The 288,358-nt window shown below is 45.4% G+C and overlaps 1 protein-coding gene across 1 annotated transcript; it reads left to right on the top strand.

Moving 5' to 3' along the window:
- Positions 1 to 79,668: 79,668 nt before the first annotated feature.
- LOC147734894 (lectin-like) lies at positions 79,669 to 283,480 on the top strand. The gene is made up of 5 exons (XM_086953671.1): positions 79,669 to 79,787; positions 166,466 to 166,606; positions 195,458 to 195,572; positions 227,557 to 227,632; positions 283,194 to 283,480. Exons 1-5 carry the CDS (start codon positions 79,764 to 79,766, stop codon positions 283,219 to 283,221), a joined length of 384 nt encoding a protein of 127 aa, XP_086809797.1. The 5' UTR covers positions 79,669 to 79,763; the 3' UTR covers positions 283,222 to 283,480.
- The last annotated feature ends 4,878 nt before the right edge of the window (positions 283,481 to 288,358 follow it).

Below are 288,358 nucleotides of genomic sequence, written 5' to 3'. Positions count from 1 at the left end.
AAGATTCTTTTGGTTGCCAAAAGTAAGTAACTCTGTTTTATCCCTATTCAACTTTAATTTTTTAGAATGGAGCCAGTTAGCCATTCTAAGTAGTCCAGATGGGGAGAGATGTCAGATTTTTCTGTAGATGTGAGGGAGAACACAAGTTGTGTGTCCGCATAAGAATAAATGGTAAGGCCCATATCTTCAGCAATTTTGGCTAAGGGAGTGGCATACACATTAAAAAGGAGGGGGCTCAATATAGAGCCCGGGGCACTCCATAAGGGGAATCATAAGGGGAATCATATACTTCTGAGAAATTACTTTTGGGGAAGACCTGATATGTTCGATGCAGGGGAAATTGCTCCAACCATTTTAATGCTTTACCTCTGATTCCAATATCCTTCAGGGACTTGATGAGGGTTGTATGACAGATGGTGTCAGATCTAAAAGAATGAGTGCCGCCATGCCTCCAGTATCCAGTTCTTGGCATATAACCTCAGTGACCCCAAGTAGGATGGACTCAGTGGAGTGGCCTTTCCTAAAGCCGGATTGGGAATAGTGCAAAAGATTGTTGTCATTGACAAAGTCTGCAAGCTGCCTGTTGACGTGTTTTTCTAAAATCATAGACAGGATCGGCAGCAGAGATACAGGGTAAAAGTTGGAAAACACCTCTGGGTCGCTGTTAGCCTTTTTTAGCAGGGGAACTACCATGGCGTGCTTCCAGTCGTTGGGTAGTACAGCTTCCTTCAGGGAGGCATTTAACAGTGCACTGAGGACTTCCAAAATAGGAAGGTCTAATTGTTTGAGAACATGCGCAGGTAAAGGGTCTTGGGGTGAACCTGATTTTATGCTACTTAATGCAGTACCGAAGGCAAGAGTATCTATTGGTTGCCATGTCCTAATTTCCTGCTTCATGGGAGACTCCTGTTGATCACTAATGATGAGCACAGTGGGGATGATATCGATAACATCATCGTTAGATGTAAAGTTAGCGTATATAGTAGCTATTTTCTCGTGAACGAAATTCGCAATACAGTTGCATTGGGTGGGTGACAAGATAGGAGGTTCAGTTTGGGCTGCTGCCCCAGCTAGATTCTTGAGGACCTTAAAGAGAGTCCCTGAATGATTTTGAGCTCCTGAGATAGTATTTTTAGTAAAATTTCCCCTGGCGATTTTACAGGATAAATAATATGCATTAAGTGCTAGCTTGTACTTTTCTTTATTAGCAGAGTTGTAGTCTCTTCTCCATTGTCTTTCTAGCTTTTTGCACAGGCTTTTTTCTTCTTTTAGTTTATCCGTAAACCAGGGAACAGGGGGATTGCATGATTTTTGTTTGCTTAAGGTCGGGGGGATGACAGTCAGAGCAGCGTCCGATAGCCAGCTATTAATTCTATTATGGTCCTCAGTTGTGATTTTATCTATATCAAAACCTGGGCTGGATCTGATTAATTGTTCATCGAGATCCTTTATGTGGAGTTTTTGCCATTTTCTGAGCCACACCTCTGATTTTTTAAGGTTTCTATGAGAGGGAGCCCAGATGATAAATTTGCTGAGCAAATGGTCAGACCATACATTTGGTAGTGTAGACTCCCATTTAATACAATCAAAGTTAGCAAATATAGGATCAAGTAAGTGGCCGCCTTGATGTGAGGAGCCAGAGTTCCACAGATGGACAATTAGTGCCTCTAGATCTGAGAGAAGGTTAGCAATCATAGGGCAGTTAGGGTCTTCTAAATGTAGGTTTAGATCTCCTAAGATGGTGAACATGGAGGCCTCCAACAGGAGAGGTGCTATAAATTCAGGTAGGGCAGCAGCCCATTCCCCTGCTGCCCCCGGGGGGCGATATATCAGGAGTCCTGAGAGTGTGATTTGGCGAGTTAATGTAAGTTTAAAAAGTCCTGCTACGCAGTTGCTTCGCAGTTGCCCAACTTAGTATCTGTCCATTTACATTGAAACAAGTTTTTAAAAATGATACAGATGCCACCACCTCCTTGGTTAGCACGATCTTTTCTAACGATGGAGTAGTTGCGAGGGAGGGCTAGGGCTACGTCTGGCCCGGAACTATCGGTTAACCAAGTCTCCGTGAGAAATAGCGCATCTGGCTTCTGGTCAGTTAAAAGATTGAAAATATCGTCTTTGTGTTTGGGGAGTGATCTACAATTGGTACTAAGGAAGGTGAATTGAGTGTCTTGATTACTGGGCTTATTTAGATAAGAAAGTGTGACGGCTCCAGATTCACCAGTGATTCCCAATTGGGAGTGCAAAAAGGAAAATTTGCATTTCTCACAGCAGCTAGTGGGAATTTCCGGGAGCAGTGTCATACAATTATCATCACGTCTTACCCTAAGTGCTAGCAGGACATCCCTCGAATAGCTAGGAGCTGTAGGATTTTGAGTAGGGGAGGTGGCCCCTGGTCCCGTCTGGTCGCGGACGGGCGCAGACGGGCCACCTTTGGCTCGCCTTCGGCGAATCTTTAAAATATAATTCATGGACTTACAAGAATGGTATTGATAAATCCAACAACATGCTATAGGCCTTCCAGTAGTCTGTCCTGATTGGCCAGAGTTAAGTGGATTAGCCAGGGTGCTTTGAAGAGGAAATAAGTAGCCCCTTGGGTTAAGGAACCATTCTGGGAGGAGAGAGTTCTACTACAGAGACTACTACAGAGAAAGAGCAGAGCCAGGGGGAGTCTGGGGTGTCATTCTGCACCTCATTGGACAGGACAGCCCTCCTGTTTGACTCCAGCGAACAATGAATACGAATCTGAAAAGAGCTTGAAACTAAAGGCATAAGAAGGGTCCACAATGGATGTTTGATTTGGACCACCCAGGCCCTGCACTCTGATTGACTGCGCCTGCTGTACAATCTGGAACTACAACCCTGTGGATCAAACCTGCTCCAAAAGGACTAAAGAGTGGACTTATTGTAAGCTAGAGGTTAACATAGTTCACCTGGAAATCTCTGGTTCATCTCACTGGAAAGCGGAGAGCTTCAAGGGACCCCAGAAAGAAAATCTCCAGAATTTTTTTAAGTTAGAAGGTAAAACATTTGAAAGAGTTCTACTGTGAGGGGTAGCTATGCAGAACTCCATCACTGTCAGCCTGAAACTTTGACTTTATCCTGGCCCAGCACAACCAGATGTCTCAATAGGCGCTATAGGTTTATATGTGCTGTAAACATTCATATCTCCGGTTCCCTACATTGGATTTTTTTAGGTTTGGTGTCATGTTAAAGATACAAATATTTCCTATTTTTACAAATCGGTGTTGAATTTATATTGTGTGTTCTGTCTTAACTATTTACTAAATTGGTGTTTTTAAATGCTTTCCATACATGTCTCTGAAGTTAAGCCTGCCTGCTCGCAGCCAAGCTACCAAGGGCTGAACATGGCAATAATTTTCTGAGACCATGCACGGCCCTCGACTGTATTAGTTAGCTTATTGTCAGTGGCAGATGCATACTTGCCACTACTCATAACCCAGTTTCCAACATTTACTATTTTCTACTTTGCAAACTACCCTATTATTACATAGGTCTGTTTACAAAGTTAGATACTAGTTGCAAAAAGTCTGGTTGGCGTTTATGACCACATTTTGTGACGGGTATCTTAGTTCATTTGGCCTCATGTCCTTTAATCATCTTCTTTAAACTAGGTTAACATGAGGCATTATTACGAAGAGTGAAGGAGGCTTTGCAGGTGCATATTTCCATCTCAAGCTGACTATCCAGAAACCTGTTTTGAGGAACTATGGGCCAGATGTAGGTACGTTAATTTTACCGATTCATAAATACCGAATTTTACCGATTCGGTATTTATGAATCGGTAAAATAGAAGGGGGGAGATCTAGAAAGAATCGGTAATTGAATTACCGATTCTGTAAGAATCAGTATTTACAGAATCGGTAAATACTGATTCGGTAAATACCGATTTTTGCAAGGGTGCAGGGGGTGTCACTTTGACCCCTCTAGCACCCCGATTTAAGGCATGTGTGACATATGGCACACAGACATGCCCTAAGGGCATGTCCATCTGTCACATGCCATAGGTGTGCATGCACACATGTGCATGCACACCAGGAATCGGTATTTTACCACCCAATTGGATTGGGTGGTAAAATACCGATTCGGTAAGGCCTGTGGGATTCAGAAGAGTGCCACCTACATTGCAAAAGTACCGAATCTGTAAAAATACCGATTCGGTAATTTACCGATTCGGTTAATTTACCGATTCGGTAAATTTACCGAATCAGTAAAATAGGCCTCCTACATCTAGAATAGTCATTTACCAGTCGGTAACGGCCGAATCGGCCGTTACCGGTCAGTAAATGTCTACCTACATCTGGCCCCAAGTGAAGTAATGATTTTGATGCAGTCAAGTCATTCTTACTACTTTCAGAACAAGGGAAAAGCCTGAAAGTGAGAGTCGTGTCTCAACCATTGTTCATTACTTGCATTGGTATTTAGCCATTTCACTGTGCTTTCTGCCTCAGCTATACAGAACTGAGTTCCCACGCTATAACCAACCCAAATTATATGAGCAGCACAATAACACTTTGTTATGTTTATCATATGCCTCATCTTTGTCTTGGCTCGTGAGTCGCGCTAGGATCGTGCTTGCATGTTCTCGTGCCTCTGAGCCCAGGGTTCTCTCACAGAGCCATTGGAAGGAGTTTGAAGCCCGGCACTGCTGGTTTCGGTTTTCCGTGTTGTCACTTGGCAATAAACGAAGTTATAACTAACCTAACCAGTTCCAGCTCGTGTTATTTACAACATTTTATGGCGACGATCAGCGCAACCCACGCAACATAGCGAAGCCTGCCATCCACGGAGGAAAAGCTCGAAGCGGTTGAAGTCTGCCATAAACGGCCACCAAGCGTTTATGAACTACGAAGTTCGCAGAAACACAACAAGAAAACCCGACAGCATATCAATCGAAAAGATTCACCGACAAGAAATCTGCTTGTATATAGAAACAGTACCTTTACGCCGGCATTAGCAACATTAAGGTACAGAGTGAGAACGGTACCCTTACTGCACATAAGCGAGGACAAGGTACGTCAAATTTAAAGTATTTACAAAGCAGCATGCGTAAAGACTTCTGTAAAATAGAGAGTATTACCTCGGCACACCGCGTAGAAGCTCCGATCTCCGCATAGGCGTCAGCTTGAGATTTATGATCTCTCCGCCTGAGGAGTTTTGGCTCTGCAACGCGATACACAGCGCCCCACCATCTGTGATTAAATTAAAAGGGCGATGACACAACAGTGGTGATTAAAAGGGTAATGCATTGTCAGTGGGCCCACAATTAAAACGAACGCCCTGCTGCTGATTAAAAGGGCAATGCATTGCCAGTAGGCCCACAATTAAAACGAACACTCTGCTTCAAGAAAGTTCACTAGAATTCTGCAATTTTCAGCAAGAACACGCTCGGAGTGTGAAATAACTATTCATATTGCCTCATATTAGAAAATTATACAACTAAACAGTAGTCTGCGCATCGTTACTTATTTGTCTGTCTGAATTCACAACTTTGACACACACACTTACATCAAGTGTGCCACATTTTCTACAGCTGTGATACACACACAATACAACGTGTATCACATTATATATTGTTATACAAAATGAATGTCAACAACGCTATTTAAGCGCCAGTCCCGTTTTTGAGTGTTCTAGGGGGAGCCTTCTATGGACTGGGATGACTGGTGTGAGGCATTCGAAAATTACATTGCAGCCTTAGATGGCACTACATTTTCTGCTGTTAGAAAGAAAGCCTTATTGTTAGAAGCATTAGGAAAAGAAGGTCAGAGAATTTTTAAATACCTCCCAACTCCACTGGTTGAGATAGATGATGTTTACAAAGATGCTTTATTCAGAATATACACCAGGTTTGCTAAACAAGAAAACATAGTTATGCGAAGACACAAGTTCTATACTCAACTACAAAAGCAAAATGAATCCATTGATGATTTTGTTTCTAGAACAAGAGAACTATCTGTGAAATGTCAATTCGGTAACATGCAAGACGATATGATTAGGGACCAGTTGATTGTGCAGTGTTACAGCAAGATGGCTCAGGAAATGTTATGAGCTGTCAGAAATCCTTCTCTTACAGAGTATCACTATTGCAAAGGTGGCAGAAGAGAGTGATAGGTGCATGAAAGAGTTGAAAACAATTCAACAAGCTAACACTTCAGATGTTGCAACATTACAAACTGATTCATGTGAGTCAGTAAATCCCATACGTGCAAAGCATACACAAAGTTTACCAACTAGGGGAGGCAAAGGTACCACTTCATATACCAAACCCACAATGCTAAACAGGTAAAAAAAACACACGTTCATGCCATAGGTGTGGTAGTCCTTTTCATTTGGCGGATTCTAAAAGTTGTGTCGCTTTAACAAAAAAATGCTTAACATGTGGAAGAAAGGGTCACTTTGCAGTACAACTAGGAAAGTTGCGATGATAGAGTGCGATGTAACTGATGATGAAGCAGAAATCAGGATGATTACATCTGACGGTGACCTTAGCAATACTGACAATATCGTTTTATCCCGCCCAAAATCTGATTTTGATATAAATGGGAAGACTCTATCACTTATGGTGGATACGAGCGCATTATATACGATCATTCCTAAGAAGTTGTATGATACTTCTTGCAGTACAGCTGACTTAATTACATCAGACGTCATTTTGAAAGGTTATCAGGGAGTAAGCATTGGAGTACTAGGTTTTTTTGAGGCATGCATTACGTTCAAAGGAAGAGTTACCCATGGTAAAATGTATGTTTCACCCCCCGGTCCCGCCATTTTAGGTTGGTTGCACCAATACAATTTAAATATCAGAGTAGATCCCAGGGCTGATCCACCAGTAATGCGTGTTGATAGTGAAAATAGCGATTTAGAAACTTTTTTGACCAAGCAAGTGAAAGTATTTAACACAATGTTGGGAGAGGCAATTGGGTATCAACATGTTATTAAAATTAGAAAGAATGTTGTACCAGTCAAGCATGTTGCACGCAAGATACCTTTGTTTGCTAGGGTTGACGTGAGGAAAATCATTAAACAAATGCTTGATGATGACATTATTGAGCCTGTGGAAGTCACACAATGGTTATCTCAGGTTGTGATTACCCAAAAACAGGATGGTTCTTGGTGCTTCTGTGTGGACATGAGGAGTCTAAACAAGGCAGTAATAATGGAAAATTTCCCTCTTCCCAACATTAATGATATTGTTTTAGGTTTGGGTGGTGGAAATGTGTTTTCAAAGCTCGACTTGCGAAGCCCTTACCACCAAATCAAACTTCACCCAAACTCAAAGGAATACACTTCATTCATCATCCCTGAGGGCACATACCAATTTAAGAGACTTCCCTTTGGGTTATGTTCTGCTGCCAGCACCTTTCAGAGAATCATTACGGACATCCTCAAGAATATTGAACGTGTTGTCTTCTTCCAAGAGGACATTGTAATCTATGGCCTGGATTCCACGGATCACAACTCCATTTTAGATAAAGTTTTAACAAGTCTATCTAAAGCTGGCCTAACGTTGCGCAAAGACAAATGTGTTTTTGCAGCCAAAGAAGTAGACTACCTAGGATATCATGTTAGTGGAAATGGAATCCAACCTAAGCATGATCTAGTTAATGCCATACTTAATGTAACAGATCGTTTATGGGCATGGTGGAATACTATGCAACATTTTTTGAAAACTTTTGCAGAGAAAGTTGAACCATTGAGGAACATCTTGAGAAAGGGGAAAATGTTTGTTTGGGGAACTGAACAGAAAAATGCTTTTAAATATTCTTTCCAGTTTTGTACAATCGTTACCTACTATCCTGTCTGTGGATGCAAGTTCTGTGGGCATTGGGGCTGTCTTAACGCAAAAACATGCTGGACAACAAAACACAGTTGTTTTTGCATCTCGTTCTTTGACTGAGAGTGAAAGAAATTACTCTGTCATCGAGCGAGAGGCTTTGGCAGCTGCATGGGCAACAAGGTATTTCAGAGTTTAATTGTGGGGGATCTCATTAACACTCAGGACCGATCACAAACCTCTATTGAAAGTGTTGGCTCCTGGGGGTATCAACAATTGTTCAGGCAGACTACCCAGATTAGCAGTCAGTGTTCAAGACTTTATGTGTAATGTTGAATATGTACCTGGCTGGTGTAATAGTGTTGCAGACTGTTTATCAAGGTTGCCGGACACAAAAGTCACACCAAAAGAGTTAGTGACTGAGAATGTGGTTGCTTATTTAGAAGATCTTACAGAAGATCTAACTAGATCAATATCCAAAGATGAGTGGATGGAAGCCATGAAGAAAGACTAACTCATGGGAAATGTAATTAGGATGTGTAAGGAGGATGTATCCAGACAAAGCACAGTGTCACTCAATCTTAGACCTTATGTCAACTACAAAATGAAATATCGATGCACAGATATTTTATTTTAGTGAGAGGCGAGAAGTACATACCACCGGAATCCCTTAGGCCTCGTATCATTGGCTTGGCTCATGAGGGCCATTTGGGCCAAACCCTCACTGCCAGACGTCTCAAAAAGAATTTTTAGTGGCCGGGTATGGATTCCCAGGTTAAGTCATGGGTGGAACAATGTGAGCCCCGTAGGGAGTCTGAGAAAAGGCTTCAAGTAGGTGCAAGTACCCACTCTTATGGACAGGTGGTGTCCGAGGAAGGTGTGTGGGAAAAAGTCTGTATTGATTTTATAGGCCCTTTTCATGAACTACAAGACCATGAAAAATTTGCTATGGTATTAGTAGATTCAACTTCAAGGTGGGTAAAAGTTGCATTCATGAAAAGTATTAATACACAATCCACTATTAAGGTGCTTACCGACATTTTCAGAAGAGAAGGGATTCCTGCTTTTATTTTTTCAGATAATGGTGCACAGCTTACGTCTAGAGAGATGGAGAATTATTTTGATCATGTAGGTTTAAAGCATTTGCCTACTTCACTATACAATCCCCAAAGCAATGGCTTATGCGAGAGAGTGAATAGATTGGTCAAATTGTACTATGCAACTTGCTTTGGCTTCCAATTGGTCTGTTCAAAAAGAAATAAAAGAAATGCTTGGGCGTATCGCACCACAATACACCACAACATGACTAAGACACCCTTTGAGCTTATGAGAGGAAGATCAGCTGCTACAAAATTGGTTCTCACATGGTTGCAAAAAGCAGATCTGGTGGTGGATCATTATACAGGTACCTTCAGTAAAACAAACATATCTGTAGGTGATCTAGTTAAGGTCAAACCTGGCGGCAACCATAAAATGTTCAATCAATTCAGGGGGCCTTTTCAGTTCAAGTCAGTATCCGGTAATTATGTTAGATTACAAAATGATCAGACTTTGAATCTTCAGAGGGTAGCATTATATCAAAAGAAAGATAAGCAACCACATTTTTGTGTGTCACAGTCACAAGTTTCACATTCTCAAAAAATTGTTGATAAGAAGAGTAATAGACCCATTCGCAAAAAGAAGTTACCTGCGTAGTTAAAGGATTGATTCGTTTAAATGTTTAGGAAAGGAGTGGATAGTAATTATTGTAGTTACATTACTTTCACCACTCGTGTATAAATGTTTGTCTCATTTTTTTAAATTATTCATCATACAATATTTCACATTAGGGTTAAAGAATTATTCAATTGTTTATGCATCCAATTTATGTTAATCTTTGTCATCATTTTAATGGTAAAGGAAAGGAGATGTGTTATGTTTATCATATGCCTTATCTTTGTCTTGGTTCGTGAGTCGCGCTGGGCTCATGTTGGCATGTTCTCGTGCTTCTGAGCCCAGGGTTCTCTCACAGAGCTGTTGGAAGGAGTTTGAAGCCCGGCACTGCTGGCGGGGTTTTCCGTGTTGCTACTTGGCAATAAACAAAGTTATAACTAACCTAACCAGTTCCAGCTCGTGTTATTTACAACTCACTTTCTTTCAGATTTCATAATGAACATGCAGTCTTGCAGTGCTTCTTGGGTTGCCTCATTTTGTGACAAACATCATGTCCTGTGGTCCACTGGAGGTGGGTGCATTTGTCCCAATTGAAAGAACTGATGTCATGCTGCAGCTGGATCTCTACTCTACTGTAAAATACTGTAAAGAGTTAAAACTAAATAACATAGGTAATCTTACTTATGGAAGCCTCAATGCTTATTTTTCAAAAGTTATGAGTGTTTTCCTAAAGTTCCAATTACAATCAGCTCCACCCTCCAGAATGAAACTCTGTGCACACAGAGGAAGACGTGCCAAACAAAACCAAAGATGGGAAAGCAAGGGGAATTATATTGAGAGAGAGAGTGGAATACAGAATGCTCTGGTCTCTCTGATGTTACATTTCTGGGTACAGCACGGTTGTGAACTAAGGCTCTATGGTGGCTATAAGGCGAAACCACAGCAGAGGGAAAATTAGTATTGTGTGGACATGAAACAGTGAATGAACTATACAGCAAGTGGAATACCAATGCAATACTGATAGTTGCCTGGCAACTTCCTTAAGCTTACAGGCTGTGTAATTAGTGCCTCTGCCTGTCATGAGCCAGACGTCCTACAGTTGACCATTATTGCCTAATACTCACCGCACCCCAGCCACCAAAAGTCAAAAAGAAACTCCTCACAGGTCTTCTAGTAACAGTCCTCAATTCCTGAATTCCTTGCTGATTCCTGACAATAGGCATGGAGCATGAGTTTATGCAATACATGTCATGAATCTAGTCCTTAACAAATTATGGGATTTCAGGTAGTAATAGATGCATAGAAGAAAGCACTATTCTCAGTAACTAACAATGTTTGCTGGGTGATGCAATTATTTTTTTACATGTGATGTTAGAGTTGGATGGGCTCTAAATTCAAACAAAATGATGTTTCTGATACAATGTGATTGGGGAGCTTGTGCTTTACAAAATATGATGAAGTTGAGCTCTGTAAGCAGTAGTGAGGAAGTTTTCGCAAGTGTGCAAATGGACATTTATCTGCAGTTGATGTTGAAACTGTGCTCTGGACCAAATGAAGACAGGAGACCCTTTGAGGGATATGAAATTCTCACCCTTCAAATTGTCCCCTTAAGGAGAGGATTTGTCTCTTCCCAAACTGGAACTATGGCCCAATTTCTAAATGGCCTGATACATTCCGATATGTACATTAAATTCTGTAACCGCACATAATAATCTCATGAATTTTGAGGTATTTATTGCACCCAATAAATACTATGAGTATGAAAAAACACATTGCAGGATACATTTTGGAAGTTCAAACTCGCCAACTTTTATTGGGGTGTCAAATACCGGGACATTCAGATTTTGGCACGGTAAACTTTGCAATAGGCATATTATGCCCCATTTCAGGAAAACGCCTTGGAATAAGGAATAAATATCACACACAATAAATTATGTGTACCCTAGTGTTGGTCTTTATTGTGTGTGAGAATTATAGTACATGAAACTGGTCCATTCGTAATGAGGACCAAAGACTACCAACATGCATGCTAAGCCATGCTGTTCAATTTCCTTTTCCCGGTAGGAACATGTTGGGAAGTAAAAACTGTGTGCCACTACTGGTTCTTTGGTAAATTCCATCATCCATGAAAGGCACATGTTGTAGACTATGAGTTAGCTGCAGAGGTACATGTTCATGCGTATGGACGTCGTGATGGCTACTCATGACGGTTAGACAGGACAACTATGTATTGACCAGGAAGCATAGAACAGCCATAAAACCTAATCATTTAAAATCTTCAATTTCGTCAATTATGAGGCTGTGATACTGTTGGTCTATTGAAGTGGTGGAACCATGGTTCACTGGTGGTAGGGCCCAAAAGCGGAGTTGAGCGTGCCTTTTGGGACTGCATTGTGTCCTTGTTCCTCTTGATGTTAGAGGGAGCCAATAGTGGCAGAAAATAATGATGCTCCATATACATTTTAGTCACTTTTTCCACATTGTTTCTGTAAAAAGAAAAGAAGTACTGTTTTTAAAGTCAGATTGGCTTTGGGACGTAGTAGGAAATATTCTGGGAAATTCTCTTGGATTTTCATGGACATGTTTATTAACTATTTAGTTTCAAGGGCTTTCAATACTTTTCTGATGCAGGTATCAGGCTTGTTTTGATATTAAGGGCCTGCTGTTTTGCAACAAAGTAAAATATAGATGTTTCTCTCCTCAGTGATACTCATTTTACTAAACTTGTAAAAATGTAACGATTATAGTAACTTGTTGCGATTCAAACTCATGACCTTTAATAACGCACAGAGGTAGATCTTTGTTAGTGCACTCACAACATGTCTTTAGTCTCTTTGGTGACGTCCTAAATCCGACTCTCTTCTGTTGCTTCTTCAAGCAGTTCTTCTTGGACCCCCATACATGTTCAATGCTTAGCTGTGATGCTTAGTACTGTGGGTTCATCACTAGTTTAGAAACTTGTTCTTTCCAGTCAATCCTTTTCATCGCTCTGTTAGCTGGTCACAGCTCTAGTAGATTCATGTGTAGTTTTCTGGCATCTTTGTGACACAAGACTGAAAAGCTGAGAGTCAGTGTGATGGATGGGCACATGTTTACAAAGGTGTTGTGGGAGGATTAAGGGAATAACAGAGATGGTGGTCCCATAAAATTGTGATTAATATCAGTGCTAAACCTCTTGGTGACTGTCTGAAGGCAGTGGTCTCATATTCAGCTGTATACCTATTAGTACTATGATCTGTATACTGTGACACTTATCTAAACATGCAAATTGTGGCTTGAAAGGACAATGAGTAGCAACCATTATTTTGGTAGTCATTGTTTTACCCACTATAGGAAAAACAAAGCACTGAGGTTAAACACAACTGTGAGCTTTGTTCACCTTAGCCACAGAAGGTCAAGTGTTTGGCATAAGGAAATTAAACCAGTGATCTTGAAGGTGCCTATCTGTGCCAACAGTGTGACCTTTTTAAAGTGTGGGTAGTGGTACAGGATACTAGAAGTCACATTTCAGGAAATTGCACAGACAAAATAAATTAAATTGAATGGTGATTGTCTATTAAAGTCTTTCTCTGTCTTAGTGTGGCTCTCACATCCATTCTCACACCCCAAAGCAATGCTTATTTTTGAACATACGCCAATGCCTACATAACAGTTTAATTGTGAGACACACCAAGGAAATGTCAATTTGAGGAAAATCTTAATTGAAAATTTTCTTCAACGTGGTGAAAGCTTACATTATTTAGAAGAGGAAGTAAGAATGACAAGGAGTATTTGTATGGTTACAGTTTAAGTTCTAAAGAATAGAAGGAATTTTGTAATCCAGGAAGTGAAAAACCACAGTCACGTAAACCTTCATCCGCAGGTCATAAGCTCTGGAACCCGCCTTACCTCAGCTGACTGCATTTATATGCCACTCACCTGCACTCTGCTTTGGCAACGATAACTCCCATAGTTCTCTGGGAACTAAAGAAAAGGCAATAGGTAGGAAAACACATTGCCAATCCGGGAGACCCCCGGGGGAAAGGGGATTCGGATAGGAAAAAGAAAAAAGAAAGAATGAAGATACCGTGATGGGTGAAGATGCCAGGAGACGTACGGGGGAGGGGAGGGTGTTGGGTGGGACGAGGAATGGCTACGACTTGACTATGTGGGTCCAATGTTATACTAAGACCGATGGAAACTGTGATATTACCAGAAGGAACCCGCGCATGAGACTGTGTTATTTTACAATTGTTCAGGATACGAAACCATTAACGCCCTGTGTGAACACAGTTCTGTGAGACAATAAGTCAAATGCCTGCAGTTTAAGGGGAGAAAACGAGAAAAGACTGTATGATGCAAAGGATGGATATATTTACAATTTGCTGTCTGAATACAGTCATGAATAAAGAGTTTTAAAAAAAAAAAAGAATGAAGATACCGGGATGTCTCGCTGGGCTGGAAAGTTCTCCCTCAGAATTTCTGGTGTAATCTTAAATCTCGGGGGTCAGAAAATCAGGATGCGTCCAACCATTGTTCTGAGAAACTGTTCTCCATATTGCAACTAAACAGTAAAGAAAAAGAACATTCATATGAGCAATCCTATGAATTACTCAGAGTGCTGTATATATTATCTGTAATGCACATTATATATCATACCTATTACTGCTAGATATGTTGTGCTTCTAAATATAGTCTCTTTTATTATTGTTTAATGACATTTTTCATACCGGAGACTGGAGACCGACCATCCTATAAAAAGAATCAAGGCTTATAATTCTGATAGCATATTTCCTATAATAATCACATATATAACTCCAACTTACTACCTGCTGATCTTGCATCCGGTTTCCGATTCACCTGCTCTTTTGAAAAGAAGATACTTAAATAAACATACATTACATAAACGCTTGCATAGAGCACCAAAGGTCAATAAATATTTCTTTTACGTGATGATTAATATGCCAATATCACTATTCCTTAGATGAAAGTTTCTCTGTAATTACGATTAATCCTCACCATAATGTTAGTATTGTTTTCTTCTGCATGTCAATAATGTCCCTTAATTAACTTGAGTTGAATTCACTCTTTCAAAAGGTTCCAAACTCAGAGCACTCTATGAATAAGAAAGTTTTCACTCACAAGGATGTGAGCACGCCATCTGTTTTACCTTGCTTTAATTATGTAGCTGTTCTAATAGTTAGGCAGCAGTTTAGCTTTAGAATTCATTATAAGCGGTGGAAGATTATCATGTACTTGAGGCTGTGCGTCTGCTATCTGAGGCAGGGCTTCTTGATATGCTGATCCCAGAGCAAGGGATTCCAGCCTGCCGCTCCATGGCGGGCATCCGCAGGAGTGGCATCCTCTGTCACGGCCTGCTCATCCCCATAGAGGGCCAAGTTGAAATGGGTCAGTTTCAAGGGCTGCTCTTATGCCCGTAGAGCAGCCCAAGATATGACCCCAGAGCCTGAGCCTAGCAGCAAGTCTGAGACTCCGACGGTAATGCGTAGGGGCAGGGCGAGGGCACAAATACACACTTAGTGCATTGGCGGCTGGGCCACTCAGGAAGGCTGCGTCTGCTCCGGGGCCTGCAACGAGTGTGCCTGAGGCCTCAGGAGCACGGGGGCATATTTTTCATAAAAAAATAGTCCAACGCGGTGGGTCCCGGGAAGAGGGGAAGGGCCAGGGTGGGAGGGAGAATGATTTGTGAACGCCCAGCACAAAGGCCTTGGGAGTCTTTGGGACTGGAGGATGAGGCAGAGGGTGGGTGGAGGTTGAAGGGGGCCCTCTTGTGGGGGCCGCTCAAGGGGACGTGTTTGAGGATGGGCCAAGCTAAGATTTTCCTCCAGAAAGGGGGCCAACGTTAGAGGAGGGGGGCAGGCATGGGACTCCAGCAACTTAGATTTGGGGGCCCTGGCGCTGTCTTTCTCAGAGGGGAGGAAGAGGAAGGATTGGAATAAGGAGGTGAAATGTCTGGACAGCGTGGGGCCGATAGATGTGTATTTAGCCTGGGGTGGGTCTTTGGGTTTAGGGGAGAGGGGCAGGAACCTGGTTAGGAAGGGCAAAGGGGGACTCTCTGGGAGCGGGGTCAGAAACGGGGTGAGCTGGGGACTGCGCCTGGGCAGGCTTTGGCAGTGGCGGGAATTGCAGCCGGGTTGGATTAGAGTGAGGGGGAGGATGGGGGGTCAGTGATGGGGAGGTGGGGGTCTTGTTTAATGTAGGGCAGAGGTGGGAAGAGAGTATCCTAGGTATAGACAAGAAGGGAAGATGGGAGTTAGGTGAGGGGTTGCTTAGGCCCAGCACACCAGACCAGTCTTTTATTTTGCAGGTGGGGGGCACCAGAGACATTCAGACTCGACAGAGCTGGGAACGGCTTGCTGGCACTGAGGAGAAGGGTGGGCGGATCCTTGAGTGGAATGCGAATTGGCCAAGGGGCCACAGGTGCCACTGACCATAGAGAATTGGACAGCTGCATTTTTTATATATGCAAGCGTGTACTGTGGAAAATACCCAGGGCGCTGGGTAGCATTGTTCAAGAACATGAATGTGATCAGGAAAGCACAGATTACGGGGGAGGGGGATGCTTGGGCTCGGTATGATGAGGAGTTCAGGGCACGCTATGGGGGCTTCTAGAACTGGCAAAACCATTTTTACAGCTATTGTTCTCCCAATAGTCTACCAGCCCTTTCAGGGGAAGCCCACTTGGGGAGGGGTGGGAAATGCAGGCGGAGGGCAGGCAGGGTCAGGAGGGTCATGTTGGGAATTCAATAAGGGACTCTGCACTAGTGAATTCTGTAAGTTCTGTCACAAGTGCTCAAAGTGCCGAGGGAGGCATGCGCTGGTCAATTGCTTCGGGTTTGGGGGTTGTACTCAGCAAGGGGGCCAACAGTGGCAGCACAGAGGGAGCAGTTCAGGGGGTCAGCAACAGCAGCATTTTGCTTGGAGGCAGGGAACTCAGAGGGGTCAGGAGTATGGGCCAAAGGGCTCATACTCCGGTTAGGCTGGTCAGTTGAACACAGCCTTACAGCCTTACAGGGGTATCACAACCAGAAGGTTGAAGATGTATTGAGGGATGGTTTTAGATGGGGTGTTACGTTGGGGTTTGGGGGTCCATGACTCAGAAGGTGGGCAGAGAATCTACAATCCTCTAAAGAGCATAGAGAAGTAGTCTAAGAAAAGCTAGACAAAGAGGGGCTCTGTAATGATTGGCCCATTGAGAATTTAATTGTGTCAATTAAGGCTCATTCAGCATTCATCATGGCCAGAAGGAAATTCGGAGAAACAGGTTTATCGATGAAAAAGAGGCGACGGTTTCGTACTCATCAGTTAACGTGGCCATGTCACTTGTGGTGACAGCGGGTGCATCTACACAAATGGCAACATGCGACAAAAAATCAACTTTCCATTTGCTTTCAGTCCATCCAGATAATTGGGATCTTCTGTGCATTAATTTCAATGGGAAATGTTACGTGGACAAAGCATTACCGATGGGCTGTTCTATGCCATGCGCATTATTTGAGTGTTTTAGCACATTGGTTGTTTACAAAGCACATGGGCCACAAGCTGGTAACCCATTATTTGGATAATGTTTTCTTTCTGTGCTAAGCAGGCTCCACGGAGTGCCAGGTTGCCTTGGAAATCCTAACAGAGCTGTTGGGAGAGTTGGAGATGCCATTAGCACCTGAAAAGACGATGGGCTCTAGCGCAATCAATCAATCAGTCATTTGTTAAGCACACTACATACCCGCAAGGGTCTCAAGGCACTGGGGGAAGGTGGGGGCCGCTACTGATCGAACAACCAGGTCTTTAGTGTCTTCCTGAAGGTCAGCAGGACTTGGGTCTGTCGTAGGCTCAGTGGGAGGGTGTTCCATGTCTTGGCGGAGAGGTGGGAGAAGGATCTCCCGCCGGTGGTTGTTCTTCGGATGCGCAGGACGGTGGCGAGTGAGAGGTCGGCAGAGCGTAGCTAGCGGTTGGGGGTGTAGAAGGAGAGCCATATGTTGAGGTAAGCTGGGCCGGTCTTGTGGAGTGCCTTGTGTGCATGGATGAGCTTGAAGGATATCCTCTTGTTGACAGGGAGGCAGTGCAGATTTCTCAGGTGGGGGTGATGTGGCCGTGTCATGGTACATCGAGGATCAGTCTTGCTGAGGCGTTTTGGATGCATTGTAGTCGATTGATGAGCTTGGTTGGGGCTCCCGCGTAGAGGGCGTTTCCGTAGTCGAGTCTGCTGCTGACGGGACCCTGAGTGACTGTCTTTCTTGTATCTGTCAGGATCCATCTTTAGATCTTGCGGAGCATGCAGAGGGTGTTGAAGCAGGAGGAGTAGGAGACGGCGTTGACTTGCTTGGTCATTGAGAGCGTTGAGTCGAGGATGATTCCCAGGTTGCGTGTGTGGTCAGTGGGGGCCGGAGCTGCCCCCGGTGCTGTTGCCCACCTGGAGTCGTCCCAGTCTGACGGGTTGGAGCCGAGGATGAGGACCTCCGTCTTGTCCGAGTTCAGCTTCAGATGGCTTATTTTCATCCAGTCGGCGACGGCCTTCATTCCTTCATGGAGGTTGGCTTTGGCGGTGATGGGGTCCTTGGTGAGGGAGAGGATCAGTTGAGTGTCATTGGCGTAGGAGATTATGTTGTGGTTGTGCTGTTGGGTGACGTGTGCAAGCGGGGCCATGTAAATGTAAAACAGTGTCGGGCTGAGGGAGGATCCGTGGGGTACGCCGCCGATGAGCTCGGAGGCTTCGGAACGGAATGGGGGAGGCGGACGTTCTGGGTTCTGCCGCAGAGGAAGGAGGTGGTCCATTCCAGAGCCTTGTCTTGGATCCCTGCGGCGTTGAGGCGTGTGCGTAGTGGACAGTGGTAGATGGTGTCGGAGGCGGCGGAGAGCTCTAGTACGATGTGTGCTGCAGTCTCCCCGTTGTCTAGCAGGGTCCTGATGTCGTCGGTGGCGGCGATGAGGGCGGTCTTGGTGCAGTGGTTGCTGCGGAACCCTGACTGGGAAGGGTCCAGGACTCTGTTCTCTTCGAAGTATCGGGTTAGCTGTCTGTTAACAATTTTCTCGATGACCTTGGGGAAGGGGAGCAGAGAGATGGGTTGGAAGTTCTTGAGGTGTCTTGGGTCTGCCTTGGGTTTTTCGAGTAGGGCGTTGATCTTGGCGTGTTTCTAGCTCTCTGGGAAGGTCACAGTCTCAAGGGAGAGATTAATGACTTTGCGTAGGAGGGGTGCGATGCAGCTGCTTGCTTTGTTGAAGACGTGGTGCGGGAATGGCTCTGACGGAGAGCCGGAGTAGATTGTGCTCATGGTCTTGATGGTGTCATCGATGGCTCACGCTGGTCCAGGCTAGCAAGGGGACGTGGTCGATGGTGTGCAGAGGGTCTGTTGTGTTGCTGTCTGTTGGGGCTGTCTGAGTGTTGAAGCGGTCGTGGATGTCTGCTATCTTGTGGTGGAAGAAGGTGGTGAGGGTTTGCCACGGCGGGATTTCATTGGTATTGGAGCTGGAGTTGGAGTGTTCCTGCAAGATGTAGAAGAGCTCCTTGCTGTCGTGTGCATTGTTGTTGAGGCGGTCTTTGAAGGAGGTCTTCTTGGCAGCTCTGATGAGGTGGTGGTGGTTGCAGACGGCGTCCTTGTGTGCTGCATGGCTGTCTGGAGTTTGTTCACTGTGCCATTTCTTCTCTAGTTTCCTGCAGGCTTGCTTGGAATCTAGGAGTTCTGCGGTGAACCAGCTGGCCCTGTTGCTGGTGTCTCTGTGGGGGGGTTTCTTCAGCGGGGCGAGGGTGTTGGCGCAGTCCTCGATCCAGCGTCTGAGGTTGTGGGCAGCGACGTCAGTGTTAGAGGGTTCGGTGGGTGGGCTGAGAGCAAGGTTTGCATGTAGTTGGTCTTCAGTGATTTTGCTCCAGCGGCGGCGGGGGATCTGTTGGGTGTGGTGGTGTGTGGTGGGTTTCTGGAAGATGAAGTGGATGCAGCGGTGGTCGGTCCAGAGAAGTTCGGTGGTGTGGCTGACGAAGACGTGCGGGCTTGAGGAGAAGACGGGGTCGAGCGTGTGGCCGGCGGAGTGGGTAGGCGTTGTGACGAGTTGTCTCAGTCTGAAGTTGGCGAGGTTATCGATCAGGGTCATGGAGTTGTTGTCGTTGTTGTTCTCAAGGTGAAAGTTCAGGTCTCCGAGGAGGATGTAGTCGGTGGAGGTCAGTGCATGCGTGCTGATGAAGTCGGCGATGGAGTCGCTGAACTGGGGGCGGGGTCCGGGGGGCTGGTAGATGAGGCTGGAGTTGGGGTCTGTGTGGATCTGGAAATGCATGTGGTATGAGGTGCTCAGCGCGTCATTGGTGCTAGTTCAGACCCTGATGCTGTTCTTGTGGACGATGGCGATTTCTCCTCCGACTCCGTTGGTGCCGTCTCTGCGGATGATTTTGTAGCTGTCTGGGATAGCTATGGCAATGTCGGGTCCGGAGGAGTTGTTCAACCAGGTCTCTGTCAGGAAGGCGACTTCCGGGGAGGTTGTGATGAGCAGGTCCCAGAGCTCAACAACGTGTTTGCATGCGGAGCGGGTGTTCAGGAATATGCATCGGATGTGGTTGAGGTCTTTCTTGGCAGGTGGTTCATCGGCTCTGTGGCTGGTGTAGCTGCAGTTCCGGCAGGTGAAGGGACGGTGTGTGTGTTTCGGGCGATTTTGAAGCAGTTGTGGGTCCGTCCGGGGTTGAGAGCGTGCAGCATGCTGGGGTCGTAGTGGCGGCAGTCATCATGGCGGGTGTGGGGGCCAGTTGTTCTGGCCCTGGGTGCGGTCCAGGCGCGGACAGGCGCAAATGAGCTTGCCGCGTGCCAGCGGTGGGACCGTGATGCGGCCAGCATGTATGGGGAGGTGGGAGTGTGGAGCAGCTGGGAAGCGGGAGGAGCGAATGGGCAGTCAGGGGGGCGGAGCCGCAGGGGGCGCAGTGGCAGGGGCAGTGAGGGGCGACGAAGGAAACAGAAAGGCAAAAGGGCACAACAATTGAGGGGGAAACGAATGGCACAGAGGGCAGAAAGGTCACATAAGGGCAAAGGTCACAGAAAAAACAGGGGAACGAGTGGCACAGAAGGCAAAAGGTCACAAGAAAAGGGCAGAAAGGTCACAAAAAATGGTGGGAAATGAGTGGCACAGAAGGCAGAAATGTCACAGAAATGCAGGGGCAGTTAAGCAACAGAAGGCAAAAACGGGCAGAGAGACACGGGGGCCGCGGTGGAGCAGAAGGAAAAATCAGGCAGAGAGACACGGGGGCAGCGAGGGGAGCAGAAGGGAAACCGGGCAGAGAGACACAGGGACAGCGAGGGTAACAGAGAGAGAGAGAATGGGCACAGACCACATACAGGCAGCGGGGGAGACAGACAACAGCAGTCACAGACACAACAATGAAAAAGCAGTCACTATAACAGGAACAATGAAAGAAAATACAGGGAATACAATGGAGGATGAGCAAACCTACGGCCTACCACTGGCCACCAGGGATGAGGCGCAGGTGGTAGCCTGCGGGTGGAGGAGGGCCTCTAACTTCCTCAGGAGCGGCAGCTGAGGCAGGGACACACAGGCGGTGCTGTGCAGAGGGGGAGCGACCTACCTGGAAGGGTCAAGGGTCGCAGCACTGTCTTTTCTAAGAATAGAGATCGAGTTAGAGGCAATGCAGGCACGCTTACCAGAGGACAATAAAGGCAAAATACTGGAGCTACTTGATAATATGTTGGCTCGGGAGAAAGTAACAGTCAAGGAAGTACAAGTGTTGGTAGGTCATTTGAATTTTGCATGCAGAGTAGTGGGAGTAGGGAAGACTTTCTGCATCAGACTGGGTCTGGCTTTGGTGGGACAAAGACCACTGCATCATCATGTGATATTGACAGAGGGAATAGGAGAAGACTTGTGGAGGGTGTTTTTACAGTTATTCAATGGGATTCCACTGACAAGGACTGAAGATTTGAATTGGGACACACAGATGTTCTCAGATGCAGCAGGCAGCTTAGCTTCTGGCCTGTTTTGGCAAAGGAGGTGGTGTGCGGAGCCATGGCCTGCACACTGGAGAAATGGTGGTAGGAGTATCACATTTATTGAGTTGTACTCGTTAATAGTGGTGGTGACATTATGGGGGTCACAGCTAGCACACAGGAAGTAACTTTTAGAGTAGACAATATGGCGGTAGTGGAATGGTGAACCGCCAGTCAGCAAGGGATGAACAGGTGCTGAAGTTGTTAAGAGTGTTTGTCCTAGGTTGTTTGCATCATGACATAGCATTTAGGGCACTGCACATCCCAGGTGTGGACAATGACACAGCGGATGCTTTTTCTTATTTGCAGTGGGGGATATTCTGTGCGTTAGCCAAGGATGCAGACAGAACTCAGACGCCCATGACGCAGCAGTTATGGCACGTAGGCAACACAGGATGCTACAACTGGTGGTTGGGTCACTGGCTATGTCGACCAGGGTTCCATACAGTTTGGCGTGGAAGGAATTTTTGCTTTCGGGCGACTAGAGGCATCAGGATCAAGGACAAAGGCTTGAGGATATCATCCAGTTTATACTAGATATGATTGACAAGGGTTTATCCAAGGTTACATTTGAAAAAAAGTTAGCAGGGATTGCCTTTGTGGATAAGCTGTTGTGGAGGTATGTGCCGTCAGCAGGTGAACTCAGTACTCTTTTTTTTAGAGGGATGGTAAGGGAACGGGAGCAGAGGAAACATGGGAGGAAACCATTATCTTGGTAGATGTTGTGCAGGGTGATTCAGATATTGCCAAAAGTTTGCAGAGATGGATTCAAGACTTGCCTGTTCTCCACATTGATGATCTGGATGTTTTTTGGGGCATTTCGGTTTCAGAATTATTGGAGGACAGAAGAGAAAGGGGGGATTAGATGGGAGGATGTAGCACTCTGGGCTTCGGGGTTACATATTCGGTTGGGGAAGCCAAAGATGGATCAGAAGGGCCAAGGGAAAAGGGTTGCGCTGTGGACATTTTCTCCTCAGCACACTTGCCATGTATGTGGGAGGTGCGCTGGCAGGCGGCATCCAAAGGGCAGGGGGAGTTTGTTTTCAAACATGCCAATGGGACTAGAGCCACTGTCTTTCAGCTGTTGGCAGTATTGAGGATGGCATTAGCAGTGCTTGGCGTCAAAGGCGTGGATTTTGGGACCCAATCTCTTAGGATTGGGGCAGCATCAGAGGCCAATAATATGGGGTGGGATAGGAGTGAAATTATGCAGCAGAGGCGTTGGTTATCAGAATGCTACAAGCGTTATGTGTGAGGCGAGGATGGGGGGCTTGGCGCGGTAGTTAATAATGTATAAGCTCACTCTGTTTTTTCTTGTTTCAGGTTCCGAAGCTGGCCCCCTGTCAAAGGAGATGAGAATCTGGGTAGTGGGGTATTCTTTCGTGTAGTGGGCTCACCTCCAGTCCTGCAAGAGTTACTTTGTCTTGGTGTTAATGAAAAGATTTTTAAAGTGTTGTAGGAAGGAAAAGGGGGTATGTGCTGGAGAGAATTGATACCATGCTTGAACAGCTTGATGGTAGGTAATAGGTGTCCAGATATCCTGGTTTTATATTTGGGAGAAATTGATTTGTGTAAGGAGAAATGCATTGTTTTAATCAGAAAAATGAAGAGGGAATTGGAGTTGATTTAGCAACAATGGGAACGATGTTTCGTCTTATGGACTGAATTTGTTCCAAGAAGAGTTTGGGGTGGTGCGCTCAACCCAGGAGCAGTAGACAGGGCGAGCTGTAAATTGAATACAGAGATGTTGCAGTTTTGTAGGGAAGTAGGTTTTGGCAGGATTGTGCACAAAGATATTCGTTTTGAATGGTAGAATTTTTTAGGGGTGACAGGGTGCACCTCTCAAGATTTTGTATGTACTTATATCTTTTAGAGATCAGGGAAGTTTTGGCTAGGACCCTAAAGATCCAAAGCCACTCAGGTGAATAGAGGCCTAATAGGCTGGGAGAAAAATATTTACAACAAGGGGTGGTGAGGGACAGAGTCTCTGAATTAAACAGAAAGCTCTCACCCCGTCAAGAGATCAGGGCTAGATCCAACACCGTTTTTTAGCTCACTGCACCATCCCAGTTTCAGAACCTGGCTGTATGCAAATTAGTCTGTTCCTGTCCCAGTGCATGATGGGAACAGGGCAAACCAAACTACAAAAGCCAATTCTTTCACTGGGAAGGAAACAAGCTCCCGGGGACCGGTTTCTGGCATTACAGCCGTCTTCGGCCCGGTTTGCTTGAATCCTGATGGTGCAATACTCAGACATGAGTCCCTTTCTCACTGCTCCATCAGGATTCAAGCAAGCCGGGCCGAAGAGGCTGAAATGCCAGAAACCGGTCCCCGGTAGCTTGTCTCCTTTCTGGTAAAGAATTGGCTTGGTAGTTTAGTCTGCCCTGTTCCCATGATGCACTGGGCCAGGGACAGACTGATTTGCATATAGCCAGGTTCTGAGCTGGGATGGGGCAGTGAGATAAATAACGGTGATGGATCAAGCCCTGATCTTTGGACTGGGTAAGAGTGGTCTGCTCAATTCAGACACTCTGTTCATCACCACCCCCTTTTGTAAATCGATTTTGGCCACTATAGGTGTGGCAGGGTATACTCAGACATGAGTCCCTTTCTCACTGCTCCATCAGGATTCAAGCAAGCCGGGCCGAAGAGGCTGAAATGCCAGAAACCGGTCCCCGGTAGCTTGTCTCCTTTCTGGTAAAGAATTGGCTTGGTAGTTTAGTCTGCCCTGTTCCCATGATGCACTGGGCCAGGGACAGACTGATTTGCATATAGCCAGGTTCTGAGCTGGGATGGGGCAGTGAGATAAATAACGGTGATGGATCAAGCCCTGATCTTTGGACTGGGTAAGAGTGGTCTGCTCAATTCAGACACTCTGTTCATCACCACCCCCTTTTGTAAATCGATTTTGGCCACTATAGGTGTGGCAGGGTATACTCAGACATGAGTCCCTTTCTCACTGCTCCATCAGGATTCAAGCAAGCCGGGCCGAAGAGGCTGAAATGCCAGAAACCGGTCCCCGGTAGCTTGTCTCCTTTCTGGTAAAGAATTGGCTTGGTAGTTTAGTCTGCCCTGTTCCCATGATGCACTGGGCCAGGGACAGACTGATTTGCATATAGCCAGGTTCTGAGCTGGGATGGGGCAGTGAGATAAATAACGGTGATGGATCAAGCCCTGATCTTTGGACTGGGTAAGAGTGGTCTGCTCAATTCAGACACTCTGTTCATCACCACCCCCTTTTGTAAATCGATTTTGGCCACTATAGGTGTGGCAGGGTATACTCAGACATGAGTCCCTTTCTCACTGCTCCATCAGGATTCAAGCAAGCCGGGCCGAAGAGGCTGAAATGCCAGAAACCGGTCCCCGGTAGCTTGTCTCCTTTCTGGTAAAGAATTGGCTTGGTAGTTTAGTCTGCCCTGTTCCCATGATGCACTGGGCCAGGGACAGACTGATTTGCATATAGCCAGGTTCTGAGCTGGGATGGGGCAGTGTGATAAATAACGGTGATGGATCAAGCCCTGATCTTTGGACTGGGTAAGAGTGGTCTGCTCAATTCAGACACTCTGTTCATCACCACCCCCTTTTGTAAATCGATTTTGGCCACTATAGGTGTGGCAGGGTATACTCAGACATGAGTCCCTTTCTCACTGCTCCATCAGGATTCAAGCAAGCCGGGCCGAAGAGGCTGAAATGCCAGAAACCGGTCCCCGGTAGCTTGTCTCCTTTCTGGTAAAGAATTGGCTTGGTAGTTTAGTCTGCCCTGTTCCCATGATGCACTGGGCCAGGGACAGACTGATTTGCATATAGCCAGGTTCTGAGCTGGGATGGGGCAGTGAGATAAATAACGGTGATGGATCAAGCCCTGATCTTTGGACTGGGTAAGAGTGGTCTGCTCAATTCAGACACTCTGTTCATCACCACCCCCTTTTGTAAATCGATTTTGGCCACTATAGGTGTGGCAGGGTATACTCAGACATGAGTCCCTTTCTCACTGCTCCATCAGGATTCAAGCAAGCCGGGCCGAAGAGGCTGAAATGCCAGAAACCGGTCCCCGGTAGCTTGTCTCCTTTCTGGTAAAGAATTGGCTTGGTAGTTTAGTCTGCCCTGTTCCCATGATGCACTGGGCCAGGGACAGACTGATTTGCATATAGCCAGGTTCTGAGCTGGGATGGGGCAGTGAGATAAATAACGGTGATGGATCAAGCCCTGATCTTTGGACTGGGTAAGAGTGGTCTGCTCAATTCAGACACTCTGTTCATCACCACCCCCTTTTGTAAATCGATTTTGGCCACTATAGGTGTGGCAGGGTATACTCAGACATGAGTCCCTTTCTCACTGCTCCATCAGGATTCAAGCAAGCCGGGCCGAAGAGGCTGAAATGCCAGAAACCGGTCCCCGGTAGCTTGTCTCCTTTCTGGTAAAGAATTGGCTTGGTAGTTTAGTCTGCCCTGTTCCCATGATGCACTGGGCCAGGGACAGACTGATTTGCATATAGCCAGGTTCTGAGCTGGGATGGGGCAGTGAGATAAATAACGGTGATGGATCAAGCCCTGATCTTTGGACTGGGTAAGAGTGGTCTGCTCAATTCAGACACTCTGTTCATCACCACCCCCTTTTGTAAATCGATTTTGGCCACTATAGGTGTGGCAGGGTATACTCAGACATGAGTCTCTTTCTCACTGCTCCATCAGGATTCAAGCAAGCCGGGCCGAAGAGGCTGAAATGCCAGAAACCGGTCCCCGGTAGCTTGTCTCCTTTCTGGTAAAGAATTGGCTTGGTAGTTTAGTCTGCCCTGTTCCCATGATGCACTGGGCCAGGGACAGACTGATTTGCATATAGCCAGGTTCTGAGCTGGGATGGGGCAGTGAGATAAATAACGGTGATGGATCAAGCCCTGATCTTTGGACTGGGTAAGAGTGGTCTGCTCAATTCAGACACTCTGTTCATCACCACCCCCTTTTGTAAATCGATTTTGGCCACTATAGGTGTGGCAGGGTATACTCAGACATGAGTCCCTTTCTCACTGCTCCATCAGGATTCAAGCAAGCCGGGCCGAAGAGGCTGAAATGCCAGAAACCGGTCCCCGGTAGCTTGTCTCCTTTCTGGTAAAGAATTGGCTTGGTAGTTTAGTCTGCCCTGTTCCCATGATGCACTGGGCCAGGGACAGACTGATTTGCATATAGCCAGGTTCTGAGCTGGGATGGGGCAGTGAGATAAATAACGGTGATGGATCAAGCCCTGATCTTTGGACTGGGTAAGAGTGGTCTGCTCAATTCAGACACTCTGTTCATCACCACCCCCTTTTGTAAATCGATTTTGGCCACTATAGGTGTGGCAGGGTATACTCAGACATGAGTCCCTTTCTCACTGCTCCATCAGGATTCAAGCAAGCCGGGCCGAAGAGGCTGAAATGCCAGAAACCGGTCCCCGGTAGCTTGTCTCCTTTCTGGTAAAGAATTGGCTTGGTAGTTTAGTCTGCCCTGTTCCCATGATGCACTGGGCCAGGGACAGACTGATTTGCATATAGCCAGGTTCTGAGCTGGGATGGGGCAGTGAGATAAATAACGGTGATGGATCAAGCCCTGATCTTTGGACTGGGTAAGAGTGGTCTGCTCAATTCAGACACTCTGTTCATCACCACCCCCTTTTGTAAATCGATTTTGGCCACTATAGGTGTGGCAGGGTATACTCAGACATGAGTCCCTTTCTCACTGCTCCATCAGGATTCAAGCAAGCCGGGCCGAAGAGGCTGAAATGCCAGAAACCGGTCCCCGGTAGCTTGTCTCCTTTCTGGTAAAGAATTGGCTTGGTAGTTTAGTCTGCCCTGTTCCCATGATGCACTGGGCCAGGGACAGACTGATTTGCATATAGCCAGGTTCTGAGCTGGGATGGGGCAGTGAGATAAATAACGGTGATGGATCAAGCCCTGATCTTTGGACTGGGTAAGAGTGGTCTGCTCAATTCAGACACTCTGTTCATCACCACCCCCTTTTGTAAATCGATTTTGGCCACTATAGGTGTGGCAGGGTATACTCAGACATGAGTCCCTTTCTCACTGCTCCATCAGGATTCAAGCAAGCCGGGCCGAAGAGGCTGAAATGCCAGAAACCGGTCCCCGGTAGCTTGTCTCCTTTCTGGTAAAGAATTGGCTTGGTAGTTTAGTCTGCCCTGTTCCCATGATGCACTGGGCCAGGGACAGACTGATTTGCATATAGCCAGGTTCTGAGCTGGGATGGGGCAGTGAGATAAATAACGGTGATGGATCAAGCCCTGATCTTTGGACTGGGTAAGAGTGGTCTGCTCAATTCAGACACTCTGTTCATCACCACCCCCTTTTGTAAATTAATAGGCTGGGAGATCAGGGGTCAGTTATTCAATGTAAAGCGAGGTTTAGTTTTGTAAGGCAGTAGCCAGGTTTGGAATTTGTTATATGCACCTGTTACAATAAAGCAGCCTTTTTTCACACACAAAATGTGTCTCGGTCTGGCTTGCCTCTCTCCCTCCCAAAGGGGAGTTTGGGGGGCAGACGAGGGCAGGGAGGTCTGTCCCCTGGGAAGATTGGGAGGGGCTAGGCTGGCCAGACATTTTGTAGTTTTGGGTTGTTATTTTCATAAGGGCTGTTTTCTGCTGTAGCCCAAGGGAAGCCCAAAGGTATAAGGGGCTCTTTCGCACTTTCCCAGCCAACGTTTTAGATTCTGGTGACTGGTGGCTGGGAGCAGGGAAGTGTAGAAAAAAATGTTCCGGCCCTCCCACCTTTTCTTGGGTGGTTTCCCCTTTTTCCCTGTTTAAGAGGCCGCATTTGTTGAGGACAGGGGCATAGTGGCATTTATGTACTCTGCCGCATGGAACAGGTGCTGTCGGGGTTTTGAAAAGGTGGCCAGTTTTGGCAGAGGTTTTTGGTTAAGTGTTGGAATTTTGTGAGCAGGGGCAGGGTAAGGGTAGGCAGATAGTCTAACTTTCAGGGTAGATGTTTGTAAGATACAGTTGCAGAAAGGAAGGTAGGAGATTTGGGTTCCTATTGTTGTGCATAATTTTTAACTGCAATACCGTGTAATGTTGATGTTGATGTTGATGTAAATGGCAGGGCGGGGGAAACTTTGAGGTGATCGTATGGGCGGAGAGGGTCCGGGGGCAGTTATTCTATGTATAGCGAGGTTTTCGTTTTGTAAGGCAGTTGCCAGGTTTGGTATTTGTTATATGCACCTGTTTCACTAAAGTGGACAGAAAGAGACACAATATTGGTCTCGGTCTGGCTTGCTCACCTCCCTCCCAAGAACGGAGCCTGGAAGAAGAACTACGGCAGGGGCCGTCACTGACAAAGATGTAGAGCTAGGTAAGTGGTGCTGATAAACAAGGCTAAATCAACAAACAAGGTGCCAGTACTGCGCATTAGATGAACAATGACAAGAATTGAGTGAGAAATCCTCAATTCCAAAGACCACTCTTTCAGTCTACTTTATCCGAAATGTTTCTTTTATTTTTATTTTGTTCTTTTTACATATTTTTTATTTTCAGTTTGAACAATTTTAACTGAGATTGTTTTTTTGGGGGGAGGAACTGGAGGAAATTTATAATGGTGATATACAAAATGACTCTGACTGGGTCACATGATTCAACAAAATAAAATTAAATTTTTTACTCAAAACATTTAGTGAAGACATATAACATTGAATAGACGACACTAAGTGCACTTGGGAACATATACACGACAAGACTAGACAGTTTTGATAGAAGGTGCAAAATTGAGAAAAATGAATAAACTTAAGCCAGGTGTAACTGCCCTATATTGATACAGGTTTTTTTTAAAAAACAGGTGCAGATACCTCTACTAAATAGGAAAAATATTATTATGTATTTTCAAACACAATAGACCATCTCCAAGTTGAATTTTGGGTATAATGATCTAATGATTGGTCTATATTCCTCAAAAAGAGGACATAGAGGTCGACGCGTTTCGAATCCCTTAAAGTGGTGGGATTCTCATCAGGACCGTGTGGGTTCAATCTGAAAAATAAATGAATGACAGTCTATCAGTCATACTATCCAGCAACTCTCAACTTAACACTCAGTCTCACACACACAGTTCATACCTGTGCTTCTCTGTTTGGTGGTCGGTCTCTCGAGGGTGTGAAAGGGTAAGCTGTAATTTGTGGAAAAGGGGTCATAGTAAGTGGTTGTGTTTTCCAAAGGATTTTTGAAATGTGTATTTATTTAGATCATGGTACTCACATTGCCGAAAAATGTTGTGTAGTTTTCAGTATCTCCAATATTTTCAATTTATCGTCCAATTATTTCTGTCGTTTTTGGATCAGATCTGTATTGAAAAAATGAAGGAGCAAGGGTTTTTTTTTGATGTTCAAGCATTGGGATTTGCACAGTTGACTAGGTAATACAGTAGAGTCCGGGAGTTGCATATCCCGTTGATTTTATGAAAGAAGTTTGATGATTTTGCAAGCGGGCGTTTGCGGTAATGTCTCTTTAAAAGACACGTTGATTGTGCATGCTACGTGCCCGATTCAAAGGCCGCTGGTGCAGAAGTTGGGAAGTTTACTCCGTTTGGCTTGGGTTAGTTATCCCAATTATAAAACAATAAATGTGCACGTCTTACCGTCGCTTGATAGCTCAAGTGTCCTCCACGGGCGTCTGAATCCTCCGTTCGAACACTGTACTAGTTCCGGTTGACCCGGTTCTTGTATAGAGTGGTTCCTAATTGACGGAATTATGGGTAATGTAGTTCCGTGGAATTTAGTCCATTGTATTGCGATCGTGGTTAGGGCAATTGAAATCTGAAACTACACAACATTTTTCGGCAATGTGAGTACCATGATCAAAATAAATACACGTTTCAAAAATCCTTTGGAAAACACAACCACTTACTATGACCCCTTTTCCACAAATGACAGCTTACCCTTTCACACCCTCGAGAGACCGACCACCAAACAGAGAAGCACAGGTATGAACTTTGTGTGTGAGACTGAGTGTTAAGTTGAGAGTTGCTGAATAGTATGACTGATAGACTGTCATTCATTTATTTTTCAGATTGAACCCACATGGTCCTGATGAGAATCCCACCACTTTAAGGGATTTGAAACGCGTCGACCTCTAAGTCCTCTTTTTGAGGATTATAGACCAATCATAAGATCATTATACCCAAAATTCAACTTGGAGATGGTCTATTGTGTTTGAAAATACATAATAATATTTTTCCTATTTAGTAGAGGTATCTGCACCTGTTTTAAAAAAAAAACTGTATCAATATAGGGCAGTTACACCTGGCTTAAGTTTATTCATTTTTCTCAATTTTGCACCTTCTATCAAAACTGTCTAGTCTTGTCGTGTATATGTTCCCAAGTGCACTTAGTGTCGTCTATTCAATGTTATATGTCTTCACTAAATGTTTTGAGTAAAAAATGTAATTTTATTTTGTTGAATCATGTGACCCAGTCAGAGTCATTTTGTATATCACCATTATAAATTTCCTCCAGTTCCTCCCCCCCAAAAAAACAATCTCAGTTAAAATTGTTCAAACTGAAAATAAAAAATATATAAAAAGAACAAAATAAAAATAAAAGAAACATTTCGGATAAAGTAGACTGAAAGAGTGGTCTTTGGAATTGAGGATTTCTCACTCAATTCTTGTCATTGTTCATCTAATGCGCAGTACTGGCACCTTGTTTGTTGATTTAGTTATTGGCGCAGCCTTACTGCGCTCTAGCCAGAACCCCCATTGTTTCCCCGATAAACAAGGCTAAGCAAGACTTGAAGAGGGGGGGGCGGTTTGAATACCCTCACTAAACCACAGTTGGTTCTTTACACATGAGGCACGTTGTTGACAGTTTAAACGTGTGCACGTGTAAGAGATGGGTGCCGAGAAATACTTAATTTGCATACTCATGTTTCCAACTAGTTCAGTTAATTATTTGCACAGCAATTGTTGTTTGGATTTTTTAAGCAGTTCTAAACTTTTTTTAAAGCCAAGCAAGTATCATGTCACTGTGAAACCAGTTGCTTATAGTTACTCTTACATATAGTTAACCTTACATTGTGCATCCCATAATTGTACTGCATTTTACCATGAGGTAAGTTTGGCAGTGAGCAGACCCATAACAGGTGTCATTGTTTATACAAAATGAACAGTAATTGCATTATTTTCTGTTTAAGGAGCCGGGGATTGAGCTATTCATGAAGGAGGAAGTAGTTACTGGTAGTGCCCAGGACTGTAAATATAAGAGGGCAGTGAGAGCTGCAAATCAATCGAGCTCTGAGACCAAGGATTGCTGAGCTCTTCTGAATCCAGCCTGCACAGTCAGCTCAGTAAGTCCGTCGTCTTTGTGGGAGTGTGCCCATCAGGGTGTGTGTCTGCATGTATGACTTTTAAACAGACTCAGTGCTAAAAACCAATCCATGAAACCCATTAGTTGTTTTACTCAAAGTACCATGCAACTACTCGAAAAGTCTTGTTGAGCCGCATAGGGGGATGGGTTTTTGTCCAGGCTGGTCTGCTCCAGTTCGAAAGCTCCATCAGCGAAAAGAACTGGACGCTGTAATGTTCACATACTTAAGAGAAAAAAGGCTAATGTTTTAGTGCAAGAAGGATTATTTGGAAATGAATAGATGTGAACTGAAGTGTTAAGGAGTGATGCATGAGGAGAGATGAGTGAGGGCTCAGTGCTGAGGGATGAGGCATGAGGAAGGAGGCATAAGGACTCAGGGATGAGGAATGAGAAGTGATGAGTGAGGGCTTAGTGCTGAGGGATGAGGCATAAGGACTTAGCAATGATGGATAAGGAGTGGTGGTTGAGGGCTCAGTGCTGAGGGATGAGGCATAAGGACTTAGCAATTATGGATAAGGAGTGATGAGCGAGGGCTCAGTGCTGAGGGATGAGGCATAAGGACTTAGCAATGATGGATAAGGAGTGATGAGCGAGGGATCAGTGCTGAGGGATGAGGCGTGAGGAATGAGGCATAAGGAGTCAGGGATGGGAAATGAGGAGTGATGAGTGAGGGATCAGTGCTGGGGGAGGAGGCATGAGGAATGAGGCATAAGGACTCAGGAATGAGGAATGAGGAGTGATGAGTGAGGGATCAGTGCTGGGGGATGAGGCATGAGGAATGAGGCATAAGGACTCAGGGATGAGGAATGAGGAGTGATGAGTGAGAGATCCGTGCTGGGGGATGAGGCATGAGGAATGAGGCATAAGGACTCAGGAATGAGGAATGATGAGTGATGAGTGAAGGATCAGTGCTGGGGGATGAGGCATGAGGAAGGAGGCATAAGGACTCAGGGATGAGGAATGAGGAGTGATGAGTGAGGGATCAGTGCTGGGGGATGAAGCATGAGGAATGAGGCATAAGGACTCGGGGATGAGGAATGAGGAGTGATGAGTGAGAGATCCATGCTGGGGGATGAGGCATGAGGAATGAGGCATAAGGATCAGGGATGAGGATTGAGGAGTGATGCGTGAGGGATCAGTGCTGGGGGATGAGGCATGAGGAATGAGGCATAAGGACTCAGGGATGAGGAATGAGGAGTGATGAGTGAGAGATCCATGCTGGGGGATGAGGCATGAGGAATGAGGCATAAGGACTCGGGAATGAGGAATGAGGAGTGATGAGTGAGGGATCAGTGCTGGGGGGTGAGGCATGAGGAATAAGGCACAAGGACTAAGGGATGAGGAATGAGGAGTGATGAGTGAGGGATCAGTGCTGGGGGATGAGGCATGAGGAATGAGGTATAAGGACTCAGTGATGAGGAATGAGGAGTGATGAGTGAGAGATCCATGCTGGGGGATGAGGAATGAGGCATAAGGACTCAGGGATGAGGAATGAGGAGTGATGAGTGAGTGATCAGTGCTGGGGGATGAGGAATGAGGCATAAGGACTCAGGGATGAGGAATGAGGAATGAGGAATGAGGAGTGAGGGATCAGTGCTGGGGGATGAGGCATGAGGAAGGAGGCATAAGGACTCAGGGATGAGGAATGAGGAGTGATGAGTGAGGGATCAGTGCTGGGGGATGAAGCATGAGGAATGAGGCATAAGGACTCGGGGATGAGGAATGAGGAGTGATGAGTGAGAGATCCATGCTGGGGGATGAGGCATGAGGAATGAGGCATAAGGATCAGGGATGAGGATTGAGGAGTGATGCGTGAGGGATCAGTGCTGGGGGATGAGGCATGAGGAATGAGGCATAAGGACTCAGCGATGAGGAATGAGGAGTGATGAGTGAGAGATCCGTGCTGGGGGAGGACGCATGAGGGATGAGGCATTAGGACTCAGGGATGAGGAATGAGGAGTGATGAGTGAGGGATCAGTGCTGGGGGATGAGGCATGAGGAATGAGGCATAAGGACTCAGGGACGAGGAATGAGCAGTGATGAGTGAGAGATCCGTGCTGGGGGGTGAGTCATGAGGAATGAGGTATAAGGACTCAGGGACGAGGAATGAGGAGTGATGAGTGAGTGATCAGTGCTGGGGGATGAGGCATGAGGAATGAGGCATAAGGACTCAGGGATGAGGAAATTAGCTGTTTGTATTGCATCCCTCTCGAGGCGGAAGCCGGGAGGTTCTGTTCGTGACATTTTCGTGAAACTTGTTATTTTAAAAATACTATTGCACAATTGCTGGCTTGATTTAATAAGCTTTTTAGTCTTTCCCTCCCCTCCCTGCTGCCTGGGCCACTCGCAGCCGAGCATAGACGCTGACGAGTTGGTCATGGGTTCTATTTGCACGGCAGACATATTGGGTGGCTTCTGGTGCTCTGACGCGCTCTAGTCGCGCTTAAAAGGGGTTTCTCAGAGCCCTGCGCCTGATTAGCTGTTTGTTTTGCATCCCTCTTGAGGTGGAAGCCGAGAGGTTCTGTTCGTGACATTTTCGTGAAACTTGTTATTTTAAAAATGCTATTGCACAATTGCTGGCTTGATTTAATAAGCTTTTTAGTCTTTCCCTCCCCTCCCTGCTGCCTGGGCCACTCGCAGCCGAGCATAGACGCTGACGAGTTGGTCCCGGGTTCTATTTGCACGGCAGACATATTGGGTGGTTTCTGGTGCTCTGACGCGCTCTAGTCACGCTTAAAAGGGGTTTCTCAGAGCCCTGCGCCTGATTAGCTGTTTGTTTTGCATCCCTCTTGAGGCGGAAGCCGGGAGGTTCTGTTTGTGACATTTTCGTGAAACTTGTTATTTTAAAAATACTATTGCACAATTGCTGGCTTGATTTAATAAGCTTTTTAGTCTTTCCCTCCCTCCCTGCCGCCTGGGCCACTCGCAGCCGAGCATAGACGCTGACAAGTTGGTCCCGGGTTCTATTTGCACGGCAGACATATTGGGTGGCTTCTGGTGCTCTGACGCGCTCTAGTCGCGCTTAAAAGGGGTTTCTCAGAGCCCTGCGCCTGTTTAGCTGTTTGTTTTGCATCCCTCTTGAGGCGGAAGCCGGGAGGTTCTGTTCGTGACATTTTCGTGAAACTTGTTATTTTAAAATTACTATTGCACAATTGCTGGCTTTATTTAATAAGCTTTTTAGTCTTTCCCTCCCCTCCTTGCTGCCTGGGCCACTCGCAGCCGAGCATAGACGCTGACGAGTTGGTCCCGGGTTCTATTTGCATGGCAGACATATTGGGTGGCTTCTGGTGCTCTGACGTGCTCCAGTCGCGCTTAAAAAGAGACGGGCATGCCTCCACGCAGCGGACGCGATCAGCAGACGCACCGGACCTGCGCTGGAGTCGTGCCAGAGTCCTGCCCATCTGCGCCCGTCCGCGCCAAGGAGGTGCCAGGGGTCAGGCCGTCTGGTGCGTCGGACCCCTCCTATCTCTCAAATGCTGCTTACTCCTACAACACCATGATAGCTTTTAGACCCCCTCTGCGCTGCTGTCATTACAAGTACGTACCGGAGGAACTTCTATATGGACTGGACTGTCGGTGCTCTAACACTACATGTAACACCTCCTCCCCGTGCCTCTAGTTTTTCCGTCAATTAGGGAGACCCAATCCCTCTGCCCTCATTCTGGAGAATCAGGTTTCCTTATAAACGCTCGCTCTCTAGTGAAAAATAATATTGCATTTAGAGACTTTATCTCAGAAAAAAAGCCTTCTTGGGTCTTTGTTACTGAAACATGGGGTTCTGAATCAGCTGGTCCTAACTTGGTTAACGCCATCACTGAAGGATATGCCTTTGCAAGACTCGACAGAATAGGTCGAAAAGGCGGGGGAATTGGCATCTTACATAAAACTTCTTTTACTTGCCGTATCGAATCCCTCCCCTTCCCTCAGAACTCCTTCCAGGCCGTTCATTTCTCCCTTAGTCCCTCACCCACAATCCCACAATATCCTTCGAGGGTATTTTAATCTACAGACCCCCGGGTCCCAGACCGGCCTTCCCCGCCAGACTCCTAGAAATTCTTGAACCTTTTATCGACAAACCTAATTTTACCATTCTTGGCGATTTTAATTTTCATCTTGAAAATTCTAATTCACCAGACACATTATCCCTTGTGGAGTCCATGGCTTCCTGTGGTCTCTCACAAAATGTGGGATGCTCTACTCATTCTGCGGGTCATACTTTAGATGGCGTTTTTACCAATGACCCTAGGCTGGTAGTAGGCCTTCCTATTCCCCTTTCATGGTTCGACCATAAGGCAGTCCCCTTGGAGTTTACTTTTGGGCCTTTGGATATACCCATAAAAGATAATAACAGCTGGACTCTGAAAAGGAATTATAAAGGACTTAACAATGAGACCTTTAGCCCCTTTCTCGGAAACTTTATGTCCTCTTCCAAATCCAATACGGATACTGCCACTCAGGAGATTGTTGATATCATCTCGGAGGCAGTTGATACTCTTGCCCCTGCTAAACCCCACTACTGTGCTAGGAAACGTCCGTCAGCCCCATGGTTCTCTGACCCTCTTAGATTACGTAGGCAGGAGTGCAGGAGGCAGGAAAGACTCTGGAGAGCTCATCTTGACCCTGATGAAAGGACCAAACACAAGAACCTTATTATAGGATATAAGGCCGCAATTCTAGCTGCCAAACAGTCATATTTTACCAATCTGACTACTTCCCTCCGCTCTCCTTAAGATCTTTTTAATATTGTGGGCTCCATGGGGCATGTTATCAAGGGGGTTTATCTCCGCTTTTTTGGCCAAGCCAAGAAAGCGGGGATAAAATTATCTCCCTATTACCTAGCTGTTGCTAACACCAGTTAGCGACAGCTAGTAGGAGATAGCGACCATCTTGGGCCCCACTTTGCATGTCAGTGATATTTATCACTAATGACATGCAAAGTGTGCGTGCCAAGATGTTAGCGACTGGAAACAGTTGCTAACATCGCTATCTCCTATTACCAACTTTTGGAGATATTCGCGCTAAGTGCGAATATCTCCAAAAGCTAACACCTGGCCTGAGCAGTTCTTAGCCATGTTATCCAATGGGAGGTGGATAACATGGCTAAGAGCATTAGCTCGGAAATGCATGAATATCGCTGACTTTTCAGCGATATTCATGCATTGCGGCCGATTTTTAACGCATTTGCGATAAACCTTGGTAATACCAAGGTTTATTTGCGATAAAAATCGCCGCAGCTCAGCGGTAATATTTTGTCTCTAACCAAGCAATAGCGATAATTATCGCTTTTGCTTGGTAATATGCCCCCTTGTCTGTTATTCCATCTCCTGACCCCGTCGTTGCATCACAAAAACTCTGTGATGAGATCTCATTGTTCTTTCACACTAAAAGTGGAGACATTTATTCCGATTTAAAATCCCTTAATTCCACTCAGGACTCCCCTTCGTCATCCGATCTTTCTTCAGGACCCAGCCTGTCCTTGACCCCGCGAGGACATTTATCCGATTTCCCCCTACTGTCCCATGAAGTGCTAAATGGCCTGCTTGACAACCTCAAATCGGGATCACCCCTAGACCCCTGTCCTCTCAAAGTTTTGAAAAATTGTAGAGAGGTCTTACTCTCCCCTTATCTTCATGTGATGAACTTGGCAATCACGAACGACGTCTTCCCCGCAGCCTGGAAGTTGGCCATTGTTAAACCTCTATTAAAGAAAACCACCTTGGATCCTGGGATTCTAAAAAATTACCGTCTCATATCCCTCCTCCCAGCCCCTGCAAAGATGCTTGAGGCCCACCTGATTTGTGGTATTGGGTTCTCCAGGCCTACATACTCCGCAGAATACCCTCTACACCATAAGAACTGTTGGCACGGAAACTAGAAAATGCAAAAGACAGGTTTATTAAGACCCCATGGGGTGGTGGTTGAATTTGCTATACCACGCGGCTTCAGGATCACCAGGATGGATCGACCGACGGGTAGGGGTGGCGGTTTGGCAGTAATTTACCGAGACCACTGGACAGTGGTGAGCGAACCGCCCGAACTACTTGGCGAGACTGAACTGCTACACTTTGCTGTGGTCCTCTCCCCTCATTTCACCCTGGGAGGTACTCTGCTTTACCGCCCCCCTAGCTATGCGGGTTGTTTTGCTGGTAATATTGAGGAGGTTATTGTTCCCCGCGCCCTTAAATTCTCTCGATATCTTCTTCTGGGGGATTTTAATATTTATATGGACGCGGTGGATTTACCGGAAACGATCGGCTTGGCAGAAGTCCTTTCGTTGGCGCATCTTACACAATGGGTTAACTTCCACTCATGCGACTGGCCATTGGTTAGACCTGGTCTGTTCTAACTTTGAGATTACTATGTTACCCCCTAGGCGGGTCATCTGGTCGGACCATGCCTTAATTCTGTTCACCTGGCCCATAAATTCAAAAGGGCCGAAGGATTTTTCTGCCTCTCAAGTTCATGCCCAGCGAATAAATTTGTCTACCTTTTCGGACTCTCTTATGTCTAACCGGCCGACCCTGCCATTAAATCTTGATTCTGCAGTGGAATCATTCAACGCCTGGGTTGAACAAAGTGCCGTTCTACACACTAATAAGAGTGGTAGCAGGCGGACGAGGTCGTCTCCCTCCAAACCCTGGTTCACCCATGCTCTTAGAGAACTCAAATTAGGGTGCAAAAAGCTAGAACGAGCCTGGCGCCTTGAGTTCTGCCCTGAACTTAAGAGCAAGCTGCGGAGGGCGCAGAAGGTATATTATGCTGAAATCAAGGCTGCCAAAAGTAGCTATTTTTCTGGAAGGATTGAGAAGGCAGATAACAATGGCAGAGAAGTCTTTGCCATTGTTCAGAGCTTCCTTTCTCCATGTGCTGCCTCCCCTGCTCTCCCGGCTTCTGATCTGTGGTGTGAGGAACTGTCATGTTTCTTTGATAATAAGATCAAAAAAATTCAGGAGGAGCTCTTAAACTCCGGTGTTCCCCTTCTGCTTTCACCACCTATCATTGATACGGATGCGAAGCAACATGTTAGCCAATTTTCCACCTTTGAGCCAGATCAGCAAGCTGATGTGCTGGCCATTTTGGAGTCGCTAAAGTCTGGTTCACCCTCTTACCCGTGCCCTGCTAGGGTTTTGGGGGGAGTGGCTAGCCTGGTGTATCAGGAGGTTACCCAGGTTGTTAATATGTCTTTGGCTTCTGCCTCCGTTCCTCTCTGTTGGAAACAGGCGAAGCTTCTTCCGTTGTTGAAGAAGCCTAGCCTGGACCCCCAGGCTACCTCCAGCTATCGTCCGATATCATTGCTCCCGGCACTAGCGAAAGTGACTGAAAAAGTCGTTTTTAGGCAACTGAATAGTTTCATTGAGTCTTCTCAGGCCCTGCACCCGGCTCAATCGGGGTTCAGGGCTGCTTTTAGCACTGAAACGGCTCTGGTGGAAGTTTCAGAGGCCATTAGGGAGTGTCTCGACGGAGGCGGCAGAGCGGTCCTGGTTTTGCTGGACTTATCTGCCGCCTTCGACACGGTACCCTATGCCCAGCTGTTGTCTAGGCTGGCAGAGGTGGGGTTGTCGGGTGCGGTTCTGGCCTGGCTGTCTTCGTTTCTGTCTGAACGGACGCAGCAAGTTTGGCTACCCCCATTTGCCTCATCACCTAAGAAGCTCACCACCGGGGTACCACAGGGCTCGACGCTAAGCCCACTGCTGTTCAACGTTTATATGACCCCGTTGATCTATCTGGCTGAGCAGTGGGGAGCCAAAATAATGTCATACGCTGATGACACGCAGCTGTTGTTCACCTGGCCTAAGGACTGCTTAGACGCTCAGGCTGTCTGTTCTTGTTTGACCCATGTTTTTCGATGGCTTGTCTCAGCCCAGCTCAAATGCAACGAGGACAAGTCAGAGCTACTATTTTATGGCAATTTTCCGGCCAATTTTAGGGAGCTTATTTGGCCGACCGATTCTGCATGTCCTAGCTATCACGGAGGCCCGGCCAAAAATCTGGGGGTCTGGTTTGGACAGGATCTTAAGTTTGAAGCTCATCTAAAAAAACTTACTGCGACCTGTTTTGCGACCCTTAAGTCACTCAAGAGATTCCTTCCCCTTCTCCACAGGGAGGCGAAGGAGACTGTTCTGCGTGCTTTGATCCTGTCAAGGCTCGATTATGCCAATGCTCTCTACAGTGGTCTCCCTAAATACCTTATAAAGCGGCTGCAGATCATTCAGAACGCGGCCGTGCGACTTCTGTTCCATCTTCCACGAAGAACTAGTGCACGTGCCCATCTTCGAGAGCTCCACTGGCTCCCAGTGGCACATCGCATTATGTTCAAATCATTGGTTCTGGCCTTTCAGGCCGTGCATCAGCAAGGCCCACAATACTTGCACAAAAGGTTTACCTTGTACACTCCTCATCGTGCTCTTCGATCGGCCAATCTCCGTCTGATGTCTATGCCTAAAGTCAGATATGCGAGACTGGGTGGTCAGTCAATTTCTGTCCAAACAGCACGGGCCTGGAATGCCTTGCCGTTTTTTCTGAGATCTTCAACTACATTAGCAGGATTTAAGAAAGGTCTAAAAACCCATCTTTTTAATCTCAGTATTTAGTTCCCTGTTTCTTTCTTTCCTTGGATTGGGCCAGCTTAGTGCTCTCATATCGCGCCAGGATACTTTGTAGTGGCAGAGCGCGCAATAAAATGTTTTATAACATAACATAACATAACATAACATTCCTACAGCACCCTTCGGCAATGCAAGAAGTATCACACCGAACATCGGTGTAAGTCCTTCTTTTATACAGTTTTACAGACATTAATAGATGGGCGGTACAGGGTTACAGAGTTTTAAGTACATATATGGTCTTTTTGGAACACAGCCAACTCATGGGAGGGGTGACAACACCACTGGTCAGTTTGGCAGAACATTCCTAAGTGATGACTGGTCAGTCTGAACTGCGCATGTGCGGGCTTGACCATTACTAAAAATAGCCTGTTGCTGGGCAAACTCAAGTGGTCAGTGGTACAGAGGAAGGACAAAAGGGCATGCTGACCACGAGGCGACGCATTCTCTAAAATGGCCGCCGTAACATACAAAATGGCGTTTAACAACTATAGTCAAGATAAGGGAATAGTGTGTAGCAAAGCTTAACGCTAACCCAGTCATTGTCAAATTACGACAGACGACCCTTTTAGCGTTTAGCTGAAGCTACCTCATAATGGACATAAACAGGATACTCATCTTCTATATCGATGGACATAATCTGGGCCACTTCCTTATGAATCATTTGTTCATGTTTAGCAAAAGCTCGTCTAGATGGAATACAAGCTGATAGACACATAGAACATAATGCAGGGCCACCCTGAATACATAGGCATAAGAAGAATAATATCCCAATTATTATACATAGAATCGTCAGTAACTTCCAGCCCCATATACTAAGCATTGACCAAAACCACCCCGAAAAGGTCCACGTGCCATTGTCAGGATGTATCTCAGCAGCAATTTTTTGTAATTTGGATATGGCATCATACACAGATGGTGAATTATCTGGCACGTAAACACAGCAACCACTTCCGATAATGCGGCATGCCCCCCCCCCCCCGATCAGCTAAGACTACATCTAGAACCATCCGGTTCTGGAGCGTTACGATTCTAGAGATCTGAAGCTCCTCAGTTAAATTTCCTAATGCAAAAGCAGTATCATTGGCAACAGCTTCAACAACACGGGTTAACCGTCGTATTTTCCGGCTATTTAGAGCAGCTCCCACAAAAGAAAACAAACCCAAATTGAAATCGACATATTGTTGCAACGCAGTGTCTGTTTGATCTATCTCATCTAGAACTACTGCTCTCTTAACCCTATTCAATGTAAAGTCATGATATAATATATAATTATTATGATACATGGGCGGAGCGATAAACACAGGGGGCAATACAAAAGATATGTAACATGTTCCTAACCATCCTAAAGGGAGACGATGATAACCTTTATTACCACATATGAAATACGTATTTCGGGAGGCCACAAATGAAATGCCATTCGGGGTATCAAAGGAGAGAGTGGTGTTACATTCACTTCTGCCAACTGGGATTGTACCTTTATTACGTACACAGAGATCAGCTTTTGTATCAATAACATTAATAACATGAGAATTGGACATGTTGACACTTCGATGATTACTGTAGACTCGTGGTGCAGACACATTATCCGGGCGGTACTCCTCCCATTCAAACTTAGTTCCTTCTGCTTGCGGATAGCCGTCTCGATCATTAAAACAAATCTTATTGAGACGAAAAAGCAGCCCCCCTTTTTTTTGGCCATCGCAAGGTGAATAGGAGGGTGTACCAGGCATTGCAAGACCCATTATGAGAAAACGGAAGTGGGATAAGCGGTGTGCCCCCTTTCTTCTGATGTCCAGGCAACATCCCACATACCCAGCAGTTAGAAGTGTTCGTCATATTGTGAGTGTGATGCAGAATCCGAATAAAACTATTGTTCAAGTAAGTCTGTCGGTGCCGCTCTTCATGATACGGTAGAGTAAAATGAAAATGTTCAGATGGAGCCGGGGTAGTCGGCAGCAAATGTTCTCGCACAGGCACCACAAGTTCTACTACCCAGGCTATCACAGCTATTACCACAATTGTCAACACAAATAATACAGCACCAAGAATTCTTTTGTCTGGTGCTGCAGAAGACGCCATAGTTCAAAGTTCACAATGTCTCAAACACAGCTAAAAAAAATAAAAATATGAGTGCTGAGCTCCGAGGTAGCCGTTGGTTTCTTCTCCGGGGTCAAGACGGGTGTCGCTACACTTGGCAGAACAGATCCCCCCCCCCTTGATATTCCCGGCTTCCGTTTCACAAACCCCAGAGCGGTAACTCAACCAGTCTCGCACCAAAAAAAAAATCTTCTTATCGTGGTCGTAGATTGTATCTTGCTCGTCCAGAAACAGTGTGGTCCGGGAAGGCTCCCTCTGATTCGGCAGATGTTACAGCTGGGCTCTTTTCCTCGTCCAAGATATCTCGGTAGTCAGACAGTGCAGTTGGGCTCACCAGATCCGGAGAGACACGGCGGCGGTGAGTAGAGTGCACCCACCGCTTCCTGTTGGTAACTCGCACAGCCGTTCGAGTTGCGAGCAATACCTGCTCGGGGCCACGCCACCTCGGTTCCAAGCTGTTCGTCCTCTCGAACGAGCGGATCATAACATGATCCCCAGGGCGAAGATTGTGAGCCTCTCCAATGGAATTGTCAGGGAGCGCTTCTCGAACCTGTTGATTAATGGAAAGTAAATCATTTGTTAATCGTGCCAAATAATCGTTCATCATTATACAAGGCACATCATGTAACAATCGAGGCTTAGGAACTCCCCATATGTTCCAAACACCACTTCATAAGGTGTGAGGCGAGTTCGGGAATGGGGCACTGATCTGATAGAGAGTAATGCCAAAGGCAGGGCATCCGGCCACTTCAAAGACGTGGATGCCACAATCTTTGCTAACTTAAGTTTCAGAGTAGCATTATACCGTTCAACAAGACCTGCTGACTGAGGATGGAACACAGCATGAAACTTCTGCTGGATTCCCAATCCCTTCAACGCGTACTCCACAATTTTCCCAACAAAATGGGGACCATTGTCACTCCACAAAAATTTGCAAACGCCGTATCGAGGGAAGTACTCCTTGACCAAAACATTAGCTGTTGTCAATGCTGTATTATCCTTCGTGGGGAAGCCTCAACCCATTTGCTGAAAGCACACACCACCACTAAGACATACTTAAGGTTATTGCAACGCTCAAGCTGGATGTATTCCATTTGCAGTACTTCAAACGGTGCAGTAGGTGGAACGAACCCTCCTTTCGGAGTATGCGTCCCTTTTTCAGGATTGTGTTGTAAACATATCAGACAGGTCTGCACTACTCTCTTGGCCGTATTGGCAATATCAGGATGCTCCCAAACTCGCGTTAGCAATCGAGTAATTGCAAGAGCTCCAACATGTGCCAACCCATGTGTCATCTGGACCATCGCTTGCAAGTAGGCTGCAGGCAATTTCCATCGTTCCATATCTTTGCTCCTCCAACAACCCTCATCATCCAGCACTCCCTCTGCTGCCCAGGTCGCAAGTTCTGCTTCAGTCGCTGATTTCTGAATGTCTAATATCTCCGCTCTAGCATCATGCCATCGCTCAGCCTGCGACTTCACTACATACATTGGAGAGTCGTTTCGTGACATAGCCGTTTGTCTTGCTATACTGTCCGCAAAAGCATTGCCTTGTCCCACTTTGTCAGTGACCTTTTTATGTGCACTGCATTTGATTATCGCCACTTTCTTTGGACAAAGCAGCGCGTTCAAAAGATCACGCACTAGCTCTCAGTGCATAATGTGCACTCCATGCAAAGTCAAAAACCCACGCTCTCTCCAGAGTAGGCCAAAGTCATGCGCTACCCCGAAGGCATACCGGCTATCTGTGTAGATATTCACACATAAGCCAGCACTCAATTCGCAGGCTCTTGTCAAAGCTATTAACTCCGCTGCTTAGGCCGATTTCTGTGGTATTCGTGCTGTTTCTACCACTGTCTTAAGTGTCGTGATCGCATATGCTGCAGAAGTTGTGCCATCTGGCAGCCTTAAACACGATCCATCAACCCACAGTTCCCCATCCACATCTGGAAGTGGCGTATCCTGTAAGTCGACACAACCCTTTGTTTGTTCTTCAGTCAGGAAAACACAATCATGGTGTTCTTCCTCTTGGCCCTCCGCAACCGGATACGGCAATAAAGTGGCAGGGTTCAGGGTAGCACATCTCTTTAGTGTGATATGTGGCGCCAAAAGTGTAAGCTCATATCCTGTTAAACGTGCACTCGTGAGATACTGGGTTTTCATTTGGTTTAGCAGAGCGTCTACCGCATGGGGAACTAACACCAACAGTTTGTGTGACAAAACTATTCCCTCACTCTGTCGTATAGCTACTGCTGTTGCTGCAACTGCTCGGAAACACCCAGGTAATCCTCGTGCTACAGGATCAAGAATGGCCGAAAAGTATGCGCAGGGCCTCTGCTTATCCCCATGTGTCTGCACTAACACCGACAATCCGCACCCATCTTTCTCGTGCACATACAACGTGAAAATCTTTGTGTAATCTGGTGTACCTAACACTGGTGCAGAACAAAGGGCCTGTCTCAATTGTTCAAAAGCATTCTGACATTCATCTGTCGATTCAAGGGGCATTGGTGTAGTTTTGGACAATAACGCTAACAAAGGCTTTATAATGTGCGAAAACCCCATTATCCACTGTCTACAGAAGGACGTTAATCCTATGAAGGCACGCTCATCTCTTTGAGTGCGGGGGACTGGTGTATCTAAAATTGCTTGAATTCGATCAGATGTTAATGCACGTCCCCTCCTTAGACAAAAGATGACCGATGTAGGTCACCTTTGGTCTACAATATTGTAACTTTTTCCTAGAGACTTTGTGATTATTCTGAGCCAGAAAGGAGAGCAAAGCAAGAGTTCTCCTCACATTGTGCATAAGTGTCTGCAGCCAATAAGAGGTCATCAACGTATTGGATAAGAGCTACTCCAGACCGCAATTCAAAAGAGTCGAGCTGTCTTTTTAAAACCTGGCTATAAATGCTAGGGCTTTCTGTATAACCTTGAGGAACGCGACAAAATCTATACGATTTATTATTTAACGTGAAGCCAAATAGGTATCTGCTGTCGAGATGGATGGGAATGGAAAAGAAAGCATTCTTAAGGTCAATGACAGAGAAGGTACTGGCAGTGGGGGGGACCAAAGTAAGTAAGGTGGTGATGTCAGACACCACCGGGTACTGGGGCACTACAATTTTGTTTATTTCTTTCAAATCAATAATAAATCGATAGACTTTGTCGTCAGTGTCTTTCTTGAGAATCGGAAGAATAGGGCTGTTACAGACATTGTAAGGAACTTCCTCCACTACTCCTGCAATAATCAAATCCTGAACGATGTGCGTCAGGGCAATCTCACCTTCTCTAGATATCTTATACTGCGGTACACGTGGCAAAGATACTCCCTCCTTGACAGTAATTCGAATAGGCGGGATGAGCATCTGTCCCACATCCGTATTTGATGTCGCCCATAACGTGTGTGGGAGAGAGGCTAACGCTTCAATTTCCTGCATGGTACATAGTCTGCCTGCATCTGGATAATTGTCATTCAGAATAACCCGCACTCCTTCAGGAGCGCAGCGTATTGTTGCTCGAAAATATTTGAGCAAATCTATGCCCATAATATTGTCTGGAGTATGAGGCGACAAAAAGAATGGGCACAGGCCAAAAAATTTATCAATGCAAAATGCAAGAGGTTGTGACAATGGGCTTGGAGAGGGTGTGCCATCGAACCCTATACATGTAATCGTTTCGCCAGACAGGGGAGCCCTTGGAACCAAGTTTTTAGACAACGCACTACGAGTAGCTCCTGTGTCATCTAAAAACTGATCAGTAGAACCCAAAACGCCCGCTGATACATATGGACCTCTTTGATCTACTGGCACTTCAACCGATTCCACACCCCATCCTATGCAATCCTATGCGTGCACATAATCCTGACTCTCCACGTTCTCACCCTCCGATATCTGGTACTGATTTCGTCGATCAAAAGTATTACGTTCATCCTGACCACGACCCCTCGCCTCGAACCTCCCACGATCACTTCCCCCACCTCTCGCTCCCAAATAACTATTCCGTGTCCTTCCACCTCCTCGACCACGCTGGCTACGTTGCTCACGAAGCACCGGACAATCCAGCCCAATGCCCAAACTCTTTACAATATGCACATTGGTCCTCAGCAATGTCGGTACGACCATACGACGTATTACCCCCTCCTCGCCTGCCTCTATCATTCCCTCTAGATTGTGCACCACGACCCTGTGCCAACATCACCTTCGTCTTTAACTCCTTCGCTTTCTTATCAACACTTTTTTTAGCTTCTAATTCCTGCCGCTCGTAATACTGAGCCATAGTTAACAAAGACGCAGGGGTCGCCGTGGTCCAGGAACTTTCACTAGTTTTCAATCGCTTTGCAATCTCCGGTAGGAGATTAGCCACATACTTGTCGACAAACAGATGCCTACCCGTATCATCCGTTAATAATTGCCCACTGTAATCATGAAACGCTTCTTCAAAACGTGAGAAGAAGTCAGATATCGACTCGTCTTGTTTCTGTTTGCATGAAGCTAACATAGTCCAATCAATCTTTTTAGGGGGAACAAGCATTTTCAATTTATTCAAAATAGCTTTTGGGAGATCTAGAATTAGCTGACAGGGCTTACATGCGGGTTCCCTATCTAAATCAGCCCGGCCTATAGTTTTCCAATCTGCTCCTAAAATCGCCTGATCATCAAACTTACGAATCGCTCTCCACATATCAGGGGGGAGTATTAATCCAAAGAAAAGATCTATATCAACTAGTGTCATAACACAGGAAGAAATAGCCCCCTCCACTCCTTCATAGAAAGCCGGCGGATTTTTACGGGGATGGGGCAAAGCGTTTTCCAATGCCATAACATCCGCTCTATTCCAAGGCGTATACACCCAATTATATATGAAATACCCTTTTGCATCCCCAGACAATTTATCATCACTGGTACCTTGTCCTTTAGGGGGAACATACAAAGGTGCAGCTTCACGCTTAGGCATAACATGCACTTTAGAACTCTTATCTGCTTCAAAGATAGAACACTCTTTGGATTGCTCCGTCGACCCCGGCACAGACTTCTCTGATGCTTTTCGTGCTTCCCGCAATCTGGACGCCTCATCCCGTAGCTGGACCAATCGTAGGAAAAAAGTATCCGCATCTGAAATAACAAATAGACCTTTACGCATATTCTCATGATGGACTGATATATCCTTAGGTTCTAAATCATCTGAATTCTTACGAAATCGTTCAACAACTTCGTCTGCAAAAGTACTTAAGAAATACAACTGTTCTCGTTCTGACCACTTATTCCTTTCAACATTAATCTCTGACATAGTTATTTTATTCAAATTCAGTTTCCTAGCGAAGCTGCCCAAATCCGCGGCTTTACTAGCAGTTAACCTCGTACTCGCACTATCTCGATCTTCATCGCCGAAATCCTCGTCCGGAGCCGTAGGCAGAACATACGGAGGCGGAGACCGATCTAATAATGAAAAATCATCAACTTCATTAGTAAGGACCGGATAAAGCGAACGCCGAATAGGAAATTGACCACTCGTTTGCAAATTACGTTCCCGTGCCTCCCTCTCTTTCTTCTCCTGCAACTCCTTCTCCTCCAGCTGTAAAGCTTTATCTCGAGCAGCCTTGCGCTGCTCTTTTTCCGCCAAGGCAATTTCACGCTTCATTCGTTCACGCACTGCTTTCTCCCACATTCGTACACAGTCAAACATATCCTGTCTAGACCTGCGCTGAAACAAACATTGCTCCACAAACTGAACCTTTCGTAAATCAAACGACCCATGTAGTGGCCATTGCAACTCGGGATCAGACTTGGTGTATTTGTTCCATAATTTACTATACAATATAGGGGGAAGGCCAAATTTAATATACATTTCACGATTGGGAGTCCCCTCTGGGGGAGCCGGCTGAGACTCGTTTAGTCGATATGTGGTACCATTTCCAAGACAGCACATTCCTCGGAGTGTGCTTAAAACAGGCATGTTCAAAAAGTATCACGGAAACGTGATACCGTAAAAATGGCACTTACTATACTTCACACAAAATGTGCCGCTCAAAACACAAACAAAGTTAGAGAAACATCTCTACATGCCTGCCTATGTGAAGTGCACTGCACATATAAGTCAATTCATAGACCCAAATGTTAGCTAACTCAAAACATATTCATATTCATAGAACCACAGTAAGCGTCCGCAGACTACCTTACCAATCACAATTCTTACCCAAATCTCAAATATCCAGGTTCCAACTGCCAAGGTCTTTGATCAAATCAGCCAAACCGGCACTGTACGACAACGCAGACGAGCAGGATCTCAGTCGGGGACCGGCGCCACCTGGAAGGTCAGATCAGAAGCAAGGGAAGAAAACACCGTGGGTGCCAAGACTCGGGTCACTCAGTGGCAGCGTACGCGTCCATGGCAAGTTTCCAATCCTTCGTCACGACCTCTCCTTCGGGCATCCGAGTCGCCGATGAGTCCCTTCGTGGTCGCCAATTTGGTGTATTGGGTTCTCCAGGCCTACATACTCCGCAGAATACCCTCTACACCATAAGAACTGTTGGCACGGAAACTAGAAAATGCAAAAGACAAGTTTATTAAGACCCCATGGGTTGGTGGTATATTCCTACAGCACCCTTCGGCAATGCAAGAAGTATCACACCGAACATCGGTGTAAGTCCTTCTTTTATACAGTTTTACAGACATTAAAAGATGGGCGGTACATGGTTACAGAGTTTTAAGTACATATATGGTCATTTTTGGAACACAGCCAACTCATGGGAGGGGTTACAACACCACTGGTCAGTTTGGCAGAACATTCCTAAGTGATGACTGGTCAGTCTGAACTGCGCATGTGCGGGCTTGACCATTACTAAAAATAGCCTGTTGCTGGGCAAACTCAAGTGGTCAGTGGTACAGAGGAAGGACAAAAGGGCATGCTGACCACGAGGCGACGCATTCTCTAAAATGGCCGCCGTAACATACAAAATGGCGTTTAACAACTATAGTCAAGATAAGGGAATAGTGTGTAGCAAAGCTTAACGCTAACCCAGTCATTGTCAAATTACGACAGATTCACCACCTCAATGCCTTCCTGGATACAGCTAGCCTGCTAGATCCCACTCAGCATGGCTTCAGGAAAGCTCACAGCACCGAGTCGGCCCTGACAGTGGTAGTCAACAACATCTGTGCTAAGGTCGACAGAGATCAGTCTACTATTCAGATCCTGCTCGACCTTACAGCCGCGTTTGACACCCTGTCCCCCTCCATATTGGCCATGCGACTTGGTGAGATGGGAGTGGAAGGATCAGCTTTGGGTCTCCTGACATCTTTCCTTAACCACCGTGCCTAAAAGGTCAAACTGGGTGACTTCCTTTCTCTGGCCAAGTCTTTGCATTGTGGGGTCCCGCAGGGCTCTTCCTTGAGCCCCACACTTTTCAACATATATGTGGCCCCACTTGCAAGACTGGTTAGATCTTATGGCTTGGAAGACCTGTCGTACGACGACAACACTCAGATAATGGTCTCCTTATCCCATTCTGTGGAGTCCATGTCCTTAAATTCTAAGAACTGCATGGAAGCCGTGGCAGGCTGGATGACCTCGAATTTCCTCAAACTCAACGGTGAAAAAACTGAGGTCCTTGTCTTTGGGGGAAAACCGGATCTCTGGTCAGAGCAGTGGTGGCCTCCTGCTCTTGGTACCTGCCCCAAGCCTTCCCTCTATGCTCGAAATTTGGGGGTAACCATTGACACCACTCTTGCTTTTGACAAGCAAGTAGGCAGGACCGTCTCCACATGTTGTGGGGTATTAAGGATCCTCAGGAAACTCGCTCACTACCTCTCCCCAGATGCTCGGAAACAGATCTCAGTGGCCCTCATTGCCCCTCGCCTGGACTACTGTAATGCCCTCTACCTTGGCATAAGCAAAAAATTGATTCATCGCCTCCAAATTGTCCAAAATGCTGCAGCCAGGTTTGTCGTGGATGCCCCCAGACGGGTTTCCGTCTCGGGGATTAGAAAAGATCTCCACTGGCTGCCAGTGCAGGCAAGGATCAATTTCAAGGTTCTTGTCCTCACTTACCGTGCCCTTCACGGTCTGGGTGCTGAGGACATTGGATCTCTTGTATCCTTCTACACTCCCGGCAGGGACCTGCGGTCAGCTCATAGAAATCTTTTGATTACACCTCGAATTGCCAAGGCAAGGTGGGGAGGGAGAGCTTTTTTCTCCCTTGCCCCCAAATTGTGGAATACGCTTCCCGCCAACCTTAAGGCCCAGCTGTCTCTTGTTCTTTTTTTAAAAAAAATCTTAAGACCTGGCTTTTCTCAGAATCTTACCTGTAAGCTGTTCTCTTTTGGGTTGCTCTTGACCATTCAGCTTGTTTCCACCATCTGCGCCTTGATGCCCCCGGGTTAAGTAGCGCCATACAAATTCACTTTCATTCATTCATTCATTCAGGAATGAGGAGTGATGAGTGAGGGATCAGTGCTGGGGGATGAGGCATGAGGAATGAGGCATAAGGACCCAGGTATGAGGAATGAGGAGTGATGAGTGAGAGATCCGTGCTGGGGGAGGACGCATGAGGGATGAGGCATTAGGACTCAGGGATGAGGAATGAGGAGTGATGAGTGAGAGATCCGTGCTGGGGGATGAGGCATGAGGAATGAGACATAAGGACTCAGGAATGAGGAATGAGGAGTGATGAGTGAGTGATCAGTGCTGGGGGATGAGGCATGAGGAATGAGGCATAATGACTCAGGGATGAGGAATGAAGAGTGATGAGTGAGGGATCAGTGCTGGGGGATGAGGCATGAGGAATGAGGCATAAGGACTCAGGGATGAGGAATGATAAATGATGCATGAGGGATCAGTGCTGGGGGGTGAGGCATGAGGAATGAGGCATAAGGACTCAGGGATGAGGAATGAGGAGTGATGAGTGAGAGATCCGTGCTGGGGGATGAGGCATGAGGAATGAGGCATAAGGACTCAGGAATGAGGAATGAGGAATGAGGAGTGATGAGTAAGAGATCCGTGCTGGGGGATGAGGAATGAGGCATAAGGACTCAGGGATGAGGAATGAGGAGTGATGAGTGAGTGATCAGTGCTGGGGGGTGAGGCATGAGGAATGAGGTATAAGGACTCAGGAATGAGGAATGAGGAGTGATGAGTGAGGGATCAGTGCTGGGGGATGAGGCATGAGGAATGAGGCATTAGGACTTAGGGATGAGGAATGAGGGGTGATGAGTGAGTGATCAGTGCTGGGGATGAGGCATGAGAAATGAGGCATTAGGACTCAGGGATGAGGAATGAGGAGTGATGAGTGAGGGATCAGTGCTGGGGGATGAGGCATAAGGACTCAGGGATGAGGAATGAGGAATGAGGAGTGATGAGTGAGGGATCAGTGCTGGGGGATGAGGCATGAGGAATGAGGCATAAGGACTCAGGGATGAGGAATGAGGAGTGATGAGTGAGGGATCAGTGCTGGGGGATGAGGCATGAGGAATGAGGCATAAGGACTCAGGGATGAGGAATGAGGAGTGATGCGTGAGGGATCAGCGCTGGGGGATGAGGCATGAGGAATGAGGCATAAGGACTCAGGGATGAGGAATGAGAAGTGATGAGTGAGAGATCCGTGCGGGGGGATGAGGCATTAGGAATGAGGCATAAGGACTCAGGATTGAAGAATGAGGAATGAGGAATGAGAAGTGATGAGTGAGGGATCAGTGCTGGGGGATGAGGCATGAGGAATGAGGCATAAGGACTCAGGGATGAGGAATGAGGAGTGATGAGTGAGGGATCAGTGCTGGGGATGAGTCATGAGGAATGAGGCATAAGGACTCAGGGATGAGGAATGAGGAGTGATGAGTGAGAGATCCGTGCTGGGGGATGAGGCATGAGGAATGAGGCATAAGGACTCAGGGATGAGGAATGAGGAATGAGGAGTGATGAGTGAGGGATCAGTGCTGGCGGATGAGGCATGAGGAATGAGGCATAAGGACTCAGGGATGAGGAATGAGGAGTGATGAGTGAGGGATCAGTGCTGGGGGATGAGGCATGAGGAATGAGGCATAAGGACTCAGGGATGAGGAATGAGGAGTGATAAGTGAGGGATTCGTGCTGGGGGATGAGGCATGAGGAATGAGGCATACGGACTCAGGGATGAGGAATGAGGAGTGAAGCGTGAGGGATCAGTGCTGGGGGATGAGGCATGAGGAATGAGGCATAAGGACTCAGGGATGAGGAATGAGGAGTGATGAGTGAGGGATCAGTACTGAGGGATGAGGCGTAAGGACTCATTGATGAGTAATGATTTATAAGGAGAGCTGAGTGAGGGACCAGGACTAGGGATTGTGGCATGAAGAATGATGCTTAAGAAATCAGGGATGAGAAATGATGGATCAGCTGGGGATGGGGTGAGGAGTGAAAACTGAGAAATGAGAGATAAGGAATGATGACTGAGGGCGGGGGAAAGAGGAGTGACTGATGATGAATGTGGATGATTTAAATGGCTGCTGTGCCAGACTCTACAACAGTGGATTGCACATCGATCTCCACAAGCGTGTCACTATTGAATCATCACTAACCCAGATGCCAGCCCTGAATAGCTCTTATAATAGAAAGGCATTTAGAAAAAGACTCCGTGGCAAATGCGACAGAGAGCCCAAGTCCTTTGAGGGTCAGCTACAGGTTTTATTCGAGCATGGTCCACCTTCACTCGTTTCCAGTTTACAAGGTGGGTTACAAACCAATGAATTGCAGTTCTTCTGAATCCCAGGAGATCTTTCAGGGTGGGGATGTTCAGTTGACGGTATCAAAAGCCACTGAGAGATTAAGCAGAATAAGAAGACATGAGTCCATTATTCGAAAGACATCATCAGTTATTTGGAGAATGGACAAGGATACAAGAAAATAAGAAAGATAAAGGTTTTAAAGTTTAAATATACTTCAGTAAAGTAGTCCTGCTCGTTGTACCACTTCTAACATTTATAAAGTGGAATTTCAAGGTACCCAATATACTCAAACATAAATACATTTTGCACTGGAAAGTAAATGCCTTTGCAAGACTTTGCATTGCTAAATGCCCAGTGCTTAATTTGTAAATGACAGAATGCCGATGCCCATAGCTGAGCTTAGAAGACCGCAGCAGATGTAATTAGAGGTCAGCACGTAGAAAATCAAAGCTGTGTAGTCTTTAATTCAGCTCCGGACTTTTTAATCCAGTACTAGACACTCAACGCCTGTGTATCCCACAGGCTTTAAGCCTGTGTAGCCTTGTCTATTTTCCTCTTCCTATTTTTTTCTGTTTTGTGTGTTTTCTTTCTGCTTTCAGAGAATTTCTGATGCAGAAAAATAAGTGGATGTCCCCATAAAATAAGTGCCCTTGGCACTCACCGTCACCCACCAGCTCAAATTAACCACTGTTTGTGTCACTTTGCAAGACTTTGCACTTGAGTTCTAGGGTTTAAAACTCCCTACTCCCTGCTGAAGCGTTCTCCTAGTTGCCCAGATCCAGAATTAGCAATCCTCACGCTTCATGGACATCAATTGGGAAAAATGTAAAGTCCAAACGCAGGCAATGCAAGCTCTGGCAGCCCAGCTCATGCCAAAGTCCAGGGGATGCATTTAGCTAATGTAAGTGCTTTCTAATAACTTCTAAAACCAGCCAGAAGTGTTTAAGGTATTGGCAAAATGGCCTGCACTAGGCTAGGGATGGCACCGACCCCTATTTAGAGCCTGGTGGTGGGTATGAGATCTGACTCCTTGTAGAGATCTACATGCCCAATGATGACACCATTTGCATCAAAACTGTCTGCAGCTCTATGGTCCAAAGACAGACATCACTCTTCTGGGCCCAGTTGCTCCAACGCATCTTTTGTTCGAATGTTCGTCGTGCCTTGACCTACTCTTAAGTATGTAAAGCATATGTGCAATGGTTGCATTTCTTTTATACCGTACATAAAGTAAAATTAATATATTCTATGTCCTTAATCCACGATAAGGGGTCATTTGTCTTCCATAAAAATCTCAGAACAGTGCTGGAGTCCTTGCAATAGTAACATGACTAATTTATTACTGCAAAACTGTTGGAACTGGCCCTTCTTGCAGGGTCATCCCCAAGCTTTTTGCTTCTCCCTCCCTTATTTGTCCTGACCCGTGGCTGTTGGCAATAGGACTCTATGCACTTTACCACTGCTGATCAGTGCTAAAGTGCATATGCTCTCTGTGTAAATCGTTATTGTGATTGGATATACATGATTGACATATTTGTATCACCAAGAAGTCCCTAGTAAAGTGCACTAGGTGTGCCAGGGCTGGTGATGACAAATGCGACTAGTGGGCCTGCAGCACTGATTGTGCCACCCACACGAGTAGCCCCAAAATGGTGTCTCAGGCCTGCCACTGCAGTGCCTGTGTGCAGTCTGTGAACTGCCATGTCCTCCTGGTCAGTGTCCCCACTGACCAGGACTAACCCTTCCCTTTTTGTGCACATTGGTCACCCCTATGGAAGGCCCAAGGTACCCCCCTGGGCAGGGTGCAGTGTATGTGAAAGGTAGAGCATGTACTGGTGCAGGTGACATGCTCTGGTAGTGAATTACAGCCATTTTCAATTTTCACTATTGTAAGGCTATCTTGCTCCATAGGCTAACATGGGGGATGCTGGCTACAATGGCTACCAGCATTTCTTCCCATAAGAACAAGATAGGACATAAGAGTCTAGTATCCCTGAACTCAGAATTTAATAACACATCTTTTAGGAAAGGTTGTTTTTAAATCCTGTGTTTGTGAACAGCACTTTTAGAAAGTTGCTGTTCTCTTGTCTGACCCTTCTGTGTGCCTTGGCCTGTTTGTGTATTGACTGTCTGGTTTGAGAGTGACAGGGGCAGGGCATTCCCCAGGAGGCTGGCTGAGTCAGCCCTAGGCTGATTACTGCATTTGCAACTTGAGTGGTGGGAGGAGATCGCACCTGGGCCTGAATAGGGCTGTGCCTGCCTTCCACTAAGCTGGCTCCACCTCCTGCTGGGCGGCTGACGACCCTGCTCTCACTCTGAAAGGAAAGGAGAAGCCAGGAAAACAAAGTGCTCAAGAAACACCCAGAACTGGTTCAGACCGGGCTCAGGGCCCACATGCACAAAGAGAACAAAGACTTTTAGGGGTATAAGTACAGGACCCCTGACAACAGAAAATGAGATCATCCTGGAATCAAGAAGGAACCTCTGCCAAGGATCAAGCTGGAAGAATGAAGAAGCAAGACTGCCCTGATGTGTTGCCAGGGCTGACCTGCAGTTGCTTTGTTGCCAAGGAGAGGGGAAGGACTTTGCTTTTTGCTATGTCCCCTTTCTTGAAGGAATCTCCAAGGGCCAGAAGAATAGCTGGCTCCCTGTTCTGAAGTCCCAGGAACAAAATGACTTCACCTCCAGCTTCCTCTGAGCTCTACTGAGAGAGTTCTGTCCTTCCTGGAGTGCGTGGCCCATGCGTGGTGCCTCTGGAAGTTGTACCTGTGCTGGGAAGCTGGAAACCAAGATTTGAGAGACTTTGCTACAGAAAGTTATCGCATCGCTCGCTGCAGAGCCCATCCCCGACATTGCGAGGAAATTCCGGCCCCTACGAAGGCCAAGATCGTCGCAGCGCCTGTTGACGCTGCCAGAGCCGTCGCATCCTTTGATGCGGGAAGCACCAGACCGGTGCGGGAAGACTAACATCGCTGCGAGTGTCGTCGCAGAGCCTGTCATTGCTGGGTGAGAATTCTGCACCGCTTGCTTGTGGACCGCATCACGTCGCTGCAAACATCGTCGTGGAGCCATCGCATCGAGGAGCTGCGAGAGAGAGATCGCCGCTGGATCCCGCATCGTCGCCCCGGAGATCGTTGCAGCCCCTACGAGATCGACGCATCCTGCCTTTGCGAGAACAAACTTCCTACGGAACCTATGCACTGGAATCCATACAAGTGGCCTTCCTCCCCATACAGACCGGATTCGTCGCAACACATCCGCTGCTGCAGCGAGGCTGTTGCAAACGCCTCCCCAGGGTCTCAGGAGCAACGCATCGCTAGTTTTCCACTGCACCAGCTTCTGCTTTTGGAACTTTGTGGCATTTAAAGGTACTGTTGGCTAAACGTGACGCAACTGTGACCTTTTCACACATCTGTGGATTATTTTATCGCAACCTAAAGAACTTTTTTGATACCATATTCTGGAACTGTGTATGTTGGATTTTTGTCGTTTTGGTCTTGTGTAGTTTAGATTAAATCCCTTTATTTCCTAAACTGTTGTGGAGTCAGTTTGTGGTGTTTTCACTGTGTTACTGTGAGTGTTGGTACAAATACTTTACACATTGCCTTCTGATAAGCCTTGACTGCCCGTGCCAAGCTACCTAGAGGGTGAGCAGGGGTTATCTCAGAGGGTTTCCTCCTTGCCCTGACTAGAAGCAAGGGTCCCTATTTGGACAGTGGTACCTACCTCTGCCAACTACAGACCCCCAGTTCTAAAATTGTTCGTCAGCGGTGGGGATTTTAACTTGTATTTGTACTAGACCCACAGTGATTGGTGTACATCACTAGTGAGTGCAGACCACTATGCCACCGCATACTACGGTTGAGTTTTTTTTTTCTATTTTTCATCGTAACCCTGAAAGAATCCAAGCATCATGTCTCTGAATGGTAAACCAGCAAGTGATGTTGCAGAACTGGAGTTTGATATTGAAATGTTAAGTGATTACAAAGTAGGTCAACTCAGACAGTTCTGCAGGAACTTTGGATGCCCCCTAAAGCGCCACACCAAGAAGCAGGAGCTACAGGAGACCTTACGGGCCTGGTGGGAGACCAAAGAGGCTGGGCTACAGGTGGTGCAGAAGTGGATAAGGATGCACAAAGGGATGGTTTCAGGCCACAGGATCTGCCTGTGTCCAGAGCCGCCTCAAGGGCTGGCAGCAACCATTCAGCTGAAAGTTTTTCCCCAGAGGAGTTGGAGGAAAACCAAAGGGCTAGAGATCATAAGTTAGAAATGTTTAGGCTTGAAATGGAGCTGAAGCAAATGGAAAGGGCGGCGGAGGAGAGCAAAAATGCCTGTGCCCTGTAGGAATTGAAATTGACCTTGGCCCATGAATTAAGGATGAGGAAGCTTGAGTTGGAGCTCAAGAGGCGTGAGGCCATGAGGGTCTCAGCTGAAGAAGAAACATGGGTATCTCAATAGGTGAGCTTTGCTGAGTTGGAGGTGGAGTCCAGCTTAGATGGTGGCAGCATGGTTATGATATCTAGTGCTGAGAGAAAGGTACAAACACCCAGAGATGTGGCGCCTGACTTGAGGGAGGGGGACGACATACGCCAGGGGGTTCAGGTTTATGATGTAGTTCCAGTGGAGTGCAGTGTCCTTGAAGTAGATTGGGGGACTGGCACAGGGGACCATATTCCTAGTGATGGGAGGGACACTCTACTGACTCTAGAAGGGAGGTACAGGGAGAGGGGTTCCCCCGTGGTAGAAACCTTGGTGTGTGTGTGTGAAGACCAGCCAGAAAAGTGTGGCTTGTGTGACAGAGACAGTCAGATACTGTCTTGCCAGTCTCAGGAGAGTGGTGTGGGGTACTTGTGTGAGGCACTGGAGGGTGAAGCAAAGGGTAGCTTGGTTAACAACTGTGGGGGGCTGTGTGATTTATTTGTTGGAGAGCATATTTTAAGTCCCTATTTTCCAGAGCTATGCCAACACCCGGTGGAGTGTGAGTTCTCTGATCCCAGAGAGCTTGCATCGGAGGCAGACCTCTTGGTGAATTCCAGAGAATCTGAGGAGGCATTGGGGAGTGATCCCAAAAGGAGTGGCTTAGATATCTTCCAGACCTGTGAGGTGAAAGAGGTTCAGTGTAGCCCGGTTAGGTCCCAGTGTAGTGGGAGGGGTGTAGGGGCTCATGTCCAGTCTCAGTGGAGAAGGAATGAGTGTGGGACGGTGTGTCTCACGGTGCCCGAAACCCAGTCTCAGGGCCTGGAGGGTTCCTGAAGGGAAAACCAGGTTGGGGACCTAGACTGTACTTGTAAGCCATTTGAGGAGGATCTGCTAGTGTCTGTTGAACGGGGAGTGCCTGTAACCAGGCCTCCATCAGTTCTGGTGTCTGGCAGTGCCACTCCAGTTGGGAGGGTGCAGAAGTCCAGACTGAGGGGTGAGAGGGGGAAGGAGTCCCCAGAAGTCCTGGCATGCCAGGCAAGTGCACAACCGCAGGTTTTTGTCTCTGGGTTGGGAGACAAGGTTCAGGAACTACCTGACCTGGAAGGAAGGGCATCTGTAACTAGTGCCCTGACCAATATGGTTCCCAGGGGTACCCCTCCAGTAGGGAGGGTGCAGCGCTCTGGAAGGGGGTGCAGAGGAGGGAGTCCTCGCCTCTGACCCCGGTACAACCTGAGGGGTTAAACCCTAGGTTGGGAGACCAGTTGCTGGAGGGAGGTCCTGAACTGGTAGGAAAGTTGTGTTCTTGGTTGTCTTGATGGACAGGGTTGCCCCTGGAAGGAGGACAGGAGTCTCACCCTGGGGGTAGACTAGGCCACACCATTGTGTTGGCCAGGTGGGTACTGTCTACCAGTGTGGGCACATCAGTGAGTGAAGTCCTGGTGCGCCAGGCAAGTGTTCCACTGCAGGGGTTGGTCCCTGGGTGGGGAAGCCAGGTTCAGGTGTTGTATGACCTGGAGGCTTTGGAGCCTAGGTTTGAGGGCCAGGTCCGGGTCGTCCCCCCTGGACTGGAATACCAGTTGCAGGATAGAACCTCTGACCTGGTGGATGAATGGTGCAGGACACCTGCCACAGGTGCCCTGACTATTCTAGAAGGGGGTACTGCTCCAGGTTGGAGGGTACAGAGCCCCAAGGATTGAGGATATCCGGGTGTGGAGAAGCCCACCTCAGCCTCCTGTCCAGCGCCGGATACAGGTCCGTGGCTGGTGGGTCAGTGCCAGAGTGTCTGACCTGACCTGACAAGAGAGGGAGTGGACAAAGGGTGCCAATCACCTGGGGCTACTGCCCCCCACCCTCTGAAGCCACAGGGGTTTGAGAGCCATGAGAGGCAGGAGGCCTGGGTCTCATCCCTGATCACTGTTGGTGGTCACTATGGCTTGCTGTCGGTCTGTTGGGACACACCTGTGAGGAAGTTAAGGTTAGGTTCTGCACAGGTGGTGTCCACAGGTGAGGAGAACGGTTCCACATAGATTGGCATGGTGGACCCTGAGAGTATAGATGGACTGATCCAACTAGGTTCAAGTCGGCGTAGAACAGGAATTGTGCCCTGCTGTTTGGGCCAGTTTCCGTGTTTTATCGCCTTAAGCAGGGAAACCCATTGAGGTATCGTTTGGTCTACTCTGGCTTTAGGTTGGAAGGGGGTTGTGTTGGAACTGGCCCTTCTTGCAGGGTCATTCCCAAACTTTTTGCTTCTTCCTCCCTTATTTTTCCTGACCTGTGGCTGTTGGCAATAGGACTATGCGCACTTTACCACTGCTGATCAGTGCTAAAGTGCATATGCTCTCTGTGTAAATCGTTATTGTGATTGGATATACATGATTGACATATTTGTATAACCAAGACTTCCCTAGTAAAGTGCACTGGGTGTGCCAGGGCTGGTGATGTCAAATGCTACTAGTGGGCCTGCAGCACTGATTGTGCCACCCACATGAGTAGCCCCAAAATGGTGTCTCAGGCCTGCCACTGCAGTGCCTCTGTGCAGTCTGTGAACTGCCATGTCCTTCTCGTCAGTGTCCCCTCTGACCAGGCCTAACCCTTCCTTTTTTGTGCACATTGGTCACCCCTATGGAAGGCCCAAGGTACCCCCCTGGTCAGGGTGCAGTGTATGTGAAAGGTAGAGCATGTACTGGTGCAGGTGACATGCTCTGGTAGTGAATTACAGCCATTTTCATTTTCACTATTGTAAGGCTATCTTGCTCCATAGGCTAACATGGGGATGCTGGCTACAGTGGCTACCAGCATTTCTTCCCATAAGAACAAGATAGGACATAAGAGTCTAGTATCCCTGAACTCAGAATTTAATAACACATCTTTTAGGAAAGGTTGTTTTTAAATCCTGTGTTTGAGAACAGCACTTTTAGAAAGTTGCTGTTCTCTTGTCTGACCATTCTGTGTGCCTTGGCCTGTTTGTGTATTGACTGTCTGGTTTGAGAGTGACAAGGGCTGGAGATTCCCCAGGAGGCTGGCTGAGTCAGCCCCATGCTGAATGACTGCATTTGCAACTTGAGTGGTGGGAGGAGATTGCACCTGGGCCTGAATAGGGATGTGCCTGCCTTCCACAATGCTGGCTCCACCTCCTGCTGGGCAGCTGAGGACCCTGACCCGTCACTCTGAAAGGAAAGGAGAAGCCAGGAAAACAAAGTGCTCAAGAAACACCCAGAACTGATTCAGACCGGGCTCAGGGCCCACATGCACAAAGAGAACAAAGACCTTAAGGGGTATAAGTACAGGACCCCTGACAACAGAAAATTAGATCATCCTGGAATCAAGAAGGAACCTCTGCCAAGGATCAAGCTGGAAGACTGAAGAAGGAAGACTGCCCTGATGTGTTGCCAGGGATGACCTGCAGTTGATTTGTTGCCAAGGAGAGGGGAAGGACTTTGCTTTGAGCTGTGTCCCCTTGCTTGAAGGAATCTCCAAGGGCCATAAGAAGAGCTGGCTCCCTGTTCTGAAGTCCCAGGAACAAAAGGACTTCACCTCCAGCTTCCCCTGAGCTCTACTGAGAGAGTTCTGTCCTTCCTGGAGTGAGTGGCCCATGTGTGGTGCCTCTGGAAGTTGTACCTGTGCTGGGAAGCTGGAAACCAAGATTTGAGAGACTTTGCTACAGAAAAGTTATTGCATCGCTCGCTGCGGAGCGCATCCCCGACAGTGCGAGGAAATTCCAGTAGCTACGAAGGCCGAGATCGTCGCAGCGCCTGTTGTTGCTGCCAGAGCAGTTGAATCCTAGGTTTGCGGGACGCACCAGACCGGTGCGGGAAGACTAACATCGCTGCGAGTGTCGTCGCAGAGCCTGTCATCGCTGGGTGAGAACGCCGAACCGCTTGCTTGCGGACCGCATCACGTCGCTGCGAACATCGTGGCAGAGCCATCACATCGAGGAGGTGCGAGAGAGAGATCGCCACTGGATCGCGCATCGTCGCCCCGGAGATCGTCGCAGCCCCTACGAGATCGACTCATCTTGCCTTTGCAAGAAGAAATTTCCTACGGAACCTACGCACTGGAATCCATACAAGTGGCCTTCCTCCCCATACAGACCGGATTCGTCGCAACATGCCCGCTGCTGCAGCGGGGCTTCGCAAACGCCTCCCCAGGGTCTCAGGAGCAAGGCATCGCTTGTTTTCCACCGCACCAGCTTCTGCTTTTGGAACTTTGTCGCATTTAAAGGTACTGTTGGCTAAACGTGACGCAACTGTGAACTTTTCACGCATCTGTGGATTATTTTATCGCAACCTAAATAACTGAATAGAACTTCAAGTTTGGAGTCTTTTTCCACGATACTCTTCGGGCCATCTATTGCCTAATTCCACCTAACACAATACAAGATGCAGAGGAAACTCTGCACCTGGAAAGAGTGGTTGGCAGTTGGAGGCTAAATAAGAGGTGGCCAGGCAAATGAGGATAAAAAAAAAAATAAAAAACTAAATAACTTTTTTGAAACCATATTCTGGAACTGTGTATGTTGGATTTTTGTCCTTTTGGTCTTGTGTAGTTTAGATTAAATACCTTTATTTTCCTAAACTGTTGTAGAGTAAGTTTGTGGTTTCACTGTGCTACTGTGAGTGTTGGTACAAATACTTTACACATTGTCTTCTGATTAGCCTTGACTGCTCAGCCAAGCTACCTAGAGGGTGAGCAGGAATTATCTCAGAGGGTTTCCTCCTTGCCCTGACTAGAAGCAAGGGTCCCTATTTGGACAGTGGTACCTACCTCTGCCAACTAGAGACCCCCATTTCTAACAAAAACCATATACACTTAACTTCCTGCTAAGACACTCCAAATTCTAGGTTTGGGCTCATGCCCTATTTTCCCCCGATGACCTCATCACGTCTGGATGACAGACCCTCCAGTAGGCAACAATGAATGAGGGATCACTGTTCACACTGCTACGCCTAGTTCATATTTCCTTGCATAGCCCCTCTAAGCGATCATTTACTTGTCTTTCAGTCTTACAAACTTACTCATCTCTGTTAGACTGTCTCATTCAGAATCTTTCTCTGTAAACATTTTGGATGAAAGTCAGTGCATTCTAAATGTTTGGAACCTTCTCTTAAAACACCCAGGATCCGAAGCTTGAAGCAGACTTCCTTACTACAACCGCTATAGGGTGGAACAACAAGTAGGACTGGCCCTCGGTGCTTTCTCACTAGACAGACACATCTGCAGATTGCAGGGTAGTAGGGGATATGTGTGCTCTATTGCAGTACATTAACATGTTGTCTATTCAACCTCCAACCTAAATATATGAGAAATTACATTTCAGTCAGATGTGCATGCTGCAAATATCACTCTATATTATTAAGCAATGATTTCTTTAGCCAATATAATATGAACAAGGTCCCTTAAAGAATGATTCTAATGGATGAAATAAAGGATCTAAAAGATTACCAAAGATATTATTTGTTCGGTTTTACCGACGACCTCTCAATTGCTTTATCAACAGTGAAATTTAAAAAAACCTTCTCTCTGGACTAGAGCCAAGTCCAATATCTTTATCTTTAAATTTAGATGTGATAACATAACTTCCTGAAAGTGCCCTTTATTCTGAAACCCGAAGTGTATTTAAAATACTGTACTGTACCAGTGGTGTAATTGGAAAATCTTCTGTGTTTACCGTGATGACTGCCCGAAAAAGTGTACTATCTGGAATTTACTTTTAAAATAGAATTATAAAGTGCATATTATGATAAGTCCTTGCATTCCATAAGGGTAGGACATTGAGAGAGCTTCATAGCTGGTGGAGAGACCATGCTGGGGGGCCACAGGGATTGTCTTGGGCAGCCTTATTGGGTAAGCATTCATAGTAAGTGTAACATCAGCCTTATGAAGCCTACTGCGTGGACTTAAACCCACATTGAGTTTGTTTGACTCCCATACCTGTCAGTTGGTCGTTCAAGCTATGGTTCTGGATAAGCTGGAATAATGCAATAGTCTTCTGTTGGGATCCAATAAGTCCGTCATCAACAGGTTACAATGCACCATGAATGCGGCAGCCCGCATTCTGTTTGCTCTGCCTAGATATAGTTCTGTCTCAGGCTTGCTGTATCGCCTTCACTGGTTGCCCGTGGAGTAAAGAATCCAGTTTATAACGCTTTGCATCACACACAGAATGCTTACAGGCGCTGGTACGGCTATTCTGAATGATCTTGGTCATCCATACACCCCTACCTGCGCCCTTCGCTCCGCTGATCGAAATCCCACATGTGTGCTGCAATTCTGTAGGGCTAGAGCAGGGGGGTGCTCGTTTAAGGTGCTTGCTCCGGTCCTTTGGAATTCTCTACTCCTTCCTATCAGAAATATCATCAATCTTCTGTTGTTTAGAAAGGCCGTAACGACCTGGCTTTTCTGCTGATCTAGTATTTCTTCATGCATCCATCCTCTCCCCCTGCAATTAGGGCTGGGACAGCCTTTTGCCAGGACAGCCATACGCTTTAGAAAACATTAACATTAACTGTGCGCCTTTCTGAATAGCTCAGAATATGACATTGCATTTTAAGAGCTACGTTGTTATTGTGCTGTCCAGCAGAACCATAAAAAAAACGAATTTCTTCCTTTATTCTTTTCAGAAATCATGATGACATTTCTCCTGCTACTTCTTCCCTTGGCTGTGGGAGGTTTGTTCCACCTTTTAAAATGTAGCTTAGATTCTATCAAGTGATTTGTTAAATGAAATATTTGCATCATTCAGATACAAATGTATTTATGCAGTTAATATCTGTCAGACTGTGAGGCGCTGATGACAGGGCAGGCATTTCATTTAGTTACTCTTGGGTTGAGTGTCTCTTCTATTGCTCTTTGAGTCTGGTGCAGCTTGTGCCCCGGAAGGAGTGTTTCTACTGTGTCATTGGGGGTGAGCGGGGAGTCAATGATGGAGCATATCTGCCTTCAGAAGGGCCCCATTCACTCTAAAACCTATGGATATCTGTGAGGAATGGGAGACTGAGGAGTCACACATCATGTTCTGTTGGGGGCCCGATCATTCACATTATGTATCTGATCATTGGGACCTGAATGGTAACTGTGACAGGTTTAAAATCATGATTGGGCTTGTGTAGACATGCGCTTGTCTTATCTGTAACAGGAATTGCACTTCGAGTTCAAGCTTACAACGATACAGAAGGCACTAGCGTCTAAGCATTTGGAACCATCTCTTGATGAAGCAGAGTGGGCTTGACGCTGGCCCTACAGGGTCGTTCTTACCCTCCAAATCTCCAATAGTAAAACAAAAAGGGAAAACATTTCACAACTTCGCCCAACCCTAAACCAGACCAGTCCTGAGAACAGCCAGCCATGATCCTGTCCCGAACACTTGGGATTACAGTCATCCAAAAAGGATGGGAGCAAGGTAGCGAAATACATAGCAAATAGATTTCCAATAATTAAAAACATTAGGGCAATATTATATTACATGAAGCAGTGCACCATTAGAGGAAAGACAAGACCAAAATAAAGGGGAAGTTTACGCATCAATTTTGTGAATAGAAGTGGGTGCATAAACAGCTCTATCATAAAGATTGAGTTATATTGGCAGATTTGGAGGTATTGAAAATTTCCTGCAATAACTTATCGCATTGTTGAACAGAGAGGAGCACAGAAAAGTCTTGATCCCAGGTAAGTTCAAGAGGGGATTTAGGTCTATCGGGAATAGGAGCAAATAAAAGCTCATAAATAAATGATGCTTTTGGAATCGAATCACAAGCAACATTATACAGCAGTGATGAAGGAGCAAGTGGAGTAGAATCAGGAGTTAAGTTATTGGTCGATAAAAATTATCGAAGTACACAAGAATGTTTAGAATATTGGGGTTGGTCAGAATCAGGTATACCATAATTTAATTTAATTTAAAAAGTATTTGTTGGGCGCAACGTTCACCATGCGGTTTCTTGGCGCTATGGAGGCAAATTTTAGCAGTGACACAAACAAGACTAGAGATGACAGGGAGGGGAAGGAATTACATTGGGAAAGCTTGGGTAAAAAGAAAAGTCTTGAGCTCTTTTCGGAAGGCAGGGTAGTGAGTAGCCGAACGTAAATGGTCAGGAAGGGAGTTCCAAAAGGAGGGTGCCAAAACAGAAAAATTGGATCCACCCCATTTCTTACGTCTGTATCTGGGGACTTGTAGGAGTGATTGGGTAGATGACCGCAACTCGCGAACAGGGGTGTATTCTTTAAGTAAGGAAGAAATGAAGGCCGGAGCAGTCCCTTGGCGTGCCTGGAAGACCATGCAGCCAGTCTTAAATAAGGTTCGCTCCTTTACAGGCAGCCAGTGCAGTGCTTTCAGCAGGGGGGTGGAATGATGGAAACGAGAAAGTCCGTGGATCAATCTGGCCGCCTGGTTTTGAACCAGCTGGAGCTTCTGGAGACTGTAAGCCGGGATGCCGTTGTAGAGGGCATTGGCGTAGTCCAGCCGGGAAACAACCAGGGCGGACATGATTAACCTGAGGGCAGAAGGAGAAAAGAAACGGGAGACAGAGCGGATGGTGCGGAGAACAAGAAAGCAAGAAGATACAACAGAACTGATTTGTGAGTGGAGGTTGAGATGGTTATTGAGTTTGATACCCAGGGTTTTAACTGAGGAAGAGGGTGTGGGAGGGGGTCCCAAAGAGGAGGGCCAGAAGAGGGAGTTCCAGGGACTGGATGAACCACCTGTAAGGACCAACTCTGTTTTATCAGGATTCAACTTCAGATGATTGTGGTTCATCCAGTCCCTGATAAAAATCATAATAGACTGAAAGTTAGAGATAGAATGAGGAGAAGAGGAAAGGTTGAAGATAAGCTGGAGGTCATCTGCGTAGTTAAACACAGTGACCTCCAGCTGTTGAAGGGCAAAAATCAAAGGATAGATATAGAGATTGAATAGGAGGGGAGAAAGGGAAGAGCCCTGAGGGACACCACAAGTGAGTTGGAGTTGAGTGGCCGAGAAATCCCCCAGCCGAACCGCCTGGGTACGGTCCCTCAGGAAGGACGCTAACCACACCAGGGCTGGGCCCTCGACCCCCGCCGCTCCGACACGGGACAGTAGGATGGTATGGTCAACCGTGTCGAAGGCGGCGGAGAGGTCGAGGAGCACCAAGGCCTGGTTGTTGTCATGGTCCATGCCCTCCCTGAGATGGTTCAGGACCGACACCACGACGGACTCGGTGGAGTGCCTAGGCCGAAAGTCCGCCTGGCTGGACGCAAGGCCACCATTTGCTCTTGTAGCGCTCTTGTAATAAAGCGAAATGAAGAACCAAGTTTTAGGAAAATAATTGATGAGCATATCGGATACCCTTTTCCTTCCAGTGCTGGAAATAGAATGACTTGCGTTGAAATTTAATGAATATATTATACCTAAAAGGAGGCAAGGAAATCTTGATAGAAATCAGAACCATGGGTAAACAGCAAATGTATTAAATGGTGGGAGTATTTGAAAATAGGGTGTTCCGAAATAAAAGTAAATTTGTACATACAAATAACATAATGGAAAGAATGTTCATGCAAAAAAAGAACTTTCAAAAGTGATCCATCCAGGTATAGAGAATCTTGATCATTTCTGGACAAAGCATACATTTGCCGAACTAAAAAAGCAGTAGGATTTAACTTGAAATTAGGGGTGAGTATATCACCTTAATTTTTGGGTCTAATTAATTTAGTGAAAGCAATACAAGCTTTTTATCATTCCAGAGAAATCTAATACAAAGAGAATTTATCCGAGTGAAGCAATAACTAGGGATATTGAAGGGTAGCATAGAAAGTAAAAAAAAGTACATTAGATACCATCATCATTTTAATAGTATCCAATCTACCCCACCATGATAGATATAGAGGAGCCCAAATAGATAATAGGTTTTGGATTTTAAGTTTTAGAGCATCAGAATTGTGAGAGAGAGTATGAGAGATAGTGGAAGAAAACCAGACATCCAGGAATTCAATCTTAGGGCCTGATTCTGATGCGGGTTGGAAAGCTTCCCGACCTATTCGGTTTGGAAATGGTTTCCAACCCACTCGGATTGGCAGAGTCCGACCTACGGAGTACGATGCATCTGGATGCTTCCAGATACGATTTGGTTGGACTCCTATTGACTTCAATGAGAGCATATGTTCCTAACCGCATCAAAATTTGACCCTGGGTCGGGAAGACACATTCCCGATCCGATTTGGAAGGAGCAAATGCCATTAGGAGGCCGTCCTAACTGCATCAGAATTCAGTCTTCGAGAAGTTTAATTTGTAACCAGATATTTTAGAGTAAGAATCAATCTCTTGTAAAAAAGGACTCAGTGAATACAAAGGGTTAAATAAGTAAACCAAGATATCATCTGGATAAGCAGAGAGTTTGTTTTCAATAGAGTTATATTAAACACCTGATATAAAAGTATTACAGCGAATACGCTCAAGAAAGGGCTATAGACACAGAAGAAATAGTAGGAGGTGAAAGGGGACAACCTTGCCTAGTGCCTCTGTGTAGGTTGAAATAAGAGGAAAAGCATCCATTGACAAAAACACAAGCATGTGGATTAGAATACAATAATCTGTTGAATGAAATAAACTTGGGTCCAAAACCAAACCAACGGAGAGTTTTACACATAAATTACAAATTTATACAATCAAATGTTTATTCAGCATCGAGAGATAGTGCAGAGAGAAGAAAAGGGCAATTTTCCCCCAATGTAAGGATGTTAGAGAACATCCAAGCATTATCCGAGGCTAGTCTACCTTTCATAAATCCAGCCTGATCAGGTTTATTAAGCTGGGGGAAAATATCTTCTAATCTAGAGGCAAGAAGTTTTTCAAATATTTTACAATCATAATTAATGAATGAGATTGGACAATACGTTTTACAAAGGGTATGATCTTTATCTGGTTTAGGTATGATAATAATGAGAGCATCTAAAAAAGATCCTTCTGGTTTAGATTATAATAAAAAAAGAAGTGAAGAGTCAAGTAAGTTAGAGACAAGAATAGATGAACAAGCGGAAAATAATTCAATAGAAAAACCATCATTACCAGGAGCATTTGCTTTATTTAAAGCTTTAATAGCATTTAAGATCTGGAGAGTTATAACCTATTCAAGAGTAGCCAAATGTCCGGTATTATAGGAGATTAGGTAGATTGTTAAAAAAAGATTGAATACTAAATGCAGCAGGATGAGTGCATTCCGTATATAATGATTCATAATAGGATTGAAAGGTATTAACAATGTCAGAACACACATGTAGTGTAGTGTTTGTGGTTTCATTTCAAATAGGTCCACCATTTTTCTTTTCTGATTTGAATTTTAGATAGTTAGCCAACAATTTACCAGTTTTTTTTAACCCCCATGATATTTAGATTTAATTTTGAGGAGGATATTACATGCATCAATAGTAGCCAATTTATTCAGGGTAGATTTGGCCCCAATAAGGTCTCGTAAATGGGAGGGGGATTTAGAAGTAAAATAAGCATGTTCAGGAGACTTGATGTGTGATAGGGCAGATAGGTATTGGGAGCTCAATAATGTTTTCTTTTTGGCAGTGTAAGCAATAGTAAAAGCTCTAAAAGAAGCTTTAAAGGCTTCCCAATTATTATGAACCAAAGATTTATTACTTTGGAAACATTCTTTAATGAAAGAGGTGGCTTCCAAGATATAGGTTGGATCATATAGCAGGGAATTGTTAAACCTCCAACAGGCATGTTTGGTATTAGCAAAGGATAAATCAACAGAAGATAAAACAGTCTCAAATAAAAATGGAGCCAATTTCCGATGACTGAATAGCGGGGAGTAAAGATTTAGAAACTAAAACATAATCAGTTTCAGACATAGTATGTGTACATTTGAGAAAAAATGATATTTATATGTGTTGGGGTTACCAGTCTTCCACGCATCATCAAATGGACGAAAGGTTATGGCAGACTGGAAGGCTTTATGTGATTTATCAGGTTTAAATTTACATTTGGATTTTCTGTCAGAAAATGGGTCTAGCCAATCATTGAAATCACTTGCAATAATAATATTAGGATTAGTAATTGATGATAGTTTTAATTTAATATTATGCCAAAAGTCAGGATCGGGTTTAACAGGACCAACATTGTTGAAAAAAGTATCTTGTTTCTTAAAAATATTGGCATTAAACATTACCCATTGTCCATTCATATCACATTCAATTGATAAAACTTGAATATTTAACGATTTATGACATAAGATAGCTACACCACCTTTGCTGCTGACAGCAGGAGAAAGGAAAACTTGACCTACCCATTGATGCTTAAGTTTGAGCGATTCAACATCATTACAGTCGGTTTCTTGTAAAAAAGTGATATGACAATTACGTTTCAACAAATGTGAAAGTACCTTTTGACATTTGACGTGATTACCCAGACCACGAACGTTCCACAAGACGACATTAAACATGATGTTGGGAAGAGACAAGGGTAAAGGAACTATGATAACTTACTGCAGAAACAAAGAAGGAAACAGGAAGACACAATACATTAACAATCAGATAGCATAAAGTTACAGCCAAAAAAATAGAGAAGAGAAACAAATATATACTCATATGCTTATAGGTAGAGAAGAAGGGGAAATAAATAAAAATGAAGCAGAGAAGGATTGGAATATGAAAAGAAAGGAAAAATGGTAATAGGGCAAGAAATGAATGAAAAGACAGATCAAGGAGATACAACCAGATCTGGAGTAAAGAGAAGGAAGAATGAGTACCAGGCATGTCATCACCAAAAGCAAGACTAACAACAGAGAAGAATGAAAAAGATAGGTATAATTATACCATAAAAATAAAATGAAAGACCAGAAGAGTAGTCAAAGAGGCCATATACAATAAAAAACTTAGGAGAAATGCATGTTAGTGTCCATGGGTAGTTTTGGAATATTTTGTAGAATTTTTTTAAATTTGACCAGATCTGCAATGGATCGAGAACCTCCCTCATATGTAATTGTGCAGAGACAAGGATGCAAGATGCCATAATGAATGTTCAAATGTCTCAGTTGTGGACGAAGAGCTAAGAATTCTTTACATCTACCATTGTTGCATTGGAGATATCTTGAGATATGCAGATATTGTAACTAGACCATACGAGGCAACATTTTTCCTTGGCAGCCTTCAAAACATGCATCAGATCAGAAAATTCTAAAAAGAGCATTATAATGCCACGAGGTCTAGTAGATTGAGATTGGAGATGACCCAGGTGGTGAGCTCGTTGAATATTTAGAGAGAAAAAGATTGAAGATCTAAAAGATAAGGTAAACAATTCTTCAAGAAGGTTAGAAAGTCAAGGCCCTCAATGTTCTCAGGTAAACCATAAAGGTGAGGAATATTCCTAGGGCTTCCGATTTTATAGTATTTATATTTTTATAATTTCCGTCTGTATTTATCCATTTTTCTTTTTTGTAAATTTTACCTGTATATATCCATATTTATTTTATGTTTTGTGAAAAAATGAAGCTGAAATGTGTATGTTTCTGCACTTATTTAACTAGTTAATGTGCACTTGTGCCTGAACGGCTAACAGGTTTCAATGATATATACACCCTCAGGTGGTAAAAAATGCACTTGTAAGAAAAAATATACATTTTAGAATCAAGGTTGTGGAAAACTATTGTTGTTTAAGGTTCTTTACTAAAAACACTTTTTTTTAATCCCCTTGCCTGCTAATCCACACAGCTATTGACCTGGCAGTCATGATTGACAGCATTTAGATTCCCTCAAAACAACCCAATTTCCATTTTTATCCACATTTAAAAATAAATACAGACAGGAAAATAAATTGTTTTCTTTCTGTATTTATCTGTAAAAAGTCAGTAAAAACAGAAAATAGGGAGCCTTATTTATTCCTTATATTACGGTTTTCAAGATCTTCAGTGTGCATTTTAAGCTTTGCGATTTTGTGTTCCAACATGGGGAACTTAGCTGCCTCATCTTGAATACCCTCATTCTTCACCGCTACGATATGACAGGCAGGTACTGCTAGATCTATGTCCTGATGTCCCCCTCCCATGCAAACACGCTATGGAGGCACTTTCCCTGCATAGCTGCCCTTCTTGCTCATTTACGCCGATTCAGTCACCTACTAATACTCCTATCATTAGGCAGATTAAGGCTGGACTAATCAACTGCCGCTCACTTAGCAAACACAGTATTCAAATACATCATTTACTCGAGGATGAAGGATTTGATATCCTGTTTTTAACTGAGACTTGGTTAGGTGAATTTTCAGACCCCGACATTATAGAGGCTATGCCTCCTGGCTACTCCCTCTCCAGAATAGACAGAAAGGATGGTAGGGGAGGAGGAATTGCTATAGCCATTAGATCTCCCATAGTCTGCTCCTTATCCCCCATTACAATTGACCATTGTGAAGCTGGCTCTTTTACTATAGTCATCGGACCTCAACTTTCCCTGTCAGGCATTCTTGTATACAGAACTCCTGGCAGACTGTATGATTTTACAACCAGCCTGATAGAAGCCACAGCACATTTAGCAATAAGGAAAAGCAGACTGATAGTGCTTGGTGATATGAACGTCCACTTTGACGATCCCCTCGATAAAGAGGCTAAGGACATCAGGTCTGAACCTCATTCTCTACAGCTCGACCTTATTAACAATGATCCCTGTCACAGACTGGGCCACCTCCTAGACCCTATCTTTGTGAATGGTTCCGGAGTACAAGCCACTTCCCCTATTCCGGTCCCTTGGACTGATCACTTTTTTATCCCATTTTTTATTCAGCTATCTGAATCTGATCCTAAACCAGCCTGCAATCACCGTTATTTGCGACGGAACTGGAAAAATTTTTCCCATGTGACTTTTAACAAGCTACTCGAAATAGGAGGTCCCCTGGGAGGCACAGACTGTGAAACAGCCTATAGTCACTTGCAGAATCACATCTTAAAGGCCCTAGACAGCACCGCTCCTATTCGGAAAATGAAAAACCCCAACATTGCAAGGAAATCTAGCCCGTGGTACACGCCTGAACTTCAGGCTATTAAATCTGCATGCAAGAAATTGGAGCGTGAATTGCGCACCAATTTCTGTCCTACAATTAAAACACAGTACAAAAATGCACAAAAACAATATAATAAAAAAATCCGCTCCTCCAAAGCTCTTCACTATAAAATCCGCATAGGGGAGGCTGAGAACTCCTCCAAAGAGCTTTTCAAAATTTTCAAAGAAATTTCGGTGCTTACCAATGACAACCAATCCTGCAATGATTTGGTGGAAACCTGCAATAAAATAGCGCAGTATTTCTCCGGGAAAATCACCACCATTTATGCTAACTTCTCTGGACACCTGACTTCCGGTCACGACTTTAAGGAAAGCTCAGAAATTGACCCTATGGAGCAGTGTCTCCAACACTTTTCGGTACCTCCCACGGAAACGCTTATAAACGTATGCAAAAGCGTTAAATCAGGATCCCCCCGGGACCCAGCCCCTCCAAAAGTTCTAACTACTAGCCTACAAGTACTGGTACCTTACTTCAGGCATGTCATTCAAGTATCCTTTTCCTCGGCTTGCCTTCCGGAGGATTGGAAAAAAGCTATAGTATTGCCCATTAAAAAGAAACCTAACGTCAGTCAGGATACATTAGAAAATCTGCAACCTATCTCCCTCCTTCCTTATCTAGCGAAAGTGGCCGAGAAAATTGCAAACAAGCAACTTATGGCCCACTTAGAATCCAATAACTCCCTACATGGATCCCAATCTGGTTTCAGAACGAACTATTCTACGGAGACAGCTCTCCTAAGAGCGACTGAAACTCTTCGGGCAGGAGCTGATGAGGGTCATACAATGGCACTCATCATGCTGGACCTCAGTGCTGCGTTTGACACTGTAGCACACTCCATCTTGCTACAGTGTCTAAACAAAGCTGGGGTCACCAAGACAGCACTAGGTTGGCTTAAAGCTTTCCTTTTAGGCCGCAGCTTTCAAGTCCAAAGAGGTACTTTCCTCTCAGACAGCATTGCTCTTGAACAGGGGGTGCCTCAGGGCTCTGCCCTGAGCCCCACCCTGTTCAATCTGTATATGGCCCCTCTGGCAGATGTGGTACAATCGTACGGCATAAAATTAGTATCCCACGCCGACGATACCCAACTGCTCATCTCGCTATCCCAAGCCCCTCCCTTAGCTGCAACCAACTTCAAAAACTGCATGCAGGAGCTGGCAGGTTGGATGAACCAACACTGCCTGAAACTCAATGGCTCCAAAACAGAGGTTCTTGTGATAGGTGGTAGCGATACCAGCTGGACTCAGGATTGGTGGCCCTCTTGTCTGGGACCTCTACCTACCCCCGGCAAGGAAGCCAAGAATTTGGGGGTCTGGGTTGATCCCAAACTCTCCTTTGACAGCCATGTCCACAAAGTAGTAGGGAAGTGCTTTGGGGTGCTAAAAACCTTAAATCGAACTCTAGACCTCCTTCCTCTAGAGGCCAGACGCACCCTGACCCAAGCACTAGTCACCTCCCGTATTGATTACGGAAATGTGCTACTTCTAGGGACAACAGAAAAGAATATGAAAAAGCTACAAGTCCTACAAAATACGGCAGCACGGTTCGTCCTTAGGCTACCCAAAAGAGCTCCTTCTAAACCCACCTTGGATGCTCTCCATTGGCTTCCTGTAAAAAAAAGGATCCTCTTCAAAGCACTGCTCATATGCTACAGGATTAACTCTATGAAAGCCCCTGAATACCTCAAGGACCTAGCCATACCCTATGAGCCAAATAGAGCACTTCGCTCTATGGGAACTGGTCTCCTCAAAATTCCTCGTATAAGGAAGGCCAGGATGGGAGGACGATCCTTTCGTGTGTTGGCGGCAAAAAACTGGAATGCCCTTCCCATGAACATCAGACTAGCTGGAACTGAAACAATTTTCAGGAAACTTTTAAAAACCCACCTGTACACCCTTTATTTTCGCCCTCTCTCCTGCTACTCTCTCCACAGCGCGGGGACACGCCGGGATGGCGTCACCAGGCGCTTTACAAACTCCTTTATTATTATTATTATTATTATTATTATTATTATTATTAAGGTGACCCATACGTTGTTCTATATGAATGAATTAATGAAGTGGGATTTATACACGCGCAACTTAGCCCAGTGGGCGTTAAGGCGCCTAACTCAATATAAAGCTGATAACACCAGGTGACAGAAGCTTACTGATAGGCCTTAATGAAGCACCAGGTTTTGAGCGCTTTCCTAAAGAGTTCCAATGAGGGCTTTTCGAACATTTTACCTTCCATAGCAATCCAACAGTCTTCAATTTGTTGTGGTTTTCCATTAGTAGTGTTCAAGAAAGGTTTGAGGGCACCCACCTCATTCAAAATCGTGTCTAAAACAAAATGCTGAGAAGACTGGATCAGAGACGGAGGATACATTTTGGCTCTTTTAGGTTTGGTACCAGAAGATTATGGCTTGGGGGTAATTTGGAAGTCACCGGCCATTCTGTTAAATTTTGCCGATCGCAAGGTGAGCTTATGAGGGGATCGAAATCTGCCCATATACTAAGAGGTGATTAGTGAAAACCATTAAACTGGTAAAGGGCAAACATCAGAGATGTGGAATTTTATTCTGAGGAGTTGACGGCCTACTGTGTGTGAGTATCAGTCACCTATATATTAGCAAGAGAGAATAGAAGGAAGTCAATAGTTCCCACTAGCTAGCAAGGTCGCAGGGAAATAAGGGTACCAAGACCCCCTGACAAGCTGCTTAACACATTATAGCCCCTGACATTGAGACATTGGAGCAGCATAGGGAGTGCAAACCATTAATCAGGATGAAGAATAAAACCCACAGAGCCGATAAGGATGATGAGTGCCAGTTTGTGACGTCAAATAAAACGTAGAGTATCTTGCAGGTATATAAAACTTCATGTCACATCTATAAATGCAGTGCCCATAAAACTATTTATCTAGTGTTCAACATATTTTTCCAAGGGTGAAAGTCATAGTGCAGTACAAAATCAGCATATTCCATTCCAGTTACAAAAATTATTTGGGGCAATTACTAGATAGTTGTCGGCATTTTCCCAAAGCATTAAGGGCAATAAAAGATCTCCATTTATCCAGGGATATGAATTAGAAATAACCAAAACTTGCAGAAATAAATAAACGCTCACCCAGAGCATATGGTAAGATTCTTGAAGTGATAGCTGTACTACGAGCAGTAAGCAACACAAAGCGCGGCGAGAAAATGGCGGCCGCTCGAGTGTGAGGAGATTTTCACCGTAACAGCAAGGTGGCGAGAGAAGGTTTCATTAAGTTCCCAACAGCTCGTAGGAACTTCAGAAGGCACAGAAACAGGAGTCCGATGCAGGAGGCATGAAGGATGGCCATGAAAGGCAACAAAAACAACAAGTTAGCTCCATGACTTGACGGAACTCAGTGGTGTGCTGCCATCTTGTCTATTTTATAAGTCAGCTGCTCAATGAGAATCATTCTGAAAGGATTCATTAGGAAATTAAAACCCCTCACTCCCACTTTGGATCATATCTCCAATGAGCTCATGTAAGTGCATAGAAAAGTTTCTTTCACCCTTTAATCCTCTGTAATGTCAGCCATCGTACTCATTCATCTTTTTACCAGCCATAGACCCTTTCAACCTTCCATTCCATCGGTGCATCACTTAGTCATAACAAGCTTTATTCAGTTAATAGAAAACCATATAAGCATAAAAGCAAAGACATACAAAACCATGTATGATGTTTTAAATACCAAAGAGAATTTAATAGATAACTTCAAATAAATTTATACTAAAACATGCTCATAAAAATGGCCTTTGGAAGTTTGGTGCTAGAATTCCCACAGTGCATCTGGCCAAATGCTTAAGTCCGCTGGACGCATCCCAGGCTGGGGACTTCTTTACGGCGATGGTTCAGGGAAGCTATGATAACCTGTTGCTTTCAGGGAGCCCACTTCCTAATCGTTTTTTAGGAAAGGCAAATCCTCATGGTTGTAGTTACAAGAGTGCAGCAGGAGCAGTCCTTCAGATTGCAATCCTTTGGGGTGCTGACCAGGGTTCCAGCAGTGTAAACCTGCTTCTCTCTAGATTCAGCGGTACAAAAGGGGGTGGTGATGGACGGAGAATCTGAATCAATCAAACACTCACACCCAGTCAAAAGATCTGGGTTTAATCCATCACCGTTCTTTAGCCCACTCTGCCACCCCAGTTCAGACATGGCTATATGCAAATCAGTCTGACACTGTGCCTCATTAGAACAGTCCAGCCCGAACTGCCAAGCCATGTCTTCCCTGGACCGAAAACAAGCTTCCGAGGACCGGTTTCTGGCATTCCAGCCGTCTTCAGATCGGCTTGCTTGAATCCAGTGGCAAAGTGAGCAAGGGACTCACGTCTGAGCATACCCTCCCACACTTATGGCGGCCAAAAGCGGTACAAAAGGGGGTGGTGATGGACGGAGCATCTGAATCAATCAAACACTCACACCCATTCAAAAAATCTGGGTTTAATCCATCACCGTTCTTTAGCCCACTCTGCCACCCCAGTTCAGACATGGCTATATGCAAATCAGTCTGACACTGTGCCTCATGGGAACAGTCCAGCCCGGACTGCCAAGCCATGTCTTCCCTGGACCGAAAACAAGCTTCCGAGGACCCGTTTCTGACATTTCAGATTGGGGGTGAACAGTGCCAAAAGGAAGACATTCTAACAAAGTGTAATCTGTGTAGAGCTTGAGTCACAAGGACATGGCATGAACTCGAAATCATCATAAGCTATGATAAGAGACTAGGAAGTGCACTATATTAAATCCAAAACATATCAATTAAAATCTCTGTGAGTGCTGTGGACGAAAATATATATAAAGTTCCACCTGATCCATAGTCACTAATGGGATATAGGCAGACACTCTTTACTTCCCCAACTCACTGGCTTGTCTTCGCTGCCAGCAAAAGACCAGTAAATATTTCTTTAGTTGTTGTTAATAGAAGGATATAATAGCTTGTGGACTATCAAAAAGATCAGATCTCCCTAGCAAGGCAAATTGGTCTTTCACATATCCTAACCAGAATATTCAGTGTGCATTATCAAAACTTAGACAATCTTTTATAATGTCCTTGTTTAAGGCCATTTCATCTTTTGCCCACGCCCTGTGCCAGAGCTTAAGTGGCACCAGTTTACTTCAATATTTTAGGTTTAACAAGACTAGTTCCATGTGACAAAGGAATAAGGGCAAGGATTTAGAAACTCCCAAAAGCCTCCTGACAAACAGGTTTTCATCCGCCTGAAGGGTATCAGTGTCGCAATAACCCCACACCCCAGCGCCATAGACCATAGCAGAGCAGCATCGAGCCATTTAGATATTTCTTATGGCATCCATCGGCTTGCTCTAAATACTTGGCATGGGAATAGAGTAGGATTGGGTTAACTTTTAGCACAAATGCACGAGAATGGGATTCTCATATTAGATATGGCACTTATGGGGAATGTACCGACCCCATCAAAATGAATTGAGGTATAAATCAAGGGTGTGTGCTGGCCCCTTTCTTTTTTAGTCTATATATAAATGATCTGGAGACCTCACTGAATCTGTGTGAGGCAGGCACTCTCAGTGTGGGCTCAAGTAGACTCCCTGCTCTGATATTAAATTATAGTGTCCTGGGCCCATAGTATTCAAACAGCGCTTTTTCTTTCATTGCGCTGGATGCATCTTTAAAAAGGTGCTCCCGGCACAATGAAGGAAAATGTCCTGCAATATGGTGAATGTGTTGCCCCAAAGGCAGCCGCAAACTCGTGCTGTCCTGGGGGAGTGCATGGACATGAAACACGGAGCAGCTGCTTTTCAGCCGCTCCATGTTTTCACTGTGCAGGTGGCACCTGCCTGCACCATCAAATGGGATTAGAGATCCCTTTGCAGGAGGGTGCAGTCAATGACCGCACCTTCCTGCAAGGGGATGTCTGGGGTGGTCCATGGGACCCCCTTTTCCCCCCACCAGAGGGCTGCCATCAGGGGCCAACTGACAGTGCTCCACCTTTGAGATGGTTCAGAAAAGGGGGTGGTGATGAACAGAGTGTCTGAATTAAGCAGACCACTCTAACCCAGTCCAAAGATCAGGGCTTGATCCATCACCGTTATTTATCTCACTGCACCATCCCAGCTCAGAACCTGGCTATATGCAAATCAGTCTGTCCCTGGCCCAGTGCATCATGGGAACTGTGAGTGCACCTCCTGCAGGCTTCTTTGCGTTTGCGCCCATGTCCGTATTATGTCACTGGCACAGAGGCAAAAGTATTCTCTCCATGCAAGTGAGGGAACACCCCATGCAAATAGCACTGGCGCTTCATATTAGTAACACAGAAGAGAATGCACAAGCATCTGTGTCTCCTTCTGTAATGCAAGAGTTTCTGGGGGTGTGCAAAGCACGCACAAACACCCATTGGGCCCCCGAGGCACTGTATATAATGCGGCCCCAGATGTCCAGGACAGGTGTTAAATATATTTGTCTCTTATATGAGCAAACTGGATCAGCAGATAAATATTGCTAAATCTCATAACATCAAGGTTTCATTTGCCTGTCAGAAAGAAAGTGGATTATAACTTGGTTTGGATGATTTTACACTACATGAAATAATCTTGCTGCTAACACAATGCAACACAACCCAAGCACTAAAGCAAGCAAAGCATAGAGATTGCATTCTAATGTAGCTCATTGTCTAGCAATTCCTTCAATGATAACCTTGTTCAATTATGGAGAGTTCACGTTTGAGGTTTGTGATAGAAATATGTAGGTATTTGCAAGAATACATAAAATTGTTGTTGACCAAATGGCCCAATTATATAAAGCCAGGAGAAAGACTTGTCAAATAGCAAACTATCGATTGGATTTTCATAGATTTAATTAAATGTAACTTGTTTATATTATGAAATGTGGATAAATGCTATTCAATGTGCTATTAAATGGATATGATGCAGCAATAATTTGGATTTAAGGAAGAGGCTTGGGTTGGTATTCTATATTTTCCCATTACTGGATTAAAATGTTTACTGTTGAAGAGTGTTGTTCTTTAACGCTCTCTTTCTGCTTTGTATTTTGAATATTGCTATTACTGCCAGCATCAGAAATAAATTCCAAAGAAACCTGCCTCTGTGCTCAAGGCTCGTGTGATTACGGATGGGTGCAGTATAAGAATGCTTGCTACAAGCGATTCAATGACATGGTGTCTTGGCCGGAAGCAGAGGTAAGAGTTCCATGCATGCTCTAATAAATACAAAGGCTCTTATTTACTAAGGTTTCAGATGGATTCTTTCATTCACGACACTCCCCATGAATTTACTAACCATTTTAAAGCCTCGCAGATGCAATGCTAAATTACCTAAAGGTGCCACCTTTAGTAACTAGCATTTGCAATTCAATCGGTCTCGCCTTTTGGACCTTATCTGTATTTAGCTATGCAGCATGGAAAATGGAATAGTCCAAAGCTCTGTTTTTAATAAAAGAAATCAGGGCCTTCGGTGGTTAAAATATTATTGTCTACGGGTGCTCGTGGAAGACAATTTCTATGGACTGGAATTTAGAGAATGCTAAAGTGATTCTGGTATTTTATCGGCCTGTTCTGGTTATTTTCTATCAATTTTCGGATTAGTGACAACACGGAAGTGGCCTGTTGGATTGCCACCAATTATCCTATTTATTTTATTCCAGGCCGGAGTGTGTGGTTGGTCCTCATCACGAATAGTACATTTGCAACTGTAACATCTACACGTTTTTCTGGACCCTCTCCATAAAACTAAAGAAAAATAAAAAAAATGAAAATTACTGCAATGAAGATTTATGTAGGGCAAAAAAGGGGAAAAAGAAAAATTGGTGCTTTCTTCCCAGAATGCATGAGCTCCTTAAGGCACACACGGAAATTTGTTCTATGTTTTTTACATTTGACAGCAAATGTCATCACCCTGCATGCCTGCCACTGAGTCTTCCGAAGAAGTAACATTACTGAATGAGAAACGTGGGGAAATTCTGAACACACCTCACAAACTTCACATCAGTTTATCTTTGTCCAATTTCAAGCTAACATTTGAAGAGTAGTGGTTGAACTTTATCGTCAAGTGATGATCAATATGATTTGCAACCCACTTGTCTGAGGAAGCTGACATGTGCTTTATTAAGGGGAACAGATAGGCCGGCAGACTTGCGAAGCTCTCTGGAATATTAAACTCACACCGAACTGCAGTTATCCTGGAACCAGCCTTTTGGCTGTGAAGTCAAACAACACTAGTCACTAACAACCACTGAAAAGAATCAACTGATGGCATGGCACATAACAGAGTTCCTTGTGACAACTCCCCCCCCCCCTATGAAAAAGGCGGCAAGTCTGGGCTGCAGTCAGCAACAGATGGACACAGGTGCCTTACGCGTGGCACTGCCGCGCCTGGCACTGCTCATTGTATCTCCATCGGTACGCCGTTGCCCACAGCCCCCAAACCAAAATAACACACAGACACCAGTTATTGGAATGAAGCTGCAGGTTTATTTGTTGTACAAATAAAAGGTGGGTTATCTTACAGGCGACCCCGTCCGCCCCGCAACCCCTTGTTGCAGGGTACCTGAAGTTGAGCCAAAGAAACACCAGCGGCCACAGCCCGGTGTGGTACCTGGGAGGATAAACTCCTCCCACCGGTGGACCTATCGTCCACCCACTCCGCCCTCTGAACAAGGGAGAGTTAACTCACACCTTCCCCAGCCGAGCTATATTGCAAGCCCCCGGTTGCTCTGGCTTACAACCGCCCTAAGGACTAACAGGACGCCGTCGTACCCCAAGTTCCCAAGAAGGACCCCTTGGAGTATGTATGACTCTGAACGGTGCGCTTTGCACTGGAGGCTTCAGGTCCTGTTCCTGCACCTGTCTTGTACAGGGATCGCCCTGTAACTCCTGCAACAAGAGACAATCATTAATACATCAATACTGTCCCCCTCCCCACTTCCCCCCTTTTCAGCGGGTGAGCGGTAGGGAGGGAAGCTGAAAATGGTCTAGAGTCCGGGCGGGGAGGCTGCCTAACGGGCGTACTGCTGAGGGGTGCAGCCAGGATGCGACCTATCTATGAATGGGGGCAGAAGCAAGAGGGCACGCGATAGGAGGGGCCACCCATATAAACCTTCCATAGGCCCCACCCCTTATCCCGCCCCCTATGGCTCGCGCCGCACCACCCCCCCACCCCGAGGATGGGCTGCCCGGCTGCCCACGGCCATACTAAGGGGCCTGCCCTCCTATGGGGTCCCCTGCAGGGACCTCGGGCATCCTGCATAGTATCTCCATCGGTACGCTGTTGCCCCAAGCCCCCAAACCAAAATAACACACAGACACCAGCTATTGGAATGAAGAAGCTGCAGGTTTATTTGTTGTACAAATAAAAGGTGGGTTATCTCACAGGCGACCCCGTCCGCCCCGCAACCCCTTGTTGCAGGGTACCTGAAGTTGAGCCAAAGAAACACCAGCGGCCATAGCCCGGTGTGGTACCTGGGAGGATAAACTCCTCCCACCGGTGGACCTATCGTCCACCCACTCCGCCCTCTGAACAAGGGAGAGTTAACTCACACCTTCCCCAGCCGGGCGGAGAGCTATATGGCAAGCTCCCGGTTGCTCAGGCTTACAACCTCCCTAATGACTAACGGGGCGACGTCGTACCCCAAGTTCCCAAGAAGGACCCCTTGAAGTATGTATGACTCTGCACGGTGCGCTTTGCACTGGAGGCTTCAGGTCCTGCTACTGCGCCTGTCTTGTATAGGGATCGCCCTATAACTCCTCCACAGCCCTGGGAGTGGCGACCGCTGCGCCCAGAGCCCCCATCACTTAGATCCCTAGTTCTCATCTATTTATACTCCGCTGTTTCCAGAGCTTCCCCCAGGTCAGTAAGAATATCGATCGCCATGCCTACCCTGAGACAGTGGACCCAGTCAGATCCCCCGAGCCTGTAGCTTTGGCAAAGGATTCCACATGCAGCAGTCCGGTCCTTATGAGACCCAACACCGCATCTCCGTGAATTTATGCCTGGCTGCGGTTACTTGCTTACGGGCAACTACCCACGCCTCCTGGGATCTCGCCCCATGCCATAAGGGTCTAGGAGTCATCTCTGACCACCAAAGGCCACACAATCCCCGCTCACTGTGCTTGCAGGGCCAGATATATTAGTTTACCTATGGTTACTCGCTTGATGTTTGGTACATGCACGGGGTTCTAAAATTATTTTAGCATGTATGAGTGTTGTAATTGAGAGGACTCCGGTGAGTGGGATGAATGCCAACTGAGAGACAACACTTGTCAATCTTGCTAATGCTCCTCCGAGTGGGCAAGTTTTCTTTGTAACTAATAGACGAAAAACCCTTGTGCTGGCATCTTATTTTTGAGCTGTTCTTGCTTTCTACACTGCCCCTTTCAGTACATTGCTATTTTATTAATTCTTTACTCACAACAATTCCAATTCACTAATTCCCACCAGATCTATGTGACAAGCGAAACAGAACTGTGAGCAAGCAAATTGACTCTGGCCCTATCCATACAGAGCGATTCAGCTTTCAATGGAAGTGCCTAAATAACCTTGTGTTAGGGAGAGCAGGCCCGGGGTCCAAGGGCATGGACTGTGAGAATGAAAAAGGCAAGCCCTATTCCTAAGGCACCATAAGCAGTGAACTAAAGACGAGAACATTGTTTTACCTCTTCTTATGCTCCTCCTGTGCAGAACAGGTCTGTGCTGACATAAGATGACATCATGCTGTCTTTAAATATAAAAGACTTTGCGATGCACTGCATGGTTGTTGTATATTCTCCCTCTACTAATTGAGTTTTTTCATGGAACGAATGAAGATTTCATGGTTGTTGTTGTAGCCTCCCTCTACTAATTGAGTTTTTTCATGGAACGAATGAAGATTTACTAATCTTCTTCTAAGACACCCCTAACCAAGGACAGCCTAACAGTCCCGGACGGTTTTGTAATGGGTTACAATTCACGTCACCTGAATACATTCTGGGGACCGCTAAATCCCTATGGAAAATTAAATTGTTTCTTGGCGCCTGTTCATGCCACTTTAGCTGTGATATATGTTATGTATATTGGTTTGCTAATAATCTTTAAATAGGCCCTTAAAACTGTAGCAGGTGGCTATCATTCATCCTGATAATGTTACAGTATAAACTAATTGCCAGCACTTCTAAAATTGTTGAGACGGGATCACCCGAGGGCACCATAGTCTGTATAAAGGCTACATTCCTCCTGGTACGAACTTTTGGCGTGCTCGGAATACGTTTATATTGGGACAGATATGCAGACCGACACCGTTGCAAAGTTGTGCATGTAAATTTATATCTGTAACCCACCTTGATTTAATTTATGTGTCCTACCTCTTCTTTTACCTAACTTCTAAGTTCCCGTTGACATTGCATTGGAACCTGCATGTGTATAAAGACACTGAGCGCGCCTACTGTAGGCCTCCTGCTTCTTAGCTATTGTTAGATCAGTGTGGCCCCAGCCTTTCCCTAGGCCCTAGGCCTTCCTTTTCTTTGTGACTTGGTACTTATACCACTTTCTTACTATATGGTTTGCTTGGCCCCCAGGGCCTAACCGTAAATTGGGCAACATGCGTATACTAACTAAGTGTATTGTTATGTGCTTGCACCTCCGACCTCATAACTAGTTCAGAGGGGTAGTGATAAAAATTAATGCCTCTATATTTATATATATCCTGAGTGGTGTCCTTTCATTTGGTAATAAAAGGATTACATATGGTCAAGCAGCTGGCTTTACACGCCCTCTAGAATCTTGGAGACTTTTGATGCGGTCCGCGCTATATAGGAAAGTGTGACATCATTCTGGGCTCCGCATGAACGAGCAGGGAAATTGATGTTTGAGACGGGGGGGGGAGGGAGGATATGTCTCTTGAGCCCTTACCCTGTGCGAGTATGCATGCGTACTAAAACAGCGGGAAAGTCCAACAGTCTTGAAGTCTACCTGATCCATCTGAAAACTTTCACCGCCCAAAATTATTTATTTATTTTCTCCAGGGTATGTCTGTGGGATATTTAAAAATCTCACTGAAGATCTCTGAACCGCTGTTAAATATGCCCTAACTTCTACATTGTCAATAGCTCAAATCTCCCTGCCAATATAGTCACCGGAAGTACAACACCAATATAAAATCGTGCTACGGCGTGGCAATTTGGAACCGCACATTATTGTTTATGCATGTATAATGCTTTCTTCAGCTAAAAGATTATTTCTAATACCTTAAAATTCGGTATTTTAAGTACTAGACTTTGACAAACTAACACTATACGGAGCACTAACGCCAGGGCGATGCAAGTCTGCCATCTTGTGGTTAGTTGTAGACATGGCTTTGATTTTCATTTTGTATAATGTTTGTATTTGCTGCCAACTATTTCCAGTTTCTCCCCTTATATGCACATCTTAGGTTTTTCACATTTCAAGTTTTTTAACTCCTATATTGTGTTGTCATTTCAGGTATTGAGAGGGACGGCTATATATAAAAATACATGTACTTAATAACAACCTAAAATGTAGGCTCTTGGATACAAGATAATTCAGAAATACTAGGTATGTCATTAAGCTTCACAACCTTCGAGTTAGCTAAGCATTTGGACTACAGGTGTTTATTTCGGGATAGGTGTTACTTGCAACTTATTTCCTCAACCTCAGAGTGGCCAATATCTTGTCACAGAAACCGGTCTAGATTTACTTGTGTTCCTGTCCAGAGAGAATGTTACCCCTCACTTCGAACAGGACTGTTCCTGCAGGAACAGGACTAACTCTGATATGAATATTGCTGGGGCATGCTTGAAGTGGGACAGCAGGCAAAAATTATGGACTGGAAAAAGGTCCAAGTAATTACACTAACTGGGATCAAATAAATCATTCCAGTTTCCACCTATCCAATGTTTTATTCAGAAGCAACCTCATTAAAGTGCAGAAATTAAGAAAGTCAATGATAGAATCTTTAGGATGGGTGAGAGTGGATGGAATGCATATTCTTCGAATGGCTGAGAGGTCAAGGAGCTGAAATACAGACAGTGCCCAGAGTGTGTAAGGGGGGGCATGTGGCCCTTTCCTGCACCTCTGGGACACTGTTATATTACGTAAGGGTATTCAACACAGAAAAGGGGTGAGGGTCCTATAGGTTTAGACTCTACCACCCCTGACCCCCATGAATCACAAATGTACACACACAAATGGGGTGTATAGAGTAGACCATACAAGTAAAACACAAAAACATAAATACCCCAAGCAGGCAAATCGCTTTGTTTGGAAAAACTGCCCTCACTCACATACCGAAGTACGTGACATGCTTCATCATTGGGCCTGCTTACAATACGCCCTGGTGTACCCACACAGGATGGAGCATAAGGGAGGGGGAAAAATAATAAATTCCACTTAACAGGACGTACAACCAGAAAAATTCAACATAGGACAACACATAACATAAATTGTGGTGAAAGCCGTGCAAACGCCCAGTGACCAAAACTGTAAGTGCGACCAAAAGTGCAGTTCAAGGGAAGTGCTTAAAACTGATTAGGGGTGCCAACCAAACAAGTATATTTATTCAATTTTCCTTGGTACCCCTATCAGGATTAAAAAGTAAGAAAGTCATGGGAAATGCCTTAAGGAGAAATTTACGAATCTCAAGGCTTCCCTCCTACCACTGCTAAAGTCAACATGTTTCGACCGTTAACTATATGCCTCTAAGGGTCAATTCGGTCTTCTTCAGGACTGTCGCAATCAGTGCCACTCTGGGTCCTCCCGTAATTCGGACGATGGATCCCAAGGGATGGGCAGGTCCACTGGATCCATACCCTTCCTACGTTATGTGTGGAGACTGGTCCCTGTGGTGCGGGACTTCATTCACTGCAGAAACTCAAAGGGTGATAATAGGGACCCTCACTTAAGCCCCTACTTTCTTCCTCCCCATCTACAATTATCAAGCCTCCTCAAATTAAGCCTATGTCAAATGTGTGCTGGTTAGGCAAACTACTCAAGTATCTGCTCATAGTTTGCTGGCTATTCCTGGGACAGGCCCTCCTGTTTATTAGCAGCATTACGCACTAATTGTCCGTTGCCTCTAGGTTTTTCAACCTCTATACACCGTGTGCATCCACGTATCTACAGGGCCCCCCTCTCTCTAGAGTCACGAGGGTCCCCCACACAAACACACACCACACACACCCTAATAGCTCGCAAAAAGAAGTTAAAGGCCTGGCAGAGTTCACGTATGTGTTTCCTCCCATGATGTTTACTCACCGAGTTTATGTGGTCCATAAACCCGAACTGGTGTCTGGCAGGGCGATGGCCAGAGAACACAACCTGTGCAATAGATATTGGGGGTGGGAGAGTTACCTTTAGTTCACCCGTCTCCCGAGGTACACCGAAGGTCTAATACGCCCTCCAAGTAACGAGCGCTTCAGTGCCATCCTCGGGTACCATCTTATTACACCAGCCCTTATGATCACCCTGTGAGCCTCCTCCTTACTGTTCCGTAGGCACACCGTCTCCTGTTAGCCTGTACTCCGTAACACCGCGCAGATGGTCGGCGCGGAGTCGGGGAAAAAATTCTTAAAGACGTTTCCAGAGGTCCGCGTCCCACGTGACCACACCGTCAGCGTGATGACGCGGCACGCTCTATCCATGCCTGGTGCTCGGGATCATGGGAAATGTAGTTTATAGGGGCGGATCGACTAACTTTGTCGGTTCTCGCCACCTATGTGTCCTTCTCAGCAAACCGGATTAAGATTAACATTATTAACGGGGGGTCACAGTATGTTAAAGTAAAAGAAAAAGAAAAAGAAAAAGAAAAAGTCTCAAGGGTTGACAATGGCAAGTGCCGTGAGAGGTGTTCAGAATATTCTGCTAGGAGCTCAATTCACTGGGTCACGTCGGCAATCTCCCCAAGCCCAGTATATCTTCCACTCTCATTCCAGGGTCCCCATCTAGATTCCTAAGTCTTGAAATATTCCCCTCCTGATGGATGATAGAATGTGGCCATCCTGCTACCGTATGGGTTATCAATACCAGGCTATAGCCCCCTATAGAATATGTAACTGGAGAATACATACATTAGTAATTAATGAGTAAATTGCCGGAACTAGAAGGGATAGGGACTCTTGATGTAAATGATGTCATCTTCTTCTAAGCATAGGAAATCCCTCATACTACTGCTATGTCGGGGTAGGAACGTGTTGATGTCAGTAATTGTAATTGTAAGTCTTTACTGCCTGCTTAATGACTGCCATGGAATATCATCGTTGAGTCCCACCACATGGCTCCTAAGGGGGTACACCCATCTTTGCTCCCGTCGGAGCAGGAGCCTCTGATCCTCTGCCTGATGTCTACCCAACTGGACCCTTTCTATCACCGTCCATCTTAGGTCATCTATACTGTGGCCAGCCTCCTGAAAATGCGCTGTGAGTTTTGTGTTGGTTTTACCACACCTTATCGTGCTCCGATGTTCTGTTATTCTTACACGCACCTTTCTGCTAGTCATCCCCACGTACATTTTTTCGCAGGGGCACGTTAACATGTAAATCACTCCCTGGGAGTTACAGTTAGTGTGGGATCTCTAATCCCAGGGAGTGCGGAGGCCCAGCTCTATGGATTTGGAATTGCTAGTGAGGTGACACACACTGCACGAGCCACATTCAGTGTGGCCTGTTAGTCTAGGCAGGCCAGGCAATATAGCGGGTTTCCTTCCTCCACCCAGGGCCCTGGGTCGAGTGTGTACGAGAAGATGCTTAAGATTTTGGCTGCGTCTATAGGAAAAGAGAGGTATTTTAATGTTCATGCCTCCTGTGTTGAGTATCTTCCAATTATGTAAAACAAGACGTTTTATTTGTTGCGAGGCGGTGTTGAAAGTTGACACAAATACCGGTTTTTCCATATGAGGTCTGGAGGATGTAATGAGCGGAGGGGAGGGCGTGTTATGTTATGTTAATAATATTTATACAGCGCACAGCTGCCCCAGCAAAGGGGCGTCCTGGCGCTTGAACAGGTACTAAAACATAACACGCAGGAACAGGAAAAAGACGGCTAACCACTTCATCAACGTGTGGGTTGATGAAGTCTTCGATGTCTTCGCTGAATTGTGTGCGGGGTCCTGGGGGTCTGTAGATGAGGATTCCTCTGAGTGTGGTCTTGGGGTCGGTGTGTATCTGGAAGTGGACATGTTCGGCGGCTGTGTGGGTGTCTTCGAAGTTGGTCGTGATGCAGATGGTGTTCTTGTGGACGATGGCGATGCCTCCTCCAGTCTGGTTGACGCGGTCTCTTCGGGTGATCTTGTATCTGTCCGGGATGGCTATGGCGATGCCGGGTGCTGAGGAGGCGTTCATCCAGGTCTCCGTGAGGAAGGCGATGTCCAGAGATGTGTTGTCGAGCAGGTTCCATAGTTCCACGGCGTGTCTGTGGACGGAGCGGGTGTTGAGCAGGATGCACTTCAGGTGGTTGCTGTTGGTTCTTGGCTTGGCGGGTGCGGGTGGGTTGCAAGTCCGGATGCAGGCGAACTTGCAGGAGTGGCAGGTGAAGGGTCCTTGGGTGCGTCCTGGGGTGGCTTGGTGGCAGCCGGGGAGGCGTTCGGTGTTGAGTGCGCTGAGGGTGGTGGTGTCGTACGTCCGGTGGGTGGGATGGCATCTGCGAGGGCCAGGGGGACTGGCGCTGGGCGCGGTCCAGGCACGGTCCAGGCGTGGACGGGCGCAGACGGGCTTGCCTTTGGCGCGCCCGCTGCGCGTGAACGCTGTGCGCACGTGCGGACACTGCCATAAGTGGAGAGTGGAGGGGGCGGAGCGAGGGAGGAGCAGCTGGGAGGCGGGAGAGGGGTGGCGAGTGGGGAGGGAAGCGGTGATGCTGGAGGGAGCGGGGGTGGGGCCGCGGGGGAGCAGCGGCAGGGAGCGGGGTGGGTCGGCGGTGGAGGCACAGGAGCGAGCAGGGGCACAGCAGAGGACAGATACGGCACAATAAAATCAGGGGCCCAGAGGACAGGCAAAACAGATAAGGCACAATAATATCAGGGGCAAAGAGGACAGGCAAAACAGATACAGCACGATAATATCAGGGGCACAGAGGACAGGCAAAACAGATAAAGCACAATAATATCAGGGACACAGAGGACGATGCTAAACAACAATTACGGCACAATACTTATTAGGGGCACAGAGGACGAACTGGCAGCGGCAGTGGCGGCGGATACCGGGACCCTCGGGGTGGGCCACGCGGCGGGAGGATTGACCGGCTCTGACCAGGTACGGTCAGGTCACAGCTCCCCGCCTCGCGGACACCACCTTTTGAGTCCAGTGGGAGGGAGGAGCAGCTGGGAGGCGGGAGCGGGGTGGCGAGTGGGGAGCGGAGCAGTGATGCTGGAGGGAGCGGGGTGGGGCCGCGGGGGAGCGGAGGCAGGGAGCGGGGTGGGTCAGCGGTGGAGGCACAGGAGCGAGCAGGGGCACAGCAGAGGACAGATACGGCACAATAAAATCAGGGGCGCAAAGGACAGGCAAAACAGATACAGCATAATAATATCAGGGGCACAGATTACAGGCAAAACAGATACGGAACGATAATATCAGAGGCACAGAGGACAGGCAAAACAGATACGGCACAATAATATCAGGGGCACAGAGGACGATGCTAAACAACAATTACGGCACAATACTTATCAGGGGCACAGAGGACGAACTGGCAGTGGCGGCGGATACTGGGACCCTCGGGGTGGGCCACGCGGCGGGAGGAGCAACCGTCTCTGACCAGGTCTCACCTTTCATTAAGGTAAAGCCATTTGCCTTGCTATACAATACCATTAGCAAAGAAAATGGCTTTAACTTAATCAAAGACGAGACCTATTGCATTTTCAATGCTTGTTATACATGTTTCCAAGCTACTTTCATTAAGACAATAGTGTTTCAGCACCTTTGGGCTGATCCCTAAATTCCCTGCAATTAAACTTTCTAGGCGCCTGAGGAATAAAGAGGAATTGACAACATCCGCAAGTTCAATACACAGTGTAGCCTATTTGGCTACACACTGAAAACCAAAGTTGATAGCTGAGGTTAAATGTGGGTTTATTACAAATTAAAAGCTAGACTGACATACACAAACCTCAGAAATGTATTGCAAAAATACAAAATCACTACCGGCAGACCAAATCGTATAACAAAGTTCAGTCTTAATAGCATGAAGCACACAAGAAATTCAGTTATAGCATTAGCATTACAGAAGATAAGAAATATATTTTCATGGTCAGTATACGATATGAGGTCCTCTTGCCAATTAGGCATGCAGACAACTAGATAATCTAAACTAAATCCAACCTAGGCAACACTATTTGGAAAACCATAATCAGCATAATGCCACACAACAGAGATATCACAAAGAGGTCTGTGCCTCTCCAAGTCTGGTGAGGCAGACTCCCGTCTGGAACTCTGCATGGTGGCCAGCAACTGCAGGAGCTTGTCCTACACCAGAGGGGAAAGTTAGAAACCTGGGCATTGTTTGTGACACACAGCTTAGCTTTTCAGCTCAGATTAATCAGTTCACTTCAGCCTACTATGCCACACTAAAGACACTGCGAAGGATCCTACCCTTTCTTCCAATGGAATTGAAGAAGTCTTCTGTGGTGGCACTTGTGTTGTCACGGATCGACAATTTTAATGCCCTTTACCTCGGGATTGATAAATGACAGCTACCCAAGCTGCAGTCCCTGCTGAATGCGTCGGCCCGTACCTTGTTGAATATCCCTGAATTCAACCGAATTTCGGGAGCTATCAGGAACCTCCACTGGCTTCCAATGAAAGGGCGCACAGAAGTCAAGGCACTGTGTCTGATCCATAAAACCTTGTATGGAGGCAGTCCAACAGAATACCATAAATTACTCCAATGGTACACCCCCGTCACCCACTAAGATCAGCCAGTAAAGCAATGGTAAACATTCCTTAAATTAGGAAAGCTAAATGGGGAGGTAGTTGTCTCTCATATCTAGCTCCCAAAGTTTGGAACAAGTTGCCTTTACACATCAGATCTCGGCCAGTCTGGTTGAAATTCTGTGGCCACCTGAAATCTTGGTTGTTTCCCAATCAGTAAGATCTGATTTTCCTGGCTCCACATTTTTCTTTGCTTTCCATCACCAAGAGCTTCGGCATTCGAACGCTTTATAAAGGTTTACTTTACTTTACTAAGGGCAATCTGCCTAAAGTAAAAATGTGACCATCTGTTAAACTACACACAACATTCCAGAGCCTTAAATCATGAGTCCCAGTATTTCTCCCATTCTCACTGTGAAACTTGGCACCCTCCATTACTACTCGAATCACCTGGTCTCTGCATTAGAAATGTCTTTGAATTTCTCTCATCTCCAGATAGCACCCGAATGGTGATACTCCCTTTGTCTGTTAGCGTCTCTTCTCCTTGCCAGTCTTCTTCTCTGAGTCTCACGATCTGCAATAAACAATCTGCCTTTCACTGACTAATGAATGCCTTGAGACTCCACCTGCAGAGGAGAGAACATGCAAGCCAACAACTTTCACATTGAAGGTTAAATGTTACATCCAAATGCTTCAGGCCTTTGGTCAAGCTAACATTGCAAAATACTTCAATGCATAATTGAATGCACAATATATAGTCATAAAACAAATGCAGGGTACTATTGTACTGAATATGTTAATGCATATGAGTCAAAGAGTCACTTAATCTACACAAATGCATATATAAACAAGAACTGCAAATAGGTATTAATATGAAGAAAACATTAGTATACACACTCATGTAAGGGTCTAGGTTATACAGCAAGTATCCCGGTCAATTGTACCACCTTACCTTAATGATAAAAAACACACAATTATATAGGCTGTGTAAGCATGTATATGGCATGGTTAGAACATGAACGGGAGGAGCCAAAATTACGATGCTCCAATAGCACCTTCAGTAAACAAGCATTGGCAATGAAAATAGTTTTCCTTTATCACAGAAAGTGCAGCTTGAGTCAATGATCAGGAGTGGCCCGTTCTTAAGAGTGGGCAGTCCATACCGCTGGCTGCCGGTGCTGATTTTTGTAGTGCTGAAGCTGTCACAGCTCAGTGGGTGTGACCTTCTCAGCTTGACAAATCACTGGGAGGGCCTCCCCTTATGATAAAGTGTAGCATTACTGATAGCCTCGGACCTCAGAGTTTTAAGTACTGAAGGGCCCAAGGCAGAGCACCTATCATTGTCACCTTGTCACAAAATGGGGTAGGACTAGCAAGCTTCACTGACCCTATCCCACTCTGTGGCGAGTCCATCCTGGGAGGCAAGAGCAGTACCAATCCTGTAGGAAGCTCGAGGCCAAGATCTCTGCTGCATCCAGTAAGTTAGTTTTATTTTAATGTTTTATGTATGCATGCATGTGTGCATGTATGAAAGTATGTGGATTTGTGAGTCTGTGCTGTGAATGGGTATGTGTGTGCATGTGTGTTTGTAAATGGTGTGTGTATGTGTGCACACTTGCGGATGCATGTGGGTAAGAGTGCCAATGTAGATGGGTGGATGTATGCCCCCTCTACCTTAATTTACCAGCAACCACTGTAGAAAATCACATGCACCATGTCACTCATCCGTGCATAGATAGTTTTCACTCATTCACTCACTGACTCATGCGTCCTTCACCAATTTACTCATGCACAGTAAAACATCAACACAAACTCCCAAAAGCACATATAAGACACATTAAGATTATATAGTAGAAAAAAAGAAAACAAAATAGTTAGCGGCCATCTCTCAATGGCTAACGACTAACAACTCCCCAACACCACTCAGTCTGCTTTCAGACCCAACCACAGCATTGAAACCAAACTCATTGCTACCATGGATGACATCCACAAGACTCTGGATGGAGGTGACACAGCAGTACTCATTCTCTGAGTCTCACCACAGCATTTAGCACAGTTTCCCACCCAATACCTATCCGATGCACAACCGGAATTGGAATGGAAGGACATGCAATCCGATGGATCTGCTCCTACCTGACTGAAAGGAACTTGTCAGTCAGCCTGGCACCATAAACCTTGGATGCCTGTGACCTCATCTGCAGAGTTCCGGAAAGATCTTCACTGAGCCCCTCACCACACCCATGATCCCACTAGCTGGCATCATCTTCTCTCACAACATCAATATTCTCTCCTATGCCAAAGACCCTCAACTCATTCTCTCCCTCATGAACAAAAGGACAAGACTCCAGTACCCAGACTGAAATCACGTACTAAATGTAAATGAAAACCAACCGTCTGAAGCTGAAAACTGACAAGACCACTTCATGATTATTGGGAAAAGCACTCCATCATGGGACTCCGCATGGTAGCCAAAGGAGCTAGGACCAACAGTCAACCCCACCACTCACACCAAGGGCCTCATTTATGAGAAATGACGCATCGCTGCGTGAAAGCAGCGATGCGTCACTTCTCAGTGCGCACTCTGTGCGACATTCCTGATGCGTCATATTTAATGTATGACGCATCATGTCGCAAGGAGTTACAGATACGTCAGTTTTTCTGACGTATCTGTAAGCGCAAAAGTGACGCATTGCTGGAGTGTGTCACAAAAGTGTCGCAACTCCAGCAATGCGTCCTTTCACATGGGGCAAGCACCATGTGAAAGGGTCTGAGTCAGTCTTACGCCTGCTGTAAGTCAGGCGCAAGATTTTGACGCAACGGCGTCCTAAAAGTGACGCAGTGAAATCTCATAGATTTCACTGCGTCACTTCTACGACCCTTCCTGGCGTCAATACGCCCCCCTTGCATTCATTATACCTGGCGCAGGTATAATGTGGCTCAGGGGTTTACAAAGTGACGCATCTACCTAGATGCGTCATTTTGTAAATATGGCGCAACAAGACGCATTTTTTACGCCACTGGTGCGTCACAAAAAGTGACGCACCAGCGGCGTAAAAGTGATGCACAGCCTCATAAATGAGGCCCCAAGACCTTAGGATCATCATCAACAGCAATATCAACATGATTGCCAAGTCAATGTAATTACTGCATCATGGTTCCATACTCTGAAGATGCTAAGCATACTTTTCAACTGGCTTCCAATCAGTGCCTGGAAAACTTTCAAACATGACATTGTCACAAGCAAGCTGGTCTACGTGATCACTTTATATGTGGGGATCATCCAAAAATTCATTAAAGACTGCAGGCCATTCAAAATTCAGACACCAGAATCAGTCTCACCCTCCCAACCCACACTCATATCACACCATTCATTGAGCAATCATGCTAGCTGGCGATACACAACTTAGCACAATTCAAACTCCTCACACTCACTTTCAAGGCGCTACATAATACTGGACCAGCATAGCTCAACAATCTCTTCTGCTTTGAAAAAAAACCTTTCTGACACATCCATTCACCCAGACTCTTACTTACATACATCCCACACATATGGAAAACCATATCCAACGGTTAAGACTTCTCCTACATTGCTTTTAGAGCATGGGCCAACCTGCTGCAACACCTGGATTCTTTAGCAGTCTCAGTAGGCTCTAGACTGGGCTACATTCTCACCTGCTCAGTGTCACACTACCCTCCTGCATGACAGTGCACTTTAAAAATCTGTATATCATAACATAACACATAATGCATTATTTTTTTAAAGTTCCAACATAGCTACCACCTTTCGAAGCATGCGCTTGGAGGATATAGAATTATATACACTATGCACTACATAATTGCAAGATAGCCGCTGTAAGAAATTGGGTTACTTGTTGAAAGCCTACTCAAGCAGCGACCAAAATCCTTGTCAGGGTGAAGCCACAAGCAACCCCAAATTATCCGGTGCTTAACCCTCTATTATTTAAGTACAAAAGCAGTCAAGCTTAACTTAGAGGCAATGTGTATAAAGCATTTATGCAGAACTTCAAACAGTAATCAAGTGAAGAAAAATATCACACCAAATAGAGAAACAATTAATAAATAATTTATGACCAAAATGACAAATCAAATCAGTATTCTCAGAGATAAACAATTTGAAGGATTTTAGTGAAAATAGTGCCAAAAAGCACCAAGTGCAACTGTGGTCTTCTGGTCACACCAGACTGAGGCGAAGTCACAATTTCAGGTCGACTGCGATCTAGTGTGGGCCAAACACTTGACCAAGTTAGGCCTGCTAAACAATGTATTTTAAAACCTGGCTGCGAACTGGTGCAAGTTACCGCATTGAGGAGACATCTAGCAGCACCGGTTCCACAGAGCTGCGAGCTGCGATGTGCAGTCCTGCGTTGAGAAGGTGTGCAGTCCTGCGTTGAGAAGCCACATTTCTGACGTGCTGCGGGGATAAAACGCAAAGCCAAGGATGCCTCATGCAGCAGTGGCTCCGAGGAGCTGCTGAGGTCCTGCTTTGGGGATGCGTCACACAGCAGTATCCAATGTGGGTCTGCGAGGCAATGCATCATGCAGCTTTGGTTCTGCTGGGACCACAGTGTGGCTGGAATAGGGTCAAAGGTCAAAGGTTTTTATTTGCATAATTAGTTAAAATTATTACAATATTCGCATAATAAAATAACGATACAAAATTTATTAAAAAAATTACTAAAATTGTTGTCTCTCGGCTATTGTTTTGTTTGGGGGCGGGGCTTGTGAGGTCCTAGGGTTAAGCTGGCCCTGTTTGCCCACGAACTGGATCGTCCTCATATTCTATTAGGTCTAAAAGTTTTCTTGCTTCTGCCAAGAATTTGACTCCACGGCATACTAGGATTATGTTGGAACCACCGAGCCAGCTTGTGACTGGAATAGGGTCCTGGACTGGTGTGGCACCACTTGAAGAGCAAGACTTGCAGCAGGCAGGTTCCAGGTGCAGCGTTCAAGGTGGGTGGAGCCTTTTTCATCCCTGAGGCTCTGATCAGGATGCCAGCTAACTAGCCCTTGGAGTAACTCTGGTGGTCCTGGTAGTCAAGATGCAGGTCCAGTCCTTCTCACTCAGGCAGCAGAACAGCAGAGTAACAGGGCATCAAAGTCACAGTCCTCCTTGCTGCAGAGTAGCACAGCAATCCTTCTTCGGAGTCTTCCATAGGTCCAGAAGTTCACTTTAGAGTTGGGTCTGAGGGTGTCAGATTTGAAGTATTAGAAGTTTCTAGAGGGTTTCACCTCAGATATTTGAAGTTTCCTTCCTCCCTGCCATGGCCCCAGCTTGTTTGGGATCACAAAAGACAAGCGTCAAACCCTTTGTGAGTGTGCTGGGCAGAGCCTTTGTGATGTGCAAGTGTGGTAGGGTACTGCCCTTCCCCCTCATCCTGACAGAAATGAACCGATCCTGCTAACACCTATTCCTCCTGTCTCCCACCGCTTGGGAACAAAAACAAAGATCAGCTGTCAGCTACACCTAGTGATGTGACCCAGGATACAGGTTTTAGGGACCACATGTTTAGGGCAAGAAACTGCTAACTTTCTAAAAGTGGCATTTTCAGAATTTTGACTTGAAATCGGACTTTACCATTAAACAGTGTTTTGGATTGCAATTCTTTAGATAAACTATACCATGCTACCTGATCACAATTGAACCATATCACTCATTAAATGTAATAAATTAAGCTAACGTTATCCTATGGAAGAAGCATGCCTTGCAGTATTGAGAAACAGTGTAAGGCCTTCCTTAGAGGTGACTTATATATATTAAATCAGAAGGTTTAGGCCTGCAAAAGGTCTAACTTGCCTGGTTGAATTGGCGGGTAAAAACTGCACACATAGACTGCAGTAGCAGACTTGAGACATGCTTTAAGGAACTACTTAAGTGGGTGACACATTAAGTACTGCAGGCCCATTTGTAGCATTTCATTTACATGTCATTGTACTAAGGACTTACAAGTAAATTTAATGTGGCAATAGGTTATAAACACATTTTACCATGTTGAGGGGTGGGAGGAGAAGCATGTGAGCACTGGTTAGCAGTGGTAAAGTACACCAGATCCTAAGGCAAACAAAAATAAATTCAGCAAAAATGGGAAAGGTGAAGTGAAACACTTTGGGGGAAGACCAACTAAAGGCTCCCTAAACATCACAGTGTCCTTAATTCTTCGAATGCTAAAGAATGTTGTGAATCCCTGCTGTACTCAACCAAGGAGGCTAACTCAATGCTTCTCTAGGTGGTGGCTATCTTGGAATGGTAAAATAATGGTATACTGTGAACAATATCATTTAAAGAAGGCTACACAGCTTAGAAATAGTGGCCACAGAGGATGAAAAACACCTCAGATGTAAATAGTGGAATCATCCGGCCCTGCAGGACAATCAGAGGGGCTAAAAAAAATTAAAAAGGGTGGAAGGAAATAAATAAAAGGGACATATACAAGATACAAGCTATGGCAAAGACAATAGGTCTAAAGTTTGTGGCCTAGTGGCTTTGCTTATGCTTTTTCACGATGCTGCACAACGTCAGGAGTGAGCAAAATACGGATGCTGTATGGTATTAACAATAAAAGTTACAATGATGTGACTGCTGCTGGTCATAGTGTCACTTCGACGGCATGCTTAAGTGTGATATCATTTGCAAGCACTAATGGGATGATGAGTGGGCCATTTGATTTGCTTTTTTACTTACAGATCCAAGTTGGTGGATGCCACTTGGATTGGTAAATAAAACAAATTGGAATTTCATTATTAATAGATCTCCCCTTCAATATATATGTTGATCTACTGCTGGAATGAATAGTACTGAGCATGATAGGCAGTACTCTCGAAAGTGAGTCCATCGAAAGGCGTATCTGATATGTTAACAACTTCCAGCGACACAGGCAGGATTAACCAGTCGATGAAACAGCCAGCTTTATTCTCCTTCGAAAGAGTCAAAAGGCTCATCAACAATCTGAAACCCGAAGGCGCACCGGGCCCCAATGGTCTCCCCAATGCAGTATTTAAATATAACGATGAATTTTGGGCACACCATCTCTCTGCCCTGTTCAACCAAGTCTTTATTCACAAGCAGCTGCCCCCATCGTGGAAAGGAAATATCATCCATCCGATTTTCAAAAAGGGGGACAGGAGACATCCACAGAACTACCGGCTGATTTCTTTAATTGATGTGGAAGCCAAGCTTTACGCCTCATGTATACTGGAGGAGATTCAGGACTGGGTGGATAATAACAATCTAATCCCCAGTTACCAAACTGGCTTTAGAAAAGCCCTATCCCGTTCTGCCCTAGCTCTCCTGATGAAAAAAGCAAGAATAAAGAATCATCGGCTGTACGGCTGCTTTATCAACATTAGGGCTGCATTCGATCGAGTCAGTAGGGGAGACTCTGGGAAAAACTCAAGGAGTGGGGATTGCCAAAAAACCTACTCAACGCAGTAATGCTCCTGTATTCTGATATGTGGGCAAGGGTCAAACTAGGCCAAGGTTCAAGTCTCACGCCCAAAATAGCAACTGAGGATCGATTAAAACAGGGCTGTGTCCTGTACCCATGTTCATTTAACTTATACCTTGCTGATCTAGGAAAAAATCTTGGTCAAATTGAAAGTCACGCTCCAAATCTTGGAAACATCCCAATGCCAATAATGCAGTTCGCAGATGACATTGTCCTCCTAAGCAGAACTCCAATTGGGCTGCAAAGGCTGATAAACGCATTACAGTCCTATTTAGACCGTGAACATCTAGAGTTGAATAGGGAAAAAACAAAAGTTGTTCGATTGATGGAGCACAAGAGTATTACATTTAGCTGGACATCCAATAACCAGGCAATAGAAGAACAGCAATTTTATTGATATCTGGGGGCGACACTCGGCAAAGACAACTTCAAAAAAGAGCACACCCTGCAGCTAAAAGCTAAGTCTCAGACGTTAATCTACGGTTACTTCTACAAAAACTGGGGGGCCCAAATCACACCTACCTCCTAAAAGTAATGGCCGCGCAGATCCAACCAACTTTATCGTACGGTTTGGTCACATGGCTTGGAGGGGAGGCCAGTTTATTAAATAAACTACAAAATAAAATTTATAAGGACGTATTTAATCTACCCAAATGCTCCTCCGTTGCCCAGGTGCGTCTCGAATTCGGTCTACAAAATCAACTCTTTCGGTCCATGACAAGATTCGCAAAATTCTGCCATAAACTACGTGCTGCTGATGCAGACTCTTTAAATAATCTCTGCTGGTTAGAAATTAATTACGATACCATTCAGGTCTCAAGTAACCCTTGGGCCAATTACCTGCGAACCTGCCTCACTGAACTTGATCTGCTAAAAGCCTGGAATAGAAAAACCGACCTAGCCAATTTAAGTAAAATTGCCAATTCTATCGCCAAAAAGAAGTCAGTATTAGAAGATAAACAAACATTGACTTATCAACGTCATGCCTGGACTGTAATTTCTTCTTACTCAGTCCAACAACCCCAGGCATATTTGGCAACCCATTTTAGTAAACACTTAAAAAACAAATGTATTGACTGCCGTATGGGTCTTCATGAAACCAAGGATTTAAGACCTTCCTGGAAACCTCAAGAAGAATGCCAAAAATGTAGACTTTGCGGTTACCAAAACGAATCCGTAACTCATTTATTTTGTGTGTGCCCAGTCCTTATGGTATTTAGAAGACGGTATTTACGGGACATTATGAATAGATTGAAAATAAGAACATGTCGACAAGCAGTCATAATCTGGCTGGGAGGTTCTTCCCCAATTTACACTTGTTGGGGCCTCAAATATATGATTGAGGCTAGAAAGCAGCTACAGGCCTGTCTGTGATCATTCAAAGTCTGGGCAGTGGCATACTCACCTATTCCGCTGTCCTGCTTATTATAAGTCACTATTGTTGCTACTGGGGGGACTTAAGGATAAGCTTGATTTGTATATATTTTCTTTTTTCTGCTTCTGAAATTTTAAAAGTAAATACGTTTTGTGATTTTAGGCTCATTCTGTCTTTCTTATTGTAAGGATTTTTATTAATTCAACAATAAAGTAATTTGATTAGATTTTTTTTGATAGGCAGTACTCTTAACAGTTGTCCAAAATGAAAAAATGAAGCACATTAAAAAGAGGTCATAATGGCACAATGGACTAATACATCCACTCCAGAGACCTGTGGTTGACTTCATGTACAAATCTTGCCAAGTCATGTTAACCTTTTTTTTTTTAGGCTGATAACATTTGTACACTTGAGCTGCAGAACAATAATCATCTGGTTTTCAGCACCAAGATACCATTCTGGGTGAATGTGTGTTTTACAAATACATATGGGATGTTATGTTATGAATCTGTGTAGGAAGTCCACATTTTCTGTGTGGCTCCCCTAGATTTTTACCTTTTGCCTTAACCTACATTTTTGCTTGCTTTAGAACTCTGTGCACTTTATCCCTTCTAACCTGTGGCAAAGTGCCTGTTATCTCTTTAGCATGTTCCCAATAGGCATATTTTTAAAGTTAATATAAGTCCAGAATATATGGTACGCAGTGTACCTGGGGTCAGGAATGCCACTAGTGGACTCCAACACCTTTTGTGTCCCCCACTACAGTGGCAGTGCAAACATACCACTGTAGCCTGACTGTAGCAGTATAAAAACTGCAATTCAACCTGTCACAATAAACTCTTGACAGGTAAAAACCCCTCTTGTAAATATTATTAGGTCATGAGAAGGCTTTGGTGCCCATAAGGTGGGTTTCATGATATTTAAAAGTATAACATGTAGAAATTTAGGGTTAGTATGCAATTACAGTGACTAGCACCCAAAAACTATTTTTCACGTTTTTTACTATGCCAGGACTAACTGTCCTATGTAGAAAACCATAGTTCAAAATAAAATCTTAATACAATATTTAAGGAATAGGACCAGCCACAAAAAGGATTACAAAACTGTAGTTATAGTTATTAAAAACCCAATTCATTGATGAAGTCAAATGTTTAATAAAAGTAGTTTTTAGAAAATTTCCTTTGCCTTGTGTATTTCTATCCAATAAACCACTAAATAGGTTGTCATGTCAGAGAAAGATGGTGGCTACTAGTAACATTCACTGCTTAACCCCTGGAAAGGGGAGACCACTCGGTCCCCCCGAACGTATGGATGGGTGCCCCGATCCCCCGGGAAACCAATGTGGGCGGGGGGCGTGTCCCGGCTGGTATGCCCGAAGCGGCGTGGCCGGAACACGCTCCTCCCGCCCAGTAGAGGTTGTCCTAAACACCCGCCCGGAAGTCCGTGCACTGATGGGCGTGCTTAAGGCGGGGCCCACCCTCCCGCAGCTGGATAAAAGCGCGGGGATCCAACGAAGCTTCCTCTTGTTCCTGCGCTCTGAAGGCTGCACCACTTGTCGCTCGTGAGCCCTCAAGGGAACAAGCTGCAAGTCGGTGAATAATCAAGCTGTTGCAAGTTTAGTCATAGTTTTTTCTTTTCCTTAGTAGGTAAAACAATTGTCGTATTTATTCTTTGGTCAGGCGGTAAGGTCATGATCGGTGAGCAGTGATTTCAAGGTCTCTAGGGGGGGCGCCACCCATTATGGATGGGAGCGCCCGGGGGAGGTGGCCATTGGCCCCTCCCACGGGGGGCGGCACCCACTACGGATGGGTCACCCAGGGGGAGACGGCCATAGGCCCCTACCAGGGGGAGACGGCTATATGCCCCTCCCACGAATTTCCCGGGGCCGGATATCCGCTCCGGCGGAAGAGAGCGTGGGGAAGGGGGGAGTCCACGCTGTCCTTCTTACGGAGACCTTGCACACGAACTTGGACGACCTTAAGATGGCGTCGGGTGAAAGGGGGCCCCCACGACAAGGGAAGTTACAATTGGTGGCGAGGGTAAAGTCCTCTGCGCATGCGCCACTCACACCGTGAGGGCGGGAAGTTGGTGATAGGGATCTGACAACGGTTAAGACCTTGCCGTTGGCCCTTAATGTTAGGTTGTACAAATTCAAACGTAATGCATTTATCAGGATGCTAGACTCGTCTAGGAAACCTTTGTATTAGAGTTTTGTTAAGTTTAGCCTGAAAAACCTGTCTTCATCAAGATGTAATTGAAGTTGAATTTGTACATGATTCATGAAACGTTTTTATTTAAAGTTTTAAATTTTGTTTCATATTTTAATAAATACGGCCGGGGGGGTCGTGAGGCCCCCCGCCTTCCAAAAGTTCAAATCGGTGTCTGTCTCCTCCCATGGGGAATTGGTGTTGGGAGGGGTGGCGGGCATCCCGGCACATAATACTTCTGGAAACGTATTTCCCACATAGTTATCTAAAAAAACTTGACTCTATACAAAACAAAAGGACCTACCCACACAAAGCAAAGTATCAGTTTGCAGCACACATTTCTGTGGGAGAAAGCCCTAATAAATGAAGAAATAAAAGGAAACATTTGTAGCCTTCCCTTTCCCCGCATGGATAATATGAAGTGCTGAGCTTTGAACTTCCACCACATAGACTATGCAGTACTCTCCTGTGGTAGCAGCTGAGTAGAAACTAATGATACTCATATTATCCACAATTGAACCTCCGTCTCACAGACAATACTGCCTCCCCAGTGCCTTATCACATGGCCTGCATCCCCCCCCCACCCAAAGGGATAGGGGCACCCAGATTTTCACTCTAGGTTGACTGCTAGTTGCCACCTTCAGGGACCCTATCCAGGCTCCTATCTAAATATTATTAACATATCTACAAATTACAAATCCCACAACAGATTCATCATTGATGTCCAAGAGTACAAGGGACCCTTTCCCACTGCCCTGAGCACTGAATCGGTGTCCTCTTTAATGTCACATCCTAATCCCAACACACTGGGGAACTAGTAACGCATTGTGAGAAGTTGACCTGGTATATGATGTCCACCAATTAAAGTGGGCATCTTGCACCAGTCCAAACAATCTTTATGGTGATTTAAGAGGTCAAGAATAACCCTAGAAACCTATCCAAGTGGTAGCTGTGGGGAGCAGCCTTTAGTCTTAGTCTTGGAGGAATATTAAGCAGTTTGTTTTAACAGAATGCTATTTTATTGCATTGGTTAAATTAAAGGAGAACCACACAGCAGTTATAAGAATATATATTTATTATTATAACACACATTAAATTCCTCAGAGTATCTACTACATGCATATAAACACAAAGGACACAATACTGTAGCACAGAACAATCGTAAGTAGCACTAATACAGAGTAAGCTCCAGAGGGAGACCAAACCATATACTAAAATAGTGGTATGAGAACCACAACTCGAGTTGAGCATTGTCTAGAGGATATAGAATTGCTGGGACCCCAAGGAACCACCCAAGGTGAGTAAGTAGGGACTCCATGGAGGACAGGTGCAGTGTGAGAACACTACTGCATGCTACGTGCAATTCAATGGGAGGGTCGTGGTTGTAGTTTTAAAGTTTAAGGACCCTTCCCAGTGGATAACGAGGAAACCCTTTCGAATATAGAAGGTTGAAGAGCCACCGACCCAAGGATACCAAAGTACCAGAGTTACCTATCCCAGGGAAGCTGGGTCCATAGGGCTGCAGTGACATTGGAAACTGCTGTGGTTCTCAATGGGAGTCTTCAAAGAAATGCCACTGATGGAAAGAAGAAAAGTGTCCAGTGTAACCCACAGGTGGTTTCTTGAAGGAATGAGCCTGAAAGCAGAGGGGACATAGTCTGGCTCATTTATGAGTGACAAGGGGCTCGCTAGACGAATGCCCACTGATGTCGGGTGCTTCAGGTGTGCAGATGAACGCCTTGACTCTACAGCTTCAGGGGCCAGGAGACGTTGAGGACAACCAGGAGCCGGATATGAGCTGTCCCACGAAGGATGTCGAGTGCTGAGGTGTCAGTGTCTGGCAGGAGCACTTACAAGCCTTGGCAGTGGCAACCCAGGAAGAAGGTTGAGGAAGGTCACGGTCTGGCTCAGCAAAGACCAGTAGACTCACCATCACAAAGGTACAAAATCAGTGTTGTCCCTCAAAGGGACCCACAGGCTGAAGGCACGGGAGTTGCAAGGGGACCTCTAGCAGTTTCACAAAACAACAGCTTTCAGGGCACATAGTTTGTGGAGGCCAAAGTCCTTTGTACAAAATATGAGCAGAGGTTGGGGCTATCAATAGCCCAATGCACTTGGTTGGGGAACGCCAACAAACATATGCACTTGCAAATGTATGCAGTGCACAGGGGTTCAGGGTATGCGGTCCCCACGAGGAATACTGGCCTCATACTCAGTGGGATATAAGCTCGACCTAAAAAAAAAAAGGATTTTACCTCCTGTGTTGCTGGAGCCTTCGGAGTTCGCAGGAGCTCAGTATCAGCAGACAGGTCAGTTGCATGTCGTTACCTGCGAATGCAGGAGAGTGACTCCTTCACCCCAAGGGAGATACTTCAGTTGCCCTTGATGCTCTGCAGGTCCTGCATGAAGCCTGTATGGTGCATGAAACACAGACACTGCTTTGGACAGAGATGGAGACAAAGTCGGGCCCAGTCGAAGGCCAGCGAAGTCCAGAGTGTCCAGACAGTCGACGGTTAGTAGTTACTTGATCAGAATCTTGTCCACATCAAAACTAGGGTCCTACAGCCATGTATGCCCTTTTGTACCCACAGGAGAGGGCTGGACAGATTCAGGGGACCCTCCCAGGGGAGGATTAGGACAGGGGGTAAGGTAACTCCAATGTTCTTTGTCAACTGTTGCATCAGAGCAGGAGTTGACGGCTCACAGGACTGGTTTGAACTGGACTATGCACAGGGACTCCAAATGTGCCCCTTGTGCACATGTTCAGGCACTTTGGAAGTGCACCCACCCAGCTCCAATACACTAAATCCTGTCTGGGAGGTGGTCACACCTCCCTGTGACAGGATGCCTATTGTGCTGCCTTCCCCTGCTCGAGATTTGCCCAGCAGCAGGAGGGCAGAAATGTGTCTCTGGTCGGCAGCAACCATTTTTTGCTGTCCAGGTCGAGAATGCTGGTAACTGGAAGACCAGCGATCCTACAAAGCTTGCTTCTGAATTTTGGAATCAGACCTCCCACACCGGTTACCGATTTGGAGGTATGATTCCAAGGTGTTTGATACCAAACACGACATGGTTTGTTGCAGCCATTTTCAACATAGCATTTTACGCGCTACCTATATGTCTTGCTGCGCCACCGACAACCCGGGAGAATGGTCTCTGAAGGCTGCAGGGGTGCTCTGCTCATGCAGGTGCACCCTCTCATGTAAAACCCAGCACCATGCCTTCAGGATTGTCAAGGCCTGCTATAGGGGTGACTTATAGGTTTTAAGTGTAGTGACCTATAGATATAGTAAACCTATATCTATAGTAAGTGGTGCATGCAACCATCTGACACAGGCTCTAATGGAAGGCCTGTAGTTCGCATGGCCTCTCGTGTTTGGCATAATACGTGCTTCAGCCCATAGGAGGGCTTTGGGGTACCTATGCCCTGTGTACCATATACTAGAGACTGACAAGGGTATCCATTCTGGAGTGTACCCAAGTACATGACATAACATTTTAGGGAGAAAGCAGTTAGACTGGGGTCCTGATTAGCAGGATCCCAGTCAAACTAGTCAAAAACAGTGTAACATCATGCAAAAAGTGGGGGCAACCATAAGAAGCAGATCTTACTTTCCTACACACACCCCCAAATGTAAGGAGATGAGACGAACCTTGCCCAGTTGAGTTCTCATTTTCTAAGTGGAAATATCTGGAGAGTCCATCGACATTGGCGTGGTTACTCCCAGGTCTATGTTTCACTGTATAGTCCATTCCCTGTAGGGAAATGGACCACCTCAAACGTTTTGGGGTTTTCAGCCTTCATCTTTTAGCCGTAAGAGGGCCTCATGGTCTGTCTGAACGATGAAGTGAGTGTTAATGAAGTATGGCCTCAGCTTTTTCAGAGCCCAAACCAAAGCAAACTCTTTCCTCTCAATTGCTGACCAACGTTTCTCTCTGGGGGTCAATCTTCTGCTAATAAAAGCTACTGGTTGATCCTGACCCTCTGCATTAAGTTGTGACAACACAGTCCCTACCCACTACTCACATGCATCTGTTTGGACAATGAAATGTTTTGAATAGTCAGGACTTTGCAGAATGGAAGCAGAGCACATGGCCTGCTTGAGAACATCAAATACATTCTGACCGCTAACTGTCCACTGAACTTTCTTGGGCATTCCTTTTGATGTAAGACAATTCAAGGGAGTCACTATAGACCCATATCCTTTTACAAATCTTCTGTAGTACCCAGTCAGGCCCAAGAAAACTCTGACCTGAGTCTGGATAATGGGAGCAACCCAGCCCATTATGGTCTGTATTTTGTTCTACAACGGTTGATCCTGGCCTCCACCCACAAGATGTCCCAGGTACACAGCCTTACTCTGCCCTATCTGGCACTTGGTGGCCTTGATAGTGAGGCCTACTTTCTGCAGAGCCTCCAAAACATTATTTAGGTGGACCAGGTGATTCTCCCAGGTGGAGCTAAAACAGCTATATCATCAAGAGATGTTGCACTATAGACTTCCAGGTCTGTAAGGAATTGTTCACCAACCTTTGGAATGTTGCAGGTGCATTCTTCAAACCAAAGTGCGGTACAATAAATTGATAATGCCCACTAGGAGTTGAAAATGCTGTTTTTGTTTGACATCCTCAACTAGTCTGATTTGCAGATATCCAGCAGTGAGGTCAAATGTGCTCAAGAACTTGGCTGAGGCCAAATTGTCAATGAGTTCACCTGCCCTAGGAATAGGGTGAACATCAGTCCTAGTGACTGCTTTGGGCCCCCTGTAGCTCACACAAAACCTAATTTCTCTCTTACCACCCTGGGTAGAAGGTTTGGGTACCAGGACCACTGGACTAGCCCAAGGGCTATCTGAGGGTTCAATTACTCCCAATTCCAGCATCTTTTGGATCTCAGTCCTGATGCAATATGTGACATGGTTAGGGTGCCTGTAAATCTTAATTTTAACAGGTAGTCTCTCACCTGTGTCCACTACATGGGTACACCAAGTGGTCTAACTAGGAGTAAAAAAAAACATGTGTCTGTATTGATTGAGGACCTTCCTGCAATCAATCTGCTGTTGCTCAGTGAGGCTGCCTGCCAAGGCTACATCATCAACTGATCCATCATCCGGGTTCTGTGAGAGGAAATCACAGAGTGGGTCACTCTCTTCCTCCTGTCCCTCATTAGTAGCTATGAGCGAGCCCATGTCTAACCTGTCCACATAGGGTTTGAGCCTGTTCACATGGAGCACTCTGTGGGGGCTCCTGGGAGCTTCAAGGTCGACCAAGTACGTGAACTCTCCCATTTGCTCAAGGATAGTATGGGGTCCACTCCACTTGTCTTGGAGAGCTGCAGGGGCCACAGGTTTTAATACCAATACTTTCTGTCCTGGCTGATAAACAGTCAGTGTAGCCTTTTGGTCATGCCAAGCTTTTTTGTAATTCTTGACTTGCCTCAAGGTTTTTGCTGGCCTTCTTCATGTGCTCAGCCATCCCGGGCAGAGACCAAGTACATAGTCCACTATGTCTTACTTGGGAGGTTTGAGAGGTCAATCCCATCCCTCCTTCACCAAAGACAAGGGACCCCAAACTGGATGGCCAAACAAAAGTTCAAAAGGGCTGTACCCAACCCTCTTTTGTGGGACCTCTCTGTAGGCAAAGAGAAGGCAGGGCAAAAAGACATCCCATTTTCGCCTAAGCTTTTCTGGGAGGCCCATGATCATGCCCTTCAGGGTTATGTTGATCCACTCAACCAACCCATTGCATTGTGAGTGATAGGGTGTGGTGAACTTGTAGTTCACTCCACACACCTTCCAAATTGCATTGATATAACTGGACATTAAGGGCCTCATTAGGATGGCGGTGAATCCGCATCCTCTGGGCCGGTGGAAGCCACCAACGGCCCGGAGGATGCGGATTCACCGCCGCGGCCACAGAATACACCCACTGCCAGATTAGGATGGCGGTGGGATTGCGGTGGGACCAGCGGCGGACGGCAGGTCCATCCGCCGCTGATCCGTGGGTTTTGGAGGGCCATTTGGTGGCAGTGTCTGCAAGACACCGCCAGCTAAATTAGGATGTGCATTGGCACATGCTTTTCCACAGCGTCTTTTCCGCCGTGGAAAAGCATGTGGTCTTTGATGTTTGGGGGCCCGTTGCAGGCCCCCAGGGTGTCGGGGGTGGGGGGTGCACATAGGGGGTACCTATGGTACCCCCCCTGCATTTAAATATGTTAAACATGCATTTTTAACCTTGCGGTGGGTGCTGCTTCAAGCAGCACCCGCCGCATGATTAAAGATACGGGATGTGACCGCCAGGGTGGCGGTCACAATCTAATTTGCATGGAGGGACTGCCGCTGCCCATGCGGACAGTCCCTCTTCCTGGGGGGTGGTGGACGGACGCAGGTCCGTCCTCCATCCTAATGACCCCCTAAGTTTGTACCTCTGTCAGTTAAGACCTCCTTAAGGAAACCCACTCTAGAAAAAATTCCCAGTAGGGCCCTGGCTCCCACAGGAGCGGTGGTGGTTGCAAGGGGAATAGCCTCTGGATACCTAGTGGCAAGGTACACCACCACTAGAATATAACTGTGCCCAGATGCAGTAGGAGAGTTCATGGGACCAATTATTTCAATCCCAACCCTCTAAACGGGAACCCCCACCACAGGTAGTGGTATTAGGGGGGCCTTTGTGATACCACCTGACCTAATACTGGCTTGGCAGGTGGTACAGGAGCGATACAACTCCTTGGTCTCCTCTGACATGTGAGGCCAGTGAAAGTGAGGTACAAGCTTGTCTCAAGTCCTACTTTGGCCTAGGTGTCCTGCTAAGGGAATGTCATGTGCCAAGGTGAGTAAGAAAACCCTAAACATCAGAGGAATGACCAACCTCCTGGTGGCACCACCCTTGGGGTCCCCAAGAACTAATCCTGATCAGGTTCCAGTTTATCTGATAGAGTGCCTTCACAGGGACTGAGATCATCTTCCTCAAGAGATTGATCCTCTCTCTGGGTCTGGGGAGAAGGCACAGCCTTACCCATCCTGCTCCTTGGAAGGTACCTGGTCCATTGTTTCCAGAATCCAGGGCCTGTTCAGAAGACATCATTTTGGCCTGTGACCTGGTTACAGCAAGTACATCTGCAGATATGCCCTGCAGTTCTGCATAAGTCCTTAGCTCCACTTCATCCCAGACTGAAGTTTCAAAATCATTTCCCAATAAACATTCCACAGGTCTGAGCTAACTACAACTTTCTTTGGGCCAGTTTCCCCATCCCCAGTTGAAATTAACAACTGCCAATGAATGATCATTCCTGCGATTGTTAGCATTGGTCACTTGTGACATCTCACCAAGTATGATTTTATTCAGGGTCCACAAGATCTTTTGTCACCATAGTGACATTTGCACCTGTGTCCCTGTATGCCACGACCTCCTTATCATTAATCAAAGGCTGTTGTCTGTATTTTTCAAGGTTAATGGGACTGACAAATAAGGTGGTGATATCCATGCACCCATCACAAACAAGTACACCCTGAGCTGGAGTTCTGACTGAGCCAGAACCCACCTCAGAGCCCAATGTTAACCCTCCTATATCCTTGTTCTCTGTATCACCACTTGAAACTGTACTAGGGGGAGCAGTTGCCTTAGGGGAGTGGTGGTTGGAGTTGAATCCTTAACCTTTGTACAATTGGAATCTTTTGTCAAATGTGTATTTTCTTTACATGAGTAACACCAAGGTTTCTTTTTGCCTTTTCATTTGTTGGATTGTGACTCTCGCCCCAGATGCAGGTTTTTGAGGCCCTGATGTAGACTTGTCATCTTTCCCCTTGTCCCCACCCTTATCTGAAGTTTTAGCCACTTGCCTTTTTGGACACCACCATGATTCTGGTTTCTCTGCTTCACCCTGGTTCTGACCCACCTAACTTTCTTCTTTCCCAATTCTTGGGGAGAAGTCAGATCAGAGTAAACCAGGTATTGATGCAACAATTGTTTTTGGCAATTATTAAGGATCTGCTCCCTCAATCACATTTTACAATCCCTTGAAATCATTCACTTTGCTGCCAAGCAATCAGCCTTCCAGAGCCTTAATGGCACTATCCACAAAGCTTACCCAATCCTGATTCTTTGCCTTCTGGGTGTCTCTGAACTTAATCCTATACTGTTCAGTTATTAAGCCACACCCATCAATGAGAGCACTCTTCAGAACTGAATGATTGTCAGCATCCCCTTCTCTAACAGCGAGGAGCTTATCTCTACCTTTCTCAGCAAAGGCGAGCTACAAAATAGCTGCCCACTGCTCTTGAGGGACCCTCTGAACTTTACAGGCCCTCTCCAAAGCAGTTATCCACTTATGGATGTCATCCCCAACATGGGAGAGACAGACAATCTTTCTCAGGTTCCTAATGTCAAAAGAATGTTCCTTACCTCCAGGGCACCTGTTGCTGCCACCATGGGACTCTCGTCCCAACTTTGTCGTAGCTCTTTTGACTTCTAGGGACTCTTTATCAAGGACCAATTGCTTTTGCCTGAGCCTAAGCCTAGCTTTCTCAAGTTCATGAAATTGGTATTCCCTATCAAAAGAGTGGTCCCTCTTGCTAGATACAGAAGTCTCTATAGACTGTCCTGAGTGGCGTGACTCTGCAGAGGGAAATCTAGATCTCCTTGGTAAAATCTGCACGCTTCCAGGATGGGTGAAGAGAGGGCCATCTTGCCCTTCTTCTTTAGCATCTACCTGAAGATCTGAGTTGTCCAGGTTGGAACCATCTTGTTCCTCCTGGCCAGGGTTTGAGTATAGGTCATAAAAGGTGTCACCTCCTGACCTTTCCTCATTCCCTGTCCCACCCACGTTCTCCTGTTCCTCTGACCCAGGGGTCTTTCTAAGGTCATCAAGCAGTAAGACCTCTATGAGGCATTGGGTGTTCGCATTTCTTGCTGTCTATAGTTTTCTAGAGGCACACAGGGCTTTGAATTCTTGGAATGGAAGCTCACTGTATCTAGAGGGCAGAGAGCCACTGGCATTTCTTTTACAAGACATACTAGGTGTGGTGAGGTGTTGCATCTACCTAACCTAGTGGGAATTAAACTCTCTGAGATTGGAGAAAGGGTGTGCTAGACCCTTGACTTACCCAACCCTAAGTTCAGTAGAATTTACTTATTATAAGCTAGTATTTCAAGTACCTAATACATAGTGGTTTTCAGTTAATCAATACAAAGTGTTATCTGGTAAAACAATGCAGGCTTGATTCCCAAATGCTGCACACTAATGTGTGAAGTTGGCCTGATATATGATGTCCACCAATTAAAGTGGGCACCTTGCACCAGTCCAAACAACCCCTATAGTGATGTAAGAGGTCAAAGATAACCTTAGAAAGCTATCCAAGGGGTAGCTGTGGAGAGTCTTGAAGGAATGTTAAGCAGCTTGTTTCACCAGAATGCAATCTTATTGTATTGGTTGAATAAAAGGAGAACCACACAGTAGTTATAAGAATATACATTTATTATTATAACACACATTAAATACCTAACGGTATCTGCTACATGCTGATAAACACAAAGCATACAATACTTTAGCACAGAACAATCATAAGTAGTACTAATACACAGTGGGCTCCAGAGGGAGACCAAACCACATACTAAAATAGTGGTATAGGAACCACGATTCAAGTCGAGACATTGCCTAGAGGATATAGAATCGCTGGGATCCCCACGGACCACCCAAGGTGAGTAAGTAGGGACCCCATGAGGACGGGTGCAGTGTGAGAACACAACCACGTGCTATGTGCAATTCAATGGAAGAGTCGCAGTTGCAGTTTTAAAGTTTAAGGACCCTTCCCTGTGGATTACGAGGAAACCCTTTGGTACATAGAAGGTTGGAGAGCCATCCCACCCATGGATACCAAAGTACCAGAGTTAATTATCTCATGGAAGCTGGGTGCATAGGGCTAAATTGGCGTTGGAAACCGTTGTCGTTCTCAATGGGAGTCTTCAAAGAAATGCCACTGCTTGAAAGAAGAAAAGTGTCCGGTGGAACCCACAGGTTGATTCTTGAAGGAAGGAACCTGAAAGCAGAGGGGACAGAGTTTGGGTCACTTAGTAGTGACCAGGGGCTCAGTAGACGAATGCCCACCAATGTCGGGTGCCTTTGGTGTGAAGATGGAGACCTTGACTCCACAGCTGCAGGGACCAGGAGACGTTGAGGACGACCAGAAGCCGGATACAAGCTTTCCCACGAAGGATGTAAAGTGCTGGGGGGTCAGTGTACAGCGGGAGCACCAACAAGCCCTGGCAGCGGCAACTCACAATGAAGGTCGAGGAAGGTCACGGTCTGGTCCAGCAAGGACCAGGAGACTCACCACAGCAAGAGGAGTCAGGGCAGGCCTGGAGCAACCCGTGTGTCAGAAATGGCCCTTTTTGCAGGGTCATCTCTAAACGTTTAGCTTCTTTTTCTTATTTTTTTCTGACCTGTTATTGTAGTTTTAGGATTCTGGGCACTTTATCATTGCTGATCAGTCCTAAAGTGCCTATGCTTTCTGTGTAAATTGTGTTATGAATTGGTGTTTCCATGATTGGTGTATTTAATTTATGTGTCAGTCCCTGGTAAAGTGCACTGAGTGTGCAAGGGCCTATAAATCAAATGCTGTTAGCTTCAACACTGGATTGTGCCACTCACACAAACAGCATGTAAATGTAACTCTGGCATGCCATTGCAGAGCCTGTGTGCACTCTGAAACTGCCATGTCAACTTGGCAAGTGTATCCAATGGCCAGGTCCTTACCTTCCCCTTTCGTACATGCCAGCCACCCTTAAGGTAGGCCCAAGTTGCCCCTGTGGGCAGGGTGCAGTCTATGTGGAAGGTAGGACAGGCCCTGGTGTGTGTGGCATGCCCTATAGTGAATTACTGCAAATTTTGTTTTTCACTATTGTACAGCTACCTGTTCCCATAGGACAGAATGGGGAGTTTGTTATAACATCTTATAAACATAACTGGCCCTGGGAACAAGGTAGAGAAATAAAGTTTAGTATGCCTGAACTCAGAATCTAAAGATGCATCTTTTAGTAAAGCTGATTTTTACATTCTCTGTGTGAGAAAAAACAACTTTTTGAAAGTAGGTATTGTCTTGCTTAGCCATCATGTGGGCCTCTGCTAGAATGTGTATTGACTGTCTGGCTTTAGAGTGACAGGGGCTGGGGAGGAGCAGTGGCTCCAGGGAGTCTAGATGGGTTAGGGAAGGGCTGAAAAGACCTGGGCTGCATTCAGAGTAATGGGAGGAGTTGTCACTAGCATCTGAATAGGTGCGGTCTGCATTTAGAGTGGTGGGAGGAGATTTCCCATGCACCTGATTAGGCCCTGTCTACCTTGTACAATATCTCTGCCTCCTGCTGGGGAGCTGGGCCAGAGAGGACCAAACAGCTTTGGACTAAGCACTGACACTCTCTGCCTGAGAAGACAAAGGAATTTGGAGTATAAGTATTGGGGCCCCGACCCCAGAACGTTAGTACTCTTTTGGACCAAGAAGACTGCCAAGAAGAAGAGCTGGATAAGCTGAGAGGAGGAACTACCACTTTGTGTTGGCCTGCAATGGCTGATTCTGTCTTGGGCAGTGAAAGGACTGGACTAAACTTTCTACAACGTATTTCTTTGAGTATCTCCAAGGGCTTCAGGTAGAGCTTGCCCCCAGTTCAAGAAGTCTCATGAACAGAAAAGACTTCCTGAGTGTTTTGTGCTGCAACAGACAACCCAACGCGATCTACGATGCTGCTGCCGACTCAGTGTTCAGAGGGCACCGCAGAGGGCACTGCTGCAATGCCACACCAGGACCCTGGTCTCACCGATGACGCCATCTGATGCCGCCACTGAGCAGCTGCTTACACTGCACCCTCTGGGCATTGCACTCTGCTCTGCCTCGATTCACGCCGCCGCCTTGGTATCCCCGATGCCACTGCTTCATACCAACATTGATGCTGCTGCTTGTGCAATGGTTTGAGGGCACCGCAGGTAAGTTACACGACACACCATCCTCATCCCGCACAGCAGCCTTGGCCTACCAATGCCGGTGCCATCAACTCCAGTTCGTCAACCGACGAGAGCGCTTCAGCAACAACAATGCTGATGCTTGCACCGTGACCTGCCAGAACCGCAACGAGCACAGTGTCCCTTTGCACCGCGACCCTGGTCTAACATCCAACACCATCTGATGCCACCATCGAGCCGCTGCTCGCACCGTGACCTGATGGCATCACACGCCGCACCACTGCATTTTGCACCTCAGCACACGACGCCCGCCGACGCCAGCGCTCCTGACTTCAACCGCAAGGAGTTCGCTCTGCATGCGTGTGACTTGAAGGGCCCGACGACTCCTGCACCGACCTCCAGAACCAACACCTGCAGACGCCGTGCTTTCCGAAGCTCAATGAGAGGTTGCCGATGCCCTGTATCTCTAAAGGTACTGTTGTGCGCGTCTCCGCGATGCCGCAGTCAGCCAGAACTGTTTGGATTTGTTTGTATAAGACGCTGTGATCAACTTCAAGGAACTGTATTTCTTTTTTTTCCTTTTTTTTATTGTGAGGCAAAAACAGTCAGTACCTTTACAGCAGAGAAGAATTTTGTTTACATACAAAAAAAAATCAAATTGAGAGAGTTTGCAAGATACATATCATTGCAATGCATTGCACAGTACACGAGAGAGCAAAGAAAAAAAAGTAATTTCATATCCAAGTCTGTCAAGCATCACCCAAGCTCAATCAAAAAATGGGAGAAGTGATATTGAAATGTTTAACGGGTCCCCCAGCCCTAGAGGCAGCTGAATCTATTTATATTATGTTAGCAGGAATTTCTAAAGCGCACGGTCACCAGGAGGTTTCATGGCGCTGATCTGGGCAGTGCCAGGACGGAGGCGGATTACGTGTGGACTTGCTCAAACAGCCAGGTCTTAAGCAACTTTCTGAAGCCCAGCAAGGTGTCACACATCCGGATTGCTAATGGTAGAGAGTTCCAGAATTTAGGGGCAAGGTGGGAGAACCTACACCCTCCCTGCCAATTGAGCTTAAAGGTAGGGGTAGTCAGTAGCTGCAGATGGGCTGACCGTAGATTGCTGAGTGGAGCATGCCTTACTATCAGACGGCTGATGAATTTGAGGCTCCTGCCGTGCAGGGCTTTAAAAATTATGCACCCTGTCTTGAAGGCTGCACGTTGGGCGATAGGTAGCCAGTGAAGTTTGGCTTGCAAGGGTCTGGCAGATTGCCATCTGGGTTGTTTATGGATTAACCATGCGGCCTGGTTCTGTACCATTTGGAGGCGTTTGAGTAGGAATAGTGGTAGGCGGAGGTAGATAGAGTTAGAAAAGTCGAGGCGAGAAAGTACCAGAGCTATCACAACCTGTATGAGGGCTGAGTGGGTCAGCAGATGAGCAATTTTCCTGATCCTGTGCAGTTGAACGAAACAGGTTGAGACCACTAACCCCACTTGGCCTCTGAGTGATAGAAATGCATTTATAATAACCCCAAGGCTTTTCACAGAGGGGGAGGGAGTGGGGGAGGGTCCTAGTTCTACCGGCTAGTAGTGTGGGCCCCAGGAAATCTTGCTCTACCCCGGCAGGACTAGTTCAGTCTTGCCAGGGTTACGTTTAAGATGGTTAAGGTCCATCCAGCACTGGATGTGTAGCATAGTGGCTTGAAATTGATGGACAGAGTCAGCAGAGTTGTCCATGGTGAAGACAAGGTGAAGGTCGTCAGCATAGTTGAAGGTAGTTACCTTCCTGTCTTTTAAGGAGTGGATCAAGGGCAGGAGGTAAAGATTGAACGAAAAAGTGGAGATAGGGACGATCCCTGTGGGACCCCGCAAGTCGTACTGCTTGGAATTGCCCTTCTAAAAAGGACTTGATCTAATTGTAGGCAGAGCCCCGTACGCCGGCCTGCTCGACGCGGTCCATCAGAGTTTTATGGTCGACTGTGTTGAATGCAGCCGATAGATCCAGGAGCACCAAGGTCTGAGAAACACCCTTATTACTGTTTGCTCTCAGGGTGTCCAGTACCGCAAGAATTACGGACTCATTAGAGTGGGCAGGCCGGAAGCCTGCCTGGTGCTGCTCTAGATCTTCTGACTGTTCGAAAAAATTAGATAGACACTCAGTGACCTGGGCCTCTAAAATCTTGGCCAGGAAGGGGAGGAGAGAAATAGGCCGATAATTAGAAGAATTCTCAGGGTCTTCCCCTGGTTTCTTTAGTAGAGGGACCACTATTGCGTTCTTAAAGGCACTAGGGACATTTCCCTGCATGAGAGACTCATTTAGGAAGGGTAGCACGCTATGTGGTAGGACGGAGAAAGCGTCCCTCATGATGTGGGGAGGGCAGCAGTCGTTGGGGGAGCTGGATTTGACGCGGGTCAATACGTCTGATAGAGTCTGAGGGCGTTTAACAGGAAAGTGATCCATAGTGGATGTATTGGCTATCAGGTTGTCCGGGGGCTCCGTATAAGATGTAGTGGAGATACTGGCTTTGATACTGGAGATTTTGTCCAAGAAGAAATCATTCAAGGAGTTACATCATTCTCGGGTAGGTGTCTGTTTGGGAAGTATTCTCTCAGCATTGCAGAGGTCATTAACTATTGTGAAAATTTCCTTCGACTTGTTCTGGGCGCTTAATATTCTATTCGAAAAATGTGCCGCTTTGGCTTCCAGAATGGCATTTTTATATTCTTTGCAGGCTAGCGAAAACTGGAGCTTGTCTTCAGGGGATTATCTTCGTCTCCATTTTCTTTCTTTTTGACCGAGCTCGAGTTTCTGTTTTTTTAGCTCAGTAGAAAACCATTTTTGGGCGTCTGAATGGTGAGCACGGGTAAATTTAGTGAATGGGGCATGTATATTACAAGCCGTCAGTAGCCAAGCGAGTTGGCATCAGGATTGAAGGTGGGTGCTGAGCTGGCCATGGTTTCGACAAATTCTTTTTTGTTAAGTGCCCTCCATTTTCTTGTCATGCCTCCTTCGGCTGTGGGGGTCTTGATCTTAAAATGCATTGTAACTGTGAATTTTATTAAATGCTGATCTGACCATATGCTTGGTGAGAATGTTGGCTCTGTCAATATGAGATTGGTGGACCAAATTTGGTCCAGTGCGTGACCTTTTATATGAGTGGCGGAGGATAGATGTTGGGTAAAATTCAGGTCGGAAAGCAGTTCAAATAGTTCTGCGGCGTGTGGCCCGCCGAGGGCATCATTGAGCCAGTAGTTCAAGTCGCCTATAAGCAAAATGTTAGCAAAATTTGTGGGGAGGTTGGCTAATTGTTCGCACAAGGAAAGAGGGAAGTTAGGCATGGGCTGGGGGGTCGGGAGATCAGAGCGCAGATGAGGGCTCCAGAGCTGGAGTCAAGTTTAATACCAATATTTTCAACCGCCCGAAGATCCAGGGGAGTAATGGAAGTGAACTTGTAGTGTTTATGTATAATAACGGCTACTCCACCGCCAGATTTTCCTGAAGGCCGATTGGCATGCAGTATATAGTAATCCTGGGGGAGTGCCGCTAAAATGTCTGGAGTGGAGTCCTGGGTGAGCCAGGTTTCTGTGACCAGAATAACGTCTGGTTTTTCAGACGTAAGCAGCAGGAAGGTATCCAGCTGGTGTTTGACCAGAGAGCGAGTGTTAAAAAAAAGGATGCGCAGGGCGGAGTGTTTGACTTTAGTGGGGCCAGGGGTAGGGGAACAGTGAGGGATGGGGGTAGGGGCAACATGAGAACTACATGTTTGAGAGATGCCGTTAATCCTAATATGATTATAAGCAGCATCATCACGGGGTCCATAGTGGAGTATTTGATAATTTTGCCATAATGTATGGCCCCTGGGCCCGTCAGGGCGTGGACGGGCGCAGACGGGCTTGCCTTTGGCCGCCGGCGCGCCCGCTGCGTGCGTCCGCTGCGCACCTTCGCTGCGTTCCCGCACTGGGGCGTACATTTGTGCCTGGGCCCACCTCTGACTCCACCCCCTCTCAGCCGATTGGCTAAGGCTTAGGGGTGGTGTCTGGAGCGTCAGGGGAACACAGGAACAGATTCAATCAATTTTAAGAAGGGGATGAATAGTTTTTAAAACAACAATTCTGATGTGACAATTTTGAAAAGTTTCAAGAAGAAATGCTGGCAGCAGCGGTCCGCGCGGCAAACCACAGCCTAAGATTGCCCGCTCCCGCTTTGCGCCGTGCTTTTGTGCCTGGGCCCACCTCTGACTCCTTCTCTCAGCCGATTGGCTAAGGCTTAGGGGTGGTGTCTGGAGCATCTTAGATCCTACAACCACGGTGTAAAAACACTGATATTCTGAAATTAGGCTACATCATGATTATTTTAAATACTCCATATGTGGCCCCCATATCTTTATTTCTAACCTGCACTTGTAGAGCCCCTTGAGGGCATAAAGGCTATATTCTAAATTATACATAGCATACAGTTAACCCTTCCACATTTCAAAAGATGACGGTTCCTTCTCCCTCCACAATGAAGCAATACATAGTCTGGTCACTGCTAGGCATGGGCGGAAAATCCGTTCCGCTCGCGGATTTTGCGGATTTTCGGGAAATCCGCAATCCGCGAGATTCGCGAATCTCCCGCAAAATCCGCAAATCCGCGAGCAGCGGATTTTGCTCGCACTGCTCGCACTGTTCGCGTGAGTTCGCGCCCCGCGAATAAGTGCAAAATTGCAGAAATACGATCTTAGCAAAACTGAAAGTAACTACTTACCAGGTTCAAAAGTTCAGGCTCATCATTAGTAGCCATTTCCTGTAGTGCTTCCTGAGGGGCCCCTCCAGAGTTCAGTTGCCAGTTGAAACTATTATGTGACCCTGCTCTGAACCTCAGAATAGTTACACATATGCCACAAAGGTCCTGAATTACAGCTAAGGGAGACAAGCAGGAGCCAGGCTGGAAGTTAAAATCCATTAATCAGCCCCTAATTCATTATTGTCAGTTGGGGCAGGGCAGGTGTTGTAACTAATTTTGCAACAATGAAAGCACTTAGCAAGTGCAAAAGATCACTAATCAGGGCGCACTAAGGAAGCAGGTGCCAGCTAAAAAAATATTCTGTGACACATTAATCAGCCCCAAATTAATTCAGGTCACTTGAGGCAGGGAAGGTGTGCTTTGCTTTGCCGAAAATAATGTACACTGGACAACCAGAGGGTGTGGTGATGAAACAGAGGGTGGCATGGGTGGGCCAGAGGGTGGCATGAGTAATCAGAGAGTGGCAGTGGTGACAGAGAGTGGCAGTGATGAAGAAGAGTGTCCCAAACAGGCTGGACACGTAGAAACAACAAGTTCGCGAAACTTGCGACCCGACAGGTAAGTTCGCAATTTGCGAAAGTGTACAAAACCCTCGCGAACTGGCAGAAACACGGGCGAACACAAAAAAAAAAAAAATCCGCAAATTCGCGGGAATTCGCGGATTTTGCGGATTGCGAATCCGCAAATCCGCAAAATTCGCGAACGCGAGATCCGCAAAATTCGCTCATGCTTAGTCACTGCTACAGCAATAAAATTGATATATCCCTTGTTCCACCATAGAGTCATCCAGTACTCCCAACATCATCCCTTTAGGGTTAACCATGATCTGTTCCCCTGTCACCTCTGTCCGAAATGCTTCCATTTTTATTAATCAAATCCTTCAAATCTGGGCATTCATAAAACATGTGAGTACTATCAGCTTAATCTTTCCCACATTGTGTGCATCTACCCTCAGTTAACCCCCCCCCCACCGTGCTATTTTAGCAGGCGTGTAATAGAAATAAATATTGTTTTATGATGTTGTTATTTAAGACTGGAGGATACCTAAAGTTTATCTGCCAACCCAATAGATTCCTGTAGGATGTCCCCTTCCTGCTCAAGTATATTGTTCCATTTAGTAATGCATTTGTTTGTATAGCGCTAGAATCGAGCCCTGAAGGGGTATCTCTGCGCTTAAGTGGAACAAGGGTTGCGGAGAGACTCTGGTGAGTTAACAGGTGAGGAAAAGAGTGGTCTTAATTAGCTTTTGGAATTTTAGATGGTCTAGACACTGCCTCAAAGGCAGCGGCAGCTCATTCCAGTAGCGAGGGCCAAGATGGGATAGGGCCCTTCCGCCTAGTCTTGCTCTTCTTACTCGTGGCACCACCAGCAGATGTTTAGTGCTCGAGCGGAATGATCTTGAAGGGGCATAAGGCATACATTTCTCAGAGAGGTATGAAGGTCCTGAGTTAAGCAGTGCCTTATGGATGGTGCAGCAGATTTTGAACTTGACTCTTTGACCAATAGGGAGCCAGTGCAGTTTCATTTGAAGAGGACGAGAAGAAGTCCTAGGGGCGCAATAAAGACCATCCGTGCCGCTGTATTCTGAACCACCTGTAGTCTTGCCAGTGAAGCATCATTGGCAGAGACTAACAGGCCGTTACAATAGTCCAGGCAACTTAGTACAAGTGCCTGTACAAGGGTTTTCCGGGAGGAGTCCGGTATCAGAGGGAAAACTTGACTGAGTAGGCCTATTGTATGGAAGCAGGCCCCAGACATTTGGGTGGCATGCTCTTTCAGAGTAAGCGCCTTGTCCAGCCAGATCCCTAGATTATTTACTGACATCTTGGGGGACGGAAGGGGGCCTAGATCTGTCGGCCACCAGTCAGGGGTCCACAGAAGGGGTGCCTCTCCGAAGAGCATAATTTCAGTTTTCCCCACGTTACACTGGAGGAAGTTTATCCGCATCCATTGAGAAATTGCTCTCATCCCTTTGGAAAAGGCCACTTGCACCGGTGGGGTGAAGTTGTTAAATGGAAAAAGTAACTGGGTGTCATCGGCATATGATATGGGGATGAACCGATGGGCCCTCAAAAGATTGGCCAAGGTAGCAATATAGATGTTAAAAAGTGTAGGGCTCAGACATGAGCCCTGGGGAACACCCTTGGACAACTTAGTGGGGGCCGGTCGGTACGGACCCAGATTAAGAATCTGAAAGCGGTCAGATAGAAAGCTCCTCACCCATTGTAGAGCTGTTTTCCTTAACCCAACCTCTTACAGTCTTTTAGTCTGGATGTTGTGAGAGACTGTGTCGAACGCCGCAGATAGGTCCAACAGCACAAGAATCATAGAATGGCCCGTATCTAGGGCCATCCTGATGTTATCTGTGACCGCTAGGAGAGCTGATTCGGTGCTGTGTTTGGGCCTAAAACCGGACTGGGACGAATCAAGACATCCCGTGTGTTCGACAAAATTGGAGAGGTGGTTGTTTACATGTTTCTACATTAGTTTACGTGTAAATGGAAGGAGTGAGATAGGGCGGAGATTGGAGAGATCCATCCAAGGGAGTTTGGCATTCGTTCGGATAGGCCTAACCTGGGCCACTTTCCACTCCAGCGGTACATGCCCCTCTCTGAGGGAGAGATTAATGAGGGATTGCATAAAATAGGATACGTTTTTAGAATTCTGTTTTTCAAGATAATCACTTTGTAAATCAATAAGACTTTGGTATAAGTTACCAATCTTGCCGTGCTTTCTCAATATCTCCAGCACATTACTTTTCCTAGCCAAATGTGTTATGTCTACTCTTCTTGTTAAATAATCTCGTATTTGTAGGTATTTAAAAAAATCAGTTTGAGGGAGATTGTATTCAGATACCAGCGAGGAATAGGCCTTAATAGCACCATTAGTAATTAAATCCCCTAAAGTCAGTAAGCCCTTTCCTTGCCATCTACCCATGACAGCGTCTGAAAAGATTAAAGGAGGTAGAGCTAGGTAGGAGGTAGGAGTATAAAAAGAGAATTTTCCAATTTTCAGTTGTTTATGGATCCCTAACCATTCTACCTAATACATGGTGATTCTAAAGTATCTAAGGCTCTTCATTATCAAAAGGGAAGGCTTATCACAAATTCATTCTGTGTCTAAAAATACATTTCAGGAATCTAACTATGTATTTACAAGTCCATTCTGTCTCTAGAAACTGCAATCGTAACATTGCTGGGCGACATGTTCTAATACCCAACAATTTTAGCAAAGGTGTCAACCAGATCTTTCGATGCCCATCATAGAAAAGTGTGAATATTTGTCTGCTTCGAAATCTCATCACATGGGCAGGGAGGTAAAGCTGGGTCCCAGCTATTTTTCACTGGGAAAACGACTAATCGATGGAGGATGTTTAGCCTGAACCTAGTCAGGAGTAATCTCTCGAAAGTAGTGAGGTCGTATGCTAAATACGGCTGAATTGAAAGAGAGGTTTGGACCGCCATAGAATGTTGCACGGGAGCTTTAATTACTTCCTTGGCGATTCGTAATTCTTCTAAATGGCCGAGTGACCTTGCTTTCAATGTCTTCCTTGATAGTTCACAAATCGTATTAGGTGCAGTGTAATAATTCCCTAGCCCTATATCATTAAGGAAATTTTTCACATAAGATAACCATCTAATTTTAGGTGAATGGTCTAGTGTCATACAATCTGCAATTATTTGTTGGGTAAATACGTTTTATTTCGATGTCCAAATTCGACGCCAGAGAAGAAGTGGCTGGATTTTTGCGAAATCCACCATAAACGGGATCCCCAGTTCGATGTGGCATGCAAACGTGTACACGGACTTAGGTACCGCTAATAAAACTCTTAAAACAGTGTTCTCAGCCACTTGCAGAGTGCTAATATTAACGTGCCCCCACACTCCAGACCCGTAAAGGGCTATTGCCTGGCATTTCGCTCTATAAATCTGTGACAGTTCTAAGGGTGGCCTCTTACCTAACTTTTGTGAAAAGTTGATAAGTGCTGCAATTGCTCTCATTAGATGGTGTTTCCTAGCCTAAATCGCAGCTTTCCAGTTCAATTTGTCATCAATTATAATGCCCAAATAAGGGTTTTGGGCAGTAGTGGCTAGTTTTTCGTTATTAAGGTATATATCCTTTACCCCTTTCTTCCCTGAGCCTGCTACCATTTGTTGCATTCTTTATTTATTTAAATTATTTTTTCTATGTCTATCTATGTTCTCTGGTTGCTGGAGCCTGGAATGTATCATGCGAGCCTGCATCTTACATGCTTGGTTCCAGATTCCATGTTTAACTGTTTTATTCAAGATCAACCTTGTAACAGACGTGCTGTGCTTCTCTTTTTTATCCTAAAATACATACTTGGATTTATTAATATATTGAGCTTCTATCTTTTTAATACCATTACATATGTCTTTTTTATGTTTATATGTAGGTCTAAATTCCTCATGAAATCTGCGTATCTATCTAACGCCTTCTGTAGTTCGCGAGGGGTACGGCCAGTATCACAGCGTCGTCCGCGTAGAGCACAGCGGAGATCGGATGGTTCTTTACTTGCAGTAGATCCTGGCCCCCCCTCAACATGGCCAACTCCAGGCCATTTGTGTAGAGTGAAAACAGAGAGGGGGCCAGGACACAACCTTGCCGAACTCCACGCTCTACTCTAAACAACACTGACAGATCACCTTTAACCCCAAACCGTACCCTCACGGTGCATTCAAATATAGTTCCCTTAGAAAGTCCACTAAAGGTACATCGACCCCCATAGTTAACAGAATAGACCAAAGTTTTGCATGGGAAACGCAATCGAATGCTGCGGACAAATCAACGTAAACCCTGTATAGTTTTCCCGGCTTTGCACAAACGTATTTGCCCAGTAGCATTGAAAGGTTTAAGGCTTGTTCAGTTGTGCCGAAACCCTCCCGAAATCCAAATTCAAGGTCCGAGAGGACCCCGCCATCATCAGCCCACTGCTGGAGACGCTCAAGCACAGCTCTGTCCGCAACCTTACCCAGCGAATCCAGGAGTGAGATCGGGCGATAACAAGATACCTCCTGACGGTCTCCTTTTTTAAATATAGGGACCATTTTGTCCAGGAGTCCAACATGCCCTTCTCCGTAACTGCCTTAAAAACCCTGGTCAGCACTTGGGCCCTGAGGTCCACATTGTGCTTAAACATATCCACTTGAACCCCATCCGGGCCAGGGGCCTTACCATTTTTACTTGCGTTTAACGCTTGGAGTACCTCATTTATAGCAAATTCTAAAGGGATAGGATAAGACACCGCAGGACGGCCACTAGTGGGTGCTACGTCAATACCCATTAAAACTGGGCCTTTCTGAAATGTCTTAGAGAAATGATCCACCCAGACTGATTCCTCAGTAGCTACTTCTATGGCTGGAAGATTTTTAAGATCTGCTAAAAAGGGGGATTTAACGACTGTCCAGAATACTATGTTGTTTTTATCCATTGAGCTCGTACGGAGCTGTTCCCATAGTGCTTGTTTTAGTTCTGTCCTCCTATCCTTTAGTGCAGCATTGTAGTCTTTTCTTAATTTCCTTATTTCCTGTGGTTCTCTGTCAGGTTTTTGCAATGGTATTTTTAATTTGGTATGGGCGGCAGTGCATCTATGATTAAACCACCCTTCTTTCTTGGGTCGATCGTTTTTGTCCTTTACCGTTAGTAGTTCTTTTATTGTTACTAAAATTACTGCGAAGTTACTCAGAACTTCCTCATCTGCTGTTAAGAGGTCTAAACATTCAACAATGGATGGATAGGCTGCTGTAACTACTTTTCCCGTTAATTTCATGGGGTCTACCCTCTCCCATCGTAAAGAATATCCGTTGGTCTTATCCAATTGCAAAGTATTCTGATTTAAAGCACTAGGTATACTCTGCGAGATATGAGGATGGGTTAAGCGGAGTGCTAAGCAGAGGGCACAATGGTCGTTTAAAATGTTGATTAGTGGATAAAAACTCATAACTCAGTTAACCAAAACGTTTGATGTTAAAATATAATCTATTGTTCTCTCGCACCCCCTCCCCAAAAATGTTGGGTCGAACAGACCGGAAGTAGTACCCATTTTATTGACCATAACAAGATCTAGTTCGGCAAGAATTTCATTCAAGTACTTCCCTATGATAGAATGGTTGAAGTGGGCAATTGGATCCTCGTTTTCGTCCGTCAACCCACAAAGATTACTATTACTACGTCGGCAGGGATGTTGGTTAAAATCCCCCCCCCCCCCCCAATAATAGTTACACCTACTCTATCACCTGAGTCTCGTGTCAACCGAGAGAGCTTGTCTCGCAAGTTAATCAAGACCCGCAAAACCTCACCATCTGATTGTTATTATAGAAATTAAGCAGAAGGATGGTGTCCATGTTATTGAAGGAAAGGCTGAGTAGCTGGTAATTTACTTCCAGCTCTACTACTGTTATTTTCAATCCTCCCAATGTGTTGGCTATGAAAATGCTCAGACCTCCTCTGGGCCTGCCCGATGTCACTGCTAATGCGGAAGTAAAGTAGGTTTTATATCCTACCAGATGGATTTCTGACATTGACCACGTCTCCTGGAGACAAATAACATGATGTTTCTGGAGGAAATTCAAAGCACTTCCATCTACAACCTTGGGGCGAAGGCCCGCAATGTTCCAGAAAAAGTTCCAGAAAATGACTTTCATCGATTGCCTATCATTAACAGTGTAGCTATCTACTAAGAAGGTAGAATGAGCGTCCCACCCAGTATCAGCAATGGATAATTCCACTGCGTTTTTAAAGCTGGTACTGGGAGCAGTTAATCCTACTGATTTTGTGGCTACCTTGTGGATTACTATACTACCTCTCGCAGCTTTCGTCTGTGCACATGTGGGTTTATCCCTAGTAATCACTTCTTGGGTATCTAACTCAATTAGTATTGGAATTTCAGAAGTTACAGCCTGGGCAGAGGTGCGTTTTTCTTCGATTACCTCTGTTCAGAGTCAATCGACACCTTCTAGCCCGGACAGAATCGAAAAGTGGTTAAAGGTAGGAAGATTAAACCTGTGACCTACTGAGCTTTGCCTGTTAGAAACCAACTGTCCTGTGGGGTGTCTTAGAGGGTGAGGGAACATCGAGTGAGGGTTAAAGTAACTTAAGTAGTGTGTGGAGATTTCTTCACTACCTCTCACATCATACCAGTCACCAATGTGTCTCACTGCTCTATGGTCCTTGAAGTTGATAATAACAACATCTCCCCCTCTGTCTTTCGGCCGGTTTCCTACCCAGTTCACTCGCCTTACATTAAGGATTTCACCGTTAATATGAGCCGGTAAAGGTCTATTATTACCCAACCAAAAAATTACTTTATTTTTCAAAGCTCGATGGTCCTCTTTAATTCCATCCGGAAGCACCGGGACTCTTGCCATAACCACAACATAAGGTGCTGATTCTGGCGGTAAGTCTATTCTTTTATGGATTACTCTGTTCCTCACGTTAGGGAGGGTGGACACATTAACATTCGGTTGGGGTATATCCTAATTTTTTGCTTGCTTATCCATTTGTTCTCCCTTTTTTTTGTTATTTTCTATGGGCTTAGATATCACATTTGGGACCCTTTTTTTCTGGGTTAAGGATGGTAAATGGTCCTTGTTAGCAGGGTTAAATAATGGCCTCTGTCCTGATGCAATATTCTTCAAGGGGGCCGTAGGTCTTGAGGAAACTGCGTTACTAAGTAGCTCAGTGTACTTTACCATTTCCTTTTTTATGGAACCTAGGTGTACGTCTAATCTCTTAACCCTCTCTATTAAGGGGAGAATTAGTGATTTCACCAGTTGTTCCAAACCGGCCATTAGATCGTTTACAGATAGGGTCGGTGGAAGCTGTTGGACGGGAGCATTCTTAAAAAAATTTGTTTGAGCGCTCTTCAACGGACTTTGCGATGTTTTAGCGGATTTCTGACTCTTACCACCCCTGTTAGTCCTCCCACTCTTCCTCTTTTTTGACGTGGGACCAGTGTCAGTGATTGTTCTGACCGGAATCTCCCCGGAGGTTGTCCTATTAATAGATGACGTTATGACAGGATCAGAGGAGATGTCTATGGATGTCTCTTGTATTGATTCTGATCCATTAGAGTCGTTGTAGACAGTTCGGTTAGTGGCAACTGCGATGGATCAATTACACCTTGTGAGTCTTGGGAGTGGGGTAGAATGTTGTCTGTGGTCTGCCTAGGAGGAGAAACTACTAGATTAATAGGACCCAATGAGGAGCGTTTATGGTTCATTAGCTCCAAGGAGAGACGCTTTTCTGTCAGGACTATCTCCTTTTCTAAAACAGAGGCAGCCCTGGTGATAAAAGCGTCTAGCGCCCCCCTGACAGAACCCCCTCCCAAGGAAAGTCTTCCTAGACTACTACGGCGACTCATTGCCTGCTTTGATAACACTAATCAGAACCCCAAAACAATAATCATATAATAGTACAAGGACTTGATGATTCCTTAACTCTTAATAATTATACCTCCTGGGTTTATTTACGCTATTACCTAAAACCGTTAAGTGAAGTCAATTCAATCATATCAACAAACATGAAATGGCAGTGGGTGTTAGCAAACAGTGTTCCTTACTTTAAAGAGATGTCCCACATAAAACGTCAATGATGTGGCCCAGCCCAGCCCCGGACAACCCCGGACGGCCACAGACGGCCACAGACGGCCCACCCTTTGCCCGGGCTTCACCTGGCGCCCACCCACGCGCGTCCCGCGTCGCGGGGAAGTGATGTTGAATTTAACCTTCCTGGCAGTGGGCGTGAATGCCGGGGAAAGAGGCACCAGCTGTGAGGAAGTGTAGCCTGCTGGTCCTCGCAGTCCCCCGGTAATTCCCTCCAACTACAGCAGGCAGCAGTCACCCAAACGACACCCGTGGAGCGGGGACCGAAAATCCAAGGCCGAGTTCAGGGCACGAGTCCTCCAAGAGTCACAAATCACCTCCAAATCAGGTTTGTGATGACAGGGCAGAGAAAAAACGCTGTGAGCGGCATTGTATAGCAAAGCAAAGGGCTTCAACTTAATCAAAGGCGAGACCTATTGCATTTTTATTGCTTGTTTCTAATGGTGCTCTGTTGTGGTGTGATAGGTTTGGATGTACATACACATAAAGTTGCACCCTTCTGCTTGTCAGGTGGCATACTGTGTCAGTGGTAATTGTAGTTCTAGGTCTGTGTAGTATAGCACTGTGTCTGTGGTTGCAGTTCACGTTTAGGGGCGGATTTATGAAGGCCTTGCGCCGCCGGTGCGTCATTTTTAACATTGGAAAAAGTGACGCACCGGCGGCGCAAGTCCTTCATAAATCTGTCCCTTTAAGCGTTAACTTAATGTCATAGTAATCAAGAACCTTGTTTTAAGTCTTAAAATCAATAATTTTAAATTAATGACCAAACATCGAACCTCGTGGTAGAGAGAGCAAGTTTATAGGCAAGAGAGTGAGTTTGGTGGAATGTCATAATTATGAGACCACTACATAGTGTGTTGAGGGATTCGTGTTGGTTAGGTAGTGGCGAAATAGTGATCCTCGTGTCTGCAAATACTGCCAGGACTCTTTGTGCACGGATAAGTTCACACTGGTGAACAACACCTGAATATAAGTTAGGCCACTTCTGCTCGCTGCTCCCCACCCCGCCCAATCTGCATGAAATAATGACGCCTCCACCCCCTTGGTAAAAGAGAGGTAATGGCGGCCCATCTGCCTTCGGAAAGGTCGCTGGTGGCATCTAAACAGAGCAGACAATGCCCATTGCCCGCCTTACCAATCATACCCTGATGCACCAGGTCTTTCTTTCAATGTTGTTAACAATATACTCGATACCATACACCATGCTTCTTGTAAATTATAACCCTGGGCAAAGCACTACGCTACGCTCGCGTAGTTTGCGAAGTTTGCGCTACTTCACACTATGCGAACTGCATGTAGCATAGTGCAAACATGCGTAGCATAGTGCAGCGGTCATTGTTTGCTTGCTCGCGGTCCTCAATGTCAAGTTCGCGACGGCGAGCAAGCAAAATGACATTACAGAGAAACTTTTTCCTCATTCGCAATCAGCAACATCAAGTTGCTGATCACGAGCAAGGAAAATAAACCTCCCGGCGAGCTTCTCAATGCAGGGAGGTCAGGTTTCTCATTGCGAGTGGTCGCGTATGCTTGCGACCACTCGCGATGAGAAACTACCGGTCTGTGCTGAGAAAGCTGCTGCTCGAGTAAAAATCTCCTCGAGCGGCAGTAAAAGACAGCTCGCACTGTGCAAGATGCCGTTTCCAATGATTGCACAGTGTGGACAAGCATCCGGCACTGTGCAATCATCGCTAACAGGGGACTACGGAGCTCGTGTAGTGCTACGCGTAGCTTGCGTATTGCGAAATGCACTTCGCATAGCTATGCGTATCGCTACTTCGCGAACTACATCCTGGGTTAGTAAATTATTGATTGTATTGATTTTTCGACAACCCTCCATTTAGAGACACACTTCATATAGTGATTTCGATGCCACTCAAAACATTGCTGACACTGGCAGAATAAGTAGCACAAGCGCGATTGAGGTCCCTCCCCCCACCCCACCCTCGCCACCTATAAAGCCTTCCTCAGCTATCAGCTGCCCCAGTACTGCTCCTACCAGCCAGCCAGCCACACAGATCAGTGCAGTGAAAGGGCCCTCACCAATAAGACTGGATCGATTGATCCCCCTGCTGAATAAATACCCGAACAGACTGGATGGGAGACTGCTCCTGGGAGGATTTGCTGAAGGTCTTATATAGGATCACCGCTGGCACGAGATGCCGAAAACGTGAAATCAGCTAAGGACAATCCTGAGGTGGTGAGAGAAAAAGTTTCCAAAGAACTGGAGTTGGGGAGAGTAGCGGGTCCTTTCTTGCAGCCACCGCTCGCCAATTTCATAGTCTCCCCCCTGGGGATAGTTCCCAAAAAAGAGCCTGGGTCTTTCAGACTGATACACCACCTGTCCTACCCTGAAGGCGAGTCCGTCAACCACAACTTGGAGGAAAGGGTGTGCTCAGTTTCGTACTGCTCATTTGATGTGGCCATGGACCTAGTAAGGAGGGCTGGCAAAGGGGCCTGGCTAGCTAAAGCTGACATAGAGTCGGCTTTCTGTCTCTTGCCGGTACATCCCAGCAGCCAGCACCTACTGGGTTTCAGGTTGGGTGGCGAATACTATTATGACAGGTGCATGCCCATGGGCTGCTCCATCTCATGTGCATTTTTTGAGGACTTCAGCACCTTCCTACAGTGGGTCCTGCAGGCAACAGAAGGGGTTGAAAGCTTGACCCATTACCTAGATGACTTTCTGTTCGTAGGTAGAGCAGAGACGCAAGATTGCGCAGAGGCGTTAGCAAAATTCCAAAAAGTGACTGAACACCTGGGTGTGCCATTGGCCCCGGGGAAGACAGTAGGGCCAGCGCAGGTACTAGTCTTCCTAGGCTTAGAGATCGACACCAAGGCAGGGGAAGCCAGGCTTCCGGCAGATAAAGTCAACGAGCTGGCAGCGCAGATCCGGACAGTATTGGGGCAAGAAAAGGTATCACTGGACGACATACAAAGCTTGCATGGCAGATTAAACTTTGCTACCAAAGTGATCCCCGTGGTTAGAGCCTTTGCGCGCAGGTTAGCCAGGACAGCTGCCAAAATAAAATGCAGACACCATGGGTTGAGGCTGAGCATGGGGGTTAAGGAGGACCTTAAGATGTGGGGGGAATTCCTGGAGGAGTTCAATGGCTCTGTCATATGGAGGGACCCCTGGACTAGCAGCCAGGAGCTGACGCTGTTTACAGACGCGTCGGGCAGGGAGGGATTTGGCGCCATCCTGGACAGGGAGTGGTGCGCTGAGAAATGGCCCAACGCATGGAGGACGAAAAGGATAACAGCTAACATAACTGTCTTAGAACTGTTCCCGATTGTAGTGGCTTTCCACCTCTGGCCAGCCTTATTAACTGCAAAAAGGGTTGTCATGTGGTCCGACAACATGGCTGTGGTTCAAGCAATCAACACACAGTATGCCTCCTGCGCGCTTGTATTATGCTTACTTAGGGAATTAGTCAAGGTATGCCTGTACAATAACGTGGAATGTAGAGCTAGACACATCCCAGGGGTTCAGAACACTGCTGCTGACGCTCTTTCACGTTTTCATTGGCAGCGGTATCGAGAGGCATGGCCGAATGCGAGGGAGGAGATGACACCTTTCCCGGCTCAGCTCTGGCACCTGCTGCGGTGGCGCAGCGCATTAGAGAGCTAGGCGAGCTGTCCCTAACACCCCGGACCATGAGAAGATATCAGATATGCGTGAAAAAAATTCTGTGAAATCATGGGCCCTTGGGAGCAGGAAGCTTCAACACAGGTTGACAGGGTGCAAGTATTCATGATTTGGGCCAAGGATGGGGGGAAGAGCCACTCGTGGATGGCTGGACACCTGGCGGCCATCGGGCACAATGCCAGGCTGCTGGGTCAGAAGGACCCCACCACATTGTTTACGACCAGGGCAGCGCTCAAGGGTTGGGCAAGAGTAATGCCTAAGTCAGTAGGCCAAAGGGCCCCTATTGATTATGAGACATTAAAAAAGATGCTAGACGCCCTCCCCACGGTCACCGACTCAGCTTACGAAGCATCTCTCTTCGCAGCAACATTCAGCTTAGTGTTTTTTGGAGCCTTTAGAATAGGAGAGCTGGTGGCTCGCTCTAAGAAGGAAAAGAACTCTAGGGCCCTGCAGATGAGGGATGTGCGCCTTACAGCTGAATCAGAGGAGATATACCTACAATTCTCAAAGACGGACCAGTCAGGCAGGGGTAGGGGTATCTCCTTGCACCGCCTGGGTAATGACAGCTACTGCCGGGTGTCCCTGCTAGCCGCCTTCTTGTCCTGCCGCCCACGTACGGATGGGCTACTATTGATACACCTGGACGGATCCCTGGTCACGAAATACCACGTGAAGCATGTGATGCAAGGGTGCCTGTTCTTGGCGGGTTACAAGAAAGGGGGGGCCAAATACAGCTCCCACTCTTTCCAGATAGGGGCTGCCACAACAGCTTTCAAGGAAGGTCTGTCGGCTGAGGCAATAAAGAGGGTAGGGTGGTGGGACTCCAATTGCTAAATGAGGCAGGGAACAATTAGGCAATGCGAGCAGAATATGTTTACATATGCCACAGGTTTTATGTGGCCTTGTTTGGCTTTTGATGTACAGTTTGAAGTATAGAATTACATGTGCCACGTTTTGTGGTTGTTTGACTTTGCAGTGGTTTGAAGTGTTCAATAAACTATAATCTTGCAAACCATTGTGTTTTAAACAGGAACAGAGGTGTGGGTGATGGGGCACTCTTATGTCGCTAGACTGGCAAGATGGGTGAATGCAGTCACTTGGAAGCATGGCTTCACCAACACTATTATATCCTGGTTTGGCCTCCCCGGAATGCATTGGCCTGAACTCTTAGGAACGCTGCGTAGGACATTGAGGGAGAATAGAGGGCAGCCAAACATCATAGTGGTGCACCTAGGGGGGAATGACCTGGTAGCATTAGGCAAAAGGTGTCTGCTGGATGCAATGAGGAAGGACCTGAGCATCCTGAGCAGTGAGCTGGGATCATGCAGCTTATGGTGGTCAGAAATAACTCCGAGACCCATATGGCATGGGGTGAATTCGCAGGAGGCGCTGGAAGTTACCCACAGGCGCGTAAATGTACGGAAATGCGAGGGGTGGGCTTCATCAGGCACGGTTTGCTGCACGCGAAATCTATTGGCTGCTGGGAATCTGACAGGTGCATTTGTCCAAGGTAGGCATGGCGATATACCTACTGGATTTAGGGGAAGCCCTAAAACAGCAGGATGCAAGTAGAGGAGAATAGGGAGCTAGGTAGTGGGGGCTCTAGGCGCAGCGGTTGCCACGCCCAGGGCTGTGGAGGAGGTACAGGGCGATCCCCATACAAGACAGGCGCAGGAACAGGACCTGAAGCCCCAGTGCAAAAAGCACCGTGCAGAGTCATACATACTCCAAGGGGCCCTTCTTGGGGACTTGGTGTTCAACGGCGCCCCGTTAGTCCTTAGGGCGGTTGTAAGCCTGAGCAACCGGGGGCTTGCCGATAGCGCCCCGCCCAGCTGGGGAAGGTGTGAGTTAACCCTCCCTTGTCCAGAGGGCGGGGTGGGTGGACGATAGGTCCACCGGTGGGAGGGGGTATACTCCCAGGTACCACACCGGGCTATGGCCGCTGGTGTTTTCTTTGGCTCAACTTCAGGCTCCCTGCAACAAGGGGTTGCGGGGCGTAGGGGGTCGCCTGTCAGTTAACCCACCCTGTTATTTGTACAACAAATAAACCTGCAACTTCTTCATCCCAATATACTTGTCTGTGTGTAATTTGGGTTCTGGGGAGGCTGTCGGCACAGGCGTACCGATGGAACTACTATGCTCTATAGCCCAGGCGTATCTTGTTTACAATGAAAATTTGTGATTCCCAAAAGGTGGTGTAAACGTCCCCAAGGCTCTCACTGGCCTGACTTTTCAATGAGACAGAAAGCTGTTATTATATGGCAAGCGTCCAATACCAGAAGTGCTGGATTCACTCGAAAGTCACCGATACCCCGCAGAGAAGGGCATGTTAAACATATGGGTAAGGGTTTATCTCCTCACCCCCACAGGTCAGGCTCACTCCTTTTGTAGCTCCCCCAGGGCGGTGGCACAGCTCACAGACTCGAAGGTGAGACAGTCCAGGTGGAAGTCAGCAGGACCGCTCCATGCACTGCGAAGGCACAAGCAAAAGCAAAAAAAAAAAAAGATCTCTAAACCCCACCACGCTCCAGCACGAACCCCGGCCCCACAGACCGTCTTGCTTCACTTCTGTTCATGCCGCCAAGCGCGCACATTTTGTCCACCAAAAATATGGTGTAAACGGGGAAGGAGGGGGGGCAATGGAGAACACGATGAACAGGAGGGGGCAGCGGGAGGGGGTGGGAACAAAGGGAATGGGAGCACGACAACGGGAAGGGGGCAGGGGATGGAGAACACGGCTGACGGGAGGGGGTGGGAACAGGAAAGTAACATGACAAAGCTTCTGATGAGAAGCTTGGTTGCCATGGAAAGTCTCCCTTCGTACTCACACATACTCAACAGACACATAATCACTCTCCTAGAACAGACGCATTTTACTTTCATGGTAAATGACATAAACAAGGCCTGAAGACTAAAAGCCTCTCTTCCAAACAACTGCTGTTCTAATTCCTCAGGAGTTGTTGCCAGATGGACAAAGCACTACAGCAGCGTGGGAATAATTGAAAGTGCTATAGAAATACCACTAACGTGACCGTGCAGTAAGCTCCGGTGAGAGGCGGCGCCTGCAGCCTTGGCCATGTGTCTAAGTCCCGCTAGTGGGTCTTAGCCTGGCCCACTGGATTTATGCGAGTTTGTGATGGCAGTGTTTTCCATATAATTAGGGATTTGCACATAACTCACCCTCTGCTGCATACTCTGCAGATTTTAATAAAAAAATTTCCTCGTTCAAATGGATCAAAAGTGCAGCTTTTACTAAAATGCAGCCACGTACATTACAGCGCAGTGCCATGCCCTTTGCAGAGATTGGCCCCTTTCTGATGCTTGCTGCTGTCTTCAGGAGTTAAAATTGTACTAATGAGGTGAAATATCGGCCCAAAAGTGTTTAGATGACCTGCACGGTGGACATGGTGGCACGTGTTACGGCGGGATTTTTGATCTCTTATCAGATCGCTATAGACCTAGATCCCAACTTAGGTCGACTGACCCTTTGTTACCTGTCATAGAGTAAAAAGCAATCCACTACTAGGTTAATCAGTTTAAGACTTTACACAACTCTGAAGAACCACTTACTACGAATAAGTTTTAAAAGTTTATTATAAAGCCAAAGATAAATGGAGATACAAACATCTTAATATAAGGTTCAAAAGATACACTGGCATTAGTACAAACATGAATTCTCCAAATGCTCTTAGGCGACAGAAGAATACCACCAAAACTAATTCAAAGATTATCAAGGTTGCAAGAATAGACACAAATTGTAACTTGTGCGACATTTACAAAAGGGAAAGAAAATCCAAATTAGACTGTCCCTACACTAGACTAAGTGACATCCCTACTTAGCAAGATCTTAACCTAAAAGGTGTCAGCCGTGGTGACTTCCAAAGAAGCTCACTCACTTTCCCTTAGTCTTTGTTGTAAATCTGTGCATCGCAGTTATGCGCTATCTGCCTACCCATCCGCTCTCTTAAGTTCCTCAGGCCATCTGCTCTACCTCCACCCAGGGGTGCTGTCCCTAATACAAAATCACAATTACAGTAGAAACGCCCCTCAGAGATGCCCCTCACGTACACCCCTCACGTGGTGTCGGTTCTGTCTTTTTCCATGCTGATACTCCTCTGGGCTCATCGTTAGCGTTGACCTTGCTTCTCAGGCTCTTCTCCGGCAAGTCGGTACCCCCCAGGAAATTCCTGAACCCTCCTCCAGGCCTGTGCCTGTCTCCCAGAACAGAGCTCTATTCATCACTCTCTTGATTGGAACCCCTTCGCACCTGCAAACAGACACCCATGAAGTGGGCCCCAAATTCCGGCCTCCAGCTTATCTCACAAGTCGTAAACCTTCGAGCATGGTCCACGATTTATGCTTAACACGACCTCATTCTAAGTAGCACATGCACATCAAAAGAAACAACTTTATTCTCTTCAGGCCTACTAGGATTACATGAAACGGGCCTGTACACACTATGAACCTTTATTTCTCAGCCTAAACCGTATTCTAACTTATTACACACAACTGGTTATAGGGAACACTTCTATAAAACACATATTTTCAGTTATATGATCAATAATACTTTGAATTATGACAACAGTAATCCATATCATGTGAAATTGTAAAGGCACATATTCTTTCTCAGTGAACTGCCATGAGGCCTACACATTTCTACGTTTAGCAGCATTACATTCTCCTCTGCAACAGCCACATAACATGGAATTTAATATCATTCTAACATCTCTAAACACTCCTACATTAGCTTTTCATACTGATATATGCACTCTGTATTAATTAAACACTCTTATGTATGCACTCTATAAATTCGACACTCTTATATGTTCCTTTAACTAGACTGGTGCAACGTGCTTGTAAATATGGTGCACCTCTACATTTTACTTGATTTGCGCTCTCTCAGTTCCCCCCTTTGATGACCTTTAGTGGTCATCACCATCACAACACCATCTCTGAGGGTATGAATTGAATCAAACAGAACTCGTTGCAGTGCTCCCTCGCTTCATCATCTCTAGAGCCCTCAGACTCCTGTACTGGTTATCCTGCATCGCAGCTAACCTCTGCTCCTGCTCTCTCATAGATCTTTGCAACCTATTTGATCTATACCATTGATACAGCCGCACCAACCCCCACAATGTGATTACACAAATCACTATTATGATGATAGGTTTCAGTATGTACCAAATGAAACCTTTCCCTAGGTTGGCAAACCAACCTCCAACTTTACCCATTCCATGACCCACTTTTTCCCACACATTCACCTGTGTCAGATCCTCAATCTCATGATGAATTTCAGTGATGTTCTGTATATATTTTTCAAGAGGTTTTGAATTGTCTGGAATGTAAGTGCAACATTCCTGGACCTTCAAAGCCTTACAGACTCCTCCCTCTTTGGCTAACAGAACAACTAAAGCTAGTCGGTTCTGGAGAACCATTGCCCTTATCGATTGCATCTCTCCCTCCACCAGCATTAGTGATCTAGCAGTGCTGGCAGACAACCTATCTACAACTGTTGCCAATCTCCTAATCTTGACATCATTCAGTATTATCCCTAAAAGAGGGAACATAGCACCAAATACGTCTCCAATTACCTCATCATTGCTTACATCCCTTCTCCCTCTGGCTTGAGTTCCTCCCTCTATGATTTCTAGATCCTTAGTAAGCATGAGCGAATTTTGCGGATCTCGCGTTCGCGAATTTTGCGGATTTGCGGATTCGCAATCCGCAAAATCCGCGAATTCCCGCGAATTTGTGGATTTTTTTATTTTTTGTGTTCGCCCGTGTTTCTGCCAGTTCGCGAGGGTTTTGTACACTTTCGCAAATTGCGAACTTACCTGTCGGGTCGCAAGTTTCGCGAACTTGTTGTTTCTACGTGTCCAGCCTGTTTGGGACACTCTTCTTCATCACTGCCACTCTCTGTCACCACTGCCACTCTCTGACTACTCATGCCACCCTCTGGCGCACCCATGCCACCCTCTGTTTCATCACCACACCCTCTGGTTGTCCAGTGTACATTATTTTCGGCAAAGCACACCTTCCCTGCCTCAAGTGACCTGAATTAATTTGGGGCTGATTAATGTGTCACAGAATACTTTTTTAGCTGGCACCTGCTTCCTTAGTGCGCCCTGATTAGTGATCTTTTGCACTTGCTAAGTGCTTTCATTGTTGCAAAATTAGTTACAACACCTGCCCTGCCCCAACTGACAATAATGAATTAGGGGCTGATTAATGGATTTTAACTTCCAGCCTGGCTCCTGCTTGTCTCCCTTAGCTGTAATTCAGGACCTTTGTGGCATATGTGTAACTATTCTGAGGTTCAGAGCAGGGTCACATAATAGTTTCAACTGGCAACTGAACTCTGGAGGGGCCCCTCAGGAAGCACTACAGGAAATGGCTACTAATGATGAGCCTGAACTTTTGAACCTGGTAAGTAGTTACTTTCAGTTTTGCTAAAATCGTATTTCTGCAATTTTGCACTTATTTGCGGGGCGCGAACTCACGCGAACTCACGCGAACAGTGCGAGCAGTGCGAGCAAAATCCGCTGCTCGCGGATTTGCGGATTTTGCGGGAGATTCGCAAATCTCGCGGATTGCGGATTTCCCGAAAATCCGCAAAATCCGCGAGCGGAACGGATTTTGTATATTTTGGGGAAGACAATTGCTAAATAACATGATCCGCACCAATTATCCGATAGTTTCACGTATGCATTTCTTCCACAGACAAAATATACATCTGGGATCACCTGCATTCCCTTCAAGAAATCCTTTGTATAGTATTCTTTTTGGAAAGCATGTTCACAACTTACTTCTCCCACAAACACATTCTCATAGTAGGTTTTACCCCTGTATATACATAGTTTCCCCCTTTGCACTCGATCTAAAGCTATTGGACCATTCCTACCCTTCCTTTTTTGTGACTTTTCCTCCTCGGTCCAATCTGTTTTCCATTGGCCCGAAGCCTTTAGGATCTTCTGCCTCCTGTATCGATCATATACCTGCCCTATAAACCTTTTCTCAATTTCTGACACTTTACAAGTCAAATTATTTCTTCGGGCATATGAAGTATCCAGCGTTCTCCAAGGAATGAAAAATTTCCTTAATCGATCTTCACTCTTATAGTAATCCCACTTGTTCATGTGTTTGTAGACCGGGACGTCTGAACAGCGTCAAAGTTTGAAAAATAATACTCAAAGCTATCGCGTCCATAAAATATACTAAGCAGCAAACTACATGTGATTCCATAAGTCAATGGAAGATGATGGTACCTAATACCTTCGTCTACAGAAGCTGGCAATTGCATGCAGACATAGCAGTCCTTTGCATCCATAGCATCAATGTATTCATAAAGTAATTTAGCATATGCATTTGATTTGAAATTTCCTTGTGATTCATCTACGTGCAACCTATGAGCTTCTGCTGCTAGCAAAGCTTTATCTTTCTCTGTATGGTCCCCCCCTTTTACCAGCAGTAGTAGGTTTCGGTGTCACTACAACTTTTACTTCTTTTGTTGCCTTCTCTTCATTTTCATGTCCCACTATATATGATACAGTAACTACTAAACCTATAAGAAAAATTACTCCCACTAAAAGTGTGCCTACTATGAAATTTGCCTTGCGGTTCGGGTTGCCGGCCTCCATGATCTCAAGACAGTGTAGTTCTATTTTTCTGCCACAATACAAAGTCTCTTTTCTTTGCTCCTTTAACAGTTTTTTCTTTGCTTATTCGGTCTTTTCGAACCGCACCTGGAAGCTGATAATCCCTTTTGCAAGATCAGTCTTTTGAATTATAGCAACAGACAACCCTAGCCCTTCTCCGTCCACTAAATGGAAAAGTCCCTAAATTTCTTCTTCTTCCACTTGGCGCTAGGTTATCTCTCAATCTGTTTATTTACAAAGTCTTTAGCAGTCTGTAATCATGCGTGTTCCAGCGGCTCTAATCACGTATTCTAAACTTTCTAAGCGAAGAATGATCTCCTCGCGAGCTGGTATCGTTGGACCAAAAGTCGGAAATTCTACTCTGTTTAAAACCAGTTCTCTTATTCTGCTCAGATAAGGAGGATTGGGGACAGTGAGTGTCAGCAACCCTTCGATCTCAAGTCCAGGTACCAACAACACCACTTCCAATGTTATGATTGGGTCAGTACTGGTCACTGTCACTTCCCTCACCCTCCCGGATCTCCATGCACTAGACATCTGCTGCTAGGTAGGTCCACTCAGGAGTGGCGTATCTTCTGCAGGGCACTTGCACCCTCCTTGATCTTCTTGGACCCTCCTGATCTGATTCTGTGCACCTTCGTCCAGATCTGAGTCTTCAGATATAGGAGCAAGAGTTGGCTTCAAGCTCAACCTCTTCTTCCTTTCAGGCCAACTAGCTTCTCCACGCCTTGTTCTCCTATTTCTTGTCCTCACACTCGGTTCTTGAACACTCTTGGCTTGATCAGTGTCTGAGCCGTATTCACAGCAACTTTCTCCTTCTGTGGCAACTTCCATTTCACTGTCGTCTTGTCTTTCTTCCACTTGATCTGAAGCACTCCCAGCTTCCTCCGACACCCCCACAGCTTGACTGATCCCCTCTAGTGGTTTGCCGTCCACTGCTGGGTTTTCATATGTGAGAGGAGCTGTTTCTTCCAGGGGTGCTGGAACTCTTCGAGTATGGGAGGTGTGAATCCAATTTGGCAGCCCTCCACACTTCACGGCAGTATTCGTTGTCAGAATTATCTGGTAGGGCCACTTCCAGCGCACGTCTAGGCAGTTCTTCCGAACGTGCTTCTTCACCAGCACCCAATCACCAGGGTACAGGTCGTGACATAGGTCTCTGGAAGATGGAATTTCAGCAGCCTGCACCTGAAGAGACAAAGAATGAATGACATCAGAAAGTCCCTTGCAATAATCCAGGATCAGATCATCTGTGATATTCAACAAAGCTATAGTTGGAACAGATGGAAGTCTCATTGCCCTCCCCATTAGAACCTCGTGTGGGGAAAGGCCTGTTTTCCTGTCTGGTGTGCTACGCATACTCATGAGTACCAATGGCAGGGCATCAGGCCAGCTTAAGGACGTTGATGAACACACTTTGGCCATTCGGGATTTTATAGTTCCATTTATCTGTTCCACGATCCCCGAAGCCTCTGGTCGATAGCTACAGTGCAACTTCTGATCAATATTTAATGCAGAGCAAAGCATCTTCACAACTTCACTGTTGAAATGTGTCCCTCTGTCTCATTCCAAAGAGGTCGGCACCCCGAAGCGTGGTATTAACTCTCTAAGCAGCAACTTTGCTACTGTGAGTGTATCGCACCTGCGTGTAGGGTATGCCTCGACCCATCTGGAAAATATGCATACAACCACCAGAACATACCTGAGGAGGTTGCTTTTTGGCATCTCAATAAAGTCTAATTGCATTCGGTTGAAAGGCCCACCAGACCTCCCAATGTGACTCAATGTAACTGGTGTCCTTTTCCCTACGTTCAGTTGCTGACATGTTACACATCTTTGACACACTGCTTCTGCGGCTACTCTGAATTTTGGATTATACCAAGTCTGCCTAAATACCCGCAGCATGGCATCTCTTCTTAAATGTACTGGACCATGTATCTGTCGTGCCATTGGACTCACTAATTCATTTGGTAATACTGCCCTTCCATCTGCTGAAATCCACAAATCCATTTCACTTTTTACACAACCTGCAGTTTCCCATGCCTTTTTCTCAAAATCTGATGCGTTCTCTTGCATGCCTTTTAAATTATCCCAAGTATCAACTGTTTCTAGCATCATGTTTAACTCTGTCTTTTCCTGTGTCCCACCCACTTCCACTTCCGTGAAAGAGTATCCTTGCTCCGCACAGTAGCGAGCAACCTCGTCGGCATAACGATTTCCTTGGGACACAAAATCTGTACCTTTGGTGTGTGCTGCACATTTAACAATGGCAATTGCTGCCGGACCTTGTAACGCTTCTAACAATAGTCGCACAAACTCCCCATTTCGAATAGGCGAACCTGAGGAGGTCATGTAACCTCTCTGAGACCACAATTGCCCAAAGTCATGAACTACACCGAAACCATATTGGCTATCTGTGTAAATGGTGACTCGAATTTTGCTACCTGCTAAACAGGCACGTGTCAATGCAATGATTTCGGCTACCTGAGCGGAGTGTACTCCTTCCAGGCAAGCGGCTTCCACAACTCCAGTAATGGTGCAAACAGCATAAGCTGCTCTCAACTGACCAGTATCGTCTCTTACACATGAGCCATCAAAAAAGAAAATTTCATCAGGGTCAGTCAACGGCTCATCCACAATATCTGGTCTTGGCTTGGTGCATAGTTCAGTCACATCAAGGCAATCGTGATCTTCACATTCTTCGTCTTCTATATCATTAGGAAGTGGCATCAAAGTGGCAGGATTCAAAACAGAGCACCTCCTAAGGGTCACGTTCTCCGCAGCAAGGATAACTTGCTCGTAGCGCGTGAGCCTATTATTGGTCAAGTGCTGTGTCTTGGTCCTGGTCATAAACAGTTCTACAGAATGAGGTACATACACCACTAATTGATGTCCCATCACAATGCTTTCACACCTTTCAATGCTGACACCCGTTGCAGCAACGGATTTGAGACATCCGGGCAACGCTGCGGCTACTGGGTCTAAAGTAGACGAAAAATATGCAACTGGTCAACGGGCATTTCCATGAATTTGTGCTAGGACTGACAAAGCACAACCTTCTCTTTCACAACAGTAAAGTAAAAATGTTTTTTCATAATCTGGCATTCCCAAAGCTGGAGCACGGCACAAGTCCTCTCTCAGCTGTAGGAACGACATCAAACAATCCTTGTCCCATGGTACCGGATCACTCACCTCCTTGTGCGTCAGTTTTTGTAAGGGTTTTGCTTTCAGGGAAAAGTTAGCTATCCACTGTCGGCAATAACCAACCATTCCTAGGAACATCCTGACCTCTCTCTGTGTCGTAGGCAAATTCATCTTCATGATCGCCTCTATCCTGTCTGGTGACACCTTCCGCTTTCCTTTTTCAATTCGGTGACCCAAGTACTGTACTTCTGTCAGACAGTACAGCAATTTACTCGGAGACACCTTATGCCCATTTTCAGCTAAATGGTTCAGCAAGGCGATGGTGTCTATCTTACAAGCTTCTTCTGTTCATGACGCAACAAGTAGGTCGTCTATGTACTGAACTAGAACCGAGTTCTGTGGTAGTACTAGACTTTCAAGATTTTTCTTCAGTAGCTGGTTGAAAATCGATGGGCTTTCTGTATACCCCTTTGGTATACGACACCATGTTAAGACACGATTTTCCAGCTTAAATGCAAAAAGAAACTGGCTCTCCTCATCTAATGGAATTGAAAAGAAAGCCTGGCAAAGATCTATCACTGTGAACCACTCAGCTTGGAATGGTATCTGAAACAATATCACTGATGGATTCGGTACCACTGGACAACATGAAACAACTATGTTATTAACCCTTCGGAGATCCTGTACTATTCTAAATTTCCCGCTAGGTTTCTGCAAACCCATAATCGGGGAGTTACATGCACTACCCACGATTTCCTTCAGTATTCCCTGCTTAATCATGGAGTCGATCACGGGTTTTATTCCTGCAATCGTCTCCGGGGTCAATTTGTATTGAGGCGTTCTTGGATATTCAACATTTGGTTTTATCATGATTTTCACTGGTTCTACTCCTTTAATCAATCCTATCTCTTCTCCAGTGAAATCCCATACTTCAGATGACACAGTATCTCTTAAGTCCCAAGGGGGGAAACATCACTTACAACGCAAGCATTACAACGCACTACCATTACATCGCAACCATTACAACGCAAACCATTACAACGCATTGCGCTGGGGGGCGCTCTAGGATAGGGAATATATTTAATTTACTATCCAACACCTTCCCTACTATCCACGGGGACTGGAGTTGGAATAGTAAATTAAATAATTCACTATCCAGCGCCTAAAAGCACTATGTGTTGTAATGGTATGCGATGTAAAAACTGCGTTGTAACAGCAGGCATTGTAATAGCCTGCGTTGTAATGTCATAGATCCCCCAGGGGAGCTCTTCCACCGTCAGGATAGGATACAGTTCTACGCATACTCTTGAATTTGCAACTTTAAAGGTGGCATCATCGTCGTTAGTCTGTAACTCTACTCCCTGAGGCGTGCAGTATATTGTGCAATTTAGTTTGCACAATAAGTCTCTTCCTAACAGACACACAGGGCTAGAATCACATACTTCAAACTGATGTTCATCGCTGTAGTTTCCTATCCTCACTAGCACTGGTTCCGTCAAAGGGTTAGTCATTCTCCTATTTGCGACGCCTACCACTTGAATTTTTTCCCCCAACATTGGCAGATCCGGAACCACGGCTGATCTCAAAGTTGATCGAGTAGCTCCGGTATCTACTAAGTATGTTGTAGGACACCCCGCCACCTCAGCCTCAACAAACGGTCCTCTTTGGTCCACCTCTAGAACTGCCCCGAGGGTACAGTCCTCCTCTCTACTCACACGCCGTCCAGTCAGTGGATCAACGTAGTAACACTCTTCTCCTCCTACTAAAAGAGGCATTTGTCTATAGGTCTTGCCCCCTGTCATAATCTTTGGTGGTTGCGGGAACTGAGCTCGAGGAGCCGAAGTCCCCCCTTTGGCCACCTTACCCTTTGGTACTGTCACCCCTTGGACTGGAACGGTCTGAACTTCCTCCTCCTCTACTTCCAGTTCTCCGTTTTCAGGGTTATAGGGACACTCGCGTTTCCAATGTCCCACCTGGTGACACTGGTGACACTTTGTCGTCTTTTTCAATGTAGCAAAATCTATTCTAGGTCTCGGATTTTCCTTGTTGTCCCTATTTTGACTATTTGATCTCCTTCCCATCGTCCCTATTCCCTGTTGCTGCTGTCCACCCTTTCCAGCCGACTGCATCTGAACCATCATCAACTTCTCCTTAAGTTTCTTTGCTTTGGAATCTATTTCATCACTGCAATACCTTGCGTATCTCAAAATTTCATCCAATGGTTTGTTTTGCCAGCAAATTAAGGGTTGCTGAATCATCAAACAAATATCAGGTCTCAACCCCAAAACGAACTTCGATACAAACTGTCCTATGTCTTTGGGATCCATTACATCTAATCCACTGTATTGTTTGAACGTTTTCAGCAATCGCTCATAAAATTAATGGACTGTCTCCTTGGGTTCCTGTCTAGTTCGGTCTATTTTCACCCAATCTATATCCTGCGGTGGCACCTTCTCTTTCAGCCATGTCATCACCTTTTCATATTTTATCATTACTCTTTCTGACGGACCATTAGTACGAGCATCTCTTTTTGGTTCTGCTGTGGGCCATTCGACACTAACTTTGCATGCTGTCCACAAGTCTCCTGGGACCACAATGTCGAATAAAGTGTTCAAGTCAATCCACAGTACTTTAGAAATCTTGACAAACTTCTCTACCTGTTTGTACCATTCTACAGGATTCTCTCTTAACTTCGGAAATGAGTTGGTAAACGCATCCAGATCTCCCCTACTCCAAGGCACATGTACATAACGCCCATTCGCTATTTCTCGCAAAGGGAATGCCTCCATCCGCAGTGGCCCTCCCTCCGGGGACATCACAATCTCGCTCCGCCTGACAGTCCCTTTCTTGGACCACCTTTCTTCCCATTTATCCAGATTTCTCCATGCTATTATTCCTGTGATCAGCTCCCTTATGTGTGTTTTTAATCCAATTGTCCTCCTCTCATCCAGGTCCTGATCTGAATAATGCAACCTATGGTTACCCTGTAATGCCTTTGTTCTCGACAAGTCTACCGTATATTTGTCTGCCAGTTCAGACAATTTCTCGTGAGTTGCTCTTGCCTTTCGAGTAATATCCTTTGCTATAAACAGCAGCTCATCTTGCTCGTACATGTCAATCCTTTCTAAAGGCAACGTACCATCTATTATCTCGTCCAGGTCGGATTTTAAACTGGTCACATCGAGCTTTTTTGCCTTTATCACAGCTTTCAGTGTGCTGTCTCTAGAGAGCCCATTAACGTCTCTCCCATCACAGCTCTGAGTCCTACGTCTGGGCTCAGGCGTGTTATGGGGAGTCCTCCCATGCTCCCATCTCTCCAGGTCCCATGCAGTTCTATCCTCTCTTGGTGTATGGTGAAACACTTCTCTACTCCCCATAGTCCCACATTTCCCATTCTGCCTGGTTTCTCTAGGTGCATGGTAAGACACTCCATTATTCCCCATGCTTTTGCAAATCCCCTGCTGTCCATGATCGCTCGACGCATGGCAAGACCCTTCGCGGCTCCCCATGTTCCCGCAATCCCGCTCCTGCCCATGATCGCTTGACGCATGGTGAGACACCTCGTGGCTCCCCATGTTCCCACGATTCCAATGCTGTATGTTATCGCCAGGTGCATGGAGGGTGCACTTAAAGCTATCCCTGTACTCTTGCGTCCTTCGGTCTCCCTCACTGTGAATGAGACGAGACGCCCCTCCACACTCTTGGCCCGATTCACAGAATGAACTTAAGACTCAATCCTAAACTTACTACTATTTTGGTATTCACAGAATGCACTTACTACTTTTGGCATTCACAGAATGAACTTACTATGTTTGGTATTCACAGAAGTTAGGATTTTGTCTTAAGTCTGTCTTAAGTCTGTCTTAAGTTTGTCTTAAGTTTGTCTTAAGACAAACCTAAGACAAAATCCTAACTTCTGTGAATACCAAAAGTAGTAAGTTCATTCTGTCCCATTTCCTCGACTTCCCCATTCAGCTTCCGCCCTTGACCTGTTACTCTGTGTTTCTGTGGCAGCATCCCATTCCCTCAAGTCAGCCCTCAACTCCTTAAAGGATTTTGGCCGTGGTCCTCTCAGATCCATCGGTCCTCTCTGACCCCCCTGTTCTGTTATGGGATCCACTGCTGAATCCAATGGGGTGCTCCATTTTATCGGTCGTGGCAATTGCCCCCAGGCATTTGTCATGTTGTTCCTTCTTTCCATTTCAGCTCTTTCTCTGTCTAGCCGTACCAGTTCCTCCTCTCGCACTTTCTCTGGGTTATAAACCGACACTATAGGACCTATGGTAACGGGTACTTGAAGAGCATCTGGCAATCCATGAGACTCAACACACTCCGTTGCTGGCACCTTCTGCACCACAAACCTTCCGACTACCCTCTGTACAGGACTAGGTTGAGGTGTTTCCTCACCTTTGGTAGGTACCCGATCCGTTATAGGGAGTGGTCTATTCTCCTCTATGCCAACCCTATCTTCCCTTGGGAGCTCGATACCTTCCATCTCCCTATTGTACGGAGGCGGTCTATCTATCAACAACCTATTTATTAAGCTATCCTCTGACTCGCTCTCGTCATCCTCCTCTGGGGTTCTCTTTTCTCCTGTAACCTCTCTCACTGGGTACAACTTATCCACTTCAATAGTCTGTACCCTCCATTTCTTGGTTTCCGCATCCCACTTGGCATCTTGTACTGCTCTTACTGATCGTCTCACCCTTTCTTTACGTCTGTTCTGATTCCTGTCGTGCGCCGCCCTAATCCACGCATTAAGGGCCTCAAACTGTGTTGGTCTAGGCAAAGGTCTCAATGAAGACATAACTGCTTTTAGCTGGTGCAACACTTCTAATCTAAACATTCTGTATTTCAGAAAAGTCAGTTCCTCGTTCCCTTCTGTAATCTTACTCCAAGTACCAAGCCACAGTATAGTATGCAACCCAACATTCGTAGCCATATAATGAGCTGGTGTACCCTCTGGCGGGGCCTCTTCCCTGTAATAAGATTCTCTCCTTTTTCTCTTAAATATCGCTCTCAAGCATTTAAAACACTTCATGTTCAAAATCTACAATTTTTTCCTATTTCCCTGCGTTCGTTTACTTCCTGATGACAATCCACCAATCCCAGCGCGGCTCTCGCTAACCGGCCTATCCCAGCGCGGCTTCACACCAACCGGCCTATCACAGCGCGGTTCGCGTCAACCGGCCTATCACAGCGCGGCTCTCTCTGACGTCACTCGTTTCCCCTTCGCAGCAGTTCCCCTCCTCTCTCAGCTCGTCTCCCGGTCATGCATGCGTCCCATTCATACCCTGAAAAATGATTACTTCCGACCAAGCGATCACTTTTCTTGAGTGTACGCCCACAGTCTAACTGTAATTGTCACCTTAACTGACGAAATGTCTTTCCGTGAACGTCCAGACAATCGCCTTGACTGATAGGTTACTTACACACAGTAACTTCCGACCTGCGTCTGTTACCCATACACTCACTCTTGCGTTCCCCCTATCACGGTCCTGCGGGCGATCAATGGTACCTCATGACCCCCTTTACAATGGTCGACAATTACTCTGGATGTTCGATACACCCGAACCACTTAAGCTCTTCTCTGAACTTAAGATTTTCACCAAGTTGCGCGCGCTCACAACCCTCCCTCAATAACACTACAGGCATTCAACTCCGCATGACATTATAATACAGATACAACACAAAACACCGCAATCTGACAACGCATGACCCTTATTATACTCACTCTCGTCCGACTCTGCTGCTTTTCTCTCGCACCGTCAGCACCTTCCTCTGCAGGCGATTCTTCTGCTGCTCATCTCTCGATCTCTAGGGGCCTCGGGGTAATCTTAACCTAGTCTAGATCACCTTCCTCTAGAAGGTAACCATCCTACTCTGCTACCAACTGTTACGGCGGGATTTTTGATCTCTTATCAGATCGCTATAGACCTAGATCCCAAATCAAGTCGACTGAACCTTTGTTACCTGTCATAGAGTAAAAAGCAATCCACTACTAGGTTAATCAGTTTAAGACTTTACACAACTCTGAAGAACCACTTACTACGAATAGGTTTTAAAAGTTTATTATAAAGCCAAAGATAACTGGAGATACAAACATCTCAATATAAGGTTCAAAAGATACACTGGCATTAGTACAAACATGAATTCTCTAAATGCTCTTAGGCGACAGAAGAATACCACCAAAACTAATTCAAAGATTATCAAGTTTGCAAGAATAGACACAAATTGTAACTTGTGCGACATTTACAAAAGGGAAGGAAAATCCAAATTAGACTGTCCCTACACTAGACTAAGTGACATCCCTACTTAGCAAGATCTTAACCTAAAAGGTGTCAGCTGTGGTGACTTCCAAAGAAGCTCACTCACTTTCCCTTAGTCTTTGTTGTAAATCTGTGCATCGCAGTTATGCGCTATCTGCCTACCCATCCGCTCTCTTAGGTTCCTCAGGCCATCTGCTCTACCTCCACCCAGGGGTGCTGTCCCTAATACAAAATCACAATTACAGTAGAAACGCCCATCAGGGACGCCCCTCACGTACACCCCTCATGTGGTGTCGGTTCTGGCTTTTTCCATGCTGATACTCCTCTGGGATCATCGTTAGCGTTGACCTTGCTTCTCAGGCTCTTCTCCGGCAAGACGGTACCCCCCAGGAAATTCCTGAACCCTCCTCCAGGCCTGTGCCTGTCTCCCAGAACAGAGCTCTATTCATCACTCTCTTGATTGGAACCCCCTTGCACCTGCAAACAGACACCCATGAAGTGGGTCCCAAATTCCGGCCTCCAGGTTATCTCAAAAGTCGTAAACCTTCGAGCATGGTCCACGATTTATGCTTAACACAACCTAATTTTAACTGGCACATGCAGATCAAAAGAAACGACTTTATCTCTTCAGGCCTACTAGGATTACATGAAATGGGCCTGTACACACTATGAACCTTTATTTCTCAGCCTAAACAGTATTCTAATTTATTACACACAACTGGTTATAGGGAACACTTCTATAAAACACATATTTTCAGTTCTATGATCAATAATACTTTCAATTATGACAACAGTAATCCATATCATGTGAAATTGTAAAGGCACGTATTCTTTCTCAGTGAACTGCCATGAGGCCTACACATTTCTACGTTTAGCAGCATTACATTCTCCTCTGCAACAGCCACATAACATGGAATTTAATATCATTCTAACATCTCTAAACACTCCTACATTAGCTTTTCACACTGATATATGCACTCTGTATTAATTAAACACTCTTATGTATGCACTCTATAAATTCAACACTCTTATATGTTCCTTTAACTAGACTGGTGCAACGTGCTTGTAAATATGGTGCACCTCTACATTTTATTTGATTTGCGCTCTCTCACACATTTTCAGCTCTAGTAATCCCTGGGTGATGTGGGTGCTATGTTGTAGGTGCTGTACAATCTGGTTCCAGCCTCCCCTTGCTGCCTCTCTCAACACTGCCTGCTCTGACACTGACTGCTGCTTCAAGGACTCCACGTCTCCTGCTGCTATGAGGCTCCGCCTCGGTCAATAACAGCCCTGGGGCCTGGAAAGGGACATGGACTTGGTCAATAACAAACCTCTGTTTGTTCCCAGCCAGGCTGGTGCCAGGCTGGTGGGCGACCTCCTGCCCACCTGCTGTTGCCAACCTTTCAAGTGAAGCCACCTTAGAGAATACAACTTACACTCGCCTTCGCACCCCACCACTACTGATATTTAAATGCCTAGAAAATTCCAACTTCTGGAAAAACTTAGACCTGACGTCAGCTGGCGAAAAGTAGTCCCAGGCAGCAGTTGCCCACCACTGCTGGTCTGTGTAGGCTCTCTGCTGCTGTGTGGGCTAAATCTATACTCTCAACCAAACACGCGCCTACAATGATGACAGCGCCTGTTCCATATGGGATTCACATTCTAAGCGCTATATAAATACGTTTACATTGATTATTACTCTATTCAAGATCAAAATATACAGCATGCCTTTGTTGTTTATTTGTAGTGTACCTTGGTCGTACAAGTGCCTTAAAAACAATACGCCAAATACTTAAAGCAAACTTACATTCTTTGCCAGAGCCCATGAGATTCAAATCTCGTCTCCAGAACTTTCGACCCAGTTCCATTTGTAGGAAAGAGGAGACATGTGCATCAGTGTAGTACCAGAACATACAGTCTGAAATACTGTGTGGCAGAAATACGTGAAGAAAACTACACATAACAGGGTCACTGCAATCATGCGGCAGAGGAGCCACATTATGCAGCAGGGTTGGCTAAATTATGCAGCAAGAAAACTCAAATTCTGCGGCGTAACGCTTTACATTTTGTGATAGTATTGCTTTATTATATTGTAATTTTTACACATATCAGCACTGCCTGGGAAATTAATACCCAAAGACTATAATAATCGACAGAAAACTGAGCCGTCCCCCTTTGCGAATTGCCTTTGTGGCAACACATGTTGCTGAGTTTTTCTTAACTTTTGACCCATTTAAGGTAGAACCATTTTTTAGAACAAATCCGCAGATTATGCAGCAAAAACCGCAGCAACCGCAAAATCGATTAATCCCAGTGGCCCAGACCATGCCTTTAGGTAAGAACACATTTACAATTCGTAACTCCATCTAGATGTACCGTGGCGATATATATCTTTGATGCACGTCGATGTGCGGTTCAGAATAGGACATTTATACTTACCTACAAGCTCTTTACCTTCACTATGTTTGGTAGCCAGTATTCTGGATGCAATATTTTGTGGCGCTAGACGTTTTCCGGAATATTCAGACATGCAGGAAGCCCCAGAGAGAGCACCCACAATCAGAGAGCAGCAAGGGCCAGTTCCTGCTGCTCGCTCCAGTGACATCACGTGACCTCACAACATCCAAGTCAGATAACGCTCTCCATAAGATCAAAAAACCTCTTTTGAACTGTGAAGTCCTTGAGCAATGTCCATAAATTGCACATGTAGAAGGTCATGCCCTTTCCGGGAGGAAAGTTGTGGAGTCATATGACAGACAGTAAATATTTGCCCAAGAGCACACATGTGATGACTGTGTTGTGGAGCATGCGCTGGCTGCATGTCAAAGTGTATGCTTCCTTCTATTCACGACAAACTGTGCTCTATGCAGCAGGGCCCCATGCACCAAAGGAAGACCCCTACAACACCCTCCAGTGCCGGTGCCAGCCAGTGAGGCTTCTGGGGTGATCTCCTGTCTTTATGGGGCCATGTGTTTAAACACATGGCCCCATAAAGATAAGAAACTTTTTACTTCAGAAGGAAAGCAGGCGAGCCCGTCCAAGTAGGCTGGCCAAAAAAGCCTAAAGTACACATCACAAAGAGCTCTTTTCTAATGGCGGGCCCCTGTTTAGCATAAACGGGGACGCCAGCCAATGGAAAAGAGGTGCGGGGTTTAAAGCCATTTACTGAAGCTACTCAGAAAACATAAAATCACGCTGAGCGAGCTGCGCATGTGCGCAGCCACGCTAGCAGAGACCTAAAAAAGTGGATATTTTTCTAAACTGGCATGGTGTCCTTTTCTAGTGCATACACTGTATTACTGTTGGTTATGTGCAAATGGCTGACTGCTCATGCCAAGTTATCAAGGGGGTGAGCAGGGGTTATTTGGGAGTGTAACTCCCTTATCCTAACGAGGAAGAAGGGTCTCTATTTGGACAAAGGAACCTACCTCTGGCAACTAGAGACCCCCATTTCTAACACAGGGGAGCCCAAGAAAATAAGTGTTGTCCCTCAAATGGACCCACAGGCCGAAGACACAGGAGTCACGAGGGACCTCTAGCAGATTAAAAAAAACAACAGCTTCCAAGGCACAGAGTGCATGGAGGCCAAAGTCCTTTGTACAAAGTGTGTGCAGAGGCTGGGGCTATCGATAGCCCAATGCACATGATTGGGTAACGCCAACAAGCATATGCACTTGCAAATGTACGCAGTGAACAGGGGTTCGGATTATGCAGTCTGAGCGAGGGATACTGGTCTCAAGCTTAGTGAGAGGGCAGCTCAACCTCTAGGAAAGTAGGAACCCACCTCCTGTGTTGCTGGGGCCTTCACCTTCAGAGTCCAAAGCAGCTCAGGATCAGCAGACTGGTCAGTTGCATTACTGTGCCTACGAAGGCAGGGGAGTGACCCCTTCACCCCAAGGGAGATACTTCAGTTGTCCTTGATGCTCCACAGCCTGTATGGTGCACGGGCACAGACGATGCTTTGGATGGAGAGGGAGATGAAGTTGGGCCCAGTCGAAGTCCAGCGAAGTCCAGAGTGTCCATTCGGTTGAGGGTCAGGAGTTTCTTGATCAGAATCATTGTCTAGAGGATATATCTTGTCCACGTCGATTCTATAGTTCTACAGACAGGTAAGACCTTTTGTACACATGGGAAAAGGTTGGACAGATTCAGGGGACCCTCCCAGGGGAGGGTCAGGACAGGGGAGGTTACTCCCATGTCCGTTGTCCAGTGTCGCGCCAGAGCACGAACCAATGTTTCCCAGGACTGGTTTGAACTGGACTATGCACAGGGACACCCCGTACAGACTTTCAGGCATTTTGGATGTGCACCCACCCAGCTCGAATACACTAAATCCTATCTGGGAGGTCGTCAAACCTCCCTGTGACAGGATTCCTATTGTGCTGCCTTCACCTGTTCGAGCTTGGCTCAGCAGCAGGAATGTGTCTCAGCAACCATGTTGTACTGTCTTGGTAGAGATGGCTAGTACCAGGAAGACCAGGGACCCCACGAAGCTTGCTTTTGAAGGGTTGAATCATAGCTCCCACACCGGTTACCGGTGTGGAGGTATGATTCCAAGGTGTTTGATACCAAACACGACATGGTTTGTTGCAGCCGTTTCAGAGATAGCATTTTACGCGAGCATATAATGCACCTCTACCTATATGTCTGGCTGCGTCACCGACAACCTGGTAGGATGGTCTCCGAAGGCTGCAGGGGGGATCTGGTCATGCAGGGGCACCCTCTCATGTAAAACCCAGCACCCTGCCTTCAGGATTGTTAAGGCCTGCTATAGGGGTGACTTATAGGTTTGAAGTGTAGTGACCAATAGATATAGTAAACCCATATCTATAGTAAGTGGTGCATGCACCATCCTCCACAGGCTGCAATGGCAAGCCAGAAGTACCATTTTGCATATCCTCTCATGAGTGGCATAATACATGCTTCAGCCCATGGGAGGCCTCTGGGGTACCTCTGCCCTGGGTACATTTGTACCATATACTAGGGACTGACAAGGATACCCCAGTATCCTAATCTGGAGTATACCTAAGTACATGACGTAACATTTTAGGGAGAAAGCAGATAGAATGGGGTCCTGATTAGCAGGATCCCAGTGAGACTAGTCAAAAACAGTGTAACATCAAGCAAAAAGTTGGGGTAACCATAAGAAGCAGATCCTACTTTCCTACACACATTCATCCAGGAAACGTTCAGACCTACAGCAATACTTGTACCTCAGTAGTCTCACTAAACGGGCTATTATCTGACCATCTGACAATGCTCCTATAGGCATAAGGAAGAGCACAGCTTCTCCAATCACATATCTCATATTGCTCATATCACTTTGACTCTGCTAGGGATGTCTCTCCCCTCACCGCTCACAAAATTACTCCTGTCCAACCTCTAACCACTCATGCAATGTCTCTACATAAATACAATACGTAAGGATATTTATAGTATTCTCCTTGATAGAGAATTATAAGCTGTAAGCACAGGCATACACTGAATACAGTGGCTACCAATCCTCATGTCACTCTGACCGGTATGTTCAGGTATAATTCCACCTTTCGTGGAACCAACTCACAGTGCGCAGGTAACTCATCTGCCTGGACTTTGTTCACTGTTCACACATGCAGGAGTCACACACCCAGGCAATCTTAGGTATTTCCAGCCACAAACATGCACACTCGTCAGCACAATGAATCTATTTATGTGTTAATAGCAATAGGTGGCTTTCTGTTGCTGTGCTGCACTCACGTGTGATGAATATCTACTAAAGCTGGTTGAAAGCTTTATTCGATATGCAAAGATATCTTACAAGCATAACATACGTTAAAAAACAACATTTAGAAAAAGTACAAGTATGTCATACATTTTAAAAAGGTAACATTTTAGGGAACTCCCTGAGATAAATTAGCTAAAAAAGAATTAAATCGATATAGTCAATCTATTGCAACGAATCAACCAAGAACGTTTTAAAAATTTGGAGACACCACAAACTATAAGTGGAGAGGTATCAGTCAATAAAATTCGGAGAGCCACCGATTGTATACGTGTTCCCAGGCGTTTGAAGAGGGGTTTCAACCAGTATCTCCTTGGATGGATATAGTCTGGGCACTCAAAGAGTACATGTGCCACCGTCTCAGGCCTGGTTGGACAACAAGCGCAAAAGGGGGATAAATGAGCATAGGACTTCCACTTCGATACGGTTGCTCTTAACGGAAGAGTGCCAACTCTGATCTTGAAGTAAAGGGCTCTGTCCATTGGCATAGTAATTAGGTCCATGTAGGGTTCATATGATACCACATCCTTTACTTTGAGGAACGCTGCCATCGAATTGCAATGATTTGGATTCCCAATTAGTTGGCAAGAGACCCAGTCCCAATATAGTTTTTTGAGGACTGCCTTAGGAGGAGCAGATCTTGTAGTCCAGCAGTCTCCTAGGCCCAGTTCCCCCAAAAGAGTTTTTATGTCCCTCAGCCACTTAATCTTGTTCCAGCCCCCCGTGTTCAATATTTCTGATAGGCCGTCGGCATAGGATTTTAACTCCGGGACCCTCCATATGCGGGACCATAATAGCAATGGGCGAAGACGGGCCTGATCTTTGATGCTTTTACAGCCCAAGTCCAAGAGGACTGGAACTGTTGGAGTGCTCAAGGGAAGAGCTAGGAGGTCCTTCAGGAACTTATTTTCAGTCTTGGATAGGGAATCCAAATTGCAGTGACCCCATAACTCCGCGCCATACAAGGCAGAAGTAACCCCCCTTGCCTTGTAGATCTCAATTGCAGGCGCCACTGAAGGTCTGGGGGATGCATGATATTCCTTGAGTAAGGCACCCCCAACCCTTTTGTGACAGAGGACCATCTTGTCGATATGTGAAGGCCAGCTCATTTTCTCATTCAGGCGTAGACCCAAATAATCAAATTCTGTCACTTTCTCCAGAGGGACTGAATTCAAAGTAGGAGTGCGACCTAATTTCCTTGGTGGACGTAGTATCAGATATTTCGTTTTTTCTACGTTTATCACCAGCCCTCTGGTTACGCAAAAGTCCTGAAAACGGGTCAACAACTTCTGGAGCCCCTGGGGGGTCTTTGAAATGAGCAGAGTGTCATCCGTGAACAATAATGTTGGGATCCGCACAGCCCCCAGACAGGGTGCGTCCGCAGGTTCCTGTAGGAGATGCTCCACCACACCATTTACATATAGGGAGAAAAGTGTGGGAGCTAACATGCAACCCTGTCTGACATCCCTACAGACAGGGATCCTATCTGTTGTTTCGCCATTTCTCCCCCAGCGAACCTGGGCGAAATTGTTCGTGTGGAGTTTCATAAGAAGAAACAAAATGTACGGGGCAGACCCAAATGATGCAGAACCCTCCAGAGTTCTTCCCTGGGAATTAGGTCAAAGGCAGTCTTCAAGTCAATGAAGGCCAAATAGAGACTGCCCTTGCCCAGTTCCACCACCTTCCAGTGCAATAGTGTTAGCCTAAAGACCTGCTCAATTGTGCCTGTTCCCGAGCGAAAGCCTGCTTGGAAGTCCGATAGAACTTGATTCTCATCCACCCATTGAAGAATTCTCCCCAGAATGACTTTTCCAGCTACTTTTTGTGTAGAGTCAATCAGGCTTATTGGCCTATAGTTCCCTGGAATGTCTCTACTTCCCTTTTTGTATATGGGGACTACCACTGCCCCTCTCCACGACTCTGGGATCGGGCCGCCCTGCAAGATGGCATTCAAGAGGGCCAAAATCATTTGGCCCCAATCAGATGGGTAGGCCCGCAGTAAATCCCCTGGGAGCCCATCCGGGCCAGCAGCTTTCAATGGGACCACGGTTTTTATGGCATTCTCGACCTCCCGGGGTGTGAACAAGCCAAAGGAGCTATCCTCCGTAGAGAAGGGGAATAGAGCTGGCTTGTTTAGGGGCCCTTCTATCGCTGAATATAAGGCCCCGAAATGACGAAACCAGTTCTGGGGTGGGATGGTGTAAGTTCTCAGAGTATCGTCGGGTCTACTACGGGAGCCTATCAATTTCCAGAACCCCCTAGCATCTTTATCTTTACTAGGAACAAGCAAGTACACCCAGAATTTCTCCTCCCATTCCTTCTTTGCTATCTGGATCGACTTGGAGTAGACCTTCCTAGCCTCCCTTGTCCTGACTTGGGATTTTGCTTTAACTGCCTCGACTAGGTTTTTTTTCGCCTCCCTACAGTTGTGGGTGTACCAGCCGTCTCTTTTGTTGGCCCTTTCTTTCGCCCCGCCATGCCTCTCACGTACAGTAAACAGATTTGTCAAGGCCCCCGTTAGTCCACAAAATACTTCACATACCTCCCCCAAACCCCCTTCAACTGCGTCTAGATTCTGGTGGGCTCGGGCCAGTAATTGGGACACAGCCTCAAGTTTACTTGCAGACAAGAGAAGTTTTGACCACTTCAGGCGTCTTCCGTAAAGGGATACCTCCGCCTCACCTAAGTCAACTGTGGGGCTAGATACAGGACCCCCACTTCTAACAGACCACCAAGGGGCTAGAGTGAGGGACAACAGATTATGATCACTCTCAACTGAAGGTAGTATTACCATGTCCCTCACTGAGCTCCATAAGCACACATCAAGCAGGATGTAATCGATTCTTGATGTGTGGTTGGGCCTATTATATGTATGGGCACCCCCCCTGTCCGAACTTGTCCTTCCATTTAGAGCCCTCGGACCGTACTCTATACTAAGGGCGTTTAGCTGCAGTGCCACCTCAGACCATTTTTTGATCGGGGGCAGCTCTAGGACAGGTATCCCCCTCCTACCATCCTCCTGGTCCTGGGTAACATCCGAGCCCAAGGGCTCGAACGTACAGTTTACATCACCTGCAACCAAGCTGCAGGCTTTGTATGGTGTTGCCCCTAACAAATCCTTCAACAGAGCAATTTGGGAGACTGCCTCCCGACCTTAGTGCCACGGGCATAAACATTAAATATATTCAAAACAGCTCGGCCCCTGGCGTCCTTCAATGTGATGTTAAGTAAATCTGGGCTATTGGTCTTAGTTTCCACTACCCTACAATTTAGGGATGAAGCTACCCAGATAAGAAGTCCCCCCGAAGGTCGTCCTCTGCCCGAGTCTGGGCAGACAGCTGGGATGGCATAAGCAGAGTACCCCGCCCTGTGTACTGGTTCCCTACTCCATGTCTCCTGAAAAGTGCATATGGAATACTCTTCCACTAATGCAGTCCAGTCGGGCAGTGCCAGTTTCCTAGTTATTCCAGCAACGTTCCAGCTGAGGACCTTTAAGACTTGGTCCGTCACAGCAGGAGCGCAACAGGAAACTATTTCCTGGCATGGAGCCGCCCTATCTGTACCTGGCAATGCTCCCCAATGACCACTAGGACCTGGGTACCCCAAAGGTTACAAAGTAACCAGTGGTATAGTTTGGGTTTCATTAGGGGAGGAAGAGGTAGGTGACATTGCTGTATCATATAGGGGCTCACCCATTTCCCCCCTATCTAGGCCTCCCGTTACCTCAAGTCAGTGGCTCATAGGGCCACAGTTTTGGCCGAGCCACCTAGTCTGTGGATAGGGGAAGGGCTCAAACATGCTGTACATTCCGCCAATAGCACCCTTGCTTGTTTCCCCCAGCACAGGCCTAAGGATGGCATGATTTACATGCCGCGGGTAGAAATAGGTCAGGTCCACTGCACTAACTATAATGCCCCCCACCGTTGATCTTGACTGCATATCAATCTGGCCACTCTATTATCCAGGAAGTTAATAATGACACAGTCCCCTTCCAGCTGCTTCTTGCTCTTGCCAACCCAGCTCACCCTGTGTACACCGAGGATTAATCCATCAACGCCTGCAGGGAGTGGTCTATTTGTTTTTAGCCAGTGAAGGCCTTTATTTTTTAAGGCCTGGCGGGTCTCTGGTTGGTTATCTTTCAAGGGTGGGACCTTAACCAGTATAACTACATAGGGGTGGCAATCCGGGGGAAGGTCAGTGCAAGGAATACGGGGAAATTTCTTCAAGGCGGGTGCAGCTAGAGCATGAAGTGCAGAGTGGGTTTCGACAGGGTTAACTAGCAGAGCTGCCCCATCTCCCTTGGTCTTAGCACTATTTAAGGGTAATTGCTTAATTTTGGAGTTGGGGTTTTGCCCACCCACTGGAGCCTTTGGTTGCGTTGCTATCTTGTGGGCTTTGGGGACGTTAGTGGAATTCCCTTGCGGTGGATTAGATTGCGGGGCAGGACCTGGTTTGGACTTAGGTGGGACAATATTGGTTGAAGTTGGTGCCACACTTGGTGCTATTGGAGACACCGTCTTTAGCGTGACTTGATCCTGTAGCGGAGCAGCTGCAACAGCTGCTCCTTTTCCCAACTTGCCACATGTGGGGTACTGACTATTTCTAGTCTGTTGTTTGATCAGGGTTTTGAGTGAAAAAAAGTTGTCAAGAGTCGACTGCTCAAGACTATTTACTCTGGCCTCCACCCTCTTAATTTGGTCTATGAGCGGAATCAAAGAGCGATTGAGCGCGTTGATAAATTGGTCCAGGCAAACAGGGACTTGGATTGGGGATAGCTTGTCATTAGAATCAAGACCGCTTACCTGGGACAGGGGCTCTCCCGACCCATCTAAGTGCTCCGGACTCTGACCATTACCTATTTTTTCACCCGTGGCCCTTGACCCTTGTTTCCTGAAGCGCATGTACAGTGTAGGGTGACTACCTTTGCGTGTGCTCACAACTCTTTTCCTCTTGCCACGTTTCAAAGCACCCTGAAACACGCAAGGCACTGAGGTGCCCACAGGAGGAACAGGGTCTGGCAACGGGGGGTTATGACTAATAACAGGGGAAGATAAAGGTGAGACACACCCTCCCTCAGTCTCGTCACTAGCAACACCTGGTTTTAGCTGTACTACTAAATTCTCTAACCTGTCAATACTTCTGCCTATTTCGCATAGCCGGGGATGCTCAGGCACTTCTACAATAGGTGGGGATAGAGCTCTAACTGTGAGAGGTGACAAGACTTTACCCGCAGGGCCAAGAGAGGATCGTCTGGCTGGTAAAAGATCCCCCGAGAGGCGACGTTCCGTCATCGCAATCTCCTTCTCTATGACCGCCGCTACTCTAGTTATAAACCTATCCATAGTGCCTATCATTGGATTCCCCCCAACCCCTTCTCCTACAGCTCTGAGCGGTTTCCCAGAGCGAGTGGACATGATTGATGTTTTGCCCTCTAACATTGACACAGAACCTTTCAGGGCCAATATAGAACATGTTGGGGACCTGGCCCAGCCCAGCCTCTGTCAGCCCCTGACTGCCACAGACTGCCTGCCCTGTGCTCCGGCTTCGCTCGCCGTCCCGCGAGACGGTAGACGGGCTGTTGAAATAAGGGGCGTTGCAGGCTGGGGGCGTGGCTATCAGGGGGCGCGTCCGCGATCTTCCTGGGTGTGCAGGGACTCCTGGGAAACAGAGTCCCTGCCACGCTCCACCACTGAAACAACTGCCACACTCCAAGTCTCCCACACAATCCGCAGCACAGTCCTGCCGCCTGAGCCCATGGTCCTGAGCGTGAAGCGGCACCCGCGAAGCGGCACCCGCGAAGCGGGTGCGGCAAGCTGCAGCGCTGTTAGCAGAAATCCACTGAAGAGTCCAAGAACTGCTGCCCAGCCCGCACACAGCAAGAAGGTGGGCATCCCACAGGCTCGCAGGGAGGGCCCAACTATATCCACCTGAACAGGCTGGGGGCGTGGCTATCAGGGGGCGCGTCCGCGATCTTCCTGGGTGTGCAGGGACTCCTGGGAGACAGAGTCCCTGCTGCGCTCCACCACTGAAACAACTGCCACACTCCAAGCCTCCCACACAATCCGCAGCACAGTCCTGCCGCCTGAGCCCACGGTCCTGAGCGCGAAGCGGCACCCGCGAAGCGGGTGCGGCAAGCTGCAGCGCTGTTAGCAGACATCCACTGAAGGGTCCAAGAACTGCTGCCCAGCCCGCACACAGCAAGAAGGTAGGCGTCCCACAGGCTCGCAGGGAGGGCCCAACTATATCCACCTGGACAGGCTGGGGGCGTGGCTATCAGGGGGCACATCCACGATCTTCCTGGGTGTGCAGGGACTCCTGGGAGACAGAGTCCCTGCCGCGCTCCACCACTGAAACATCTGCCACACTCCAAGTCTCCCACACAATCCGCAGCACAGTCCTGCCGCCTGAGCCCATGGTCCTAAGCGCGAAGCGGCACCCACGAAGCGGGTGCGGCAAGCTGCAACGCTGTTAGCAGAAATCCACTGAAGGGTCCAAGAACTGCTGCCCAGCCCGCACACAGCAAGAAGGTAGGCGTCTCCATCTCGGCCAAGATGTGCGCTTTACACTGCAGCTGAATGCATTCCTTGTTGAGGCGCCCTGCATTCAGGCATGATACCTACCAAGACGTGAGCCTTACATGCTTCGCGGCTCAGCACATTTAGGTTAAAAGTGCCCAATAGCCAAAAATATGCATGAAGGGGTCAACATCAGCATCCAAGATGAGAGTGATTGTCTCTTCAGAGACGAGTGGCATAGCAAGAGAATCATGAACCCTATTTAAAGGAAGGAAAAATGGAGACTGTGCCTCAGCTGGGTAGTAAAATACAGCCACAGCTGGGAAACGGTGCCAGACACTTGCTGCCCTATTAATAACAACACCTACTGCTTAGATCTTGGAAGCTGGTGCTGCAAACACTCATCCAACGAGGAATATTTGAGGAGAAACGAGGATTCATAGCCTACATTTCAGTTTTTCTTTATTTGTTGTTGGTTTATTCTTGCCAACACAATCAATCAATCAATCAATCAATCAAGGCATTTATAGAGCGCACTACTTACCCGGAGGGTCTCAAGGCGCTTGGGTGGGGGGGGGGTGCCGCTACTGCTCGAACAGCCAGGTCTTGAGTTTCTTCTTGAAGGAGAGGTGGTCTTGGGTCAGGCGATGGTCGGTCGGAAGGGTGTTCCAGGTCTTGGGGGCCAGGTAGGAGAAGGACCTTCCTTCTGTTGTCGCTCTTCGGATGCGGGGGACGGCGGCGAGGGCGTGGTAGGTCGATCGGAGGTGGCGTTTGGGAGCGTAGAAGTTGAGGCGGTTGTTGAGGTAGCTCGGGCCTTGGTCGTGTAAAGCTTTGTGTGCGTGGGTGAGGAGGCGGAAGGTGACTCTCTTGTTGACGGGGAGCCAGTGCAGGTCTCTCAGATGTCCGGAGATGTGGCTGCTTTGGGGGATGTCGAGGATGAGTCTGGCTGAGGCGTTCTGGATCCGCTGGAGTCTCTTCTGGAGCTTGGCGGTGGTTCCGGCGTAGAGGGCGTTGCCGTGGTCCAGTCGGTTGGTGACGAGGGCCTGGGTGACCGTCTTCCTGGTCTCGGTGGGGATCCACCGGAAGATCTTCCGTAACATGCGCAGGATGTTAAAACAGGACACGGATACGGCGTTGACTTGTCTGGTCATGGAGAGGGAGGAGTCCAGGATGAAGCCCAGGTTGCGTGCGTGGTCTGTCGGTTTGGGTGCGGTGCCCAGGGCGGGGGGCCACCAGGAGTCATCCCAGGCGGAGGGCGAGGAGCCCAGGATGAGGACTTCCGTCTTGTCTGAGTTCAGCTTCAGGCGGCTGGTCGTCATCCACTCGGCTACGTCTTTCATCCCTTCGTGGAGGTTGGTTCTGGCGGCGGCGGGGTCGTTGGTCAGGGAGAGGATCAGCTGGGTGTCGTCGGCGTAGGAGATGATGTTGAGGTTGTGTTGGCGTGCGATGGCCGCAAGGGGGCTCATGTAGACGTTGAAGAGCGTGGGGCTGAGAGAGGAGCCCTGAGGAACGCCGCAGATGACTTCCGTGGCTGCAGATCTGAACGGTGGTAGGCGGACTCTCTGTGTCCTTCCAGCGAGGAAGGAGATGATCCACTCCAGTGCCTTTTCCTGGATTCCGATGTTGCTGAGGCGCTGCACTAGGGTGCGGTGGCAGACAGTGTCGAACGCCGCGGAGAGGTCTAGGAGGATGAGGGCCGCTGTTTCACTGTTGTCCAGCAGGGCTTGGATGTCATCGGTGGCAGCGATGAGGGTGGTCTCGGTGCTGTGGTTGGCTCGGAAGCCAGACTGAGAGGGGTCGAGGGATCCATTCGTCTCGAGGAAGGCGGCCAGCTGCTTGTTGACGGTCTTCTCGATGACTTTGGCTGGGAACGGGAGGAGCGAGATGGGGCGGTAATTCTTGAGTTCGGTGGGGTCCGCTGTTTGTTTCTTTAGTAGAGCGCTGAGTTCGGCGTGCTTCTAGCTCTCCGGGAAGGTGGCGGTGTCGAAGGAGGAGTTGATGATGTCCCGCAGGTGGGGTGCGATGACAGCGTCGGCCGTGTTGAAGATGTGGTGAGGGCACGGGTCGGTCGGGGATCTGGAGTGGATAGAGTTCATCGTGCAGATGGTGTCTTCTGTGTTGATCTGGGTCCAGGCGCTGAGGGTGGTGGTGGGGGGCGTTGGTGCGGTCGTTGGGAGCGTTGTTTGTGGGCTGAAGCTGTTGTGTATGTCCGCGATCTTGTTGTGGAAGTAGGAGGCGAGGGAGTTGCAGAGGTCTTGCGACGGGCTGATGTCGTTGTTTCCGGCATTGGGGTTGGAGAGCTCTTTCACAATGTTGAAAAGTTCCTTGCAGTTGTGTGCGTTGTTGTCCAGCCGGTCCTTGAATGCTGTTTTCTTGGTGGCGCGGATCAGTTGATGGTGCTTCCGGGTGGCGAGCTTGAGGGTGGTCATGTTGTCCGGTGCTGGCTCCCTTCTCCAGGTTTTCTCGAGGGCTCGGCAGTTCTTCTTGGAGCTCTTGAGTTCGTCGGTGAACCATGGGGCCTTCTTGCTGCCGGGTCTGCTAGGCGGGGTCCTCAGAGGGGCGAGGTCGTCTGCGCAGTTGCTGATCCCCTTTGTGAGGTTGTCGGCGGCCTGGCTGGGGTTCGCTGAGCTGGAGGGAGGGTGCTGGCTCAGGGAAGCGCGAGCTGGTCTGCTGTGATCTTGGTCCAGTTTCTTCGAGCAACCAGTTGCTGGTGGTGGTGGATCGTGGATCTTCTGAAAGTGAAGTGGACGCAGCTGTGGTCCGTCCAGTGGAGTCCAGTGGCGTGGCTGAAGACGATGTCCTTGCTGGATGAGAAGACAGCGTCGAGTGTGTGTCCGGCGAGGTGGGTGGGGGTGGTCACCAGCTGCTTGAGTCCGAGGTTGGCGAGGTTGTCAAGCAGGGTGGTGGTGTTGCGATCGATGTTGTTCTCCAGGTGGAAGTTGATGTCCCCCAGGAGGATGTAGTCAGCGGAAGGGAGGGCGAGCGGGCTGATGAAGTCGGCGATATCTTCGCTGAATTGTGTGCGTGGTCCCGGGGGTCGGTAGATGAGGGTGCCTCTGAGGGTGGTTCTGGGGTCCGTGTGGATCTGGAAGTGCAGGTGTTCGGCGGTTGTCAGGGTGTCGTCGGTGTTGGTCGTGATGCGGATGGTGTCCCTGTAGATGATGGCGATATCTCCTCCCGTCTGGTTGCCTCGGTCTCTTTGGGTGATCTTGTAGCCCTCTGGTATGGCGATGGCGATGTCGGGCACTGAGGAGTCGTTCATCCAGGTTTCCGTGAGGAAGGCGACGTCAGGATCTGTGGTGTCGAGGAGGTTCCAGAGTTCGATGATGTGTCTGTGGACGGAGCGGGTGTTGAGTAGGATGCACTTGAGGTGGTTGCTGCTAGTGATCGGCTTGGCGAGTGCAGGTGCGGGGCAGGTCCGGATGCAGGAGAACTTGCAGGCGTAACAGCTGAAGGGTCCGTGGGTTCGTCTCGGGGTGGCTCGGTAGCATCCCGGGATTCGGCCGGTGTTGAGTGTGCTGAGGGTGGCGGCGTCGTACGTCCGGCGGGTGGGCAGGGGTCTGCGAGGGCCAGGGGTCCTGGTGCTGGGCGCGGTCCAGGCACGGACGGGCGCAGACAGGCTTACCTTTGGCGCACCTTCGGTGCTCAATCGGTGCTCCCGCTGCGCGCGTCCGCTGCGCGGTCGCTTAGGGGGCGTCATAAGAAGGGGGACGGGAGGGCGGGTCTGCTGGGCTGGGCCAATGGGCCGGTGGTGGGCGGGGCCGCAGGGGGCCAGCGGCGGGAAAAAGTGGCGGGCGGCCGGCTCAGCTGTGGCTGGGCCGCTCGGGGGTGCAGGGGGGCGACGGAGTCGGCAGGCAGGGACAGCAGGCGAGGCGGCAGGCAGGCAGGGACAGCAGGCGAGCAGGTGAGGGGGCAAGGGGGTGACCCGGCCTCGAGAGGCACAGTGGTCACTCCCGCAGCTACCAGGCAATCCCCTTAAGAAGGGGGACGGGAGGGCGGGTCTGCTGGGCTGGGCCAATGGGCCGGTGGTGGGCGGGGCCGCAGGGGGCCAGCGGTGGGAAAAAGTGGCGAGCGGCCGGCTCAGCTGTGGCTGGGCCGCTCGGGGGTGCAGGGGGCGACGGAGTCAGCAGGCAGGGACAGCAGGCGAGGCGGCAGGCAGGCAGGGACAGCAGGCGAGCAGGTGAGGGGGCAAGGGGGTGACCCGGCCTCGAGAGGCACAGTGGTCACTCCCGCAGCTACCAGGCAATCCCCTTAAGAAGGGGGACGGGAGGGCGGGTCTGCTGGGCTGGGCCAATGGGCCGGTGGTGGGCGGGGCCGCAGGGGGCCAGCGGCGGGAAAAAGTGGCGAGCGGCCGGCTCAGCTGTGGCTGGGCCGCTCGGGGGTGCAGGGGGGCGACGGAGTCAGCAGGCAGGGACAGCAGGCGAGGCGGCAGGCAGGCAGGGACAGCAGGCGAGCAGGTGAGGGGGCAAGGGGGTGACCCGGCCTCGAGAGGCACAGTGGTCACCAACTTCAGTGTGGGCAAGGAATTAGTTCCCTGCACATCCCTGCCTCATGACACTCATCACCCTGGTGACAGGCTTACTGTAAATAAAAAAGCCCTGTCACTTTCTCCATGGTAAGGTTTGCAAAGCATATGCCAGTCCGTTTGAACTACATGTTATAGTAACATGACCTAAAATGGAATAGTTATCTTGCATTTCCTAATCTGTTATCAATAAAACCCAGTGCCATCAGTATTGTTACACAATGCTAGTGCATTTTGCAATGTGCAAGCTCCACTTTTTGTGATCTGTTAAATATTGAAAATCCCAGAAGCCATATACAATCAGTGTTAAGTATTGGAAGAATTCTTCTAAACTGTCTACTAATTCACATACCATCTCCCTATGTTTAAGAAAACACACCAGCCCTCTTGTATCATTATAAGATGTTCACATGTGGTTATCCGCTTCCATATCTTTACTGCAAAGACTTTGTCCTGAAAGGTGTTGTTGTGATGGCTTTTAATATGTCACCTTGTACCAGTGCAAAGTAACCAAAAGTGAAGCACACAAGGGCAAATTGTTGATGTGGTGTTTACTTTTCAGTGCAAAATATATGTAGGGCTGAAAATTTGCCTAACAGAAATATGAAACAAAGCTTTGCACTACTTTGCGTTACTTTGCATTAATGAGGTGTCCTATGACATTCCCACACAACCACTCATGGTTTTTGATACAAAGTAGTAGAAACATTTTTTCCTCTAAACTTTTCAAAATTTCTGTTGGTGTTGTACTATATAGCACACATGCAAAGTATGTCTAAGGATAGCACTTTGTACTTTAGGAGTACCCTACCAGTACGAAATATATGTCAGACATCTCACACAGAGCTTCGAATTAAGATACGAAAGTGAATATGCAGTGCTTTGCTGCCTACAGGTTCATCTGAGCTTTTGGAGGTGAGCACCATATCTTCATCAATACGGTGCTGCTTCTTCTCCCACTCAACACAGCGCATCAGTTTTTTTGGCTGAATATTGAAGGTCACAGTCAATAATTATCATTGTATTATAATATAAAGACAACATTATAGAATCAGGCGCCATCCAATATGCCTGATCTGATAACATTTCTTTCTCTTTTCAAGTCAACCTGTCTCTCCCACAATTCTCACTTGGCCTCCATTCACAGCGAAGAAGAAAATGATTTTGTATATGTTCTGATGGGGAAACCAGTGGATCCTTACAACAAAGGTGCCTACTGGATAGGAGTTCATGACCTCTTCAAGGTGAGTGACTTTCATTCTTCGTGATACGAATATTAGTCTGGTGGGTGCAAATCCTTCTGCCTATTTCATATGCATTACATTTCAAGTTTTCTACTTTATGCTTGATACTGCCTCCCTATTGCTAATTTAATATCTTTGTCTACAAGTTCACTCTCTCCTTAGACAGAGTGTTTTGTACCCAATCATTAGAATACAAACATATCTGCATTGTTCAATGGCTTCTTTGATCGAGTTTCTCTCAACCTCTCAACCTTGAGAGGTTGCTGAGGGCTGACGCTGCTCGACATTGCTCCCGCTTTTTAAAAAATAACTATTTGCTGCGATTGTTGCTTTCTGCTGAATATGTGATTTTTAACTGTGTACCACTAGTTTTTAAGAATTTACTCGTTTTTAGAAAAAATTAGTTGCACTTCCTACCTGTGATCCAGCGCTCCTATTGAAAAACTGTCTCACAAACGCTACCTATCACCTCAATAATCACCACTAATCATGAAACACTTATACAGGCCCATAACACCAATGAGACAATTTCTGAGCAACTGAATCAGGTGATCTGATTAGTCAAACTTCTCATGAAATGTTTACATTATTATATACAACTGCAGTTTATCTTTCTTTACCATGGTTTTAAATCATTTATTATTTATTAATCAGATCACTAAGGCGATTGGATCAACTAATGGAAACTAGACCATGAATAAACAAGACCAGCTTGTCTTTCCAAATCTATTTTTATTAACTTTATTCTTCATAAGGAAAAAGCATTTACGTTTTAGAATCTTTATTTTATAAGCGAATAAGAAAGCAGCATTTTATTAGAAAATGAATTAATAAACTGACATTATTTAAGCAAGTTCAGAAACATGAAATATTAGCAAATTAACAGTTCCCATTCCCTAAATCTGTTTCCCTGACTATTTCTCACTTCACCTGAAAAGGAAAATATCATTTAAAGTCTGCTGTCCTTACGTGCGCCAACAGCACGTCACGTCATTCAGGAATCGGGAAGCAAGAGTTTTTTCCCTGCCCCAAGTGTCAGGTTTTATACCTTTTTCTCTAGCTAAACTTTCTACATTTCACATTCTTTAGAGTGAGTCCCAGCTTTTCATTGGCTGTCCTGTGTCAGACCACAATAAAGTAAGTTACATCATCTCCGATCCTCGACCAAGTCCAGGCTTCACATAAGCCCTATTGTCTTTCATTTTCTACAATATTTGGCTTCCTCAAAAAAGTTACTTTTCCTCGAGTTTTGTTCATTTCACTTCCTAACCTTGGCAGACTTTTACGGTTCCTGTCCTTGGGTTTATTCTTCATGAGCACATCCATCTTAACCAAAGAACTGTTTTTCAATTAATAATGACAGTGCAGCAAATATCTTCATAGCTGCGTACGTGCCAATACTTCACTCTGGACAAGGTTTTTGCGTCTGCAGCTCTGTCAGCCATATTACCACCTTTTAGGCCGCACTTTGGAAACTATTATTAAACAAACACAAAACATCAATTAATTAAAGAATTGAGACCCATTTTGTTACCCGCCCCCTTCTAATAATTAACCCTGTTAATTATGTTATCTAGCAGAAGCACAAGTAAGCAGCATTATATTTACTCTTCCTCCAGGATCTGCACGAACTCCATGAGCTTTTGTCACAGAAAGACATAACATAAGCACACATAATAAGCACATGTCATTAATTAAACAGCTAGAGGACCTCTAGTCTCATCCCTTCGCAGGCACACACATGTTTGTCATTCCTTAAGTCAAGAAAACGACTTTCATTCAATGTTCTTAGTGGTTCTTTAATTTATTTGCTGATTCATTTTTTCAATTTTATATTGATTAGTCAAATCTCTTCAAAATCAGTTTCAGCAATTTACTTCAGGCATTGTCTTTTTAAACATGTCCAATGCATTTCGGGCATTAAAGGTGTGCCCTTCATCAGGGAATAGACACTAAAAAAAATAATAATATACATGCACATTAGTGTGAGTATTAACTGAAAACATCACAATAAAAATACAGACATCGTGACAATGTAACATAGTTCAATACTGTTATTAGCTGCCTGCAAGTATATCAATGGTGAATGCGCAAGAAAAACAAGGCTGTTTGTTTGCAATACTGGGAACGTGAAAAAATGAATTAATGAGTCACTTACATGCCGGTGGGGAAAAGATCGTGTGAAATCTGCAAGAGGGGAAGGTGAAATGAGAGAACACGATTAGCGTGAGAGGGCTGGAATGCACGGAAATGTGCTCGAAATTGGGAGGCGGTGAAAACTAACCTGACTATATTCGGAAAGTTAGATCGGTCCGGTCCTAATCTCCGTGGAACGCCGGCAAGAGCATAGGGGTTGCCGCGTTCTTTAAATTCAAATTGCTGTCATGTGATCGTCACGTGGGAGCAAGGGTGGGGGAAACACTATGTGTGCGGATTAAATCGGCAGTGCTTCACAGTGTCCTAATCGGCTGAGCATACAGCCAATGTAAATAACTAAACATTCAGAACGAATGGGCTTGTGGAATAAAGGAATGAGTATGTGAAAATAAAAAAACGTGGGTGAAAGACTGGAAACTCCTATGAAAATTAAAATTAAAATAAAATGTTAAGGTCCGGTGGAGGATCGAACTCGGAACCATGGGGTTGAGGTGCTCGGTAAGCTACTCATGTGGCTACGGCGGGATGTGCTTGAACAGTGTTGAAAAAAGGTGTCTATGTAGTTGGAAATAGGAACACGCACAATAGCAGCAAGATGGGTGTAAAGAGCAATTCATTACAGATAACAGGCAAATTCAATTCTGTCATTGAGACCCGTTGGTTTCTGGGTTGATAATTTGTAAATCCAATAGTTCTCCCTTCTCAAAAGGAATTTGTTATTGTCTCTTCCCTCTAATTTCGACACAGTCTCTAGGATGATAAACTTGATTTGGGAAACATTATGTTGGAATTCGACGAAGTGTGCTGCTAGGGCTGACTTTGAATTTTTGAGTCTAATATTTGACTTATGTTCCGTTAGGCGCACCTTAATGCGTCGTTCGGTTTTCCCTATGTACATCTTGCCACAGGGACACTTTATGCCATATATCAGATTGCTGGTATCGCAGGTGGCGTTGACTTTGAGTTTAATTGCATGACCTTGACTTGGATGATGTATTATGTTGCCTTTGATGATGCTGTTGCAGTTGCCGCAATTTAAACACGGTTTGGTTCCAGTGTAAGTAGCGGACTCTTTGGGTTTATGTTGTACAATTTCTCCCAGATTCTTAGCCCTGGTAAAGGCAAATATTGGTGGTTGGCTGAATGAGTCTCCAAAATCGGGTTCAATGTTAAGAATAGCCCAATGTTTCATGATGATTTGTTTGAATCTCTTGCTGCTGGTTGAATATTTCGAGACCACTACTGTACGTGATTGTTCAGACTTTGCCTTTGGAGTTAATAATTTGGTTCTGTCCATGTTTTCAACCCTTTTCTTGGTTTCTTCAACTAAAGATTTTGGGTACCCTCTATTGGTAAACTTTGTGGTCATTTCTTCGAGTCTTAGTTTAGCGGTGTTTGTCTCGGAAGAGATCCTTTTGACTCTTGCCATCTGGGAATATGGTAGGTTTCGAATCAGATTGGGTTCATGGAAGCTAGAATGTAGCAACATGTTATTCCTGTCGGTTGGTTTGACAAAAAGGTCCGTGCTGAATCCTTGTGAGGTTATCGTGATTTTCACATCAAGGAAATTTACCGAGGTGTCTGAAATGTCCCAAGTCAGTTGGATTCTTTTGTCGATAGCATTAAAGTTGTTAAGCTCCATTCTCAATGACTCTTCAGTATCGGTCCATACGATGAAATAATCATCTATGTATCGTGCTATCATTCTGAGATTTTTGATCCAGTTTGTGTTTTTGAGGATGTTTTGCGTTTCGTACCACTGCATAAAAATGTTAGCGTACACAGGTGCAGCTGAATTGCCCATGGCCATCCCGGTGAGTTGTTGGTACCATTCATCCTTGACTTTAAAGTAACTGTGGTACAAAGTAAAGTACATTAGTTCCATAAGAAACAGTTGCAATTCGTGGTCAAGATCTGTGTTCAGGAGTGCAGATTCCATGGCTTCAATCCCCATGTCGTGGGGTATGCTGGTATATAGGCTACAAACGTCCGCTGTACATAATAGTACTTTTTCTGTGGGATTGAATGGTGTTTGTTGTAATTTCAGTAGAAAGTCTGTGGTGTCCTTGATATATGTTTGCATAGATTGCACTGACGGTTGTAAATATTTATCAATCAATTGGCCAATTGGTTGGTGTAGACTCCCTCGTGTGGAGACTATAGGTCTCATGGGGGGATTGTTAATGTTCTTATGGATTTTTGGTACCATTCTCAATGTTGGACTTTTGGGGTTGGAGGTAGTGAGAAAAGTTTTGGTCCTCTCAGTGATAGTCCCATGTTTTTGTGCTCTATCAATGATGTTTCTTAAGGTAGTAGAGTATTCCATAGTAGGATTACAGTTGAGTTTACTGTAGGTTGTCATATCGCTGATATGTTCCATCACTTTGTTATCGTACATGGTGGTGTTCATGATGACGATCGCTCCCCCTTTGTCAGCTTTAGTGAGTATTATATGTTCATTGTTGGCTATTTTGTTGAGTGTGTCTAGGTCTTTTTGTGTGATGTTTTTAGATTTTGGTTTCACATGTTTGATTTTACTGAGATCTTGTTTCACTATGTTCTCAAATAGGTCCAATGTCTTGTGGCTCACAGGTGCTTGGAATGTGCTTTGTGGGCGTAATCCCAGTAATTGATCTTTCTCCTGTTGTGGACGTTCAGGTATGACGTTGTCAAAAAAATGTCTGAGTCTAAGTTTTCTCATTAACTTGAAAAAACTCACATCAAGTTCCAGGTGATCCGTGGAAGTGGTAGGGACAAATGATGTTCCTTTTTGTAATAATTCCAGTTCGTAAGAGCTGAAAACTTGATCACTGATGTTAATCACTAGGTGTTCTGAGGTTGGTTCTTTTTGGGTTTCTTCTCCTTCTCTTTGGTTGTTGCGGTCGTGCTCCGGGTATTTGGAGGGTCTCTTTCTTTCTCCTTTTCTTTGCCCTCTCCTGGGTCTCCTTTTTGAGCTTGTCCCTGTTCTAAAAAAGGGCTAGTATCTGGGGCTTTACTTGTCGTAGGTTCCGCTGCAGGTGTTGATTCTTGTGCTGTACGTGCGGGTTGAGATTTGCGTTGTTGATGACTTGGTTCGCTATCCGTGGATGAAGTGTCTGTGTTTGAATTGTAGGGACGGTTTCTTCGTTTCTGGGCATAGATGTCTGCCCATGTATAGACCTCTCCCAGTCTGTAATCCAAGGTGTCCCGCTTAAATTTGCGAATCTTGCGTTCGTTAATCTCTCTCGAGTGACGGTCAATTTGGTTCTTGATATCTTCTAGGGTTGTATTGAGTTCCTCTTCTGTCATCATTTTGGAGAGTTCTGTTGATGTTTCCTGAATTTCTACTGAAAGTTCCTCTAAGATAGAAGACAATTCTTGTATAATTAGGAGTATAAGATCCAGTGAACATTTGTTAAGAATCTCGTACCACCGTTCCGGGAATTTTTTTGAATGTTTGCATAGGGATGGTTTAAGTGCAATTCTAAGCCCACGTGGTATGCGTTGGTTCTTGTGGTACTTAATGAGAGTACTGGCATGGAGTTGTTGGTTTGTTTTCCTTTTGGATAGGTAGAGTAACTGTCTGATATTTTGCTCTTTCGACCGACTTGAAGTTTCTTGTGTGAGTTCCTCCCTGATAAGAGAATAAATTTGGTCCACATCTTTAGTTTCAAACGCAAAGGTGGAGGCTCTGGCCTCAGTGCTTTTTGATATGTCATCGTAATTGCTCATGTTGAGATATATGAGATGTGAGTTACATAGGGCGTGCTATCAATCCTGTGGACTCTGAGGAGGAAATGCAACTGATATTGGATGGATGCACAGCAATATTTTTGATCAGAGCTGAATTGGAGTTGAGAAGCGTTTTTTGGTTGTTTTTTTGGTGCTCCGCAAGGAGGCGTCGAGGGCCCACCGACGTCGGACTGAATGTATGAAAATGTGAGGCTAGAGGACCTCTAGTCTCATCCCTTCGCAGGCACACACATGTTTGTCATTCCTTAAGTCAAGAAAACGACTTTCATTCAATGTTCTTAGTGGTTCTTTAATTTATTTGCTGATTCATTTTTTCAATTTTATATTGATTAGTCAAATCTCTTCAAAATCAGTTTCAGCAATTTACTTCAGGCATTGTCTTTTTAAACATGTCCAATGCATTTCGGGCATTAAAGGTGTGCCCTTCATCAGGGAATAGACACTAAAAAAAATAATAATATACATGCACATTAGTGTGAGTATTAACTGAAAACATCACAATAAAAATACAGACATCGTGACAATGTAACATAGTTCAATACTGTTATTAGCTGCCTGCAAGTATATCAATGGTGAATGCGCAAGAAAAACAAGGCTGTTTGTTTGCAATACTGGGAACGTGAAAAAATGAATTAATGAGTCACTTACATGCCGGTGGGGAAAAGATCGTGTGAAATCTGCAAGAGGGGAAGGTGAAATGAGAGAACACGATTAGCGTGAGAGGGCTGGAATGCACGGAAATGTGCTCGAAATTGGGAGGCGGTGAAAACTAACCTGACTATATTCGGAAAGTTAGATCGGTCCGGTCCTAATCTCCGTGGAACGCCGGCAAGAGCATAGGGGTTGCCGCGTTCTTTAAATTCAAATTGCTGTCATGTGATCGTCACGTGGGAGCAAGGGTGGGGGAAACACTATGTGTGCGGATTAAATCGGCAGTGCTTCACAGTGTCCTAATCGGCTGAGCATACAGCCAATGTAAATAACTAAACATTCAGAACGAATGGGCTTGTGGAATAAAGGAATGAGTATGTGAAAATAAAAAAACGTGGGTGAAAGACTGGAAACTCCTATGAAAATTAAAATTAAAATAAAATGTTAAGGTCCGGTGGAGGATCGAACTCGGAACCATGGGGTTGAGGTGCTCGGTAAGCTACTCATGTGGCTACGGCGGGATGTGCTTGAACAGTGTTGAAAAAAGGTGTCTATGTAGTTGGAAATAGGAACACGCACAATAGCAGCAAGATGGGTGTAAAGAGCAATTCATTACAGATAACAGGCAAATTCAATTCTGTCATTGAGACCCGTTGGTTTCTGGGTTGATAATTTGTAAATCCAATAGTTCTCCCTTCTCAAAAGGAATTTGTTATTGTCTCTTCCCTCTAATTTCGACACAGTCTCTAGGATGATAAACTTGATTTGGGAAACATTATGTTGGAATTCGACGAAGTGTGCTGCTAGGGCTGACTTTGAATTTTTGAGTCTAATATTTGACTTATGTTCCGTTAGGCGCACCTTAATGCGTCGTTCGGTTTTCCCTATGTACATCTTGCCACAGGGACACTTTATGCCATATATCAGATTGCTGGTATCGCAGGTGGCGTTGACTTTGAGTTTAATTGCATGACCTTGACTTGGATGATGTATTATGTTGCCTTTGATGATGCTGTTGCAGTTGCCGCAATTTAAACACGGTTTGGTTCCAGTGTAAGTAGCGGACTCTTTGGGTTTATGTTGTACAATTTCTCCCAGATTCTTAGCCCTGGTAAAGGCAAATATTGGTGGTTGGCTGAATGAGTCTCCAAAATCGGGTTCAATGTTAAGAATAGCCCAATGTTTCATGATGATTTGTTTGAATCTCTTGCTGCTGGTTGAATATTTCGAGACCACTACTGTACGTGATTGTTCAGACTTTGCCTTTGGAGTTAATAATTTGGTTCTGTCCATGTTTTCAACCCTTTTCTTGGTTTCTTCAACTAAAGATTTTGGGTACCCTCTATTGGTAAACTTTGTGGTCATTTCTTCGAGTCTTAGTTTAGCGGTGTTTGTCTCGGAAGAGATCCTTTTGACTCTTGCCATCTGGGAATATGGTAGGTTTCGAATCAGATTGGGTTCATGGAAGCTAGAATGTAGCAACATGTTATTCCTGTCGGTTGGTTTGACAAAAAGGTCCGTGCTGAATCCTTGTGAGGTTATCGTGATTTTCACATCAAGGAAATTTACCGAGGTGTCTGAAATGTCCCAAGTCAGTTGGATTCTTTTGTCGATAGCATTAAAGTTGTTAAGCTCCATTCTCAATGACTCTTCAGTATCGGTCCATACGATGAAATAATCATCTATGTATCGTGCTATCATTCTGAGATTTTTGATCCAGTTTGTGTTTTTGAGGATGTTTTGCGTTTCGTACCACTGCATAAAAATGTTAGCGTACACAGGTGCAGCTGAATTGCCCATGGCCATCCCGGTGAGTTGTTGGTACCATTCATCCTTGACTTTAAAGTAACTGTGGTACAAAGTAAAGTACATTAGTTCCATAAGAAACAGTTGCAATTCGTGGTCAAGATCTGTGTTCAGGAGTGCAGATTCCATGGCTTCAATCCCCATGTCGTGGGGTATGCTGGTATATAGGCTACAAACGTCCGCTGTACATAATAGTACTTTTTCTGTGGGATTGAATGGTGTTTGTTGTAATTTCAGTAGAAAGTCTGTGGTGTCCTTGATATATGTTTGCATAGATTGCACTGACGGTTGTAAATATTTATCAATCAATTGGCCAATTGGTTGGTGTAGACTCCCTCGTGTGGAGACTATAGGTCTCATGGGGGGATTGTTAATGTTCTTATGGATTTTTGGTACCATTCTCAATGTTGGACTTTTGGGGTTGGAGGTAGTGAGAAAAGTTTTGGTCCTCTCAGTGATAGTCCCATGTTTTTGTGCTCTATCAATGATGTTTCTTAAGGTAGTAGAGTATTCCATAGTAGGATTACAGTTGAGTTTACTGTAGGTTGTCATATCGCTGATATGTTCCATCACTTTGTTATCGTACATGGTGGTGTTCATGATGACGATCGCTCCCCCTTTGTCAGCTTTAGTGAGTATTATATGTTCATTGTTGGCTATTTTGTTGAGTGTGTCTAGGTCTTTTTGTGTGATGTTTTTAGATTTTGGTTTCACATGTTTGATTTTACTGAGATCTTGTTTCACTATGTTCTCAAATAGGTCCAATGTCTTGTGGCTCACAGGTGCTTGGAATGTGCTTTGTGGGCGTAATCCCAGTAATTGATCTTTCTCCTGTTGTGGACGTTCAGGTATGACGTTGTCAAAAAAATGTCTGAGTCTAAGTTTTCTCATTAACTTGAAAAAACTCACATCAAGTTCCAGGTGATCCGTGGAAGTGGTAGGGACAAATGATGTTCCTTTTTGTAATAATTCCAGTTCGTAAGAGCTGAAAACTTGATCACTGATGTTAATCACTAGGTGTTCTGAGGTTGGTTCTTTTTGGGTTTCTTCTCCTTCTCTTTGGTTGTTGCGGTCGTGCTCCGGGTATTTGGAGGGTCTCTTTCTTTCTCCTTTTCTTTGCCCTCTCCTGGGTCTCCTTTTTGAGCTTGTCCCTGTTCTAAAAAAGGGCTAGTATCTGGGGCTTTACTTGTCGTCATCATGAACACCACCATGTACGATAACAAAGTGATGGAACATATCAGCGATATGACAACCTACAGTAAACTCAACTGTAATCCTACTATGGAATACTCTACTACCTTAAGAAACATCATTGATAGAGCACAAAAACATGGGACTATCACTGAGAGGACCAAAACTTTTCTCACTACCTCCAACCCCAAAAGTCCAACATTGAGAATGGTACCAAAAATCCATAAGAACATTAACAATCCCCCCATGAGACCTATAGTCTCCACACGAGGGAGTCTACACCAACCAATTGGCCAATTGATTGATAAATATTTACAACCGTCAGTGCAATCTATGCAAACATATATCAAGGACACCACAGACTTTCTACTGAAATTACAACAAACACCATTCAATCCCACAGAAAAAGTACTATTATGTACAGCGGACGTTTGTAGCCTATATACCAGCATACCCCACGACATGGGGATTGAAGCCATGGAATCTGCACTCCTGAACACAGATCTTGACCACGAATTGCAACTGTTTCTTATGGAACTAATGTACTTTACTTTGTACCACAGTTACTTTAAAGTCAAGGATGAATGGTACCAACAACTCACCGGGATGGCCATGGGCAATTCAGCTGCACCTGTGTACGCTAACATTTTTATGCAGTGGTACGAAACGCAAAACATCCTCAAAAACACAAACTGGATCAAAAATCTCAGAATGATAGCACGATACATAGATGATTATTTCATCGTATGGACCGATACTGAAGAGTCATTGAGAATGGAGCTTAACAACTTTAATGCTATCGACAAAAGAATCCAACTGACTTGGGACATTTCAGACACCTCGGTAAATTTCCTTGATGTGAAAATCACGATAACCTCACAAGGATTCAGCACGGACCTTTTTGTCAAACCAACCGACAGGAATAACATGTTGCTACATTCTAGCTTCCATGAACCCAATCTGATTCGAAACCTACCATATTCCCAGATGGCAAGAGTCAAAAGGATCTCTTCCGAGACAAACACCGCTAAACTAAGACTCGAAGAAATGACCACAAAGTTTACCAATAGAGGGTACCCAAAATCTTTAGTTGAAGAAACCAAGAAAAGGGTTGAAAACATGGACAGAACCAAATTATTAACTCCAAAGGCAAAGTCTGAACAATCACGTACAGTAGTGGTCTCGAAATATTCAACCAGCAGCAAGAGATTCAAACAAATCATCATGAAACATTGGGCTATTCTTAACATTGAACCCGATTTTGGAGACTCATTCAGCCAACCACCAATATTTGCCTTTACCAGGGCTAAGAATCTGGGAGAAATTGTACAACATAAACCCAAAGAGTCCGCTACTTACACTGGAACCAAACCGTGTTTAAATTGCGGCAACTGCAACAGCATCATCAAAGGCAACATAATACATCATCCAAGTCAAGGTCATGCAATTAAACTCAAAGTCAACGCCACCTGCGATACCAGCAATCTGATATATGGCATAAAGTGTCCCTGTGGCAAGATGTACATAGGGAAAACCGAACGACGCATTAAGGTGCGCCTAACGGAACATAAGTCAAATATTAGACTCAAAAATTCAAAGTCAGCCCTAGCAGCACACTTCGTCGAATTCCAACATAATGTTTCCCAAATCAAGTTTATCATCCTAGAGACTGTGTCGAAATTAGAGGGAAGAGACAATAACAAATTCCTTTTGAGAAGGGAGAACTATTGGATTTACAAATTATCAACCCAGAAACCAACGGGTCTCAATGACAGAATTGAATTTGCCTGTTATCTGTAATGAATTGCTCTTTACACCCATCTTGCTGCTATTGTGCGTGTTCCTATTTCCAACTACATAGACACCTTTTTTCAACACTGTTCAAGCACATCCCGCCGTAGCCACATGAGTAGCTTACCGAGCACCTCAACCCCATGGTTCCGAGTTCGATCCTCCACCGGACCTTAACATTTTATTTTAATTTTAATTTTCATAGGAGTTTCCAGTCTTTCACCCACGTTTTTTTATTTTCACATACTCATTCCTTTATTCCACAAGCCCATTCGTTCTGAATGTTTAGTTATTTACATTGGCTGTATGCTCAGCCGATTAGGACACTGTGAAGCACTGCCGATTTAATCCGCACACATAGTGTTTCCCCCACCCTTGCTCCCACGTGACGATCACATGACAGCAATTTGAATTTAAAGAACGCGGCAACCCCTATGCTCTTGCCGGCGTTCCACGGAGATTAGGACCGGACCGATCTAACTTTCCGAATATAGTCAGGTTAGTTTTCACCGCCTCCCAATTTCGAGCACATTTCCGTGCATTCCAGCCCTCTCACGCTAATCGTGTTCTCTCATTTCACCTTCCCCTCTTGCAGATTTCACACGATCTTTTCCCCACCGGCATGTAAGTGACTCATTAATTCATTTTTTCACGTTCCCAGTATTGCAAACAAACAGCCTTGTTTTTCTTGCGCATTCACCATTGATATACTTGCAGGCAGCTAATAACAGTATTGAACTATGTTACATTGTCACGATGTCTGTATTTTTATTGTGATGTTTTCAGTTAATACTCACACTAATGTGCATGTATATTATTATTTTTTTTAGTGTCTATTCCCTGATGAAGGGCACACCTTTAATGCCCGAAATGCATTGGACATGTTTAAAAAGACAATGCCTGAAGTAAATTGCTGAAACTGATTTTGAAGAGATTTGACTAATCAATATAAAATTGAAAAAATGAATCAGCAAATAAATTAAAGAACCACTAAGAACATTGAATGAAAGTCGTTTTCTTGACTTAAGGAATGACAAACATGTGTGTGCCTGCGAAGGGATGAGACTAGAGGTCCTCTAGCCTCACATTTTCATACATTCAGTCCGACGTCGGTGGGCCCTCGACGCCTCCTTGCGGAGCACCAAAAAAACAACCAAAAAACGCTTCTCAACTCCAATTCAGCTCTGATCAAAAATATTGCTGTGCATCCATCCAATATCAGTTGCATTAATTAAACAGCTGCATTTAATACTGACAAAGACAATAGACAGGGTTAGTTTATTACTTTCTTCTTTGCGTTTGCAACATAAAGCACATTAATTTATCCCGCGTGTACTGATGTTTGCATTTTTAAACTAAGTTGATTAGTAATTTCACCACATGCTTATTAATTTGATTATTCATTATGGGAGATTAACTTGACAAGTTTGAACAAAATTTTGTTCTTTAGTTTGCTTCATCACCTGCATTTTTAAATTGTTTGGGCTCTTGGGTAACACTCTGTTTCACTGCCCGGGGCCAGAGATCGGATCGGCAGCTACTTCCTGGGTTCCATCATGACATACTAGAGATGCCATTTTAGGTCTGTGCATGCTCCAGTTGTCAGAGTGGTAGCCCATATACATATGCGTGCTGTGCGGAGGCCAGTTGTTGAGAGGTTGCTGAGCGCTGATGCTGCTCGACGTTGCTACCGCTTTAAAAAAAAACTATTTGCAGGGGCATGGCTTGCGCACAACCGAGATGGCCGCACTGTCCTGAGCTCCGGCGGATCGTAGAGGCGGTTTATTGGCTCTGGATGCAATAAGCTAATTTTTTAGCTATCTGGATTGCAGGTATCTGCAGCGGGACATCGCGGGACCTGTTCGGATGAACTTTCTGTCACACTGTACCACTCCTGGACATTTGAGCGCTTTCGAGGTTTGCTCCTCACAGAGGCTGTTCAAAATGGGGCTGTGGTGAATGTATGACATTGTTCTGAATTCTGTCCATCAATAATTCTTTTTGCAGCTATCCTGGCTGAAGAGGGGTGAAACCCCGAAACCGGCCCTAGGATGCTTGTTTCCAGCCAGGGAGGACCCGGCCTGTCAGTTCGGGCTGGACTGTTCCCATTGGGCGCAGGGTCAAGACTGATTTGCATATGGCTGGGTCCAAATTCGAATGGCATGGTGGGCAAAAAAACGATGGATTTAGGCCCAGATCTCTGTACTGGGGTGAATGTATGACATTGTTCTGAATTCTGTCCATCAATATTTCTTTTAGCATTTGTCACCCCGAGTGGGACGGGTATGCTCAGACGTGAGTCCTGTGCTGTCCATGCCACTGGAATCAAGCTATCCTGGATGAAGAGGGGTGAAACCCCGAACCGGTCCTAGGATGCTTGTTTCCAGTCCAGGGAGGACCTGACCTGACAGTTCGGGCTGGACTGTTCCTATTGGGCGCAGGGTCAAGACTGATTTGTATATGGCTGGGTCCAAACTGGAATGGCATGGTGAGCAAGAAAACGATGGATTTAGGCCCAGATCTCTAACCTGTGGTGAATGTATGGCATTGTTCTGCATTCTGTCCATCAATAATTCTTTTTACATTGTTCAAAATGGCGGCGCATGTATGTTATGTTATGTTATTGGTTTTTATTGTGCGCACAGCTGCTCCAGCAAAGGAGCGTCCTGGCGCCACTAACAAGGTAGAACATAACACAGCAGATGGTCAAGACAGCCAAAGGGAGAGACTAAAACAAGAATGTTTTAATGGCTTTCTGGAAAAGCATGAGATCTTCCAGCAGACGAATTTCCACCGGGAGGGAGTTCCAGATGGTTGCTGCTTTTACACCAAAAGAGCGTCCACCGGCACGACAAAGCCTGAATCGAGGGACCACGGCGAGGGCCTGGCCCAAGGAACGCAGAGCACGTGTTGGAACATAGAAAGACAGGAGATTAGACAAAATCTGGGGGCCTATACCCTTCAAAATTTTAAAAGTCAAACAAAGAACCTTAAAATGGATTCTCTTCCTCACTGGTAAACAATGCAAGGAGCGAAGAACATTGGACACAGGACAGTATCTGGGCAGGCCGACTATCTCTCTGGCAGCGGCATTTTGTACCCGCTGTAGACGGGTGATTTGGCACCCACCAGGAGGGAGCTGGCATAATCCAGGGGAGACATGACTGTGGCCTGAATCACCAGCTGCCTAGTTGGGGCATCAAAAAATTTAAGAATGGGTCTTAAACCCCGAAGAACGCCAAAACAGCAAGCTGCTGTTTTCTTAGTATGGCCAACAAAGGTAAGACCAGTATCAAGCCAGACTCCCAGGTTTCTTAGCTCCGAGACCGGAGTCGGAGTCGGTCCCAGTTCGGATGGGCCCCCATCTGTCACCCCAGAGCTCCACTCTCTTGCCGACAATCATAATCTCTGTCTTGGTGGCATTAGGCTGGAGACAGTTCGCCATCAACCAGCTGGCCATCGCCTTCAGTTCATTCTGAAACCTTGGGGCGCCTTGTTCCGCATCCCCGCTGAGAGTAACCGCCAGCTGAGTGTCATCAGCATATGAGACCAAAGTTAGGCCCCACTGCCTAGCGACCTCAGCCAGCGGTCTCACGTACAGATTGAATAACGTGGGGCTCAGCGAGGATCCCTGCGGAACCCCCATGGCCTGAGGCTGGAATTTGGACTTGAAGGGAGGGATAGCCACACAGAAAGAACGATTGTCGAGGAAGGAGCGGAACCATTGCAAGGCCTGTCCCCCTACACCGATCTCCTCTAGCCGATGCAACAGAATGCTGTGGGAAACAGTGTCAAAGGCGGTGCTGAGGTCTAATAATACCAGCGCCGCCGCCTGACCAGCATCCAACACTGCATGTAGATGCTCTACCATGGCAAGAAGGGCTGTTTCCGTGCTGTGCCCAGCACGAAAGCCGTTCTGTATAGGGTCCAAGGCATTGGTCCGGGCAAGATGTTCTGATAAGGCCAGGTTGACGTGAGCCTCCACAATTTTTGCCGGCCAGGGTAACAATGAAATGGGGCGGTAGCTTTTGGGCTTCGAGGGGTCCAGCGAAGGCTTCTTGATGATTGGAGAGACCACGGCCTGCTTCCATTTAGTTGGAACCACTCCTGAGTCCAGTGAAAGATTGACTAAGGAACACACTGCCGAGCGCCCCAGAAAGGACTGTTCTCAAAAAAGAGCGGGTCTAACTGGATCCGACGGAGAGCCAGATTTGATCTGCGAGGCAAGTTTATTAAACCCCTCCAAAAGTAATGGGGGAAAAGAGTGCAGGGTAGCCTCGGCTAGAGCCCCATCTAGGACTCCCAAGACAGTCCCCGTACTCGGGAAGGCCCGGTAAATAGCCTGGACCTTCTCCAAGAAAAAAGAGGTCAAGGACTCACAGTGGGAAGTGGACCCCACAGCCAAAGAGGAGGTCCTTTTCGCCAAGAGATCTTTAACGGCCTTGAATATTGTTTTGGACGGGTTAGAGCTGTTGCGGAACTCCGAGGCATAGAATGCCGCACGAGCTTAACAAATAGCCCGATGGTAAGTCTTGACGGAAGCAGCATATGCGGCTTTTAAATCAGCCCCATAAGACTTCCGCCACGCTCTTTCTGCCCTTCTACAAATACCTTTCAAGGCACGTAGCGCACCGTCATACCAGGGACTCGACTCTCTAGCTCTTACTTTACTTGAGACAATGGGATCAGATAGTCCAATGCCTTAGAAATCCAAGTGCAGAACTGGTCATAGCCCGTTTCCACACTATTCAGTGGGCCTAGCGGCTCTTCCGCTAGGAGGCGGTGCAGGTCGTCCAGCCTAAGTTTATTCCAATGCCGCCTAGCGACCCTTCTAACCGATGGAGTGGGAGGGGTCTCAGGCAAAGGGTAACATATAGTCACCAAAAAATGATCTGTCCATTCTAGAGGAGAGATGGATGCCACCTTAGCCTCGTCCAGGTCGGTAAAAAGGGATCCAAAATGTGTCCCCCTATATGGGTGGGTGTGTCCCCCTATATGTAGAAATTTGCTAAGAGGCTGCGGTTATGGAGAAGTCTGCGCCATAGTGACCTACTGCTCTTCACTATCTCACTGCTTATGAGGTATGGTGCCTGTATATGGAATTTCCTGTGCCTCATTGAGAGGTCCTGATGGAGACGATAGATTGTATTATGCCTGCATTGAGGAGATTTCTGTCACCAGACCCTGTTATATATACACAATTGAGTTCCAGTGGGCACTGCTTCTTAATGAATGCCTGCTCAAGCAATGGTATATATTTATATCATTAATGCTAGTTGGTACACCACAAAGTGGGTACTTTATGATCTAAGATGCCTCTACAGTGGCCTTGCTGACTCCTTCATGTCTTTTTGTGGCAAATGAGACTATTTGACAAGTGTAGAAGGCTGTGGATGGCGACATGTGATGGGCTCTATGTATTCTCTTTTAAGAGCAGAATTTCAGATGGGAATTGAATAAGGAGCTTCTGTCTCTGGTGCTTACACATTAAATGTTATGCCAGTTGGAGAGCTTTGACTTCAACTAATTAAGGCACGACACATTGTGCACTATTTTATTTCGTGAACAGTGAGGGGTAATCTCGAGGTACTCCTTTGGAGTCACAGATTTCATATAATCCTTAATTCACTGGTCTATTTGCCTCGCTTCGATGGCAGAAAGTATGGGGGGGGCTCCTCAAAGGATAAGGACTCTAAAGTATATTTAAAGAGATCTAAACAAGCCTTTCCCACACCGGAATTTGCAACTTAAGACAAACCAGAATCTGGGGCTACTTTGTATACCATTCTCTCTCGCCTCAACTCAGTTCATATATTGCGCAAGGCACTAAGACGAACACTAATTTTCTTCAGGTGGAAGTGGCGGCCATCAGGAATGAGCTTAAAAGCTTATCAATACTTGTTTCTAATGCAGAGTCCCGGATTGGGGCAGTTGAATATTCCACGCACAAACAGACCAAACAGATGCAGAGTATGGAGCGCACCTTAACCTCACTGAGAAGAGATCTCACGTAACAGGAAGATAGGAATCGAAGAAGTAACCTCCGTATTTTTGGGCTGCCAGAGAATTGCGAGAGGAGGCTCCATCCATGTTGGAATTTTTACTCCAGTGGATTCCCACGACGCTAAACATCTCTTTTCAAAAAGAGTTTGAACTAGAGCGTGCCCATAGGGTTCCTACGTTTAAACCTAAATCTCTGTCACATCCAAGACCAGTGATATTTAAACCTTTAAGGCACCAACATTCTGCACACATTTTAGGTCACATGAGGAGAATTAAATCGCTGCAATGGGAAGGTCACAAAATCGCTATCTCTCAAGACTTTGCCAGAGGTAAAGTCATCTATCGGAAAAGTTTTTTAAATCTCCGAAGAAGACTTCATGAGATGAGCATTCCGTTTTCATTTGCTGGCCCTTCGCGCTTCAGAATAACTTTTAGAGATTGCACCCAGATATTTTATGAGCCAGCGGATCTGTCCACTTTTTTGGACAATCAGTTTGAGTCTCGAATGAACGTTACTAATTTTCCTTTACAGAAGCCTTCATTCAATCCTAAAATAATGGTCTCTTATCTATAGTTTTTATATGTACATGTATTATTTATGTCTTCTTGTTTGTTTGTTCTTGTACATACTCATTATATATATATATATATATATATATATATATATATATATATATATATATATATATATATGTATATATATATATATATATATATATATATATATATATATACTAGGAGCCCGTCCCGACGTTGCGCGGGAGCAATTAGGCTTCAGGGCCTCCTCCCAACCCGCTTTTGTAACCTGCAGACGTCACTTTTTCCTCCTGTAATTTACTTTGCTTCAGGGCCCCCAACCGCCCCACTTTTGTAACTTGCACATGTCTCTTTTTCCTTGTGCACACGTTATACACACTCTTCCCTCCACTCAAGGGACGCAGGTTAAAACCCCTCTGGCTACACGTCACTTTTTCCTCCTTTTCCTCCTGTAATGCACCGTTTGTGTGACATTTGTAGTGCACCATTTGCGTCCTCTTTCTTGTCCTCAGGCTTTCCCGAACGCCGCCCGCCCGTCCCGTCCCCGGCCCTGCCCGTCCCGTCCCATCCCCCACCTGGCCCGGCCAGTCCCTTCCCCCGCCCGGCCCGACCTGTCCCGTCCCCCGCCTGCCCCTACATGAGTGCCCTTACCTCCGTCGGCGCTGCTCCCGCCTGTCCGCTCTCACCACCGCTCCTCCCCTGCGCCATGTCTGCCACTCCTCCTCCGCCGACGGTCCTCTGCTCCTGACGTCACCGCTCCTCCCCCGCGCCATGTTCGGCGCTCCTCGGACCCCGCTCCTCCCCGTGCTCCTAACGTGACCACGCACGTCGCGGCCGGTGCTACTTTTGAGGGACTACTTTTTTTTTAATCTAAAATTTTTAATAACTTTTATTTTTTTAATTTATGTAGCCTATAACCATCTACACACCCTGCCGATTGCAACGGTGTATTGGCGCAGTGGTTCCCGAGTTTACCCGCCTCAAAGCCTGAAAGTTTCTGCTTTATTATAGTAGTATAGATATATATATATATATATATATATATATATATATATATATATATATATATATATATATATATATATATATTTACTCTCCATTTCCTATGTTTCGCGTCTCCTCTTTTCTCGTTTAGTTCATTTTCATGTTAATCCAGACATTCTATTTGCATTTTTTCATCATGTATTATATGTTTTCTCTTTCTTTTTTATGTGTTATATGTCGGTCTTATCATTGCTTTTTGTCTCTGAAGAAGGGTACTTTTATGGTCTGTCTTCATTTGTGATACTCACCCTATTATTCTCTTTTGGCATTTCTTTTGTATGTTTTAACATATGAATTTATTATGTGTAGACTTTTAGATTATCATGCATATTCATAGACATAAACAATTAACTATTTGGGGTAATAGTACGTTATGTATATCAGTCCTTATATATTGTTAATTTCTTAGTGTGTATACCCTTTTCTACGGATAGGAATGGATTACTGTTTTATAATTCCCCTCAGGTTGCCTTTACTATTTAAAATATGTTTTAAATCATTTTTTTCCCGTTATATCAATTGATCATTTCTCTACATATTCTCTAATTTTCAGAGTAGCGTATCATCTTAGTCTGTATATCCAGATTTATATAATATTTAAATTTAAGGATTAGGTCAGAGATTTATTAGATGCTGTTAGTTATTACTTTTTAATTCCATAATTATTATCCATTCTTGTGTCTTTGATTAATTAACAGAATGATTTTATACAGGTCTCTCTTTAAATTCAACTGTTTAGGTTTTCTTTGACATGCTAGTGGATCTGCTGCTTAATACATTATATTTGTTGTTGAGTAAGCTGAGTCGTATGTTCTGGCCTCTGTGATTGCTCCTCCACGTTTTCCACCCATGTATTTTGTCTACTGCAGACATCCCCTGGTGGGGTTTTTCTCTTTTGTGTTAAGTTTTCTCTTGTTCTTCCTTTCACTATCTTTCTCTTTTTTCTAGCTTTTGTTCGCTTTTTCTTTTTTCTTATTTCCTGGGGACTCCTACTTCGGTCAATTCTTTATGTTTTTTTAATCTTCCATTTACTGTTAAATCCAAGTTGAAATCAATGTGCCTTTCCTTTTATCATACATCATATTTGCTTATTGATGTTGTTTTCTGTCCATTATGTCCGGTCTAAATGTGCTCTTACTTAATGGGCATGGTTTAAATCATCCTGTTAAGAGGGCCAACATCCTAGACTAATGTAAAAGCTTGTCTGGCGATATTGTTTTACTTCAAGAAACTAAGGTTGCTTATAAAGAAGCCTTATTCTTACCGAAAGAATTGGTCCTGGATGGAGCTTGCTCTGAAGTTTCTGGTAAAAGAAATGGGGTTATAACGTTGATTCCTAGGAATTCTGGTATAACTATTGTGGCTACAGAGCACGATTCAGATGGTAGATGGCTGCTTTCTCGCTTGTCTAATGGATCAACTGAGTTTTACGTTATGAATATTTATGCCCCCAATAATGACGATCAATCTTTCTGGCGTGCTATTAGTAAAACACTTCCTGACATCCCGCAAAATGCTAAAGTGATTGTTGGAGGGGATTTTAATCTTCCTATGGATCCTATTCTAGACAGACAATCAGCTTGTAAGTTTTGTCCGCCTAGAGTGCATAAACAACTGCTAGATATGTGCTCTTCTCATCATCTTCTGGATGTATGGAGAATGCATAACTCTAATGATAGTGATTTCACCTTTTTCTCCTCTCCACATTCTACCTTTTCTCGTACTAATTATCTCTTAGTGGACGCAGCACTTTTGAAACATACTACTAATGTGACGATCCATCCAATTTGTGTCTCTGATCGCGCGGCGGTTTAGTTTACTCTTCTTAACTTTACAGATAATCATAGATTGCGGCCTCGGCGCATGAACCCAGAGATTTTAGATGATAATGAGGAGGTTAAACAATTGAATGTGATTATTCATAATTTTTTCAAAGACAAAGTGTCTTCAGTAAGCTCCCCAGTAGTCTTGTGGGATGCCTTTAAATGTACTATTAGAGGTTATATTATTTAAAAAATGGTGAAAAGGAACGCTGACATTAAAAGATCACTCCTTGCCTTGGGTGATGAAATTAAAAGTAAAGGGATCTTATATAGAGGCTCCAAGGGCAAATCGCTTCTACAAGAGATCAAGAACCTAAAATATGCTTACAACTCCATAGTTACCAAAAGGGCTCACATTGGGGCTCAGGCGCAAAAATCTGATCATTTAATGTTACGTAACCGCGCAGGTAAGATGCTAGCTGCTACACTAAAATATCAGGATACAAATGTTAAAATGGCTCAGATCTCTTATATCGATTATATTTCTGCTTCCATGAAGTTTCATACTCAGAACATTCTTGAGGTTTTCTGTGATTTTTATAAAAAATTATATACACCCAAAGTTCAGTGTAACTTAGCTACATGTCAACAATTCCTGGCCTCTATTCCTACAAAAACTATTTCCGATTAAGACAAGGCTGACTTGGGGAAACCAATTGATGCTGAAGAAATAATTCAGGCCATTAGGGCTACTAGGTCAGGGAAAGCTCCAGGACCTGACGGGTTCCCTATTGCCTTCTACAAGACTTTTCTATCTTCTTTTTTAAATGATCTCAAAGATGTTTTTGACAATTTTGCCTCATCTGGTAAGGTCTCTGGCTCAGCTGCGGAGCTAAACACTTGGAGGGCCATATCCCTAGTCTTATCCAATCCTCCCACACTGGATTTGTTAAAGGAAGGTTGGCTAGAGATAATATTTGAACTTTTTGTCATATTCTGGAAAAAGCGAAACTTTCTAACCTTCCTTCAGCAGCGATTGCCCTCGACACAGAGAATGCTTTTGATAAAGTCTCTTGGTTTTTCCTACAAGCAGTTCTTTAATCGCATAATCTTGGTGACTCATTTATTAATATGTGTTAGACCTGACATCATTGGCTTGAGTCTCTCCTCCATTTTTTCTGTTTGCCTCCACTGTTTTACGATGTTTTGCTGGTATATGCTTTGGGCGCTGTGCCACTGCTGATCAGTGCCACAGCGCAAGTGCTCCCTATGTTAAATTGATGTATCGATTGAATTCCATGTTTGGCTTATTTGGTTTACTGTCAGTCCCTAGTATAGTGCACCAGGAGTGCCGAGGCTTGTAAATACAAATGCCGCTCGTGGGCTTGCAGCCCGCGTTGTGCCACCCACCAGAGCGGCCTCGTAAAAGAATGTCTACGGGTCGGTCATTGCGAGACCTACGTGCAGTCTGGTACTGTCACGCGGGCTGCGCGAGTATACCTACTTGCCAGTCCCTCCAACCTTCCCTTAACTTCATGTTAGTCACCCCTATGGTAGACCCACGGACAGGGTGCGTTGTAAGTATAAGGTAGGACACGCCTGACCAAGTTGGCATGTCCTAATAGTGAACAACAGCCATCTTCGTTCTTCACTATTGCGAGGTAACCTGCTCTCCGTTAGTTAGAATGGGCCGCCGGGATTATTAATGCTATGATCCTAGCTGGCTCGGGGAGCATGGTGCTGTTCGAATGTTCCTATTACAGTTGAGTCTCCCATGCCTGGGCCCTGGTCAGATCACTTTTTGACATATTTCTCCTGGGTTCTGCCAGATGGTAACCTTCCGTCTCGGTTTGAGCGTGAGCTGGTGTTTGTTAAAATTGACCCATTGCTATTCAGCCAAGCCCTGGGGGCCTGCATGCCTCCTCCTGCCAGAGATCATGCAGCTGGGCTTTCTGGGTTCACAAGCTGGACCTCTAACACTGTTGATCTATCTCATAGCTCCAGCTACCCAGCACAGGCACTCCCCATCCAACCCCCGGTTCACCCCTAAGCTGAGGATACTGAAGCAGGAGTGTAAGAAACTTGAGAGGAAATGGTGCAAGGGTTATCATCTTGAGGATAAACTTATGCTGAGAACTAAACATAAAGCCTAGTATACTGCTATTGCACAGGCTAAAAGCCTTTACTATGGGAATACAACTGACACAGCCAAGAATAACTCTAAGGAATTTTTTTCTATAGTTCAAAGTTTCCGGGCCCTAAAAGCACAAGCTAGTTTGATTCCATCTTCGGACGTATGGTGTGAGGATCTTGCCATTTTTTTTAAATCCACACTATACAGGCATCCTTTACTTCCAGCAATAAAGTCCAGGATTCTCCCCTAGTCGGGCACCCTATCGCCCCCTCCCTCTTATTCGCTGGGCGCTTTTACCCCTATAGACCTTTCTAGTTCCCTTAATATCTTAAAGGGTCTGAAATCAGGATCCCCTCGGACCCGTGCGCAGCTAGACTCTGGCTGATGTGGCAGATATAGTTAACCCCAAAGTCAACAGAAATTTTACCATATCTTTTTCAGAATCTCTTGTCCTCTCCCTTCTGAAAAAACCCTCACTTGATCCTCTATGTCCGTCAAACTACAGACCGATCTCCCTTTTGCCCAGTACGGCCAAGGTTTGTGAGAAAGTGGTCACCAGACAGTGGACTGACTACGTTGAAAGTACATGACTTCTCCACCTGGCTCAGTCGGGCTTTAGAGCCTCATTTAGCACTGAAACGGCCCTGGTGGAAATCTCCGAAGCCATCAGAGACTGCCTGGATGGCGGTGGGAGGGCCACTTTGGTTTTGTTGTTCTCGGCGGCATTCAATACGGTTCCCCGCGCTTTGAGCTCTCCCGACTGGCGGAGATAAGTGTATCAGGTAGCACATGGGGCTGGCTCCAATCCTTTTTGGAGGATCGGACACAGGAGGTATGACAACCACCATTTTCCTCTTCACCAAAGAAAGTGACCACAGGGGTTCCACAGGGCTCTTCTCTTTTCTTTTTTCTCTTATCTTTTTCAGGGCTCTTCTCTTCTTTTACATCCCTGAAAGAGAACTGCGTTCCTCTACTCAACTCCTGGCACAAATCCTGCGTTTCTGCTTGCAAAGGACAGGCGGCAGCTCTCTATCTGTTAAGGCCACTTTGACCTGGAACGATCTGACCTTTGCGCTTCGGTGGACCTGAATCTTTTCAACAAGAAGCTGAAAACTCATTTATTTCCCTAATCTCGGCTCTTGGCTCCTCTCCACTCTCTCAAGGTTCGCACCGGCACACTCTTGTAGTGGTTGTGCACGTGAAATATTAAATAACATAACATTACATGCAGAAAGGCATGATCACTCTTGCAATTATGGATCAAAGACCAGATGAAGTAACTTATGTTGCGATCTCCAACACCTGAATCCCCAAAGTTGGAATGTATGCAACCACCAGAGGGTATTTCTTAAATGCCTGACACATTTTAAGATTAGGTTTTATTAACTCCTATAATGGATTGTGATTGGATACCCATTCTCCATTTGAAAGAGGCATGTTGTGCATGTCCCTTACAAATTGGGAAGCCATACCATATGTATCAATGGATTGCAACTGCAATTCTGTTCACAAGCAAGTGAAAAGTTACTGCCCGCATATTAAAGCATCCATATTTCCTTTAAGGATATGGGGCTGCTTGGTCGTTTGCTGACCCTTGCAGGCCTCCAATGTCAGAAAGCTAAAATCTGCATCTACCTTATAAATATTAATGAGGTAGGTCCATCGGCAACCCACTTCAATTCTTTATTTTGTGAACCTATTTATTAGTAGATAGATCAGTTTGCAAAAAGAGGGCCCGATTCACAGAATGAACTTAAGACTCAATCCTAAACTTACTACTATTTTGGTATTCACAGAATGAACCTACTACTTTTGGTATTCACAGAAGTTAGGATTTTGTCTTAAGTCTGTCTTAAGTTTGTCTTAAGACAAACTAAAGACAAAATCCTAACTTCTGTGAATACCAAAAGTAGTAAGTGCATTCTGTGAATGCCAAAAGTAGTAAGTGCATTCTGTGAATGCCAAAATAGTAGTAAGTTTAGGATTGAGTCTTAAGTGCATTCTGTGAATCGGGCCCTACGTTTCTGGTCGCAAAAATGGTTGCAAATTGTGACTTTTGTTTACAACCAGAATGCTGTACATCTGACATAAAGTGTTATTTTGCTTAAGACAGATGTTTCCCTAAAAGCAACATGAGGCAAACATCTTCTCTCGTATGTACCTTTAGTGTATGTCATCACTTTAGATTTAAAGCGTGAGGTACTATGACTCTCTCGATTGTTTGACGTGCATTGTTTTCCCAATCGCCCTTTCATGCTTTTACTTGTATTCTTTTTCCTCATAAACATGTACATGAATCATTTATCTCTCTCACTTTCTCTATCTCTATCTCTCATTCACACACCCATGCAAACACACACACATATCAACAAACAAATTGGGCAACAAAACAAAATTATCAAGAATCGCTTCCGATTTAACTTTTCCTGGCCTGTCATACCAAAAACCCAGAAGAGTTTTGGATCATCATCAACCGCCTGCGCAGGGGATCGGAAATATCTGGTGTAAATGGGAACAACGTTATCCCTGAGGACTGGATCACACACAGTTTACTGTACAGTGATTCAACAAAATTCCTTAATTTACAAATCAGCGACAGTCGACAAAACTCTGAGGACAGAAGTCCGGGGCAGGCAAAAGCTCACATTCTTCAATACGCTCTAACCTTCACGACCACAAGAGTCATCAAACTGATCCATAAAAAACAGAGCTGACGGAGCCCCAACGGTATTCCTGCCTCAGTCTAAAAACAGGACGCTATATGCTTGATCCTGGACACCGATTGGTCAATGGCCTGACATGGACTGGGCATGTATGTAGTTTGTTTCTCCAATTACCCTGGACTTCTGGTAAATGTGGCATGTTTATTACTTTGTTAAAATGGCTGCTTTGATTAACGTGAAGAAAAATAAAGCATAATCTGAAGCCTTCTGTCCTGAGATAGAATTGTTAATTTACTTTCGTTAACCTGAAGTCTCCCTATTCTCAAGATAGATATATTGTCTAGGTACATAGATATGAAGTTAGGTAGATGATTGCACCGTAGCTGCTCGCAAATTGAGGCTTGCTTTGTCAGCTTCCCCGAGGGATCGGGAGGTTGTAAAACTCTGTAGAAAGGAATATAAGGCTATTACTATCTCCCGTAAGGAGCTACTGAGGAAAGAGGCGTGGGAGGAATTGCTTGACCCCTCCACCCTGAATAGCAGCACCAAATTCTGGGCTTTGGTTAAGAAACCTTTCCTGATCGAGGACCCTGATGACAGAATTGTTTGCTGTATAACCAAAAAGGAATGGGAAGGCCATTTTAAAAGTTTATATTATTCTGATAATTCTGGATCTATGGCTGTTGCCCCCTATGATAGGGTTACCCCTATTATTTTTAACAAAAGCGAGGTCTTGGCTGCCGTAAGGGGCCTCACTGCTAATAAAGCGCCAGGGCCTGACGGAATACCCCCGGATCTTTTCAAGTCTGATCCAACCTTTTGGGCTCCCATTCTGGTTGCCGTATTTAATGCGGCGGCCGCAGTGGGGTGTCCAGAATCTTGGGGACTATCAACTATAGTCCCCGTATTTAAGAAGGGAGATAGGGGAAGTGCACTTTGCTATCGACCCATATCCCTAATCGATTCAATGGTTAAGATCATGGGGAGAGTTATACTTCAACGCCTAATAAGTTGGTCGAATGAAAACCACATCCTGTCAATCTCTCAATATGGTTTCTGTGAGGGGCGCTCAACCATAACTCAGTGTCTCAACCTGTTCCTTATTCTGAATAAATATACTGTTGTTCAGAAGGGAGCAATACATCTTGCCTTCATGGATCTGTCCTCAGCCTTTGACTGTGTCAACAGGGGGAGGCTGTGGAGGACCATGAAGGACAAGGGAATAGATGGGGGTATTGTGGAGTTCCTAGCGGATCTGCACAATGAAACAAGAGCCAATGTGAGGTATTCTTCGACTGGGGAAACCACGGGTTGTTTTCCAATTAATAAAGGTGTACGTCAGGGGTGCATTATGGCTCCTTACCTTTTTAATTTTTATATAAATGACCTGGAGGCTGATTTACAGGAAATAAAATCTGATTGTCCTAGGGCGGGTGCGAGGGGTATTCCTCTGCTTCTATATGCCGATGATGCGGTCTTAATTTCACGAACTGAATTAGGTCTTCAGGCACTTTTGATTGGATTTAATAAATTTATGTCTGATAGGGACCTTACGGTCAACAATTCAAAATCTTTTATAATGCATGTCGGCCGTCAACCTAAGAAGAAGTTCAATTTTAAATTGAATGATGTTCCGATACCCATCACCCAGATGTTTTCCTACCTGGGTGTCTTATTTGATACAAAAATGAGTTGGGCCCCACATCTGGCAAAGAAGAAGGGGGAAATGTCCAGGGTAAACGCTTCTATCTTCAATTTTGCCTCTAAATTAGGAAAAAAGCCAAACGGGGCTATGATGAAATTATACAACGCTAAATCCATAGCCACTGCAGTGTACGGAAGCGAGATTTGGGGCTACACAAACAGTGATCAACTTCAAATAGTTGAAAATAAATTTTTAAAACGTCTGTTGTGTGTCCCTGGGAGCACACCGAATTTGGCCGCTCATGAAGAACTTGGCTGTTTACATTTATCGGACATTGTTGGACTGAAACCGTTGTTGTGCTGGGTAAAACTTTGGTTAAGTGATGCAATCCCTCTGACTCACTTGATAGTGGAGGATCTTTTATCGCTTGACCACTCAATGCGTGTACCCTGGCTTAAATATTTGAAGTCACAATTTGCGAAACTTGGCCGACTGAACCTGTTTGATAACCCGGGGGATATAGTTAAGGGTGACGTTGTTGCAATTAAGAGAGCTTATTACCTGAACCGTAACGTTGCAAGAGATGAAGTAGAGCTTCTGAAACCTAATGTTAGAATGTATATCATGTTGAGAACTTGTAATTCAATGGAATTGTATCTAACATGCTCCTTCACCACCCATGAGAAATTTTTGCTGACCCGCTTCAGGTTTAACATCTTTCATCAGCTTTTAATTAGACCCAAGTCGGACATTTTTAAGAAACCAGCAGCTCCCTGTGGCTGCGACGGGAAGTCTCCACAGGACATGCTGCATTTTATATTTTTATGTAAATTTTATGAATATCCACGAAAGCGGTACCTGGTTACTCTTTTAAAGAAATTAAATTTTAACCAAATCAGACCCGCCCTTATGTACTTACAGTTGCTGCATTCGGACAGTGTCCTCCAGGTGCTAGAATTCTTAAAAATGACTATGAGACTAAGAAATTGTTTGGATGAGTAATGTGCATTAATTGTAGTTTATGGCACTATTGCACTTTATTTCGTATATTCTGTATATGGACTTTACTTGCATCTCTTATTCTAATTCTGTCAATGCACTCCCTTTTTTAGGATATATTTGTGTTGTGTGTAATTTAAGATTGACTTTGTGAGTATTGTGATGTTTTTATTATGAATTGTTTAAATTGTGTGTACTTTTATGGATTGCAATATATCCGAAATAAAGTCAATTTGATTTGATTTGATTTGAAGTTAGGTATAGTTATTCTCTACTGACCGTTACGCTATTCTGGTAGTGGAAATGTTGTCATACCTCAGCTCATCAGGACTCATCTCCATAAAAAGTACCATCTCTCTGGCACTTGGTACTTGATCTCTCTCTGTCTTTGGACTGTTGGGACGTAGAATGGATTTCTAGGTTTTTACCTATTTAGTAACAATGAAGCCTTCAATGTTAAAATCTGGGTCATTGCCCAAAGGCCTTGTTGACATGGTTAGTGAATTAAAGAAATAAGCTTAAAATAAAAATCAATGCAACTAAACGTATCGAACTCATTTATAGCATAAACAGACGGGCATGTATATTTGAAACTTCTCTGTCAAATGTACTTACTCAACCTGTTGAGTTGACTGTAGTATATTACAATCAAGTTTGTGTTAACTTGTGCAATTCACTATTATACTTCTTTAGCTATGTTTTTAATTCATCACTATCACTTTTTTATACATGAAGGAAGGAGAGTTTATGAATTCCGATGGATCTAAAATGTCAATTATGCCATTTGATGAAGGCCTACCAGACAATCTTGGCGACGAAGACTACATCGGCTCCTGGTACATAAAGAATGGTAAGCAGGTTCCTGTTATATTTTCAAAAAATCATAGCTAGACAAGGACTGGATTTATAATTTGAAAGCTGTAAAAGATAGTTCAATCAAATGACCAGTTATTTAGTATTATAAAATTAAATACAATATGGGTTAGATTTGGGGAAATCAGACTGAAGAAACGTAAAGCTGTGATGGGTGTTCACCTGTTGTCTAAGCCTTCTCAAAAATCAAGTTTTGTGATCCCAGATGTATTTTAAAGTGAAATTTTAATAAAATCAACAAATTATTCATGATAAAAAGTTGATCTCATTTTTTTGCAATATTGGTTGCATGACATCAAAGTACTAAATTAGTTTAGGGTTCACCTTCAAAAGCAAAATGTTTAAACCAGCCAACAGATATTCACATTACTTAGTTTTCTAAGTATTTTGGACCTGGCCCCTCTCAGCAGGGTCACCCCAAACATTTTGCTTTCACTCTCTTTGTTTGCTGAACCCGTTTGTGTTGCTTTTATCACTCTGTGCATTTTAATACTGATAACCAGTGCTAAAGTGCTTGTGGTCAATACTTAAAACTTAGTCCAATTGACAGATACTTGGCTAGGACATTTAATTTACTTGTCGGTCCTAGTTATAGTACTACATGTACTGTGGGCCACTAAATTAAATGCCACTAGTGGGCATGCAGTACTCATTGTACCAACCATTAAAATAGCACTTTAAAAAGTGTCTCAGGCATCCCACAGCGGCCTGTAGTGAAGTTTTGGAACTGCCATTCCCGCCTAGTAAAATAAACCTTTTGTCAGACCTAAACCTTCCCTTTTAAATCATTATAAGCCATCCCTAAGGTAGGCCCTAAAGGCTCATAGAGCATAGGGCATTGTGTTCATGAAGTAGGCCATGTTTTTTAGGTTTTACATTTCCTGTCATGGCAAAACTCCTAAAGTCGTTGCTGGAAGGCAAATCTCTCTCTTTTTTTTGTAATAAACAATTTTATTAGACATGGCACTGATATAGTACATAGTATAACAGGTTCATATTGCAGCCATGACAACCAGAACAAATGCAAAGAAATCATTGTTGGTCTCCCAGGTGTGGTAACTTGAGGGCAGTAGGTCAAAAGCTGAGCACCTTCCCTTACACATGATCATGCTTTCGGGGACAAGCCCTCACCTCAAACACCACTCATTCCTGTTGGGCACACCAATACCCCCCATGATGCCTCTGTGCAAGGGTAGGAGAGAAGAGATTAGGCTTTGCAATGAGGAAGGTGGTACCCAGAAAGGCCCTTTCAGCGCTAGTGCCAATTGTACCCTCAAATACCCCAAAAAGGATCACAAGGGTGAAAAGGGGTACTGCCCATCCCAGCACCTCAGCAAGGTCTTTCGTCACTGTGGTCCTGTATAATTGTATTCTCACACAGGACCATACCATATGAAAGAAATCTGCCAGAATGGCTGTGCACAGTGGGCACGCGGAGTCCGAGTGAAGGTGCGAGGTGGGGGGAGATAGGCTGCGTAGAGGTAACTTGTTTGTATTAATTGCAGTTTGGAGGAGATGGTGAGCTCACGGGGGCCATCAGAGCAACACACCAGTTTTCCTCTTCCAAGGGGCCCACCCAACTCTCCCACTGGGTCCTGAGGTGGCTAAGCGAACCAGCAGTATTATGAGGGTTCAGTAGATATGGGAAACTTCCCCGGTACCCAGACTACCCGTTAGGATTTTAGCTTCTAGAGGATTACATTCTGGGAGGAGTTCTGCTTTGTGAACATAGCTATGAAGGCAGTGTTTGATCTAAAGATACCTATAGAATTGAGTATGGTATAGGGCGTATAACTCTTGAAGGTTTGACCACACATGTAATTGGGAAATTCAAAAGGCATCCAATGTTTTGAAACCACGAAGCACTACCACCGCCTTCAGCCAGGTGCAGTGCCATAGAAGTTTTTTTCTTGTAAGTTTACCCTTGTAATGTAATGTAATGTAATTGCCAATTTGTATCGCGCAACAATCGCTCCTAGGAGCATCTAGGCGCCCGTGTAAGGACAACCAGATGTCAGGTTGCCTCTCTGCTAACTTGACCAGATCCAAAATCACACTAGGCTTCTGGCAGTTGTATCTTGAAGATTAAAAATCCAGGTTTTTAGGTGTTTACGAAAATCTGTTTCCTTGTCCAATATTCTCAGATGTGGGGGGAGAGTATTCTACGCTTTTGCACCCAATAACGCCAGGGACTTGCCCCCTCGGGTTTTGAGTCTGAAACCTGGGACGGTAAGTAGTTTGGCAGTTGAGGATCGTAATGCTCGAGTTGGGCAGTATCTCTTAAATTTTTTCCTTAGGTATAGTGGGCCTAGGTCATGAACAGCTCGAAAAGTAATTATTAGTACTTTAAACAAGACCATTTTTGTTATGGGCAACCAGTGTAATGCATTGAGGGCTTTGGTTGCTGATGATCTTTTCGGCCATTTCAGAACCAGCCTTGCTGCTGCATGCTGCACCATCTGAACTTTATGTATGACTACTTTATTGGTACCAGCTTAGAGGCTGTTGCAGTAGTCGATGCGTGATGTTACTAGTGCAACCGTAACTGTTTTTCTTGCTTCAAAGGGCAACAAATCAAAGAACTTCCTCAGTCCCTTTATCACCCCAAAGCACATGCCTGCCACTCTAGCCGCTTGTTGTCAGAAAGACAGGTCAGCGTCGAAGTACACCCCAGATTTGGGCCGAGTTGGTAGTATGAGGCGGTATTTCTGCCTTTTCTGGCCACCATAGTCTGGGGATGAAATCATTTTTTGGGCCTATTGGCATGATCTCAGTTTTACCAGTGTTGCATTTTAGGTGAATTAACCGCATCCATTCAAAAGTGGCTGTTAGGCAACCTTTGAGTTTTTCCTCCCAGACCTGGTTATCCTTATCCATTACCAGGATCAGTTGTGTATCATCGGCATAGGCTATTACATTTATGCCAAATGACGATATCAACTTTATCAGAGGTGCGGTATAAACATTAAACAGTGTCGGGCTCAAGCTTGAACCCTGAGGAACTCCCGTCAACAGTGATTTTTCACTGGAACAGAATTCCACCAGGGTCACCACTTGTCTCCTGTCACTTAAAAAGTTCTTTATCCACTCTAGTACTATCCCTGTAACGCCAGATGTTATTAGCCGGTTTATTAAGATGACATGTGAGACCATGTCGAAGACCGCCGATAGATCTAATAAGATCAGGACGGCCTTCTTACCTTGGTCTAGAGCTGAGCGGATAGTTTTGGTAGTGAACAGGAGGGCCGATTCCGTGGAATGTTGGGTCCTGAAACCTGCTTGGTTGGGGTGCCATGCTTCACTATCTTCCAAGAAGCGTGTAAGCTGTTTGTTTACCATTGACTCTGTGATTTTGCACAGAGCCGGAAGTAGTGAGATGGGTCGTAGGTTTGACAGTGTGGTGGGGTCAGAAAGTTGTTTTTTTTGCAGTGGTTTCACTGCTGTCAGTTTCCACTCTAGGGGGACATTGGCAGTGGACAGTGAGGTGTTGACAATTGCATTTATTACTGGGTTGGCAATTTCCACAATGAGGTGTAGGAGTCTAACAGGGCATGGGTCAAAAGGAGATCCTGATTTTGTTGCCAAAATTGCTCTTCTAGTCTCCTCCAGACTAATTGGTTGGAAGGTTGTCAACTGAGTAGCCCCTTGCCTTGTTATGTCATCCTCTTTTCTTGGCTCTAATATTGGGACATCAAAGTCCTTCGTCAAACCCTGTACTTTTCCCTCAAAAAAGTCTGCGATCTTATCACAGAGCGTCTGTGAGGGCGGAATAACCTGCGCTAAACATTTTGGTTTATTAAAACCATTCACAATTTTGAATATTTCCTTGTGTTTGCTGTTAGCTGTTTCTAATGCCGATGAGAAATACCTCTTTTTTGCATGTTTAATTCCATTGCACATAGCGCAGTTCAGCCCGCCAGGCTAGAAATACCACCTGTGTAACCAAAGGCATATCGGAGGGGACCAGGGAGCCAAAAAGCCATGCCTGCAGGGCAGAGAAACCTAATAGGGAGGCCCCCAATGTATAAGTAGGTTCTTTCGGATCACCCCCCATTGAACCAGTCATAGATGATGAGAAGGTGAGAGGCGAGATAAAAGAGGTAAAGGTTGGGCATGCCTAAGCCACCATCAAAAGGGCCTCGTTGGCAGTGGGCGAGTGCCTTAAAAAGGTCTGTGCATCTCTCTCCAGCCCCTGAAACCATGACCTAGGGATCTAAAGAGGCAGGTTTTGAGAAATGGAGAGGAAATGGGCCAGTACCATCATCTTGGACAGTGCTATACTGCCCATTACTTTAAGGAGGAGGCTTTGCCATTTTTTTAGGTCTGCCTTCACCTTTTTGAGGAGCGGTTGCAAGTCGTATGCCCAGGTGGTGCAACACCACCAACACGACCAAGTACTTAAAGCTCAGTCTGTGAAGGGAAATGATGAATGCCAGGCAAAGCAGTCCCTCAAGGTTACCTAGGTGACCACAACATATTTGGAGGGGTTCATCTTCAGGTCCGAGACCTTCTCGAAAACCACAAGCAACAAGCCACTAGGTCCTGAGTAGAGGTCATTTTAGGTAGGAGATAGACACAATAAAAAAAGTTGTCATTAAAAATCGGGAGTCTCTCTCCTGGATCGGTGTCCATTAATGTATATGTATATTGATGATCCTTACAGTTTAGGGTAATTTTTGCGGATTACCTATTGTGGTCACTGAGGTAATGGGAAATCACTGCTTGGTTCCATTGGTTGCGTTACTGTCAGAAAAGATATCACTTTTGTCATGGTCTTCTTTTTTTTCTTTTGGTTGAGTATTGCCAGCTTGATGAGTCTGAACAATGCCTCTGCTGAACAGTGGTAAAGCACTGGTGTTTTCCCCTTAAAATATGTATTGTGCATTACTGTTAGACCTGGCATCTTTGGCGTGGTTTCCCCTGTCTTTTTGCCTTTGCCTCCTGAATTTTTGATGCTGTGCTGGATTTGTTTTTGCTGTTTTAGATGCTCTGGGCACTTTGCCACTGCTGATCAGTGTCAACGTGCAACTGCTCCCTGTGTAAATTGTTATTGTGATTGGCATATTTGTATCACCAAGAAGTCCCCAGTAAAGTGCACTGAGTGTGCCAGGGCTGGTGATACAAATGCTACTGGTGGGCCTGCAGCACTGATTGTGACACCCACATGAGTAGCCCTAAAATGGTGTCTCCGGCCTGCCACCACAGTGCCAGTGTGCAGTCTGTGAACTGCCATGTCCTCCTGGTCAGTGTCCCCACTGACCAGGCCTAACCCTTCCCTTTCTGTACACATTGGTCACCCCTATGGAAGGTACAGTGTATGTGAGAGGTAGAGCATGTACTAGTGCAAGTGACATGCTCCGGTAGTGATTTACAGCCATTTTTCGTTTTTCAGTATTGTAAGGCTATCTTGCCTATAGAATATCATGGGGAATGCTGACTACAGTGGTTACCTGCATATCTTCCATAGGAGCAAGATAGGACATAAAAGTCCGGTATCCCTGAACTCAGAATTTAATTACACATCTTTTAGGAAAGGTGTTTTTTAAATCCTGTGTTTGAGAACAGCACTTTTAGAAAGTGGCTGTTCTCTTGTCTGACCTTTTTGTGTGCCTTGGCCTGTTTGTGAATTGACTGGTTGTGAGTGACAGGGGCTGGGTGGCTCCCAGAGGCTGAGTGGGCCATTCCCGGGCTGAATAGCTCCATCTTTATCTAGAGTGATGGGTAGCACCTGGGCCTGAATGGGGCTGTGCCTGTCTTCCACAATGCTGGCTCCACCTCCTGCTAGGTGACTGACGACCCTACTCCTCTCTCTGAAAGGAAAGGAGAAGCCAGGAAAACAAAGTGCTCAAGGAAGACCCAGAACTGGTTCAAACCGGGCTCAGAGCCCTCCTGCACAAGGGGAACAAAGACTGTTAGGGGTATAAGTACAGGACCCCAGACTACAGAAAATTAGATCATCCTGGAATCAAGAAGGAACCTGTGCCAAGGAGAAAGCTGGAAGACTGAAGAAGGAAGACTGTCTTGCTGTCGCTTTGCTGGACTGACCTGCAGTTGCTTTGCTTCCAAGGAGAGGGGAATGCCTTTGTTTTGTGCTGTGTCCCCTTGCTTGAAGTAATCTCCAAGGGCCTGAAAAAGAGCTGGCTCCCTGTTAAGAAGTCCCAGGAACAAAAGGATTTCACCCCCAGCTTCCCTGAACTCTTCTGAGAAGGTTCTGTCCTTCCTAGAGTGCTTGTGCCAGTTGTTGTTCCTCTGGAAGTTGTACCTGTGTTGGGAAGCTGGAAACTAAGATTTTAAAGACTTTCTGCAAGTTTTAATGCATCGCTCGCCTGCGGTGTGCATCCCCGTCAGTGCGAGAAAATTCCCACCGCTACGAAGGCCGAGATCGTCGCAGCGCCTGTTGCTGCTGCCAGAGTCGTTGCATCCTTCGCTTCTGGTGTGGGAAGATTACCATCGCTGCGAGTATCATCGCAGAGCCTGTTGTCACTGGTTGAGATTGTCGAACCGCTTGATTGCGGACCGAATCACATCGCTGCGAGAGTCGTCACAGAGCCATCACATCGAGAGGCTGTGTATGTTGTATTTTTGTCATTTTTGGTCTGTGTAGTTTAAATTAAATACCTTTATTTTTCTAAACTGTTGTGGAGTAAGTTTGTGGTGTGTTCACTGTCTTACTGTGAGTGTTGGTACAAATACTTTGCACATTGCCTTTGATAAGCCTGACTGCTCGTGCCATGCTACCAAGGGGGTGAGCAGGGGTTATCTAAAGAGTGTATCCTTCTTACCCTGACTAGAAGCAAGGGTCCTTTTTTGGACAGTGGTACCTACCTCTGCCAACTGGAGACCCCCAGTTCTAACAATTACAGTTACCAAATTGGACTATTTAACTTTTCTCTAAGGCCATGGTATATGGGGCAGAAAATGAACCATTGTCATAAGACATAGAGTGTCACTGAGCTCCAGTGTCATTTCCCCTAGCGCTAGTCTGTCTCTGGTTCTCGAGTGCCGTTGAGTGAACGCAAGTCGAGTGAATGCAAGGTGGTAGTGCAAGATCGGGAGGAGCAAGCGGGTGGGCAGGCAGTCGAAACAGCCGCTGCTTGAGGGCGCATGAGGACGCCTGGGGACTGCTGGGGATTCCGGACCATCCGTAACCCGTGAATCGAGGTCTGAGACCTCGTTTTCTATCCGAAGTCAAGGGACCAAGCCCTACGGCTGACTGCTGCCTCTGCCGCGACGTCTGTGCCAGGCAGCCTGCGGTAAGGAGTGATTAGGCTACGCTAGAAGCCGGGTGGGGCGAGAGCAGGGGCAGGAGCGCAGCCTAGCCATCGGAGGCCATAGAGTGTTGTGCCCGGGTGCGGCGCGGAAGTGGGCCAACCAGGTTGGGTGCGGCTGCAGCAACCCAGTGTGCCCTGCTCCTGATTCCTTTTTCGCCCCCCTTCCCGCAATCGGGGGGGTGGACACCTACCTGCTGCCCCATATCCTCATTATCAGACACTGAGCCGCTGAAAAAGGCTAGTGGATGGTCAGAGGGGGTCAGACACCCCAGCCAGCACTACCACCAGGCGCTGCCTCCACCAACAGCCACCAACATCACTGAAGTCACCAAGCATTTCCAAAACTCACCAAACCCTGTTGAAGAGAATTAACAGCTTTATGACTGGCCATTTGCGATTCTCCCCCAAACACTGATCTATATCACTGGAGCCACCAAGTACTTTTAAATTCGCTAAACACTGTTAAAGAGAACTCAGAGAACTAACTGCTTTGTGTCTGGCCATTTGCGATTTTCACCTAATAGGCCAAGCCCAGCTGTCTTGTCTTGCCTACGCTATCTTGATTACATTTGAGTAAGACAGCCCAAGGCAGTGAAGGTCTGATGGGCAGAAGGCCACTTCATTTTTTTTTTTTAAATACCTCGCCCAACTTCATTAAGTCTAAAAATATTAAGCTACACAATAGGGGAAACAGGAGGATCAGAATATCACACAGTGCACACAACGCTCAGAGCTGGAGACTCCCCTATAAACTAAATTATCTAGTCCACAATAAAGTAGAGGATAGACTGGTGAGAAGCCACCTCTGGCACAGTTACAAGCCAATTTGCGTACGGAATGGGTGGCAAATGGAAAAAGGCAAAACAAACAGCAGGATGGGCAGGTCAACCAGCACAGGACCTGGCACAGGCACTAGAACTAAGCCACCAACAAGGAGCCAAGTGCGGCTATAGTCTATCCCTACAGCGCAATCACTATTTTAAAAAGACAATCCGTAAATACTTTATGTCAATAACGCCTGGTCAAACAAAACTGGGAACGAGCAAGACCAACAGTAGCGAATTAATACACTCAACCCCATATGTCAACAAGGGATCGAGTCAGATCCAGTCCCCTAGCGGGGGGATTGTAATACTAGAAACCGGGCCACAACTGCCTCAAGGTAATAGCAGAGAAATGGCAAAAGAGAGGAACGGACAGGGAGACTTGGAAAAGGTTCAGACTGAGCACCCAGCATTGCAGGAGGAAAGGCAGAAGCTGGGGCAGGAAACACCTGGCCTCCTCCTATCCCAGGGAATAAGGCAAGTTACTCCACTGCAAGAACTCCCAGAAGTCTTGGAAATCTCATCAACATCAGAGTACTTGGACCCCAAGGGCATAAGGATTGATGAAATGTACCAGGGAAAACTGGAAGCTCTGGAAATGTCATCAACACTGGAACAATCAAATAGAAACAATCAATTCACACGCACAGAGAATATAACAAATCAACATGCGGAGGATGGAACTTACCGCCCTCAATGGACAAGGAACGGAGAGAGAGCAACTCCACGGGGGAACAGAATTTGCTCCACACTGTGGCCGAAACAAAATGTACACCTTACAAAGGATGCCACAACCAAAACTCCCTGTTATCCTCAATAAACTCCACACTAACTACTGCCGTTAACACACTCACTTGCCAAGCACAGAAATTGAAAATACAAATGGATACAATGCAGGCGCTTGAAATAGCTATGAATAATTTTGATGCTAAAATCGAGGTACTAACTGAAAAACTGGATTCAATGAGGACGCAACCAATCGCCAGATGTTTGCGCCTTCTAATTGTGGAGAAGTTCAGCTCATTACCGTAAGTCCTACCATTTATTGTTACTGAACTAAAGCAAAGACAACAGGACATCATAGCCCAGCCCCATCAAAGAATAACTGAAAGACTTTCAAAAGATGGTAAACAAGAAGGAATGAATAACTCTGCGGGCGTAGCTAGCCCCATCAAAGCGACGCCGCAAACTGTAACAGAAACAAGGGGGGTAACTCTTCTTGTGGGTAATTCCGATCTAGCAAAATCGATCCTGACGCCTAAGAATACACAAATCAGCAAACAACTTCCAACATTTAGGAATACACAAGTGAGTAAACAGGATCTGCGCAAGGACATACTCCAACTAGCCTTGCAGTCGGCACCTTTGTCGAGCCAAAACATAGCCACTATTGAGGAATCCGGAACAGGCAAGACTCTGCACAGCAATGTCGATGGGGTCACCAGCTTGGAGTATACCTTAGAAACTGGCAAAACCCACTCCAGAAGGGCAAAGAAACGCTTTAAAAAACACTCAAAAAATACAAATCAGCACAAAGGAACTACTGTCAGACTTTAGATAACCCTATGACTCTCAATGGCAAAAAACACATTTCAAAAATGCTCTAACACAAAAGGGCCCGGGTTCACAAAAACCTTTCCTGATGTTTCAAAAGAAAAGCCTGACTTCAACCCAAACTAACTATAACCCCAACAATTGAGGAAGGTCAAGCTAAAACTATAGCCAAACAAATCATAACTCCGACCTCCGAGAAGAGAACGACCACAGCAAGAATTAAAAACGACTTCGCACATTTTTTAACACAGACAGCCACCCTGAGGAGCAGCACCTGGAAAACCAACGAGAAATTAGGCACAATGCAACAGGGGGGGAACGACAACAACCACATTAATGGACAACACCGAGCCTTGGGGTTTACATGCTGTTAACAACGACTTGGGAGCAATAGCAATAACTGCACAAAGCCGGGCATTAGACTCCGCTGCTACCAGCCAAAGCCCTATGAGCACAGAAATGCGGAGAATACCAGCATGATCTTTATACCAGATTATGCCTCAAGGGGAATCTAAGACATTTTAAATAGGTCCAATATTTTATAAATCCTAAAACATATCCCAGACCTCTCCATTATCGTGATGGAAGATCTCATCCAAGTCCAATTCAAAATGCTAGACAATAATACATCAACAGAATCAAGCATACTAAATTGGTTCAATGGCGCCATCCCGCAAAGAATCATGAATGAGAGAGACCGACTTGCAAACTGGGGTATTAACGTTCATATGCCTAAAAAGGAGAGATACCCATTTATGCTAAAAAGTGGATTTCACCCGAAATCAGTACAGAACCCTATCTTAAAAGGGATACATTTTGTCGCCCGAACCACTACATTTCCCAACTTAAGAATTCACGTCTCGTCCAACTCCAGTAAAATAAGAAGAACATCCCCCACATGCATCAATCTAGGATTTTGCATTTCTTAAATAGCGAAAATTAAGGAATCGCTATTTAGGAAATGCAAAATGCTATGCATCAAGAAATCCTAAAAGTTTGTAGGATTTCTTAATTTTCGGAAATTGCGATTCCTTAATTGCGAAGTGCAATTAAGGAATGGAATAACATTGATTCCTATGGGCCTAGAGGCCCATAGGAATCAATGTAGTCAATTGGAAGGCAGTAGCAAATTGCGAGTGGCACTTAGAAAATTTCATGGGTGCAGGGGGGGGTCCAAAGGACCCCCCCCTGCACCCCTGAAATGCATTTGAAAGTGCATGTTTCACACACACATGTCCTAAGGACATGTGTGTCTGTAACTGGACAGTTTAAAAAATGCATTTTTAAGCATTTTTAAACAATTTCGCAAATTACCACGAGGTTGAACCTCGTGGTAATTTGCACTTCCAATTTGAATAATCACAATTTTTTTTTAAATGATGCATAGCTTTTAAGGAATCGCAAATTTGCAATTCCTTAAAAGCAATCGCATTTTTGGAATTCTGTAAAAATACCGAATTACTCAAAAATGCTTGATGCATCCCAAACACATATTTAGGAAGTGCAAACGGCCGAATTTACCGATTCGCACCGTTTGCACTTCCTAAATAGGTTGATGCATGTGCTCCCATGTTCCTAGCACACAAGGAAAGGGCCATCCTAACAACAAATCGAGTAGATCCTTGAAAGTAATCTCCTGGAAAGTTTTTGGGCTAAAAACCACACTAAATTTCAAGGAGGCATTTGAATTTCTACAGTCTGGGGACCTGTTATGCCTTCAAGAAACCTGGCTACTTGCCCCAGATAGTGATACCCGCTTCACGGAATTTCATCAGCTAGCAAAAAAATACAATATATTCGGAAGACCTTCAGGGGGTTATCGATATATATGCGCATTAGCAATAACATAAAAATAATACCCCTACTCAAAACAGACAGGGTTCAAGCGGCTTTATAGCAAGGCATGAAATTGAATGGAGGTCCAATAAAGATTGTACTCTAAACATGTATTTTACCAGCAAAAAGTCTCCTGGACATATCGATATGAAGGCACTAGTGGATATGCTGAAGAAGTACTTATCACCCAGCCAAACTGTGGGATCAGAATGGCTGTGGATTTTAACACCCAAAATCTTGGAATGGCACATGATGAAGCACTGGCCACGGACAGAGCAGGAATGGCAATGAATTCATTCTTAAATATGTATAGATTACTATCAATACAAAGTAGTCAGTGGACGGCAACAGCCACGAATAACGATCTGCAAAGGAGAATCAAACTAACGATCGATTAGATTTTTCTGTGCAATATTTTGTATGGACAGGTGGCGGAATTTCAAAAGCCTTTCATCCAGAGCAGCGATCACCTCCATCTGGCAATAGTTATCACACTGCAAGAGAGTTGGCTCCAGCCTATTGCTCTTGCGGGCACTACAAACGTGGAAGAAATCCATGTTTTACCGAGAAGACTAAAGTGGAACAAAATAGGCACATCAGTCCTAAGTAGGTGGAAAAGTGATTGGCCAAAAAAAGGTCCAACCTCTGTAAAAAGGCGGAGCAAAGCAAGAGTGCAACCACAAGCGAGTGGGGAAAAACTAAACACATAAAATCCTACTTCTAGCAAGGAAAACACACAGAAAACATGTCTGGGATCACCAAAGGAAACAACAAGACTTTGAATGGCTGCATGTCTTCACTTTGCTGACTCCAAGCAAACAGGTGGAATTCTGGTTGTATATTAACAGGCTCTCAGGGCACGGCCATGATCGAAGCAATGTGTTCGCCAGCGACAAATGGTTAAACCATGTAACTTCACTATACTGTGGAGCCTCTAACCCACCATCACTGGGCACGCAAATGCCCCCATCATCACGGGTTGGACTGACACGCCTCCTGAACAACTCGTGGCAGGGACATTGACAACCATTGAAGAAACATCTGAAGTATTGGTCCTGGGGGATTGTGTGTTGACAATCTTAAAAAATATCAGAAAAGATGGGACTCCCCGGCCCCAATGGCCTACCAACTCATCTTTTCAAAGAAGATTGCGACTTCTGGGGAACCGTACCTAAGCCACTTTATCAGTACTGTATGATAAACTCAACAGTCCCGGATACTTGGAAAGGCTCCTTGTTGCAACATATCCATAAAAAGAGAGACACTGGGGACCCCTCCAATTACAGGCTTATTGCTCTGCTGGACATCGATGCAAAGGGATACGCCAGCCTCCTCATGCAAGACCTACAGGATTGAGCTAATGAAAATGAAATTCTACCTCCGTACCAAACCGGCTTTAGGCCAGGAGCATCTACAACAGACAACATTTAGCTCTCGCCTACTTAATAGGTCAGTCTGGGCAGAAAAAAACATAGCTCCTCTCTTTGCAAGTTTCGAGGATTACTCTGCTGCTTTTGACAGAGTTAATCAGAGTCTGTTGTGGTGGAAACTGCAAGACTGGGGGATACCGGCAAACCTATTGAAAGCCATAATCAGTCTCTACACAGGAACTTGGGTACGGGTAAAAACAAATTCAGCCACTAAAAAGATTCCAACAGAGAGAGGGTTAAAGCAAGGTTGCGCATTGGCTTTTTAATCTTTACATGGCAGACCTCGGAAAAATTATATCTAAAGATAACCTCTTACCCCCCAATATTGGCCTAAACAGATTAGGTTTAATGCAGTACGCAGACAATATGGTGTACTGGACCACACAAAAATAGGCATGCAAAGGTTATAGAAGCACTAAACATTTACAACAACAACAACAACGAATTACAAGCAAAAGCAGGAAAAACAAAGGTAGTGATATTTGGGAAACAAGCCAACAAACTCAGACAACAGTTGAGACTGGGTAATTTAAAAATAGTAACAGCGACCAAATACAACTACCTGGGGGTGTGGCTGATGAGCAATGGAAAATCCACAGCACACATTGCTTCAGTTCAAACAAAAAGCCAAAGCAGTAACGTTTGCTCTATGCAAACGGTACTCCAAGCTAAGCAGGTCGTCGACCAAAGCAATTAGGAAGGTTATAAATGCCAATTTCTTCCCGGTAATCACATATGGTGGGATAGCCTTCCCAGCGGCCTTTATTAACACTATGGAGCATGCCAATTGTCGCGCATTTAAATAAATCTTTCAGATTCCCGTTTACGCTCGTAATGTTCTGGTGCGATTGGAATTTGGGCTGAATAAACAGAGTTATGAGCATTGGGCCTCAATGGTGCGACTTTTTCGAGAGGGTTTGAGCAGCTTCCCCCCACTCACAATGACGTCAATTCTAAAGATAATTTTTAGGAAAGGAAACAATCCCTGGCGTTAAGGCCTACATACTGCCTGTAGTGAATTGAACCTCAACATGACCAAACAGCAAGATTTTATTCACCAGCATGGCATCCTAAAGCCCATACTGAAAAAACAAGTCAGAATATTATCAAAGGATGAGGACTTGAAGGAACTGAATTCATCCAGTAGTAATATTTGGATACTTGCAAGTTCCTACGAAGACCACCTACTGCACCCACACCTCGAAATAGCATTAAACAAGGATTTAAAAACACATTTTTATGGTGAGACTTATGATCTTGCCGATCAAAGACATCAACAGGTGCTGGAAAGCCTTAGTAGCAATAACAACTTAAAGACTTTGCCACCAACATGAGGAAATCTTGGCACATCTGGTTTGTACATGTCATTGTTTGTCACATGCACAACGCACTTTATTGAAACCCTTGTTCTTAAAACATGGGGTTGCGGGGAACGAGATTTTGATATCAATTTATGATTATGATAAATTTAATAAAGAATCTCATTCATCTGTTTTGGACCGCTTATATCTGTCATTGAGGAAAGGACCACCCCCGCATTGGTTAGACAAACCCCATTAACTGACGCCACTCTGAAGAACCACTTACAACTGATAAAGTTTCAAGAGTTTATATAAAGATTAATTTGAATACGATACAATCCACTCAGGATAAAATCTCAAAAGAATACAAAATACAACGTCAATTAAAATCTCAGTTGCTTTAAGCTTCGGTGTGAAGTGGTTTCTTCTGCGTCATCTGCAGTAAGAAAAAAATATCATCAAGTTAATCTGTCCCTACTCTATGCTATGTGACAACCCTACTTTGCAAGTTCTCTTCCCTAAAAAGGTGTCAGCAGTTTGACTTCCAAAGAAGTTCAAACTCTCTCCAGCCTCTAAAGGAAATCTTTAAGTTCAGAAGCAGTACCCTATCTGCCTACCCATCTGCTCTCTAAGGGTCCTCGGCCTACTGCTCCCTTGCGCTATGATGTCTCAGCACATCTGCTCAAGGCATCTACCTTTCGCCCTTGCTCTGAGCAATTCGTCTCGCTGTTCCTAATCTCCCAATTGCTACCTCCTCCCCGGGGTGCTGTCCCTAAAATACACAATCACCGTGTGGGTGGAACGCCCCTTGACGCCCACCACGGACTTTCCCCGATGATGTCAACTTCCTGCTTCTTCCATTGGTCCACTCCTTACGTCGTCCGTTAAGTTGACCCTTCTCCTTTGGATGTCATCTTCATCATCTCATCGTCGACATTTATCGATTCTTTCAGATCATGTAACATAGAAACTTAGACAAGGCCTTAACTTTATGTCTCTTAACTTGACCCTGCTAGGTCCTGTGAATGGTCTTGTCAAAACATAGTCCACTTAAAAGTGTCTCTCCTCACGTTCGAGCAATAAGCTCCGTCCGGCATCGTCACCTTAAATCTAACAAGTGCTAGACTTCTCGGCTCTCATGTCCACATCAAGCTATTTACGACCTTCACAAGACCACTAAATTACATTCATGTGACTATGCTCCTTCGAACTCTTGACCAGTTAGGTTATAAACACAAATGACCTAAACTCTTCCAGCATTTCTTCAAAAGCCCTCTACACAGTATAACCTTTGGCATACATTTATATTCGTATTTCAGCAAAGCCTTAGTTATACTTAAACATTCTACATCTAATACATGAAGTACATAGAGTACGACTACATAGAATATAACTTATGCATTTTCCTTGGTTACATCTTTACATAAGTTCTCTTATACATTTATTCACGTTTCTCCACGTTTACGTCTTTCCACGTTATATTCCTCGCCGCCTTTCCCAATGTAAAGTTACATTTTTAAAGTCACATACGTACACGAATTCTACTGTGCACGTTATACATTTCCTATGCATTCCTACATTTCTATACATTTACCCTTCATGTATACGGGTCTTCTAAACCTAATGCATTCCATACGTATGAATACATTTACATTTCCTATATCATATTATCACATTCATTGGCCTTTATGCTATAGTCGCCAACTTTACATTACGATATACATTTCGTTCCTACGTTCATAACATACACGTCTAAATATGGCTACTGTATACCTTTCGTTCAAATTGCGCTCTCTCAGTCCCCCCCTTTGATGACTTTTAGGAGTCATCACTAAAAGCAATTTGAACACGTCCATTATATAGAACTAGTTACATCAGTTCCTCTTTTTATCGATTCAAGTGTTCTCAGACTTTTATACTGTTGATCTTGTAGAACAGCTAGTCTCCTTTCTTGTTCTCTCATCGATCTTTGTAACTGGTTCGACCTATACCATTTATACAATTTTACTAATCCCAATAGTGTAATTATACAAATTAATACTATTAATACAGGCTTTAATATGTACCAAACTATACTTTTGCCTAGATTAGCAAACCAACTTCCAACTTTTCCCACTCCATTTCCTACTTTTTCCCAAACATTTACTTTTGATAAATCTCCAATTTCTTGATGAATCTGTGTAATGTTCTGTATGACTTTTTCAAGTGGTTTTGAATTATCAGGAATATAAGTACAACATTCCTGAACTTTCAAAGCTTTACAAACTCCGCCTTCCTTTGCTAATATTACATCTAAAGCAAGTCTGTTTTGTAAAACCATTGCTCTAATCGACTGCATTTCACCCTCTATTAACATTAATGATCTTGCAGTGCTGGCAGACAATCTATCCACGACTGTCGCTAACCTTCTAATCTTAACATCATTAAGAATCAAACCTAACAATGGAAACATCGCTCCAAATACATCTCCTACTACTTCTGCATCTCCTACTTCCCTTTTCGTTCTCCTCGAAGCCTTTCCTTCTATTATCGCCAAATCCTTTGCATGATATATTTTGGGGAAGACAATTGCCAAGTAACACGAACCATACCAATTATCTGGAAGTTTTACATAGGCATTTCTCCCACATACAAAATACACATTCGGAATAGCTTGCATCCCTTTCATAAAATCCTTTGTGTAGTACTCCAGTCTAAAAGAGTGCTCACAACTAACTTCACCTACAAATTCACTCTCATAATACGTTTTGCTTCGAGTTAAACATAACTTTCCTTTCTGCGTTCTATCCAATGCTATTGGACCGTTGCTACCTTTCTTTTTGTGTGCTTTCTCTTCTTCTGTCCAGTCTGTTTTCCACTGTCCCGACATTTTTAGAATTTTCTGCCGCCTGCATCGATCATCTACTTGTGCTATAAACCTTTTCTCTACTTCTGATACTTTGCAAGTCAGATTATTTCTACGTGCGTATGATGTATCTAATGTGTCCCAAGGAAGAAAGAATTTAGCCAGTCTATCTTCCTTTTTGTAGTAGTCCCACTTATTCATTTGCTTATAATTCGGAACTTCGGGCAGTACCGAATCATAATTTGAAAAGTAGTACTCAAATCCTTCTCTTCCATAAAATATACTAAGCAGTAAACTACATGTTATCCCATAAGTCAATGGGAGATGGTGATACCTAATGCCTTCATCTACAGAAGCCGGCAATTGCATACAAACGTAGCAATCTTTGGCCTCCATGGCATCGATATATTCATACAATAATTTGGCATATGCATTTGACCTAAAGTTTCCCTGTGACTCGTCTATGTGTAATCTACGAGTTTCCTCTGCAAGTAACGCCTTTTCACGTATAACAGTGCTCTCCTCCTTCTTTCCCACGAGAGCGGGTTTCAAGGTCGTTACAATTTTTACATCTGCTATTCTTTTATCGTTTTCATGTCCTGTCATGTAAGATATCGTTACTACTATGATTATGAGAAATATCACTATTGCTATAAGTGTACCTATTATACATCTAGCTTTTCTGTTTGGGTTGCCGTTCTCCATGTTATCAAAACAGCGTACCTCGTTCTCTAGCAAAGTTCTCTTTCCAGTCTTTGGTTGCTTGTTTGCTTCCACAGTCTTTTAAAGTGCTTTTCAACAGGTATCTTTTCACCACAATGTCTTTTTCTCTTCTTAGCAGCAGACAACCCTAGCCCTTCTCCGTCCTCTAAATGTAATCCCTAATTTTATTCTTCTTTCCACTCGGCGCTAGGTTATCTTCTTCTTTATGACATAAGTACAAAAGTCTTTTATGCATCTACAATTATTGTCGGACCTGCAGCTTTCACAGCAATAATCAATAGTTCAAAGCGAATAACTTTTTCTTCTTCCTCGGTCATTTGCTGACCAACTGTTGGAAATTGTAGTCTTTTTAACACTAAATCTTGAATTTTACTCAAACGTGGGGGTCGGGGAAGTGTGAAAGTCAGTAACCCCTCAGTCTCAAGCCCAGGCGCCAACATCCATATCTCCACTGTCACGACTGGATCGAGAGTGGTTACCTTCACACTCTTCACTCTCCCAGATTTCTGTCCCCAATACATCTGCTAGATAAGTCCACTCTGGGGTGGCGTACCTTCTGCAGGGCACACGTACCCTTCTTGATCTTCGTGGACTCTCAGTTCCTGAATCTGTCGTCTCGTCCTCCTGATCCGATTCTTCAGCGATCGGGGCAAGAGTTCTTTCCTTTTTCCTTTCCGAACTTGGCCTTTTCCTTCTCTCCGGCCAACTGGCTTCTTCACTCCTTGTCTTTCCGTTCCTTGTTCCGGGAACTGTCTCTTGTTCACTCTCAACTTGTTCGATATCTGTGTCGGATTCCCAATTACTTTCTTCTCCTGAGGCAACTTCGGTCCCACTCGTGTCCTGACCTTCGTCGCCCTGTTCCAACACAGTTTCAGCTTCTTCGATCACCTCCACAGCTTGGCTTTCCCCCTCTATGGCTTCTCCGCTTCCCGCCGGATTCTCATCCGAAAGAGGAGCTGTGTCTTCTGGAGGTGTTGGCACTCTTCGGGTGTGTGAGGCATGTATCCAGTTTGGCAGCCCTCCACACTTCACTGCGGTATTCGTTACAAGTATGACTTGAAACGGTCCTCGCCAACGCACATCTAAGCAGTTCTTCCTGACATGTTTCTTCACCAGGACCCAGTCTCCTGGACTCAGATCATGGCACAAATCCTGTACTGATGGAACCTCTGCAGCCTGGACCTGGAGGGACACAGAATTTACGGCATCAGAAAGTCCCTTACAGTAGTCCAAGATCAAATCGTCTGTGATGTTCACTAGCGCTGCAGTCGGAACCGATGGCAACCTCATAGCTCTCCCCATTAGCACTTCATGTGGAGAGAGGCCTGTTCTTCTATCAGGTGTGCTACGTATACTCATGAGAACTACTGGAAGTGCGTCTGGCCAACTCAGAGATGTCGATGAACAAACTTTAGCCAGTCTGGACTTGATAGTACTGTTAATTTGCTCTACGATCCCTGAAGCTTCCGGTCGATAGCTGCAGTGTAACTTTTGATCGATATTTAAAGCTGAACACAGCATCTTCACTACTTCGCTATTGAAATGAGTTCCTCTGTCCGATTCCAAAGAGGATGGCACCCCAAACCTCGGTATCAACTCTCTAAGTAATAACTTTGCTACTGTAAGTGTATCGCACCTACGTGTAGGGTAAGCCTCAACCCATCTTGAAAATATACAAACAATCACTAGCACGTATCTGAGTCTGTTGCATGGAGGCATTTCTATGAAGTCAATCTGCATCCTATTGAAAGGCCCCCCAGACCTTCCTATGTGACTCAAGGTAACTGGTGTTCTCTTCCCCACATTTAGTTGCTGACAGATTGTACATCGCTGACACACTGCTTCTGCCGCTACTCTAAATTTAGGGTTAAACCACGTTTGTCTGAATACTCTCACCATAGCATCTCTTCCTATGTGTGCTGATCCATGCAATTTCCTTGCCATGGGACTAATGAGTTCATTTGGTAATACTGCCCTTCCGTCGGCAGACACCCAAAAATTCATTTCGCTCTTCTCGCACCCAGCTGTTTCCCAGCCCTTTTTCTCCTCATCTGGTGCGTTTTCCTGTACTGCTCTCAATTCATCCCACGTATCCACAGTGTCTAACAACATGGTCAATTCAGTCATTTCCTGGATTCCCCCCACTTTTGCATCAGTGTGAGAATATCCCTGCTCTGCGCAGTAACGCGCTACCTCATCGGCATACTTATTTCCTAGTGATACAAAATCCGTATTCTTTGTATGAGCTGCACATTTGACCACAGCTATGGCCAAAGGTTTTTGCAAAGCCTCTAACAGTAGTTTCACGAATTCTCCATTCCTAATAGGAGAACCCGAGGAGGTCATGTAACCTCTTTGAGACCACAACTGCCCGTAATCATGAACTACGCCAAATCCATACTGACTATCGGTGTATATGGTGACTCGAAGTCTTTCGCCTGCTAAGCAAGCCCGAGTCAAAGCCACAATTTCAGCTACCTGTGCGGAGTGTACTCCTTCCAGGCAAGCGGCTTCTATAGCTCTGGTAATCGTGCATACTGCATAAGCTGCTCTCAGCTGACCGACATCGTTTCTTACGCATGAACCATCAACGAAGAAAATTTCGTCTGGGTCTGTCAATGGCTCATCTACGATATCAGGTCTCGGTTTGGTACATAGTTCAGTCACATCGAGGCAGTCATGTTCTGTACAGTTTTCATCCTCCACTTCATTCGGAAGTGGCATCAAGGTTGCAGGATTCAAGACAGAGCATCTCTTTAGGGTCACATTCTCGGCAGCCAGTATGACCTGCTCGTAGCGTGTGAGCCTGCTATTCGTCAGATGCTGAGTCTTAGTCCTTGTCATTAACAGTTCTACAGAATGTGGTACATACACCTCTAACGGATGACCCATAACTACACTTTCAGACCTTTCAATGCTGACACCCGTTGCAGCTACGGATTTGAGACATCCGGGCAACGCTGCGGCTACTGGATCTAATGTAGCCGAAAAGTACGCCACTGGCCTGCGCGCATCTCCATGGACCTGTGCTAATACCGCTAAAGCGCATCCCTCTCTCTCGCAGCAGTAAAGCAAAAAAGGCTTCTTATAATCTGGCATCCCTAAAGCCGGGGCACGACATAAGTCCTCCCTCAGCTGCAAAAACGCCAACAAACAATCTTTGTCCCATGGTACCGGATCACTTACTCCTTTGTGCGTCAGCTGTAATAACGGTTTTGCCTTCAGCGAAAAGTTTGCTATCCACTGTCGACAATAACCGACCATGCCTAGGAACATCCTGACTTCTCTTTGTGTCGTAGGCGCGTTCATTTTCATAATCGCCTCTATTCTATCTGGAGACACCTTCCGCTTTCCCTTTTCGATCCTATGGCCCAAGTACTGCACCTCAGTCTTACAATATTGCAATTTACTTGGAGACACCTTGTGTCCGTTTTCAGCCAAGTGATTTAACAAGGTGATGGTGTCTTCTCTGCAAGCTTCCTCAGTTTCTGACGCAACAAGGAGGTCGTCTATGTACTGGACTAGAACTGAATTCTTGGGCAGTACTAGACTCTCGAGATTTCGTTTCAATAACTGGTTAAAGATCGATGGGCTCTCTGTATACCCCTGAGGGATACGACACCATGTTAGGACGCGATCTTCCAGTTTGAAAGCGAAAAGATATTGGCTCTCCTCATCTAACGGTATCGAAAAGAAAGCCTGGCACAAATCTATCACCGTGAACCATTCAGCTTGGAACGGTATCTGAAACAATATCACTGATGGATTCGGTACCACTGGACAACATGAAACAACAATGTTATTGATCTTCCGAAGATCCTGCACTATTCTGTATTTTCCACTAGGTTTCTGCAAACCCATGATCGGGGAGTTACACGGACTGCCCACGATCTCCTTCAGTATTCCCTGCTTAATCATGGATTCGATCACAGGCTTAATCCCTGCAATCGTCTCTGGCGTTAGCTTATACTGTGGTGTTCTTGGATACTCAGCATGGGGTCTAACCAAGATTTTTACCGGTTCCACTCCCTTAATCAATCCTATTTCTTCCCCAGTAAAATCCCATACCTCAGCTGAGACTTTCTCTCTCAAGTCTTGTGGAAGCTCCTCCACTGTTAAGGTAGGATAAAGTTCCACACATTCCCTTGAGTTTACAACTTTAAAATCAGCGTCCTCATCATTGGTCTGCACTTCTACTCCCTCAGGTGTGCAATGAATCGTGCAATTCAGTTTGCACAGCAAATCTCTCCCTAATAAGCACACAGGACTAGAATCGCAGATCACGAACTGGTGTTCGTCACTGTAATTCCCTATTCTCACCGACACTGGTTCGGTCAAGGGATTTGTCATTCTTTTGTTTGCAACTCCTACCACCTGAACCATTTCTCCTGATATTGGTAGACCCGGGACTACTGCAGATCTCAACGTGGATCGAGTGGCCCCTGTATCCACCAAAAAGGTTGTAGGACATCCCGCTATCTCCGCTTCTACGTATGGTCCTCTCTGATCTACTTCCAAGGCGGCTCCTAGAGTACAATCTTCCTCCCTACTCGCCCGCTGCCCTGTAAGAGGATCAACGTAGTAACATTCCTCTCCTCCTACAAACAATGGCATCTGTCTGTAGGTTTTTCCTCCGTTCGTGATGCGAGGTGGTTGAGGAAACGGAGCTCGAGGAGTCTGAGTCCCCCTCTTGACAAACTTGCCCTTCGGGACTGTGGCTCCCTTAACCACGTTGTTCTGTACCTCTTCCTCCTCCTGCTCTAATTCCCCTGACTCAACATTGTAAGGACATTCGCGTCGCCAGTGTCCCACCTCATTACACTGATGGCATCTCGTCGTCTTTTTCAGTGTCGCGATATCCATTCTCGGTCTCGGTCTTTCCTCCTCGTCTCTGCTCTGATTATTCTGTTTCTTTGCCTGCGTTCCTGTTCCCTGCTGCCGCGGTTTATCCTTTCCAGCAGCTTGCATTTGCACTAGCATTAACTTCTCTTTAAGCTTCTTCGCCTTCGAGTCTATCTCGTCACTACAGTACCTTGCATACCTCAAAATCTCGTCTAAAGGTTTGTTCTGCCAACAGATCAGATGCTGTTGGATCATTAGGCATATTTCTGGTCTTAATCCTAAAACAAACTTTGAAACAAATTGTCCTATGTCCTTGGGATCCATCACATCTAACCCGCTGTACTGCTTGAATGCTTTCAGCAATCGCTCGTAAAACTCATGCACTGTCTCCTTCGGCTCCTGAGTAGTCCGATCTATCTTCACCCAGTCTATGTCTTGAACCGGCACTTTCTCTTTTAACCACGCTATTACCCTCTCATACTTTTCCATGACTCTATGAGATGGACCATTCGTCCTGGCTTCTCTCGTTGGCTCACAAGTGGGCCAGTCAACACTGAGCTTGCACGCGGTCCACAAATCTCCGGGTACTACGATGTCGAATAGTGTATTCAAATCGACCCACAGTACCTTTGAGATCTTCACAAATCTTTCTACCTGCTTATACCATTCGACAGGATTATCTCTAAGCTTTGGGAAGGAATTGGTGAATGCCGCCAAATCCCCCCTAGTCCAAGGCACATGAACGTAACTTCCATTTGCGATTTCTCGCAAAGGGAAGGCTTCCATTCGCATCAAGTCTGTATCCTGGGAGCCCTCAAGTACACTCCGTCTAACAGAGCCCTTTCTGGACCATCTTTCCTCCCATTTATCTAGATCTCTCCATATTCTGATGCTTACGATCAATTCCCTTATGTGTACTTTCAGCGCGATCGTTCTGCGATCATCCAAATCCTGATCTGTGCAAGTCAGCCTGTGGTTACTCTGTAAAGCCTTAGTTCGTGACAGGTCTACCATGTACCTGTTTGCTAAATTAGATAAGTTCTCATGAACTGACCTCGCTCTTCGAGTGATATCTTTGGATAGAAACAATATCTCATCTGGTGTATATGAGTTTAATCTCTCTAGTTGCACTGTACCATCAATCAATTCATCCAGATCCGCCTTCAAACTCATCACATCAAGCCGTTTCGCTTTTATCTCAGCTTTCAACATTTCAGTTCTATGTTCTTCTCTCATGTCCCTCTCACCTCCACTATGCGCCCTACGCCTGAGCACAGGTGAGTTGTGAGGAGTCATCCTTCCATCTCTTCGTTCCCACCCTTCGAGATCCCAAGCCTTTCCATCTCCACGTGGGGTATGGTGGAATAATGCTCCGTCCCCCAACCCTATGTTCCGATTTTTAGGCTCGGTTTCTCCAGATGTGAGATAGGACCCACCGTTCTGTTCTAACCCATTATAACTTGCCTGCTGTCTGGTGTCGCTTAATAAACGATAGGGTCCGTCACGAGCCTCCATGTTTCCGTGATCTCTTTCGCGATCACCGGAAGAATGGCGAGACGTTTCGCGACTCCCTATGTTTTCGTGACTCCGACCACTATCCCCGGACGCATGACGAGACGCTTCGCGACTCTCCATATTTCCGTGACTCCAGTGTCTCGCATTCTCACCTGGGGCATGGTGTGTGCACCTGAAGGTATTCCGGTACTCCTGTGTCCTATGTTCCCCTTCACTAAAGGTGACACGAGGCACTCCGCCACACCCTGCACTTCTGTCTTCACACATTAGCCTATTGCTGTTATTGGTAGGACAAGTATCTCTTCTGCCCTCCTGGCTTCCTCCCTCCCACTCGGGGCTGCTTTCGCCAGCTCCACAATGAGAGAGAATCCTATTATCCTGCTCTCTCCATTCGGATCCCGTTTCTAAACCTTTATTCCGAGCTTCTTCGGCAGCATCCCATTCTCTCAAGTATTCTCTTAATTCCTTATGAGTTTTTGGTTTAGGACCCCTCAAATCCATTGGCCCTCTTCGATCTCCCTGTTCTACTCTGGGACCTGTTGCAGAATCTAATGGGGTACTCCGACTTATTGGTGCTCGTATCTGCCTGTGGGAATTCATTGTAGCATTCCTATTCTCCTCTTCTGCTCTTTCATTATCCCACCGTGCTTGTTCCTCCTGCTGGACCCCTTCCGGGTTATAAATCGACACAATAGGGCCTATGGTAACCGGAACCTGCAAGGCGTCCGGCAATTGATACGACCTAGCGCATTGCGTCTCTGGCACGTTCTGGACCACAAATCTTCCCACTACTCTCTGTTCGGGACTAACTTGGGGTATTTCCACGGTCTTAGTAGCGTCCCACTCTGATACCGGGATCGACTTATACTCTCCCCACCTAGTTCCGTCCACTTGCGGTAATATGGGACTCGCAAGTTCACCGCTATATGGAGGTGGTTTATCCGTTAACAACCTATCTATCAGATCCTCCTCCGTCTCACTTTCCTCATCTTCCTGTTCTAGAGGTTTCCTTTCTCCCGTAGCCTCTATCATGGTGAACAGTTTGTCCGCTTCTACCTTCTGCACCCTCCATTTCTTAGCTTCTTCGTCCCATTTAGCATCCTGCACTGCCTTTACTGATCTTCTCACTCTTTCTTGTCGCCTTTTCACGCCCTTTTCGTGTGCAGTTCTAAACCACACCCCAAGAGCTTCAAATTGTGTTGGCCTTGGTAGAGGTCTCATTGAAAGCATTGTCGCCTTTAGTTGGTTCAACACTTCTAATTTAAACGTTCCAAATCTTGGAAACGCTAATTCTTTTTGCCCTTCAGTTAACCTATGCCACTCGGAAATCCACAGTATGGAATGTAAGCCTACATTTACTGCCATATGATATGCTGGTGTGCCTTCTGGTGGAGCTTCTTCTCCGGCATATAAATTTCTCCTTTTCTTTTTAAAGATTTTTCCTAAACCCTTAAAGCACTTCATTTTGTTAACGTATGATATGTCTTACCTAATTGCGTCTCAATAACAACCACCAATCCCTGTACGACTCTCTCTAATCAGCCTATCCCAGCACGGTTCTACACTGACGTCACTTGTCTCTTCTTCAGCAGCTTCTCTCGTTTCTCAACTCGTCTCACGATTTCACATGCGTTTTCATTCATACATTGAAAAATGATTACTTCCGTCCAAGCGATCACTTTTCTCTGACTGTACGGCCACAGTCTACTGTAATTGCTACCTCAACTGGCACAGCGTCTTTCCTCTTACGGTCGGACACTTGCCTCAACTGATAGGTTACTTACACACAGTAAACGTACGACCAGCGTCCGCTACTCATTCACTCACACATACGCTCCCCCTATCATCGGTCTGTCGGGAAATCAATGGTACCTCATGACCCCCTTTCAATGGTAGACAAATTACTCTAGGTGTTCGATACACCTGAACCACTTAAGTCCTCTGGACATAAGATTTCATCCGGTTGCGCGCGCTCACAACCTTCCCCCAATCACACTACAGGCATTCAACTCCGCTTGACATTACAACACAGGAACAACATAAAACACCGCAATCTTACAACGCATGACCCTTATACTCACTCTCGACCGACTCTGCTGCTTTTCTCTCGACGCACCATCAGCACCGTCTTCGGCTGCGATTCTTCTTCTGGTCGACGATGACTAGGGACCTTGGGGTAAACTAACCTGGCCTAGGTCGTCTTCCTCAAGAAGATAACCATCCAATTCTGCTACCAACTGCGGGGAACGAGATTTTGATATCAATTTATGATTATGATAAATTTAATAAAGAATCTCATTCATCTGTTTTGGACCGCTTATATCTGTCATTGAGGAAAGGACCACCCCCGCATTGGTTAGACAAACCCCATTAACTGACGCCACTCTGAAGAACCACTTACAACTGATAAAGTTTCAAGAGTTTATATAAAGATTAATTTGAATACGATACAATCCACTCAGGATAAAATCTCAAAAGAATACAAAATACAACGTCAATTAAAATCTCAGTTGCTTTAAGCTTCGGTGTGAAGTGGTTTCTTCTGCGTCATCTGCAGTAAGAAAAAAATATCATCAAGTTAATCTGTCCCTACTCTATGCTATGTGACAACCCTACTTTGCAAGTTCTCTTCCCTAAAAAGGTGTCAGCAGTTTGACTTCCAAAGAAGTTCAAACTCTCTCCAGCCTCTAAAGGAAATCTTTAAGTTCAGAAGCAGTACCCTATCTGCCTACCCATCTGCTCTCTAAGGGTCCTCGGCCTACTGCTCCCTTGCGCTATGATGTCTCAGCACATCTGCTCAAGGCATCTACCTTTCGCCCTTGCTCTGAGCAATTCGTCTCGCTGTTCCTAATCTCCCAATTGCTACCTCCTCCCCGGGGTGCTGTCCCTAAAATACACAATCACCGTGTGGGTGGAACGCCCCTTGACGCCCACCACGGACTTTCCCCGATGATGTCAACTTCCTGCTTCTTCCATTGGTCCACTCCTTACGTCGTCCGTTAAGTTGACCCTTCTCCTTTGGATGTCATCTTCATCATCTCATCGTCGACATTTATCGATTCTTTCAGATCATGTAACATAGAAACTTAGACAAGGCCTTAACTTTATGTCTCTTAACTTGACCCTGCTAGGTCCTGTGAATGGTCTTGTCAAAACATAGTCCACTTAAAAGTGTCTCTCCTCACGTTCGAGCAATAAGCTCCGTCCGGCATCGTCACCTTAAATCTAACAAGTGCTAGACTTCTCGGCTCTCATGTCCACATCAAGCTATTTACGACCTTCACAAGACCACTAAATTACATTCATGTGACTATGCTCCTTCGAACTCTTGACCAGTTAGGTTATAAACACAAATGACCTAAACTCTTCCAGCATTTCTTCAAAAGCCCTCTACACAGTATAACCTTTGGCATACATTTATATTCGTATTTCAGCAAAGCCTTAGTTATACTTAAACATTCTACATCTAATACATGAAGTACATAGAGTACGACTACATAGAATATAACTTATGCATTTTCCTTGGTTACATCTTTACATAAGTTCTCTTATACATTTATTCACGTTTCTCCACGTTTACGTCTTTCCACGTTATATTCCTCGCCGCCTTTCCCAATGTAAAGTTACATTTTTAAAGTCACATACGTACACGAATTCTACTGTGCACGTTATACATTTCCTATGCATTCCTACATTTCTATACATTTACCCTTCATGTATACGGGTCTTCTAAACCTAATGCATTCCATACGTATGAATACATTTACATTTCCTATATCATATTATCACATTCATTGGCCTTTATGCTATAGTCGCCAACTTTACATTACGATATACATTTCGTTCCTACGTTCATAACATACACGTCTAAATATGGCTACTGTATACCTTTCGTTCAAATTGCGCTCTCTCAGGGTGCAAACCTGTAGTGAAGTTATGAAACTGCTTTTTAATCTGGAGACTCCAAAGGAATTTGGAATGTTTGCAAAGTTTGCATTTAAGGCTAAATAACTCTTAGGTAAAACCAGCACATCGCACCTTTGAAATAAAATTACTTGGCGCAAAGAACTCAAGCTTCATTTATGATTGTGCATCCTTTTACTCTATTGAAATTAAATTGCTTATGTATATTTAGTACTCAGTTTATTTAAGCCACTGTCTATCTCATGTATTTTACAAAACATTAACATTTTTTACATTCCGAAGATAATTACTAATGCACTTTATAACTCAGTGACTCCAACCCTCCACTGCGAGACTTGAAAAGTTTGCCCACAAGGTAAAGGACCGTTCAGTATTGAATTGATTTATTGGCTTCATACCAGTACTTTATCGATTTTATCTGTTTTTAAGCCCCGTTCGTAAAAATCATCTTTGTTTGTTTTAGTAGATATAATATATCAAAACTCGCTAGGTATGCATTAATTGTAACGAAGTATGTGAGATTTTATTTGAATTTTTGTAACAATTTTTATTAATTAACACAATAAACTACTCACTTATTAATTCATTCATTCATAAATAAAAACAGTGATTTGTGGGCTGCATGGTGTATTAACATCACATTGATATTTTAGAAAACATATATGGCTTCCAGGAGCAACACAGTGCTATGACTGGGCTGTGGTTTAAAGTCACATCATTGACACATGGAAAGAAATGTTTGTTTTGCCATTTAGGGAACACTAATCTATATTAACATGTCATGTGGTGGGGCATTGCTGTATACAAAAGGGGCTGGTGTTTAATTTTTGTGAAAAACTGGCTCACTAAATATTGCAAATGGTGTGCCCTCTTTATTGTGTTGCTTATATGCAGCTTATATTAGATTCTTCATGAAGAGGTCTCATCAGGGAGATTCAGATAAAATCTTTAATCTATATCTAAGCTGTTTAAAATGATATTAAATGATTCAAAATCCAGAGGTTACATAAAAGGTTGGTCTTAAGGCCCAGGAAGGCACTCGGTGTATCAGCCACCTAACAGGGATTGGCCATGTGAGAGGGAAACAAAAATGATGCCAGAACAAAGAGCAACCTTCATACTACCTTTTTTGACTTGGAGATGCCAAATGGAGTTGAAAGGATCTGCTCCTATTCATTTCCTGGGTCCCCGTGGAATCCCTGCCTCTAATCCCAGAAGAGGAAATGCAGTTCTTGGCCCTTAGGCTGAACATTTGTGATTTACTTTTTATAGATGTGATTTGCCTTAAGGCTTTTGAAATCACCCTACTGTGCTCTGGTTGGCTCTAATTTAAAAACACTGTGGTAAGACGCATATCACAAAGAAGTGTGTTTATCACGTTAGAAAGTAAATATTAATATCTCATGCCTTGAAAGCCCACAAGCCTGGTGTGAAATATATATGAAAAAAAGTGGCTCACTACATACTGCAAATAATGTGCTCTCACAGTTTCTAAATATCCAAAACATATTTTCACGGTGTAGGTCATGTTAGATTCTCCATGAACAGACCCCTCAGTTAACAATGGGCACTGATCGGATATAGAATGTTTCAGTTTTGTGAACCTTTCTTGAATAAATATGTAATAGCCGTGGACAATGTTAAGGGTGAGTGAATATAGGAAAATTGATTACTGGAGCATTTATGGCTTAACTACGTTAACCACATCCTTTACCACATAATTTGCAGACTGCATCAGGGAAATTGTCTCTACCTCAAAATAAATAAAAATAATACTGACTGAAAATGTGAAGTTCTGTTGATATGGAAATCGATGCATCTATCAATGAAAATGAAATCTCATACTTATTAACAGATTTGCCCGTTGTGAACCCTACAGCAACCTTGACTCTCAAATATGTAGTGAAGGAGGCCCTCAGACCAAGGCCCAGGAATAGGTCACAGGTGACAGGGTGCATAGCTGGCAGGCTAACGCTCAGGGAGGAAACTCTTGATCAATCCCACAGATAGGTGCAGCGACATCATAAAGTGTCAAGGGAGATTGCCCCATTAAAGCACACATGGCTGGAGGGGTATGCACGTTCCAAAAAACATCATAAAAGTCAGATGCCATATAAATGAGGAACACATAGCCAGTGAGGACCTAGCACACACAGTGATCACATGCTCCCCATGCCAACATCTGGACACGTTCACCCCTGGCCACATTGTGTCCAAGAAAGGTAGAGACCCACCTGTGGTAACCATTAGATAATTATTTTATGACTCAAAAGTCAGCAACCAACATTCCTCACCATATATGGAATGCTGAAAACTATTCCAACTGTTCACATTTTGAATAAAAGAAGGACATAGACCAAATGAAAATTGAGACAGTCCTTTAACTGCTCTCCCGGCGGTAATGTTTATATAAACAAACTTTTCTTGTTATGCCAAACGTCTCTAGTCTTCTGTTTTTTAGGGTAATTGAAACTGAAGCTACAATTTAAGTTGAATTTTTTTTACCACAAAATGTAGCTATCCCGACTACATAATTTGGACACCCATGCCGCATATGCCTACTAGCCATGACAATGTTAAAGCTCTGCAGAGCTTGTTGGGTGCTGTTGTTATAATGATGAAACATGTATTTTACAGGTAGCTGTTACCTGGTAAATATTAGTGTTATACCAGTGCATTTTATGCAGTAAAAACACCAAGACAAATACATTTATATCATGTTTGTGTAAATCAATGTGGCATCTATTTACCTATCTAGTTTGGCCACTTTCCATGAGCTGTTTTGAGGCCCGGGAACCCCATCCATTGAGTGCTGCATCATAATATTAAAAGGAAGGTGGCATGAGGCTATGGGCACCCATCCTGTGGGGTCACACAATATTATGCCTGTGTCAAGCCCCGGGGACCGCAGCCATTGGGGCCTAAACATATTACATTTCCTGGTGTGCCCTGTCCCAGCCCACAGAAATGAGAGGGCATGGGTCTGCAGGGGGAACCCAGGGCCCTGTGGCCCTGCTAGCTCCCCTGCCTGCACCCATACCATGTGCGGTGGGGGTGGGCAATATTTGTTTGCAGTTTTCATTCTGCTCCCACCAGGTGGGAGTAAACCTGTGTTTCCATCCCGGGAGAGTGCACGCAGAGGGGTAGATTTCAGCCCCCTGCCTGCACTCCCACAGGCAGGGAACGAATCAGTGTCACTGGTGATGTGGGGGCATATTATCAAGCCTGTGCGCTAAAATTATCGCCGCTTTATCGGCCGAAAACGGCCGATAAAGCGGCGATAATGGGCTTGATAATATGCTCTATCGAATTCCAATCGAAGCACATGTTAAATGTGAAGACATCTAACATGGGCTTCGGTTGGAATTCCACAGAGCATATTATCAAGCCCATTATCGCCGCTTTATCGGCCGTTTTCGGCCGATAAAGCGGCGATAATTTTAGCGCACAGGCTTGATAATATGCCCCATAGTATCTAAACCTCTCACACTCACCATGTACTTCACTTAACGTCCCTTTATTGTTTGATTTTTTTCAGTGTCTATCTTTCTATCTATCTATCTATCTATCTATCTATCTATCTATCTATCTATCTATCTATCTATCTATCTATCTATCTATCTATCTATCTATCTATCTGTCTGTCTCTCTGTCTGTCTGTCTATCTCAAATTATCAAGTTTTTTTTTAAACATTGGAGACATAGTGATAGAAAATAAACTTAAATTAATATACTAATAACAGATAAAGGTGGAGACATTAAAAAAATAATACGTTTGTATAAACAAAAATATATAGCTTGCGCAAAATAATTTCATAAATGAACGCAAGTATCCTGCAGAACTTGTCAAGCTTTTGGTTGTAATTTCAATAACATATATTTTTCCTTTCCAATAGGACATGTGACCTGGAATGATTTCCCTTTGAATTCTAATGTATATCCTTTTGTCTGCAAATATTATCTGGGCAATCGGTAAGGCTTCCCCATTTTCTAAACATGTCTGAAAGAAATGCAAAATCTTATAATGATTAGCCTAGGATTTTCATTCCGTTGATACATTTTCGATTGCAATAGTAATTTATTTATAATGCTTTTATAGCCCAATGCAAATTACACAAATAACCTTTGTGATGACGGTTTCCCTTAGGGTTTAGTATTTGATACCATATGAGGTTTAAACACGTTAGGGTATACCCTTTGCCATAAACGTTTGGTTTCCGTATTTATTGTGAGCACCACTGATAAGCTTGTTACATCAGTTTGTGGTGATGGAAATAGTGCAGATCCATCAATTGATGGTGGAGAATTTCTAAACCAATGTCAGTTTGAGTGAGCCCACCACAGATGTTCTTACACTTCATCCTCAAATCCTAGGGCCCGATTCACAGAATGAATTTAAGACTCAATCCTAAACTTACTACTATTTTGGGATTCACAGAATGCACTTACTACTTTTGGCATTCACAGAATGAATTTACTACTTTTGGTATTCACAGAAGTTAGGATTTTGTCTTAAATCTGTCTTAAGTCTGTCTTAAAACAAACTTAAGACAAAATCCTAACTTCTGTGAATACCAAAAGTAGTAAGTTTATGATTGAGTCTTAAGTTCATTCTGTGAATCGGGCCCCTTGTGCCTGATTTAGAGTTGTGTGGCTTGGATACTCCATTATAAGTAACCGTGGACGGCGAACTCCGCTCCGACAGTGGAGTGTGCGGAGATTTGCCTAATCCGCGTTACCCGGAGAACGCTGAAAAGGCAAATCTCTGCACATTCCGCGGCGTAGCAGAGTTGGCCAGCCCCCGCCTCCCACCCCTCCTATTACCAATTGATAAACAATTAAATAAAATTACTTGAAAGTAAATTTAAACCACTTACCTTGCCGGCGGCGTCCCCTGGCTTCCTGTTTTCCAAGAAACAACCATGGAGAGGAGGAGGGAAGACCGGGAATGCCGTAGGCAAGGTCCGTCATTTAAATTTACTTTAAAGTAATTGTATTTCACTGTTTAACTATTTTTAATGGAGGGGTGGGAGGCGGGTGGAGTAGCGGGGCTATGTGGAGTGCCACAGAGTTTGTTTCCGACTCCATGGCACTCCGTGTAGCCCCTCTAAGCACACTACGCACAGGATTAATTATAAGCGGAACAGATGTCCTGTACCCCTCATTACAGTGCCTTAAGATGTAAAGCATTTGTAATACGAAGGACAGCATATCCGTCATATTTGTGATAGTGTAGTCCATCAACCAAGCTTTACGTTTTTGGATTCATATAGGCCTCAGTTTTACTGCTTCTTTTTGACTTTTTTTTTTTTCCTCAGAAATGAAAAGCATAGAACATTTTGGAAAAATACACAGTAGACATAAAGTGTTGCAATGAGGATTACTGCTTAAAAAGATCTTTAAAAACCCCACCGGCAATGGCAATATGTCTTAATTTAAAAAAAGCTCTGACAAAACCTGACAGGTCAGTAGGTTTGGCTTGAAACTAAGAATACAGTTGAGAACTATTAGCATTGGAAATGTTTTCTTATGTTGCACACTTAATTATTTATTTATTTTGAGAATTTGTAGAGCGCGGGTGATACCTTGCAGGCTTCCTGGCGCTGGAGAGTACTCTGTTAACCCCACTAATGACTGTTTTCGTAATCTGCACCCACGAAAGACATGAGATTTAAATAAACAGAAAGCGCACAAAGATCATCCTCCAAATGTGACATTGACATGTGATGCCCTCTCTGTTTTGAAAGGCTGCATTTAGAATATTCATAATGCGGGCTGCAGTACCTGCTGCAGTACCTTAAGCTATTGCAGAGCTCCCTAGAGTCAGCTATAAACCCTTGAATGAGGGGACGCCTCTGCAGCACTAATGGGACTCTCTGCCCCAGATTACAGTGAACCGGTTGGGGCTTGTGTTTGGCAGGGAGAGGAGTGTGAAGAGCTTGAAAAGCGCCGACGATTACCCGCAACGTGTGATGCCTTTGCAGTACTAAGGAGACTCTCTGCCCCAGATTCCAGTGTGCCAAAGGCGCTTGTGTTTGGCAGAGGAAGGAGACTGTAGGGCTTAAAAACGCTGATGAATACCCACAGTGACCTCACCTGGGAAAAACCCAAGCCATTGGCGAGCCCGTCTTGTCCCCATCATCAAAGGGAAGAGGCTGGGCTGGGCCACCCCCCATGGTTTGTTTCTGGACTCTGGGTTATGGAGAGGGCACAAGTTGGGGGTCCACATGGGTGGACGGCGTCCTCCCACTTCTTTCACAGGGTGGATGCAGTCCATCCTGCCAAGAAGTTGGACCCCACTAAAAAAGATGCTAAATTCGTCCCGGTGTAATTTCCGAACACCGGGACACATTCAGCAGTGCCTGCACCTTGTTGTCTGCTTTCGATCACAACAACGTGTAGGTGGGGACGGAGCTCTCTTATTTCTGACTACTGCTGGGACCATACAAAGGTCAAATCTGAGGGGTCATCACGCCTCCTTTTGTTGGAGTTTCCTGGCTGGCAGAAGTCAAGAGCCTCACACCTGATGCACATGCAGCAGAGGGGAAACAGAGGCTTGCACCTTGTTAGCACTTCACACATACTTAAGAAAGGCAGCTTTTCACTTTGTTCATGCTCTGTTTAGGAGATATCCATTAACTGTAAAAAGGGCAGATGTGTTGATCTTTCCCAGTATTTGCAAAAAATAAATAGCATCTATATACGCTTACTACCCTTGAGGAGGCATTGTAATAATTTAAATATCACTATTTCTTTAAAAGCACTCTGGCTATAGAAAGCTTAACGCTGACAAAAGGTAACATTGTTTTATGTGCAGTGTACAAAAGTGTGAATCTTCTGCCTAAATCAGGAGAGTTTGCAAGTATACCCGAAATGTGCTCAAATGTACTCATGATACACCTGCTAAACATATATGTGAGGGCTTAAAATCTGATATCACTTCTTGTGATGCCAGTTCCTGTGATGTCACGTGCTGTAATGTCACACGCAATGATGCCACTTGCATACTGATTAACTAGGTTAGTCCCCCCACTTCTTTTTTTAGGACTTGTGCTCTGGTTATGGCAGGTAATTTGCAGTTCTGGTTCCACTAAACAAACATTTGGGGACATTTTGCTTCTCAACAAGTTATTGCTTGATCTTTGGGGAAAAGAAAGGCCACAATGACCAAACTGTTACCTTCCCCGGTATCTGCCAAGGTCTCTACTATCAATGGTTTTCTGGCCTGGGCGATTGGGGTTGTCTCCAAATAGAAAGAGCTGGATGAGTGCAGATAGCCTGTGTCGGGGGATTGTACCCTACTGCGCAGAAAGAGCCCCAAGCTGCTGCCTGGGAACAAGTTGTTGGTGCTCCCTGACCAGTCTGGCCCTGTGATCTCCAACAGCTTCACACCAACCTCCGCTCTCTCTGAGGTGGATTGACTTCCTGTTATGTTGCTGCCACTGGTAGCTCGCAAAAGGTACTTGCTTTTAATGGTCCAGAGAAATCTCAGTAGAGCCCATGTCTGTATGGCAATTTAGACAATTGAGGTTTAGTTACAAACGATCCATCTATTCTCCACGAATCTGCCCCTAGAACTCCTTAGGTGTAGGTGTAGTACTTGTGCCCACCACCCAGGACCTGCTTCTGCCAGCTGGAGCTCAGGCAGTCAACCATTCTGGGTCCCATAATCTAACTATTACATCCTGGAACATTGTGGGCCTAGGGGGTAAATTGTCCCAAGTGGAATTGGGGGTATTTCATTGATAAAGGAGACATATCATGTTCCTGGACACTTGGAGTCTAGTGCCATCTGAGATACATGGTTTCAAAACCTTTTACACTCAAGTGTCAGGTGAAACAGCTTAATATTAATTTCCATGATATTCTGGGACTAGAATCTGCACTGTGGAATTATAAAAAAACCTTTACTGTACAATGTTTCTAATAAACAGTGGTGGAATCTATGATGATAGCTCAACTGACAGAATGCGTTACAGTGTCTAACAGAAATCTTGCTATTCTAGTTGGAGTTGACTTTAATATATGTTTTGAACACTCAGGGGCATATTCTCAAGGACTTATCGCCAAGTTATCAGCACTTTAGCACAGCAAAAGCGGCGAAAGAATTATCGCCCCATTCACAAGCTGGTGCAAACTGCCGAAATCACCATTTTTCCAGAGGTAGCGTCCGCAAAAAACATCACCATGGTTGTGAGCAACTACTAACGCTAATGATATGCAGAGTAGGTGTTCTCGGGCAAAAACACACAAAAACACCACTTTGCGATATTATCAACGGCCAGTCAGATCTGCGATGCGATCCAAAAATAGGCAATAAGGCGCGATAGCAGCAGGGATTTAACTCCTGCCTTTTACTGCTGTAAAGCAGGATGACTACCTGAAATATGAAAGGAAGCCCAGCCCAGAGCCACATCTGAGGCCCAACACATGTCATGTAGACACTGATCATATAGGTCGGAGATCCACAACACCCATCGCCACCATCCCCATGAGCCCACACACGGAGCAGCGCAGAACATGAGAGCGGATGTTCAGAAAACAGCATGACCCCTCAGCCACACAATACCACAATCTGGGGAGAGGTGGGACACAAGTATGTGTGAAGGAGGCAAGTCACCCATGAATAAGAATGCACACAATGCCAAGTGTGGCTGTGATGTGCTGGACAGGAATCAGTATGCAGAGCACAGACCTGTCCATGTGGACACATACTGCTGGTGTTTGCAGTGTTGTGGACAGTGGACACAACCATGTTACCTCAGGCAGTGGGGAAGACCCAGGTCATGTAGCTGTGTCGTCCCCCCCTGTAAGCGTAAGCGTAGTGGGCTGGTTCAGCATAAGCCAGTCCAACCTAGGAGTGCGAATAAATAGGCGTGGCTCTGGGCGTGGTTTACTTTCGGGATGGCCAATGCATCTTCCAGGGTGGTGCCCCTCTCCCACAAGGCCGCAGCAATGACCACCGGCCTCCTCAGCCTATCGCTGACATCTGAGACACAGGCACCCAGCGGCACAGCACCGCAGAGTTATGTCTGTGCTGACTACTGCCTTCGACCTACACTGCGGTCAGCAAAGCTCACAATTTGAATCCAGTCTTGATTAATTAATGGCGCAGTCCAGTAGGCCACAATATTGCTTCCTGTGTGGCCCGCACGGATGACGCATCACCGCTGGCCACGCACCCCCTGAGCACCTCAGGTGTCACCAACTCTGTGCACCACAAGTCAACGCCATGTGGCCTTATTGAGGCAGAATTCAGTAGGCAAGAGACATTGCTACCAGTGCGGCCACCCGGACCACGCATCATCACAGGCCGCGCACCCACTGAGCTCCTCAGGTGCCACTAACTCTTTGCACCACAAATTAGCACCACATGGCTGTGGGCCCCCGCTGACCTCTGCCTCCGGCCTGCACTGTGGTCAGCAAGGCTCACAATTCAGATTGAGTCGTGATTGCAAATGACACAGTCCAGTAGGCAACAGACACTGCTACCAGTGCTGCCCACCCGGACCACGCATCACCTCAGGCTGGGCACCCCCTGAGCACAACAGGCGCAACTAACTCTGTGCACCACAAGTGAACGCCACGTGGCCCTATTGAGGCAGAATTCAGAAGGCAAAAGACATTTCTCTCAGTGTGACCCGCCCGGATGACTCATCATCTCAGGATGTGCACCCGCTGAGCACCACAGGTGCCACTAACTCATGGACCCTTTATGATTGAGTTGCGTGCTGTGGATTGGGAAGTGTTATGTGTATCTGTTTTGCCGCAGCATGAGCCACATGCCTAGCCACATTAGCAGCGCCAGTTCAGCCAGGCATGTACTCTACATCTGTGTCCGCCCTATCCTTACCATAGGCCTACATTCATGTGGCCACCCCCTTCAGCGGCCAACATCATGGTGTCGTTGTCAGGCCTGTGGACATGTGGAGACAGGCATGACAATACTGTGCTGTAGGAGTGCAAGTGATGCAATCGCGCAGCGCACATCAGTGAATGGGTTCGGGGGGAGCAGCTGTGAGGCAATGTAACACACAGTGATGCCGCTCATATGCTACATGCAAGACATGTCAAAAATGAATCCCAAAGTTGAACTCTATCGACCCCACCCCCAACAAGCCACTTCACATTTCATGAATGCAAGCAGACTACAAACTTACAGTAGGGATGAAAGCTCCTTTGTCTGAACTATCAGGCGGAAGCACATCTGCACCTCCGACCTCGGAATTGCAGGTGCCCGGCAATCCCTGACAGATACTATTGCCGCTGAAGCAGACTCCCACACTACGCACAGCCCGAGGAGAGTCCAATGTATACACACCCCACACAAAGGAGTCCTTGCTTGAAGTTATCTTGTATGGAATGGCCTTCACACTTACTCCCACAACATCCCAGGGGTACAACCGGTGCACACTAAAACAACTCATTAATCCGAGATGTGGCATTTCATCAACAGAAATTGCGCAGGTCAGAACAGTACCACTTCAACAAGAGCCACTAGCGCAATGGTCGAACATCCCAGACACATGCACAACCCCTGTCACGTGAAACTGTACTGTGCATGAATGCTCCATTTATTGGGGGCATTGACATTGGCAGTGCTGCGGATCAGTTTCAGGCTGAGCTTCCCCCTTGCCAACGTCATCTGCATTCAGCCTGTGTTGCATTGTTGATAGTGCTTATTCGAGTGGTGCATGGATGTCTGCCTTTCCAACCAGACAGCAGATGAACTGGATTTTGACATGTGCGTGCGCCCCCTGTTGGCACACAACCAGGAGTGTCACTATGATACCCGTTTATGGGATGCCTTGTTACTTGGCATACATGCTGGCTGCTGGACCTGGGAGATTGCACAAATCCTCGTGTGCAGTGACCTCATTGAACTGCTCCACTATTGGGATGTATGGCTAATTGGTGAAAGGGGGTAGACGCAGCACATCTATCTGGACCTGCTAATGGGAGGACTCGCCGTCCTGTTTGATGAAGTCGACAACAAACTCATGTTGGACGTGATGGCCTTTGAAGCTGCAATCGCTTTAATGGACGAGTAACTAAGTACCTGCAGCCACAACTGATTTGAACCCATTGCACATGTCCCGACACCTTGTTGCATCTTGGAGATCTGGTCACATATCCCAGGACAAAAGTGGACATGGCTGCATTTGCCTGGACTCCTACTACATGAGCGGACAACAACGCGGGTTGACAAATACCTGTGAAAGGTGAGGCACTCCCCCGGAGTGGACAGCAGCACTTGGCAACGTTCCTTCTTATGACATACTGCTGCATTGGTCTGCATGCTGTGGCACTTATCTTGCCCCTACTGACACGCATATGCTAATGAAGTCTACGCATCTTCACTTGCATTCAACTGTGATGAGTGTTGATTTGAATGACAAGGTGTGTCTCACTTCACATCTGGGTCATGACCGGACATGCACATTGATAGCATTACCCAGGGAGTACCTCTTTGTTGATTCACTGTCCCTACATTCATCCATGCTTACATTCTTGATTGATCATAACCATGACACATCTGTGTGAATTGGAATGTTTTATTCAAATTCAGTGGTTGTGTTGAAGCTGGAGCAGTACAGGGCCATGCAAACCCCACTTCACATTGTTGCCCCGTGGAGGGCCACCAGAGTCCTTTAGGGATTGAAAAGTCCAGCGGAAGTGGAAGACTTCAGTCCGCAGTGTGATTTCTGTGTCATTGGTAACCAGAAAAATATGTCAGTCCATATTGGGGTCCAAGATGAGTGTAGCTGAGTGTATCGGAGTACAGTGGAAGGTGTTATTCCAGGGCATGAATAAGCTGAAAGCGGCAATATGGCAGAGATGAATATTACAACTTCATTCTGAGCACAGAGACAGATGCGTCATCATCATCGTCCTCTGATGTGTCAGGTACCGCACATGTTGGTGGTGGTGTTCTGTCTGCATCACCTTGTGGCAGTGACACATCAGGAGCCTGAGGTGGAATGTCTACCACACTCTGTGTCACTGACACTTCAGTGAGCGGAGATTTGAATGGAATGGTTCCGGCAAACTACCGCCCCATCTCTCTCTTACCTTTCTTCTCAAAAATCCTGGAAGCCCACGTCATCACCTGTCTCTCACAGTTTATCGAGAGCTCCGACTTCCTCGAGGGCAACCAAGCTGGCTTCAGACCTGGCCACTCTACGGAGACAGTCATCTTGGCCGTGCTGGACGCCCTGAGAGGCGGTGTTGACAAGGGTACCCCCCAGGCCCTGGTATTACTAGACCTGTCAGCCGCCTTCGACACGGTGGATCATAACATCCTTCTCCACCGTGTCGAGCAGGCTGGCATCCAGGGCCTGGCTCAGGCCTGGGTCAGATCCTAAGCCTGGGTGCCTTTAGGGCTCCTAGAGAGCACTCGCTCTGTGGGGTTCCCCAGGGTTCTTCTCTGTCCCCTCTCCTCTTCAATCTTTATCTTCGCCCCCTTCTACTTTCTCTGAGGCTGTGGGACGTCACTGTGTTTAATTACGCGGACGACCTGCAGCTCATCTTCCCTCTTAATTCCCCCTCTGCTATTTCTAACTTTCAGTCAGCCATGTCCCATATTCTCCAGTGGATGGGCCACAACCAGTTAAAGCTGAACCCCGGTAAGACGGAGCTCCTCCTTCCTGGTAGGAGCCCCACCTTCTGGGGGCCTCAATTCTGGCCGGTGGAACTGGGCCCCTCTCCCACCCCCGTGGCTTCGGTGAAGAGCTTAGGGGTCACTATCGACTCCGCTCTGTCCCTAGGGCCGCAGGTGGGGACCGTGGTCTCGTCCTGCATTTACCAACTGCGCAGGATCAGGAAAGTGGCATATCTCTTTACACCTGATGCCCTCCTGCAGGTCATCATGGCCCTCGTCCTCTCCCGCCTAGATTTCTCCAACTCGATCTACCATGGTCTGCCTAAAACATCGATGGGCAGACTACAGGTGGTCCAAAATCAGGCGGCGAGATTGGCCTTAGGGATTCCGAAGTGGCAATCTGCCAGGCCCCTCCTCGTCAAACTCCACTGGCTTCCTGTCGCCTCTAGGGCAGCCTTCAAGATCGGCTGCCTTATTTTCAAATCTTTGGCTGGCTCTTGTCCCATCTTTGTAAAATCTCTCATCCGTCCCTACTACCCGTCCCGTAACTTGAGATCCTCCCATCTTCACCTCTTGACTGTCCCCTCTTACAAGCTCTGCAGATCTGGAGGCCGGAGATTTGCATACCTGGCCCCCAAGTTCTGGAATTCTCTCCCCCTTTCTCTTAAAATTTCTAACTCTCTGATCCTCTTTCGTAAATCTTTAAAAACTTGGCTTTTCCCTCAAACTGGTTAGTCTCTCTGTCTCCTCTACTTCCAACCAGCGCCAGGAAACCCATGGTGTCAGTGCGCTATATAAGCACCCCTTACTATACGATACGGTAGCAGCAGCATTCATCCGCACCAGGCCTTGTGGTGGCAATGCCATGAAGAGGATCTGCAGGGCATGGAAGATCCCAGCTACATCTCGCTGGTGTGCAGCTGTGGCAAACATTTTTTTCGCCAGCATGGAGCGGGCAGTGGGTGTCTGTTAGGGACTATAAGTGGTCCCTGGTGGGACTTAGACACCCACGCATGGCATCTAGTTTGGCTGCCATGAGGTCAAACCCCACCCGCAACTGATCAGCCATCTTCTCCTGGCACAGTGTTGGAATGCCATGTGTTGGGAGTGGGGGTCCTGGGAGACAGCTGTGGTGGTGGGTGCTTCCTGCTGTGTGGTCTGTGCAGGGGGTGGGGGCTCCTGGATGCAGCTGGGCTGCCCTGCTCCTTGGGGTGGGATGCCAGAGTGTCCATAAGCTGTTGTAGGGCGTCCATGTTGATGTTGGGGAGGTCCACTTCATCATCAGTGCTGTGTTGTTGGGTCTGCTCTGCAGGAGATATGATTGTCCCTCTGCAATGTGAAGGGGAGATGCATATTGACATTGTGTTCACAATGATGTTCACACATTAAATACGTTTATTAATAGGCTGCATGACAATGTACATTGTGACAGTTTGTAAGGAAATGCTTATTTGATGTGGGACAGTTGACATTTCTACACCATCAGGGATGTGAGGTTGTACTTGTCCATTGTCATCTCACAGTTTCCTACTATGCCAAATACGAAGGTCCATTTTTGGCACACAAGTGGCAGCAGTTGTGTCCTCTGTTCGGTTGTGAAAGTGTTGCAGTTTCTACCACATTGTTGACAATGTTGAGGTGCTTGGATTCTCATGTGTGTGTTCTGCTTTGTGGGTGGGTTTCCCCCTCAGCTCTGATTTTGAGGGCCCTTATCCCTTTTAGGCGGTATGCCTTTCACTTCTTTGCTTATACAGTGCTGAGATGTTGCAGACTTGGGTAAATTGGGCTCTTGGTCGGAGTTGTGATTCTTGGGCATGGTTTATACTTAATTGTGCATGGGTGCCGTTGTGCCCATCTCCCCCCGTACACCCAGTCCCAGGTCGTTACTCACCCTGTTGCTGTTGGCTCAGGTCCTGTTGTGCAGTGTCCGGTCCCCCAACTCCTGCCACTGTCTCCCTAATGATGGTTCCAGGCTGTTCCTCCATGGGGCTTGTGGTGTTCTGGTTGTCCTCTGTGCTTGCTCCGGCTACCTCCATGGTGCTTTGCGGTTGTATGTCTTTTGTTGCTTTTTTGCAACCGTTTTTATAGTGATTTTTTCCCGCCTGACTGGTGAGACTTGCAGTACAAAAGGGGGTGGTGATGGACGGAGCATCTGAATCAAACACTCACACCCAGTCAAAAGATCTGGGTTTAATCCATCACCGTTCTTTAGCCCACTCTGCCACCCCAGTTCAGACATGGCTATATGCAAATCAGTCTGACCCTGTGCCTCATGGGAACAGTCCAGCCCGAACTGCCAAGCCATGTCTTCCCTGGACCTGAAACAAGCTTCCGAGGACTGGTTTCTGGCACTCCAGCCGTCTTCAGCCGGCTTGCTTGAATCCAGTGGCAAAGTGAGCAAGGGACTCACGTCTGAGCATACGCTGCCACACTTATGTCTTTTTTTTTTAGTAGTAGTAGTAAATGCTTTATTGTCCAGTTAATAAAACCCATTACAAGTAGCTTTTAGCAATAAAAGAAAATGGTCAGTTAAAAAATAAAGAAAGAAATGGTTAAAAAGGTCGGTCTAAAACCATAAAAAGTTGGACCATGTTCATCCAGCATTAAGTACAAATACGTTTCTGTTTTAGGTAAAAATTTGTGCTTCTGTCCGAGCGCTTGCTTCCAGCAAGTGGGTTGTTCTTTCCCCACCGGGGACGGACCAGCTATCTCCCAGAGTGTTCGTGCCTCTTGTGAAAATAATTTAATGTTCTTGGTCAGTATGGGTCTCTTGCCCGGTCTGAGGACTGGAGGCAGATGATGTTGTGTAGGTGATATCGGTGTCCACTTGTGCTCTCGTTGTTTTGAGCCTGGATTCTGCCACTCCGAGATATTTTACCAGTCGGCAGGCCATTTGCACGTTGTCTCCTCTAAAGCAGCTCAAAACTGTTTCTTTGCAGGACCTGATTCCTTTGTTTAAGAATAAGGGTCTCAGTAAGTTCTTCCGGTCTTGCTCAAGCTCTTTGCAGATGGTTATGAGGTGTGTGATGTTTTCCTCATACATTCCGCACAGGCGGCATTTTGCTGGTTTTGATGGCCGCAGCCATGGGGCCATGTGGCCCGCTGCTGGTAGCACTCCAAGTCGTAGTTTTAAAAACAATTCTTTTGTTGTTTTGGAGAAACTGTTCACCAGGTACGCTTGTGGAGTAAGTTTGTTGTATGTTTGCACGGTCAGCCAGCCGTGTGCTCTCTTTGCTAATGAAGTAAGCATGGGCGGAAAATCCATTACGCTTGCGGATTTTTGGTAAATTCGCAATCCGCGAACTCTCGCGAATTTACCGAAAATCCGCAAATTCGCACGCAGCAGATTTTTTTTTTTTCTTGGTGATACAATTTTGCGGTGTAAGTTTGCAATTGCGAACATGTAGGTGCGGCGGGCAGCAACAATCTCGCACTCGCGAAATTACAAAAATTGCAATTCTGCACAAGAAATCTACTAGCAAGCAGCATAGACCTTCTGAAAATGATGATTTTTATCAGAATAACTCCTCAGGTTGACATTTGCCTGCACTTTTTTGGATTTGAGGCCTTTTGATTTTCTTTGGATAACTTTTGGATTACAAATCAACTTTCTCATATAAGCTTGTTTGGGACATTACAGTTGCTGTAATGCTGTTCTGCAGAAAAACGAGTTTTGCAATAGTGAAAGCATTCAGCAGGTTCAAAAGTTCAGACTCATCATTAGTAACCATTCCCTGTAGTGCTTCCTGACAAGGGCCCCTCCAGAGTTCAGTTGCTAGTTGCAACAATTGTATGACCCTGCTCTGACCCTCACAGCAGGCTCATAGAATATCTACAAGTAGGCCACAAAGGTCCTGGAAAAAAAAATTGCACTGCAACAGAAAGCAAATTACAGATAAGGAAGCAGGTGCCAGAATGGAATTTTAAAACAGTGACACAATAATAAATCAACCCCAAATTAATTCATGTCAGTTGAAGCAGGCAGGTGTGCTTGCTTTTTCCCCCATAATCTACAGTGATGATGAACCAGAGGGCATTGATGTACCAGAGGGTGGCATGGGTGAAACAGAGGGTGGAAGGGGTGAAACAGAGGGTGCTGGGAACCTGTGATGATGAACCAGACGTAGAAACAACATAATCGTGACCGTTGCGAGCCGACATGTAAGTTCGCAATTGCAAACTGGTACAAAACCCTCGCGAACTGGCAAAAATCCTTGCGAACTCGCAGAAATCCTTGCGAACACAAAAAAAATCCGCAAATTCGCGAATTTTGCGGATTGCGAGTTCGCAAATTCGCAAAATTCGCGAACGCCAGATTCGCAAAATTCGCCCATGCTTATAATGAAGCTTTGTCTTGCAGGAGGGATTCTTTCTTGACGATTTTGTTTATGATTTTTTTGAAGCCTGACGGGCTCCCTTGGAGGTCCCATAGCTGCCTTGCCCCAAGATGATTGATGGCATCCTCCAGGAAATGTCTTGCTGGACTGTCACTTTTGCTTTGTAGATCTTTCCAGAGGAGTGCGTTAAGGGTGTTTTCCTCTCCTCTGCTTATTTTGTACCAGGTCTTAAGGTAGGTTCCCTTTTGTGCAAGTTCTTCTTTGGCCATCCCAAATTCTAGGCGGATCTGTGCCAGTGAGGTGTATTTCGGAAGACCGAACATGATCCGCATTGCTTTTGAGACTACTCTGTTCAGAGTTCCCGCGTCCCTCCCTCTCATTGCTTCACTTCCATTTGTGATAGATGGAATCAGCCTGGCTTGGATTACTTGTAGGAGGGGAGCAAGGTTAAGGCCAACAATTTTATTTTTGAGGTTCCTAAGTGATGCTGCTATCATTAGGCCTCTCCTCTTGATCTCCTCCAGTTGTGGCCACACTTATGTCGGCCAAAAGCGGTACAAAAGGGGGTGGTGATGGACGGAGCATCTGAATCAAACACTCATACCCAGTCAAAAGATCTGGGTTTAATCAACGTTCTTTAGCCCACTCTGCCACCCCAGTTCAGACATGGCTATATGCAAATCAGTCTGACCTTGTGCCTCATGGGAACAGTCCAGCCCGAACTGCCAAGCCATGTCTTCCCTGGACCGGAAACAAGCTTCCGAGGACCGGTTTCTGGAATTCCAGCCGTCTTCAGCCGGGCTTGCTTGAATCCAGTGGCAAAGTAAGCAAGGGACTCACGTCTGAGCATACCTTGCCACACTTATGGCGGCCAAAAGGGGGTGGTGATAGACGGAGCATCTGAATCAATCAAACACTCACACCCAGTCAAAAGATCAGGGTTTAATCCATCACCGTTCTTTAGCCCACTCTGCCATCCCAGTTCAGACATGGCTATATGCAAATCAGTCTGACCCTGTGCCTCATGGGAACAGTCCAGCCCGAGCTGCCAAGCCATGTCTTCCCTGGACCGGAAACAAGCTTCCGAGGACCGATTTCTGGCATTCCAGCCGTCTTCAGCCCGGCTTGCTTGAATCCAGTGGCAAAGTGAGCAAGGGACTTACGTCTGAGCATACCCTGCCACACTTATGGCGGCCAAAAGCGGTACAAAAGGGGGTGGTGATGGACGGAGCATCTGAATCAATCAAACACTCACACCAGGTCAAAAGATCTGGGTTTAATCCATCACCGTTCTTTAGCCCACTCTGCCACCCCAGTTCAGACATGGCTATATGCAAATCAGTCTGACCCTGTGCCTCATGGGAACAGTCCAGCCCAAACTGCTAAGCCATGTCTTCCCTGGACCAGAAACAAGCTTCCGAGGACCGGTTTCTGGCATTCCAGCCGTCTTCAGCCCGGCTTGCTTGAATCCAGTGGCAAAGTGAGCAAGGGACTCACGTCTGAGCATACCCTGCCACACTTATGGTGGCCAAAAACGGTACAAAAGGGGGTGGTGATGGACGGAGCATCTGAATCAATCAAACACTCACACCCAGTCAAAAGATCTGGGTTTAATCCATCGCCGTTCTTTAGCCCACTCTTCCACCCCAGTTCAGACATGGCTATATGCAAATCAGTCTGACCCTGTGCCTCATGGGAACAGTCCAGCCCGAACTGCCAAGCCATGTCTTCCCTGGACCGGAAACAAGCTTCCGAGGACCGGTTTCTGGCACTCCAGCCGTCTTCAGCCTGGCTTGCTTGAATCCAGTGGCAAGGTGAGCAAGGGACTCACGTCTGAGCATACCCTGCCACACTTATGGCGGCCAAAAGAGGTACAAAAGGGGGTGGTGATGGACGGAGCATCTGAATCAATCAAACACTCACATCCAGTCAAAAGATCTGGGTTTAATCCATCACCGTTCTTTAGCCCACTCTGCCACCCCAGTTCAGACATGGCTCTATGCAAATCAGTCTGACCCTGTGCCTCATGGGAACAGTCCAGCCCGAACTGCCAAGCCGTGTCTTCCCTGGCTGGACCGGAAACAAGCTTCCGAGTCCGGGTTTCTGGCATTCGAGCCGTCTTCAGCCCGGCTTGCTTGAATCCAGTGGCAAAGTGAGCAAGGGACTCACGTCTGAGCATTCCCTGCCACACTTATGGCGGCCAAAAGCGGTACAAAAGGGGGTTAGATGGGATACAGGAGGAATGTTAGATGGGACTTGCCGGCATAGCGCTGCTTCCCGCTGTATTTTTATTGCCATTGGGCCCATCGCAGCTTTTTTCCCACTTTCGGGAATAGATTTTTATCTCTGTCCCGGTGATTCTATCGCAGACATCTAACGTGTTATCGGGAATCTAGCGCATGTTACTATTGTGTTGTGATAAGGACGTTAATACAGTTAGTTTTCCCGCGATAGACAGCGATATGAAACATTGCGTTATCTTATTTTGGCGATGATTATCGCACGTTCTTGAGAATATCTCCCTCAGTTTTAATAAGTGATATAGCAAATGTTGAAGACCAGCAAAGGGAATTACCCAACCGCTTGGACCCTGTACTCCAACCACATGTAAAGATGCCTTGCAAATGACACAACTCCCACTTTTGTGAATCTGTAACGGCCCCACCCTGTCAGACCTACATCTAGAAGGGGAGCATATACTAGTAATATTGATTACTAACTTTTCGATCTCCCCTTGTGGCAAGCACTTATTAATATGGAGGTTCAGACTAGAGACAAAACTGTATAATACTCCTGAGCTCCGTAGTAAGAAATATTTGAATTCAAAATTGTTCTAAAATTATTCCAAATATTTTTTTTTAATTTTGTCTTCTCATGCATTCAACAATTATTTCAGTTCTGTAGCCAACAAGTGGTTCGTCATTTAGGTGCATCAGCCAATGACTTCCTCAGGGCTACAACAAAAATAAAAAATTGTACAGCAGTACCAAACACAACTCTCAACTATTTCCCATCATCGCACCAACGGTATCAGTTTATTGGAATAGAAAGTGTCTGGAATTTGAAGCCATCCAAATAGGGCACGAGGGTGTACGTAACAAGAAAGGAAGATGAAATAAAAATGTAAACCCGTATTCAACCATAACCTACACAAATAAAGGAAAAAACGTATCTGTCTTAATATCCCAATAGAAACCATATGTTGATGCTAAAGATAAAATTGCACCAGGTATAAATAGAAATTAGGAGACCCCTCGATCACCACAATTACACATTACTCTTACCCAATGTAGATTCCAATTTGGTATGTAAAGGAAGCAGTCCACAGTAAAGGTAGTGCCCAATATCTTACTCCTACAACACTTCAAATAGTCACTTCATAAACCACAGCGGTAAATTACCTTAATGGTACCATCATATTGATAGGTCTCACCTAATGTAGGTGATCACCTGATATTTTCGATGGCAATGTCACTCATGTAAATTTGTATATCAATAAAGCAAAACAGAAATGAAGTGACCTGTCATCCTTCAAGCCAAGAGAACACATGACTCATCGGGACAGTACATTTCTGCTTAGGGTTCCATGCACCAAAACTGCTTCATGGGGCGATAAGCGTTTCATTGTCGCCACTGCAAAACTCTGGAACTCCCTTCCATTAAAGATTAGATCCTGCCACTCTCTTTTAGGCTTCAGGAAAATGACAGAAACGTGGTTGTTTAATCAATAAGTCCCTCCGGTATATGGTACAAGTCCACTGTCCTCAGCGCTGAGACACCCACGGGTAGTTGAGCGCTTTATAAATCTCATAAACATAAACATACAGTAAAAGAAGCAATGCTCTCAGACAAACTCAGACAGAATCTTACACAACCCCGAGTCTGTACAGATGTACATATTTCCAAATAGCCACAGTATAGGTACAATATCAGCCTTCCATATAATGTGTAATGTGCCTGCACACTTTAATATTCACTAATGTCCCATATTAACTAGAGTCACCATCCAGGTGTGACAACTGTCTCATATTATCCATATCACAAGGTTTACGATTGCCTTACCACAAGTTCACATCTTAAAGTTATCTCAAATAACTTAACAAACAAAACAAATTAAAAGGAGCGCGAAATGTGTAATAGATGTTACTCATTTAGAGCACTGGAAAAGGTTTCATGTGTTGCAATATCCATGTGTATCACCAAAGATGTCTCAAATAAATTCAATTCCTTGTTCATCCATTCAATTATTGAATTATTTGGATCAAAATAAATTGCAATCAGCCCAGCTAACTCGTTTTTTCCACCAGGACTTCATCAGGGCTGAAAATAAAAAACTTACAAAAACAATACGTAGCATACACACAAATATATACAAATTATTATCCATAATACATCCAACAGACATTCTACATATCACATGAGCTCAGAAGATACATTTCACAAGACTCCCTATCAATGTACAACCAAACAAATCAATTGCTCAATTTATTATTTTAATTTACAAAGGTTTATGCCATCTGTATAGCTCAGTTCATTCTTAATAAATAGGTTTCCTATAGCCCCCATCATTATTGCCCAACTTCCTGCTTTAGATTAGTGTTAAATCAAAATGTACTCACTTGGATGATCAAACGGATCACTTATTACCACATTGTGTATGCTGTTGTTCCATAACAAATGTCCTCCTATAATCTGATCATTTACATTGGGTGGTATAGTATCACCTTTTTCTTCTCAAAATCAAAAATAGTAGTGTTTGAATCATGTATATTCTAAGTGTATACTAATGTGCACTAAAAACACATAACTAAGCCCATTTAGACCCCCACTCATCTTCATTTATCACCACCACAACTCAATGTTGTGTCTACTCCATAAAAACGTATTTCATCATAAATCTTCATAATAAACACTAGAGTTCCTCTATACCATCAAAATCCCCATTTTACCAATTCAGAATATTCACATATTAAAAAAATATAATATAATGAAATTCACTTTTTTACAAATCTCCTCCATTCATTCAAACAGTTCACCTTATTGACAAGGAGTGTATCCCAAGCAATTATATTTTTCATTCATGTTCCTCAGGCCCTGTATAATACTGACCATCTTCATTTGTGCTCCAGCCCCCAATCCACAGGCTGGTTCCTAGTTTTAAAAACCAGACCAACCAATCATGTTTGGTCTTACACAACTACTTTAAATAAACCTGGTGGATTGAATTCCATCAATGAGCACACTCGTCACACAACCCCTCTGCATTAACCTCCAATCACCCCTATACCAATTTAGAGCAAAGTCAGGGAGCATACGACAACTCTCTGGTCCACAACACTTGCCCGTTCATGAATAATAATGCTAGACTATATAGGCCAACCAAACTGCAATATTCACAGCTTTCGCTAATCTTGTCATTCACGTAACTCAACTTGTCTCTTTCATGTGTTTAAAACTACCAGCAATCAAAATGAATACATAATGTCAAGACAAGAGTTACCTCTCCAGTCCACTCTCTCTATCCACTAATACAATTAGTGGATATTACAAGAGGTGCCAGCCGGAAGCCAAGAAGCCCATAGAAACCTCAAGTTTAGATATATTCAGATAATGATGCGGGGAGACAATGTTAAAGCCAAAGACAGAATAGTGGTCAAACAAATTTAGAACGCAATGCAGTAATATCCATATTGTTCATGAATCTCATCATCCATATCTTTCATATATTACAAATCATCTAGTTTTTGTGTTTTAATCCCCAAGAAATTGCAAAAAAAGAACAATATAATGCCAGGAGCTCCCTCTCTGGTCCGCTCTATATATCCACAGATCAGATGAGACGGTAGTGTAAAGCTGCCTATCGAAACGGGTCCTAGGATGCTTGTTTCCAATCTAGGGAGGACCTTGGCTGGCAATTCGGGCTGGACTGTTCCCATTGGGCGCAGGGTCAAGCCTGATTTGCATATGGCTGGGTTCAAACTGGAATGCATGGTGAGTAAAAAAGGATGGATTTAGGCCCAGATATCTGTACTGGGGTGAATCTATGACATTGTTTAGCATTCTGTCCCTCAATTGTTCTTTTTGCATAGAATTCTCGGGGTCAGTTGCATTAAAATCACACTGTGATCCTTAAAATTTTAGGGTGACTAAAAAGCATCATAGCCAAACTATTTCAGTTCATTTGTAAATAGATATAAAGCCAGGGTGGGAGGGTCAAAGGGGCTAATAACATCCAGTACTGGGGATTATATATTGATTATTGCTTTTTGCTTTGGACTGGAGATGAAGTAGAATTGTTTGAATGCAGTAGTGAACGGATCGTGTTTCTTGACGTAGAAATTTACATGGTTGCGGAGAAAATTTGTAGTAAGATATACAGGAAGAATAGATCATGCAACTCCTTGCTTCACACTAGCAGTTCCCACCCCAAATGTCGGATCATCTCTATATCTTATGGAGACATGATGAGAGCTAGAAGAAATTTCAGGGAATATAGCACATTTTTACACACTCTCAAGGATATTGAGGAAAGATTTCGGGTACGAGGATATGGCAATCTGGTAATATCAAAAGCAAGTGCCAGGGTAGGAGGTCTTAACACCTTGACTGCTTGAGATATTTGTCTGCTGTGCTGAAGGTCATTAGAAACGGGTGTGGGCATGATGAGCTGAGCTCGTCATGAGCACACGAGCAGTGTGCCTCATGACGAGCTGAGCTCGACATGAGCATGGAAGGTGTTAACCATACGTAGACATTGTTAGATACCAAATGAGATGCTATGAAGCAAAATTTGGTGATTAGAATAGTTATGAATTTTCACCCACTCTCCAACAAACTGTACTGTGTTTTTCAAAGAAATTGCCATCTATTTTGTAAAGATAGGGAGTTACAGCCTTTTATTACTAAAAATCCAGGTATGAAATACCGTAAAGTATAACATTAAAGAATATGATCAGTCCCAGTTACCCCACTATATGAGGGCAGAGCATTTGCCTTTGAAAACTGACCCTAGGATCACAGAAATGTGGACACTGCAATATGCGCAAACTGGCGATGGATGATATTATGAATTTGGACTTTAACAATTCAGGAGTTAATAATATATGTATGTATATTGACTGGAGCACCTGTTATGTAATTTATATGATCATTGAAACAATTGGATTTATATATTCCATAGCAAGCATGTAAAATATTGTAGACCGCAGAGTGCTCATTGACCTTCTTGTTTATTTTTTTGAGACTGATCATCTGATATGATGGCTAGTTCACACTAGAACAGAGGAAGAACTATGATTGTCAATGTTGTCCATATACTTTGTACCTATTCCTACAACTTTACATAAGGAAATATGAGTTTTGACATTTTAATGTAAGAACACATGTGCACTTGCAAGTGAGGATGGTTAAATGATGCACAACCTTTAATGAATGTTGGCTTTCCCCCTTTTCCTTCACTTTTTCCAACTTGTTATGTTATGTTAATGGGTTTTGTATTGAGCTCGTATACCCAAAAGGTGTCATGGCGCTGCCATGCATAAGGGAGAGCAGCGAGGTGGGCTATGTCCAGTATGGCCTCCAGACATTAGAAAAAACACAGTTTCAATGCTTTACTGAAATGTGAAAGGGCTTGTGAATTTTTTCAAATCAAAGGCAAAGGAATTCCACAGTTTAGGAGTACAGGTCACAAAGCTTTTGCCACCCCAATGGGCAAGTCTGAACTTGGGCACCTCAATATTTTTTGCGCCCGAGGGGCTTAACGGTCTAGTCAGTGTGTACCAGTGGAGATGCTGCCTAAGAGCCACTAGGCCAATATTGTGTAGTGCCATAAAGGCAGTGTACAAGTTCTTGAATGCAATCCTATTTTCAAAAGCAACTAGTGCAGTTTGTTGAATGCCGTGGATGGTGAATGAAATTTGAGGAGGCTTAAAGCCAGACAGGCTGCAGCATTTTGTAGGGTGTGGAGTTTGGATACAATTTTTGGTTGTTAAGTGATATATAAACCATTGCAATACAGAGCTTAGGAGTATTATATATTATTTTGGGGTGCATCGTTACCCTCAGTTGGAGTGTGGTGGCCATATTTTCTCCGTGAAGCACCATACATTAAGACATTTTGAACTCATGATATTTGGAGCACATTACTTTATGCAGACATGCCGCCTCGCCACTGTTGTTTATTGTGTTACATACGAAAGTTATACTTTTTTCAGTTTTTAACCCTTGTTGGCAGCCCAGCTGTTGTAGTCACTTGCTTAGGCTTGCCCAAGGAAAATTACTTATCATCAGAAACAGGAGGAATGTTAGATGGGACAGTATTGTTACTAATGATGTTATCCTTGGCCAAATATATTGTTGCCTAACTCTTTTTTTGTCAGTATGAACTTCCATGATGATTTCTTTGAGATTGTGAGAAGCACCTGCTTTATTAAAACAACATTGTTAGACTTGGCCTTTTGAGTTGGTTCACCCCCAGACATTTTACTTTTTGGCCTCCAGTTTTTTACCTTGTTTTTGTTGGTTTTAGGACTCTGGCCGCTTTACCACTGCTATTGATACAGCACAAAGTATACCAGATTTCTTTTACTATTTACGACAATCTTTGAGTCACTAGGTCCATTTCTCTATCAACATTTGATCTCTCAATAATCTTCATAGTTACTCATGTTTACTACAAATCTTGGTCATCCAAAGACTTTTTGTTGAGCTGATTGGGAGAATACTTGGAAAATGTAAACACATTTTCTATGAGGACCTGGAATAGATAATTATTTCCATAAACATAGTCCTCTAAGCCTAAATCAAAATCGTTCTCAGCCACAGATACAAACGCCTTGAGATAAGAAATATGACTAAAAGAATGAGACAGATGTAGGAAAGAAAAAGCATTTAGGGCCTACATGGAAAATTAGTTCAATTCCTGCTGATCAATTTTGTTATAAATCACACATTCGTAAATGCATTTGACTTTCTCCATTATTTCAGTCATAGTTTCCTTCATGAAATATATGTCAGTGTTAGGCACTACTAAAAAAAATACTTTCCAATCATTATTTACACGCTACCATTTCAAGCATAAATATTAACATGTCACTCTACAATCGTGACATATTTCAAAATGTTACAGAAGCTCAAGATCGCACTATGTCAATTATTTTTAAGAAGTATTTTTTGCATTTCACTAATCTCACTATGCATGTATGTATTTCATGTGTAATGCTCATTTAAATGTTATCACGACAATTCTCTGTGTTAACATTATTTTCAGTTTCTCACAACACGTTGAGCCATCTATACAAAATTCTAATTTTTCTCTCTTTGTTTACATTTTTCTCTAATAATTTTATCATTTTTGACTCAGCAGGTTAACATGTCTTCATTAAGTAATATTTGTTGTAGTGATTTTCCCAGGTGAGAATTGATAAAGGTAGATGCCAGATAACATCCACGCTACACCACTATTCATATGCTCTCCATGTTATCTGTGTTTTTGGATTGGTGTCTCCATAAATGGCATATTTGATTTACCACTAAGTCCCTAGTACAGTGCACTGTGTGTGCCCAGGGCCTGTAAATCAAATGCTACTAGTGAGTCTGCAACACTAGCTGTGCCACCCACAGAAGTAGCCTTTCAAAGGTGTTTCAGACCTGCCCCTGCAGTGTCTGTGTGCAGTTTTAATCTGCCATGTCGACCTGGCAAGTACACCTACATGCAAGGCTCTTCCCTTTTCTTACATCTAGGCCACTCCTAAGGTATGCCCAAGGTAGCTCCTTTGGCAGGGTGCATTGTATTTAAAAGGTATGACATGTAAGGGTGTATTTGTGCATATCCTAATATTGAAAATCTAATTTCATTTTAACATAGGAGCGGCTTTGTATCTCTTTACCAAGATAGCTTGCCAGTGGGAGCTGATAGACAAATTGAGTTTAGTATGCCTGAACTCAGTATTTAATAGAACATCTTTTAGTAAAAATGTTTTTATATTATGTGTTTTTTAAAATACCAATTTTAGAACGTGGGTATTTTCTTGTCTAGCCATCCTGTCTGCCTCTGCCTTCTGTGTATTCCCTGTCTGGGTTTAGAGTGACAGGAACAGGGGATGTGGATTTGCACTTGACAAACACAAGGTGGGCTGAGGTGGTTCGTGCCTTTCCTGGGTGACTCCAAGCAAGGCAGAATAGACTTAGCTGCGATTGGAATAATGGGAGGAGTTTCCACTTGCACCTGCATAGACTGTGGCTGCCTCAAACACAGCTGTCCCCACCTCCTGTGGTGAACCTGACCTGAGCCAGGCTGAACTGGTTTATGTGTGCCAGAGGAACTTTGTTTGTACCAACTTCAAAGGAAAATGTGGTATAAATATTGGGGCCTTGACCCCAGAACTTTAGATTATTGCTTGACTAAGGAATCTGCCAGGAAGAAGGGATGGAAAAGCTGTGAGGAGAGACAACCACTTTGCTGTGTACTTTGCTGGGTTGGCCTGCAGTTGCTGCTTCAGTCTTGGGCAGGGAAAGGACTGTACTGTTCTTTCTGCATACGTAGGGCCAGATGTATGAAGAAACCATTTTACTGTTCCCTAATTGAGAATCCTTGCAATTCGCAATTACAAAATCGCAAACCAGCATGTATGAAAGTGTATTGAACACTCTCTGCTGTTCCCAGTGGGCCGCAAATGACCTACTTCATAAATATTAATGAGGTATCAATCATGGGATTTATAGCGGGCTTCTCACCTGTAAGGGTCTCAAGGCGCTGGGGGTGGAGGGGAGCAGCTCCGGGTCAGTTGAAGGTAGGTCGCAATTTGAAACCAATTAGAATTGCAAAAATCACAGGGATGGTGGCCTGCTGAGGTCAGCAGATCACCATGTCTGTGATTGCTTTTAAATAAAGCAATCTTCTTTTTGCAAAGCAGCCCGCGGGTGCTTTACAGAAAAGAAAAATGGAAAGTTTTCCTTTAATTTTTTAAGAGCAGGCAGTAGTCAATGGGACCTCTTCCTGCTCTTACAAACATCCACAAAGGGGAGGGGTTCGAGGACCCCTTCCTATTTGCAAATGAGGTGCTATCTACTTGAAGTAGGTGGTAAAATGCAAATGTTTTGCGACCATATTTCGGTCCCAAAACATTCATAGATACCAATGTGATTCAGTATTTGGTAGGGATGCTCTAAAAACGCCCCTTCATAATACTTAATTGCAAACCAAATTATGTTTCGGTGACAGGTTACCAAATTGCAATTTGGGCTTGATACATGTGAAAAGCCTTTTTTTACATTTGCAAATGGGCCAATTCTGTAAATCTGCCCGTTTCCGATCCCAAAAAAGCTTCATACACGTGGTCCTAAGCATCTCCAAGAGCGTGGTGTAGAGTTTGCCTCCTGTTGAAAGTCACCTTCTTCTGGGTACCAGCTTTTGGAGCTGGATGTTAGAGCTGCCACAGAGAACAAAGGATACCCATCACTGTCAAGGATGCCGCTGCCCGGATCTGAAGTCTTTGCAGAGGACAGTGCTACACTTTGCACTGCAACTCAGTTCTCACTAACGCTGCTGCCACAGTGCTGCTGCTTTCACTGTGACCAGTGAGTATCACACTCCGCACTGTCCGGTGGTATCCCCGACTACGCTACAACACTCTCACCAATGCCACTGCCTGCACCATGACCTGTAGTACAACACTCATGGAGAACGCAGAGCACCATCCCTCTTCGCACCACAGATTTTGCCTCACCGATGGCGCAGTTTCAAGCTGACATCTACGCCGCTCTCAGAACTATGGTACGAGGGCACCGACGCATCCCACACAGCAGCATTCACCCACATATGCCACCGCCATCGACTCCAAATCGTCAACTGCCGCTGCTGTCTGCACTGTGAGCTGTGGGCCCCACACACTGCATTGCCCCATCTCACACCGCAGCTGAAAGCCTAACAACAACTACGCCTCTGCAATGACGACTGACGACACTGCTGCTTGCACCATGACATGCCAGTCCGGCAATGAGCACTGCCCCACTTAGTACCACAGCCCTGGTCTCACCGATGCCGCTGGATCACCATCACTGAACCATTGCCTGCACTGCGGCCTGAGAGCACCGCACATCGCACCGATTTGCTTCACATTGCAGCTGCTACGCCCCCTGACACCAGCGCTCCTGACTTCAAACTCACGGAGTTTGACCTGCAAGGCGTGTGACTTCAAGGGTCCGACGACTCTTACACCAACTTCTGGAGCTCACCTCAATGTCCTAAATCATGCATCTCCAAAAGGTATTGTTTTACGGGTCTCACCAATACTGTAGCCGGGCCACGATGCCGCAACTGGCCGGAACTGTTGTGTGTAAACAACGCCATGATAGCCACTGCCGGAGCTATCGGCCTTCTATCACGAGCAAGACCTCTGACCTCCTGGTCAGGGAACTCTGGTCTCCCCTCGCACAGTTCAGTCATTTTGCAGCTGCTGCCTGCACCTCCCTTGTCTCAGGTAGGTATTTGAGGCCCTCCTCCACCTCATCTCAGGTGGTCCAGTGAGAGAGCCTTGCTCTTATGCAGGTCCGCTCGGCCAGCCGTCTCTCTCATCTGTTCTGCCTGTCTTTTCTGTCTGTCTCTGTGTTGTGCCTTGTTGTGTCTTTATCCCTTTCCGTGCTCCCAGCTGCCGATGGCATTCGCAAGCACTACCAAGCTGGTGCTGCGGACGGCCGACGCGGCCCCGCCCACTCCACGGAACAGCTGCACAGCGGCGAAATAACGGCCGCAGTTAGGGTGTTATTGTTCATTGTTGTGTCTTCATTTTGTCTTGCTGTATTGTTATTGTGCCTTGTTGGTCTTTATTGTACCTTGTTGCATTTTCCCTTTTTCCCTCTTGTGCCATGTTTCCCGCCACTGCTGCCCGTGACCCCATTCCCTCTGCCGGTTCCTGCTCCCACCTCCCACTGCGCTCCCTCCCCCGTCTGTCCTCTACTTACTGGTGGCTGCTGTACGGCCGTGCTGCTGGTGTGCCAAAGGCACAAGAAATGGAAGCCCATCTGCGCTTGACCCAACTGCGACTAGCGCCAGGGACTCTGGTTCTCTGACCACCCACCACTATAACTTAGCTGCCCTCTACGCACTGAACCTAGGAAGGAACCACAACTGCCAGCTGTCTATACCAAAAACCATCCACAGCCAGTTCCCCTGCCGAAATCACTGATAAACCCTCACCAAACTCTGCACCTCCTCAGCCACCACCCTTCCAACGGACACCAGCACACCCTCAACCCTAAGGTGCATCCTCCTCAATGAGCACTCCCTGCATAGACATGCAGTAGAAATCTGGTACCTCTTCGACACCTTCTCACGAGACGTCACCGTCTTCATGGAAACCTGAACCAAGCCCACCTCCTCCCTCAACATTGCTGCCGCCATCCCCGATGGATACTAGATTCAGTGGAAGAACCACCCTAACCACCCAGGAGGAGGACCCGTCATTGCACACAAGAACTCCTTCCGACTCACCACCTCCAGCACAGATTGACTCCTTGTCCCCCACACCTGCAGAAGTCTCGAAAAGCTATGGAGAGAAGGCAAACCACAGAAGGCCAGACAACTTCAAGAACGCCCAGACAGAATACCACCAAATCATCAGAGCCACCAAAATGACCTTCATCCGGGGCCAAATCCTCGCCAACTCCAGCAACTCAAAGGAACTCTTCAGCATCATTCAGGAATTCACCAAACCCTCCAGCGAAGTCATGGACATCACACCCTCCCAGGACCTTTGCAACAAGCTCAGCACATACTTCCATCTGGAAATCATGTCCCTCTACGACAACTTCAGCAAATAGACACCAGACACCAAAAGCACTCTTTCCTCCAGCAACGACAGCCAGCCTACCATCTCTGCCTCTTCCCCAGTAACCACCAGAGACAACTTCCAGCTAACGAACTTCATCGTAGAGAACTCCATCCTCGACCTTTCCCATTCGGATTCCGCAGTTACCACAGCACCGAGACCGCCCTCCTCGTCGCCACAGACAACATCTGTACTCTCCTTTACCCAGGCCACACCGCTGCAATCTCACCACCAGGCTCCCTGATGCCGGCATACAGGGAACAGCCCTTGACTGGCTCCGCTCCTTCCTCAAGGGCAGAACCCAAAGAATCATACTCCCGCCTTTCCTTTCCGAACCAACAGAGACCAACTGCCGGATACCCCAAGGATCCCCACTCAGCACATGCTCTTCAACATCTACATGGCACCCCTCACCACCATTGTCAGACAGTATGGGCTCAGCATTGTATCCAACGCCGAGGACACCCAGATCATCCTCTCCCTCATGAAGGAATCAGACACCATCAGACTCAGCTACCAGGAATGAATGGCATATGTCACATAATGGATGAGCAGTAGCTGTTTGAAGCTCAACTCAGAGAAGACAGAAGTCCTCCTCCTCTTGGGCCTACCCCTTTAGCATGGAACAACACCTGGTGGCCCACCGCTCTCAGCAACCCCCATCCCCACCGACCACGGCCAGAAGCTCGGCATCATACTCAAATTCTCCCTCAACATGACCTGACAGATCAACACCGTTGCCTCCACCTACTTCAACACCATCCGCATCCTTCACAAGACCTTTAAATGGATCCCCCCATCACCAATACAGTGCACAAGCAGAATGGACTACGGAATTACAAAATCCCTGGTACGCAAACTCCAGAGCATCCAGAACACTGCGGCCAGACTCGTCCTCATCATCCAATGGCATGAACACATCACACATCACCTGCAAGACCTCCAATGGATCCCTGTCAAGAAGAGAGCAACCTTCAAACTACTCACCCATGCCTACAAATCTCTCCACAACACTTGACCTAAATACCTCAATGAAAGATTCTACTTCTACATACCCAAGAGAATCCCCTGCTCCGCCGACCTCGCTGAAACCTTGCACGTCCGCGGAGACAGAGCAGGTGGAAGGGCCTTCTCCTACATCATGGCAAAGACATTGAACAAGCTCCTGATCAACATCAGAAGCTCCACCACTCTTCAGCTGACTCGGAGCTACAACCCCCCATGCCTTGAGACCCTCACCTATGAGTGACATGCTTCACAATTCCCTAATTGATTGATCAACTTCAAGGAACTCTATATAAAGTCTATTTTTGCTTTATTTGTATTTTGATCACTCTATGTTGGATTGTTTATCATTTTGGGTCTTGTTTTACACAGATAAATATTGGATATTATTCTAAAACTGGTGTAGTGTCCTTTTATAGTGTTTTCACTGTATTACTGTCTGTCATATGCAAATGCTTTACACACTACCTCTGCTCGTGCCAAGCCACTAAGGGGGTAAGCAGGGTTATTTTAAATGAGTAACACCCTTATCCTGACTAGAGTGGCTGATTCTGCTGGCTTAGGTGCATACCGTAACTAACCAGAAAACCAATTTCTAACATCATCGAGACATAATCTCACACATAATGCAATCATTCTTGGTAAAAAAGAGTGTAGGAATGCAAAACCCCTCCTAGTCGAAAGTATTAAAAGTTGCCCTCAATCCCAAATTCAGGCAGCTGGGGCTAGATATAAAGTGACCCTTAAACATGCCTAGATATTGTAGGGGTCTTCAATATGGGGGGATGTCTTTGATGGTATTCGGAATAAGAACCAGACAACCTTTTGGCATGTGCTCAGTCATGGAAGCAAAACCACTGTTATTAGGTCTGACTCTAAAATCTTACTTAAGGACTGGGTCTCCCATTTTCTATCCCTCTGTAGTACAGACAAGACTACTTATGTTGTACCAGGAGTAGTTGACTGAGAGACGTCGTCTGCTGATTTAAACATCCAAGAGAATGGCTCTCCCTGGCTACCACATGAGCTAACTAATGCTACAATGTCATTCAACCTCGTTGAGACACTGCAATGTATTTGTGAGTGATAAAAACTGGCAAGGACTCAGGCCTTGACAAGAATCCTGGGACTTGCATACATCGGAACTGAAGATCTGGGCACCCTACCAAAATAGAATTTTCAATGGCATTTTTGATGGTGTGCCAATCGCTGATACTTTGAGGGGAGCAGAATTAGTCCCCATACATAAGAAGGGTTTGCAGTCTGTATCAGCTGACTATCAGCCTATAAGCGTGATTGATATTGCCCAGAAGATCTTCAGTAAACAGATTTTGGCCCATGTGAATTCCTAGATAGAAGACAATAACATACTGTTCCAATTCCAAGCAGATCTTTGTCCAAAAACAAGCACCGTTGACCAAGTTTTTAGATGTCTTATGTTGGGATGGAAAACAGTGGACTTAAACAGAGGGAGTCTCTATATAGCCTTTGTGGACGTCAAGGTTCCATTTGATGCGGTTCAAGGAGTTAGACTCTGGACAGTCTTTAGGGGTCTGGGACTTTCACCTTTGTGATTGGAAATTAATGTGTGACTACAAACTAAGAATTTCACCCAAATAAGATGGGACCCTAATGGGGAAATAATACACCCCATAGTAGCTGATAAGGGTGTAAGATAGGTGGTACCAAGATTCAAGCCGTTATTTGCAGGCGGGCGATACCCTCTTGGTGTCAAAGAATCCAAAGGGTCTTGAAACCGTGCTCGATAGATTCAGCTTAGTTTGCAATAACAACAGGTTAGCTATAAATGTCAATAGAACAAAATTCATGGCAATCCATCCCCACAGACAATTTCAAGGAATGGTGAGGTTGGGGGAGGGGTGCAAACCATGAGAGGGTAGCAGATTTCGACTACCTGGGAATATGAATGTCCAGTACCAGATCGTGGAATAGTCAAGCTATTAAGAGTGAGCTTCTACCTAACCATAGAGCTGCAGCTACGCTGAGCTTCACAAAGAAATACTACTTTTCATCCAGTGTCTCCACCACTGGATATTTAGAAGAGCTCCAGCCTTGGCTGCAGCCATCTACAATTTTGAATGATGGGGCTACAGTAATGCACAGACTCTTGGGATACCTGAGAACAAGTTTCTGAGTGTAGCCCTAAAACTCCCCTAAAGCACACCCCTAATCTTTTTTAAATAGGACTTGGACATCCAACGACTACTGCTGTGGTGGGAATAAAACCTGTTTTATACTGGCTAAAACTATGGCTTATTCCTGAGTTGGAAGATTTTAGGAATGGACTGAAGTATATTCTTAGTATGCCTAGATTGTTGTCACACTGTAATGGGTAATGTATGTTAAACAGAACCTTTGTATGTTGGGAATTATTGATTTCTTGTGATGTCCTGAGTCCATTAACACCCTCTCTGTCAAAAAGGTAAAAAATGCTTTGTGGGATCATGAATGGAAAACATATTCCAATCAACTAGTCATGGAAGTATGGCTGAGCATCTGTTAAAAGTATGCGCCGGAGTTTGAAACTTGACAAGATTGGCCCATTACTAGATCACTGTACGTAAGATTTAGGCTGGGAACTTCCACTCAATCTAAAGTCAGCTCCTTCTCTACCCCAGTTCAGGAAACGTTTGGAAACCTGACTCTTCAACCAGTAGGTCCTCCCTCTTGCTTATCGTTGCATACTTAATCAGCAACAAGACACCTTCAGGTATACGCTGCGCATTCTACAAATATTTTAACATAACATAACACCCTTCAGCAGAAAGTGGAGGCCCTGTTCGGAGGGAGTGCACTCTACTCTGCATGTGGTGTAGATGATGAAACAGATAACCATTTACTATTTTTTTGGCCACTATATGAAAGACAACAGAGGTACTAAATTGTCCTTTGAACATTCGAGTATACACCTTTGCGCTGTTGCAGCACGCCGTTATTTGGGCACAGATGCCGACAACAAATCCATGATATATGCAGCTACTACGGACAAGTAGGAGATCTGTGCTTACCGAACACGGAAGTACACCCTGGCGAAGTTCTTATGAACGAAACGCATTGGCTGACCAGAGGAAATTGAATAAAGAAGATTAAGAAACTGGACATTGGATGGACATTTTTCTCTAAATCCATTTATAATTGAATAATTGCATTGCGGTAGTGCAGTCCACAGTGGCTGGAAAAAAGAGGTACTAAATTGTCCCCATCTGCTGATATCTGGAAATCAGCCACCACAAACTTTCCATGAGTATCTGCTGTTCAGACACTGGTCCAGACACTGGTCCATGCATTGTTTTTTCCATTGCTAAATTTATCGAAGCAATCTGGCCTATTCGTGCCATGATTGCAAAATAAGCAGTAGCTGTAACTATAGAGCTCAGAAATTAACCTTCAATTATTTATTTGTGAGTTTTATATAGTGCTAGCTGGATACAAGGGTATCAGAGCGCTTTACAGGTTATGGAAATATGTTAATACATTTTCAAGAATACATGAGGGTATTCATGATGTCAAAGCCATAAGACAGTACATCACTAAGTTGTTATAAAGTCAAACTATAACACAGGGCACAAGGAGGAGAAAAGCAACAGGACCAAAAAGGCGATAGAGCAAGTCATGAGACCATTTAGAAGGCATTAATAATTAGAGAAACATAGAACAGTGTGTATGTTAGATTGAGGTCCTGTTTGAAGTAGGGAAAAACGGTTTTGCAGCAGAAGTCTGGGTAGCGAGTTCTAGATCTTTGGAGCATTACCAGAGAAGGAGGGAGTCTGAGAGATTTCTTGTTGAATTTGGGAGAAATGACAAGAAGAGCGTTGGAGCTTTTCAGTGTTTGGGCTCTTCCAGCTCTTGAAATTCTGGTTTCAAAGTATTCAGGGGTTTTGTATGAAGCACTTTGTGAGTGATGCAGGTTGCCTCGAAAAAGCTACTTCCTTCGAAGGTAAGCCATCTAATACTACTGAAGGCAAGAGAGATGTGGTCCAATTTTTTAGTCCCTGTGAGAAGTCTGGCAGCTGCACTGAGAGCAGCTTTATGGGGCGCTAGGTAAACTTTAGCATGTGCTGAGATGACAAAATATTGCACCACCATATTAAGATCACCGGGGAGAATATATAGCTTTACTTTCTTGAGATGTCTGAGTTTACAGAGAGCTCTTTAAGTAGAGTTGTTGATGTGCTCCTCCACCTTGGACATGTTTTTGTCCAGGGTGATGTCCAGAGACTTAACGTAGTGAGAGAGAAAAATTAAGAGAGTCAAGATTCTCAATCCAATCTGGGATAGTAAAGGATTGTTTCTGGGGAAGAAGAGATGTAAGTGTGTCGTTTTGAGATTTAGTTTAGGATGGTTGTTTTTAAGCCATGATTGTATATTAATAAGCGTGGTGTTTGTGAGAAGTTGACTTGCAAATGCTGTCCAGTATTCTAATGGGCACCTTGCACCAGTCAAAATGACCCCTTATAGGTTAAAGACAACCTTATAGAAAGATATCCTAGTGGTAGCTATGGAGAGCAGCCTTCAGGCTAAGTCTTGAAGGAATGTAAAGCAGCTTGTTTTACCAGTCTATAATCTTGTGAATGACCAAATGAAAGGAGAACCACACCAGGTATATATATAAAATATATGTATTTATTCTAAACACACTTCTCTAGTCTCTGTATGAGGCTAGCGGCAAGAGTACATCAGTTAAACTTATTTAGCACACAGTAAATTAGCACAGTATACATTTATCCCTAGGGGCCTCACAAACCATATACTAAGAAAGTGGTATAAGAACCACGACTGTCATAGATACAAGGCCTAGAGCCTGTAGAACCACTGGGGCCACCAGGAACCACCCAAGGTAGTGACACAGGGGACCCACAGGGAACGCTTGCAGTGTCTAAATACAGACGCAAATCACCATTTACTTCTATGGGGAAAGTCGTGGTTGGGAAATTACAAAGGAAGGACACTTAGAAGAGGACTTGCAGCAAACCCCTTTAGAACTGGGCAGTTCTAGAGTCAATACCCACAGGAGCACCGGAGTACTCGAGTTACCTCACCTAGGGAATCCGGGTGCATCGGTGTCTTTTGATGTTGGGTTTTGTCGTCGTTTTCAATGGCGAGCTGCGGAAAAGTGCTGCATGCGACCAAGTCGAAAGTGTCCGGATGGATCCAAGCCTGGATCGAGCGAGGAGCACCTGAAAGCAGAGGGTATAGAGTCTGGGTCACTAGCCAGTGACCAGGAAGGCGAAGAGAAGATGTCAACTGTTGTTTGGTGCTTGTAGGTGCAGAAGGAGAAGCTTGACTTTTCAGCCACGAGGACCAGGAGGTGTCGACGATGACCAGGAGCTGGATTTGAGCTGTCCCACGAAGGATGTTGAGTGCTGCGGTGTCGGATTCCGGATAGGACCCAAAAAACCTAGGCAACAGCAACCCACGCAGAAAGCAGAGATTGACTTTGGTGCAGACCAGCAAGGTCTGAAGACTCACCCTCTGGAGGGGAGTCTGGGCACGTGTGGAGCAGCCAGGAAAGCCCAAGGAACAGAAGAGTTACCTTTGTGGGGACCTAAAGACCTAAGGACTAGGTTCCCACACTTATATAAGTTTAGGTGTTGGACTTACTCTAAGGACCCACCTGTGGGTGGCTCCAGGGAGGGGGTGGTTACATCCCTTTCCCTTTGTCCAGTTTCGCGCCAGAGCAGGAGCTGAGCACCCTTGCAACCCTTTTGAACTGGGATATGCATAGGAACACCAAGTGTGCCCCCAGCACTGTCTGAAAAGCATTCACTGAATGCACCTACCCAGCCCTAAAACACTAAAGCCTGTCTGAGGAGGTGGTTACACCTCCCTGTGATAGGAAACCCATTGTGCAGGCCTCCCATGCCGGAGTTTCATCCAGCAGCAGGAGGTCAAACCTGTGTCTGTGGCTGCAGCATCCATTTTGTGATGCTGGGGCTCTTTTAAACTATTATCGGTCAGGTAAGTGTGTACATGTCTTCACCCTCTAGAAGGGAGGAATTCTACCCCCGCCGCCAGAACTGGTGGGGGGGTAGGATTCCAAAGTGTTTGACATGTTTCCTTGCAGCCATTCCAAATTTAGCATTTACCACAAGTTTATAATGCACTTAAGAGTATATGGTCTGGCTGCATCACAGAACATCTACAGAGAATAGATTCCGAAAGCCGCAGAGAGGTCCTTCCCTCCATGGGCACCCTCTCACACAAAAAAAGCACTCTGACTTGGTAAGGCCTGCCACAGTAGTGTGGAAAAAGGTAGGGCCGATGACCTTTTTCAGAGTTGCCCGGCGTTAACCGCCTCTATACCCACTCAAGTTACCAAACAAAGAGGCAGGCGCTGGAGACTGGAAGGCAGGAAACAGAAGTTTTATTCCGACGGAGCAGAACACATCAAATCAGACAACAGGGTATCTTCTCGAGGTGCTCTAACCGCATCTCTGAGGCCTGGCCTCTTATACACGAGTTTATTGCTTTATTGTATGAAACACATCTCTGTCAACCCTTTGATGTACGGAAAGACATCCTCGGAATCCCCCCTTCAGGCCCGTTCCCACACACATTTACAGTTGAAGTCCCCACCCCGGTCACAACAGGTGATGATTATCGCGCAGCTGGATATTCCGCCGATTCACGGAATGTGTGGGGTTGATCGGATCTCATAGGGTGGGGGCTTTGATCAACTCGAGGGTCCTTTGATGGGGGAAGCTTCCTACTGTACAGGGGGGCAATAAACAGTATCCGCAGGGCCAGGCGGCGGCCTGGGAACGAGGAAGACAAACGGGCAAACAGGAAAGGGGGGTTGTATCAAAGGACCCGGGACCATGAAAGGAATGAAGGGAGGTGTCGCGCTGGGAACAGGATGGGGTTCCGAGGCAGAGCTGCGCTGAAGAGGGGTTTATGACCCATGGCATGTGAGAGCCGGGGTTGTCTGCGTGCGGGGGATGCTTGCGAGGTTAGGAGGGAGAGAGAGAGACGCGCTGGCTATCAGCGAGGGGCAGAGAGGCCATGGTACTCAAAATGGCTGCCGCTTACACGCATGATTGGGCTCGAAAAGGGGCAAGATGGCGCCGATAATGTTGACGTTTGCGGCCTAAGTTTTAACAGTCCTCCCTTTTCAACGTATCTAGCCAACTTGCCTACTCAATGTCAATCTTCATCAAATTCCTAACCTCAGCATCATATAATGCTCCCATGCGTTCATTTCCAAAGTCCACAGTTTTAGGGCAAATACAATTCATACATAAGGAACACAGAGGCGGCAGGCATTGGATTCCTAAGCACAACCCACATATAACAACTACAGGAATCAGGATAATCGTAAACAGTCTCCAGCCCCGGTTCTTAACGGTGTTCCAGAACCAACCACCAAGCGACCATTCTTCCTGTTCCGGGTGGACTTCTGAAGAGAGTCTGTGGAGGTGTTCGATGGCCTTGTATACTGAGGGTGAATTGTCCGGTATATATGTACAACAGCTGGACCCAATGATGTGGCATGCTCCACCACGGTCCGCAAGAACCACATCTAGAACCAGGCGGTTCTGGAGAGCCACCAGGCGGACCGCTTGAAGTTCGGCTGTATTATTAGCAAGAATACCAGCTGTGATGTTCATTGTTGTCTCGACTGCCTGAGTCAGATGTCGGATTGCACGGCTGTTTGCCATCGGGCCCCAGAGTGGAACAAGTCCCTTCATAGCATCGAGGAACTGTGCTCCTGTTGAGTCGGCTTGTTCAATATCCTTGGCTCGCTTTTGTCTATGGTGATTTGCTGGGGCCACATAGGTCGGAGGAAGAATGAAGGAGATGAAATAAGTGCCCCCCCAGCCTTTGGGGAGCCAGGTGTAAGCCTTTGTGCCACAAACGAAATACATATTTGGAGAGGATACAAAGGAAGGTGGATCGGTGGAGTCCCAAGTTCTGGTGAAACGGCAGGCGCTGCGGCCTACCAGCTGTGTCCCAAGCCCTTCTATGCACATGTGGCCTGTGACGTTGATGACTGACAGGGCCACAGTCAGAGTGGCAGCCGTTCGTTTCCGCAGGTAGGAGAAGGTGGGTCTAGTTGGATTGTTGAACACCTGCATTTCAATTCGTTCTTTAGTAGGGATGTCCATGCGGATTGAGTCGTTGGAAGTCTGCGGGCAGAAGTGTGTCTTTGTTTTGTTTCGCCAGACCTCATGAAAGAAGTGCGTCATGGTTTTGCTGGAGGTGGCATTGTCTTTATAGCTTTCTTGCAGGAGGATCAGCCAAGCAAGGCAGGAGCCGTGAATTGAGAAGGGTGAAGGGATGAAAGGTATCGAGTGTCCAGTGGCGTGGGGTAGCAACCCACAGATCCAGCAGTTGGTGGCATTGGTGGCGAGATTGTGCTGGTGGAGTAGCTGCACAAAAGAGTTGTTCCAGAACTCCTTTCGCCTTTCTCTGAGTTGAGGAGATAGTGAGTTCAAATAATGTTCTTTCATGGTGGTAGGCTGTGCAGTTGTTAACAATATCTGATGAGCAGGCGTGCTCTCTTCCAGGATCCAGAAGGAAGTCATAAGGAGGAGGCAAAAGAGGAAGACAATGAAGAAGGCGATTGTCTTTGATTTGTGCATATTGTCAGTCTTTGGGTTCCTGTAATGGGTATTTCCTGTTGCTTCCATCATCTTCTTATCTGGCGCTTCCATCATCTTCTTATCTGGCGCTTCCATCATCTTCAAGGTGCTCGGTAGCGGGCAGAACCACAGACTTTGTTTAGCTTCTCTCCGGGTAACCCTTGGTAGTGTTTAGGTCACCGTTCTGAGATTTAACTCAGTCCGTGGTCTACTTAGGCGAAGCTCCCTCCTTTCGACGCAGGAAATACCCTTCTCTGGTTGGCACAGTGGGATCAGAGAATGTGGCAAGTTCAAGTGCCTCGGTGTCAGGATAGCAGTTCAGTGATGGTCGATCCTTGTTCAGGAGCTCTTCTTGGTTGTCGATGTTTTATGTCGTGGCCAGGGTTGAGGAGACCTTCTTACAGTGGTGTGCGTGCAGCCAGTGCCGTTTCCCCTCCACTCGAAGCACCGTCCGGGTGGTGATCAGCACTTGCCAGGGGCCCGTCCACCGGGGTTCCAAACTCTTCGCCCGCTGAAAATTCCGGACTAATATATAGTCCCCCGGTTGGATGTCGTGGCCCGGACCCCTGGAAGCATCGGGGATGGCCTGCTGCACCTGCTGATGAATGACAGACAGAGTTTCAGTTAACTTGTACAAATAATCAGACATTAGGACGTCCGGGACGTCATGAATGGAGGTGGGTTTAGGTGCAGACCAGACGCTCATGGGCCGGCCGAAAACGACCTCGTATGGTGTCAGGTGGTGTTTGGTGGGGGTGGAATGCATTGATAGCAATGCCAGTGGGAGAGCGTCTGGCCATTTCAGTCCTGTGGTAGCCACTATCTTGGCTAATTTTAACTTCAGTGTGGCATTGTGTCGCTCGACTAGTCCAGCAGACTGGGGGTGGAAGACTGCGTGGAACTTTTGTGTGATACCCAGCCCCTTTAAGATGAGCTGGATGACTTCGGCGATGAAGTGGGGGCCATTGTCGCTCCATAAAATTCGACAAAGGCCGTAGCGAGGGAAGAATTCTTTTAGCAGTACTTTTGCAGTGGCCATAGCAGTGTTATCACGGGTTGGGTATGCCTCCACCCACTTGCTAAATGCGCACATCACTACAAGCACATATTTCAGGCCTTGGCATCTGTCTAGCTGGATGCAGTCCATCTGTAGGACTTCAAATGGGTGATTGGGAACCCCAAACCCTCCCCGGGGGACCACAGTTCCTTTCCCAGGGTTATGTTGCAGGCATATCAGGCATTGTTGGACCAGACGTTTGGCGGAGTCCGTGATTTTATCGTTGTGCCAAACTCTGGAGACAAGTTCAATCATGGGGGCTGATCCTATGTGGGCAGGGGAGTGTGCCATAGTCAGTATGGGAATCAGATATGAGTCAGGTAACAACCATTTGTTTGCGTCTTTTGTCCGCCAGCAGCCTTCATCGTCCTTTAGTCCCACCCGTGCCCATTCAGTTAGTTCGCGTTGTGTGCTAGCCATTTGAATATCCCTAACAGTGTCCCTAGCGTCGGTCCATTTTTCTGCTTGTGACCTGGTCACGTACATGCGTGTTGTCGTCCTATTTTCAGCTGTCGTTCGAGCAGTGAGGTCCGCTAGTGCATTTCCCTGTCCAATAATGTCTGTCACCTTCTTGTGTGCCTGGCATTTGATGACCGCAAGTCTTTTGGGGAGGAGGACAGCTTCGATCAAGGCGGAGACTAAATCTCCATGCAATATAGGGGTGCCGTGTGAGGTCAAGAATCCCCTTTCCTTCCAAAGGAGCCCAAAATGGTGAACCACCCCGAAGGCGTACTGGCTGTCGGTGTAAATGTTCGCTGTGGTACCTGCTGCTAGGATGCATGCTCGTGTCAGGGCAATCCGTTCCGCTGCCTGGGCAGATCGTTGTGTGATGCGGGCTGTCTCTACTACAGTTCGGGCCGTGGTGACTGCATAGGCAGCTGAAGTGGTGCCATTGGGGAGTTTGATGCAAGAACCGTCCACCCACAGCTCTCCGTCAGGGTCAGGAAAAGCCGTGTCTCTGAGGTCAACCCTACTTCTAGTCTGTTCGTCCATGAGAGTCACACAGTCGTGTACAGGGGGCACATTGGGATCGTTCTCTGGTAGGGGTAGCAAAGTTGCCGGGTTCAGTGTGGTGCATCTTTTCAGGGTGATATGGGGTGCAAGCAAAATCAGCTCGTATCCAGTCAGTCGTGCACTCGTCAGGTGTTGCGTCTTGGTTTGGTTCAGGAGGGTGTCAACTGCATGGGGTACTAGTACCGTGAGGGAATTCGAGAGCACGATCCCCTCACTCTGTTGGATAGAGATAGCAGCGGCAGCTACAGCTCGAAGGCAGGCAGGTAAGGCTCTGGCTACAGGGTCAAGAGTGGCAGAGAAGTAAGCGCACGGTCGTTGCTTTGGGCCAATGGACTGGGTTAGGATAGATAAAGCGCACCCCTCCCTTTCGTGAGTGTAGAGGGAGAAGGGCTTTGTGTAATCGGGGGTACCTAGGACAGGGGCCGAACAAAGGGCATCTCGTAGTTCCGTGAAGGAGGTTTGGCACTCAGGGGTCCAAGGGAGTGGGAAGGGGACATCTTTAGCTAGCAGAGAAAGCAGCGGTTTCACAATGAGGCTAAAGTTTGGTAACCACTGTCGGCAGAAGGAGGTGAGGCCTAGTAGGGAGCGAACCTGTTTCTGAGTCTTGGGGACGGGGGTTTTGAGAATGGTTTGGATCCGGTCGGGAGTAAGTTTCCTTCCGTCTTTGGACAGGAGGTGGCCTAAGTAAGTGACCGGGGGTTGGCAGAATTGCAACTTCTTTTTGGAGACCTTGTGGCCATTTTCCGCAAGGAAGTGCAGGAGTTGAATAGTGGCTGTGACTGCTAGTGGAGTGGTGTCGGCCGCCAAAAGGATGTCATCGACGTATTGTACTAACACCACTCCATCGGGTAACTGGACTTGATCCAGTTGTCTCTTGAGGGCCTCACTGTAGATACTGGGGCTTTCAGTGTAGCCTTGGGGTGCTCGGCAGAACCGATATGAGCGGGCTTTCAGGGTGAAGCCGAAGAGATATCGGCTGTCTGGGTGGATGGGGATAGAGAAAAATGCATTTTTTAGGTCAATGACAGTGAAGGTGGTGGCAGTAGAAGGAATCAAGGTCAGGATAGTGGTGATGTCTGAGACCACGGGGTACTGGGGTACAACTACTTTGTTGATCTCTCGAAGGTCGATGATGAAGCGGTATGCTTTCTCATCCCCCTCTCCCTGTTTCTTGATGATAGGCAAGATAGGACTGTTGCAAACGTTGCTAACCACTTCCTCTACCACTCCTGCGTCTATCAGTGACTGAATAATCTTTACCAATGCCTTCTCGCCCTCGGGCGATATCCGATATTGTGGAAGTTTTGGGAGTGTTGCGTCTGGTCGGACAGTAATGTGCACCGGGTCAATCATCATGCGCCCTACGTCCGAATCCGTCTTGGCCCACAGATACGGAGGCAGAGTGTCAAGCAGGGATGTGCCAGCGTCATTGATAGAAAACATGCGTTGGGAAGGGCAATGTCTAAGCAGAATGGGGTTGTCGTACAGGAAAACTCGAACTCCGTCTTGGGAACATCTAATGGTCGCTCGGAAGTGTTTCAGTAAGTCAAGTCCCATAATGGCGTCAGGAGTATTGGAGGAAAGCAAAAACGTCGTGTCAGTGGTATTGTTTTCTAAGTCGAAGGGGATGGGAGCGGACAAAGGGTTAGTGGAGGGCGTTCCATCGAAACCTATCGATGTCACAAGTGAGCCAGACAAGGGTGCCCTTGGAATCAGTCGTTTAGATAACGCACTACGTGTTGCGCCAGTGTCTACCAGAAATGGAGACTTTGTACCCAGGACCTTAGCAGTGACATAAGGGCCTTGCTGGTCAACATAGAGCTCGACTGGATCCCTCCCTTGCCCTTGGCAGTCCTATGCAAAGTCGTGGGCATCGTCGCAGTCAGACTGTTGGTACTGATTTTGTCTGGGTCAGTCAAATGTATTCGGTCTGTTTGATCTATCGTTAGTCATGTCATTTGTGAGCCCCCGCTGCTGTCCTCTAGTTCTTGGTCCACCCGCTACGTCCTTGGGGTCCCTATTTCTGTTCATCTCTGAAAGAACCGGGCACTGGGATTTCCAATGGCCATATCCTTTACAGAAGTCACACTGGTCCTCTCTAATGTCTGTACGTCCAATGTGGGGTGTGGAGGTGCGGTCTTTAGGAGGTGCGTTCTTAGGGACATTCGTCTGATAGCTTCCTTTGTATTGCTCTCGTCCTATAGTCACCCCTTGCAATTGCGCAATCATCACCCTCTCTTTCAAGTCTTTCTTCTTTTTCTCTGTTGCTCTATCGTTTTCGTTTTTCTGGTGTTCGTAATATTGGGCCATCTGGAGGATAGCCGCAGGTTTGGAGGCAGCCCAACTACTCTCGCTGGCCTGCAGTTTCTGGGAGACCTCCGGTGACAAACCTTTAACGTAATTTTGGACAAACAGATGGTGTCCGGTTGCAGTGGTCATGTCCTGGCCGCTGTAATCGGAGAACACCGTTTCAAACCGGGAGAAGTATTCCAATACATCCTCCTGGGGTTTCTGACGACAAGCCGTTACTATCGACCAGTCCACTTTCTTTTCTGGAATCAGGGTTTTCAATTTCTGTACGATCTTATCTGGGAGGTCTAAAATGGATTTCAAGGGTTTCTGTCCAGGCTCTCGTTGCTTATCTATGTCATCGAGTTGTGACCAGGTATGCCCGAACTGCTCAAGGTGGTCGACTTTCCGGATTTGCTTCCACACATCAGCTGGGAGACATAGCCCGAAAAACAAATCGATATCAGCCAGGGTCATGATCGTTGAACCTAGGGCTGTACCTAATTCAGTATAGAAGGCAGTGGGGTTTTTACGTAAATCAGGCAGAGATTTTCGGAACGTCAGAATATCCTGCCGATCCCATGGCTGGTAGACCCAATTATACACTACCCTCCCTTTTGCATCTTTGTGGTTAACGTCATCGTGAGTTCCTAGACCTCGTGGAGGAACCTAGTAGGGAGCAGCCTCTCTAATTGGCATCATGGTGCTAGCTCGCTCAGTTTGGGGTTCAGTTGCTACGGGTGTCGGGGGTTTAGCTTCCGATTCTTGTTCAGTGAGGTGGCGGAAAACCTCAAGCGTACGCGTAAGGAGGTCCGTCACATCACACTCACTCTCATCCCCGATATCGACCTTTCTGTATAGAGTCGTAAGGCTCTCGGGACCCTTTTCTCGATATCGGTCCTCGTACGCATTCAAGATATGGTAACACAGTCGTACGGTAAAATGTCGTCTGTGGCTCCCTGTATACGTGTTGAACATGTCCGTGACGTGCTCTTCACTTTCCTTTCTTTCTACCAATGTCCTCACTACCTTGTCAATCCCTGCTCGCTCATCCTTGCTTAATCTGTTCGTTCTTGCAGAATCAGCCTTTCGGGTCTCTGGGTCATTTAACACTTCCACTTGTGTTGTACCTAATGCAAGGGGTTCGGCCGGCACAGAGGCCACGGGGGCCGAAGCTCTGGTGCTACTCTCGCCTGTGCTTGGGGGTGTTGGGTGCTGTGCTAAGGGTTGGGAAGGGGCATATGGAGGGGGCATGTAGATGATCGGAGGACCTAACAGCAGATCATCGTTGGCTCGCTGTTTCAAGGGTAATTCAGGATAGAGCGTGGAGGGTGTTCTAACCGGACACTGGCTTGATGTTTCCATCTCTAGTTTCTGTTTGGCTTCCTCTCTTTCCTTAATCTCTTCTTCTAGTTTCTGAGCAGCTAGGTGGGCTGCTTTTCGCAGCTTTTTTCCCAACCTACTCGCAGTTCTCTTTTTACGTTGTTCGGTTTCTTTGCGCCACATGCCGAGACTATCAAGCATAGTGGGCGTTGTCTTGTGTTTACCAAGGGCTGTTTCTAGCGCGCTTATTTTATCCTCATTGAAGGATCCTATCAGTGGCCACTGACTTTCTCGATCCTTTTTCGTATATTTATGCCACAGCTTGCTATAAGCTATAGCGATCAGTCCATGCTTCATGAACATGTCCTTATTAGGGGTGCCTTCCAGTGGAGCCGGATGGTTCATCTCTAATAAGCGGTCCGGGCTAAACAGGCTACCAATCAGTGGGGAGAAGACAGGCATGACGGATTACAACGGGGACAAAAGTCAGCACTACCTATCTTATCACTGCATGCAAAGACTAGACAGAATATTTCTATTCTACGTTGTTTGCAGGCGGTGAATACCTCAAAAAGAACCAATATCGAACAGTCAATGTTCGGTCAATCAAACAATCAATGGGGAGAATAAGTAGGCACGACGGGTTACAACGGGGACAAAAGTCTGCGTTACCTACCCTTTCACTACCTGCAAAGAGAGAACCTGTTCTTCCCTGTTTGCAGACAGAGAATCTCCAGCGAAAAATCCACGAACAGTAGTTCGGGCAAAACAATCAATCAGTGGGGGAGAAAGATAGGCACGACGGATTACAATGGGGACAAAAGTCTGCGTTACCTATCCTTCACTGCTTGCAAAGAGAGAGCCTGTTGTTTCTCCGTTTGCAGACAGCGAATCTCCAAACAAATCAACAAAGAGTAATACTAGTATTTTCCAAACAATCAAACAATCATTTCGCAATTCGTCGTGTTTACACGACCTTACCCGGACAGCATGGACAGTTTCTTGTCTTCCGAATCCAGCGCCCGATCGTCCTCTATTCTTCGTAATCCTCGCGGCACTCCTGATGGTTCCCAGTCAGGACCGTAGATCACTCGAGAGAGGTCTGTTCGGAACCAGTGAAGTTCGGATGATCGGCTGTCAGACGAGGGCCTAACGGACAGGTGCACTCCCGATCGTTGCAGTCGTTCACTCTGTCGTCAGGACCTCTCCCACTGGATCCACGAGTCGCTGATGGGCCCCACGAAGGGCGCCAATTGTGGAAAAAGGTAGGGCCGATGACCTTTTTCAGAGTTGCCCGGCGTTAACCGCCTCTATACCCACTCAAGTTACCAAACAAAGAGGCAGGCGCTGGAGACTGGAAGGCAGGAAACAGAAGTTTTATTCCGACGGAGCAGAACACATCAAATCAGACAACAGGGTATCTTCTCGAGGTGCTCTAACCGCATCTCTGAGGCCTGGCCTCTTATACACGAGTTTATTGCTTTATTGTATGAAACACATCTCTGTCAACCCTTTGATGTACGGAAAGACATCCTCGGAATCCCCCCTTCAGGCCCGTTCCCACACACATTTACAGTTGAAGTCCCCACCCCGGTCACAACAGGTGATGATTATCGCGCAGCTGGATATTCCGCCGATTCACGGAATGTGTGGAGTTGATCGGATCTCATAGGGTGGGGGCTTTGATCAACTCGAGGGTCCTTTGATGGGGGAAGCTTCCTACTGTACAGGGGGGCAATAAACAGTATCCGCAGGGCCAGGTGGCGGCCAGGGAACGAGGAAGACAAACGGGCACACAGGAAAGGGGGGTTGTATCAAAGGACCCGGGACCATGAAAGGAATGAAGGGAGGTGTCGCGCTGGGAACAGGATGGGGTTCCGAGGCAGAGCTGCGCTGAAGAGGGGTTTATGACCCATGGCATGTGAGAGCGGGGGTTGTCAGCGTGCAGGGGATGCTTGCGAGGTTAGGAGGGAGAGAGAGAGACGTGCTGGCTATCAGCGAGGGGCAGAGAGGCCATGGTACTCAAAATTACAAAGTAAACACAACAATTGCCAGTACTGGAAGATTTCTTTAGAATACGCTATTCAACTTGGCGGCGTGCATCACACAAGACATGCACACCTGCTTTATGGATTGCAATGTTATTTATTTCTTTTTGTTATTAAATTTTTAGATCTGCATCATTTTTTGATTTTATGCAAGGGAACACAACAATTTTTATATACATATATATACACAAACAACACAAAGTACACAATTAATTCGGTATGTACAAGAAATTAACAACTTTCATACAACGCATTCGTGGCCTTCCATTCATACAAAACATACACTCTGGTCCCAGTGTCACACAAAGAAATTAAATATCAACCAATGAACAGTTTGATTTTTGTCTGTTACAAGTCAGGTTTCAATTTTTCGAGCAAATAAAGGAAAACAATACAGTTATTTTGGTTCCCCAAAGGGGTTCCTTTGGGATAGACTTTTAGAGGGTGACCTGGGACATGGTCGACGCGTTTCGAGCCCTGTAGGTGTCAGGGTTCTCTTCAGGACCAAACGTTTACTGTAAGGAAAGGAACAAAACTAATGAATGTGGGTACTAAGGGTTCAACACCTGATTCACATCCAATCCTGTCTCAGCCTACCTCTACTATGGGTCTTAACTCCAACACGGTGTTCCGTGATGCAGGACAGAGAAGAGAAAAGGCTGGAACAAGTGGAAAAGGGAGGTCATCAGTGTACTACATTTACACTTGCGCATTCAACTGGTTTGGGTGGCATGTTGTGAAAAGCTTACCTATAATAACTTTGCAGTGCGGCACGGTAGATCTGCAAGAGGAGGGAAACTCATGAGTGTTTGCTTATTTTATTGAAGGTGGGGCTAAGCGTTGGCGGGACACCGTTGGTGTCAATAGTATACACTTACCCGCTAAGGAGTGAAACTCCGTATTACTCGCTGGGGCGGCTGCTGCTCCAGTCGGAGTCTGAGCGCTCAGTGGGATTTCCGTTCAATGTCTCATCTGCAAAGAAGCAATCGGTAGCGTGTTAGCGGACCGATTTTTGTAAACTAACGCAAATACTAAGTTTAAAAAGGGCGGTCGCATGGAAGGCGACGGGGCTCTTGTTATTAGGTCTTACCAATGTTTTGCTTCTGTCACGGGGGTGCCGCTCTCATTCACTCTCCTTCCTCTTCGGTTTGTGGAGGCTGAGTGTGGCTTCTCCCAGAGTAACGTGGTATGGGAGTGGCTACGCAACCTGAGGATTCTGGGACCTGTAGTCCCCAAATAATTTTAAGGCGTAATTTACATGCTTGGTCTGTAGATTTCTGACAGTTCGTTAAGCCCATTTACTGCAGCATCGTATTTCATTATGAGCATTGCCTCTCTCTGGTTAAGTCTCAATTCAATATTTCCACCTCTTGGGTCGTTTTCGATTTTAGAGATTACAGTCCATTTGATCTTGGTCTTATCATGTTTCATTGTAATCCAGTGGTTGACCAGAGGTGCATTTGCTACTTCTCTCCGTAACAATTTCTTAAGTTGATTCGATGCCGGGCAAAATGTAGACACACATACTATCCGTTTCTGCTCTTTTTTTGGCCTTTTCTCTAGAAGAGATTCACGTGGCGTCCACCACGCTCTCTTTAAAGAGTTTTTTAGTAATTTGTTTGGATAACCTCGTTGGAGGAGTCTTTCTTTTAGTTGGTTGGCATGGTAGTAGTAATCCTCCTTGCGTGAACAATTCACGAAGTAATGATATTAAATTCAGTTGCACATCATCTAGTAGATCAATCACATTTTTGGACGTTAAAGTGGAACCATCAGATGGAGGACTAGCAACCACACTATTCCGAAAGGCGACCGATAGGAATAAAGCATTGCTCTATTCCAGCAATCATCCACGTGGCCTAAGGCAGAATTTACCCTTCGGCCAGTTCCTTAGAGTACGAAGGAATTGTTCACGCAAGGAGGATTACTACTACCATGCCAAATTGATCACATCAAACTGGCACCTAATAAAGGGACTGCATGAAGACTTGGAAACAGTACCGTTGTTTGCACATAAGAAAGAACAAAGCGTGGCCAATCACATTGTCAGAGCCGCCTTACCCAGCAAAGAAGCCCCGACATTGAGAAGTTTGCTCGGTTTCCCACCGATTATTGGACACCATAAGTGTGGATCATGCTCTTGTTGTGAAGAGACAATTGAAGAGTCAGTGTTTTCATTTAATAACATTAATTGGAAACATGACACGTTTACCAACTGCAAGACAAAAAACGTGGTCTACGCTATAATATGCCCATGCCCGAAGCTGTATATAGGTAAAACCACGCAAGAAATCAGACAGCGCATCACCCAACATAAATCGAGGTTACGGAGAGAAGTAGCAAATGCATCTCTGGTCAACCACTGGATTACAATGAAACATGATAAGACCAAGATCAAATGGACTGTAATCTCTAAAATCGAAAACGACCCAAGAGGTGGAAATATTGAATTGAGACTTAACCAGAGAGAGGCAATGCTCATAATGAAATACGATGCTGCAGTAAATGGGCTTAACGAACTGTCAGAAATCTACAGACCAAGCATGTAAATTACGCCTTAAAATTATTTGGGGACTACAGGTCCCAGAATCCTCAGGTTGCATAGCCACTCCCATACCACGTTACTCTGGGAGAAGCCACACTCAGCCTCCACAAACCGAAGAGGAAGGAGAGTGAATGAGAGCGGCACCCCCGTGACAGAAGCAAAACATTGGTAAGACCTAATAACAAGAGCCCCGTCGCCTTCCATGCGACCGCCCTTTTTAAACTTAGTATTTGCGTTAGTTTACAAAAATCGGTCCGCTAACACGCTACCGATTGCTTCTTTGCAGATGAGACATTGAACGGAAATCCCACTGAGCGCTCAGACTCCGACTGGAGCAGCAGCCGCCCCAGCGAGTAATACGGAGTTTCACTCCTTAGCGGGTAAGTGTATACTATTGACACCAACGGTGTCCCGCCAACGCTTAGCCCCACCTTCAATAAAATAAGCAAACACTCATGAGTTTCCCTCCTCTTGCAGATCTACCGTGCCGCACTGCAAAGTTATTATAGGTAAGCTTTTCACAACATGCCACCCAAACCAGTTGAATGCGCAAGTGTAAATGTAGTACACTGATGACCTCCCTTTTCCACTTGTTCCAGCCTTTTCTCTTCTCTGTCCTGCATCACGGAACACCGTGTTGGAGTTAAGACCCATAGTAGAGGTAGGCTGAGACAGGATTGGATGTGAATCAGGTGTTGAACCCTTAGTACCCACATTTATTAGTTTTGTTCCTTTCCTTACAGTAAACGTTTGGTCCTGAAGAGAACCCTGACACCTACAGGGCTCGAAACGCGTCGACCATGTCCCAGGTCACCCTCTAAAAGTCTATCCCAAAGGAACCCCTTTGGGGAACCAAAATAACTGTATTGTTTTCCTTTATTTGCTCGAAAAATTGAAACCTGACTTGTAACAGACAAAAATCAAACTGTTCATTGGTTGATATTTAATTTCTTTGTGTGACACTGGGACCAGAGTGTATGTTTTGTATGAATGGAAGGCCACGAATGCGTTGTATGAAAGTTGTTCATTTCTTGTACATACCGAATTAATTGTGTACTTTGTGTTGTTTGTGTATATATATGTATATAAAAATTGTTGTGTTCCCTTGCATAAAATCAAAAAATGATGCAGATCTAAAAATTTAATAACAAAAAGAAATAAATAACATTGCAATCCATAAAGCAGGTGTGCATGTCTTGTGTGATGCACGCCGCCAAGTTGAATAGCGTATTCTAAAGAAATCTTCCAGTACTGGCAATTGTTGTGTTTACTTTGTAATTTATTGGTTCAGCCTTGCTGTAGTTAGGAGCCAAGACCCTTTAGGTTTCCTAGACTATGGTACTCAAAATGGCTGCCGCTTACGCGCACGATTGGGCTCGAAAAGGGGCAAGATGGCGCCGATAATGTTGACGTTTGCGGCCTAAGTTTTAACAGTAGTGACGTATACGTTTATATGTGTTAGTGATTAAGGGTAGCTATAGGTAGCCTATATGTTAGTAAGGGGTGCATGCACCATCCTACCCAGGCTGCCGTAGCAGACTTGTGGTGCCATTTTGGAAGGCTTCCCAGGGGTGGCATAATACATGCTTCAGCCCCTAGTAGGCCTCAGGGGTACCTATGCCCTTGGCACCTAAGGTACCATATACTGAGGACTCACAAGGGTAACCCAGTAACCAATCTGGAGTGTACCTAATGTACATGCAATCAATTTAGAGAGGAAGCAGCTAGGCTGGGGTCCTGGTTGGCAGGGTCCCAGCCAGACTAAAGTCAAGAAACAGTGAAACACCAGCAAAAAGTGGGGATAACCATAGTAAGCAGATCCTACTCTCCTACACAACCACCCCCCAACGCAGGGACATTAAACTAACCTTGACCAGTTGAGTTTCCATGTTCTAAGTGGAAATATCTGGAGAGTCCATCTGCATTGGCATGGTTACTCCCAGGTCTATGTTCCACTGTATAGTCCATCCCCTGTAGGGAAATGGACCACCTTAAAAGTTTGTAGTTTTCACCCTTCATCTGTTTTAGTCATACGAGGGGCTTCTGGTCAGTCTGAACAGTGAAGTGAGTGCCAAACAAGTATGGCCTCAGCTTTTTCAGAGCCCAAGGCCTCCCTCTCAATAGCTGACCAACGTTTCCCTCCAGGGGTCAGCCTTCTGCTAATAAAAGCTACTGGCTGGTCCTGACCTTCATCAGTCAATTGTGATAGCACAGCCCCTACCCCCAACTCAGATGCATCTGTTTGGACAATGAATTCTCTGGAGTAGTTAGGACTTTGCAAAATTGGTGCAGTGCACATGGCCTGCTTCGGGTCATCAAATGCCTTTTGACAGCTTACTGTCCACTGACCTTTCTTAGGCATTCTTTTAGAAGTTAAGTCATTCAGAGGAGTCACAATGGATCCATCCCCCTTGATAAAAATTCTGTAGTACCCAGTCAGGCCCAAGAAAGCTCTTACCTGAGCCTGGGTAGTGGGTAGTAATTACAGAAAAAACTCCAACGCATCCAAAACGCATTGGCGAGACTCATTTTGGACATCCCTCGCCAAGATCACATTACCGGCCACTTGAAAGACCTCCACTGGCTTCCCGTCAACAAGAGAATAACATTCCGTCTCCTCACCCATGCACACAAGGCCCTCTACAAACTAGGACCCGAATGCCTCAACACTCAACTATCCTTCTACACACCCACCCGCCAACTAAGATCCTCCAATCAAGGCCTCACCGCAGTCCCGCGTATCCAAAGATCCACCATGGGAGGTAGATCCTTCTCCTACTTGGCAGCCAAGACCTGGAACTCACTCCCCACTCACATCCGCCTTACACAGAAACACATCTCCTTCAGAAAAGAACTTAAAACCTGGCTATTCGATAAATAATGAACCCCCTCCCCAAGCGCCTTGAGACCCTCTGGGTGAGTAGTGCGCTATACAAATTCCTGAACTTGAACTTGAACTTGAACTTGAACTTGAGAAACCCAGTACATGATGGTCTGAATTTTGCTCTGCAATGGTTGAACCTGGCCCCACCTACAAGGTGTACCATTGATTTCAGGTATGTTAATGGGATGTGTTTGATGTGTCTTGCCCAGTGCGTTTGTTTGTTAGTAGGGGCTAGAAGCAGTCAGGCAGGGGCATTGAGAGTGAACAGTATGAGATGATGGTCGGACAAGTTGATGTGCTAGATGCGTCAGAGGGAGGCAAACTCTTTTCTGGAGATTATACCATCAAGAGTAGAACTTTTCTTGAGGGTCAGGTCATAGCATAGTTGTTTGAGGTCATTGATGTCAAGATGTTTGGTTAAGTTACGGACTGTGTCATCAGCATGGTCTTTCCAGTGCAGGTTGAAGTCACCAAGAAAAATTTAATTGGAGTCAGTAAGGAAGTGCTGTGTAATGAAGTCAGTTAATTCTTCAGCAAATATCATGCGATCACCAGGGGGTGGTGGGTGGTATGGAGATTGATGAGAGTGTTACCTTTGGTTGTGAATATGACCCCAAGGTATTTGAATGTCCGGAAGGTCATAGGTTGTATTGCGATGAGGTGAATTTCTTCTTTGTGGATGTTTGCAAGCCCACACCCCATTTGTCCTGTTCTGTCCTGTCTGGAGATAGAATAGCCAGGCAGAATGAGCAGGTCTTGCAGCGGGGTAGAGTGTTCATTGATTCAGCTTTCAGTCAGAAATGCAATGCCACTATTGTCCTCAAAAACCGTTTTGTCTAGTTTGGTGGCATATCTCACTGCATATCTGCAGTTAAGGAGCATTCAGGATTGTGAGCTAGGACTAGTATTCATGGAGTGTATAGTCTAGATGGTGGTACATTGAGCGGAAGGTCTGAGTGATGGGTTGGCTCAGGGGGATCGGTTTGTGGCCAAGATTACTGGGGTGCTAAGTTGGGTAGCTTGTCTACTAGTATCATCTATAAATGCACGTTTGCACATTTAGTAACAAATTATGAAGGTTGAACCAATGCCACCACAAATTCTACAGAAAATTGGTTGGGCTACCTGTGCTGGGTTCGCAAAGCAAGTGGTAGCTGCCACCATCAAGCTCAGTAATCGATTAATTACATTGATAACAGTAAATGTTAACCTTGTTAAGTAAGGTAGTTTACGTGTTTGTACTATTTTTAAATCGTACTTTTCACTTTCATTGACTAATTACGTAGGTTGACCCTATATCGGTGCACATTTGAAAGAACTTGGCTGTTTTTATTATACAAAATGTTATGCATAATAATGTGAAGATTCATTTTTATGACAACAATAATTTTAGCTATGAATGTATTTTTTCTTCTTTCACATATTATAGAAAATATTGATCATGGCTTATGATAGACATTTTGTGAATAATACCTCTTGTCTGTTGCTGAGGACTGGTTAACAAGCAATGTAATGTTTATTTTTTATTTTGGCTGCTTCTGAAGTCTTTGACCGAAATAAAGTATTTAAACAAGACTCAGCAAACTGCAGTATTACTAGAGGACTAACAAGGTAGATAAGAGTCATTTCTGCAGGAGGCTGCAGTACCTATAGGTCACCACAGGAGTACACCACATTGTAGCATTTTGTCTTGCACCTCCACGCCACTCACTGGTTTTATGGTTTGCAACTAAGCTCTTTTATTTAGACCTTCCGAAATCTGGTAAGGAGGGAAACTCTTAATTTATGCGACTGGGCAAAAGCTCGGATTGGGAGCAGCCACCTTTATAGCAATGTTCACATTTTTTAAAAATCTTGAGAAGTTAGACCTCTTGAGAGCCGGTAGAGAGTCCTACTTGAGCTCTCCAAAATATAAGGGTGTCTATATTTACAAAGGCATTTAAATCAATTGTTCATATCCAACTTCTAGTAAGGCAATGGGCCTTTTCAATGATAATTGCAATTCTTTGTGTTGCTTTCCACCATCAGTGCAAAATAGTACAAAAAAACGCCTGCAGCGTTCCTAAGGCCATGAGTTCCAATATCAGTAAAGGCACACTCAGCCTTCCATCCTTCAGAAGTAGATAAATTGAGTAGCCTAATTTATAGCATTTAGAAAGGGCAGACGTACAGTGTTAAGATTTACACACATTTTATCATAAAATAAATATTATCATTTAAAAGTGAAAATGATATTTATTTGCAGTATATTTAACCTTATATTTTCAGACAATGACATAGGCAAGCCTTTGCAGCTCTAGAGAGCCTGTAAATGGTTGAGGGACATCTTACGCTGGTGTTGACCTCCAGATATTCTCTAGCTAGTCTTAACACCTTACCTGCGGCGAAAATTCCGCTGCGGTGCGGGGTGTTCCATTAAGTGGGCGGTGCCGTGTCGGCTAACGGATTTGCGCAGCACTCCGGAGGTAGTGCTCGCGACGGCCGTTGGGCGATGGGTGCACTGAAAGGGTTAAAGATGAACTGTGTTTGCAGAGGGAGCCAGTGTAGATTAATGTCAACAGGGGAGATGTGGCTGGGTTTCTTCATTCTCTCCATGACTAAACAGTGGTAAGGATGCCTTCCAGGTGAGAGAGGGTGGTCTCTGAGAAGCCGTTGTGTTGCCATCATCTAGGTGAGAGAGGACCTGGGAGAAAAGGTTTCCTGTTTTTCAAGAGAGAGATTTTGGACCTGGCTGTTTTGGAGTTCTTGTAAATGAGTTCCTTGAGTGAGTGGTCTGAGTCAAAGTTGGCTCCAAGGTGTTTGGTCTGTTCAGTCAGTTAGGGTTTTAATGCCATTTGGTTTAAGCTGCAAATTCATGAGTCTATTAGAAAATGTTTGGCGCTGTGGGCAAATAGGAGCAATGTGGTCTTTGCACGGTTTACAGGTTTTGATGAGATGGAGACAGAGTTCGAGTGTTTCTATGTTATTAGTTGAGGTGATTTTGAGATAGAGTTTAGTGCCGTCAGAATACTGGTGAATCTTGTTGCTGATGTCTGCAAGGATGGCTCTCACAGGTGCCCAATATAGGCTTAACATGAGACAGGATAGATTGTTGAGGGTCTCTGCAGGAAATGGGGAGTGTGACATTTGATAGCTTCTATGACTTCTATGACTGGCTATTGATCAGTGAGGTACAATATAAATTATTGCATGGTCGTGCTGTAAAAGGCGATTTAAATTTCAGGGTGTGGATCAATGGCTGTTTTAATGCTGAAACATGGTCTGAGACCCGATTGCTAGTCTTGAAGTGGTTTATTCTTGTTGATAGGCTTCTGTAGGTGGGGGGCAACTACCTTCTCAATGATGTTTTTAACACAAAGGAGGAAGGTTGTATGTCTTAAGTTGGCAGGTCGGCTGGAACAAGTGTAGGCTTTTTCTAGCAGAAGGAGGATCTGTCCAATCCAGAGGCTGTTTGGAAAGGTTTGATGGGATATCAAGGTGTTGAAAAGATGAGTAGGAGTGATAGCTTCTCTCTACTGTGAACTGATGACGGGGACAAAAGTCCATCATCTCTATAGGATGTGGCTTTGAGTGACTCAGACAAGGGGACAGAAAGATGATCAGTTCAGTCCTGGAGTATGGGGGCCTGGCAGTGGATGGATACGGAGAGGATGATGTCCGTTGTGTTGCATTTGGAGTGAGTTGGCTTGCTGAAGGGGTATTTTGCTTCTAATATGTTGAATACAGAATGAAGGGCAACCTCCATGGTGTTTGTGCTGTGGGTGCTGGGCACAAAGAAGTCTCCAAGAAAGGTGGAGTGTGAATGTTGTAAAGAGACAGATGTGATGAGGTCTGGTATTTTTCCTATGAAACCCATGTTGGCAGTCCATCCAGAAGCTTATAGTTATCCTGCACTTATCAAGAAATGCTATGTTAAGGACACTTTATTAAATGGTTATTGACACAAGTGGATTTTTGTCACTGGGTGAAGAAAATTGCTTTATGTAGCTTAATGATATATTTAATTGAAGACTTCATGCTGAATCTAAAATGGTCACTGAGCTGACACCTTTAGCACAGTCTGAAACCTATTTGTTGTACTCTCTGGTTCTTGATTATTTTTCTGCATACTGTAACTGCTGTTGTAAAATAGCCCATCAATAAAGTCCAGTGTTATAGGGCATGACGCCATCTTTTTTCAGACAGTTTTAGATATGTTCACAATGAACTATGGCATCTTCCACTTTGGCTTGCAGACTTAAGGCATATTTATCATTATTTCAAACAGCAGAGCAAGCCACATTGCTGCGTGGAGTTGCGTGATTAGAAAAGAGAAGGCATGCGCTGTACTTAACATTCTATAAAGCATTCCTGCCTTTTCCCAGCACTGGCACACAATGTGCTTCCAAAAGTCAATGCTGGCACTCTTACACCATGATGCAAGGGTTCCTGCATTGTTAGCAAGATTGTTTCTGTGCAGGAAGGGGCCCTTTCCTGCACATGATCAATCCCCTGAGGTATTTTCCTCTGTCTATGTGTGGCAGAATGCAACACACCTAAAAAGAACAAAAAACTAGGAGAAAAAAACCTGGGGAGGCATAGCACTTTTGGCACAATTCCAGGGATTCCTCTCATGGTAAATATGGGATTGTATCACAAACCAGGGGTTTTGCATGGGAACTCCAACACACACTATGCATTGAACACCTCGCTGGGGCAGAGCAATGCAACACAGTGATTTGTGCTGTGTTGCATTACTTTGTATTTATCAGGCCACGCAAGGTGGCCTTGCATGGCTCAATAAACTGCATCTTAAAGTTTACGTCGCTTTTGCACCCTGTTGCATGGTGGGAAAGCAATACAACTCTACAATAAATATGCCCATTAGAGTGTGTTAACAGCAGTAAAAATATATATAATTACATACCTAACAACTAAAGTTCTTCCATATTTTCATTTTTAAAGATTCCTCCTCCTGAGTCAACTAGGTTATTTCTTGCATAATTGAAGAAATAAATAATACAATAAAAAAGCTAAACTAAATTGAAAATATTAGGAAAAACAATAGAAAGTCAGTTTCCGTGGGAATATGCACCACAAACCTTGAGAGTAACTTCAATCTTTCAGAGTAACCTCAATATATTTAGGAGTTCCTATGGACTTTTCAATACTTTTGTACCTAATTAGCTGTATACAGTGAGGATCTCAACAAATAGGCTGTCCTAAGCTAAGGTTAATTAGAATGCTTGAACCATATCTCTATATATTTCATTTTTTCTCTCTAATTCAGTCTTTGTTGGGTTCATAGGTTTGTTCCACCTTTTAATATGACACGATGATGGCTCAAATGGCAAGATTTAGATATAGAGGCATTTTCTGAATTGAATTTTCTATCACAGGTGGAGTATTGCACTATCTTTGCAGATGTTTTCATATCTGACAAAGCAGGTAGGGAGGTGCAAGTCCCCATTACATTAAAAGCTAAAGATATGGCTAATTTGCCCACTTTTCATATGGAAATATGGTAGAGTTTCATACCATCATGCAGTCTCTGTTCACTAAAGCCAGTTTGCCAGAAATAGTATTCACTTGAAAAACCTATATGGAGAATCTGTTAAAAGTTATCACCTTATCTCACCCTCATCTGCCATATTTTACAATGAGCTGTTTTGGCTTTTTATTAGAAGCAACTCAGTGAAGGTTGATCAATACTTTTCTTTTTTGGCTACAGTTCCCTAGCTTCTAAAATGTGGCTTCTGAAGTTGTCTACATAAGGATCTCACACAGAGTTCAGATAATTTACTAAAAGTAGTCTACTGTTCATATTGACCTTTGGGGCGCAATGCATTTAAAACATTTTGCAAATAAGTAAAAATAAATAATAATACCAATAACAGTTATTAAATTGAGTAATTTTATGTGAGGGTAGCAGGTCTTATTTTTACTATACCTTGAACAATATGGTCCCATGTTTGTCTTTCTACATTAATCATTCATCTTTCTATGTTCATTTTTGTTATAGCCTATGCGGCAATGAAGAGCACTTTTGATATGTACATGGGCATATCCAAGAAAGGAGTAACAATTAATCAAGATTCTCTTCAAAATATATCTGTTAAGGAAATATGCATGCAACTGTAAATGAAATGTCTGCTGTATTGATTTTCATACAACTTTAGCACAAAGAAAAGTCTTGCTAGACAAATGTTGTTTCTCTATGCTGTGCACTTTCTTTACTCAGAGTAATCATATTAAATATAAACATATTCTCTCTAAAATTTGAACAGATTAATAAAATAACAATTTGTCATGTGTGCTTCCTTCTTTATCTACTCTTAGCCAACTCAGTTGCACTAGTTTTACCAATTTCTCTATCACATTGCCTCCTTGCCGGACCTACCCAAATAATCAACTCTACTTACTGTACCCCTCGTTCCCTCTCACTAGATTACTTATTCAGTCTGGGTCATTGACTTTTCACTCGTCTGGCTATAGCCTTATAGCTCGCTGTAGCGGGCTATATCGGCTATTAAAGGCCTGATCCTGTGGTAAAAGCCCGAGCCAAAGGCGAGGGCAAGGGCTTTTAAACAAGGGAGTGGGCCTTTAATGGCCAGTAAAGCCCAGTTACGGCAGACCATAAGGCTACTAGAACATTCCACTACTAGAGGGCAGAATGTTCTAACTACAAAGTACTCAGCGAGCCAGAGGAGATTCATAAACCCTCTGGCTTCATGAGGCGTTTGTTCACAGCAACACATGTATATAACTAATATTGGAATGTTGGCGCTCTAGGATTTTATCAGCCATTAGAAGCCTGGAACACTCCACTGTCATCAAGGAAGCTTCCAACGTTATAATGTTCTAATTTAGTCTTATAGACTGCTGTAGCGGGCACTACCAGCCATTAAAGGCCTGCTCCAGTGGTAAAGGCCCAAGCTAAAGGCAAGGGCGTTAACAAGGGAGTGGGCCTTTAATGGCTGGTATAGCCCAGCTACAGAGGGCTATAACGCATTAGATACTAGAAAGTTCCACCACTAGAGCGCAGAATGTTCTAACAAATAAAAAATGGCATCATTGTGCCAGAGGGGATTTAATTCATCTTAGGCTCCATTAGGGTTTTGTTCACAGCAACACCTGTGAATGACTAACACTGGAATGTTGGAGCTCTGGGCTTTTACTTGCTATTAAAATCCTGGAGCACTTTATTGTTTTCTATGGTGCGTCCAATATTCCAATGTTCTAATATAGCCTTAGCGCCTGACATAGCAGGCTGTACCTGGCGTTAAATGCCAGCTACAGCATTCGACGAGGGCCTTTAACAAGTGATCGAGCCTGCTATTGGGAGCTCTAAGGCTATTAGAACATTCTGCCTCTAGAGGACAGTATGCTCAAACGAATAAAACAAAGGCCTCACGGAGCTGGAGGTGGTTGAAATCCCCTTGGGCTCAGTGAGGACTTTTTTCAAAGGAAAATCTGTGAACAAACATTGGAATGCTGCTGCTCTGGGCTTCTACCAGCCATTGGAAGCCTGGAGCACTCCATTGTTTTTAATGGACCTTTTAAGATTCCAACGCTCTAATAAGTGTTAGCCACCTGTGGATCTCACCTCTAGGTAGAACAGAGTATTAGGCTGAGCAACTCTCAGCCCCCATCTTGAACTTACATCAGGGTGAACCTGTCTGAGATATTCACCATTCAGAAAACTTAGCTAGGGTTAGGCAAGAATAACTTTGAGCAATTTCTATGTCCTACATTCAAGCAATTAACAAAAGGGAAACACCACTCACCATCAGTCCAATAATGATTAATATTACACGCCATGAAGTTAAGTCATGTTTACCTTTAAATTATCTCTAGAGATTCAATTATATTTAGTGAGTATTAAGCACTCAAGAGAGGGTTTTTGAAGCAAAAGACAGACAATATTGACATACTACGTTTCCAAACAATAATACACAAAAATACAATCCTTACAGGTGACCATGCACTTGAATACACCAAACAGTGACATACAATTAACATTCTAATCAAAATGTGTCCAGAATAGTGACAATGAAGGATAAATTAATGTATTGACATTGTCCCTATTTGCATGTCAATGAATGGTATCCCACAGGCAGGGAAGGGGTGGTTTATTAGAAAGTCTGTTTTCTCCTCAGAAATATATAAATTATTTCAATCTCTGTTCCTCTTTTTTTTGATTAAGAAGCAAATTGCCATTATATTAAATGAATAGACAAGAAAAAAAACAAATATCATTATTTTGATACAAGTACAAGCCACATAAATAAATATTCAATAAGTCATATCAAGAGCCCTGCCCCTGCCACCTCTATAACCTTGCAACAAATCCAAACAGTAACCGTTCTGGACAGATGGAAACATGCCAATGTCAGACCCGTCCTAAAAAAAAAGCTTCCCCTACCCCTGCGATCTCAAAAATTATCATTCAATCTCCCTTCTCCCCTATCCGGCCAAAGTACCTGAGAAAGCCATCAACCAGAAGCTCACCAAGTTCCTAGAACAAAACCACCTCCGGGATGCCTCACATCAGTATTCCGTGCTAAACACAGCACTGAAACCATGCTGATTGCCTCCAGAGAAGACATCGGAACATTCCTCGACTGCAGAAAACTGCGGCCCTGATCCTCCTTGACCTCTCCGCGGCGTTCAACACACTCTCCCAAAAAAACCTCATTACAGACTCAACAACATAGGCATACAGTAAGATGCTCTCAAGTGGATCACCTCCTTCCTTACAGCTCCTCAGAAGACTTCTGACCATATATAACTCCACAGCCAGACTTATACTGAACCTCCCCAAGCAAACCCACATCGCCCTCACACCTGAGAGAACTCCACTGGTTCCCTATCCAGAACAGATGCCAGTTCAAGATCCTCACACATGCCTACAAAGTCCTTCATGACCTGCCTACTTCAACCATCGACTAAAGTTCCACCTACCCTCTTTACACATGCACTTCTTTTCATTCGCCCTCACACACCCCTATATCCACCACAGCCACAGCATTGGCCACTCCTTATCTTACATTTCTGCCAAGATCAAGACTGACCTTCCCCTACAGCGCCGTTCAGTCCCTTCAATGGTAGGTTTCAGAAAGAGACTCAAGACCTCAAGACTCTTCGGCAGAGACACAACACAGCACCCTGATACCACTAGGGGTGACAGTTTTACGCTTTATAAATGATGATTGATTAATTTGTTGATTAATACAAGTACAAACTATATAAATAAATATTCTATAAGTCAAATCACAAGGTTACAAATGTTCAATATAAAGTGCTGAGGAAAAGTGCTAAATGCAATTTAAAGTGCTGATACCAGTTCTAAAATATAAGCACATGATTTACATTACACACAACCACTGTAGGATGTAACTTTGAATCTCCTGTTCTACCTACTAGAACTTTCTACTCTGTTTTTAGAACTGCAGCATTTTTCTTTGTTTAGCTAGTACCCTGGATTAGAAACGGCTAACTGTTCTCTGACCCATATGTATAAAGATGTAGTTAACTGCCCTGCTCGCCTAGCTTAGGCTGATCCAGCAGTCATTTCACAGTAATTTCTTAATGCAAGACGTAATTTACCTCTATTTTACTGCTGGAAAGATCCAAAGGTCCACTGTGTATCACCTTCAGGAGACTTTACATAAACACGAAAAATCTAAATAAAATGTATATCTAAGCCAATAAAGAGAGTTGGTGAGTATTTTAATGGGTTTTAATTTCTAGTCAAAAGTTAAGTTTCTCTGACCCTTTATTCATTAGTCAAATATCAATCAAGTTACAGAATTTGGAAAACAGGAAAAATAGAGAATAAAATACAGAACATATTATAGGTTGCATACAAAGTATTCCATAAGGGAAGGGAATGAGGCATCAAATGTCAGTCAGAATTCTTTAAAGAGTTCAAGAAAATATAATTCAAAAGTGAGTTTTGCAAGGCTAATTAATAATTAATAATTGGCAAAAATCTCCCATAAAGAGAAATAAATGCATAAAACAAATACATCTTTTCAAATCAGTTAATTAGTCAAAGCATAAACTTAGAGTTTTAGCATCTAAATATAAACCTTTTCTATGTGTTGCTCTCTCTGCCCTGGTCTGTTAATCTCTGCCTGGTCTGGTCATCTCTGCCTCTCTGTGCTATACAGAGAAAGACAGCCCGCCCTTCACAAGACCACAGAGGAATGTGATCTGCTTTGCCTAAAATATGACGTACAAAGACTTCTCTGCAAAAAATATGAGCTAGAACCCCCACCTCCCTCTGTCTTTCCTCTGACACAACCTCCTCCCAGGCTGCACCCGCGACGTTCACGTGCCTAACCCATATGATGTCTGGTCTGATCTGCTTCTTCTCCTCTCCTCCTTCTCAGACTTTTAAGGCTCTAAACCTTAAGGTTCTAAAAGCACTAAAAGCAAACACGGCTCCTATGGGATCATTTTTAATATTCTAATTCTTGGCTGACTATACTAATAACGTTGCAGTTTTTCAGTAGAAACGTGCACTGTGATTGGTTAGCATAGATGACATGAGGGTCTCACCATCCTGTTCTCATTGCAAATCCAACCTATACCAGTTTTAACAAAGGAAGCATTAATACTTAACACAGTCTGATGTTTCAACATCAATAATTATATAAATATAGAACCTTAAGGCGGAAAAATGTATCAATCCATATCCTTCTTCCTTTCACATCGCACACAGGAATAATACTTTCCACAAACACTGGTACATTGGCATGATAACAAGAATGTACAGTTCACTGTGGCCTTGACTAATTGTCTCTTTACTTGAGGCAGCTGGCATAATCTGCACATATGCATCTCTCATTTCAGCACAATTCTCAGCCAAGCTGGATTCTTAGGCAGCATTTTATAGTGGGCCCATAAACAAAAAACAAACACATATCAGTATTAATTTATGAAAATAAAAACCATTATGTTGACCTTCCCCATACTTGTACCCTGTATTAGTTATTACCTAGCAAAAGCTATTAGTTGAATAAGCTTTTCTATCATTTGTGCACAACATGCAAAAGTGCAAATGTTCAAAGCACACACAGTTAATACATACTCATAGCAACATGCTCTAATGTTTTAGATAGCTTTTCATGCAAAATGCGTTTTTCCCCACATGTAGTGTTGGTGCAAGGTTAATTAATA

This window comes from Lissotriton vulgaris, chromosome 1_2, assembly GCF_964263255.1.
Source record: "Lissotriton vulgaris chromosome 1_2, aLisVul1.2, whole genome shotgun sequence".
Lineage (NCBI taxonomy): Eukaryota > Metazoa > Chordata > Amphibia > Caudata > Salamandridae > Lissotriton > Lissotriton vulgaris.
The sequence above is the reverse complement of the archived record's forward strand: the minus strand, read 5'-3'. Positions and strand labels throughout refer to the sequence as shown.

Coding starts and splice junctions, on each gene's coding strand:
- LOC147734894 (XM_086953671.1), top strand. CDS start 79,764: ATGGTGTCTTGGCCGGAAGCAGAG. Junction 79,788..166,465: donor TGTCTTGGCCGGAAGCAGAG/GTAAGAGTTCCA, acceptor TCTCTTTTCAAG/TCAACCTGTCTCTCCCACAA. Junction 195,573..227,556: donor CTCCTGGTACATAAAGAATG/GTAAGCAGGTTC, acceptor CCTTTCCAATAG/GACATGTGACCTGGAATGAT.